At 35.8% G+C, this 288,358-nt stretch overlaps 9 protein-coding genes across 11 annotated transcripts; 8 read left to right on the top strand and 1 right to left on the bottom strand.

Annotated features, from left to right (window-relative positions):
- The first annotated feature begins 16,726 nt into the window (after window positions 1-16,726).
- On the top strand, window positions 16,727-189,634 carry LOC101890202 (uncharacterized). Its single transcript, XM_059119592.1, has 6 exons — window positions 16,727-17,926; window positions 90,368-90,383; window positions 139,326-139,353; window positions 183,398-183,607; window positions 183,703-184,133; window positions 186,015-189,634. Exons 4-6 carry the CDS (start codon window positions 183,495-183,497, stop codon window positions 188,738-188,740), a joined length of 3,270 nt encoding a protein of 1,089 aa, XP_058975575.1. The 5' UTR covers window positions 16,727-17,926; window positions 90,368-90,383; window positions 139,326-139,353; window positions 183,398-183,494; the 3' UTR covers window positions 188,741-189,634.
- Window positions 47,828-56,406, top strand: LOC131803211 (uncharacterized). The gene is made up of 3 exons (XM_059124323.1): window positions 47,828-48,114; window positions 48,183-48,703; window positions 56,396-56,406. The coding sequence occupies exons 1-3, from the start codon at window positions 47,954-47,956 to the stop codon at window positions 56,404-56,406; spliced, it is 693 nt and encodes a 230-aa protein (XP_058980306.1). The 5' UTR covers window positions 47,828-47,953.
- A 16,748-nt stretch (window positions 189,635-206,382) lies between the features above and the next one.
- On the top strand, window positions 206,383-222,978 carry LOC101888535 (fatty-acid amide hydrolase 2-A). The gene is made up of 8 exons (XM_005185655.4): window positions 206,383-206,513; window positions 212,597-212,830; window positions 212,912-213,137; window positions 221,345-221,562; window positions 221,621-221,914; window positions 221,993-222,109; window positions 222,171-222,443; window positions 222,570-222,978. Exons 1-8 carry the CDS (start codon window positions 206,502-206,504, stop codon window positions 222,846-222,848), a joined length of 1,653 nt encoding a protein of 550 aa, XP_005185712.3. The 5' UTR covers window positions 206,383-206,501; the 3' UTR covers window positions 222,849-222,978.
- A 4,263-nt stretch (window positions 222,979-227,241) lies between these two features.
- On the top strand, window positions 227,242-229,463 carry LOC101888714 (fatty-acid amide hydrolase 2-B). The gene is made up of 6 exons (XM_005185656.4): window positions 227,242-227,488; window positions 227,547-227,769; window positions 227,828-228,045; window positions 228,110-228,400; window positions 228,459-228,845; window positions 229,002-229,463. Exons 1-6 carry the CDS (start codon window positions 227,315-227,317, stop codon window positions 229,287-229,289), a joined length of 1,581 nt encoding a protein of 526 aa, XP_005185713.2. The 5' UTR covers window positions 227,242-227,314; the 3' UTR covers window positions 229,290-229,463.
- A 1,798-nt stretch (window positions 229,464-231,261) lies between these two features.
- Window positions 231,262-253,223, top strand: LOC101888894 (tyrosine-protein phosphatase vhp-1). Its single transcript, XM_005185657.4, has 4 exons — window positions 231,262-232,265; window positions 235,717-235,833; window positions 242,083-242,307; window positions 250,928-253,223. Exons 1-4 carry the CDS (start codon window positions 232,199-232,201, stop codon window positions 251,716-251,718), a joined length of 1,200 nt encoding a protein of 399 aa, XP_005185714.1. The 5' UTR covers window positions 231,262-232,198; the 3' UTR covers window positions 251,719-253,223.
- A 1,157-nt stretch (window positions 253,224-254,380) lies between these two features.
- On the top strand, window positions 254,381-256,299 carry LOC101889075 (DNA primase large subunit). The gene is made up of 2 exons (XM_005185658.4): window positions 254,381-254,894; window positions 254,974-256,299. Exons 1-2 carry the CDS (start codon window positions 254,488-254,490, stop codon window positions 256,214-256,216), a joined length of 1,650 nt encoding a protein of 549 aa, XP_005185715.1. The 5' UTR covers window positions 254,381-254,487; the 3' UTR covers window positions 256,217-256,299.
- A 370-nt stretch (window positions 256,300-256,669) lies between these two features.
- LOC101889249 (probable ATP-dependent RNA helicase DDX43) lies at window positions 256,670-259,489 on the bottom strand. Its single transcript, XM_005185659.4, has 6 exons — window positions 258,159-259,489; window positions 257,944-258,098; window positions 257,641-257,876; window positions 257,437-257,577; window positions 257,201-257,301; window positions 256,670-257,142 (listed from the first exon to the last, which is right to left on the bottom strand). Exons 1-6 carry the CDS (start codon window positions 259,337-259,339, stop codon window positions 256,833-256,835), a joined length of 2,124 nt encoding a protein of 707 aa, XP_005185716.2. The 5' UTR covers window positions 259,340-259,489; the 3' UTR covers window positions 256,670-256,832.
- A 1,946-nt stretch (window positions 259,490-261,435) lies between these two features.
- LOC101889423 (F-box only protein 11) lies at window positions 261,436-267,976 on the top strand. Of its 3 annotated transcripts, none has more exons than XM_059119644.1 (9): window positions 261,436-261,646; window positions 262,391-262,824; window positions 263,533-263,679; window positions 263,736-263,963; window positions 264,208-265,928; window positions 266,082-266,262; window positions 266,322-266,662; window positions 266,726-267,459; window positions 267,619-267,976. In XM_059119644.1, the coding sequence occupies exons 2-9, from the start codon at window positions 262,731-262,733 to the stop codon at window positions 267,746-267,748; spliced, it is 3,576 nt and encodes a 1,191-aa protein (XP_058975627.1). In that variant the 5' UTR covers window positions 261,436-261,646; window positions 262,391-262,730; the 3' UTR covers window positions 267,749-267,976. The 3 variants fall into 3 exon arrangements, with proteins under 3 accessions (XP_058975627.1, XP_019893092.1, XP_058975632.1); XM_059119649.1 differs by having other exon boundaries at window positions 261,445-261,477; XM_020037533.2 differs by having other exon boundaries at window positions 261,436-262,824.
- A 7,134-nt stretch (window positions 267,977-275,110) lies between these two features.
- Window positions 275,111-282,247, top strand: LOC101890043 (ADP-ribosylation factor-like protein 8). The gene is made up of 4 exons (XM_005185665.4): window positions 275,111-275,367; window positions 277,017-277,171; window positions 277,241-277,402; window positions 280,516-282,247. The coding sequence occupies exons 1-4, from the start codon at window positions 275,245-275,247 to the stop codon at window positions 280,634-280,636; spliced, it is 561 nt and encodes a 186-aa protein (XP_005185722.1). The 5' UTR covers window positions 275,111-275,244; the 3' UTR covers window positions 280,637-282,247.
- Window positions 282,248-288,358: the final 6,111 nt, after the last annotated feature.

Consider the following 288,358-nt stretch of genomic DNA (forward strand, 5'->3'; position numbering starts at 1 on the left):
TTCAGAATATTTTCGCGATAATATTCGGCATTTATTCTGATGCCACAGTCGATTAATACGAGCGGAGAGTGACCATCGGCTGTTATGGCGGCCCACACCATCACCATGGCCGGCGCTTGAGTTCTGATGGCTGAATGCGATGTTGCTGAGTCCTGTTGGAATGTCCAAGGTATGCGGCCAAAATGTTTGCCCAAGGCTTTCATACACCCTCCAGGATATTTTCGCGATAATATTCGGCATTTATTTTGATGCCACGGTCGATTAATACCTCGGAGAGCAACCATCGGGTGTTATGGCGGCCCACACCATCACCATGGACGGCGCTTGAGTTCTGATGGCCAACCGAAGGTGCACATTTTCAGCTTACCTCTTTGGCAAACGATAATTTTCTTTGTTTACAAACTGCTGGACAACGAATGTTTTCTCATCGGAGAAAAGCAAATTCGGCAGTTTACTACCTTTGGCCAAGCGAAGCAACTCCTTAGCTCTTTTGAGTCCAATTTCTTTCAGTTGCGGTGTAAATTCTTGCACTTTTTGGAATTTCAATGGCTTTAACCCGAACTCGTTTTTCAATATTTGCCGAATGGAATATTACGATATGTTCAGCTCACGAGCCATTTTTCGGCTACTGTGACGCGGATTTCGATCAACTCGCTTCTTTACTTCTCAACCATTTCTGCTGATGTTGCTGTCTTCTTCTCTCAACTTCCTTGAATTCGGGCTACGCTACCCGCTATCACGACACGGTAACGAGCGATGGTACGAGACATTAAAGATTTATTCACATTTAAATGCTGAAGTGCTCTAACGATAGCCACTTGTGGTTTTCCAGCCAAATATAAAGAAATCACACTGTCACGCTTGAATTCCATCACGAATAACTTTCTTTCTGGAAAATTCTCACCAAAATGCTTTTGTACGCTTGTAAACAACATAATAAGCTGTCACTGGAGTAATTTTAACAGCTGTCGGACGAGTGGCTTAGAAATGACAGCAGTCTGAAGTTGGTTTCAGTTTTTTCATCCCACCCTGTATGCGAGAATACCATTTGGTATTCAATGAAAAGACCTTTAGTAATTCTATAAGATTACCTTCTGTGAGAGAAGTCCAACTGGCCTAGATCTTCTGGTCTTCTATAGGAGAAGACCATCTAGTCTTCTTCAAGAAGACCTGCTGGTCTTCGTAAAAGAAGAACTTCAGGACTTTGTTAAAAAGAAAAATATTCTGGTCTTATATCTTCAACGTTTTGTCGCTATTTTCAACAAAAAATAGCTCCCCAGAATTCATCCCGCATTTTAAGAAATATCTCTGCCATTTTAAAATTTCACAAAAATGCTTAACAAATAATCCTTTTATTTGGAGACCACAACACCATAATATTCAAAGGTAAACATAATGTACTGTCGATGGCATAGACACTCACAGGGCTGGTAATAACACCACACCACACCACAAAAAAGCCATCCTCGAAATATGCAAATCTCGGAAATTCATTACCCTGAATTCCATTACCATTAGGAAAACAGGGCGAGAAGGCTCATCTGATGATGAATTTTATTTGTGAGCACCTTTTTGACGCAGAACACAAGTGCCGAGACCCAACAACAATAACACAGGGAATAACCAGCATTTTATTATTTTGAATATATAATATTTACATACAATACAAACACATATGTACACACACATACATTCATACATGTATACACATAAGGTTGCCTACTGTTGTTGGTGTTGTGATATTTGTTATGTCCAAATTGGTGTTAAAAGGTAACAACTTTTATTGCAAATCTCTTGATTATATGCACGCACACACACACTACATATGTGAGCATGTATGTCTGAATACATGTCTGTTTGCCTGTTCATTGGCGTATGGGGAATGAAATACATATTTGCAGATGATATATGAATAGTATATCTATTGTATAATATTTGTTACATTGTTCAGCTGCAATGAAAAAATTTCGTATTTCTTAGAAACAGATAAATGGAATACCCACAATATCACTTTGCGATAAAGTGCAGTGCAATATTGCGGAGGAGTGGTAAAGAATCCTGAGCCAATAAAGGGGATATTAACCACTTGGAGGGATAAAAAAACACAATCAGGGCTGTCATAGACACCAATTTTGTCACTATTGGTTTTAAAAACGACAAGAAAAAATGATTTGGTGTCATGAAAATCAATGTTATCGGTTTTATTTTCGAATTAGAATTTTATCGGTTTTGGTTGTCATAGAAGCCAATGTTATTGGTTTTGTTATTGGAAATAAACCAAGTTGCTTAGAGCTGTCACTTTTCATTTGCTTAGGATTTTTTAAACAATTTTTAAAAGATATCCAAAGGACTAAAAATTTTGATTTTTTATACAAATTTTTAAAGGACTAGAAATTTGGATTTTTTAAAGAATTTTTAAAGCACATTTAGAGGACAATAAACGTGGATTTTTTGAAGAATTTTTAAAAGACTATAGACGTGGATTTTTTAAAGAATTTTTAAAGGACTATAGACGTGGATTTTTTAAAGAATTTTTAAAAGACTATAGACGTGGATTTTTTAAAGAATTTTTAAAAGACTATAGACGTGGATTTTTTAAAGAATTTTTAAAAGACTATAGACATGGATTTTTTAAAGAATTTTTAAAAGACTATAGACGTGGATTTTTTAAAGAATTTTTAAAAGACTATAGACGTGGATTTTTAAACAATTTTTAAAGGACTATCAACGTGGATTTTTTAAAGAATTTTTAAAAGACTATAGACGTGGATTTTTAAACAATTTTTAAAGGACTATCAACGTGGTTTTTTTAAAAGGATATTTAAAGGGCTATAAACTGGATTTTTTTTAAGAATTTTTAAAGGACTATCAACGTGGATTTTTTAAAGAATTTTTAAAGGATATTTAAAGGACTATAAACGTGGATTTTTTAAAGAATTTTTAAAGGATATTTAAAGGACCATAAATGTGGATTTTTAAAGAATATTTAAAGGACCACAAATGTGGATTTTTTAAAGAATTTTTAAAGGATATTTAAAGGACCATAAACGTGGATTTTTTAAAGAATTTTTAAAGGACCATAAACGTGGATTTTTTAAAGAATTTTTAAAGGACCAAAAACGTGGATTTTTTAAAGAATTTTTAAAGGATATTTAAAGGACCATAAACGTGGAGTTTTTAAAGAATTTTTAAAGGATATTTAAAGGACCATAAATGTGGATTTTTTAAAGGATATTTAAAGGACCATAAACGTGGATTTTTTAAAGAATTTTTAAAGGATATTTAAAGGACCATAAATGTGGATTTTTTAAAGGATATTTAAAGGACCATAAACGTGGATTTTTTAAAGGATATTTAAAGGACCATAAACGTGGATTTTTTAAAGAATTTTTAAAGGATATTTAAAGGACCATAAATGTGGATTTTTTAAAGGATATTTAAAGGACCATAAACGTGGATTTTTTAAAGGATATTTAAAGGACCATAAACGTGGATTTTTTAAAGAATTTTTAAAGGATATTTAAAGGACCATAAATGTGGATTTTTTAAAGGATATTTAAAGGACCATAAACGTGGATTTTTTAAAGGATATTTAAAGGACCATAAACGTGGATTTTTTAAAGAATTTTTAAAGGATATTTAAAGGACCATAAATGTGGATTTTTTAAAAAAAATTTAAAGGATATTTAAAGGACCATAAACGTGGATTTTTTAAAGAATTTTTAAAGGATATTTAAAGGTCCATAAATGTGGATTTTTTAAAAAAAAATTTAAAGGATATTTAAAGGACCATAAACGTGGATTTTTTAAAGAATTTTTAAAGGATATTTAAGGACCATAAATGTGGATTTTTTAAAAAAATTTTAAAGGATATTTAAAGGACCATAAACGTGGATTTTTTAAAGAATTTTTAAAGGATATTTAAAGGACCATAAATGTGGATTTGAAAAAAAAAATTAAAGGCTATTTAAAGGACCATAAACGTGGATTTTTTAAAGATTTTTTAAAGGATATTTAAAGGATCATAAACCATAAATCTGCAAAGCAGCTTTATGAGTAAGTTCTCAATAAAAAATTTACTTACGCTATCTCTGGCAACTCCAGTGGGTTGCAGAAATCTCTAAGAGCTTTTCTCGTCACCTTTTTTACCACAAAAACTACCACTGCTTTATTAATAGCGACTTATTCCTTTTTTTATTTACTTTACGTTTACTTATATTTCAATGACAAATAAACAAACAACACATGTAAGCAACAACAGCTGTTTCGAACATTGGTTTTATTTACATTAGAAATCGGCAAAACCAACTTGGTTTCATGACACCAAATGAAACCAACATTGGTTTACAAAAACGACAATAAGGAAAACCGACATGATTTCTGTGACAGCCCTGAATAGCTCATATTTTAATACCCTTAGCCATACGGCAAGACAGGGTAAATAAATAGCTGAAATAACTGTTTTAGACCCTAGGTCTCTTTGGACATTTCAGGACATTTGGAGTCGACCTAACGATGTCCGCCCGTCCGTCTGTCTTCTGTCTGGTGCGCACGATAACTCTCGACGGTACATCGGAATATTATTATCAAGCTTCGACCGAGGTCGGAGATGGGCAATATCTGTCCACTCCTTCTGGTATCTACCCCACAAATGAACGAAATGTTTCAACAAACATTTTTCTGCACAGAAAGATAAAGATTGCTAGTTCAGGTGAGAAAATGGACAATATCCGTCCAATACATGACCACAAGGTGTAAAAATTTTTGAATAACTATAACTCTCATGAAAAGTGATGCAAGTGTCCGCTTGTCTCCTTCTGATACCTATCACAAAAAGGGTCAAAATTTTGAATATCCATAAAACTCATAAAATGCAAAATTAAAATCCGATTCCATTCAGACTTGGCACATCTCAATATTGTAGAGATCGGACCATTCATTCTGTACCTCCCCCAGAAAAGAGCAACGTTTTGAATAAACAAAACGATCATAAAATCCGAAAAAAAACTTCGGTTCTCTTCATATTTCACATATCCCATTATTTCTGCTAACATAAGATCTGCTGGCATCTCCCGTACAAAGGGTCAACATTTTGAATATCCAGGAAGCTTAGAAAACATCCTACTCCATTCAGACTTGGTGCATCGCAATATTTCGATCAGCATAAGAACTGTTATAAATAACCAAAACGATTATAAAATCCGAAATCAGCATCCGGTTCTCTTGATATCTCACACCTCTTACTATTTGTACTAACACAAGATATGCTGTAATGATAGGATATATCGGTCCACTCGTTCCGGTACCTCACCTACAAAGGGTCAGAATTTTGAATATCCATGAAGCTCATAAGACGAAACCATTCTGTCCATCCGTTTCCATTCTGACTTGGTGCCCCTCAATATTTCCATCAGCATAACATCTGTTATAAAGATGTTAGAGATCGGGCCATTTCTTCTGGTACCTTCAAGGGTTCATAGGGTTGAAGATTTTGAAAAACAAAACGCTCAAAAAAGGCGAATTAAGCATCCAAATCTCTTAAAATTTCACACATACCGGGTGAGATAAATAAAACTCCAATAAAGTCGAACGCCATACTTATAATATTTTTTATTTAATTTTATTGTATGAATGCAAAAAATGTCGGAAATAGCAAGACCAAGGCTTTAATACACCCTCCAGAATATTTTCGCGATAATATTCGGCATTTATTCTGATGCCAAGGTCAATTAATACGAGCGGAGAGCGAATATCGGCTGTTATGGCGGCCCACACCATCACCATGGCCGGTAATCTTAAAGGAGATCTCTAGTGGTAACAAGTTAAAAAGCAGTAAGTTCGGCCGGGCCGAACTTTGAATACCCTTCATCATTTGGAACGAATTTATAAATAAAATCCTGAAAAAACTTTGGTAAAATTTTAAAAATACCGAATATTGTCGTTATATTGGTGCCTATACGACGTGGACCCAAACAGGCATTATTTGTCATGAGTCATTACCAAATTCAAATTCGGAACTTGAAATAAACACGAATAATGTAGCTTAAATCATGAAAGTATAGAATATAATATAAACGGTACCTCCGTTATATCGTAGCTGTGCGAAGACCTGAACCTGCGTAGAAAATTTTTTGTCATATTCTGTTGCATCCATTACGAACTTCAAATACGACATTTCAAACAACTTCGGTGAGTATTGAACCTAAACTCGTCAAAATACCGAATATAGGGAGGTACTGGTATATGGGGCCTATGCGAAGACCTAGACCTGCATAGACAATTTTCTGTCAAAGACTGGAGTTTCCATTACGAACTCTAAATGCGTAATTTGAACAAATTTTGGTGAATAACGAAGCTAAAATCGCCAAAATACCGAATATAGGGAGGTACCGTTATATGGGGGATATACGAAGACGTGGACCTGCACATACAATTTTCTGTCTTAGGCTGTAGTATCCATTGCGAACTTCAAATACCAAATTTTGAACAATTCCGATTACTAATGTCGCTAAAGTCATCAAAATATCAAATATAGGGTGGTACAGTTATATGGGGCTATACGAAGACGTGGACCTGCACAGATAATTTTGTGTATTAGGCTGTAGTATCCATTTCGAACTTCACATGCGAAATTTGAAACAATCCCGGTAAATAATGTCGCTAAAATCATCAAAATACCGAATATCGGGGGGTACCGTTGTATGGGGCTACACGAAGACGTAAACCTACATGGCCCATTTACGAACTTAACCTGTCTACTGGCAAAATATACATGTGTGAAAAATGTTAGCCTTCTATCTCAATTTGTTCGAAAGACAGCGTGAATACAACAGACAGGCGGACGGACGGACAGACAGACACACAGACAGACAGACGGACATGGCTAAATCGTGTTAGAATTTTACGCTGATCAATAATATATATATACTTTGTTGGGTCTGACATGAGTATTTCGAGGAGTTACAAACGGAATGACAAAATTAATATGCCCTCCATAGTATGGTGGAGGGTATAAAAAGCATTAAAAGAGTCTGCTTGTGTTATATCTTCTAAAATACCTTCTTATTCAGGACTTCTACACAGCTCTGTTTGTGTTTCTTAGATAGAAAACTTCCCACAGATATATTATACAGAATATGGATACCTTTTATAGCTATTCTGTGGATAGGACTGCTTTTTAAAGGCCTTTATTAAAAGGCGCTTATTAATAGGAAAAAAACTAAAATATAAACTTTCCATTTGACTGATCAAACAATCTAATTTTTATTCACAAGCAAATCAAAGCAAACTCTAACCCCCCTCCCCCCCAAACCATTCGTTTGACTAAATTTCCCCACAGCAATTACACATGGACAACAATGGCCTTTGTCGGCAGTTGATTTATAATAAGCGCATTTCTTTCAAATTGTTTGGGTCTCACCAACACCAAACCATCCAAATACATTTTAATTAATCTCTGGGTCTGTTAGAAAATGTACAAAAATTCAATATGTTTAATACACATCGACACACACACACAATACCCACACATAGACAACAATGTTCTGCCAATGGAAATTGCCACAAATCCTTGCAAACAGCACCAGCAGCAATGACGTTATTAGCGGCCCTGACTGCAATTTTCTGCATTGTCAATGCTGATCGATGAATGAAGAAATGGGCGAATGAGTGAATGAATGAATTCGTCAAAGAAAAAAAAAGGCACAACCCATTGAAATGTTCTGCATTGGACAGATTTCATTAATTGGAAGCAGCTGGTAAAGGAGAGAAATCGTCGGTCGTATCTAACCAACTAACTAACGATGTTCTATTGGCCTGCTTTCTTTGAAATTACAAAAAATTGCATAAATGGTAGATGGGGGGAATGTTGATAGCAACGCTCGAGAAAATATAGTAAAATGTATTGATCGGGTTAGACCAAAATATGGCCTAAGTTCATATGTAACCATTTAGGTAATAATTCTACAGTAGATACGAATAATCCGTTGTAAAGTGGACCGAGCCATGCCCAACTGCTGAGAACGGCGTTTTGGGATGTTCTTGGGGACCTCTCAACACTGGCTCGTACGGCAGCGATATTCTCGGCCGATCGCCTTGGTCGACTTTTATATGGCCTCTTAGGATTAGAAAGAGACTTACCAGTCGAAAATTTTTCGTATAAACGCTTAATGGTGTTCTTAGAAGGCGCACTTCTCACATTTTTTAATGTTTTAAAAGCACGTACGTTGAGTTTTCACAATTGACTTCTTCTGTTGAATGTAAATTTCAACTATTTCAGATCGCTCGCGTGGCGTGTATTGGTTCATGGTAAAAATCTGCTTGGACTGACGCTTCAAACGCGGTATGTAATTAAGCGATGTGACATCTCTGTCAAAAGTTATGACGTTGCCAGATGGGTCCGTCGAATATGGGCAAACCTGTACATAAAGAAGTACACAGTAATGTGGTTTAGAACAGGGCTGAATTCTGCTGAATTCTATGATTTGGAATTAAAACAAGTTAAAACTATAAAAGATGTACAGGGTTAGATGAAAAAACTGCAACCAACTTCAGACTCCTGTCATTTCGAAGCCACTCGTCCGACAGCTGTTAAAATTATTCCAGAGACAGCTCATTATATTGTTTGCAAGCGTACAAAAGTATTTTGGTGAGAATTTTCCAGAAAAAAAATTATTCGTTATGGAATTCAAGCGTGATTTCTTTATATTTGGCTGGAAACCCACAAGTGGCTACCGTTAGAGCACTTCAGCATTTAGATGTGAATAAATCTTTTGTGTCTCGTGTCATCACTCGTTACCGTGATACTGGTAGCAAAGCCAGGAAGAGGACGGAAGAAAACAGCAACATCAGCAGAAATGGTTCGAAAAGTAAAGAAGCGATTGATCGAAACCCGCGTCGTAGTGGCCGAAAAATGGCTCGTGATCTGAACATACGCAATATTCCATTCGGCAAATATTGAAAAATGAGCTCGGGGTAAGGCCATTGAAATTCCATCAAGTTAAAAAGCTTTAAGTTCGGCCGGGCCGAACTTTTAATACCCTCCAACATTTGGTACAAATTTGGCAATTTCCAAAAAAAAAAAATAAATAAATAAAATCCGTTTAAAATTCTGTTAAAATCCGAATGCCTATACGACGACGTAGACCTGCATAGGCAACATTTGTCATAAGTTATTACAATATTTAAATGCGAAACTCGAAGAAAAATCTGTTTATAATGTAGCTAAAATCATCAAAATACCGAATATAGGGGATACCGTTATATGGGGGCTGTACGAAGGCCCGGTGAATAATGTCGCTAAAATCATCAAAATACCGAATATCGGGAGGTACCGTTATATGGGGGCTATATGATAACTTGGACCTATATGGCCTATTTACGAACTTAACCTGCCTACTGGCAAAATATACATGTGTGCAAAATTTTAGCCTTCTATCTCAATTTGTTCGAAAGATTAAAAGATTAAAACAGACAGACGGATATGACTAAATCGTCTTAGAATTATACGCTGATCAAGAATATATATACTTTGTTGGGTCTGACATGAGTATTTCGAGGAGTTACAAACGGAATTACAAATTTAATATACCCTCCATAGTATGGTGGAGGGTATAAAAAGAGCAAAAACTTGCACCGCAACAGAAAGAAAATAGACTCAAAAGAGCTAAAGAGTTGCTTCGCTTGGCCGAAAGTGGTGAACTGCCGAAAGTGGTGAACTGCCGAAAGTGGTGAACTGCCGAATTTGGTTTTCTCCGGTGAGAAAACATTCGTTGTCCAGCAGTTTGTAAACAAAAAAAATGATCGTTTGCCAAAGAGGTCAGCTGAAAATGTGCACCTTCGGTTAGCCATCGAAACTCAAGCGTCGGCCATGGTGATGGTGTGGGCCGCCATAACAGCCGATGGTCGCTCTTCGCTCGTATTAATCGACCGTAGCATCAGAATAAATGCCGAATATTATCGCGAAAATATTCTGGAGGATGTATTAAAGCCTATTGTGTGTGGAGTATTTTGAAAAACAAGGTTGGCACTAAAAAATACTAAAGTGTCGATCACCTCAGGATAGCGCACCGCCGGAAATGACCCAAAATACCGCAGAGCAACATTAGGGCAGCGTGTGACGGTTTCATTGGCCGTTTGAAGGTCATAATTCGTGCCAAAGCTGACCAATTCGAACAAATCTAAACGTATTCTAAAATTTAATGTTATTTCCGACATTTTTGCTTTCATTCCATAAAATTAAAAAAAATTTAAAAATTATGGCGTTTGACTTTGTTGCAGTTTTTTCTATCTCACCCTGTACGCACATTTCAACATTTACCATATCTCATAAATGGTAAATGAGTTTCTCAACTATATAGAGAGTTTTTACAAGCAAACTTTGGGTACAATTGGAATGAACCGTCATATGGGTGATATTCCTAAATACGGATAAATACAATAATTCAATGTCTTAATAGCTGCATTGTCATTGAATTTTATGTTTATCAATACTAGAAAAACTTTTGTAAAATTTTAAAAATACAGAATATTGCCGAATATTGCATTATTTGTCATGAGTCATTACCAAATTCAAATTCGAAACTTGAAATTAACGCGAATAATGTAGCTAAAATCATCAAAGCATAGAATATAGGGAGGTGCCGTTATATCGGAGCTGTGCGAAGACCTGAACCTGCGTAGACAATTTTTTGTCATATTCTGTAGCATCCATTACGAACTTCAAATACGACATTTTAAACAACTTCGGTGAGTATTGTACCTAAACTCGTCAAAATGCGGAATATAGGGAGGTACTGGTATATGGGGCCTATACGAAGACCTGGACCTGCATAGACAATTTTCTGTCACAGACTGAAGTTTCCACTACGAACTCTAAATGCGTAATTAAAAAAAAAAAAAAAAAAAATGGTGAATAACGACGCTAAAATCACCAAAATACCGAAAATAGGGAGGTACCGTTATATGGGGGCTATACGAAGACGTTGACCTGTACAGATAATTTTCTGTCTTAGGCTGTAGTATCCATTGCGAACTTCCAATACCAAATTTTGAACAATTCCGATTAATAATGTCGCTAAAATCATCAAACTAACATATATGGTGGGGGGTTCTTACATTTATATGGGGGCTATACAAAGACGTGGACCTGCACAGACAATTTTCTGTCTTAGGCTGTAGTATCCATTTCGAACTTCAAATACCAAATTAGAAACAATTCCGGTGAATAATGTTGCTAAAATCATTAAAATACCGAATATCGGGAGGTACCGTTATATAGGGGCTATATGAAAAGGTGGACCTACATGGCCCATTTATGAACTTAACCTGCCTACTGTAAAAATAAACCTGTGTGCAAAATTTTAGCCTTGTATCTCAATTCGTTCGAAAGATAGCGTGATTACAACAGACAGACAGACGGACATCGCTAAATCGACTTAGAATTTTACGCTGATCAGAATATATATACTTTGTTGGGTCTGACATGAGTGTTTCGAGGAGTTACAAACGGAATGACAAAGTTAATATACCCTCCATAGTATGGTGGAGGGTATAAAAATCAGAAGTATACTAGACATCAATCTAGAAGTACACTAGGAAATTTCTTTCTTTAGAAAAAACTTATACCCAAGTTCGACCCGCTATAAAATGCATTTCAACAGACCTAAACAATTCGAGTGTTAATTCATTAAAAGTAAAAACTAAAATCCATTTAGAAAATAGATGTTAGGGCGAATAAACTGAAAATCAAAACAACAAAAGTAAAAAGAGGTGATTTTTTCTGCTCTGCATCACATATGCCGAAGAAGAAAAACCAAGACAAAGACATACTTACAACAACTCATCAAAGCTGGACAAATGGATGTATTGTCCAAAATGACGGATAAAAGGAAATCCAATAATTAAACATATCTCGTATCAGCTAAATGCCTTCGGCTATGTTGGAGGTTGGGTGGATAGCCATCTCTCTCTCTCTTAATGCCACTTCAAACACATCCTTAGCAATGATATCGGGAAAAACGAAAAGAAAAACGTACATCACAACTCACTGGGTTAAAAGTTCTCAAGCATAACTCTGATTGAAGTGTAATTGCCATTAAATTGTGACGACTTTTACAAGCTAGGCAGTGGCAATGTCTATTTACCTAGAGATTATTGCATGGCATTTTGTTCTAAAGAATTGACAACATTCCGTTGCAGGGACAGAGGTAGAAAAAAAAAAAAAACGAAAATGAAAAAAAAAAAAAAAAACAACTCGAAACGAAACGAATGCATCATCAAATAAAACATAATAAAAACCCATTTTGACCATATTTCTGTTGACGTCTCCTCTTCGTGCTGCTGTTGTTGCTGTAGTCGTTGCTCGCTTTTTTGTTGTTGTTGTTGCCACATTTTAATTATGATATGAAATGCCCGCCATTTCTCGTTGCCACCGCCAACAAATGAATGAAAAATGAAACAAAACCCAAGCGCAACGCTACGACAAGACTACGAAAGGACCCAAGGAATGCGTAACAAACATAGCGACAAGCTTTCAAATCTCAGAAGGTCATGCTAGAATAACTTGTCATTCTGGGTTTTCGTTTACACTGGCTAACAATAAATTGTTGGCAACAAGTGGAATTAAACAAAGAAGTTATGAAATTATAAACAATTAGAAATATTCAAAATTTGAACAGCCAAGTCAAGTAAATTTATGTTACATGGCTCCCATGATAGGTAAAACTTAAACTTAGACGCCATATTTGCATAACCAATGCGTAAAGTGAATTGAAAGAATTTTCCCTACACATTCAGCGGGGCAATACTAAAAAGAAAGTCAGTTAACAACATCCTAACAAAAATAATATGTCCTACTTTCAATCTTACTAGTAATGACAACTACTTATAATTCTGTATTAGTAAAAAACAAGTTAAAAAGCAGTAAGTTCGGCCGGGCCAAACTTTAAATACCCTCCAGCATTTGGAACATACTCGGAAATTAAAAACAAAAAAAAAAAAAAAATGGGCATTGTTTGCCATTAGCCATTACCATATTCAAATTCGAAACTTGAAATAAACGGTAAATAATGTAACTAAAATCATCAAAAATCGTATATAGGGAGGTACCATTATATCGGAGCTGTGCGAAAACCTGCACCAGCATAGACAATTTTCTGTCACAGGCTATAGCATCCATTACTAACGTCAAATACGATATCTCAAACAATTTCGGTGAGTATTGTACCCAAACTCGTCAAAATACCGAATATAGGGAGGTACTGATATATGGGGCCTATACGAAGAACTGGACCTGCATAGACATTTTTCTGTCACAGACTGTAGCTCCCATTACGAACTCTAAATATGTAATTTGAAACAATTCCGATGAATAATGTCGCTAATATCATTAAAATACCGAGTATAGGGAGGTACCGTTATATGAGGGTTATACGAAGACGTGGACCTGCCCAGATAATTTTCTTTCATAGGCTGTAGTATCCATTACGAATCTCAAATACCAAATTTGAAACAATTCCGCTGAATAATGTCGCTAATATAATCAAAATACCGAATATAGGGAGGTACTGATATATGGGGCCTAAACGAAGACAATGGTAATTTTCTGTCATAGGCTAGTATCCATTTCGAACTTCAAATTCCAAAGTTTAAACAATTCAGGTGAATAATGTCGCTAAAATCATCAAAATACCGAATAGCGGGAGGTACCGTTATATGGGGGCTATATGAATACGTGGACCTAAATGGCCCATTATCGAACTTAACCTGCCTACTGGCAAAATAAAAATGTGTGCAAAATGTTAGCCCTCTGTCTCAATTCGTTCGAAAGATAGCGTGGTTACAACAGACAGATGGATAGACAGACAGACGGACATTGCTAAATCGACGAAGAAGTTTACGCTGATCAAGAATATATTTAATTTGTTGGGTTTGACATGAGTATTTCGAGGAGTTACAACCGGAATGACAAAGTTAATATACCCTCCATAGTATGGTGGTAGAAATTAGATTAGATCGAGTTCGGAGATGGGCAATATCGGTCCACTCCTTCTGGTACCTGCACAGAAAGAGAAACGATAATCCGATTTTGCTCCAACTTTGCAAATCTTAGTATTTGCGTCAGTGCTAGGCCATGTGTGAAAATGGACTCCATCAGGGACCTCCCCCACAAAGGGTCAAAATTTTGAATAATTAAAGCTCTTATAAAAGGTGATGTAAGAGTTCGATAGTCTTCAAATGCCACACATCCCAATAATTTTATTAGCCCAAGGTCTGGTGCAAAAACGGAATGTATCGGTCCACTTCTTCTGGTACCTCCCCCACAAAAGGTCGAAATTTCAAAAAATATTTTTTGCACAAAAAGAGAAACGATTATCCGATTTTGCTCGAACTTTGCAAATCCTCATATTTTCATCGGTGCTAGGTCATGTGCGAAAATGGACAATATCGGTCCACTCCATTAGTACCTCCCCCACAAAGGGTCAAAATTTTGTATAATTACAACTCTTATAAAATGTGATGTAAGGATCCGATCGTCTTCAAATTTCACATATGCCAATATTTTTATTAACACAAGGTCTGGTGTTAAGAGGTAATACATCGGTCCACTTCGTTTGGTACCTCCCCCACAAAAGGTCAACATTTTCAGAAAAATATATATAAAATATATTTTTTGCACAGAAAGAGAAACGATTATCCGATTTTGCTCTAACTTTGCAAATCATAATATTTGCGTCAGTGCTAGATCGGGTGCGAAAATTCACAGTATCGGTCCACTCCATCAAGTACCTCCCCCACAAAGGGTCAAAACTTTGAATAATTATAACTCTTAAATAATGTGATGTAAGGATCCGAACGTCTTCAAATTTCACACATTTCAATATTTTTATAAACCCAAGATCTGGTGTTAACATGGGATGTATCGGCCCTCTCAAAACAAAACACTCAAATAAAGCGAAATAAATATCAAACTCTCTTTACATTTCACACACACAAATATTTTTGCTAACACAAGATCTGTTGTGATGTTGATATATATCTGCCAACCCCTTCTGGGGTCACAATATTAATATCATATCGGAATATTTATATCATATTTTGGGTCCGATACGAAATGGACAATATTGGCCCATTCCTTCGGAACCTGCTCCATAGAGGGTCAAACGTTTGAATAATTGTAACACTAGTTAAATTATATTTAAATAATCGAACACAGGCTGAGGGTATATATCTGTCGGCAATACCGACTGATACTTTTTAACTTGTTTTTAAAATAACTTCTGGGGAGAATATCCCAGATAAAAAAAAACAAAGAGAACTGATGGCTTTTTCCGAAACGTAGATAATCCCTGCCTTACCCCCTGGTAAACATTACCATCGTTCTCCACTAATAAACAAACGTTATTTTTATAAAAACAACAATAAAGAGATTAAGTCTGACTGACCATTTGGAACAACAAAATATTTATTTCTATTTAGAAATTACTATGGAGTCAATACTTATAATAAAAATTGTGCCGCTTATATAAGTCAGATCTGTGATTTTTTATGCTTTAAAAAATATGCATTAAATACTTATAAAACGGGCCTGTAACGCGGACCGGACCAGCTAGTTTACTATAAATAAAATCATTCTGGAAGATTGTGAGAAGAACTAACCGATATTAAATTTGGAATATAGTGTAGAGATAGGACTGGAATTATGAATTTTGGTACTAGAATCAATGTGAATGATACGTTTAGAAAAGGAGGCAAATTTGAATTTGAACTACTGCTACATGTACGAAAAATACTGAATGAAACTAGAGTTGAAATTATGATTTTTGTTTGTTGGGTTAGACAATATATAGTTTTGGAAAATGTGTGATGTGTGTGATGTGTAGCCCCCATATGTGGAATATGCCCAAGAAAAAATCGGTCAGAGTTCCCAGAAAGTAGCGGACATAATCCCCATCATAAGGGGTATGTCCAAAACTCAGGATGATTTCAGTCGAACACTAACCCATTGGGTTTTTGGATTTTTACTTGGAATTCGACTTAAATCATAACAACATCAAATAAGAGGGGGATATATCTAAATCTGAATGAAGTTTCTCAAAGCGATAGGCGCGACCTTTAATTTAATAATACCGGCTGAAACTTAAATGTTTACATCTCTTAATAACTTTATTTTTGAATGGAAATACAGCAGTTTGAAAATCCGTCCAATTATATGCTTCTCCTGTAAGCTAGTGTGCGTTTTCACGTGTTGAGCAGAGGTGCTTGTTCGTTCGTTAGTGGTATTGGCGGTATTCCTAGAAATGAAAACATTTGCCCACCATCAGAGCTCCCCTTCAGACCAACAAACAACCCCATCACCACATCACACCACAAATGCTCAATCTCTTGCTGTACGCTCTCGCTCTCTCAACGTTTGCTAACACTGTTGTTGTATCTCAAATTGTAAGTTTTTAACATCTTAATCCACCCCTCTCATCCGTCGTGTTCATGGCCTGTATCGTATCACTCTATGCTCCATTTACGAGATAAGCAACCAAACAACAGTTTTCTTTTACGATAAAAACAGACAACGGCAACGACGACCACCAGTTGTTTGTTCTTCCTGCGACTGCAGTGCAGAGCATGTGTCCTTGCAGACAACATTGGTCGTGTATCATCGTCGGCATCGTCGTCATCGTCGTCATCATTATTAGGAACTTAATCATCGTGTTGCTGGTCTTTCTCTCGTGTGCTAGCGTGTGTGTGCGTTAGCCATTCACAATATAATCGAAAACTGTTACAACAGCAACACCACCAGCCGTGGCAGAAGTTAAGACTAGCAACAGTCAGTCCGTCTTCGCCTGTCGAGGTGTACGAACGTTAGCTGCGGGTCTCCTTGCAAAAGTTGCCAACCACTACAACAGGGAAAAAAGGATATTTTGCCCATCTAATACCAACATTTGTAGACCAAATATTAACTAACTGAATGGCAGAGATGTGAATGCGTGTGTATTTGTGTGTGCGTGCGTGTGAGAGTTTTGCAACAGTGTTGGTGGTTCACCAAAGCAAATCCAAGAAGTACAAAGAAGAGTTCTTGCTGCATTGTTGCCTCCAGAAAGTAAAGAACTCGAAGTGTTAAACACAAAACTGTTGAATTGGTTATTGTTGGGAATTGTTAATTTGCGAATGGTAAAAAAGATGAAAAATAGAAAGGGAGTGAAGTGAACGAACCAAACATTGATAGAAAGAAAAAAAAAAAGAAACGGGAATTGTAAATTGTGTTAAAACGTAGAAAAAAAAAACAAAATACAAAGTGCTACAATTCCAAAGCTTCATATCTTGGCCGCACAGCCTTAGGCTTCCTTCTGTGTATTTGCCCCGTTAGCCCCGTAGACTTTGACGGAAATTGTGCCTGATTTGTTAAGCGGAAACGGAAATCGAAACATTTTGAAATTATTTGTAACGGGAAACAGTGTCGAATTCGATTTTAATGCGACAAAAAAGACATCACCAGGACCCAGAAACCAGGTGTCCTCGTCTTGTTCTCTCTCTCCTTACCACTTTCAGTCAATGCCATTGCCCCAGTTAAAGTGGTGGGAGTTTTACATTTTTATGGTTACTGTGATAAGGTTGATGTTCGAATTGTGAAAATAAAAATATTTATAGATTTGTAAAAATGTTGTTTTTGTCGTCATCGTCCACATCATCGACGTTGTTGTACTTGTTGTTGCTGTCTAAATGTCGCAGTCAATTCATGTGGAACTCAGTGAAGAACCTTTAAAACTTTGCTCTTGGCATTCGTTTATTTTGGGAAAACCAACCAATACTGATACCGTTACCAATACACAGACATTGAACAACATAATCACCTATTACGAGCAGCATCAGCAGCATCATAACGACCGCCAGCAACAGCAGCAGTAGGAGCAACAGTTTTTGAATCGAACAGGTATTTAAAATGTGAACATTATTGACAACATAATTCGACGAGATTTAAGAAACATTGAGGGAATTTAAATTTGTTAATATTTCAAAATTTATATAAAATGTAGAAGAAATTGGCTTAAGTGAGATATTAGACAATAACAACATGAAATATTGAGTACTTGATAAATTTATATTTATATAAATCTAGTTGGTTCGGTCCGCATTGACGGCCTGTAGTTTTAGACTTTATTGCATATTAAAAAAAAAAAAAAAAACAGTAAAGAAAGTCCTAAAGTCGGGCGGGCCGGTTTTATGATACCCTACACCACTTTGCTAATTTAGTTGAGCTCCACATAATAATTAAAAGTTTTTATGGGAGAATTCAATCATACACCCTATGATTATAATTTAAATAAAAAAATAAATCAAAGGACTAAATATGCCGAAGCATTTGTATCTTTTAAATTCGGACTTGTATTGCCCATTTAGTGCAAAATTAGTTTGATATGAGATAAACATATTTATGGGAGCTATATCCAATTCTGAACGGATCTCGATAAAATTTGGCCAATATATTTCTGAGCTGTATTTGATATATTTCCCTGAATATCGTTGTTACGGAGTGCATATTACGGTTGTGGGTAACAAATACAACAAATCGGATGAAGAATATACATGGGAGCTATAGCTATATTGGCATACTACCTTCTAGACTCAATTCGGTCGTGTGTGCCAAATTTCATCCCATTTGGACAAATATTAGACGTTTGGTGGACAATAAAAGGTAAATCGGACGAAGTTATATATGGGAGCTATATCCAAATCTGAACCGATCTCGACACAAATTTAGCAATGGTATTTCTGAGCTGTATTTGATATATTTCCCCAAATATTGTTGTTACAGCGTGCATATTATGGCTGCGGAGGACAAAAATAACAAATCGGATGGATAATATATATGAGCGCTATATCCAAATCTGAACCGATTTCGACCAAATTTGGCATACTTATTTTCAGGCCTAATTTGGTTGTATGCACAATAAAAGGCAAATCGGACGAAGATATATATGGGAGCTATATCTAATTTTTGTCCGATTATCTCCAATTTCAATAGGGTTCGTCGTTGGGCCAAACAAATGTTGTTTGGAAAATTTCATCTCAATCGGATAATAAATGCGACATGCATTTTGTTCACAAGAATACACAGACAGACAGACGGACGGACAGACGGACTGACATGCATAAATCAACTCATAAAGTGATTCTATGCAGATCATCAAAAGGAACTATGGGTCTATCTCGTTTCCTTTTGCCTGTTACAAACAAATGCACAAAGACATAATACCCCGACCATCTTGTGGTCGTTATATGTATATGTAATGACTGGCACTGGTCGATTTAAAGTCTTTTAAAAAGCCTGATCCTATTTTTCAGACACAGGTTTTCCTTTAAAAGTTAGAAACTGAAATAATAAAGGACAGCTGTTAAAAAGTATATATCAACCGTTTATAAAAACAATATCCACCTGTCTGTCGGTGGACTTGGGAGGTACTTTTTTAAGGGACTATACCAAAATATATATATTCCTACACTTTACACTTTAATACACATTTTTAGCCAAATCGTTTTGAAAATGGGGTCAAGACCCTCGAAATAGGTTAAATCAGAAAGTACTTATATGTAGGCGCTATTCCAAAACATTGACCCACATTGCGAAGAGGTTTTCTACCTCCTTAGAAGCCAAGATGTCAGAAATGGGCCAACCAATTGAAAAATGTGGCCAAGGTCCCGGAAAACGAAAATCGGGGGATATATTCATATGAGGGTTATACCAAAACATGGGCCATACTTTTAATATTTTGAAAGGATATTTTCTTCTTTCTAAATCTTGGTGCCTCCAAGGCTCAGCAGGTTAGAAGTATCAACTTTATGTTTTAGGTTTATTTTAATTATTATTATTAATTATTAATTAAATTATTTTAGTAAAATTTAATTATTTGATTCCTCTTCTATTGAGCTTACGATCTCGTCACTTGGGTAAAAAAAGTATTTTGTCATAGGAGTTATTTTAAAATAACTTCTGGGGAGAATATCCCAGGCAAAAAAAGGCAACTGATGAGGATTGGTTGGCTTTCTCTACAAATAAACAAACGTTGTTTTTATAAAAACAACAATAATGGATTTGAGCCTGACTATTTTGCATCAACAAAATACAACGGTATTCCGAACAAACATGCCAATTCTATTCTCAAACTAACACAACAAATTAGAACCCGAAATAGGTCCAAATAATAACGGAATTACTGATTAATAAAAAATGCAATGTCTCAAGGCAAAATTTATGCGCAATGCAGTTGATTTCGTTTCTTGTTCTAGTTCTGCCTTTCAGACAGGAACATATATAGGGTTTGATGAAAAAACTGCAACCAACTTCAAACTGCTGTCATTTCTAAGCCACTCGTCCGACAGCTGTTAAAATTATTCCAGTGACAGCTCATTATATTTCGGTGAGAATTTTCCAGAAAAAAAGAAGCGTAACAGTGCGATTTCTTTATACAGGGTGAGATAAAAAATGTAATAATTTTATTGAACGAATGCAAGAAATGTCGAATATAGCATCAAATTTTAAAATAAGTTTAGATTCGAATTGGTCACCTTTGGCACGAATTATGGCCTCCAAACGGCCAATGAAACAGTCACACGCTGCCCGAATGTTGCTTTGCGGTATTTTGGCCAACTCCCAGCGAAGCCTTGCTTGAAGTGATCGACACTTTGGTATTGGCTGGAAAACCACAAGTGGCTATCGTTAGAGCACTCCAGCATTTAAATGTGAGTAAATCTTTTGTGTCTCGTAACATCGCTCGTTACCATGATAATGGTATCGTAACCCGACGTCAAGGAAGTGGACGAAAGAAAACAACAACATCAGCAGAAATGCTTCGCAAAGTAAAGAAGTGACTTGATCAAAACCCGCGTCGCAGTGGCCGAAAAATGACTCGTGAGCTGAACATATCGCAATATTCCATTCGGCAAATATTGAAAAATGAGTTCTGAAGTTTTAAATTCCAAAAATTGCAATAACTTACACCGCAAAAGAATGAAAAAAGATTCAAAAGAGCTAAAGAGTTGCTTCGCTTGGCCGAAAGTGGTGAACTGCCGAATTTGTTTTCCTCCGATGATGAGATAAACATTCGTTGTCCGGCAGTTTTTAAACAAACAAAATGATCGTGTTTACTTGCCAAAGAGGACAGCTGAAAATGTGCACCTTCGGTTGGCCACCAGAACTCAAGCGCCGGTCATGGTGATGGTGTGGGCCGCCATAACAGTCGATGGTCGCTCTCTGCTCGTGTTAATCGACCGTGGCATCAGAATAAATGCGAAACGAATATTATCGCGAAGATATTCCGGATCCGTATTAAAGTCTTGATGTTTGCGTGCAAACATTTTGGCCGCAGACCTTGGACATTCCATCAGGACTCAGCAGCATCGCACTCAGCCCAAGAATGGTTACAAAATGAGGTTCCTTGCTTAATTTCCAGCGTACAATGGCCATCAAAATCTCCGGATACTAATCCGTTGGACTCTTGTGTCTGGAGTATTTTGGAAAGCAAGGTTGGTACTAAAAATACCAAAGTGTCGATCACCACAGGCACGCGTTTCGCTGGGAATATTGCCAAAATACCGTAGAGCAATATTTAGGTAGCTTGTGACGGTTTCATTGGCCGTCTGATGGCCATAATTCGTGCCAAAGGTGAACAATTCGAACAAATCTAAACTTATTGTAAAATTTGATGGTATTTACGACATTTTTTGCTTTATTCTATAAAATTAAAAATAAGTTAAACAAGTTAAAAAGCAGTAAGTTCGGCCGGGCCGTACTTTGAATACCCTCCACTATTTGAAACGAATTTGGAAATTTTCACAAAATTATAATAATAATAATAATAATAATAATAATAATAATAATAATAATAATAATAATAATAATAATAATAATAATAATAATAATAATAATAATAATAATAATAATAATAATAATAATAATAATAATAATAATAATAATAATAATAATAATAATAATAATAATAATAATAATAATAATAATAATAATAATAATAATAATAATAATATAATAATAATAATAATAATAATAATAATATAATAATAATAATAATAATAATAATAATAATAATAATAATAATAATAATAATAATAATAATAATAATAATAATAATAATAATAATAATAATATATCAGAGCTATACGAAGACCTGGACCTGCATAGACAATTCTCTGCACAGGCTGTAGCATCCACTACGAACTTCAAAGACGACGATGGATCGAACTAGTTCCGGGTTTGTATGAAAACTCTGCGTATGAGTGATATGAAATTTATCAAATCACTCATACTTTTAGGAACACGTGTACTGAACTATGAACTAGATTGACACAACTCTACTTCCAAACCATGACCTTAAAATTGCACCAACGCTCGTCGGTCAGATTTTTGAGCGGTGATTTACAATGTAAAACTAGGCAACACCAAAATTATTAATCACATTCTGACACGCAGAAAATCAAAATCATTTCATCGTTTTCAGATACGAAAACTTTAAAGATTCAACGTATTACCAACTACGAATATACACATAAGATAAGAACAAGACCAAAGATCTTAACAGATTAATTACTGAAAAAAAAACTATGACAATAGATTCAATCTTGCTCATAGGCCCCTCATATAAAAACATTGGCTGATTTCACATATTTCCTTGACTCAGTTGTTTGATCCTATACGATCAGATATTAGTGGAATTTGTGAACCATAAAAACCCGCAAAATACCTCTTAAATTCCTCGAGTGAGGACTAGTTGGTATTTTCAAAAATATTCCCCCGACTTTTATACCCTCCACCATACTATGGAGGTTATATTAATTTTGTCATTCCGTTTGTAACTCCTCGAAATACTCATGTCAGACCCAACAAAGTATATATATTCTTGATCAGCGTAAATAACGATTTAACCATGTCCGCCTGTCTGTCTGTGTGGCTGTCTTTTGTAATCACGCTATCTTTCGAACAAATTAAGATAGAAGGCTAAAATTTTGCACACATGTATATTTTGCCAGTAGGCAGGTTAAGTTCATAAATGGGCCATGTAGGTCCAGGTTATCATGTAGCCCCCATATAACGGTACCTCCCGATATTCGGTATTTTGATGATTTTAGCTATATTGTTTACCGGAATCTTTTCAAATTTGGTATTTGAAGGTCGTAATGGATACTACATCCTAAGTCAAAAAATGAGCCATGTAGGTCCACGTCTTCATATAGCCCCCATATAACGGTACCCCCCGATATTCGGTATTTTGATAATTTTAAATTTGGTATTTGAAGTTCGTAATAGATATTGCAGCATAAAACAGAAAATGGTATATGGTATACCGCGTATCCCCCCCCCCCTCCGATATTCGGTATTTTGATGATTTTAGCGACATTATTTAGCGGAATCGTTCCAAATTTGGCATTTGAAGTTCGTAATAGATACTGCAACATAAAACAGAAAATTGTCTGTGCAGGTCCACGTCTTCGTATAGCCCCCATATAACGGTACCCACCGATATTCGGTATTTTGATGATTTTAAGTACATTATAAACAGATTTTTCTTCAAGTTTCGCATTTAAATATTGTAATAACTTATGACAAAAGTTGCCTATGCAGGCCCACGTCGTCATATACGCATTCGGTATTTTTAAGATTTTAATAGAATTTTTAGCGGATTTTATTTTTTGGAAATTGCCAAATTTGTACCAAATGGTGGAGGGTATAAAAAGTCCAGCCCGGCCGAACTTACAGATTTTTTACTTGTTCTCAATAAAATTGCCAATGACATTGTATACCTAAAATGCATGGGAGCTTTTTCGCCTTTTTTGGGCTACCTTCCCAATGTAAACTCTTAAAATACCGATACACATGACTCATAAACGTTTCGGATTTCCCTGTAATTTTGGAAACAAACTGAATTTTGTCACACAGTGTAATTAATATATAATTAATGGGATGAATTTGTTTTAAATCTGAAAAAAAAAACAATTTATGATGATACATAATAAATCTAACAAAAATTTACTTCAATTTATAATATTTTATGGAAGTATAAGTTTACCAAATACGTTGGTAAATCAACAGAAATTCCATAGAATTAAATCATTTTTGGACTTATGGACTCGTACATTCGTATTTCCTCCGGGACATGGAAAGCATTTTATGATATCAGGTTAAATGATTTGTTTTCATTTACAATGAATTGCCACCGCGATTAGATAGGAAAAAAGTGCTTATCTCCGATAGTCCACATAGTATGAATTTAAAGCGAATCGGCTTCTATTCGAAATGTAACCTAACTAGTGCTCTTTTTATGTCGACAGATAGATACTACGCCATTACTACAAACTGGACATTACACGCCTCAACAACACATTGAAATTATTAAAATGCACTAAAAAGTGGTTAAAATCTTCGCAAAACTAATGCAATCTCAAGGTGGTCGTGAAGCGCTTTTTTCGGACAGCAATACAGACAGCAATGGAAAATGGAAAGCTGGAGGAATAAGTTATGGAGCAAGTTGAGTTTAGAAGTCTTGTTGAAATTTGTATCCTGATTATGTTTTTTCTTTTTTTCAAAAAATCTCAATATCTTGATTTATGTAACCAATATCTCTGGAACCAAAAGACCATTGACACATGTAGTGCAAAGTGAGAAGTGTATACTACAATTTGCAATGTAGTTTTTATTTTTTATTCTCCCATAATGGTCACATTTTCGTACTTATTGAAAAACCTACAACACTACAATATGTCTTTATATGCAAATCCATTTTGGAAGATTTCGTTTTTGAAATAATGCCAAAGGGTCCAGCCCAGAAGAGGTTTCCCTTAGGTTTTTGACCCGGAGAATTTGGCCAATATTTACGCACTCCGTAGTGTTGTGAAGTATTCAAAACAATTGCACACGAAAGTTGTGGTCCATTTTACAGCTAAATATAATCCAATGGTCATCCAAAACGCTAGACTTCTTCTCTGTTCTCAACTCTCTTCCGATGCGGAATTCCGTGTCGATTAGTTTTCAATTGTGGCCTATAGAACGACTCCAAAATTAGAAAAAATTAAAATTTTTTAGCCATTTAAACCTCTTATTGCACATCCTAAGAACAACAGGTTTCAATTCCGACCCTACCCCTACGCAAAATTTCGTGATGATCGGACGACAATTGCGACATACATATAATACCCTCAAAACGTAGTGTTGGGGATGTAAAAATTTAGAAAATTCAAAATTCAAAATTGTAAGTCAAATTAAAAAAAACAATGGCAAGCGATAAAAAAATATGACAAAAATAGAAAAAAAATGAAACAAAATATATAACTTTTTTAGTGGTATATTATCCCGCGATTTTCTTAGATTTTATCCTTTTCTGGCAAGAGACCATTCCGAATTGATGGGAATTGTGAAAATCCCAGCCCAGCAGATCTTGATTTATAAGCAGAATAAATAAGATCAATTCTTTTACATATGTATTGTACCTATCTTGCTATATATCCGATTTCTTGGCTATTAGCATCACTGTAATGGTCAGAAGTGCTATTTTAATGTATTTGTGATTTAGCTGGGATTAAAAATATTCGCGGTTTAGTGGGAATTTTCCTATTTTCTAACATAAAAGTTAGGGTCTATTTTACCCGCTAGTTATTGTCCGATGGCCGCTCAAATTGGTAGGTTTCTGCCCAGTCCCAAACTCTAACTCCATGTAAATTTTCGCGTCCGTTGGTTCATAATTGTGGCCTATAGAGCAACTGCAAAATCAAGAACATTTTCTGTTTTTGGTCCATTTCAACCCCTAAATATCGTGCGATCATCTCCAAAAACAATAGGGTTCTATTCTGACCCTAACCCCACCTCCATTTTCAATTTTGTGAGGATCGGTTCATAATTGCGACCTGTAGCTTGATTACAAATTAACATGGACAGACGGGCAGACGGACGGACGGACATACATAGCTAGATCGACTCAGCTCGGCGAGCTAGGAAGACCGATATATGCTTTTCTATGTGGGAAACCAATATTTCGAGGTGCTAGATAATTTTTGGCCCAATCAAACTTATAATACCCCCAACATATAGTGTTGTAGGGTATAAAAAAACAGTAAAGAAAGTCTTAAAGTCGGGCGGACTTGAGGCTGACTTTATGATACCCTACATCATATTACGGCTGTGGAGAACTCATATAACAAATCGGATGAACATTATATATGGGAGTTATAGCTATATCAGAACCGATTTCCACCAAATTTGACATACTCGTTTCTAAACTCAATTTGGTCGTAAGAGCCAAATTGCATTCCATTTGGGTTTATATTACACGTTTGGGTTCACAATAAAAGGCAAATCGGACAAAGATATATATGGGAGTTATATCCAAATCTGGACCCATCTCGACACAAATTTAGCAAAGGTATTTCTGAGCTGTATTTGATATATTTCCCCAAATATTGTTGTTACAGAGTGCATATTACGGCTGCGGAGGACAAAATAACAAATCGGATTAGTATTATATATAGGAGCTATAGCTATATCTGAACCGATTTCGATTCGATTTGGCATACTTATTTCCAGACCTAATTTGATCGTATCTGAAAAATTCCATACTATGTGGTCGGATATTACACGTTTGGTGCAGAATAAAAACTAAACCGGACGAAGATACATATGGGAGTTATATCCATAGATGGACTGTTAGAAATTCTGAGGTTTTGTGATATACTTTTCCGACGTATCATACATACGTAAACCTAGACAAATAATAAGAGTTTTTGACAGAAACGTGGTGGTCGAATACCAAGGCATATAACAAAATGGGGAATTTCATAGTTGCATTGATTCAATAGATGGCGTTTAACATAGCGGATATTTTAATAGGATTTTCGCTGATTTTTATACCTTACACCATAGTATGGAGGGTATATTAAGTTTCTCATTCCGTTTGTAACACCTCGAAATGTACATTTTAGACCGCACAAAGTATATATACTCTTGATCGGCATAAAATTCTATGTGGATTTAGCAATGACCGTTTGTCTGTCCGTCTGTGGAAATCACTCTAGCTTCCGATAAAATTTTACTCAAATGTGTATTATGTCTACAGGAGTTTCGCTATTGAAAATGGGCCATGTAGGTCCACGTCTTCGTATAGCCCCCCTAGATAACGGTACCTCCCGATTTTCGGTATTTGGTGATTTTAGCGAAATTATTTGCCGGAATTACTTAAAATTTGGTATTTGAAGTTCGTAATAGATACTACAGCATAAAATAGAAAATGGGGCAAGTAGGTGCACGTCTTCGAATAGCCCCCATATAACGGTACCTCCGATATTCGGTATTTTGATGATTTTAGCGACATTATTTACCGGATTTTTTTCAAATTTCGCATTTTAAGTTCGTAATGGATGCTACAGCCTATGCCAGAAAATTGTCTGCGCAGGTCCACGTCTTCGTATAGTCCCCATATAACGGTACCCCGATATTCGGTATTTTGATGATTTTAGCGACATTATTTACCGGATTTTTTTTCAAATTTCGCATTTTAAGTTCGTAATGGATACTACAGCCTATGTCAGAAAATTGTCTGTGCAGGTCTACGTCTGTGTATATCCCCAATATAACAGTACCTCCCGGTATTCGGTTTTTTTGATGATTTGTCGCTAAAATTTTATATTCACCGAATTTTTTATTCAACTTTCGCATTTGAATATTATAATTGTTTATGAAAAAAGTTACCTATGCAGGTCCACGTCATCGTATAGACCCTAATATAACGGCTACATTTGGTATTTTTAAGATTTCAAGAAAAATTTAAACGGATTTTATTTTTTGAAAATTGTAGAATATTACAGTATTTTAGAAGTTTATGACGTTTTATACTTTTTCTAAATTTTATACATGTATATGACGTTTACAAATTTTCGACAGTCGAAAACCTAAAAAACTCTCTAACAGACCATCTCTGGTTATATCTAAACCCATTGACCCATTATCTCCAATTTCAATAGGGTTCATCCTTGGGTCAAACAAATGATTTGTGCAAAATTTCATCAGGATCGGGCAATAAGTGTGACCAGTACTTTGTTTACAAAAATACATGTAGAGACGGACGGACAGACGGACTCAGAATGTGATTCTATGCAGATCATCAAAAGGAACTATGGGTATATCTCGTTTCCTTTTGCCTGTTACAAACAAATGCACAAAGACATAACACCTTGACCACCTTGTGGCGTAGGGTATAAAAATGGATTTTGTCGACAATGTTATTTAATGAATAATTTTCTCTTTATTATACCCTCCACCTTGGAAAGGAGGGTATATTAACTTTGTCATTCCGTTTGTAACATCCTTAAATATTCGTCGTAGACCCCATAAAGTATATATATTCATAATCAGCATAAAATTCTATGTCGATTTAACGATGTCCGTCTGTCTGTCTGTCCGTCTATCTGTTGAAATCACGATACAGCCCACATCATTTGACGTAGAGCGCCAAAATTTATCAGAGCAATTTGTATTGTGTCTAGGATGGTTGGTATTGAAAATTAGATATATCGGTCCCCGATATTCGGTATTTTGATGATTTATGCCACATTTTTTCACTGATTTGTTTGAAAATTGGTATTTGTAGGTCATAACGGGTCCCTGTACGTGTGGCAAAACATGGCATGTATAGGTCCACGTTTTGGTATAGTATTTGTTGATCATAATGGGTTCCAGCTCCGGTGGCGAAACATTGCATGTATGGGTCCACGATTTGGTGTAGCCCCCATATAACGGTACCTCCCGATATTCGGTATTTTGATGGTTTTTGCCACATTTTTTCACTGATTTGTCTAAAAATTGGTATTTGTGGGTCATAATGGGTCCTAGTTCGTGTGGCGAAACATTGTATGTATAGGTCACGTTTTGGTATAGTCCCCATATAACGGTACCTCCCAATATTCGGTATTTTGGTGATTTTTGACACATTTCTTCTAATGTTTCCTTTACCCTAAGGTGGAGGATATTAAAAGTTTGGCCCGGCCGAACTTAATGTTTTTTTTTACTTGTTTTTAAATAAGCACGAAAAAAATCATTTTTCTCTGAAAATAATTTTACAAATTTAATTCGAAAACCATTTTATTACTTAAATCCACAGATTTAGGTCATTGACAATTTAAGAAAACCATTATACGGTCATAAGTTCTTCAAAATGAGTTATATTCTTGTACTTTTCCAGTGGTAATAAAAAGTACGATGGCCCTAGGTCTGTAAAAATTTAATTCGATTCCTAAAACGTGAATGACTTAACAAAGTCAAATATACGAAAAGATAAATATCATCCGTTTATCTGCAATATTTTGATATGGTAATTTCCATTCAATTCAACGAATATCCCATCCAGCCAATCGTCCACTATCTATTTTACTGCATAATTATGTCGTACATAAATATTTGCAAGAAATTCGAAACCTTATGTCATGGACGACGATAATATTCATATTTTCCGTTCTCCTTCGTTTTTTTTTTACTCCAGTCGATTCGATTAAAGATTGGAAGGATTTCCTTTTCTTTAGTTGCATTTTCTTTATGCTGATAGCAAAAACAACAAGAAACCTAACTAACCAACATAAAAATGCAGTTGAATGATTCTTTTGAATTGACTATTGAATGCTCGGTTGCTATTTTCCCATTCAACAGTTCAAGTGAAAAAAAGAAGGGTTTGCGTTAAAATGGAAATGGAATATCCTTCCTTCAATTTAGTATAGGGGGGGCCACCTATCACAACGAAGGGAGACCAAAAAGTGCATTCACACACACACACACTTTCAAAGTAAGGACATACAACCCGTTAAAGCTGATGTGCCAATTACACAGCTTTATGGTGTAACAAGATTCCAAATGATAAGAATTTTTATACAATTTCTGAGAATTTAAGATTATACAATTTTTGGCTTGTATTCAAGAGAAGGAAAATTTAAAACAAAATTCAAGGGATAATGGGGCCAATATTTTTGAATAAAAAAACTTCTCCACCAATAAACAAACGCTGTTTTTATAAAAAACAACAATAAAGGGATAAAGCCTGACCATTTTGCAACAACATAAAAAAATATATATATTCTACCTCAGGAACTACTAAGGACTATGAAAGCTTTAACATTAGATTTTTATACCCTACAACACTATGTGTTGGGGGTATTATAAGTTTGATTGCGCCAAAAATTATGTAACACCACGAAATATTGGTTTCCCACATAGGAAAGTATATATGGATCTTCCTATCTCGCCGAGCTGAGTCGATCTAGCTTTGTATGTCCGTCCGTCCGTCTGTCCATATTAATTTGTAATCACTCTACAGGTCACAATTATGGCCCGATATTCACGAAATTTAGAATGGAGGTGGGGCTAGGGTCAGAATAGAACCCTATTTCTTTTGGAGACGGTCGCATAATATTCAGGTGTTGAAATGGACCAAAAACTGAAAAAAATCCTGATTTTGCAGTTGCTCTATAGGTCGCAATTATAGACCAATCAAAGCGGAAGTTAGCATGGGCCTAGAGCTTAGGGCTGGGCAGAAGACCTTCCAATTTTGGAGGTCATCGGGTAATATTTAGTGGGTGAAATAGGCCACAACATTTGTGCTAAATAAAAGTCAAATTTTCATTAGACCGCGAATATTTTTAATCCCGGCGAAATCACAAATAGACGAACAGGTCAATTCTGACCGTTACGTAGATGTCGATAGTAAATATATCAGTTATATATAGCGAAATATATACAATGTGTATATACAAAAGAAGAAGATGTTAGGTAGAATGCTTATATCTCAAAAATGGCTGGACCGATTTTGACAAATTTTGTCAATTCAGAATGGCCTCTTGACATAAAAGTATAAAATCTAAAAAAAATCGCAGAAAAATATGTCAATAATGATGTTAATATAGATTTTGTAGTATTTTATCGCATGAGATTTTTTCAATTTGACTTATAATACTTTGTAATATTTATTTCACCTTACAACACAGGTTGGGGATATTATGTAGGTATAGCAAATATCGTCCGATCCTCACGAACATTTTCACAAGAGTAGTGTTGGGCTCAGAAGGGCTAGGCCTACAGTTTTCAAAGATGTCCGCAATATATTAGGGGTTGAAATGACCAGCAACTAATCATTTTCCTGATTTTGCAGCCGTTATAGAGGTCACAATAAGAAACCAAAGAACACGAAATCTCGCATAAAGTTAGAGTTTAGGACAGCGTGTACAAAATAGCAGCATTACTTACAGGCGATATCTGAAATGCACAAAAGGCGAACTTCTGGCATTTTATTCTGATTTCGTTGACGAATATAGCCAAATATCGTAGACAAGCAAATAATATAGATGAGTCTAAATTTGGAGATACAGAGGGACTTCTTGCTTTTGGAGATGATCGCAAAATATTTTGGGGTTCAAATTAACTAAAAACAGAAATGTTTATCCGATCATACAATTGAAGCCAATCGACACGCCTGTGAAGAGAGTTAGGGACAGGGAAGAATTCTAGCATTTTGGATGACCATTGGATTATATTTACCTGAAAAATTGACTACAACAACTAACAGCCCGACAGAGTGCATAAATGTTGGGCAAATGTCCCTAGTCAAAATCCTAATTTCAAAAGCTAAATCTTCCAATACGGATTTGGACATAAGGGGGCTTCTAACATATGTTGTAGGGTATAACATAGTCGACCCCGCACGCATATAGCCTTTGCTTACTTGTTTAAATAATATGTTTGGAGATCAGCAAAGTTATCTCCAATAATTGTTTAAGGACCAAGGAAAATTTTATATGTTTTGTTCAAGTATCTTAAAAGGCATAATCCTCGATTTTTAAATTATGTATAAATAATTTATTCAAGGACCAAAAAATAGAATAACCACAGATTTTAAAAATATTTTCTTCATCGTAATATTTTTTACAACAAACATAGCTATGAACGCGGACTTCTAAAATATTTTTTTTTCAGGACAAAAATATACATAGTTAGATGAAAAAACTGAAAACAAATTGAGACTGCTGTCATTTCCAACCTACTCGTCCGACAGCTATTAAAATTATTCCAGTGACAGATAATTATATTATTTACAAGCGTACAAAAGCATTTTTGTGAGAATTTTCCAGAAAAAAGTTATTCGTGATGGAATTCAAGCGTGATAGTGTGATTTCTTTATATTTGCAAAGACCTAAAATGGTAAAGACTAGACAAAATGCATTTTGAGCAAATGGTTTGTGTCTATAATATATAGAGTAACAGCTCATGGCAGAGACATGTTAATATAAAAACCACAATTACAGAAACGAATAACAAATAAAAATTTCAAAAATTTTAAATTTTGATTTCAAAATTCTATTCTACAGACATTTCCAAAAATTTGGGTATTGCCTTAGCGACTTAAATTAGTTAACATTTGTAACGATGTTGTTATGATATCATAACAACATAGTTATTTTAACAGGGTTGCCATATTTTGACTCTGTCTTGTCTATGTCTTTGATATTTGGCTGGAAAACCACTAGTGGCTATCGTTACAGCACTCCAGCATTTAAATGTGAATATATCTTTTATGTGTCTCGTAACATCGCTCGTTACCGAGACACTGATAGCGTAACCCGACGTCAAGGAAGTGGACGGAAGAAAAAAGTATCATCAGCAGAAATGGCTCAAAAAGTAAAGAAGCGACTTGATTGAAACCCGCGTTGCAGTGGCCGAAAAATGTCTCGTGAGCTGAACATATCACAATATTCCATTCGGCAAATATTGAAAAATGAGCTCGGGGTAAAACCATTGAAATTCCAAAGAGGGCAAGAACTTACACTTAAAATAGAAAATAGACTCAAAAGAGCTAAAGAGTTGCTTCGCTTGGCAGAAAGTGGTGAACTGGCGAATTTGGTTTTCTCCGATGAGCAAAAAACATTCGTTGTCCAGCAGTTTGTTAACAAACAAAATGATCGTGTTTACTTGCCAAAGAGGTCAGCTGAAAGTGTGCACTTCCTTGGGCACGCAAACTTTTTGGCCGCAGACCTTGGACATGCCAACCATCAGCAATATCGCACTCAGCTCGCGCCACCCAAGAATGGTTACAAAATGAGGTTCCTCGCTTCATTTCCAGCTCACAATGGCCACCAAAATCTCCGGAAACCAATCCGTTGGACTATTGTCTCTGGAGTATTTTAGAAAGCAAAGTTGACAGTAAAATATACCAAATTGTCGATCACCTCAAGCAAGCGCTTCGCCGGGAATACGCCAAAATACCGCAGAGCAACACCCGGGCAGCGTGTGACGGTTTCATTGGCCGTTTAAAGAGCATAATTCGTGCCAATTTGTGACCAATTCGAATAAATCTAAACTTAATCTTAAACTTACTAAAATTTAATGTCATTTCCGACTATCTTTACTTTCATTCAATAAAATTAGAAAAAAAGTTTAAAAATTATGGTGTTTGACTTTGTTGCAGTTTTTTATCTCATCCTGTATAGCCTTTAATTTTGCAAATAAATCGTAAATTTTCAACTAATTTTCTTAAAGACTTAATGAGCTGTAATCGTAAAGTTTTTAAATATTATTTCAAGAACAAATAAGGAAATAATAGTGGATGATTAATTATTAAATATTTTTTTCGAACTTGTATTTTTTTGAAAAACCTGCAAGGATATAATTGTGGATATTAAAAATATTTTTTTTCAAGAACCTACAAATATACCATCGTTGATTTTTTAAAGGGACTACAAATCTATAATTTTGGATTTTTGAAATATTTTTTTTTTTTTTTTCAAAGACAAATAAAGGAATAGTCTCGGATTTTAAAATGCTTTTTTGAAGACCTGATCAACTATAATGGTTGCTTTTTTAAATATTTTTTTCAAGGACCTACAAATCGAACAGTGTTGTCATCGAACCATGTTGAAAAAAAATATTTAAAAATGCACGATTGTAGACTTGTAGGTCCTTTGTTGTTGCAAAATAGTTTGGTTTAATCCAATTATTGTTGTTTTTTTTTTATAAAAACAACGTTTGTTTATCAGTGGAGAACGGTAGTAATGTTTACCAGGGGGTAAGGCACGGAATACCGAAAAGAGCCATTAATCCTCATCAGTTCACTTGCTTTTTGGCTGGGATATTCTCCCCAGAAGTTGTTTTTAAATAATGCACGGCTATTGCTACGATGGTCCTTGAAAAAAAATATTTAAAAAATCCACGATTACCGATTTATAGGTCTTTCAAAATAATATTTAAAAAATCCACGATAACAGATTTATAGGTCCATCAAAAAATATTTAAAAACTCCACGATTACAGATTTGTAGGTCCTTCAAAAAATATTTAAAAAATCGATGATTTAGCTATGATGGTCCTTCAAAAAATGTATTTAAAATATTCACAGCTATAGCTCCGATGGTACTTGAAAAAAATACTTAAAATAATCATGGCTATAGCTATATGACAAAAAAAAAATTTACCTAAGTGACAAGATCGTAAGTTCAATAGAAGAGTAGCCAAATAATTAAATTATATTAAAATTATTTTGGAAAATATTCTAAATCTTACAGCCGCACTTATAAAAAGCGAGGGAAATGATTTTTTTAAATACATGTATAGGCATAGTCTTGAATAAATTTTAATTACGATTTTTCAAGGACATGTCTTGGATTTTAAATACTTTTTTCAAGGACCTACAATTCTATATGCGTGGATTTTTAAATATTTTTTCAAGGACCCAAATAATAGTGAATTTTTTTAATATTATTTTCAGGGATCTAAACATTTTTAATAGTGGATTTCTTAAATATTTTTATCAAGAACCTATAAATCTATAATGGTAGATTATTTAAACATTTTTTCAATGACAAACATGTCTATAATTCTGGACATTGTAAAATTTTTTCAAGGACCTTTCATGGAGTAATATTGGAATTTAAAATTTTTTTCAGGGACCTGCAAGTCTAAAATCGAGGATTTTTTAAATATTTTTTTTTCAAATACCTCCAAAAATAAAACATTTCTTTTCAAGGACATACACGTCTACAATCGTGGATTGCTTAAATATTTTTTTCAAGGACCTAAAAATTTATAATGGTGAATTTATTAAATATTTTTTAGGGACCACAATCATAGATTTCTTAAACGTTTTGTTGAAGGACTTACAAATGCGGTTTTTTAATATCTTTTTCAAGGACCTTCATATCTATAATTGGGGATTTTTTTAATATTTTTTTTTTCAAGGACACACAATCGTAGATTTTTTAAATATTTTTTCAAGGAGTTACAATCGTCGAATTTTTAATATCTTTTTCAAGAACCGTAATCTTTGATTTAATCATTTTTTCAAGGACCTACAAATCTATAATCGTGGATTTTATTAACATTTTTTCATTTAAGATTTTTACGCACCTAAAAATTTTGAATAAATATTTTTTTTAGCATAACACACCATGTGTTATGTGTCGTATGATAAATTACATAAAAAAAACGTATAATATTTATCATACAACCCACTAACACCCCTTAAAATCCAGAATGGAATGCCTTGCGAAAACTATCAGAAAACTAAATTGATTTATTAGAAAATAACCTAACTCCCTGCATCTTGTTGCTATTAAAAAAGTTCACACCATTCAATCTGTTGAATTTGGCTACAATTTTAATTAATTCAACAAGTATGGGGCGAAAACAGGAAAAAAAGTGGCGTCGGAAACTTTTTCTGTTGTGCGACACTAATAATAGCGGTTTAGCAACTTGACACAAAAAAACTAGCTGATATAACTCAATATTCCAGGAGCGAGATGCAAAAAAAAAGTAAAAAAAGAAACAAAAATGCTGTTTGACTGGATGATAGATGGAATTTTTTTTTGTTTCAATATGTTTTAAACCAAATTAAATTAAACCAATTAAAATCGATGGCTTAGCGATTCGAAACAGATTTAACATGTTTCCAATGTCAATGCACTACTGGGAAAGAGATGTTATTTAAGAATATTCGCTTCACTTGAAAATTATATTCAGGAAATATCTTCTTTACTATTCCAAAATTATTTAAAAAATATCCATGATTTCGCTATATTTCAAAAAAATATTTAAAAAATCCACGATAACAGATTTATAGGCCCATCAAAAATTATAGGTCCTTCAAAAAAAATATTTAAAAAATCCATGATTTAGCTATGATGATCCTTCAAAAAATGTATTTAAAATATTCACAGCTCCGATGGTCCCTGAAAAAAAAAATATTTAAAATATTCACGGCTATAGCTACCATGGTCCTTGAAAAAAAATATTTAAAAAACCCACGATTATAGATTTATAGGTCTTTCAAAAAATATTTCAAAAATCCGCGATTGTAAATGTATAGGTCCTTCAAAAAATATTCAAAAAATCTACGATTACTGCTTAATAGGTTCTTTAACTTTTTTTTTAAATAAAATCCACGATCATAGATTAATCGGCTTAACTTTTTTTTTAAAAAAATCCACGAACATAGCTTAATAGGTTCTTGAAAAAAAATATTTAAAAAATCCACGATTATACCTATGATTGTCCTTGGAAAAAGTTTTTGAAAAATCTCAGATTTTAGGTATGATTGTCCTTGAAAAAAATTATTTTAAAAATCCACGATCACGCATTAATAGGTTGTTGGAGAAAACTATTTAAAAAATCCACGATTACACCTATGATTGTCCGTGAAAAAAAGTTTTTGAAAAAATCTCAGATTTTAGATATGATTGTCCTTGAAAAAAATTATTTAAAAAATCCACGATTATACCTATGATTGTCCAGATTTTAAGTATGATTGTCCTTGAAAAAATTATTTTAAAATTCCACGATTATACCTATGATTGTCCTTAAAAAAAAGTTTTTGAAAAAAACTCAGATTTTAGGTATGATTGTCCTTGAAAAAAATTATTCAAAATATCCACGATTACCCTTAATAGGTTGTTGGAGAAAAATATTTAAGAAATCCACGATTATACCTATGATTGTCCTTGAAAAAAGTTTTTGAAAAAATCTCAGATTTTAGGTATGATTGTCCTTGAAAAAACATTATTTAAAAAATCTACGATTACACCTTAGTAGGTTGTTGCAAAAAAATTTTTGAAAAATCTACGATTACACCTTAGTAGGTTGTTGGAGAACAATATTTAAAAAATCCACGATTACACCTTAGTAGGATTTGGTTTTCTCCGATGAGAAAACAGTCGTTTTCTAGCAGTTTGTAAACAAACAAAATGATCGTGCTTACTTGCCGAAGATGTCAGCTGAAAATGTGCACCTTGGGTTGGCCACCAGAACTCAAGCGCCGGCCATGGTGATGGTGTGGGCCGCCATAACAGCCGATGTTCGCTCTCCGCTCGCATTAATCGACAGCGGCATCAGAATAAATGCCGAATATTATCTCGAAAATATTTCTATAATTAAAGCCTTAGGCACGCAAACATTTTCGCCGCAGACCTTGGACATTTTAACAGGACTCAGCTCCATCGCTCTCAGCACGCGCCCCCAAGAATGGTTACAAAATGAGGTTCCTCGTTTCATTTCCAGCGCACAATGGCCACCAAAATCTCCGGATACCAATCCGTTGGACTGTTGTATTTTGGAAAGCAAGGTTGGCTCTAAAAAAATATCAAAGTGTCGATCACCTCAAGCAAGCGCTTCGCCGAGAATGAGCCAAAATACCGCATAGCAACCTTCGGGCAGCGTGTGAAGGTTTCATTGGCCGTTGAAAGGCCATAATTCGCGCCAAAGGTGACCAACTTGAACCAATCTAAACTTATTCTAAAACTTGATGATATTTCTGAAATTGTTTGCCTTCATTCGATAAAATTAAAAAAAAAAATAAAAATTGTGGCGTTTGACTTTGTTGCATTTTCTGTAACTCACCCTGTAGGTCCCTAAAAAAGTTTTAAAAAATCCACGATTATAGATTTATAGGTTCTTAAAAAAAATATTTTTAGAAAATCCACGATTATAGATTTATCGGTCCTTAAAATAATATTTAAAAAATCTACGATTATAGATTTATAGGTCCTTAAAATATATTTAAAAAAATCCAGGATTATAGATTTATAGGTCCTTAAAATATATTTAAAAAAAATCCAGGATTATAGATTTATAGGTCCTTAAAAAATATTTAAAAATTCCATTATTATAGATTTATAGGTCCTTAAGAAAAATATATTTAAAACAAACCACGAATATTGGTATACAGATCCTTCAAAAAAATATTTAAAAAAATCAACGATTTTAGATTTGTAGGTCCTTCAACAAAAAATTTTAAACAATCCACGATTATATATTTATAGGTCCTTCAATAAATATATAAAAAACACTATTACAGATTTATAGGTCCCTCAAAAAATATTTAGAAAAAAAAAAACACGATTATTAAGCTATGATCCTTGAAAAAAATATTTAAAAAATTCACGATTATAGCTTAATAGGTTATTGAAAAAAAAATATTTAAAAAATTCACGATTATAGCCTAATTGGTTGGTGAACAAATTTTTAAAATATTCAAAATTCATGTAGTGACTGTAATATTCGTTCTCAACCGTCTGTGTGTCATGCATGCATGGCGATGCTGTCGTATGATCAACATTTTATTTTTATTGCTCATTCGTTCAGCCCCCGGGCGAAAAATTTAAACCACTTGAATATTAAAACTGACAGGCATATTAAAAATATAATTTTTAAAAATTTCCAATTAAAAAAAAGAACAGCAATTTGATTTATTAAATTATTAACTACATATATATCCAATAAATGTTTAAGCCCCCAGCTATGTGAGTCGTTTTAATATAAATTTCACACAAACACACACACATACATACCGAAAAAGACAGATTTAATTTTGTTTGCCCAAACAAAAAAGTTCACACCAGAAATTCGGTTGAATTTTCAAAAACATTCTAATTAATTCAACAAGTATGGAAAAAAAGTTGTCGAAAAGTTTTTTTTGTAGTTGTTGTGACATTTATTAGTTGTACTGGTGGTGGTATGCGGGCAATAATGTTGGAAAGTAAAAGAGTGTGGAAAATATCGCCGCCAGTGTGAGGATAACAAACCACAAAAGCGGCGAAACAGTGCAGCGTAGAAGGTATTGGGGGCAAAGTAGAACTATATATACCCTACGTTAATATTGTAAATATGAGAAAATCACATTTCATGAGAAATGACTTTTTTTTTTTAGAATTTTCTTAAAAATAATGAACGTATCTAGGGTGAGATAAAAAAATTGCAAAAAGTCAAACGCCATAATTTTTAAATTTTTTTAATTTTATTGAATGAAAGCAAAAAATCGGAAATAGCATCAAATTTTAGAAAACATTTTTGACACGAATTATGGCTTTCAAACGGCCAATGAAACTGTCACACGCTGCTCGAATGTTGCTCTGCGATATTTTGGCCCATTCCCGGCGAGGCGCTTGCTTGAGGTGATCGACACTCTGAAATTTTGTAGTGCCAACCTTGCTTTCCAAAATACTGCAGACACAATAGCCCAACGGATTGGTATCCGGAGATTTCGGTGGCCATTATACGCTGAAAATTAAGCGAGGAACCTCATTTTGTGACCATTCATGGGTTGCGCGTGCTGAGTGCGATGGTACTGAGTCCTGTTGGAATGACCAAAGTCTGCGGCCAAAATGTTTGCGTGCCCAAGTCTTTAATACACCCTCCAGAATATTTTCGCGATAATATTCTGCATTTATTCTGATGCCACGGTCGATTAATACGAACGTAGAGAAACCATCGGCTGTTAGGGTGGCCCACACCATCACCATGACCGGCGCTTAAATTCTGGGGTCCAACCGAAGGTGCACATTTTCAGCTGACCTCTTTGGCAAGTAAACACGATCAGTTTGTTTATTTACAAACTGCTGGACAACGAATGTTTTCTCGTCGGAAAAAACGCAAATTCGGCTGTTCACCACTTTCGGCCAAGCGAAGCAACTCTTTAGCTCTTTAGAGTCTATTTTATTTCTGTTGCAGTGTAAGTTCTTCCACTTTTTGGAACTTCAATGGCTTTACTCCGATCTCATTTTTCAATATTCGCCGAATGGAAAATTGCGATATGTTCTGCTCACGAGCCATTTGCGCCACTACTACGCGGGCTTCGATCAAACCGCTTCGTTCCTTTTTGAACAATTTCGGCTGCTGTTGCTGTTTTCTTCCGTCCACTTCCACAGTACGAGACACAAACGATTTATTCACATTTAAATGCTGGATTGCTCTAACGATAGCCACTTGTGTTTTCCAGCCAAATATAAAGAAATCGCACTATCACGCTTGAATTCCATCACGAATACGTTTTTATACCCTCCACCATACTATGGAGGGTATATTAACTTTGTCATTCCGTTTGTAACTCCTCGAAATACCCATGTTAGACTCAGCAAGGTATATATATTCTTGATCAGCGTAAAATTCTAAGTCGATTTAGCGATGTCCGTCTGTCTGTCTGTCCGTCTGTCTGTTGTAATCACGCTATCTTTCGAACGAATTGAGATACAAGGCTAAAATATTGCACACAGGTTTATTTTTACAGTAGGCAGGCTAAGTTCGTAAATGGGCCATGTAGGATATTCGGTATTTTGATGATTTTAGCGACATTATTCACCGGAATTGTTTCGAAATTGGTATTTGAAGTTCGAAATGGAAACTACAGCCTAAGACAGAAAATTGTCTGTGCAGGTCCACGTCTTCGTATACCGCCCATATAACGGTACCTCCCTATATTCGGTATTTTGGTGATTTTAGCTACATTATTCGCGTTTATTTCAAGTTCCGAATTTGAATTTGGTAATGACTCATGATAAATAATGCCTGTGTGGGTTCACGTTGTATAGGCACCAATATAACGGCAATATTCTGTATTTTTAAAATTTTACCAAAGTTTTTTCAGAATTTTATTTCCAAATTCGTTCCAAATAGTGGAGGATATTCAAAGTTCGGCCCGTCCGAACTTACTGCTTTTTAACTTGTTTTTTTTTCTGGAAAATTCTCACCAAAATGCTTTTGTACGCTTCTAAACAATATAATGAGCTGTCACCGGAATAGTTATAACAGCTGTCGGATGAGTATCTTAGAAACGACAGCAGTCTGAAATTGGTTGCAGTTTTTTCATCTCACCCTGTATCTACAGGGTATTGGAATGTTTTTTTCTTGTTAATTTATCTTTAAAGGATAGAAAACTTGATTTGTAGTCATCAAAAATCATTGCATACCCCCATCCCTCCCTCTCTTCTTCCCCAAAGGACAATTTCATTATTTTCGGAACTCCATCATCAATTTAAACTTTCAACAATACTTGTTTATTTCGCCCTCAATTCGAAACTCTATTTGCCATCTATAAATACCACAAATTGACAGGTCAATCAATATTTGTTGCCAACGCCACCCACCCGCCAAACCACCAGCTTTTGGTTATCGCTCTGGTGGAAAAACAAGTAATTTCTATCATTCATTTGCCATGAAAGATTTCAACTTTTAATTAACTTCAAAGCATTTTTGTGAAACTTCAGAAGCTGTTGAAGAAGACCAGCAGCCGCAGCAGCAGTAGTCGCAGGAACTGGTAGTAGCAGTGGAACACCATCAACAACTAAACGTGTTGCGTTTACTTCTGTTTTTTTTTTCTGTATTTTGTCTAATTCTTACAGCTCCCTTAACACAATTCAGGCAAACAACTCAGAAAGTTTCTCCAAGTGTAACGGGAGTAGATTTGATTTATAAACAGTAAAATAATGAGGATAATATGAAGATTGTTTACAACGTCCATGCACAAAGGGCAAAAAACGGAAGTAAGTTAGTCAGCGAAGAAGAAGAAGAAGGAGGCGTAGAAGAGAAAGCAAAGAAATTGTGTATTATTACCAACGCTTAGAAGGAAGCTCAAACAGGGCAATATTTATGAAATTGCGAAGGAAAGGCAGTAGCAATGAAGAATGTTGTTAATAATTACCAGCCATCAAGAATGATGGTTTCACTTGAAAGCGATAGTGAGTTGAATTGTTAGTTTAAAACAAAATGAATACCTATTCTAAGAATAATTGGTAGATTAAAATAATTGGAAATTACTGTAATAGGATTTTAGCTATAGAATACCTTGGAGGAGGAGTTTTAACTACGGAAAGAAACCTGTACATAAAATTTGTTGCTGTATTCAAAAATCCAAAATTATAGTATTTTTTTTTAATTCTGCAGATGTATGAAAAAATATATTTTAACAATCCACAATTATAGGTTAGGTGGTCCTTGAAAAATAAATTATTTTTAAAAAATCGAAGACAACAGCTTTGTTTGCCTTTAAACAAGTAAAAAAGCAGCTAAGTTCGGCCGGCAATTTCCAAAAAAAAAATAAATAAAATCTGTTAGAAATTCTGTTAGAATCTTAAAAATACCGAATGCCTATACGACGACGTGGACCTGCATATGCAACTTTTGGCATAAGTTATCACAATATTTAAATGCGAAACTTGAAGAAAAATCTGTTTATAATGTAGCTAAAATCATCAAAATACCGAATATAGGGGGTACCGTTATATGGAGGCTATACGAAGACGTTGACCTGCACAGACAATTTTCTGGCATGGGCTGAAGTATCCATTACGAACTTCACATGCGAAATTTGAAACAATCCCGGTAAATAATGTCGCTAAAATCATCAAAATACCGAATATCGGAATATACGAAGACGTGGACCTACATGGCCCATTTACGAACTTAACCTGCCTACTGGCAAAATATATATGTGTGCAAAATTTTAGCTTTCTATCTCAATTCGTTCGAGTTGGGTCTGACATGAGTATTTCGAGGAGTTACAAACGGAATGACAAAATTAAAATACCCTCCATAGTATGGTGGAGGGTATAAAAATATATATATATTTTAAATATAACAGTGTTGGCTTGATGTTTCTAAAATAACTTCTGGGGAGAATATCCCAGACAAAAAAACAGGGGAACTGATGAGAATTGGTGGCTCTTTCCGAAACCTAGTTATTCCCTGCCGTACCCCCTGGTAAACATTACCATCGTTCTCCACTAATAAACATACGTTATTTTTATAAAAACAACAATAAAGGGATTAAGCCTGACCATTTTGCAACAACAAAATACTATGGTATCCCGAACAAACAAGCCAACACTGTTCTATTAATAGACAAGGCACGGTCGACGAAGGGGTTTTTGTTGTAACAGACACAACCAACTTACATAGTTATGCTACTTCGTTCAGGTTGAACGAAAGCATAACAAATGGAGAAAGATGTAAGAGTTTATAAGCGGTAGCGTAGCCCGACGTCAAGGAAATGGACGGAAGAAAACAGCAATGGTTCGAAAAGTAAAGAAGCGACTTGATCGAAACCCGCTTCGCGATGCCCTAAAATGGCTATCGCAATATTCCATTCGGCAAATATTGAAATATGAGCTCGGGATGAAGCCATTGAAATTCCAAAAACTGCAAGAACTTACACCGCAACAGAAAAAAATAGACTCAAAAGAGCTAAAGAGTTGCTTCACTTGGCCGAAAGTGGTGAACTGCCGAATTTGGTTTGGTCTCCGATGAGAAAACATTCGTTGTCCAGCAGTTTGTAAAAAACAAAATGACCGTGTTTACTTGCCAAAGAGGTCAGCTAAAAATGTGCACATTCGGTTGGCCACCAGAACTCAAGCGCCGGCCATAGTGATGGCTGGGCTCGTATTAATCGACCGTGGCATCAGAATAAATGTCGAATATTATCAAAATATTGTGAAGGGTGTATTTAAGCCTTGGGCATGCAAATATTTTGGGCGCAGACATTGGACATTCTAACAGGACTCAGCACAGTCGCACTCAGCACGCGCCACCCAAGAATGTTTACAAAATGAAATTCCTCGCTTCATTTCCAGCGCACAATGGCCACCAAAATCTCCGGGTACCAATCAGTTGGACTATTGTGTCTGGAATGGCCCAAAATACCGCAGAGCAACATTCGGGCAGAGTGTGACGGTTTCATCAGCCGTTTCAAGGCCATAATTCGTGCCAAAGGTGACCAATTCGAACTAATCTAAACTTATTCTAAAATTTGGTGCTATTTCCGATATTTTTGCTTTCATTCAATAAAATTTGAAAAAAAAAATGTAAAAATTGTGTTTGACTTTCTTGCAGTTTTTTTTAACTCTCCCTGTATTAAATCTCCACACTATACATTGGGTTAATAAAAGTATTGTGATGTGTGTAATTTGAAGAAAATTGGACTCTTATATCACATTTTATAAGAGTTATAATTATTCAAAATTTCGACCCTCTGTGGGGGAGGTACTTGATAGAGGGGACCGATATTTTCCGTAGCACTAACGGAAATATTAGGATAAGCAAAATTGGAGCAAAAGCGGATCATCTTTTCTCATTCCTTGTGTTTTATTGTGTTTTATTGTTTTTTTTTTTTTTTTTTTTGAAAATTTTGAACTTTTGTGAAGGATATACCAGAAGGAGTTGAGGGATATTTTCAACAACGAACTCAATTTAAGTTTGATAATAATATTACCATGTAGCAAGTTTGGATCACATCGGACACTACCTTCGAGATTTATGGCCAAGGGCATGAAAATTACATTTGTTATTATTTTCAATATTCATGAAGCTCATAAAACGCGAAATTAACATCCAATTCCATTTAGACGTGGAACATCGCAATATTTGTATCAGCACAACATCTGTTATAAAGATGGTAGAGATCGAACCATTCCATCTGGTACCTCCCCACAAAGGGTCAACGATTTGAATAGCCAAAACGCTTATAAAATCCGAAATAAGCATCCGGTTCACTTCATATTTTACACATCCCAGTATTTCTACTAACACAAGATCTGCTGTGAAGATGGGATTTATCGGTCCACTCCATTTCGGGACATTTTTGTATTGTATCTCGATTGTTTTCGATTGATCGAATAATTTATATATTTGTACCATTTATTTTTTATTCTAAAACAAGTAAGAACTTGACAGGGCCGAACTTCGAGTACCCTCCACCATTTGGAATGATTTTGGCAATTTTCAAAAAAAAAAAAAAAAAACAATAAAATTAACGGATTAACGGAACTTGATTAAATCTTAAAAATACCGAATGAAGCAGTTATATTAGGGTCTATAAGACGACGTGGCCCTGCATAGGCAACTCTTGTCATAAACCATTACAATATTCAAATGCGAAACTTAAATAAAAAAATCGGTGAATAATGTTGCCAAAATCATCAAATTACCGAATATAGGGAGGTACCGTTATATGGGGGGATATACGACGACTTGGACCTGAGTAGTGTGCTTATGGGGATGTTGGGAATTCACCACGATTTATCACGGCAAATTCTATTGGGGATGTTGATTTGGGTAAATTCACCACGGTGAATTTTAATGGGGATGTTGTCTTGGGAATTGTACCACGGCAAATTCTATTATTATATTGGGGATGTTGTCGTTTGAATTGTACCACGGCAAATTATATTGGGGATGTTGTCTTTTGAATTGTACCACGTCAAATTTTATTGGGGCTGTTGGCGTTGCTAGTTTTAATATGGACTACTAGATGGCGCTAAGTTTAGCGCAGACACAATCCAAAACTGTGTATGGGATGGTGAAATTTCAAGTTTTAATATTCACCACTAGCAGAGACACCCTCCGAAAAAAAAAAATGTATTATGATCATATCGAGTGGGGCTAAAGAGATTCACCATGTGAGAAGTGAATATAGCAGAAACACATCTGAAAGAGGTAAGTATCGAAGAAAATCATTTTATCTAGATGGCTCTCAGAATGCTTTTATATAGTCAACATGCTGATTACTGCAGTCAAATGTGCTTATTAATTTATTTGAAAACATATATTTCAAGAAATCGACTTCAATAAATGTGATATATTATAGAAGAGTTTCAATTGACAAATATGCTGCAATTATTGATATTTCAGGGGTTTTAATTTCAGCATAGATGAAAGTATAAATGAAAATATAGACAAAGAAATGACATCGAAAAATTCCGGAATAATCAAGTGAAATTCTTGAAAAAAGATAACGAAGTCGAGTGGGTTGAACACGAAAATCAGCATGTTGGCTATGCAAAACATGATGAGATAAAAAGACAAAACTAACTTTTCGTTGTACTTGTTTTAATTTGTCTATAATTTTAGCGACTCAAAAATGTTCAGTTATTCCCATCGAAACGATATAGGCGACATCTAACGGTGAGTTCCATCCATACTATCCATAAATTATGTTGTAGCATAGACACACTCCAAAACTATTGAAATATGATCATATCGAATGGGGCTAGAGAGATCCACCATATGAGAAGTGAATATAGCAGAGACAAATTTGGTTAGTATCATAGTCAACAAGAAGATGTGTGTTCTATTATTTTGTCCAGATGGCTCTCCAGTCATTTCCCTCGAAACGATATAGGCGACATCTAACCACCAATTAATGTTGTAGCATATACACACTAAAAAAATGCTGCTGTAGCCAATCAAAGCAAATTCTTCTTGTGTGGACAGGCATTTTGATACATTATATCGATCGCTTTTTGATAGTTTTGTCGATGAAGAATTTGTTTACATTATGTAGCAATTTGAGAGAATTGAAACTGAAAGAGTTTCATGACAAACCCTGCATCAATTCGGTATTGAAGATTGAAGGGATTTGAAGAAGGAAACACCATTGTTTACATTAACTAACAATTGGATTTCTGTGAAATGGATATGAGAATTTGGGGGGAAGCGTTGTTGCAGAGTTTCATGACAAATTCTGCTTCAATCACAGAATTTCTATTTGTTTACAAAATGTAGTCAATAATGTATTGATTGGATTGGAAGAAATTTCAGTACTCAACAAGTCACAGATTAATAAGCATCGTTTCTTAATATTTTTAAAAAAGTTTTTATAATGTCTCAAAAAATTTGTTGGTCATGCAGCCTTTATTACAAGGAAAAAAGTGAATTTGTGAAACATATGAAAAAGCATTGTATGTTTTGTGATGTTTTACGTGAAAGTGTAAACGATTTAGAATTGCACTTAGAGAACCATCATGGAGATGAGCATGTAATGAAACAAAATCGTGATCAACAACAAGAAAAACTAAAGCAGCAGCATGAAAATAAATCAGCTGTGAAGGTGGAAAAGTTTTGTGGTGATTGTGATAAAATTGTGAATAATATACGATCACACGTTCGTAGCGAAGAACATCGATCCACCGTGAGAAAAAATCTGGATTCTGACATAAAAATTGTTAAAAGTGCATTTAACAAAAATATACTCAGCTATGAGATACAAAACAATAAAGACATTTTGTACCCGATCGATTTTCTTAATGCTTCAAAAGAATTAATAATTAAAACCTTGAAAAATGAGTTAAACGGTAAAACGCTCATAAAATTTAATATGGAACTCCAAGGACTATATGTGAAACCAAACAATGAAAAAGATGGACCTTCAACTTCCAAAGAGTTAACTATTGAAAATATATTTAATCATATTTCAAAAACAACGCTATTAACCCTGGGAGATGATTTGGAAGAGGTCGTTTTCAACCACTGTGTGGAAATTATAGCTAAATCAGAAGAGTTCCAAGAAAGAGGCTCTAATTGGGCCCTGGAGAAACTTTTAAAACTTGACATAAATGTGTTGAGAGCCAACTTAACACGTGGCTCACATTATATTCCAACTCCGAAATCATTAAGCAACAAGAAGGGTGCGTGCCTTAACATCAAAAACTATGATGACTTTTGTTTTAAGTGGTGTATGGTTGTTGCATTGGGAGAAACTGCATATGGAGATCCGAGTATAACCTCTTCATATAACGTAGACATACACCAAGATGTCATTATTCTGCAGTCTGGAATATCGCTAAATTTCGAACAATTAAATTTCCCATTGGGTCTTAAATATATACAAAAATTTGAAATGAACAACCCAGAGATCAGCGTAAATGTTTTCGGTTATGAAAACAAGTCGGTCGTTGGTCCATATTACTTAACAAAGGAGACGAAAAGCAATCACATTAATTTAATATTGCTGCACAATGAAGAAAATTTTCATTACATTTTGGTTATGGATATGTCTTGGTAATTAAAAACAAAACTTATCAATCAAAACCATATCATAATAATCATGTATTTGTTCTTTTTTTCAGTCTTATGCGGTCTCAATTCACAAGTCATAAGGAGAAAGGTTATTTTTGTTTTGGATGCCTGCAATGTTTCCACGATGAAAATAAATGTATGACTCACAAAAAGCAGTGTGGAAAAGTAGTCTGTGCCCTGCCGAACAAAAAAGAAGCCGTACTGAAGTTCGTCAATCACAAGAAAAAGGATAAGGTGCCTTTCGTTATTTATGCTGACTCCGAAAGTGTACTGGAAGACGTGCAGGAAGATGAGAACAATGGGGCGAGTAAAAAAACGGAAAAGGTAAAGAAGCATATTCCATGTGCTTTTAGTTATTTTATTAAATGTAGTTTTAATGAAAATTTAAATAAGTTATTTATATATAGTGGACCCGACGCAGCAAATGTTTTTCTGAAAGAACTAATTCAGGATTGTAAATTTTTGTATGATAGTTACCTAACCAAAACGAAACCTATGAATACTCTAACACCCGAAGAAGAGACAGCTTTTCTTAGGGATATAAATTGTCGTATATGTGGCGATATTTTAGGTAACGATAGGGTGAAAGATCATTGTCACTTAACGGGGCAATATCGAGGTGCGGTACATAACCATTGCAATCTGCAATATCATCTACCTAAATTTATTCCAATATATTTCCACAATTTTTCTTCGTACGACTGTCACCTCTTCTTTAAAGAATTAGTTGAATTTGGAGGTGAAATAAGAGTCATACCTCAAAACAAAGAAAAATATATTTCAATGTCTTATTTCATTAATATGGATAACGAGTCAACCGACTCTAGTTCTTTAAAAAGTACAGTTGTTGTAGGAGAAGAAGAAGATTCGAGTGAGGAAGATGATGAGGAATTCCAGCAAGAAGAGGAAAGTGAGGGCAAAAAAGAGAAGAAAAAGAAAATGAATAGATTAGAGCATCGTTTCTTAGATAGTTTTCGATTTATGCCTACTAGTTTGGATAAATTAGCAAGGAATTTATCTCGAGATTCTTTTGTTGCTATCAGATCTCATTTTCCTGATGATGAAGCATTCGAACTTATGACTAGGAAAGGAGTATTTCCCTACGAATATATTTCATCATTTGAAAAATTGAAGGAGAAACAACTTCCCCCTATAGACCAATTTTATAATAAGTTGACAGATACTGAATGCTCGTCAGACGATTATAGGCATGCAACAAATGTTTGGTCACATTTTCGATGTCAAACTATGCAAGACTACATGGATTTGTATTTAAAAGCTGATGTCTTGCTTTTAGCAGACGTATTTGAAAATTTCAGGAGCTTATGTATGCGAATTCACGAACTGGACCCTTGTCAATATCTCACAGCACCATCTCTATCTTGGGATGCAATGCTACTATGTACTAAAGTCGAACTTGAGCTACTCAGAGATATAGACATGTACAATTTCTGCAAAAATGGTATTCGGGGAGGGCTTACCCAGTGCTCAAACAGACACTCGGTAGCAAATAATGAAGATGCTCCCAATTATAATAGTGCCAAACCAGAGGTAAATATCTATTATTTGGATGTAAATAATTTATATGGTACAGTTATGACTGAGTGTCTCCCTGAAAAAGATTTTAGATGGGTGGAGGGTTATGAAATGGAGAAATTCAATGATCCAGCTGTAATATTATCTATTCCTGACAACGCTCCTACTGGTTTTATTTTAGAGGTTGATATTGAATATCCACCGCACCTTCACGACAAACATAACGATTTACCTTTTTTGGCGGAGAAAAAGTGTGTTGAGGGCTCAAAAACTGAAAAACTGATTGCAGATTTTACTGACAAAACATCATACACCATACACTACAAATTACTTAAGCAATCTCTGAAACATGGACTAATTCTTAAGAAAGTCCATAGAGTTTTGGCTTTCACACAAAGCGCTTGGTTAGCTCCTTACATACTGAAGAATAATGAACATAGGGAAAAGGCTGAAAATGCCTTTGAAAAAGATTTTTTTAAATTATTGAATAACTCTTCATTCGGTAAGACAATGGAGAATATCGACAAAAGAAAAACTGTGAAAATTGTGACAATGTGGGTAGATGAGGCAAACCAAAGAAGAAGGAATGTTGCTAGTAAATTAATCTCGAAGCCAAATTTTCACAGCCTTTCGATATTCTCCGAAAATATGGTTGCTATTCAAATTAGGAATGTCAGAGTAAAATATGATAGACCATTGTACTTAGGGTTCTGCATATTAGATTTATCAAAGTGGGTGATGTATGATTTTCTGTATGATTTTCTAAAAGTGAAATTTGGTGAGGATTTTATTCTAAATTATATGGATACAGATTCGTTCATATTAACATTTTACGGACGGAATTTGTATTCCGAATTATCTTTAGATGAAATATTGGCTAGATTTGACACCTCAGGGTTTTCAAAAGAAAATAAATATAAACTTCCTCTAATTAATAAGAAAAAACTTGGCATGATGAAAGATGAGAATGACGGAAAAACAATGGTTGAATTTGTAGGCCTTCGTCCTAAAATGTATGCCATCAATGTAGTTGATAGCGAAGAAGTAAAAAAATCTAAGGGAGTTAAAAAGTCGGTCCTAAAAAAGTATACTATAGATAAATATCGAGAATGTCTTTATAACAAAAAGGTTTTTTACGGTACCATGTTTTCGTTTAGGTCAAGACAGCATACAATATATACAGACAAAATTACTAAAATATCGCTAAGCCATCAAGATGATAAACGATTTATTCTAGAGGATGGTATTCACACCTATGCTTGGGGCCACTATAGATTAAATAACCTTCATGAAACAAATGTAAATAACTCAAATGAATCTGTCTCAATGGACTTGGATTAAAATATAAATTTAATTATGATTTAAGTTTCAATATATAGATAAAAGAGCATAGTAATAATATTAATTTAATTGTCTTTACTCACTATAAATGTCATCATATTAATATTTTCTCGCAACACAAAATGTTTAATTTTTAAGTAAATATAAGTGTATTATATTTTAGCTAGTCTTTAACTATTCTTATTATAAAATAAAACAAAATATTTTTGATTATAAATTTATGTAAATTGCGTTTTATTGAAATATTCTTGCAAAGGTGAGTATAAAATAGATTATACTACTTTTCGTACAATTCCTGTTAATGGAACGTACTCGACCAGACGATCATGTATAATTAAACAGTACGCAGAAGTGTTTTGTGGAATTGGTTTATTGGTTTCAAATTGGATTTTTAAATCGATTGGTCCATTCTTAACAGCTTCGTTTTGATTGCTAATGTCAATAACGGCGATGGGCTTGTCTTTAAAACTTGCATATGTAAGAAGTGGTTGTGGCTCCCTCATGTAATATGATTGTTGAAACTTTGTATACATGTCATATAGTACTGCATAGCCATTTTCTTCGAACTTTACATTCAAATCATCGTAAGGATAGGTTTCAGAGTTCAAGTGAACTTTGATGTTTTTAAGTTCGCAATGTTCCAGCTTGTTGTCTTTTTCAAATATCAAAGCAACATATCGTGGTCTTTCATGATTGACAGACAATTTAACACTCCAACTGTGTTGTCTTCCACCAGCAAAAGTTGGATTAAAGTAGCAGTCCCAGCTGCGGAATGCTAAAGGCAACGCTTTTCCATCCTTAATAGTTTTCAAGAAGCTGATTTTTCTATAGTCTGATAATTGAATGTGTTGTACTTTCCATACAACATTTGTTATGGTGAGTTTAATTTCCTCCGTATCCATGGTTGAATAACACACATTTTTATCGTTGGCACTACGCAAAAGAATCAAGTCATGCTTGCTGTTGCAAATTACTTTATCAAAGTCCTCTGCGAACCCTAGTAGACGGTTTAAGGGTACACAAAAATTAAAGTATCCTACTGATAAATCATTATCAGCTTTCCATCCCGCTTTGCTCATAACCTTACTTTCGGATTCGCTTAGAGAAATCCAATTTTTAATTTCTGTAGTTATTCCTAGATAACGAGTACGATCAATTTCAACACCATTTAGTTCATAGCGAATTTCATCAAACATGTATCCCACACAATTATTTCTCAGTCTTGCATTTTGCGATACTTCTCCCTTGCTATTTTTCAAATTTCCTTCAATGAATAGATAACTCTCCGATGGAAGTATGTAAAGATCCTGATTTTGTATACTTATCCGAATTTCATCATTATTTTTAAATGATTGAATATATGGAACATAGCTGTGGTAGTCTCTCTTTACAATATTCTCATCCGAGAATGGACGCTCATTAATGTTAAGTATTTCAGACATTTGGTTTGACTTTAAGCTTAATAAGTTTTAAAAACTCTTTATTTTCCTTTGAAATTGTAGGTCTTGTCGGTTTGACAACTTTGTGTTGAATGTGTCTTGGTATTTGTTTATGATTGTATTTATTGTAGATAATCATGATTGCATTGGTCTTATATGAATACGTAGCGTGATTTCTTCCTCTCTAAAATTTATAAAGCGACCTTCTTGATCTACTATCTTTATCTCCAGACGACCGATTTCTTTGACGTTCACTGGTAAATAAATGAGATTCATTGGTCTCTCTACCAATTTATATCCCGGAGGAACATTAAGAGCAAATTCATGTAGAATATGCGTTGGCGACCCATTCATGAATGATCCAGTTACAATATTGCAGTGTATTTGTATGGCATTAACCTTTAAAATGTCGACTTGAAGGTTTGAAGTATGTTTTTTCCCAGATTCTAAGATTTTTTCGGTAAAACCAAAAAGCTTGCCTATAGATTTTTCTTTATCAAAGTAAATAGGATCATGAGAAGACATGATTTCTACTTTTAGCGTATTATTATTCGCCTTAATTTCAATGGATCTATTCTCGTGGATAGTTTTATATTCCGTTTCCAAGTAATTCGCAATATCTTGCAATTCATAGGATCCTATAGGTATTTTTATAATATTGTCTCCAATGTGAAAGAGATTGTTATCATTATCCACATTGGGTATTGAATTGTATGATTGGAAATCTATTAGGCAACACTCATAACTACTATTTCCCAATTCAATTGGGGGTAAATATGTTGAATGTAGAATTGGAGATTTACCGGACACAGTAAACGTTCTTGACATTGCAAAATTCTTTGTCGTAATAATTGAAACACAAAATATGCATACGTATATATGGGTTTTTATTTATTTAAATATATGCTTGTATATTGTATATCTACATATTAAGATTATATGATATGATTCTTATCTATCCATGAATTATGTTTGTCTGAAAATCCCAGCCACTTAACCAAGACTTTATTACCTTTTGTTTTTAAAATTTTCTCAACTAAATACGTGTTGGGATATTTTGTGGGTAAAAGTTCTTCTTTGTAGAAACATCCTTGGATGGGATTTCCTTCATAGTCTTCTAATAAATAAGTAGCGGGGTTTGTTATTCTTATTGTTCTTATCTTGAATATTTCCGTAGTCCAATTTGGCGTGTATCCCTTTTCAAATTGATGTTTATATTTGCTAATGCGTACATGATCACCCACACGAAAGTTTTGTCTCCTAAAAATTTTTAAGTGGTTATAAGCAGATTGCAACAATGCCTTCTCATTCGATGAATTTACTTGAATAGGGGCCATTTTTATTGTTCGATGAGGTGTTTTATTGTATTGTTTAACCAATTCTCTATAAACATCAATCCATAGATAATTCCCATTATAACTGAACTCCTTCCACATTAGCGACTTCAAAGTTCTATTAAAACGCTCAACAATTGAGGCCTTCAATACACTATATGTGGAGTAGTGGTTTATGGAATATTTCTGCATTAGTTTTTTAAAATCTGTGTTGAAAAATTCTTTTCCATCATCGGTTTGCAAATTTTTTGGAATTCTTCCTCTTTGTAAGATTTTTTCAAAAGCCATAGAAACATCCGTTGCCGTTTTTGTTTTAAGGGCTTCACACCATGCGAATTTCGAAAATGTATCGATGACAGTTAACAAAAATCGGAACCCCTTGTTTGCTTTTGAGTAACTGCCCATTTCAACTAAATCTGCTTGCCAGAGATCATCAATACCCTTTGTAATAACCCTTCGTCTTGGAAAGTTTTTTCGTGCTTGATGATGAAGTTCATTTACCAAACCCCGCTTTTCCATTGTTTTATTCGGTATGATATATTAAAGCTGGTGAGTTGAATGGAGCTTGCGATAAGGCTTTAAATATTTCGTTTTGTGAACGTTTGAGTTGTGATATTTCTTCTCTTAGGAAGGTGCACTCTTGAATGAAATTTTTCTTTAAAATTTCTTGAATGTGCTTGATTTGCGTATGTACGTATGCTTGGTTGACCGCATCCGCTCCTTCTGCTGGAGATGCAACATTCCTAATCTTTTTATTTTGCACGTTAAGGTTGTTATCTTCATCAATATTGACTCCCAATAATCTCGAAACATTTTCTCTCACTGCTATTGATTGATTTTTTTGATTGTAATGATGTCCAAACTTGTCAACAGTCATATGTTGTATGCTCCTTGAGAGTATTATTTAATATATTATATTTCCTTCTCGCAGTTCCTCGATAATAGAAACAATTTCATTAGTATGGTTATTGTTTCCGGCTTGTTGTGATGCCAACAACAGCTTTAATCGTTCTATCAATTCGTTGGGATCGTCCCAGTATATATAGTTGGGTTTACCAGGATTTATTGTCAGTAAGCCTTTGCCGCTGTGAGTATCCTCTATTATATTTTTTATTATTTTCTTATATTTTTGTCCCCTGTTGGACTTTGTTCGTCCATTAGATTCATAGTTTATTTTATGCGCATTTGTGTCTAATAATATTGTTTTGTAAATATCGAGTTCTGTATGATCATAGTTCTTGGGGTCTTGATAAAACAACAGTTCAAACAAACCGGGTGTTAATGCCCAATTTTTATTTCCAATCATAATCTTTTCATTGCTTATTTTGAGTGGTTGGTCCCCAAATCTCCATTCTCCATTGTTATCTTTGTGTGGACCATAGACTACATCTAGTTTTTTAATTTTCTTCAAGAATGATAGATTCATAGGTTCCTCATTGTTGGAATAAAATTTGTCGTCGTCTTGTGATGTATTAAAGGAATCGAAATTTTGTGTGTAATCTACTTTATGCTTTAACCCCTCCAATGCATTGGAATCTAACTTAACATCTGGTTTATAATTCTTAAGGGGTGTACTTGTAATAATAGAATCTCTGTACATTTCCATTTTCTCTTTCTTAGGCATAATCATTTTGGAAGTATTTTCAGTTGAAAGCTTTAGTAGTTTGTTTATTGGCTCCGTTATTGGTTTGAAAGTATTTTTCAATTCTGTAGTTTTAGCTTCTTCACCCATTTTAATGCTTTGAAATTTCTTTTTCAAGACATTTCTGGACTTAACAAGCCGTTTCAGCATTTCCTCCTCCATGGCTGTAGGTGCACTAATATAAATTAACATTTGCAAATACATTAAATAATATTAAGGTTGAATAAATATATGAAAGCCTTTTCTGTATCTTCCAGAGTGAATTTCGTCATCCTTGGAAATCGTTAGAAATCCATACTTTTCCTTCCAGCATTCATGACAAATTTTTTTGAAATCTTCAAAACTAATGTCACATCCGACGTGATCATTAAATATATGTCTTAAATTCAGATCATCTTGTTTAAACACGATTATAAAATTCGCATTATCACGCAATAAATGTTTTGGTATACGTGTGTATGTTTGACACAAATAAAACGAATCAACATTCTTATGTCGCCCCATACTGAAGTAATTTTTAATGTTGTTTTGTTTATCGCATGCAACATCATCAAAAATCATGATTGAGTTTGGCTTTATTTCGTCCGTTTGTATAACATCGTCATTGTTATTAAATGTATACAATCTCATCCCCTTTGTAGTGGATATCAGTTTCTTTAGGTACTCATATTTTGTCTGATACAGCGATTTTGAGTAAATGTAAACATTTTCAAATTTTAATCCATTGGGGCTTTCTATCAAACTAAGCATCACATTAGTCTTTCCACAATTTGATGGTCCTACTATTAAGGCTCGTATAGAATCAGGCAGCAAAGTACTATGTCGGGGGGTCTTTCTTTGCATAAAATCCACATTTTGAACAATTATTTTAGCTTGTTGTTCCAGTAATCTCATGATTTAAACTAATGAGTAGTTTTAAGAAAACATTCATATTTATAATATAATCAAATATCGATATTTCTTTCGTTCAGCGTCCCGCTAAAAAGTATAAAATGATTGTTTACAACACGAAGCGATTTATTAGAAAGAAACACGTTCAAGGAGGAGGACTGGTAAATAAGTTGATTAACTCTTTACCCGTTGAACTTCATTTACCAGGATATCAATTTTGTGGACCTGGAACAAAGCTAGAAAAACGTATTCAAAGAGGAGATCAAGGTATTAATCCATTAGATGCAGCGTGTAGAGCACACGATATTGCCTATTCACAAAATAAAGATATTGAACAACGTCACATTGCTGATCGTGAACTAACTGAACGGGCTTGGGAGCGAGTAAAATCGAAAAATAGTAACATTGGAGAAAAAATTAGCGCATATCTTGTAACTAACATAATGAAGGCTAAGACAAAGCTAGGCATGGGTAATAAAAACCCCAAACAAATATTGGGTCAACAACTTTTTAAAAACGCTTTAAAAAAAGCTACAAGTTCCCTTAAAAGCAAAAAACCAACTGATATTGATGAAGCCATAAAAATAGCCAGACATGAAATACAAAAGACGTTTCGAGGAAAAAAATCAAAGGTCGCTATACCGCGAGTAATAAGCGTGCCCAAAAGAGGTGGATTTCTTCCTCTCATTCCCATTCTAACTGGATTAGGAGCATTGGGAGCCTTAGCATCGGGTAGTTCAGCAATTACCAATGCCGTTTTAAATGCAAAAAAAGCCAAACAAGAGTTGGATGAACAAACCAGACATAACAAAACAATAGAAGCTATAGCTATGGGTAAAGGTCTCTATCTCAAACCATATAAAAAGGGCTATGGAATTTATGTTGATGAAAATAAAACTCCAAAAAACTAATTAAGCAGCTACCCAAAGGTCCTCTAACCGATGTAAATATTAGTTTTTTTGGGAAAAAATATATACCTCACTTTAGAGGTGTTTATATGCGTGATAATCTACCTAAGAAACCACATCGAATTGAATGTGGTATCATAAATTTGGATGTTAGCAGTGGACCTGGCACGCATTGGGTGGCATATAATAAAATCAATAATAATATCGACTATTACGACAGTTTCGGTAATCTTCAACCCCCGATAGAAGTTTTACGCTATTTGGGACCAGCTATTACATACAATTATAAAAGAGATCAACGATTTCATACATACAATTGTGGACATCTTTGTTTAAAGTTTTTATTGGACATGAACAAAATTTTATAAATACTCCAACATCGATGATATCCTCTCCATTCAAATTCAACTTTCCAAAGAAGATGATTGAAATCAATAGATCGGATATTGCACTGGTTGATTTTCAATATTGCCATGGAAACCACAAGAGTATTTTCGTGAAGGAACTATCATTTATGTGTGGTGCTTCTGTTGTTCCAGATTATTTTTTGTTTCGCCCACCTTTTAATATAAAAGAACTTACTGGGGAAGCATGCAGAACAAATGCCTACACCAAGACACATGTGAATGGCTTAGATTGGACGGATGGAGAAAAAAATTATAATGATGTCGAGAAAGCTCTTACACCATTGAACAATTATCAATATATTTTTGTCGTTGGACAAGAAAAGAAAATCTTTTTACAGAAATATATTCATTCTACCATTATAAATTTAGAAAATAATATGAAACTTCGAGCTTGCCAAAATTATTTTACAAACTGTCCTATACATTTGGACACTAGATTTAAATGTGCCATAAATAATATATTTAAGATATTTGTATTCATTGAACAAAACTGGAAAGAACTTGGCTACATACTAGACGATGAAATTAATAAAGTTAATAAATAAAAACAAGCAACTGTATTATTTGCATAAAACTTTATTTAAAGCATTAAAGGTAATGAAAGTGAACAATAATAAGAAAATGGTTGAACATTTACTCGCTCCACGACCACAAACATCTACACCAATTTCAGAAGGCGTACAATTCCAATTTTTTGAAATAGTTGGGACATTAGTTGTTTCACGCCCTTCCAGCAATGGGCAACGATATGTCAACCTTGAATGCTCAGTAACAGGACAATCAGTTTGATCCCAACTATGAATGTTTACTTTACAAAAATAACATCTGGTAATATCTCCTACTCCAGTATAATAAAGTCCTACTGCAGCCATTGTCTTGGGATCTGGATAATTTAAAGGCCAGCGAGCAAAGGTTTTTAAGCGTTCGTCTTCCTTATTAAGAAGAGACATCTTCCTTTCTAAAGCTTCACTAATAAACTGAAATATTTCTCTGTACACATTAAAATGAAAACAGCTTGCAATTTTTAGTTTCAAACAAAATATTTATTTACTTTTCAGTTTATGTTAAATATGGTTGATAAAAATAATCTGGCTGATCCAAATGTTTTAATTCTAGTTTGTAAAGACTCTTTCCGCTTCCATCTTTCAACACAGTTTTCGTCACAGAATAACCCCCACCAGCTATTTCTTTTATGTATTCATCCGCCAGCGAGAGGAATCTTGACGGCAAATAGAGGATAGCATCATTAATTTTCAGCACAATTCTTTCCCCATATTTTGTATTTGTTCTAAAGGCGCCATGGATGTTGTATTCTTTGTTATCCTCCATTTCTTTCAAAGTTATTATTTTTTTATAACTGAAAGAATTGAATAAGTTTATTAAATCTGCGTTCGCCATAATATCACTTTCAATGTTTAATTTTATACTGTGAGCCTTACTTGAAATTGTCTTCTATATATACGAATATTTAACGCGAATTTCACAATATTACAGAGTTACTAGAGTTTTTAATTTTGAGCATAATTAAGCATGTTCTCATTCATGCTCCAATCTATCGTTGAAGCAGAATTTGTCATGAAACTCTGCAACAACGCTTCCCCCCAAATTCTCATATCCATTTCACAGAAATCCAATTGTTAGTTAATGTAAACAATGGTGTTTCCTTCTTCAAATCCCTTCAATCTTCAATACCGAATTGATGCAGGGTTTGTCATGAAACTCTTTCAGTTTCAATTCTCTCAAATTGCTACATAATGTAAACAAATTCTTCATCGACAAAACTATCAAAAAGCGATCGATATAATGTATCAAAATGCCTGTCCACACAAGAAGAATTTGCTTTGATTGGCTACAGCAGCATTTTTTTAGTGTGTATATGCTACAACATTAATTGGTGGTTAGATGTCGCCTATATCGTTTCGAGGGAAATGACTGGAGAGCCATCTGGACAAAATAATAGAACACACATCTTCTTGTTGACTATGATACTAACCAAATTTGTCTCTGCTATATTCACTTCTCATATGGTGGATCTCTCTAGCCCCATTCGATATGATCATATTTCAATAGTTTTGGAGTGTGTCTATGCTACAACATAATTTATGGATAGTATGGATGGAACTCACCGTTAGATGTCGCCTATATCGTTTCGATGGGAATAACTGAACATTTTTGAGTCGCTAAAATTATAGACAAATTAAAACAAGTACAACGAAAAGTTAGTTTTGTCTTTTTATCTCATCATGTTTTGCATAGCCAACATGCTGATTTTCGTGTTCAACCCACTCGACTTCGTTATCTTTTTTCAAGAATTTCACTTGATTATTCCGGAATTTTTCGATGTCATTTCTTTGTCTATATTTTCATTTATACTTTCATCTATGCTGAAATTAAAACCCCTGAAATATCAATAATTGCAGCATATTTGTCAATTGAAACTCTTCTATAATATATCACATTTATTGAAGTCGATTTCTTGAAATATATGTTTTCAAATAAATTAATAAGCACATTTGACTGCAGTAATCAGCATGTTGACTATATAAAAGCATTCTGAGAGCCATCTAGATAAAATGATTTTCTTCGATACTTACCTCTTTCAGATGTGTTTCTGCTATATTCACTTCTCACATGGTGAATCTCTTTAGCCCCACTCGATATGATCATAATACATTTTTTTTTTTCGGAGGGTGTCTCTGCTAGTGGTGAATATTAAAACTTGAAATTTCACCATCCCATACACAGTTTTGGATTGTGTCTGCGCTAAACTTAGCGCCATCTAGTAGTCCATATTAAAACTAGCAACGCCAACAGCCCCAATAAAATTTGACGTGGTACAATTCAAAAGACAACATCCCCAATATAATTTGCCGTGGTACAATTCAAACGACAACATCCCCAATATAATTCACCGTGGTACATTTCAAAAGACAACATCCCCAATATATTTCACCGTGGTACATTTCAAAAGACAACATCCCCAATATATTTCACCGTGGTACATTTCAAAAGACAACATCCCCAATATATTTCACCGTGGTACATTTCAAAAGACAACATCCCCAATATATTTCACCGTGGAGAATTTACCCTAATCAACATCCCCAATAGAATTTGCCGTGGTACAATTCCCAAGACAACATCCCCATTAAAATTCACCGTGGTGAATTTACCCAAATCAACATCCCCAATAGAATTTGCCGTGGTACAATTCCCAAGACAACATCCCCAATATATTTCACCGTGGAGAATTTACCCTAATCAACATCCCCAATAGAATTTGCCGTGGTACAATTCCCAAGACAACATCCCCATTAAAATTCACCGTGGTGAATTTACCCAAATCAACATCCCCAATAGAATTTGCCGTGATAAATCGTGGTGAATTCCCAACATCCCCATAAGCACACTACTGACCTGCATAGACAATTTTCTGTATTAGGCTATAGTATTCATAACGAACTTAAAACGCCAAATTTTGAAACGATTCCGGTTAAAAATGTCGCTTAAATCACCAAAATAAGGTACCCATATATGGGGTCTATACCAAGACCTGGACCTGAACAGACAATTTTCTGTCATAGGCTGTAGAACCCATTACGAACTTCAAATAACAAAATTTGGCATAAACTATTAGAATATTCAAATGCGAAACCTGAATAAAAAACATCGGTGATTAATGTCGGTGAAATAATCAAAATACCGAATATCGGGAGGTACCGTTATATGGGAGATTTCCGAATACGCAGACCTGCACAGACAATTTTCAGTCTTAGGTTGTAGTATTAATTACGAACTTCAAATACCAAATTTGAAACAATTCAAGTCAAAATACCGAATATCGTTGCGTACCCTTATATGGGGTCTACTCGAAGACGTGGACCTGCACAGACAATTTTCTGTCACAGGCTGTAGTACCCATTACGAAATTCAAGTACCAAATTTGAAACAGTTCCGGTGAATAATGTCGCTTAAATCACCAAAATAACGAATATCGGGAGGTATGGTTATATGGGGGCTATACGAAGACTTGGACCAGCATATAAACATTTTTGTCATGGGCTGTAGTACCCATTACGAACTTCAAATACGAAATTTTAAATAATCCCGGTAAATAATGCTAAAATCATGAAAATACCGAATATCGGGAGATACCGTTATATTGGGGGCTATACGAAAACGTGGACCGACATGGCCCATTTACGAACTTAACCTGCTTCGATATAATACACATTTGAGTAAAATGTTATCAACCTATGTCATTTTGTTCGGAAGCTAAAGTGATTTCCACAGACGGACGGACATCGCTAAATCGACATAGAATTTTATGCTGATATATTTATTTTGTGGGGTTAAAAATGTAAATTTCGAGATGTTACAAACGGAATGACAAACCTAATATACCCTCCATACTATGGTGGAGGGTATAATATACGAAGTTCCGAAAATCTCACTCTATCTGACCTCTACACAAAAATGTTGACACCCATGCATTGTTCTCCCCTCTGCTCTATATGTGACCACCATGCAAAATGTTGAACTCTTATCGAACGACTATAGCACCATTGTTATGTTGTCGTATTTTGTGGAAGTAGTTCTCTTCGTACCTTTAGCATGGAGTTATTCTAATAATACTGCCTTTCAAAAGGATTACTTGCCATCATGGGGACATTTTAAAAATTTTACTCTGTCAAAATGTCTCAAATATTTTTTCCTACAAAACTTTGTACCTCATGTGATTTAAAATATTGTCACATTTTCCCAGTAAAATCTGTCAAAATTAAATTCAATACATTTACAAATATAACACTTTTTACACACACACACACACGCACATTACCGCAAATAATTGTACATGCAAATTTCATAACGATTTTTCTCTCCGCAATTTTCCATTTGAACATTATGTTCGGTTAAGCATTGATTCGATAAAATTCGGAACGACGAAGGAAAAAAATTGAACATTGACATTTATGCAGTTACCCTGCGGCAGATTATACAATCAATTGCCATTGCATTTTCACTGAAATTCAAAGATGTAAACATGTGTTTGTGTGACTTTGGGTTTTTGTGTGACCATTTTCGATTACTCTACCAATACCACGACAACTGTCGGTATGTCAGTGTGCCAACCGTCCAAGCTGGCTGCCCCAGTCAATCTGCATGGAATTCCGAACAAATGTTAATTTTTATCAAACGACAAGTGTTTTCTATTTTCTTCGTTTGTGTTTTTTTTTATTTTCGTTTTTTTTCCAACTACTTTGCGGTATATGGAACAGATAATAAATGCAATTTCATGACTGCATGCCGGTCTTTGGTACTCATTTTCATTATGGCGGGAAATGAGGGGTAGAAGGGGTTGGGGGGGCGGTTGAAGAGGGGCTATTTTGTAGAAATTTCTTGTTTACATTTAATATTCATGGGTCAGTGTACGTGGTGCAGAATGTTTAACTTGAAGCGCGCTACATATTATTGATTTCAGAGAGGGGGTGGTTGAAAAATCGTAGCTCATTTTTATACCCTCAACCATGTATCGTATGGAGGGTATATCAAGTTCACCATTCCGTATATATATATATATATATATATATATATATATATATATATATATATATATATATATATATATATATATATATATATATATATACGACGACGTGGGCTTTTCATAAACCATTACAATATTCAAATGCGAAGCCTAAATAAAAAAAATCGGTGAATAATGTCGCTAAAATCATAAAATTACCGAATATAGGGAGGTACCGTTATATGGGAATATACGACGACGTGGACCTACATAGACAATTTTCTGTCTTAGGCTGTAGTATTCATAGCGAAGAGAGTTTTTTTGAAACAATTCCGGTTAATAATGTCGCTTAAATCACCAAAATACCGAAAAAAGAGAGGTACCCATATATGGGGGCTATACGAAGACCTGTAGAATCCATTACGAACTTCAAATATATATATATATATATATATATATAGAGTCAAAAGGAGTTAAGATAGGAAGCTAAACCTAAATCTCTTCGAAGATCAGGTCAAATTCGAAGATGGGCTATATCGGTCTACGATATCTTATAATCCACATATAACGGTACCCCCTATTTCATGATTTTAGGTCCACGGTATCGTATATCCACCATATAACGGTACCACCCATATAACGGTATTTTGTTGATTGTAGCCAAATTTTTCAATTGCAATTCTTGCAAATCCACGCAAAAAGTTCCTTTTCAGTGCTTTACCACCTGGAAGAAAATTGTCTATATACTTCCACCATATCATATAGACCCCATAAACCGTTATGCGACTTGTGTGCGGTGGAGCGCCGTCTTGTTCAAACCAGAACTGCATCACAAAATTGGTCTTCATGTTGCGATAACGCTCCTGATTGATAGTAACAGCATGGCCATTTTCATTCTGGAAGAAAAACGGCCCAATGACCGTTTTCGCACTAACGCCGCACCAAACTGTGACTTTTTTGTCATGAAGAGGCACTTCTTGAATCTCCTGAGGATTTTCAGTGGCGTAAAAACGGCAATTTTGCTTATTTACGGTCCCAGTCAATGTGAAATGGGCTTCATCGGACATGATAATTTTGTTCCAAAATTGCTCGTCATTTTCGGCCATTTCGATGACTCTTTGGGCCCATTCCAATCCACGAGGCTTGTCCGCAGGCAACATTCTTTGCGTCAATTGAATTATGTACGGGAACAAATGCAAATCAATGCGAATAATCCGTTGTAAAGTGGACCGAGACATGCCCAACTGCTGAGAACGGCGTTTTTGGGATGTTCTTGGGGACCTCTCATCACTGGCTCGTACGGCAGCGATATTCTCGGCCGATCGCCTTGGTCGACTTTTATATGGCCTCTTCTTTTTCGTATAAACGCTTAATGGTGTTCTTAGGCGCACTTCTCACATTTTTTAATGTTTTAAAAGCACGTTGAGTTTTCACAATTGACTTCTTCTGTTGAATGTAAATTTCAACTATTTCGCGCTCGCGCTCGCGTGGCTTGTATTGATTCATGGTAAAAATCTGCTTGGACTGACGCTTCAAACGAGGTATGTCATTAAGCGATGTGACATCTCTGTCAAAAGTTATGGCGTTGGCAGATGGGTCCGTCGAATATGGGCAACCCTGTATACCTCCCGATATTCGGTGTGTGGATGATTTTAGGGACATTATTCACCGGTATACTACAACCTAGGACAGAAATTGTCTATGTAGATCCACGTCTGCATATAGCCCATGTATATTGGCACCACATATAAGGTCCACGATATCGGACATTCACATACAACGGAACCTCCCGATATTTGATATTTTAATGAATTTGGCCACACTTTTCAATGGAATTGTCTTAAAATCCACACCAGAAGTTACTTCTGAGTATTTCACCGTCCGGAAGAGAACTGCCTTTAGAGGTCCACGATATCGTATAGCTCCCATACAACTGTACGACCCCCCCCCCCCCCCATTGGATGAATTTCGGGTTACTTGTGCACCAATATCAGTCCAAAGGATATGAATTCTGGTATATGCAACCTAATTTAGTCTAGAAGCAAGCATATCATGTTTTTCACAGGAAACCGTCACAGGCTGCCCGAATGTTGCTCTGCGGTATTTTGGTTCATTCCCGGCGAAGAGCTTGCTTGGGGTTATCGACACTTCTGTATTTTTTAATGCCAAAATACTCCAGACACTATACTCCAACGGATTGGTATCCGTAGATTTTGGTGGCCATTGTGCGCTGGTTAAGAAGTGAGAAACCTCATTTTTAGTAACCATTCTTGGGGGGCGCGTGCTGAGTTCTTTTGGGATGTCCAAGGTCTGCGGGTTTTGTACACCCTCCAGAATATTTTCGCGATAATATTCGGCATTTATTCTGATGTATCGGCTGTTATGGCGGCCCGCACCATCACCATGGCCGACGCTTGAGTTCTGGTGGCCAGCCGAAGGTGCATATTTTCAGCTGACCTCTTTGACAAGTAAACACGATCATTTTGTTTGTTTACAAACTGCTGGACAACGAATGTTTTCTCATCGGAGAAAATCAGATTCGGCAGTTCACCACTTTCGACCAAGCGAAGCAACTCTTTAGCTCTTTTGAGTCTATTTTCTTTCTGTTGCGATGTAAGTTTTTGCACTTTTTGGAATTTCAATGGCTTTACCCCGATTTCAATTTCAATTTTTCAATATTTGCCGAATGGAATATTGCGTTATGTTCAGCTCCCGAGGCGGGTTTCCACTGCGAGACGGGTTTCGATTTCGATTCTTTACTTTTCGAACCATTTCTGCTGATGTTGCTGTTTTCTTCCGTCCACTTCCTTGACATATGGCTACGCTACCAGTATCACGGCAACGAGCGATGGTACGAGACACATTTAAATGCTGGAGTGCTCTAACGTTAGACCCGTGTGTTTTCCAGCCAAATATAAAGAAATCACACTATCACGCTTGAATTCCATCACTTTAACTTTTTTTCTGGAAAATTCTCACTAAAATGCTTTTGTACGCTTGTAAAAAATATAATGATCTGTCACTGGAATAATTGTAACCGCTGTCGGAGGAGTGGCATAGAAATGACAGCATTTTGAAAGTGGTTGCAGTTTTTTCATCTCACCCTGAATGGTTAGGGCATATATATGTGTATAAATGACCATAGGCTGAGAACACATGTCCTTTTGTAAATCGACTAATACTTTCCAACTGGTTTTTACTTTGTTTGCTAAATTAGCTTTTATTTTGAAAATTATGCACTTTTGACACAAGGCCCTTCACTACAAACATTCCTATTCGGAGAAATCTTATTAACTTCCTACTTGACTTTATTTCCTTGCAAATGTAACAATTTTTAATCTTCTTGACAGAAACCTAACACAAAACGTAAGCATTCAGAGAAAATGACCTATTATTTCTAATTTTTGTGCAATTCAACGCAAAAGTGGGGTTTCACTTTTAAAAATACTAAAATTAACAACATTCCGGGAAGGAGCGAAGCCTTTGCTATTATTTATTAATTTACTCTCTTTTGGGCAAAGAGAACATAATGGAAGGCAAAAATAGAGTGGCTTCATAATTTTGTCTACTTTATGGGTTGCCTTTCTGTGTTGTCTCATAATAAATTTCGAAAGAGAAGAAGATGAAGGGGAATCTCCAAAAGACAAAAATAATTATTTTATTTTCGCGTACATAACTTCAAATAACTAGAACTATGTACAAAGCTAAAGAAAAAAACTCTTTTTGCTGTAAAAGCTAATGGCATTGCAGTTCCAACTGAAGTAATGAAATAGTTACAAGGGTTGGAGAATATGACAAAAAAGGCTTATGTGCCAAAGAATTATTTGTTAAACTGAGAACTTCAAATTCGCAATAAAACGTAATGCTCAAGAAAAAAATCCAAAATAATGTAGACAAATCAAAGGAATCGAAATATTTGACATATGAACCAATATGAACCACTCCATAAAAGTTCACAGCAAAAACCACCCGAATTATCTCAAGCCGTGAAATTATATTCTGTTAAAATTGTCGCCCACAACGAGTCAACATTTTGAGTAAACATGAGATTTATAAAACGCGATGTGAGCATCAGGTTACTTTCAAACTCGACAGATCCAAATATTTCTATCAACACAAGAACTGGTATGAATATGAACAAGTAAAAAAGCTGTAAGTTCGGCCGGGTCGAACTTTTAATACCCTCCACCATTTGGTACAAATTTGGCAATTTCCAAAAAAAAAATAAAATAAAATCCGGTATACGGGGGCTATACGAAGACGTGGACCTACATGGCCCATTTTTTGTTTTATGCTGCAGTATCTATTGCGAACTTCAAATTTGGAAAGATTCCGTTAAATAATGTCGCTAAAATCATCCAAATACCGAATATCGGGGGGTACCGTTATATGGGGGCTATATGAAGACGTGGACCTACATGGTTAATTTTTTGACTTAGGATGTAGTATCCATTACGAACTTAAAATACCAAATTTGAAACAATCCCGGTAAATAATGTCGCTAAAATCATCAAAATACCGAATATAGGGTGTACCGTTATATGGGGGCTACACGAAGACGTGGACCTGCACAGACAATTTTCTGGCATGGTCTGAAGTATCCATTACTAACTTCACATGCGAAATTTGAAACAATTCAGGTAAATAATGTCGCTAAAATCATAAAAATACTGAATACCGGGGGTACGGTATATAAGGGGCTATACGAAGATGTGGACCTACATGGCTCATTTTCTGTTTTATGCTGCACTATCTATTACGAACATCAAATACCAAATTTGGAATGATTCCGTTAAATAATGTCGCTAAAATCATCAAATACCGAATATCGGGGGGTACCGTTGTATGGGGGCTATATGAAGACGTGGACCTACATGGCTCATTTTTTGACTTAGGATGTAGTATCCATTACGAACTTCAAATACCAAATTTGGAATGATTCCGTTAAGTAATGTCGCTAAAATCAATTGACGCAAAGAATGTTGCCTGCGGACAAGCCTTGTCAATTGGAATGGGCTTAGATCCTTAAAAATGTTTCGAAAACAATTAACTTTTATGGATATTAGAGTAATTTTGGATATTAGAGTCTTTTAAAAATTCTTAAACAAATCAGGACCATTTTAAAATTCTGCGATGAGAACACTTTAAAATATGTATAATATATGAGCTATGATCTATAACCTCCCTCCAGTTGAAACAAACTTAATTCGATTTTTTTTTTCAACATAAGCACCATAAGCCACCATAATTTCAAATATTAAAAAATTGTGCTGACATTTTTAAAGACTTGCCAAAAAGTTTTCAAAACGCATTTCATTTTATTTTACTTCATTTCATTAAAACAAAACTAATTCTATTTCCCCTACGCACTTACTTCTATCAAACCTCAAAGTTCTCGTGTAAACGAAACAAAAAAAAAAGAAAATCTTAAAATTCTTTCCCTTACCCAAAATCTGGCCTCCAGTGACAAAAAGAAAAAGTTGTGTGAATTCTTTTCTGGTTTGTTTGAAGACACGAAATTTTATCTTAACAACAAATTAACCCTCCCCATCTACTCGTGTCCTTTTTTGGTGGTATAATTGGGATTGTTACGTTTTCTACCGCCCCAAACCCCCAAAACGAACCCAAACAATTTAAAGAATGAATTCCATGGCACACAATTCCAAGCAAATAATAATTGGGGAATCTCTTTAAAAATTCGCAAATACACAATAGCCACACACAAATGTATACTAACAAAGCGATATTGGTAACGGAAAACGAAAAAAAATAAACACAAAAATACTGTTAAATGAAAAACATCAACCAATTCACCTTGGAGCAACAAAATCCGATTTTCCGCTCTTTTGCAAGTTTCACCACCACCCCTGCAACACAAGCACCCATCCATCCACCAATTCAATTTATCAAGTCATACAATCATCGTGCGGTTTGTTTTTTTGTTGCTCTTTGCCTTCGATTCCGATTGTAGTTCACATCGAATGTCGGTGTTGGAGTTGGTGCCGGAGGTAGGTGTTGTTCGATTGATTGCCTGCAAAGCTAATAATTGCATATGCGCTAATAATTACAGAAATAAAAATATGTAATACAAATATGTGAATAGATACATACATATGTATGTATGGGTGTGTGTGTGTGTTTGGAAAATGTAAAAGAAAGGTAGTGTAAAAAGAGAAATTGTGTTTTCATTTGGTGTTGGAATCTGCCTATAATTGCAACACGTTATAATAGAACAAGTAAAAAAACAGTAAGTTCGGCCCGGCCGACTTTTGAATACCCTACACCATTTGGAAGACACTTGAAATTCTTCAAAAAAAAAAAAAAAAAAAAAAAAAAATCCGAAAACTTACACTTACGAACACTTGAACCTGCTAAAGAAACTGTTTGTGATACGCTGTAGTATCCATTATGAACTTCAAATACGAACTTTGGAACAGTTCCAGTGAATAATGTCGCTAAAATCATTAAAATATCGAATATCGGGAGGTACTGTCATATGGGGGCTATACGGAGATGTGGATCTGCATACGAAATTTTTTGCCATAGGTTGTATTATCCATTAAGATCTTCCAATACGAAATTTGAAATAATTCCAATGAATAATGTTGCTAAATTCATCAAAATACTGAATATCGAGAGGTATCCGGTATATGGGGGCCATACGATGACATGGACCTACACAAACAATTTTCTGTCACAGGCTGCAGTATCCATTACGAACTCTAAAATAAAATCATGAAAATACCGAACATAGGGAGGTACCGTTATGTGAGACATATACGATGTCTTGAACCTATACAGGGTGAGATAAAAAACTGCAACAAAGTCAAACACCATAATTTTTAAAATTTTATTGAATGAAAGCAAAAAAATGTCGGAAATAGCATCAAATTTTAGAATTAGTTTAGATTTGTTCGAATTTATAACCTTTGGCACGAATTATGGCCTCCAAACGGCCAATAAAACCGTCACACGCTACCCGGTTGCTCTGCGGTATTTTGGCCCATTCCGGCCAAGCGCTTGCCTGAGGTGGTCGACATATTGGCATTTTTTTAGTGCCAACCTTGCTTTCCAAAATACTCCAGACACAGTAGTCCAGCAGATTGGTATCCGGAGATTTTGGTAGCCATTGTGCGCTGGAAATGATCCTAATTGTGTAACCATTCTTGGGTGGCGCGTGCTGAGTCCTGTTGGAATGTCCAAGGTCTGCGGCCAAATTTTGCGTGCCCAAGGCTTCAATACACCCTCCAGAATATTATCGAGATAATATTCGGCATTTATTCTGATGCCACGGTCGGCCCACGCCATTACCATGGCCGGCCCTCGAGTTCTGGTGGCCAACCGAAGGTGCACATTTTCAGCTGACCTCTTTGACAAGTTTGTTTGTTTACAAACTGCTGGACAACGAATGTTTTCTCATCGGAGAAAACCAAATTCGGCAGTTCACCACTTTCGGCCAAGCGAAGCAACTCTTTAGCTCTGTTGGGTTCTTTTTTCTTTCTGTTGGGGCTGATTGGATTTGCGGAATGGAATATTGCGATATGTTGAGCTCATGAGCCATTTTTCGATAACTGCGACAATTCTTTACTTTTCGAAGCATTTCTGCTGATGTTGCTGTTTTCTTCCGTCCACACCCTTGACGTCGGGCTACGCTACCAGTATCACAGTAACGAGCGATGTTTCCAGCCAAATTTCACGCTTGAATTCCATCGCAAATAACATTTTTCTGGAAAATTCTCACAAAAATGCTTTTGTACGCTTGTAAACAATATAATGAGCTGTCATTGGAATAATTTTAACAGCTGTCGGACGAGTGGCTTAGAAATGACAGCAGTCTGAAGTTGGTTGCAGTTTTTTCATCTCACCTTGTATATAGACAATACTCTTCCAGGGGGTAAAGTACTCAGAAGGAACTCCTTTTGCGGATTTTCAGACAATTTTATTGAACAAATTTGGCTACAATAATCAAAATACCGAAATCGGGGGTTGCGTTATATGGAGGCTATACGATAACGTGATCAGATATAGCCCATCTTTGAACTTGACCTGCCTGCAGACAAAACATTGTAGCTTCCTACTTTTATTCCTTTTGACTTTAACGTGATTACAACAGGCGCACGGACGGACAGGACAATCCTCTTAGACATTTACGCAGATCAAGAATTCATACACTTTGTTATGACTAAAATGATTATTTCGATGACGGAACAAACTGAATGACAAACTTAATATACCCTCCATATGTATGGTGGAGAGTATAAAAAATAATAATAATCATCAGCAATGAATTGAACACTTGTAGCATTTTCCCATCGCGCCCCTCCATTTGCCCATCTGACCATCCACCCATCCATGCATTGAAATACAGTTGGCCATTCGCACGCCCCCCATTGAATTGCCGATTGTTGCATTCAGCTGTTTGCTGTTCGGCTTATATGTTTTTACATCGTAAATTATGCAGAGAAAAAATAAAAACAAATTGAAGTATTGCAGGAAAATCAAAAAAGGGCTCTGATGGAAAATAATGTAAGTAAGAAAAGATTAAGCAAAAGCAACCAGCAAATTAAGTAAAAAATCAAGGCTACATATGAGGAAATAAAAGATATATTCAATAGGAACATGACTGTATGAAAATATTTAATCACAATGTAACACAAAAAATGCAGAAAACACTCAGTAGATTATAAAAAAATTAATAGGCGACACGGGTATCGGCATTTGGAAACATCTTAAAGCAACACACACAGGTGGATCATCTTTTTTTTAAATTCCCTATTAAGATTTCTTAAAATTTTTACATTTATATTGGGTGGTCTGATTTCGACATACCGTTCCGGAAAGATCTCTTAAAAAAAAAAAAAAAAAAAAAAAAAAATATATATATATAAATTAAACATAACGTTCTTTTTCGAGTGACAAAATGGGACTGACTTTATTTTTCCTTTATTCTTAAAATTAAGTTTTGTTGGACAATGTATTTAGTGCAACGTTAGCACTTTTGATTTTATTATTTCTTAGAGTTAGGTTTCTTAAAATGTAAGCATTTATCTGTTGTTTATACGAATGAATGACATGAATGCATTGTAAGCATTTTGCAAGCATATTTAAGTGCCATCGAACTTGCACGCGCAACAGAAACAGAAATAAAGAAGTTAACGTTAACTCCTCCCCTCTTTAAACCGAGCGTCCTCGATCGGTCAAAAATAGGGAATATGAGAAATTCTTCGTATTCCCGGCAATTCCACTACTTCCGGCATAGGAACACGATTACGTGCGTCATACGGACATGAATCTGCTATAGACGGGGTGAGTATAATTTCTTTTCCCCTTTTGCAGATCTTGGACCTTATAATGAAAACGATTATCAATATTATCGCGAAGGAGGTAAGTCCAAAATTTGTGGTTTGACCCCACTCGTATTTGCCTCCCAATAAATTTATGGCTTTTGTGTTACTAATTTGAATTTCTTTAATTGACTCTAAAGAGAGCGTCTCTTCTATACTGAGAACAGACTCCCTAGGTTGCAGAATCGCCGGTAATGGTTGAATATGGCTTATTTCAAAAAAGGAATATGATTTGTCGGAAATACTTAGTGTAGTGTTGCTATATTGGATGACATACGATCCAATAAGTCTTTGTGCAACATTATTTATTAGGATTGTTTCATTGAAATTATTTAACAGGATTACCCCTGGAGAAACTTCTTCAACTGTTGGTACTGTTTTGTTATCAGTTACCGTGCAATTCGATGTCTTGCTATTTAACAAATTAGAAATACAGGTGTTATTCTCTATAGCTTCTAAGTTTATGCTATTACAGATACTTATATTATTGTATTTCATGCATTCACTCTTGATTCCGTATAATTTTAAATCTTGGTTGCACATTATTACATTTTCGAATTTTAATTTATTGACGAACTTCTCAAATTTTATAGGTTTCAGTAATAATCTATTACAAACTTTGTTGTCTGTCATTGGTATTCTAATAATATAAATGATAGATTGATTATTAGTTGCGATTTTTATTTGAGCAAATTCAAAGATTTCTTCTACATTAACAAACGGTATTGAATCTTTTTCAATTATATTTTTAATAATATTTATCTCGTCAGATGAAAGTATGAATGAGTTTACAATTCCTATTTTTGCCCAATGGATAGCGTATTGAATATTTACAATTTCTTGTTTTAATATTTCTATTTTAAATTTTAATTTTGAACTTAATCTATCTCTGTTTACATCACTGTAATTTATACTTTTTATTATTTCATTAGTTATTTGTGTTAACTCATTAATTTTTCTCAATGACAATTTGTTAATTACAACTTGTTTATTATTGTTTTCTAGAACTTCATTAGTTTTCTGAGTTATTATTTCAAAATCATCGTGGTCTGGATTTCCAGCAATCCATTTCCACGCTGAACCTATAAAATTCAATGATCGTTTATTTTTCACGTTTGGCTTCAAACGGTCCAAGTATCCTTGAATCTCTGTCAGCTCATGGGTTAGGAAGGGATGAAGGAAATGGTGTTTGGTTATGTTCTGGGAAAGGATGTTTTGTAGGGAATTTATTGTTTCTTGATATTTGTCGATGTCAATGATATGAATTATCCTGAAGTTACCATCTTGAATTTTTGCCAAACCGGAATCAAACGCAACAATTTGAGAGTTTGTATAGTCCAAAATCTTGACATAGGCGGTCGCCGTGGCGAATAAAAATCTGAAAATATTTGATTTCTTAATTTCTGATATTGTTTTTGTGTACGGTTTTTCCTGATTCTGTAATAACAGTTGTATTTTGGTTTTCTTTTACTATTTCTTGTCTGTATGCCTTACTTAACTTTGTCCCAAGTCTCCTATTCTCTTTTACGAATATGATTTCTCCTGGCGTATAGGTTTTTGGTTGAGTCCTTTTCTTATTGTGGTAGTTAATATCTTCTGCTTGTTTTTCTTTAAGCCTTTGGGCAATTTCGGATCTTTCTTTCTCTATATCATCCTGACTCATGTTTGCCCTTTTTCCAAGAAATGCTTCAACTGGTTTCTTTTGAATGCTTGAGTGTATTGTGTTATTATATTCGTAAATGGATCTATGTAAAAGCTCTGAGAAGGATTTGTGTAAGTTCTGTGCTTTTAGACATCGCATTATCTCTGACAGTGTAGAGTGGAACCGCTCAATTTGCCCATTTACAGTACTACTGTACGGCGGAATTTTGAACAATTTGATGTTGTACTGATTTTCTAACATGAAAACTATTGCTTTGGAATTAAAAGATCTTTCGTTGTCGATAACTATTATTTCAGGAATTCCAAAGGATATGACTAATTCCCTAAGTGGTTCTTTAATGTCTTCTGCTGATCTTGATTTCAGAATTTTTGCTTGAGCGTATTTAGAAAACTTGTCTATAGCCGTCAATACGGATGTCTTTTCGGTTATGTAAATGTCTATGTGAACAATCTGTCCAGGATTTTGTGGGATAGGTGTTTCCTGTAGGCCTATCTTATTAGGATGTCTATCGTATTTGTTTTCTTTGCAAACTTTACATTGATCGACTATTTTCTTAATTTTAGCTTGCATTCTGGGAAAGTAGTACTTTGTCAATAACTGTGCTTTATTTTCTACGCTATTTCGGTGTGCTCTATTATGTTCAGCAATAATCTTGTTTTCTTGGTCTTCATCATTTTTCAAGTCGGTTACCATTTGTCTTGAATATTTGACTTTGTATTGTGTGAAATTATCACGGAACACTTCTTGCAATACTCCCAAGATTTCGTCATTAGTCTTTAAGCAGTTTGTTACCGATGGGTTTAAATATTTCTTCAAAATGTCTCTGAGAAATTCTGGTGTAATATTTCGTTCATTTATAGTATGTCTGTGATAAGTTGGAAAGACAATTTCAAATTTATAAGATGGTTCATCATCTTCTGAAGAGATGAGAATTTGATTCTTAAATGCGTTTATCGGAGCGTCAGTGTATTGTATTAAATTATGAGATGAGCTTTCATGACTGTGTTGGGTCGAAGTCAGAGCATTTATCTCTTCTGGTTCTTTAGGAGGTCTTGATAGTGTATCGGCAACTACATTTGTACTACCGGGTTTGTATAGTAATTCGTAATTGAATTCCTCAAGGAAGGCTTTCCATCTTCTTAGCTTGAAATTAGCTGTTTTATTATTCAATGCGTATGTCAGTGGAAGGTGATCGGTATAAATTTTAAGTTTGGCAGAACCGTAAAGGTAGTTTCTGAGGGATTTGAGAGCCCAAGTAATTGCAAGCATCTCCTTTTCGTTTGTTGCATAATGTTCCTCTTCCTTTTTGAAAGTTTTAGACAAAAATACAATTGGTTTATTATCTTGTGAAAGCACTGCGCCCATTGCATAGTGCGAAGCGTCAGTAGTAAGTTCAAATTCTTTATTAAAATCGGGATATGCCAATATTACGTCTTCCGATGACAATATTCTCTTTAATTTATTAAAAGCTTCTACTGCTTCTTGATCGAGATCTATGGCCATTTTATTGGAAACGTATTTGGACGCACGTCCTGCCTCCCCCCTTAAATATATTGTCAGAGGTTTAGAAATTTTGGCATAATCTCTAATAAAGCGTCTGTAGAAATTACAAAGTCCTAAAAATGATCTTAAGTCTTTTAGTGTTAACGGAAGTGGAAATTTTTCTATTGCTTCAACCCTTTTTGGGTTTGTTTTTATACCGGAATCGGATATTATGAAACCTAGGAATTCAACTTCTTTTTTCAAAAATTCACATTTGTCGAGTTGTACCTTTATATTGGCTTTCTCTAATGTCTCGAATATGGTTGAAATATTCTTGAGATGTGAATCTTCATCCTCTGCGAATATTATTATATCATCCATATAGATGAAACATATTTTGCCAATGTGCTCCCTAAGAATGTCGTCCAAGGCTCGTTGGAATATGGACGGAGCATTTTTCAAACCAAATGGAAGTCGAGTGAATTCGTATTTTGCATTATTAATAGAAAAGGCAGTTTTTTCTCTATCACTTTCCCTAAGTAATATTTGGTGAAATCCACTTTTTAAATCTAATACACTAAACAGTTTATTCTTTCCTATTTGTGGTAGGATTTCATTTATTTCTGCGATGGGATATCTATCTCGAATTGTCTCCTTATTTAATTTTCTATAGTCTATCACCATTCTGTATTTCACTGTGCCTGATGCATCCGATTTTTTTGGCACGATCCAGATGGGTGAATTGTATGGTGACCGTGAAGGTCTAATTATACCTTGATCGAGGAGTTCCTTTATCTGTTTTTCTACTTCTCCTTTCAAATGCATAGGGTAGGGATAAAATTTTGAATAAACTGGTTCGACATTGGTAGTCTGAATATCGGCGACTACTGTCGTAGTGTAAGTAAGTTTTTGATTTGGTTCCCCAAAGAGTGATTTATGCCTTTGGATCACTAGATCTAATTTTTGTTTCTCTTGTGGGGTTAAATGGTCTGTCCTAAGGTCGATAGTGTTCACAGATCTAGATAATTTCTGCTTTATTTTCACTTTTATTCTATTGTCTATAAGCATGTAGTCTTTTGACGTATAAATGACAGCAGATAATTTTTTTAAGCTATCGTTTCCTAAAATTCCGTCAAAAGATTTAAGGGTTGGTAAAAGGAAGAATTGTAGAGGGCAACAATTTTTGTCAAAAAGATTAATAAAAGTGTGTTGTGTTATTGCTGTTTTTCCTCCTACTGAGTTTGCAAAAAACGGGGTTTTATTTTCTAAAGGATTTTTTATAAGTCCAGGTTGGATATAGTTTTTATTTGAACCCGTATCAATCAAGATTTTAAGAATTTGCCCTGAATTCGTCCTACATTCAAAATAAGGTAAGGACGAATTCGTTAATCTAAAAAATGAATATCTACGAATTCTTGTGTATCTTCTTTGTCATCGTTGTCAAGAACATCATATTGATTTTTTATGTAATCATTGAGATCAGATAATTGTTCTTGATTTTCATACTGCTCTAACATTGTTTCGTATTCTTCAGCGGTGGGACCTAATTCATCTGTGTCTACATGAAAATTTCTTTGTGCCTTATCAGGTCTCCTAAATTGGTCAGAATGTTCTGATGGTCTCTTTCCATAAAATCTATTATTTTGTGCTGGCCTATTCATGTAGTTAACAGCTCGGGATTGCATGGAAGCATCTATTTCCATCGGCTCAGGCTTGGGCTGAGGTTTTGGTGCTGTTGGTCTTGGTGGTTGCAAATTTTGATTTTGGGGGTAATTATGTTGATTATAATTATTACGAGGATAAATAGGAGGATTAGAATTATTTTGTCGAACACCAGAGTGTTGTGGCAAATATGCCAATTGTGGGTAAAATGGCATCTGATTCGTATTTTGAAAATGAGTTTTTGGATGGGGTGGTTTCTGAAAATTTAGTCTATTATTTTTAACTGTTGGATTGTGTGAGTTAGCAAATTGTGCTCTAGCGAATTGATTTTCCATTTTGAGACATAATTGTAGTGCTTGTGGGAGATCCGTCGGTTCTTTCATGCCAAGATGAATTGACATTTGTCCTTTTAGTCCTCTTATGAAAATGTCTAAAGCTTTATCCCTATAAGTTTGGGCTAGGATATCTAGAGCTTCTTTACCTACATCGAGACATGACAATTTGTTCATAATAAGCGTAAGGTGTGAATACACTTCTTGATAAAAATCTTGGATACTGTTGTTACCTTGTATTAAGGTTGTCATTTGATATTCTAGTGTCGTAAGATCACGCTTATCTGCGTAGTGAAGCGTTAGACACTTTGAAATATTACTCCAATTAAGGGGTGTATTGTAAGACTCTAAGGCCGCATCGGCATTACCGATGATTTTATTCCTTATGGTGTTAAGGATGGCAAAGTATTTTGGGGTACCTTTTGTAGATTCGTATAACTTAAGGATCCTTTCGACACTCTTTTTCCAAGAGCTGAATTCCGATGCTTTTCCTGAAAATTCTCTCAAGCTTCTCACTACGTCGGGTACTTTATCTAAATCTGTCAAGTTTTCTCTATATCTGACGTCGATAGTTTCGTCTTCGCCTGCTATGTCTGAACTAGGTCTTAAAAATTGGGCTATGGCAATTTGGCATTGCTGTGCACAGATTCTGGCAATGGTTTGTTCCATGTTTGCTGAATTTATTGCGCTATTATTGTTATTATTATTCTGTCCGTTATTATTTTGTCCGTCGGAGTTATTGACGTTAAGGATGGGTGGTCGGATAAGGTTATTTGGGTTGGACATTTTAAACGATCACTATTTAGTTGTTAACCTTTTAGAACACAAATTATATTTTTACAATTTTGTTTTGTTTTAACTTTTCAGAATTAATAATAGGAAAATTGTTTTATCAATGTTTTTAGTTTTTGGGTTTTTTTTTTTTTTTTTTTTTTTTTTTTTTTTTTTTTTAAACGCTATCACTTTTTATCTCTAAATTTACAATACAACTTTATAGAGCATGCCGTCTGTTTTGTTTTAACTTTTCAAAATTAATAATAGGGAATTTGTTTTTATCAATGTTTTTAGTTTTTTTTCTTCACTTAAACACTATCACTTTTCTTTCTAAACTTACAATAAAACTTTGTAGAGCATGCCGTCTCCTGTTGATTCTCCGTATTCCTTTTTGCTTCCGCTACTAAGGGGGTGTCTTCAATCTTTTGAGCCGGCTGGATGTCGTTGACTCTCTCGTACTCCACAAGTTTTTCCCACAGCTTTTGGGGATTTAGTGTTGATTTACAGCCTTTATAGGGTGTCTTCTTCAACAGGTTATTGATGTTTTTAGTTACCAGTACGCAGCTTTATGAGGTGCCTTCTTCCACAGGTTTTGATGTTTTTAGTTAGCAGTTGCAGCTTATGAGGTGCCTTTATTAATTTGCAGCCGTTTGGGTGCTTTAATTTTAAGTTGACAGTTTGCAGCTTCATGAGGTGCCTTTATTAACTTTGCAGCCGTTTGGGTGCTTTTAATTTTTTGTTGGGCGCCAATTAAACATAACGTTCTTTTTCGAGTGACAAAATGGGACTGACTTTATTTTTCCTTTATTCTTAAAATTAAGTTTTGTTGGACAATGTATTTAGTGCAACGTTAGCACTTTTGATTTTATTATTTCTTAGAGTTAGGTTTCTTAAAATGTAAGCATTTATCTGTTGTTTATACGAATGAATGACATGAATGCATTGTAAGCATTTTGCAAGCATATTTAAGTGCCATCGAACTTGCACGCGCAACAGAAACAGAAATAAAGAAGTTAACGTTAACTTATATATATATATATATATATATATATATATATATATATATATATATTGAATGTGTTCGCATCTTCCAGCTAAAGTACGTTTTAGGACCTGTGGTTGGAAAACTAGATGCCAATTCTAGTCAGGAATGATGGTAATGCGCATTTTTTCATTTTCTTCATTAAAAAAAAACCTTTTTATTTGCATATTTTTCGGCAATTTTTCTTTTAAGAGATCATTCCGGAACGGTATGTCGAAATCAGACCACCCAAGAGTTATAAGCGTAGTAAGTACCATATCTTGCTTTTATATTTTCAGGGTGTGATAAAAAAAAGTACAACAAAGTCAAACGCCATAATTTTTTTAATATACCAATATACAAGATTTATTTACATTTAAAAGCTGGAGTGCTCTAACGAAAGCCACTTGTGGTTTTCCAGCCAAATATGAATAAATCACACTATCACGCTTGAAATTCATCACGAATAACTTTTTTTCTGGAAAATTATCACCAAAATGCTTTTGTACGCTTGTAAACAATATAATGACCTGTCAATGGGATAATTTTAAGAGCTGTCGAATGAGTGGCTTAGAAATGACAGGACTCTAAAGTAGGTTGCAGTTTTTTCATCTCACCCTGTATATTGTACAATCCAATAGAAATCTTATTTCCAAATTTTAGGATTCCAGTACCGATTCTCTGAAAATGTAAATTTAGTACAGAACTTCCTACACACTCCAAACCCACAGTGGAATTGTAATCTTATTTCCTAATTTCCATATCTATCGGTTTATCCAAATTGAAATTGTACCAAATCTAGTACCAGTGCTAAAAGTACCATTCCTGCACATAAGTACAAATTTCGAAAACTACCTCCAAAACCCAATCCCACAATACACCAGTAATGTTAATTTCAAATTTCAGGTTTCAAACTCCACCCGTTTGCCCAAAATTCAAATTGTAAAAAATATAGTACCGTATAGTGCTTTTTATACCCTTCCAACCAATTACAGGGTTGCCCATATTCGACGGACCCATGTTTTTTTTTTTTTAATCAAAGAAAAATATAAAAATTTGGCGGTTGGCAATGTTAATCATTTAATTTGTTCCAAGTAGATTTGTTTACATCAATTTTTGAATATGATATCTCTCAAATGGCCGCCTCAGGCGTTGATGACGTATTGTGCCCTTTTTGCTGCATTTTCCATCGTTTTTGCCAACATTTCGGACGGAAGAGCGGCTATTTATTTACGAATGTTGTCCTTGAGCTCTTCTACGGTCCTTGGCTTGTTAACGTAGACCTTTGACTTCAAATATCCCCACAAGAAGAAGTCAGGTGGCGTCAAATCGGGCGAACGCGGTGGCCAGTCCAAATCACCACTTTTCGACATCAAACGACCCTGAAACAAATTCTTCAGAAAATCGATTGTTATGCGACTTGTGTGCGGTGAAGCGCCGTCTTGTTGTTGAATAATTGGCATCACAAAATTGGTCATCATGTCGTGTTAACGCTCCTGATTGATGGTAACAGCATGGCCATTTTCATTTTGGAAGAAAAACGGCCCAATGACCGTTTTCGCACTAACGCCGCACCAAACTTTGACTTTTTTGTCATGAAGAGGCACTTCTTGAATCTCCTGAGGATTTTCAGTGGCGTAAAAACGGCAATTTTGCTTATTTACGGTCCCATTCAATGTGAAATGGGATTCATCGGACATGATAATTTTGTTCCAAAAATTGCTCGTCATCTTCGGCCATTTCGATGACTCTTTGGGCCCATTCCAATCGACGAGGCTTGTCCGCAGGCAACATTCTTTGCGTCAATTGAATTTTGTACGGGAACAAATGCAAATCAATGCGAATAATCCGTTGTAAAGTGGACCGAGCCATGCCCAACCGCTGAGAACGGCATTATTGGGACATCTGTCAAAAGTTATGGCGTTGCCAGATGGGTCCGTCAAATATGGGTAACCCTGTACATCGACCCTACTCCTCAACTTGTGGAACCATTCGAAATATCAAGATTTTAACCATTCACGTGATATGAAATGGATCCAATTAATTGCATTGAATTGAATACTTTTCGTACACTTATAGTGCGATTTTCCAAAAACCTTTTCATCAGTGACCCTCATTCCAAATTTAAGAGTTCAGGCTATACAGGTCAGATACAAAAGGTATCATATTTAGTCCCTGTTAGTACTTTTCATGCTATTATAGTACGAAATTTCAACAACTTATCCTTATCTGACACCATCGGACCAAGAGAGACCCTCACCTAAAATGAGAAAAATCTAGCTTCAGTCGTTTCGTCCGTTCGTTGATGAATCATTAAGTCAGTCAATTACTTTACTCTTTTATTAATATAGATTTTAAACTTTGTATATGAATAATTCCTATCAGATCTCTTAACCTTAAAACCTCGCAGAATTCCCGTTTCCTTGTGAGTATTTATGCAATTCACTTTTCTCTTTAATGGGATTTCATCATGCTCTAATCATCTGGGCAAAACAGAACCGAAGCAACATAATTCAAATCCAATTACTCAATATTATTACTCCCCATCCCCTCCCCCCCTTTATTGAGCTCATCGCAAATTCTCAAAAAACCAAAAACGAATATTAAAACAATAACTGATGGATGGGTGAGCGGGCTCTAGGTAGGCTGGTGTTATATCGGTAATGAGCTTAGTGCTGCTCGCTCAAGTTTAATAACCCGACATGACGTACAGAATAAAAATATGATTTTTACGCGCTGCCTATTTATCCTGGACACCCCTGCTGCGTTACAGCCAGGCAGGCAGGCCAGTCATTCTACTTTAATGGAGAGCAAATTTAAATTCAAGGGCGGTATATTTTATGTTTTGTTTTGTTTCCATCTATTTTTTATTGCTTAGTATTCAGTGGCGGCTGTTTTTATACCCTCCACCATACTATGGAGGGTATATTAACTTTGTCATTCCGTTTGTAACTCCTCGAAATACTCATGTCAGACCCAACAAAGTATATATATATTCTTGATCAGCGTAAAATTCTATGTCGATTTAGCGATGTACGTCTGTCTGTCTGTTTGTCTGTCTGTCTGTCTGTCTGTCTGTCTATCTGTCTGTTGTAATCACGCTATCTTTCGAATGAATTAAGATAGATGGCTAAAATTTTGCACACATGTATATTTTTCCAGAAGGCAGGTTAAGTTCGTAAATGGGTCATGTAGGTCCACGTTTTCATATAGCCCCCATATAACGGTACCTCCCTAAAATCGGTATTTTGATTATTTTAACGACATTATTCACCGGAAGTAATTTCAAATTTGGTATTTGAAGTTCAAAATGGATACTATACCCTAAGACAGAAAATTGTCTCTGCAAGTCCATGTCTTCGTATAGCCCCCATATAACGGTACCTCCCTATATTCAGTATTTTGATGATTTTAGCGACCTTTTTCCCGGAAGTAATTTAAAAGTTGGTATTTTAAGTTCCAAATGGATACTACACCCTAAGGTAGAAAATTGTCTGTGCAAGTCCATGTCTTCGTATAGCCCCCATATAACGGTACCTCCCGATATTCGGTATTTTGATGATTTTATCGACATTATTCACCGGAATTGTTTTAAATTTGGTATTTAAAGGTCAAAATGAATACTACATCCTAAGACAGAAAATTGTCTGTGCAGGTCCACGTCTTCGTATAGCCCCCATATAACGGTACCTCCCTATATTCGGTATTTTGATGATTTTAGCGACATTATTCACCGGAATTGTTTCAAAATTCGTATTTGAAGTTCGTTATTGGAACTACAGTCTGTGACAGAAAATTGTCTGTTCGGGTCCAGGTCTTCGTATAGGCCCCATATATCAGTACCTCCCTATATTCGGTATTTTGACGATTACGGCTATATTCGGTATTTTTAAAATTTTAACAGAATTTTTTAAGGATTTTATTTTTTGAAAATTTCCAAATTCGTTGCAAATGGTGGAGGGTATTAAATGTTCGGCCCGGCCGAACTTACTGCTTTTTAACTTGTTTTCCACTTCTGTTTCTGTTTCTTTGTGGCCTATGTGTATTGTGGCTGAGTTTTGGCTGCCAAGCTATTTAGGTTCATCGTTGTGCCGCCCTTATTAATTGTACACTTGGATGAGCCTTAAAACATTGGTGTCTACGAGAACATGATTGCGAAAAAAAATATTTTCCGAAACAAATTACAATAATCAATATACAGATTGAGGCGAGCAAGCCAACGTTGGAGAAAGGTTTCAGTGCGGTATGAATTGCACGTTCCTCTCGTTTTAATGAAGTCAAATGCAAATGAAAGGGGGGATTAGCCAATGGAAAATTTTTCAATTTCTAAGCAAGGCCAACAGTGTTTTATTCATGGATTTCGAAGGAAATCTTTTCAAGGACAAACAGGGCTGTGTTCATAGTTATAGCTTTGTTTGCCCTCGAAACAAATCCTTAAATCTGTTCTTTTTTTCCATGGGTCAGAAGAGAGGTATACTCGGGGATTTTTAAAACATAACTTCAAGGGCCACATTTTTGCTAATGTGGATTGATAGATAATATTTTTACAAATCCTCTTAAAATCCCCTATTTTAATCTTGGAATTCGCTGAGAAAACTTATTCAAGGTTTATAATCGTGGATAGTCACGGAAATGCATGGAATATTTTTTAATTGGGCAACAGAGTTAAAATCGTGGATTGCTCAAAGAATTTTCAAAGACCGACAGTTGATTTTTAAAGAATATTTTTCCATTTTTTAAAACATAGCCTATGGTCCAATTTTTGGACCTACTTTTTTTAAAATTTTATTAAATGAAAGCGAAAAATGTCGGAAATAGCATCAAATTTTAGATTAAATTTATATTAGATTGAATTGGTCACCTTTGACACGAACTATGGGCTTCAAACGGTCAATGAAACCGTCACAAGCTGCCCGAATGTTGCTCTGCGGTATTTTGGCCCATTCCCGACGAAGCGCTTGCTTGAGGTGATCGACACTTTGGTATTTTTTAGTAACAACCTTGCTTTCCAAAATACTGCAGACACAATAATCCAACGCATTGGTATCCGGAGATTTTGATGGCCATTGTGCGCTGGAAATGAAGCGAGGAACCTCTTTTTGTAACCATTCTTGGGTGGCGCGTGCTGAGTCCAATGGTGGTGACAGTCCTGGTGGAATGTCCAAGGTCTGCGGCCAAAATGTTTGCGTGTTCAAGGCTTTAATACACCCTCCAGAATATTATCGCGATAATATTCGGCATTTATTCTGATGCCACGGACGATTAATACGAGCGGAGAGCGACCATCGGCTGTTATGGCGAGAGGCTCCGAGAGGTCCTTTCCGACTCTAACTGCTGACCTTGTGCCAGTTAAAGTTATCCTGCATAGAGTTATTAATTTTGCAGGAATGCCGAACGCAGACATGGCTTTAAACACCTCTGAGCGGATAGGGCTGTCAAATGCGGCTTTATAGTCGACGAAGAGGTGGAATGTGTCGATATGTTTTTCTTGGGTCTTTTCCAGGATTTGGCGCAGAGTGAAAATCTTGTCTATGGTGGATTTGCCAGGTATGAAGCCGCATTGGTATGGTCCAATAATGTCATTGACCATTGGCTTCAGTCGTTCACACAACACGCTGGACGGCACTTTATACGCGATGGGAAGGAGACTGATTCCTTTATAGTTGCCGCATATCGTCTTGTCTACTTTTTTGTGAACGGGACACAGGATGCTGAGGTTCCAATCGTTGGGCATACATTCCTCTAGCCAAATTGTTCTAATCAGCTGATGCATGCTCCTAATCAGCTATTGACCACCGGTCTTGAATAGTTCGGCTGGCAAACCATAGGCACCTGCTGCTTTGTCATTCTTCAGCCGATTGTTTCTATTCTGACCTCATCTTTCCTAGGTGGTATACACTCTATAGCTTCATCTCTCATTGGTACTGGGGTATCTTCTTCACCGCCATTATTTGATACCAGAAGCTTTGCAAAATGCTCCTTCCAGATCCTCAGCACGCTATCTGTATCTGTCACTAGATTTCCTTCTTCATCTCTACAGGAGGATGTGCCTGCACCAAAGCCTTCGGTTTGGTGTTTTACTCGTTGGAAAAATTTCCGGACTTCATTCTGACTCCTGCACATCTCGATTTGGTCGCGCTCACGTTTTTCTTGTTCTTTCTTCTTTTTTCTGAAAATACGTTTCTCCTCTCTCCTTTTTTCCCGATAATTCTCTCTTGCATTACGTGTTGCTACTGTCTGCAGGGTTGCCCTATACGTTGTGTTTTTCTCCTCAGTAGCATTACGATACTCCTTGAAAGTCAGAGAAATTTAATACGACGTAAGAAGTTTTGCTTAAAATATTTTGTCAAACTGAACAAAATGTGAGTTTTGAGTACTTAAAAGCCCTAACAAGAACTATTGGAACGAATCTAAGATTTTCGCTGACGAAGTAGCGGGCGCCATCAAGTTTCTTGTAAAATCTTTTATAGGTTTCAGAATACACCAGGTCATAAATGCTAAAAGAAAACCAGGCATTTTAAAACCATACTATCCAATATTAATAACTTTTTGAAAAAACTTATCCATAAATACGTCACATGTATGTCTGGGCATATTTGTATCCTTCAACCTATTTTTAAACTATGTCCCCCAGTACCAAATGCTAGGAAGTTAAATATATCTCAAAAGCAATTGTCACACAATTGTTTATACAATTACATTTATTTGGCGACAAATCCGCATTTGTCTTTCCTACTTCTTCCACGATTCGTGTAAAAATAAATTTAGAAAGTTCAACAAAAAATAAAAGACATTTTTTTTCGAAGACAACATACAAGCGATTTCATCCTTATGTCAGCATCCTTTTCAAGATTGACATTGATGTTTCGTTTTTTTTTGTCATCAAAACCAATAGCAGCAACAACAAAACAGAGAGTAACGCTAATGAACAAATTTAGTGTATGTAGAGAATAGACCGGTTATTTATAGCAAAAGCTATAAATAGGACTCATTCATCCCCATGTCATAGAATCGGGTTTGTTTTGTCTCTGAAACCCTTTTTTGAATCACACGAAGTTTCATTCATAGATGTGTTTTTTTTTTTCCAACAAAAATTTAAGATGAATGGGAAAAACAAAAAATCAAAAAAAAAAAAAAAAAAAGATTTATAAAATAGATTTTCTTCAGTAGGAGTACCCGTAGATTGTATAAGATGATTACGATTGAAATGGGATTGACTGAGGGAAATACTCGTACTGTATAAAATATACAATTTTTATATGGGAAGTAAATGGTAATATTTTGGTATAGGAGAAACATAAGAAATTGTATATTCATTGAAAAAATATAAATATAAATGACAATGTAACACAAGAACGTATAAAATAGAATTCAGTATTGCATTAACATTGGAAATCTCATAAGAGAATCGTCAATTGGTTTATAATGAGGAATATGTAATAAAGTAGAGGTAAATTCTATAAACTGAAAAACGGTTTTACTCATATCAGTTTGGCCACCTTCATTGAAGATATAGAGCAAAGCGTTGTATTTAAATAAAAGATTTTATATGGGAAACATGAAGAATAATGTTTCTCGCAAATTATGTCCTTTTCCAGCAGGGTCCAGAGTGAGAAATTTATTTGGAATTTGTCTGAAGCCAAACTTGCTAGCAATGCAAGAAAGACAGATCCGTAAAATACGATCCACGTCCAAAAGAACTCTGACCTATCAAGTTGTATTCTGAGTCATAGACGTATCCATATATGCCTTCCAACAACAAACAAAAAATGAGATTTTCGGCCCGGTCGAATACCCTCCATCATTTGGAACGAATTTTGCAATTCTCAAAAACAATAAAATCGGTTGAAAAATCTGGTCTGTTACAATATTCAAATGCCAAACTTAAAACCAGTAAAGAAATCCTTAAAGTCGGGCGGGGCCGACTTTATGATACCCTACACCACTTTGCTTATTTAGTAGAGCTCCACATAACAATTAACAGCTTTTATGGGAGAATTCAATCATACACCCTATGATTATAATTATAAGTTAAAGGACTTGTATTGTCCATTTGATATATATGGGAGCTATATCCAAATCTGAACCGATCTTGATAAAATTTGGCAAAGATATTTCTGAGCTGTATTTCATATATTTCCCTGAATATAGTTATTAAGGAGTGCATATTACGGCTGTGTGTAACAAATATAACAAATCGGATGAACAGTATACATGGGAGCTATAGCTATATCTGAACCGATCTTAACCAAATCTGACATACTAGCTTGTAGACTCAATTCGCCCGTAAGTGCCTAATTCCATCCCATTTGGACAAATATTAGACGTTTGGTGCATAATAAAAGGTAAATCGGACGAAGTTATATATGGGAGTTATATCCAAATCTGAAACGATCTCGATAAAATTTAGGAAATGTATTTCTGAGCTGTATTTGATATATTTCCCCAAATATTGTTGTTGCGGAGTGCATATTATGGCTGTGGAGGACATAAATAACAAATCGGATGAACAATACATATGGAAGCTATAGCTAAATCTGAACCGATTTCGATGGAATTTGGCATACTTATTTTCAGGTCTAATTTGGGTGTATATGCAAAATTCCATACAATTCGGGCTGATATTACACGTTTGGTGCACAATAAAATGCAAATCGGACGAAGATATATATGGGAGCTATATCTAAATTTTGACCGATTATCTCTAATTTCAATAGGGTTCGTCCTTGGGCTAAACAAATTATTTGTGCAAAATTCCATCTGGATAGGGCAATAAATGCGAACTGTACTTTGTTTACAAAAATACAATAAACGGACGGACGGACAGACATGCATAAATCGACTCAGAATGTGATTCTATGCAGATCATCGAAAGCAACTACGGGTCTATATCGTTTCCTTTTGCCTGTTACAAATAAATGCACAAAGATATAATACCCTGATCACCATGTGGTGTAGGGTATAAACATCGGTGAAAAATGTAGCTAAAATCATTAAAATACCGAATATCGCTATACGAAAACATGGACCTGCACAGACAATTTTCAGTCATAAGCTGTAGAATCCTTTACGAACTTACCAAATTTGACACAATTCCGGTAAATAATGTCGCTATAGAATGTCGCCATAAAATTTTATGCTGATCAAGACAAATAAATATTTTTTGTGGTATAAAATATATACTTCAATGTGTTACAAACGGAATGACAAACTTAATATACCCTCCATACTATGAGGGTATAAAAAACATTTTATAAAGGGTGAGATAAAAAATTGCAACAAAGTCAAAAGCCATAATTTTTATATTCTTTTTTTATTGAATGAAAGCAAAAAATGTCGGAAATAGCATCAAATTTTGGAATAAGTCAAGATTTGTTCGAATTGGTCACCTTTGACACGAATTATAGCCTTTAAACGGCCAATGAAACAGTCACACGCTGCCCGAATGTTGCTCTGCGGTATTTTGACCCATTCCCGGTGAAGCGCTTGCTTGAGGAGATCGACACTTTGGTATTTTTTTAATGCCAACCTTTGCGTGCCCAAGGCATTAATACACCCTCCAGAATATTTTCGCGATAATATTCGGCATTTATTCTGATGCCACGTCGATTAATACGAGCGGAAAGCGACCATCGGCTGTTATGGTGGCGCACACCATCACCGTGACAGACGCTTGAGTTCTTTTGGCCAACCGAAGGTGCACATTTTCAGCTGACCTTTTTGCTGGACAACGAATGTTTTCCCATTGGCAGTTCACCACTTTCGACCAAGCGAAACAACTCCTTAGCTCTTTTGAGTCTATTTTCTTTCCGTTGCGGTGTAAGTTCTTGCACTTTTTGGAATTTCAATGGCTTTACCCCGAGCTCATTTTTCAATATTTGCCGAATGGAATATTGCGATATTTTCAGCACATTTTCGGCCACTGCGCCGCGGGTTTCGATCAAGTCGCTTCTTTACTTTTCGAACCATTTCTGCTGATGTTGCTGTTTTCTTTCGTCCATTTCCTTGACGTCGGGCTACGCTACCAGTATCACGGTAACGATCGATGGTACGAGACACAAACGATTTATTCACATTTAAATGCTGGAGTGCTCTAACGATAGCCATTTATGATTTTCCAGCCAAATACAAAGAAATCAGACTATCACGCTTAAATTACATCACGAACAACTTTTTTTGTCGAAAATTCTCAACAAAATGCTTTTGTACGCTTGTCAAAAATATAATGAGCTGTCACTGGAATAATTTTAACAGCTGTCGGACGAGTGCCTTAGAAATGACAGCAGTCTGAAGTTGGTTGCGGTTTTATCATCTCACCCTATATGTCTCGTATGAAATTAATCAAGTTCTGGATGTAGTTCAAATGCAGAAATGAAGACCCACTATATGAGAAATATTGTCCCACCGCTTCTCGGACCTCCACCCAATACGTCAAACTTTCGAATACCATAAATTTATTGAAATGAAAAATTGCTTAAGTCTGGAGTATTTCCCGCATTGACTTAACTTCATATTACTCTTTACTACAGAGAGCAATGTTTTCCCAAACGAAATTGAAAAAAAAAATATTTATCCCAATAAGGATAACGTGTCCTTGTGTTTCCTCTCCTGCATATGGTAAATATTTGGATGATCATATAGCCCATGAAATAAGAAATTATTACCCAAATCTCTTGAAAAATCGCGCATTTCAATAATTGTAATATCGCTAGTGTAAATATGGGATATTTAGATGCTCTCTTTATGGTGCTCTCACGCCAAAGGCGTGGAATTTCAAGGATCAATATAACTTCCCCATAAAAGCATGTCGACATTAAGTCACGTTCTTCTAGGTTTCAGAAAAGTTTTATAAAAATTAAAAATTTTTCCCAATTTTTTTTTTATTCAAAGTTCCTTACTAATATTTTTTCCAATTTTTTTTTCTATTTTCAGTCCATGTGTCTTTTCCGTAAGTATTTCCTCAGTAGCATGTGATTCACTTGACCATTTGCTTTGAAAATTACATTTTAATATTTTATAAATTTTCCTGTTTTTTTGTCTTTACTTTCTTCGAAACGTATCGAATTTCAATTTGTTATGCATTTGAAAGGATGCACACGTACACAGGGAGAAACTTTGCTCCTGTCGATAAAATGGCTGTAAAAAACAAGGAAAAGCCAACAACACGTAAAACAATGTCCATGTGTTAGGATCGGTCGGATGGTCGGTACGACGATTTGACCACATGTGACGTTCAATTTTTGTAAATTATCCATTGGCCGGTTTGGTTTGTTGGCTTTTGAGGAAGCGTTAATGGTAAAATAATGAGAATTTTATAAGGCAAGTGATGGGAAAAAACTCCCTCACACACACACATACAAAGGATACCTAATGACACAGTTTTCTTCTTTTTCTCTTTTTGCTGGCAAATGTTTTGTTTGGGTGTCACGTTTCGGTAATCTGGTTTTAAGGAACTGTTTTGCTGCAGTTTCTTAAAACCATGTTAAGCTTTATTGTGTGATCAGAAATAAAAAATAAGGATATCAAATGGGAATTTTAGAGTTGGGTTTTTTTTTTTTTTTTTTTTTTTTTTTTTTTTCTTGGGAAAATTGTATCCTAAAACTTGTAAAATTGCAGATAAGCTTTTATGGGCGAATGGATCAATCTATAAATGTTGTAACATGGGCATGCTATAGTTGTCACTGTGATGATGAACACAAAAAACAAACATGGGTAGGAGGGATTAGGTCGAAGGGCAGAATAATAAAGTTGATGTTGGAAAATTCAGCAGTAACTGTTGGGAAACTTTAAGCCATGCCCAGCATATCATGTAAATTCAATGACATCTTGTATTTTGCACAATAGAGATGGTAGTACAGCTGAAGACAATATTGCCAAGTGCCTATTGAAGAAAATACATATATTTCAGGGTGTCTTAAAGGTATTTTTCGATGATGACATAACAAGCATGGTACAATGAAGAGAAGGTAGGTCAACTTTGAAAAAATTGCAAGTATAGAGGTCTACCTGTTTGGCTTGTAATGTCAGAAATAGTATCAAAACAATAACAAAATCAAAACAACTTGTTGCATTTATTTTGAATAAATAATTGAAAACCGCTAAAACTGAATGAAAGGTCAACACTTCTTTTCAAAACCAGGTTCTATATATCTCTAAAGGATTATTTCGCTACAAAAACTCTAGATTTTGTCGATGCATACGATGAAATAAACATTTTGAAAACATCCGAATTTGAATGTTTTCTGAACAATTTTTTGTTATTGAAAAGAAAACACATACATAAACAAATAAATATGACATATTAAGCCAAGAAAATAAAAAAAATTGAAATCATATGGTATCAAAGCCCTACCTTGATATCATTGTACCATGATAACAAGTATGCAAAAATTCTTTGGTGGAGCGCCAAGACCTTTTCAAACTTTACTGTGTTGTGTTCCAGCTAATATTGTTGTAACCTTATTTCTTACATGAAAATAAAAGCAATCTTTCAAAATATTGGATATATCTGCGGACAAAGAAAAAAAAAAAACAAGCAAAAAAGTATCGGTCGGTTTTGCCGACAGATGTACTGGGTTGCCCATATTCGACGGACCTTTGGGCCCTTTGGGCCCATTCCAATCGACGAGGCTTGTCCGCAGGCAACATTCTTTGCGTCAATTGAATTTTGTACGGGAACAAATGCAAATCAATGCGAATAATCCGTTGTAAAGTGGACCGAGCCATGCCCAACTGCTGAGAACGGCGTTTTTGAGATGTTCTTGGGGACCTCTCAACACTGGCTCGTACGGCAGCGATATTCTCGGCCGATCGCGTTGGTCGACTTTTATATGGCCTCTTCGGATTAGAAAGAGCCTTACCAGTCGAAAATTTTTCGTATAAACGCTTAATGGTGTTCGTAGAAGGCGCACTTCTCACATTTTTTTTCACAATTGACTTCTTCTGTTGAATGTAAATTTCAACTATTTCAGAGCGCTCGCGTGGCGTGTATTGGTTCATGGTAAAAATCTGCTTGGACTGACGCTTCAAACGCGGTATGTCATTAAGCGATGTGACATCTCTGTCAAAAGTTATGGCGTTGCCAGATGGGTCCGTCGAATATGGACAACCCTGTATACCCTCAGCCAATATTCGATTATTTCAAAATATTTTGTCTGCTGTTATGATTATTCAAATGTTTAACCCCTTATGCAGTTGGTTCCGAAGGAATTGGTTTTTTAGTTTTTTTTTTTTTAGGTTTTGACTGTGCTGTGTTAATGGAAATTTAGGGAATGTACCAAGGGGAGGGAGGTACCAAAAGAAGTGGACCGATGTATCCCATCTTCACAACAGATCTTTTGTTAGTGGAAATAATGGGATGCGCGAAATATAAAGAGAACCTAATGCTTATTTCGGATTTTATAAACGTTTTGGTTATTCAAAACTTTGACCCTTTGTGAAGGAGGTAGCAGGAGGAATGATCCGATCTCTACACCGTTTTTTTTAAAAAGATCATGTGTTGATAGAAATATTTAAATGTGCCAAGTCTAAATGGAATCCGATGTTAATTTCGCGTTTTATAAGCTTAATGGATATTAAAAATTTCGACCTTTTGTGGGGGAGGTACCGGAAGGAGTGGACCTATATATTCCATCTTAACACCAGACCTTGGGTTAATATAAATATTTGAATGTGTGAAATTTTAAGACAATCGGATTCTTACATCACATTTTATAAGACTTATAATTATTCAAAATTCGCACCCTTTGTGAGGGAGGTACTTAATGGAGTGGAACGATATTATACATTTTTGCACCTGACCTAGAAGTGACGAAAATATTAGGATTTGCAAAGTTGGAGCAAACCCGGAATATCGCTTCTCTTTCTGTGAAAAAAAAAATTTTTTCTGTTTTTTCTTTTTTTAAATTTTTTGTGGGGGAGGTACCAGAAGGAGCGGACCGATATATTCCATTTTAACACCAGACCTTGGGTTAATATAAATATTGGGATGTGTGAAATTCGAAGGCAATAGGACTCTTATATCACATTTTATGAGAGTTGTAACTCTTCAAAATTTTGACCATTTGTGGCGGAGATACTTGATGGACTGGACCGATATTTTCCATTTTCACACCTGACATAGCACTGACGCTAATATTAGGATTTGCCAATTTGGAGCAAACTCGGATTATCATTTCTCCTTCTGTGCAAAAAATATATATTTTTTAAAATTTCGACCTTTTGGGGGGGAGTTATCAGAAGGAGTCGACCGATACATTCCAGACCTTGGGTTAATAAAATTATTGGGATGTGTGAAATTTGAAGACAATCGGACTCTTACATCATATTTTATAAGAGTTGTAATTATTCAAAAATTTGACCATTTGTGGTTGAGGTACTTGATAGAGTGGACCGATATTGTCCATTTGCGTACCTGACGTAACACTGACGCAAATATTAGGATTAGCAATTTTGGAGCAAATTCGGATTATCATTTCTCTTTCTGTGCGGTAAATCATTTTCTTTGAAAATGTTGACATTTTGTGTGAGAGGTACAAGAAGGAGTGGCCCGATATTGCTCATCTCCGAACTCGATCTAAGTTTGACAAAAATATTACGATGTACCATGTTTGGATTAAATCGGACACTCCCTTCGAGTGTTATCGTGCGAACCAGCCATCGCTAGATCGACTCCAAATGTCCTGAAACGGATTTGGTCCAAAGAGACCTTTATTCCGATGAGGCACGTTTTGGCCGTATCAAATGATATGGTTCAGGGTATAAAAAAAATATGGCTAGAATTATCAAAACACCGAATATCGGTGAGTGCCGTTATACAGGAACTTTGGAAAATTTTTTGCTATATTATTCAACCGAATTGTTTCAAATTTGGTATTTGATGTTTGTAATGGATACTAAAGCCTATGAGAGAAAATTGTCTGTGCAGGTCCATGTCTTCGTATAGCCCCAATATAACGGCACCTCCCGATATTCGGTATTTGATGTTTTTAGCAACATTATTCACCGGAATTATTTCAAATTTGGTGTTTAAAGTTCGTAATGGATACTTCAGCCTATGACAGAAAAATGGCCTATGCAGGTCCACGTCTTAACGGTACCTCCCTATATTCGGTATTTTGATGCTTTTAGCTACATTATTCACCGAATTGTTTTATTCAAATTCCGCATTTGAATATTGTAATGGTTTATAACAAAAGTTGCCTATGCAGGTTCACGTCGTCGTATAGACCCTAATATGACGGCTACATTCGGTATTTTTAAGATTTCAACAGAATTTTTAACGGATTTTATTTTTTATTTATTTATTTATTTTTATTTTATTTTTATTTTTTTTAAATTGCCAAAATCGTTCCAAATGGTGGGGAGTATTCAAAGATAGGCCCGGCCGAACTTACAGCTTTTTTACGTGTAATACTTCATTTTGGGGGGAGAGGAGAGAAAGAATTATGAAAGATCAAGTTTCATTATGAGTCTCTGAAGCTTGTATACTTAATATGAACCATAAAACACATTACAAAATTCGACCAATTAAACTTCCATTAAATATAAAAAAAAAAATAATCTTGTCGCACAGTGTTATCGGGAGATGCTGCTAATTCCAATACTAGTCCTATTTTGAAAAAAAAATCTGCAGTAATGACTTTATACATCTCTTTTACTTCGTAGCTTTTTATCTTCTTAAACTTTCTTTCCATTCGAATTAGCAACTTTTCAAACCAAAACAAAATATATAATCGCTAAATAAGTTTTACAAACGACCCTAAGCTGTGACATTTTTAGTGGTTTCGCTTAAATATATATTTTTCTTTTTTGGTTTTTTTTTATTCAAAATTTGTAAAAAGTTCTTGTTCGCCATTTTTAGCTTTGCTTCACTAATCATGATTTATGATTAATTATCTTATTTTTAACGCATTGTCGGCAAGTTTTCCGCTGCTACGTATCTGTTGAAATGTATCTCCCCCCAACCCCCCTCGCAAGAGAGGAAAACGCTTTTTGTGCGATAAAACGAAACGTTGTTTTGAGTGAGGGTCTGTGTTGGGAAATATGTTTCACACCAAATGAATGATATCTACTTTTCTGGGTAATTTAGTTTATTTCGTTTTGCCACTGCTTCGTGGGAGGATGGATTCTTAAATTGGTTGGCAACTTGGTGGGGGGAAATTGGGAGTAGCTAACAAGAATTTGGCTTAGTTTTACATTCTTTGAAGTATTGACCAACAGGGCAGCCATACCAACACTGCAAGGAATTTAAATTGCCACAATGAGGACGACGATGATGATGATGCGAAAACAAACACTCAGACACGTTCAACCCCAAACTCGAAGAAAATCCAAAGATACCGGTTGCTTGGAATTTCATTTATTTATTCGGTGACTTTAACATTTTTGTTAAAGCAGATTTTGATGGACAAAAGAACATAAATTTGTTGCCAACTTTGCAGAAGATCCTTATCGGGATACATCATTAAGCAGAGCCCTTGCTGGGGTAGGCACGCCAGCACACACCGGACAAGCAAATGTCCAGCCGAACAGACATATCAAAACGAGATAGATGATTATGATGTTGATGTTGATGGAGGGCAGGGGAGAGAAAGGGAGAGGTAGTTGTGGTGCCATCAACACTTCCATTGAAGACTAACCCCCCTCTCTCACCCTGCCATTGCTGCCATTCCTATGCCTGTGAAACTAAAAGCATTCCTGTGGACGCTTTATGACAGTTATTTTGTCCACAGGCCAGTCGTTTTGGATAACAATACGCAAAAGGCCATGGGCAATTTCAAATTGAGAAATCTAAGCCTTAGCCTCATGCTGGCCAATATTCGCCGTTTTTCCGTAGATGGCCAGTAGTGCTAGTGTTCCAACGTTAAGCCCAGCTATCGAGGCAGAAACGTGGTGATGATAAGACAGGGATTTTGGTTACAAACTGAAGTGGTGATGGTAGTGGTGGTTGGCTGGTTGGCAATATGAAACTGTTTGCCATGAAAGCCATATCCTTAAGCGATACTCATACAAATCATAAAATCCTTCAAAATAACATCATTTTTTTCTGGTGGTGGTAGTGGTGTTGTTGTTGTTTTTGAATGCCAGCAAGTTATTTTTTTATTACTGCTTAAAGATGAAGCTTAAAAAACAAAACGATTTGGTTGTTGTCGAACAAAAGCCAACATCATTTTGCTGGACTTAACTTAAGATGCTGACACACACAACTTGTGGTTGTGGATAAGTTCGATTGACCGCAACAACGCATAGCATGCAGGTAACTGAAAACCCCTTTAACAAGGCGGATCCCAGGAAAATCCCACCGAATGAAGAAGAGATGAAAATAAAACGGGCAAGGATAATAAACAGTCTCATCACAAGCATAAATTTATTTTTCCTTGTTAAGGCAAATCTTTGCCATTATCTTTGTCGGATGACCGTTTTTCTCCTCTGCCTTTCATTGGCATAAAGTTTTCGTATAATTTGGCATTTAATCATTGGAATATTTTGTAAACTTTTTCTTCTTCTTCTTTTTCTTTTATCTGAGGCGAAAAGAATTGGGTCATGAGTTGTTTTTTGAAGGGTTCAAAGTCCTTAAAGAAAATATTATAAATGCGAAAAGTTTTACAAGTCGCAAAAATAATGACAGACCTTGATCTGTGGAATTGTTGAATATGTGAGTGATAACAAGTAAAAAAAAAACATTAAGTTCGGCCGGGCCAAACTTTTAATACCCTCCACCTTAGGGTAAAGGAAACATTAAAACATATCGGGAGGTATCGTTATATGGGGCTACACCAAAACGTGGACCTATAATTACAATGACTCGCCACACGAACTGGGACCCATTATAATCTACAACTATCAATTTTCAGAAAAATTCTTGAAAAAATGTGTCAAAAATCATCAAAATACCGAATATTGGGAGGTACCGTTATATGGGGACTATATCAAAACGTGGACCTATACATGCAATGTTTTGCCACACGCATAGGGACCCGTTATGACCTACAAATACCAATTTTCAGACAAATCCGTGAAACAATGTGGCATAAATCATTAAAATACCGAATATCGGGAGGTACCGTTATATGGGGACTATACCAGAACGTGGACCGATATATTTCATTTTCAATACCAACCATCCTAGACACAATACAAATTGTTCTGCTGAATTTTGACGCGTTACGTCAAATAATGTGGGCTGCATCGTGATTTCAACAGACAGATAGACAGACGAACAGACAGACGGACAGACAGACGGACATGGCTAAATCGTCTTAGAATTTTACGCTGATCAAGAATATATATACTTTGTTGGGTCTGACATGAGTATTTCGAGGAGTTACAAACGGAATGACAAAATTAATATACCCTCCATAGTATGGTGGAGGGTATAATAAAAACAGTTCAGTGCATCCCAAGCTTCAGCGGGGGAGGTGGCACAAAACAAACCCTTTCTTGTCAATCATTGAATAATAACTCACTAGAATGGGGTGGGTTTCAATACCAAGAGTCCTGCAGACATTATATACATTTGAGTAAAATTTTAACAACCTACTTCACATCGTTCGGAAGCTAAATCGACATAGAATTTTCTGTTGATCAACAATACAGGGTAAGATGAAAAAACTCCAACCAACTTCAGCCTTCTGTCATATCTAAGCCACTCGTCCGACAGCTGTTAAATTATGATGAGAGCTCATTACATTGTTTACAAGCGTACAAAAGCATTTTGGTGAGAATTTTCCAGAAAAAAAGATATTCGTGATGGAATTCAAGCGTGATAGTGCGATTTCTTTATATTTGGCTGGAAAACAACAAGTGGTTGTCGTCAGAGCACTCCAGCATTTAAATGTGAATAAATTTTTTGTGTCTCGCACCATGGCTCGTTGCCGTAAAACTGGTAGCGTAGCCCAAAGTCAAGGAAGTGGACGGAAGAAAAAAAAAACGACATCAGCAGAAATGGATCAAAAAGTAAAAAAAACGACTTGATCGAAGCCTGCGTCGCAGTGCCCAAAAAAATTACTCATGAGCTGAACATATCGCAATATTCCATTCGGAAAATATATAAAAGGCGATGATCGCTCTCCGCTCGTATTAATCGGCCGTGGCATCAGAATAAATGCCGAATATTATCGCGAAAATATTCTGAAGGGTGTATTAAAGTCTTGGGCACGCAAACATTTTGATCGCAGACCTTGGACATTCCAACAGGACTCAGCACCGTTGCACTCAGCACGCGCCACCCAAGAATAGTTAAAAAATTAAGTTCCTCTCCTTCATTTCCAGCGCACAATTGCTTCCAAAATCTCCGGATACCAAACCGTTGGAGTATTGTGTCTGGAGTATTTTGGAAAGCAAGGTTGGCTCTAAAAAAATACCAAAGCGTCAATCACCTCAAGCAAGCGCTTCGCTGGGAATGGGCCGAAATACCGCAGAGCAACATTCGTGCAGATTTCGACGGTTTCATTGGCCGTTTGAAGGCCATAATTCGTGCCAAAGGTAACCAATTCGAACAAATCTAAACTTCTTAAAATGTGATGCCATTTCCGACCATTCCATTTTCTTTCTCGTTTTTATACCCTACACCACTAGGTGGTCAGGGTTTTATGTCTTTGTGCATTTGTTTGTAACAGGCAAAAGGAAACGAGATAGACCCATAGTTTATTTTGATGATCTGCCTAGAATCACATTCTAAGTCGATTTATGCATGTCCGTCCGTCCGTCTGTCCGTCCGTCCGTCCGTCTGTCTGTCTGTCCGTCCGTCTGTCCGTCTGTCCATGTATTTTTGTATACAAAGTACAGGTCGCATTTATTGCCCGATCCAGATGAAATTTCATTTGTTTGGCCCAATGACGAACCCTATTGAAATTGGAGATAATCGGTCAAAATTTAGATAGAGCTCCCATATATATCTTCGTCCGATTTGCATTTTATTGTGCACCAAACGTGTAATATCAGTCCGAATAGCATGGAATTTTGCACGTACGATCAGATTGGACCTGATAATAAGTATGCCAAATTTGATCGAAATCGGTTCAGATATAGCTATAGCTCCCATATATATTGTTCATCCGATTTGTTATTTTTGTCCTCCGTAGCCGTAATATGCACTCTGTAACAAGAATATTTGGGGAAATACAGCTCAGAAATACATTTGCTAAAATTTATCGAGATCGGTTGAGATTTTGATATAGCTCTTATATATATCTTCGTCCGATTTGCCTTTTATTGTGCACTAAACGTCTAATATTTGCCCAAATTGGATGATATTTGGCACTTATGGCCGAATTGAGACTAGAAGCTAGTATGTCAAATTTGGTGAAGATCGGTTCAGATATAGCTATAGTTCGTATATATATTTTTCATTCGATTTGTAGTATTTTTTACCCACAGCCGTAATATGCACTCCGTAACCAAGATATTCAGGGGAATATATCAAATCCAGCTCAGAAATATCTTTGCCAAATTTTATCGAGATCGGTTCCACTTTGGATATAGCTCCCATATATATTTTTATCCGATTTCAAATTAATTGTGCACCAAACGGGCAATACAAGTCCGAATTTAAAAGACGCAAATGCTCCGGCATATTTAGTCCTTTGAACTAATCTACTAAATTAGCAAAGTGGTGTAGGGTATCATAAAGTCGGCCTCGCACGACTTTAAGACTTTCTTTACTGTTTTTTTTTTTTTTTTTTTTTTGTTTTTTGTGAGCAAATATTTTTTTATTTATTCTGAGATTTAAATTGAAATTTTGTGAAAAATATTTTTTCTATTTAATTTTTTTGTCTAAAGCGAAAGAGTTCTCGGCCTGTATGGTCTCGTCTCGTCTAGTCTTTTTCTTTTTTTGGAGCAAATATATATTATTGATATACAATGGAAAAAGAGATTTTTGTTCCTTGAAGAATTGAAGTAAAATTTGATGAAGAATATTTTTATCGTTCAAACAATTGTTTGCAGTAGATTTTTGTATAAACTCAATAGAGAACGGCTTTAACCCTTAAATGTGTTATTAATACCTATGAACTCCTGACCTTTAAGTAAAATTTAGACTAAAACAAGTAAGAAAAGGCTATAGTCGTGCGGGGCCGACTATGTTGTACCCTACAACACTACAATATGTTAGAAGCCCCCTTATGTCCAAAACCACATTGGAAGATTTCGCTCTTGAAATTAGGATTTTGACTAGGGACATTTGCCCAACATTTATGCACTCCGTCGGGCTGATAGTTGTTGTAGTCCATTTAACAGATAAATATAATCCAATAGTCATCCAAAATCTTAGAATTCTTCCCTGTCCTTAACTCTCTTCACAGGGGTGTCGATTGGCTTCAATTGTGTGATCGGAAAAACATTTCTGTTTTTGGTTAATTTGAACTCCTAAATATTTTGCAATCATCTCCAAAAGCAAGAAGCCCCTCTGTATCTCAAAACGTCTATAACGTGTCTTCTATTTAAATGCCCTCCACCTTGGAAAAGAGGGTATATATAATTTGTCACACCTCTAAATATTCGTCTTAGACCATTTCAATTAACGATGTTCGATGAAGAGCTTTGAAATTTGACATAATAGTTTATATTCTGTCTAGGATTGTAAGTATTGAAAATAAGATTTGTATATCGGATTCGTATGGAATATTGTTTTAAGAATTTTTATTTTGATGAGTTTAGTCACATATTTAAATGGAATTGTTACAAATTTGATATAGAGAGTTTGCAACGAATTTAACCTCCGGTGGCAGAACATTATGTTCTGTTTCCTGTAGCGCCCATAAAACCATACCTTCAGATATTCGGTATTTTGATGAATTTAGCCCCATTTTGTATTTTACGTATTGGTGGTAATTGTTATACCCTCCACCATAAATAGTGTGGATGGTTCCGTTCGCAACCCATCGAAATAATAATTTTAGACACAACAAAGTACATGTATTCTTGATCAGCGTAAAATTCTAAGACGATTTAGCCCTTTCCGTCCGTCAAAACGAATTAAGATATGAAGCTAAAATTTTGCACAGATCTGCCTTTTGCCTGCAGGCAGGTCAAGTTCGAATAGGGTCTATATCGATCCACGATATTGTATAGCCCCACTATAACGGTACCCCCGATATTCGGTATTTTGATGATTTTAGCCACTTTTTCAATGTCATTGTCTGAAATTCTATACAAGGAGTTCTTTATGAGCACATTACCCCCTGAAAGAGAATTATCTATATCAGTCCACGCCCTCGTATATCACCCATATAACGGCACCTTCCGATATTCGGTATTTTGATGATTTTAACTACATTTCTCAACGAAGTTGTCTGAAATCTACAAAAGGAGTTCCTTGTGAGCAAATTACTCCCTAGGAGGAAATTTTCTATACAGGGTGAGCTAAAAAAGCAGCAACGAAGTTAAACACCATAATTTTTACATTTTATTGAATGAAAATAGCATCAAATTTTAGAATACGTTTAGATTTCTTCGAATTGGTCCCCAATGAAACCGTCACACGCTGCCCGAATGTTGCTTTACGGTATTTTGCGCTTGCTTGAGGTGATCGACACTTTCGTATTTTTTAGTGCAGGACAACGAATGTTTTCTCATCGGAGAAAACCAAATTCGGCAGTTAACCACTTTCGGCCAAGCGAAGCAACTCTTTAGATCTTTTGAGTATATTTTCTTTCCGTTGCGTATGAAATTCTTGCATTTTTCGAATTTCAATGGCTTTACCCCGAGCTTATTTTTTAATATTTGCCGAATGGAATATTGCGATATGCTCAACTCACGAGCCATTTTTCGGTCACTGCAACGCGGGTTTCGATCAAGTCGTTTCTTTACTTTTCGAACCATTTCTACACTTCCTGGCTGCCAGTATCACGGTAACAAGCGATGGTACGAGACACAAACAACGTTATTCACATTTAAATGCTGGAGTGCTCTCACAATAGCCACTTCTGATTTTCCATCCAAACATAAAGAAATCACACTATCACACTTTAATTCAATCACGAATAACTTTTTTTCTGGAAAATTCTCACCAAAATGCTTTTGTTCGCTTGCAAACAATATAATGAACTGTCACTCGAATAACTTTAACAGCTGTCGGACGTATAGCTTAGAAATGAGAGCAGTCTGAAGTTGGTGGCAGTTTTTTTCATCTCACCATGCATAGGTTAACGGTGTCATATATCCCCTACGACGTATAAATTTCGTATATGAAGTTGGAAAAAATTTCTACATCCGATGACCCAAATTACCTATGCAAGACCACGTCTTCGTATAGCCCCCATATAACGGTTTTTATTTGAGCGGTATTTTCAGACGGCATTTTTTTTAATTTTTTAAGTTTCTTCCAAATGGTCGGCCCGGCCGAACTTAGCTGCGTTTTTAATTGTTTCACTTGTTGTCTCTACATTCATTATGTACTCAGTTTTCCTGTAAATTTTGGAACAGATTGAATTCTGTGGCACAGTGTTATATAGGAATGTTTTTTTTTTTTTCAATTTGCTGAGCTATAACTGCATTGAAACACCCTTTTTTGTTTTGTTCTCTAAAAACAAAAAAGTTGAAAAAAACTAGAAAAATCAGCCCCTCACTTTTGAATTTTTGTAAACTTTATTTGCTTATATTCCTCTCTGTGCTTTAGAATTTACTTTTGCCCGTCTTCTTCAAGTATTTCGCATTAAGATACTCCTTTTTCTATTTTTAAATAATAGACAATGATAACATGATGAAATATGTAATTTTCCTATTTTATTTTTTGGTTATTCACTTTACTCTCACATAATAATTATTCGATTCCTTACAACATTTTTCATATCTACATTATTATTTATTATATTATTACCTAATACCCAGCCCAAATCCCTTTTCCCCCAGGAATTTATTCATTTGTTTTGGCTTTGGCACCCAATTTTCATCAGATTAGTGGGAAAATGAATCGTTAGACTATTCTCGTTGACCCCTCCCCCACCCCCAAAAAGATAATAATATTAGCCTGAGAATTATTTTCCCGGCCAATATAAATAATAATTAATTGGCCATTAAGGTCCGCACAACCATTACCGCCGTAGATGATGATAATAATTCGTGTAAAATACCAGCGTCATTATCTCCGGACATTTGTATGGCTAATGATGGACATTTATGTTAAATGTACTATGTCCACTTCGGGTGGTTAATGTTTGGTATTGTTTTGGTTGTTTAAATTATGGAGGGGGGCGAAATTATAACTAAAATCTGGGTAGAACAGAAAATAAAATAGAAACAAGTTAAAAAGCAGTAAGTTCGGCCGGGCCGATCGTTGAATACCCTCTACCATTTGTAACGAATTTGGAAAATTTTAAAAATACCGAATATTGCCTTTATATTGGTGTCTATACGACGTGGACCCACACAGGCATTATTTGCCATGAGTCATTACCAAATTCAAATTCGGAACTTGAAATAAACGCGAATAACGTAGCTAAAATCATCAAAGCATAGAATATAGGGAGGTACCGTTATATCGGAGCTGTGCGAAGACCTGAACCTGCGTAGACAATTTTCTTTCATATTCTGTAGCATCCATTACGAACTTCAAATACGACATTTCAAACAACTTCAGTGAGTATTGTACCTAAACTCGTCAAAATACCGAATATAGGGAGGTACTGGTATATGGGGCCTATGCGAAGACCTGGACCTGCATAGACAATTTTCTGTCACAGACTGGAGTTCCCATAACGAACTTCAAATACCAAATTTTGAACAATTCCAATTAATAATGTCGCTAAAATCGTCAAAATACCAAATATCGGGAGGTACTGGTATATGGGGCCTATGCGAAGACCTGGACCTGCATAGACAATTTTCTGTCTTAGGCTTTAGTATTCATTTCGAACTTCAAATACTAAATTTGAAACGATTCCGGTAAATAATGTCGCTAAAATCGTCAAAATACCAAATATCGGGAGGTACACTTATATGGGGGCTATACAAAGACGTGGACCTGCACAGACAATTTTCTGTCTTAGGCTGTAGTATCCATTTCGAACTTCAAATACCAAATTTGAAACAATTTCGGTGAATAATGTCGCTAAAATCATTAAAATACCGAATATCGGAGGTACCGTTATATGGTGGCTATATGAAAACGTGGACCTACATGACCCATTTATGATGATAACCTGCCTACTGTAAAAATAAAAATAGTGTGCAAAATTTTAGCCTTGTATCTCAATTCGTTCGAAAGATAGCGTGATTACAACAGACGGACAGACAGGCAGACGGACACACACACAGAAAGACAGACACACACACAGAAAGACAGACGGACATGGCTAAATCGTCTTAGAATTTTACGCTGATCAAGAATATATATTTTTTGTTGGGTCTTACATGAGTATTTCGAGGACTTACAAACGGAATGACAAAGTCAATATACCCTCCATAGTAGGGAGGAGGTTATAAAAGTGGTTGGGACCCTACGGAAATTAAAATTTCCCCTACGTTTCAAATGCTAAACTTTTTCCTCTCCCTTGAAACAACCATAGTCAGGACGAGTATGTCACACAATGCGTTGTAATGTAATTAGAAGGCTGGTTGGAGAAAAGATTTGCATTAACCAACCTGTTTTCAGAGACAGCCTTGGTGACACAATCCTTTAATTGTGCTATCCGTTTCTGCACCGTCACGTATCCGTTTGTGGGGAAACATTCTTTTTTTTTAATTTTATTATTTTGTTAGTTGGTCTTAATTTAGTTGTAGAAATTATGGTTTGGATTTTTTTTTATTTTTTTCTCACATTTTTTTTTTAGAATGACAGATGAATGGAAAGATATTTTGTGTGCGGCACATGTGTTGCACATGTCATTGTGGGTTTAGGCAGGCAATGTAATTTGCATACATTCCGTCATATGATATTCTCATTAAATATGAAATTGTGATTAACACACAACTCATGGCGGGAGTGTGAACATGGGAAATACACGAAATTTTAAAATAATGTGTATAACCTCCCGCACAAAACTTTGTCAAGGACATTGTGTTTTTTATACCCTGCACCTTAATATATAAATATTATATTAAATTTGTCATTCCGTTTGTAACATCCCTAAATATTCGTCGTAGATTCCATATAGTATACAGGGTTGCCCATATTCGACGGACCCATCTGGCAACACCATAACTTTTGACAGAGATGTCACATCGCTTAATGACATACCGCGTTTGAAGCGTCAGTCCAAGCAGATTTTTACCATGAACCAATACACGCCACGCGAGCGCTCTGAAATAGTTGAAATTTACATTCAACAGAAGAAGTCAATTGTGAAAACTTAACGTGCTTTTAAAACATTAAACGATGTGAGAAGTGCGCCTTCTAAGAACACCATTAAGCGTTTATACGAAAAATTTTCGACTGGTAAGGCTCTTTCTAATCCGAAGAGGCCATATAAAAGTCGACCAAGGCGATCGGCCGAGAATATCGCTGCCGTACGAGCCAGTGTTGAGAGGTCCCCAAGAACATCCCAAAAACGCCGTTCTCAGCAGTTGGGCATGGCTCGGTCCACTTTACAACGCATTGATTTGCATTTGTTCCCGTACAAAATTCAATTGACGCAAAGAATGTTGCCTGCGGACAAGCCTCGTCGATTGAAATGGTCACAAAGGGCCCAAAGGTCCGTCGAATATGGGCAACCCTGTATATACAGGGTTAGATAAAAAAACTGCAACAAAGTCAAAAGCCATAATTTTTACATTTCTTTTTAAAATTTTATTGAATGAAAGCAACAAATGTCGGAAATAGCATCAAATTTTAGAATTAATATAGATTTGTTCGAATTGATCAACTTTGGCACGAATTATGGCCTTCAAACGGCCAATGAAACCGTCACACGCTGCCGGAATGTTGCTCTGCGGTATTTTGGTCCATTACCGGCGAAGCGCTAGCTTGAGGTGATCGACACTTTGGTATTTTTTAGTGCCAACCTTGATTTCCAAAATACTCCAGACACAATAGTCCAACGGATTGGTATCCGGAGATATTGGTGGCCATTGTGCACTGGAAATGAAGCGAGGAACCTCATTTTGTAACAATTCTTGTGTGGCGCGGGCTGAGTGCAATGGTGCTGAGTCCTGTTGGAATATCCAAGGTCTGCGGCTAAAATGTTTGCGTGCCCAAGGCTTTCAAACAACCTCCAGAATATTGTTTGCGATAATATTCGGCATTTGTGCATTTGTGATGCCACGGTCGATTAATACGAGCGGAGAGCGACCATTGGCTGTCATGGCGGCCCACACCATCACCATGGCCGGCGCTTGAGTTCTGGTGGCCAACCGAAGGTTAACAATTTCAGCTGACCTCTTTGGCATGTAAACACGATCATTTTGTTTTCTCACAATGTTCTGGACAGCAAATGTTTTTTCATCGGAGAAAACCTAATTCGGCAGTTCACCACTTTCGGCCAAGTGAAGCAACTCTTTAGCTCTTTTGAGTCTATTTTCTTTCTGTTGCGGTGTAAGTTCTTTCACTTTTTGGAATTTCAATGGCTTTACCCTGAGCTCATTTTTCAATATTTGCCGAATGAAATATTGCGATATGTTCAGCTCACGCGCCTTTTGTCGGTCACTGCGACGCGGGTTTCCATCAAGTCGCTTCTTTACTTTTCGAACCATTTCTGCTGATGTTGCTGTTTTCTTCCCCCCACTTCTTTGACTTCGGGCTACGCTTCCAGTATCACGGTAACGAGCGATGGTACGAGACACATAAGATTTATTCACATTTAACTGCTGGAGTGCTCTAACAATAGCCACTTGTGGTTTTCTAGCCAAATATAAAGAAACCACACTATCACGCTTGAATTCTATCACGGATAACTTTTTTCTGGAAAATTCTCACCAAAAATACTTCTGTACGCTTGTAAACAATATAATGAGCTCTCACTGGAATAATTTTAACAGCTGTCGGATGAGTGGCTTAGAAATGACAGAAGTCTGAAGTTGGTTGCAGTTTTTTTCATCTCACCCTGTATCCATAATCTGCATAAATTCTAAGTCGATTCATTGATGTCCGTCTGTCTGTCTGCTGAAACCACGATACCGCCCATATTATTTTATTATTAGAGTTTTAAAATTTGGCACCATTGTTTGCTTTGTGTCTAGGTTGGTTGGTATTGAAAATGAGATATATGGGTAAGGTTAGGTTGCCTTTTTGGTAACCGCTCCACCTAAAAGAAATTGTAAGAAAGAAAGAATAGTGAAGAAGGAAGTAGAAAAGTAATGTGTTAGGGGTTTAATATATAGTTTATGAGGGTGATCCCTGGCTAGAGATCTTGCCGTGTTGTCTTTAGCCACGTTAATCTTCTAGCTAATTGAAGGATTATTGTAACCCCCACCAACCTGTGTCTCACGTTAATGAGTGCTGGACAGTGGCAGAGCAGATGTTCGATCGTCTCAATTTCTACTTCGTCCTGACATATTCTACAGTAATCAATGTCATCGCTATCCCATTTCGAGGTCATTGTCCCCACCTTACAGTGACCTGTAATTATACCCACCACAAGTTTTGAGTCAGGTTTAGACAATGACAGTAGCGACTTTGTTCTCTTCTCCGAGAGTGTGGGCCAGATTCTTTTGGAAATGTTGCCTCCCCTTTCGTCCAGCCATTTTTATTGAATTCTCTCCGAATAATGTTTATGAATTTCGTGTAGGAAGTGTCACAGGGGTGATTGGACCGAGTTCTCAACTACAATGGTAGTCGTTTCGGATCCTAGCCTAGCCAATTCGTCTGCAGTCTCGTTGCCTGAATGACCAACAACCCAACAGAGCTTGATTGACAATCCAGCGTTTTCCAAGGATCTCCTGCAGTCCAAAATAATCTTAGACTTGATAATAGAGGAGTTTAGAGCTTTCAGTGCCGCTTGACTATCGACGTATATAGTCTCCAGACTGCTAACCTCGTTGGTACCAACAGGTCCATGGCTTTTTTAACCGCAAACATTTCTGCCTGGAATACACTACAGTAGTTTCTAAGCTTGTAGGATTCGCGAACATTAAGAGTGTCACAGGAGACACCAGCTCCCGTTCCGCATTCCATCTTTGAACCGTCGGTATAGACAGCTATGCCGTAATATTCCATTCGGCCAATATTGAAAAATGAGCGCGGGGCAAAGCTACTGAAATTCCAAAAAGTGCAAAAACTTACACCGCAACAGTTGCTTCGCTTCGCCGAAAGCAGTGAACTACAGAATTTGGTTTTCACCGATGAGAAAACATTCGTTGTACAGCAGTATAAAATGATCGTGTTTACTTGCCAAAGAGGTCAGCTGAAAATGTGCACAATCGGTTGGCCACCAGAACTCAGGCGCCGGCCATAGTGATGGTGTGCGCCACCATAACAGCCGATGGTCGCTCTCCGCTCGTTCTAATCGACCTTGGCATCAGAATAAATTCCGATTATTATCGCGAAAATATTTTGGAGGTTGTATTAAATCCTTGGGCTCGCAAACATTTTGACCGCAGACCTTGAACATTCCAATAGGACTCGGCACGCGCCGCTCAAGAATGGTTACAAAATGAGCTTACTCGCTTCATTTCCAGCGCACAATGGCCACCAAAATCTTCGGATACCCATCCATTGGACTATTGTGTCTGGAGTATTTTGGAGAGCAAGGTTGGCACTAAAAAATACAAAAGTGTCGATCACCTCAAGTAAGCGCTTCGCCGGGAATGGACCAAAATACGGTAGAGCAACATTCGGGCAGTGTTTGACGGCTTCATTGGCCGATGGAAGACCGTAATTCATGCCAAAGGTGACCAATTCGAACAAATCTAAACTTATTCTAAAATTTGGTGCTATTTCCGATATTATTTTATTCAATATAATTAAAAAATAAATGTAAAAATTATGGCGTTTGGCTTTGTTGCATTTTTTTTTTTGTATCTCACCCTGTACATGAAACAATTTTCGAAATTAATATACTTAGCCCCCATATCATTTTCATAAAGTAGAATAATAATAAAACCACAAGTAGTTGTATTTATATGACCCATATAAAATCAAAAGAAACAATCCTACCCCTACTCCCCTGCCAAACTGTATAACTAACCCCGGTCTATCTCATAAAGTTTTATTTTTACTTTTGACCTCTAACTGCCAAACAAGACTGTCTGGATTTTCTCCATGAAAACCCAACAAAAGTTTACCTTAAATTTTGCCTGCCTTGGCATTTTATGATACTTAAATTTATGTTCGAAGGAAAAAATTTAAAATTCATAGCCAAGTAAAAAGACCTGGGTCGATGGGCCCAAGGGAGGAGGAGAAGTAAATGCAGAAGAGGCGACGTGTCGTGTCGTCTCTTGCCTAAAAGTCAATTAACTATCGATGTAATGAAAAACAAACATTAGTTTAAGAAATTAGGATCAAGTATTTTTAACACCTCTAAATTTTCACACACACACACACCATCCTCCTTGGAATACTAAAAAAAATGTGTTTTGCAGTATGTGTCGGAATGTATCAGGGTGTGTGTTTGTGTTACCCTAATAAAAGTTTGTATCAACATCGTAAAGACATTCCCAATTTTTCGTTGTTGTTGTTTTTGTTTTTCTTGTTTCGTTCATGACTTGTTTTCTTTATTACAAAGAATACACATAACCACCGTGTACTTGCAGGACTTTGGATGGATATCCTTACATTGTGGACATCCTATCCTGCTCATGTGAAAAGAGCAACAAAAAATATACACACACACATATTCTTATTATCCCAAAAATGTTGCAATCTGAATGTTTAGCCAATCTTCTCACACCACCATCGCCCATCGCACAACCCCCCACACCCTTCTGCAACCGGCTGTAATGCTTCCCAAATGTTTTTTGAATGAAATACCAAAAAATAACAAACTTAGTGTTATGGTGTGTGTGTTTGTGTGTGTGTGTGTCCGTATGACCCTTGTTTCATATAAGGATGACTTTACGTTTGGATAAAGCACAAGAGCAGCAGACAGGAGAAAGGACATGCCGACAAAAAGATGGACATACGCACCAAAGCGAAACGAACCGGTCATTTGGAAAAATTATGTTTTTATTTTCCTGTCCTAAAGAGAATGGGATGTGCCGAATGGTAGGGGGTGGATGGGTGTTAAGGGGCAGGCGTTAAAGTAAACATCAAGCAAATAAAAAAGGAAACGCCAGCAAAATAGTGAAGCGAATCAAATGCTTGGGCTGGCTTCATGATTCACTTGAAGTTGGACAGTTGTGGCACAAGAAGTTTATTTTTTTCTTCTTCCTCCACTTGTATCGATTACTACACGTTTGCAAAATGATTATTAAGCTGTTGTTGCTTCCGATGCCCTTGGCTGATTCTGTTTTCGGAGTTTTTTTTTATTTTCTTTGATAAAGTTTTACCTAAACTGCTACAAGGTTAGGGAAGATATTTCTTTCTGAAATTGCAAGGTTAAGTTTTTTTCTTTACCGGGTCTCCTCTCACGGATCGGAGATTTTCTATAGGTCTCCAATGGCCAAAATACCTTTTTCAGGTCTTCTACAGCCAGAAGACTTTTTCAGGTGTTCTATGGCCACAATACCTCTCGCAGATCTTCTACAGTTAAAAGTCTTTTCACAGGTCTTCTACAGCCAAAAGTCTTCCACAGGTCTTCTAAAGCCAGAAGACCGTTTAGAGGTCTTCTACAACAGAGAGGCCGTACAGAGGTCTTCTACAGGTTTTCTACAACCAGAAGACCTAATAGAGATCTTTTACAACAAGAAGACGTTTTGGAGTTCTTCTATAGCCAAAAAATCTTCTGCAGTCAGAAGACTTTTTTATAGGTCTTCCATAGCCAGAAGACCTTCTTCAAGTCTTGTATAGCCGGAGGACTTTTTGCAGGTTTTCTACAACCAAAAGACCTTATGCAGATCTTCTACGACAGAAGCCCATATACAGCAAGAAGACCTTTTGGAGTTCTTCTATAGCCAAAAAATCTTCTGCAGTCAGAAGACTTTTTTACAGGTCTTCCATAGCCAGAAGACCTTCTTCAAGTCTTGTATAGCCGGAGGACTTTTTACAGGTCTTCTACAACCAAAAGACCTTATGTAGATCTTCTACGACAGAAGCCCATATACAGGCTTTCTATAGCCAGAAAACCTTCAACAGGACTTCTATGATCAAAATACTTTTCACAGATCTTCTACAGCTAGAAGACCCTTTACATGTCTTCTGCAGCCACAAGAACTTTTACTTCTACACCTGAAGTCCTACTACAGGTCTTATACAACCATGTGACCTTTTACAGGTCTTTACAAGTCCACTACACTCAGAAGACCATCTACAGGTCTTCTACTGCCAAAAGACCTTATACAGGTCTTCTACAGCCGTAAGACCTTATACAGGAGACCTTTTAAAGGACTTCTACAGCCATAAGACCGTTTATAGATTTTTCTCAACCAAAAGATTTTTTACAGGTCCTGTAATACCAGAAGACCTTATAAAGGACTTCTACAACAAGAAAACTTTGTGAAAGTATTTTACAACCAGACATTATACAGGTCTTTTATAGCCAGAAGATCTTTTACATGTCTTCTACAACCGGAGGTCCTAAAATAGGTGTTCTATATACAGAAGATCTTTAACAGGTCTTCTACAACCGGATGCCCTTATACAGGATTTCTACAACAAGAAGACCGTTTGCAGGTCTTCTACAACCGGAGGTCCTAAGACCTTATACAGGTCTTCTACAGCCGTAAGACCTTATACAGGAGACCTTTTAAAGGACTTCTACAGCCATAAGACCGTTTATAGATTTTTCTCAACCAAAAGATTTTTTACAGGTCCTGTAATACCAGAAGACCTTATAAAGGACTTCTACAACAAGAAAACTTTGTGAAAGTATTTTACAACCAGACATTATACAGGTCTTTTATAGCCAGAAGATCTTTTACATGTCTTCTACAACCGGAGGTCCTAAAATAGGTGTTCTATATCCAGAAGATCTTTAACAGGTCTTCTACAACCGGATGCCCTTATACAGGATTTTCTACAACCAAAAGGCCTTTTGCAGGTTTTCTACAGCTAGAACAAATAGAAGTCCTTATAAAGTTCTACTACAACAACAAGACCTTATACAGGACTTCTATAGCCAGAATATCTTTTTCTTGTCTTCTACAATCGGAGGGGCTTATACAGGCCTTTTTCAACCAGAAGACCACTTGCAGGTCTTCTACGGCCAGAACAAATAGAAGACCTTATGAAATTCTACTACAACCAGAAGACCTAATAGAAGTACTTTCTACAGGTCTTCTACAACCGGAGGCCCTATACAGGTCTTCTGTGTCCAGAAGATCTTTACAGGCCTTCTACAACCAGAAGACCGCTTGCAGGGCTTCTACGGCCAGAACAAATAGAAGACCTTATGAAATTCGACTACAACCAGAAGACCTAATAGAAGTATTCTACAACCAGAAGACTTTCTACAGGTCTTCTACAAACGGAGGACCGTATACAGGTTTTCTACAGCCAGAAGACCGTTTGCAGGTCTTCTACAACCAGAACCCCGGTGGCAGGTCTTCTACGGCCAGATAAAATAGAAGACCTTTTGAAGATCTACTACAACCAGAAGACCTAATAGAAGTATTCTACAACCAAAAGACTTTCTACAGGACTTCTATAACCGGAGAGCCCTATACAGGTCTTCGACTTCCAGAAGATCTTTACAGGTCTTCTACAGCCGGTGGTCCTTATACAGGTCTTCTACAACCAGAACCCCGGTGGCAGGTCTTCTACGGCCAGAAAAAATAGAAGACCTTTTGAAGTTCTACTACAATCATAAGACTTTCTACAGGTCATCTACAGTCAGAAGGCCAGAACAAATATAAGACCTTTTAAAGTTCTTGTACAACCAGAAGACCTTATACAGGTCTCCCAAAACAAGAAGACCTACGGCCAAGAGACCTTTTACATGCCTTATACAGGTCTTCTACAACAAAAATCTTACACAGGTCTTCTATAGCCGGAGGACCTTATACAGGTATTATAGATCTTTTACAGCCTGAAGACCTTTTTTCAGATCCTTTACGGCCAGAAGACCAACTTTTACAGGTATTAGGTAGTCAGATGAAGTGTAGAATTTCCCAAATCCCATGAGTCTGAATCTTCTTTCACTCAAAATTCAATTTTTGTTATTTTTTCCACTTTCCACATACCCCTCCGCCCATATCACCTGGACACTTCCAATTCCAAACATACTCCCTAGAGAGAGAGAGCAAGGGGAGGACCACACAACTTGCAAAAAAAAAGAAGTGGAAGAAAAGTGAAAATAACTGAATCATTTTGTTGCCTTAGAATGTAATCTTCCCTTTGAGATTTCTTATTTGATGATGTTGCTCATATTTGTTGTCAATTGGAATGATGGTGGATGTTCGTGTTGTTGTTGTTGTTGCTGCTGTTGGTGGGTTATTGAATAAAGTTCATGCAAACGTAAATAATTTGCCCCAAAGTCATATGGAATACATGAACACACGGAAGCACACACACACACACACACGTCTACACATACTCCAGTGGGGTATGAAAAAAGAAAGTTTTCCTCAAAATACTACAATGAACAAAAAAAATACACATACTCATGTTTTGATGTTGTGTGTATGAAAATATGTTCATATATGTATGTAGTTTCTATGTTTTTTGGTGTGCTTGTGTGTCTGTCAAAACAACAAAATTGTGACTTGCAACACTCGATTAAACTGAAATTATGTATTAAAGTGGGTGTCTCTTAAAAACGATACAAAAACGAATGCACAACACCCACACTACATCAATATATGTGTGTGTGCAAAGAAACAATTCGGCAATATAGCTTGTAGGAATTTTAGAGTATGGATGTACAGGGTTGCCCATATTCGACGGACCCATCTGGCAACGCCATAACTTTTGACATAGATGTCACATCGCTTAATGACATACCGCGTTTGAAGCGTCAGTCCAAGCAGATTTTTATCATGAACCAATACACGCCACGCGAGCGCTCTGAAATAGTTGAAATTTACAAGATGTCAATTGTGAAAACTCAACGTGCTTTTAAAACATTAAAAAATGTGAGAAGTGCGCCTTCTAAGAACACCATTAAGCGTTAATACGAAAAATTTTCGACTGGTAAGGCTCTTTCTAATCCGAAGAGGCCATATAAAAGTCGACCAAGGCGATCGGCCGAGAATATCGCTGCCGTACGAGCCAGTGTTGAGAGGTCCCCAAGAACATCCCAAAAACGCCGTTCTCAGCAGTTGGGCATGGCTCGGTCCACTTTACAACGGATTATTCGAATTGATTTGCATTTGTTCCCGTGAAAAATTCAATTGACGCAAAGAATGCTGCCTGCGGACAAGCCTCGTCGATTGGAATGGGCCCAAAGAGTCATCGAAATGGCCGAAGATGACGAGCAATTTTGAAACAAAATTATCATGTCCGATGAAGCCCATTTCACATTGAAAATCCTCAGGAGATTTAAGAAGTGCCTCTTCATGACGAAAACGTCACAGTTTGGTGCGGCGTTAGTGCGAAAACGGTCATTGGGCCGTTTTTCTTCTAAAATGAAAATGGCCATGCTGTTACCATCAATCAGGAGCGTTATCGCGACATGATGACCAATTTTGTGATGCCAATTATTCGTCGAAAGCGTATGAGGCAGTTCTGGTTTCAACAAGACGGCGCTCCACCGCACACAAGTCGCATAACAATCGATTTTCTGAAGAATTTGTTTCCGGGCCGTTTGTTGTCGAAAAGTGTTTTTTTTTTTTTGCTATCGACTGGCCATTGCGTTCGCCCGATTTGACGCCGCCTGACTTCTTCTTGTGGGGATATTTGAAGTCAAAGGTTTACGTTAACCAGACAAGGACCGTAGAAGAGCTCAAGGACAACATTCGTGAAGAAATAGCCGCTATTCCGGCCGAAATGTTGGCAAAAACAATGGAAAATGCAGCAAAAAGGGCACAATACGTCATCAACGCCAGAGGCGGCCATTTGAGAGATATCATATTCAAAACTTGATGTAAACAAATCTACTTGGAACAAATTAAATGATTAACATTGTCAGCCGCCAAATTTTTATTTTATTCTTTGATTTTCAAAAAAAAAAAAACATGGGTCCGTCGAATATGGGCAACCCTGTAAAGTTTTTCTGGTCTTCTATGAGATGGCCTTGTGGCTATTTATGAAAAGACCTTCCGGTCTTTATTGGGAGACCTTGTGTTCTTCATTGAAATGAATATATTTATATCACATTTCTTTAGATCCCATACGAAATGGACAATATTGGTCCATTCCTTCAGAACCTACTCCATAGAAGGTCAACAATTTGAGTAATCATAACAGAAATCAAAAAAAAAATTAAACACTGTCGGCAAAAACGACTGATACTTTTTAACTTATTTTTTAGATTAAGATACGGAAAGATTGGCCGGGGGTATTCATTTGTTTGCAAAACTGATACTTTTATACCCTACACCACAAGGTGGTCAGGGTATTATGCATTTGTGTATTTGTTTGTAACAGGCAAAAGGAAACGAAACAGACCCATAGTTCCTTTTGATGATCTGCATAGAATCACATTCTGAGTCGATTTATGCATGTCCGTCCGTTATTGCCCTATCCAGATGAAATTTTGTACAAATCATTTGTTTGGCCCAAGGACGAACCCATACATATCTTCGTCCGAATTGCCTTTTATTGTGCACCAAACGTGTAATATAAGCCCGAATAGTATGGAATTTTGCATATACAACCAAATTAGGCTTGAAAACAAGTATGCCAAATTTGATCGAAATCGGTTCAGTTATAGCTATAGCTCCCATATATATGGTTCATCCGATTTGTTATTTTTGTCCTCCGCAGCCGTAATATGCACTCCGTAACAATATTATTTGGGGAAATATATCAAATACAGCTCAGAAATACCTTGCCAAATTTTATCGAGATCGGTTCAGATTTGGATATAGCTCCCATATATAACTTCGTCCGATTTACCTTTGATTGTGCACCAAATGTCTAATATTTGCCCAAATTGGATGAAATTTGGCACATATGACCGAATTGAGCCTAGAAGGTAGTATGCCAAATTTGGTGAAGATCGGTTCAGATAGAGCTATAGCTCCCATATATACTGTTTATCCGATTTGAGTCTAGAAGATTGTATGCCAAATTTGGTGAAGATCGGTTCAGATATAGCTATAGCTCCCATATATACTGTTCATCCGATTTGTCATATTTGTTACCCACAGCCGTAATATGCGCTCCGTAGCAACGATATTCAGGGAAATATATCAAATACAGCTCAGAAGTATCTTTGCCAAATTTTATCGAGATCGGTTAGGATTTGGATATAGCTCCCATATATATCTTTATTTGTTTTAAAATAAATTTTGCACCAATTGGGCAATAGAAGTCCGAATATGCTTCGGCATATTTAGTCCTTTGAACTTTAAATTATAATCATGGCGTGTATGATTGAATTCTCCCATAAAAACTTTTAATTGTTATGTGGAGCTTAACTAAATAAGCAAAGTGGTGTAGGGTATCATAATGTCGGCCCCGCCCGACTTTAAGACTTTCTTTACTGGTTTATCTTACGCATATTTGTTTTATGAACCTTTCTGACTTTCCGAATATCTTCAACACCTCTGCATTCAACCCACTTTGCTATGCCTCGCTCCCTAAAAAAACACACTTTCAAATCCTTCGATTTGACATATTCTTTCCTGAATTCCCCCCAAAAAAGTATGAAAATTTAAATTGAACTCACCGAAAAAAATGACAAAACACTTGTTCAGTATTTGATAAAAGGTTATCGGGATCAACTCTTCATTTATATGCAGCTCACACTAGTTGATTACATTCGTTGTGAATCCCAGAGACAACAACAGTAACAACTACCAACAAAACCTGGCATGTTATCAACACAAAACGGATGTAATAACTTCCGAGTTATTCAATAACTGTCAATCTACAACAACATGGCTTGTTTTTGCCACAACACATTCGTTGAATATTAATTTTGAGAGCAGTCAACGAAAAGCAACAAAAACTACATTGCTTTGAATGCTGTACCAAAAAAAAAAAATAGGAACAACAGCAACCTCCAAAAAAAGTACACAATTTTTTTACACCTGAACATAACCTGAAAAGATAGTGTTTTTATGGCCATGTTCATAACTCGCATTTATGAATGTGTGAGTGTTTTTTTGGGGTTCATGGGGAATAACATCAGCGTGGTACACCAAAAATGTTGGCCGGATGTTATAAAGATTTTAAGGCAATATCTAAATGTATAGGCCATTATCCTTTTTTGCAACAGTATTTCTGTACAACACAACAAATTGCCAAGATAATGTTTTACCTTTACCAGGAAAGCCAGAGAGAGAGAGAGAGAGAGGAAGAGCGAGAGAGGAGAAGAGGCGAGTAAAGGGAAGTAGTCATCAAGCAATGAATTATTTTATCTATTCAACCACATTTTGTCATTACCAACAGAAAACACCAAAAAAAAATGGAACATGTCATCATGTCAATGTAGATCATAATAATGATAAAGTAACCTCCATCCCGCATTCCAACTCACCTGACAACAACCACTGCTTCTACTCTTTCCCAAGTGTGGGGCTAACAACCATTCATCTCTGTTAGAGATTTTTTACATTGTCATTGCCATCATCATCATCACCATCGTCGTCTTCGTCGTTCTCGGTATTAGTAGCATTAAGAAATAACTTCTGCCACTTGTACACCACACACACACACACTCGCACTCGCACAAGAGCTCACAATCACATCCAGCTACTCACTGAGTACTCCCCCGGCTTTGTGGGCGAACACTAAAAGATTTCTTATAGTCACGCATACTCTTACCGAAAATTACTAACACCTTTACCTTGGCGAAAAATTCTCAGCGGAGCCACAAAAATGTTAATTAACAGTTAAAATGAAAAATTCATTTGCTGACTGTTGCAATTTATGAATTATTAAACAACAACAAAAGCAACAACAAGACAAACCACCATCTTAGCCACAGCAAGGGGGGGAAAGAAGATGAGAAGATTTTTTTCATAATCTCTAACTTCCCACAATTACATGCAAAGCTCTTAAGACACTTTTGCAGAGAAATCTAGGGATGAGATGTCAAAGAGTCTTTATGTGGTGGAGAAAGCCTACCACATGACCAAGAACAGGGCAAGCGGAAGTGAGTCTTTTAGGCGAGCCAAAACGAATTTGTTACGACTAGACGTGCTTAAGGTCCGTATATGGAGACGACCTGAAGGACGTCTCAATAGACGACCTGAAGGAAGTCTCCATAGACGACCTGAGGGACGTCTCCATAGACGACCTGAAGGACGTCTCCATAGACGACCTGAAGGACGTCTCAATAGACGACCTGAAGGAAGTCTCCATAGACGACCTGAGGGACGTCTCCATAGACGACCTGAAGGACGTCTCCATAGACGACCTGAAGGACGCCTCAATAGACGACCTGAAGGACGCCTCAATAGACGACCTGAAGGACGTCTCCATGGACGACCTGAAGGACGCCTCAATAGACGACCTGAAGGACGTCTCCCTAGACGACCTGAAGGACGTCTCCCTAGACGACCTGAAGGACGTCTCCCTAGACGACCTGAAGGACGTCTCCCTAGACGACCTGAAGGACGTCTCCATAGACGACCTGAAGGACGTCTCCATAGACGACCTGAAGGACGTCTCCATAGACGACCTGAAGGACGTCTCCATAGACGACCTGAAGGACGTCTCCATAGACGACCTTAAGGACGTCTCCATAGACGACCTTAAGGGCGTCTCCATAGACGACCTTAAGGGCGTCTCCGTAGACGACCTTAAGGGCGTCTCCATAGACGACCTAAAGATCGTCTCCCTAGACGACCTGAAGGACGTCTCCATAGACGACCTGAAGAACGTCTCCCTAGACGACCTGAAGGACGTCTCCATAGACGACCTGAAGGACGTCTCTATAGACGACCTGAAGGACGTCTCCATAGACGACCTGAAGAACGTCTCCCTAGACGACCTGAAGGACGTCTCCATAGACGACCTGAAGGACGTCTCTATAGACGACCTGAAGGTCATCTACATAGACGACCTTAAAGACGTCTCCATAGACGACCTGAAGGACGTCTCCATAGACAACCTGAAGGACGTCTCCATAGACGACCTGAAGGACGTCTCCATAGACGACCTGAAGGACGTCTCTATAGACGACCTGAAGGGCATTTCTATAGACGTCCTGAAGGGCGTTTCTATAGACGAACTGAAGGGCGTCTCTATATATGACCTTAAAGACGTCTCCATAGACGATCTAAAGGTCATCTACATAGACGACCTTAAAGACGTCACCATAGACGACCTGAAGGACCTCTCCATAGACGACCTTAAGGGTGTCTCCATAGACGACCGTAAAGACGTTTCCATAGGCTAAACGGCATCTATATGTACATATCGAGACTTTTTACAGATATAACAAATTTAACTCACTCTCCACCATTTCGCATTTAAGTATGAGGATACCACGCTTTACAGAATTTCACACACACACACACACACATCCTTGGAACCATCCTGTTCTTAAGATGGTATACTTTGCATGTAGTATATCACTAATACAATTACAGACAAGAACTCTTGTAACAAGTGTGCATGAGGGTGAATTAGCGCCCCTCCTCCTCCGTTTCCTCAGTAAAAATTTCGTGACAGATAAAAAACAATCTGAATAGTGCCGCTTGTTGGAAGTGCGGTTGTAAGGTTGTAGTTGGCTGCGGTTAAGTATTAACATTAACTATGAAAACGTGCTTGCCATTTACGGCAACATCTTCTACTTCTTCTTCAACTTTGTCAAATAAAAAAGTGTCACTTACTGAGGGATTTTTAAGGACCGTCTTTTTGGCACAACTGTTCATTATTTATTAATTAATTTAAGTTGATGGTGTTGTTGCTGCTGCGGCTCACGATGTTGTTGCTCTTAAGTGGTTATGAACTACAATAATGTGTTGTAATCTAAATAAATGGAGTTATCCGGGCAAAAGGTAAGCGCCATAAAACATTTGATTAGATGTGTTTTCACCGCCATTAACAATAATTTTTAGAGCTTTGCGGGAAAAAAGTTTGTCAGGAGTTTTGTAAAGATTTTTTACAACGGTATTACATTTAACATAATAAAATGAAGTTTTTAATGGCACAATTTAAAATAATGTTATTGGATGGGGCTGAAGTTGTTTGAGGGGGTAAATCTTTACTTACCTGATTTTAAAATAGATTTTTGAATAAATAAAAAATTGTCTGTTGATGACAGGAAGGTGTGGGAGTATGGGTTATAAGCCATTGGAAATTTCTTCCTGAAAATAAATTTGGAAAAAATTATGTTCATTTGAAACATCGAAACAAAAAGTAAGGTAAATGAAAGATTGTTAATGAAGCCTTTATAAATGACCCGAAATGAATTTGAGACGATCTAGGGAAATATTTATTTGAATCCTAGCTAAAAAGGAGTCCTTTACATTAAACCAAAGACCTGTGTACGACCAAAGTAGCCCTTAAAAAATAATCAAAGACTTTTTAAGTCCCCTAACCTACAACACGGAAAAATGGAAGACGTCATAAAGTATTCTATAGATAAAAGGCCCCCGAAACTCTTCTATAGACGGAAGATGAAAGTCAATCCTTGAAAGAGTTTCCATAAATATCAAAACCTCTAAGACTCTCCAAACGTCGAAAGGTATTCCATAAACTAATGCCACGACAGGTAGGAAATCTCTAAAGGAATTTAGCAGATAAAGTTCCTTTTAATTCTAAAAACACCTCAGAAGACGTTCCATGCATATAAGACCTGGGAGGATGAAATAGACAAAAACTACTATATGCATTCTATAGATGGAACTATAAAAGATACCGAAACAAACTCTAAGGGCCATTGTAGACAGAAGAACTCCATAGGCCACCTTTGGGTACACGACCTCGAGATATACTACATATATTCAAGATCAAGAATATACCTCTTTACTATTAATAGTTGGAAAGGTCTCCCCTGGACGAAAGAGCTCAAAAGGTATTCTGCATATAAAAGGCCTCTAAATGTCTTTCATTCTTCTTCTTGTTCTACAGGACATATGACCTCTAAAGGGAAAGATAAAAAACTGCAACAAAGTCAAATGCCATGATTTTTACATTTTTTTTTTAATTTTAATTGAATGAAAGCGAAAATGTTGGAAATAACATCAAATTTTAGAATAAGTTTCAATGAAACCTTCACACACCTGAATGTTGCTCCGCTGTATTTTGCCCCATTCCCGGCGAAACGCTTGCTTGAGGTGATCGACACTTTGGCATCTTTTAGTGCCAACCTTGCTTTCCAAAATACTCCAGACACAATAGTCCAACGGATTGGTATCCGGAGATTTTGGTGGCCATTGTGCGCTGGAAATGAAACGAGGATCCTCATTTTGTAACCATTCTTGGGTGAGGCGTGCTGAGTCCTGTTGGTATGTCCAAGGTCTGCGACCAAAATGTTTGCGTGCCAAAGGCTTTAATACACTCCCCAGAATATTTTCGCGATAATATTCGGCATTTATTCTGATGCCATGGTCGATCAATACGAGCGGAGAGCGATTATCGGCTGTCATGACATCCCATACCATCACCATGGCCGCCGCTTGAGCTCTGGTGGCCAACCGAAGGTGCACATTTTCACCTGACTTCTTTGGCAAGTAAACACGATCATTTTGTTTGTTTACAAACAGCTGTACAACGAATGTTTTCTCATCGGAGAAAACCAAATTCGGAAGTTTACAACTTTCGGCCAAGCGAAGCAACTCTTTAGCTCTTTTGATTATATTTTCTTTCTGTTGTGGTGTAAGTTCTTGTTTTTTTTTGGAATTTCAATGACTTTACACCGAACTCAATTTTCAATATTTGACGAATGGAATATTGCGATATGTTCAGCTCACGAGCTGTTTTTCGGCCACTGCGACGCGACCACTGCGATCAAGTCCCTACTTTACTTTTCGAACCATTTCTGCTGATGTTGCTGCTTTCTTCTGTCCACTACCTTGACGTCGGCCTACGCTACCTGTATCACGGTAACGAACGATTATACGAGACACAAAAGATTTATTCACATTTAAATGCTGGAGTGCTCTAGCGATAGCCACTTGTGGGTTTCCAGCCAAATGTAAAGAAATCACGATTGAATTCTATCACGAATAATTTTTTTTTTTTTAGAAAATTCTCATCAAAATGATTTTATACGTTTGTAAACAATATAATGAGCTGTCACTGGAATAATTGTAACAGCTGTCGGACGAGTGGCTTAGAAATGATAGCAGTCTTAAGTTGGTTGCAGTTTTTTCATCTCATCCTGTGTATGGCAATTATACGCACAAATATTCAATATTTAAATAATAATAAAGGTCTATGGGGCGACATTTCTTAAAAATTCTAAAGATCAACTTGTTTCTAGGAAAGAAGCCCTATTGGAAATTTTATATCTATAGAAAATATATAAAGATCTGTTATTAGGAGAAAACATTGCATCATATTATATGCCGTTTAGATAAAACGACATTGTGAACTCATGGTGGCGTATGATGAATATCAACTGCAAATGTTTGTGGGAGTCATACACAGCTATGACCTTCTAATAATTTCTTGATATTTTATTGATAAATAAGAGTTTCGTTACATTTGACCAAATTTGGATGAAAAAAAAACACATTTCCGAAGCTCGAGTCCTGATACTTCAAAATCAATGATAACTAATGAAACAATGTATTTTTGAATAAATTTTATGTTCCTTTTTGTTTAACGTAAGATATTATGGTATGAAATAATTAGAAGATTATTAAGCGAACCTTAAATTCATCAATAACTTGGCAATAGTTGATAGAAGGTCATTATGACATCATGGTGGCGTATGATAAATATTCACTGCAAATATTTGTGACAATCATACGCACCAATGTTCAATTCCCACAACTTTGAATATTTTTGTCGGTTTTGCGTCAGCTTCACGCAGCTATCTGTCCAGCAAAATTAAATGGAATATATTCTACGTGTTTAAATAAGATCAGATGAAGATATTAAATATCTTATTATCTATTTAAAATTTAAATCTCTTCCTTTAATGTTTAAAATTTGAAATTACTCCCTCCCAACAAATGTTGTCCATCTGAGATAAAATTTTGCACAGTCCAATTGTTTTAATATAAAAAAAATTTTATTGAAAATGTTTATTATTAGTCCTGACAAGGCGACCTTAATATTTTGTACCTCCCTCACAAATGTTAAAAATTTTTAACAATTTTGAATACTTATATCTCTCATAATGCGCGAAATAAACATCAGTTTCTTTCCAAGTTTAGCACATTCACGTATTCCTTCCAACACAAGATCTGGTGGGAAGATGATACATATCGACCCACCCCTTCTGGTACCTCAAATCTGATTAAAAATTATTCACATAAAATAAATGTTCGATTCTCTTTAAATTTTATATATCCCAATATTTTTATCAGTATAGGATGAAGTGAAATTATGTTGTCCTCTATATCTGGTACCTCACTCACATTTCAATATTTCCCAAAAATTATTGCATATCTCATATAAAGTGAAGGAACTAATCGATATGGTCCAAATCTGGCACGTTATAATATTTATATTAAAATTATACCAGATACGATGAGGACAATATTGGCGAACCCTTTCGGAACTTTCTCCATAATTAGTCAAAAGCTTTTTAACTTGTTATACCTTTGTCATACCGTTTGTTACGTCGCTAAAATTTGTTCAGCATAAAATTCTAAGTCGATTTAACGATGTCTGTCTGTCGAAATCACATTACAGCCCACATTAAGCTCTACGTCAAGCTTCACAATTTGGTAGAACAATTTGTATTGTGTCTAGGATGGTTTGTATTGAAAATGAGATATAGCGGTCTACGTTTTGGTATGGCCGCCATATACAGGGTTGCCCATATTCGACGGACCCATGTTTTTTTTTTTTTTTAAATCAAAGAAAAAATAAAAATTTGGCGGTTGGCAATGTTAATCATTTAATTTGTTCCAAGTAGATTTGTTTACATCAATTTTTGAATATGATATCTCTCAAATGGCCGCCTCTGGCGTTGCTGACGTATTGTGCCCTTTTTGCTGCATTTTCCATCGTTTTTGCCAACATTGAGCTCTTCTACGGTCCTTGGCTTGTTAACGTAAACCTTTGACTCCAAATATCCCCACAAGATGAAGTCAGGCGGCGTCAAATCGGGCGAACACGGTGACCAGTCCAAATCACCACTTTTCGACATCAAACGGCCCGGAAACAAATTCTTCAGAAAATCGTTTGTTATGCGACTTGTGTGCGGTGGAGCGCCGTCTTGTTGAAACCAGAACTGCCTCATACGCTTTCGACGAATAATTGGCATCACAAAATTGGTCATCATGTCGCGATAACGCTCCTGATTGATGGTAACAGCATGGCCATTTTCATTTTGGAAGAAATGACCGTTTTCACACTAACGCCGCACCAAACTGTGACTTTTTCGTCATGAAGAGGCACTTCTTGAATCTCCTGAGGATTTTCAGTGGCGTAAAATCGGCAATTTTGCTTATTTACGGCCCCATTTAATGTGAATTGGGCTTCATCGGACATGATAATTTTGTTCCAAAATTGCTCGTAATCTTCGGCCATTTCGATGACTCTTTGGCCCATTCCAATCGACGAGGCTTGTCCGCAGGCAACATTCTTTGCGTCAATTGAATTTTGTACGGGAACAAATGCAAATCAATGCGAATAATCCGTTGTAAAGTGGACCGAGCCATGCCTAACTGCTGAGAACGGCGTTTTTGGGATGTTTTTGGGGACCTCTCAACACTGGCTCGTACGGCAGCGATATTCTCGACCGATCGCCTTGGTCGACTTTTACATGGCCTCTTCGGATTAGAAAGATCCTTACAAGTCGAAAATTTTTCGTATAAACGCTTAATGGTGTTCTTAGAAGGCGCACTTCTCACATTTTTTAATGTTTTAAAAGCACGTTGAGTTTTCACAATTGACTTCTTCTGTTGAATGTAAATTTCAACTATTTCAGGGCGCTCGCGTTGCGTGTATTTGTTCATGGTAAAAATCTGCTTGGACTGACGCTTCAAACGCGGTATGTCATTAAGCGATGTGACATCTCTGTCAAAAGTTATGGCGTTGCCAGATGGGTCCGTCGAATATGGGCAACCCTGTACTAACACATTTTGATTTCGGAGACATTGCCAGTACTCCTTCAAGAGTTCACCATCACACCTATCAATTTCAAATGTATATTCAAGACCATAACCTGATCCATTTCAAAATAGCAACTGTAAAATGTTACCTCGATGGTTATTGTAGCTGAGGTCATTTGGTGGTTTCATTCATGGATGGATTTCATGTTTATGTAGTTATATCATGCTAAACGACGACACATACATACACAAACTCACATATACACATGGTCGACCACTTATGTCCATCACAGTGTCGGTGCCAAGTGTGTCCATAAAAGACGTGAATCTTTGCCATATCATCGACCGACCGAACGACCGACCGACCAGCAACAAAACAACAAAAGAAAGAATAGCAACTCGTTTCATTGTTCGTCTCTAACATTGAATGACTTTGGAATAATAAAATAGCAATAACAACAACAACGAAAGAGAAACGCAACAAAATCAAGAGGGAGAAGAGAGAGAAGCAAAAAATGTATGGAAACCAGACCAAAAAGGATTTCCTTGTTGTTTAAGACCGCAAAGTTAAGCCAACTTGCAAAAGCCACACATCATCCGCAGGCATGGCCATAGCCGAAGCCCCCATTGTAAAATATGGTACAAACGTATATTTTCAAACACATACACATGTGTTGTTGTACACCTCATTTTTCATGTGTTTGTTTGTATGTGTGTGTTAGGGAACAGGGAATGCAAGGGGAGGCGAAGTGGAGGCCGTGAGACAGAATGAGATTTTTAACTATTACATACACGTGTTTAACACATAAATGCATGTCTGTGTGTGTGTATAACTAATATCAAACAAATTACACGCACACACTCTCAAACATTACCATACATTTATTTATGAAAGAAAACCCAAATACTTGGATGGGGCTGTGTAAATGTATTAGTAGCCTTGTCTTGTTACATTCAATTTATGTGACCATATATGGGTGTGAGTGTGTGCGTTTTATTTCTTGTAAATACCGCAACAGCAGTAACAAAACTCAACATCAGAAAAAAAAAACTCCTACAAAACAGGAACCAGTTAATGTTCAACTCTTTCACCACAACTCCATTTCATACATATCTAATGTTCTTGCCACACACACACGCAGGCACACACACAAACAGACAAATGAAACGGATATTCGTATTTGTAACACTTCAACTTTACAAAACATGGAAGAAATGGCCCATCCCGCAAGGATGTGGTGTTGTTAGCAAGATTTTGATGTACACCAACAACAACAAAAACGGAAAACCTGAGGTCATAACTTTCCAAGCTTATCACCTGTTAAGCAGTAGCAACAGCAACAACAACAACAAAAGTCAACTTTTTCATCATCAGCTTAAAATCTGGTAATGGAACGCCATTATCTGTCAACCAACAACCGGCTCTACTAACATGACCCATCTGAGTGGATTATTGTTGCCAGCATTATCATCAACCTCGTCATCATCATCATCACTGGCTGGCTACAAGAAGTACAAGTTGTTAAATACCTGCTAATCTGTTAATCGGATAAGGAGGAGCCTGAATGAAACAAACAAACACACACAGCCAGACATAAAGAGTGCAAATATTTTGGTTTTGTTTGCCATTGTTCCGAATGGCTGATGGACAAATCTGATATGGAGGGTTATAATGTTCTAAGCCATTGTTAAAAGGATTTTAGTTTTAACAATAGCATGGTCTATTGTGACCTATGACCGCCATACTTAATAGGAGGGCATTGTGAAAGTATGGTGGCGTATGATGAATATTGACTGCAAATATTTTATGGCAATCATACGCACGAATTTTCAATATGTAAAAAATGTCTGCAGGTCGATTTTTAGGAAAAAACAAAACAAGTAAAAAAACATTAAGTTCGGTCGGGCCAAACTTTTAATACCCTCCACCTTAGGGTAAAAGAAACATTAGAAAAAATGTGGCAAAAACCATTAAAATGCCGAATATCGGGAGGTACCGTTATATGGGGGCTATACCAAAACGTGGACCCATACATGCAATGTTTCGCCACCGGAGCTGGAACCTATTATGACCAAAAAATACCAATTTTCAGACAAATCCGTGAAAAAATGTGGCAAAAATCATCAAATTACTAAAAATCGGGAGGTACCGTTATATGGGGGCTATACCAAATCATAGACCCATACATGCAATGTTTCGTCACCGGAGCTGGAACCCATTATGACCAACAAATACCAATTTTCAGACAAATCCGTGAAAAAATGTGGCAAAAACCATCAAAATACCGAATATCGGAAGGTACCGTTATATGGGGGCTATACCAAATCATGGACCCATACATGCAATGTTTCGCCACCGGAGCTGGAAACCATTATGACCCACAAATACCAATTTTTAGACAAATCCGTGAAAAAAGTGGTAAAAAAAGCTAAAATACCGAATATCGGGAGGTACCTTTATATGGGGGCTATACCACAACGTGGACCTATACATGCCGTGTTTTGCCACACGCTCAGGGACCCGTTATGACCTACAAATACCAATTTTCAGACAAATCCGTAAAAAATGTGGCATTAATCATCCAAATATCGAATGTCGGGAGGTACCGTTATATGGGGAATATACCAGAACGTGGACCGATATATCTCATTTTCAATACCAACCACCCTAGACACACTGCAAATTGCTCTGCTAAATTTTGGCGCTCTACGTCAAATAATGTGGGCTGTATCGTGATTTCAACAGACAGACAGACGGACAGACAGACAGACAGACGGACGTCGTTAAATCGACTTAGAATTTTATGTTGATTATGAATATATATACTTTATGGGGTCTAAGACGAATAAGGATGTTACAAACGGAATGACCCGGGATATACCCTCCTTTCCAAGGTGGAGGTTATAATAAAACAATAGCATGGTCTATTAAGAACTATGAGAGCCATGTTTAATAGGAGGGCATTGTGAAAGTACGGTGGCGTATGATGAATATTTCATGTCAATCATACGCACAAATCTTCATTATTAAAAAAAAAAATCCGCAGATCGATTTTCTAACAAAAAAAATCTGGAAAATTTAAAATTAACAGGTTAAAAAGCAGTCGGCTTAGCCGACAGATGTATACCCTCATACCAATGTTCGATTACTTAAATATATTTTCACTTGTGTTATGATTACTCAAATTGCTGAACTTCTATAGAGTAGGTTCCGAAGGAATCGTCCATTTCGTATCGGCCCTAAATAAATAAGGTATAAATATTGCGACGTGCCAGGTTTCGACGATAATGGTTACTTCCTTTACTTTGAATGAGATAAGTGATAATTTTTATATATGATGTCAAAATGCGAGTGAGATACCGTCAGATATAGTTGACGGAACTATTCCATTTTCATAATTCTTCTAATACAGACAAGAATATTGATATGGGCAGAATGAGAAGAGAATCGAACATTTATATCCAATTTTATGCGAAATCATAATTTCCATATTCATCTCAGGTTTCTGGTTAAGAGAGATATATTTAGGTATAGCAAGTTGTAAAGAATCGCTGAGTTTTTTTTTTTTTTTTTTGCAATTTATTGTAGATAAAAGTATTGAAAATTGTGACCTTTCGTGGGTTAGGTACCAGAAGGGGTTCGCAGATACAGGATAAGATAAAAACCTGCAACAATGTCGAACGCCATAATTTTTACATTTTTTTAAATTGAATGAAATTTTTTTACTGAATGAAAACAAAAATGTGTCGGAAATAGCATCAAATTTTAGAATACGTTTAGATTTGTTCGAATTGGTCACCTTTGGCACGAATTATGGCCTTCAAACGAACAATGAAACTGTCACACGCTGGCAGAATGTTGTTCTGCGGTATTTTGGCCCATTCTCGGCGAAGCGCTTGCTTGAGGTGATGGACACTTTGGCATCTTTTAGTGCCAACCTTGCTTTCCAAAATACTCCAGACACAATATTCCAACGGATTGGTATCCGGAGATTTTGGTGGCTATTGTGCGCTGGAAATGAAGCGAGGATCCTCATATTGTAACCATTCTTGGGTGACGCGTGCTGAGTGCTATGGTGCTGAGTTCTGTTGGAATGTCCAAGGTCTGCGGCACAAAATGTTTGCATGCCCAAGGCTTTAATACACCCTCCAGAATATTTTCGCGATAATATCCGGCATTTATTCTGATGCCACGATCGATTAATACGAGCGGAGAGCGACCATCGGCCGTTATGGCGGCTCACACCATCACCATGACCGGCGCTTGAGTTCTGTTGACCAACCGAAGGTGCACATTTTCAGCTGACCTCTTTAGCAAGTAAACACCATCATTTTGTTTGTTTAAAAACTGCTGCACAAGGAATGTTTTCTCATCGGAGAAAACCAAATTTGGCAGCTCAGCACTTTCGGCCAAGCGAAGCAACTCTTTAGCTCTTTTGAGTCTATTTTCATTATATTGTGGTGTAATTTCATCGGCTTTACCCCGAGCTCATTTTTCAATATTTGCCGAATGGAATATTGCGATATGTTCAGCTCACGAGCCATTTTTCGGCCAGAGAGAGTGGACCGATATATCCCATCTTCACAGAAGTTCTTGTGTTAGTAAAATTGTGTGAACCGGAGAACCGGGTGTTTATTTCGGATTTAATGATCGTTTTGGTTATTAAAAACTTAAACCCTTTTGGAAGAGTTACCAGAAGGAGTGAACCGATATATTCAATTTTCACACCAGTCCTAGCGTTACTAATAATATTGTGATGGGTGTAATTTGAAGACAATCGGACTCTTACATAACATCTTATTAGAGTTATAATTTTTCAAAATGTTGCGAAAATGGACAATATCGATCCACTCCATCAAGCACCTCACCCACAAAGGGCCACAATTTTGCATAATTATAACTTTGATAAAATGTGATGTTAGAGTCCGACTGTCTTCAAATACAATTTACATCACAATATTTTTATTGATCCAAGTGAAGATGGAATATATGGGTCCACTCCTTTTGGTACCACCCCCCACAAAGAGCCAACATTTTTAACAAACACATGAAACTCATAAAAAGCGAAATTAACAACCGATTCCATTCAGACTTGAACCATCTCATTATTTCCGTCAACACAAGTTCTGTTATAAAGATGGTAGAGATCACACCATTTCTTCTGGCATCTCTCCCACATACGGTTCAAGATTTTGAAAAAAAAAAACATTTAAAGAAAGCGAAATAAAAATCCAAATCCATCCGTCTTCCTAAACTTCCACACACACAAACATTTTTGCTAAGAGAAGATCTGTTGTGAATATGATATACATCTGCCAAACTCTTCTGGTGCCTCACCCACAAAGGTTCACAATCTTCAATATTTATAACTGTCATAATTTGCGAAACATATCAGCGATTATTTAAAACTTCCTATGTCTAAATATTTCTCTTAACCAAAAAATCTGATATGAATATATTATTTATCGAAATTTAAGATTTCGCATAAAATTGGATATAAATGTTCGGTTTCCTTCAAATTTTGCAACATACCAATATTTTTATCTGTATTAGATGTTGTATGAAAATATACTACTTCGGTCCGCTATATCTGTTGCCTCATGCATATTTCCACATTTTCCAAATATTTCCACATATCTCATATAAAGTATTGGAAGTAGTCAATATAGTCCAAATCTGGTACGTTGTAATATTTTTATATTGGCCAACTGCTTCGGAACCTTCCTCCATAAAGGGTCAACAGTTTAAATAATCATAACATAGGGCTGGGAGTATAAATCTGTCGGCAAAACCGACTGATCCTACAGGGTTGCCCATATTCGACGGACCCCTTTTAAAAAAAATCGACGAGGCTTGTCCGCAGGCAACATTCTTTGCGTCAATTGAAATTTGTACGGGAACAAATGCAAATCAATGCGAATAATCCGTTGTAAAGTGGACCGAGCCATGCCCAACTGCTGAGAACGGCGTTTTTGGGATGTTCTTGGGGACCTCTCAACACTTCTCGGCCGATCGCCTTGGTCGACTTTTATATGGCCTCTTCGGATTAGAAAAAGCCTTACCAGTCGACAATTTTTCGTATAAACGCTTAATGGTGTTCTTAGAAGGCGCACTTCTCACATTTGTTAATGTTTTAAAAGCACGTTGAGTTTTCATAATTGACTTCTTCTGTTGAATGTAAATTTCAACTATTTCAGAGCGCTCGCGTGGCCTGTATTGGTTCATGGTAAAAATCTGCTTGGACTGACGCTTCAAATGCGGTATGTCATTAAGCGATGTGACATCCCTGTCAAAAGTTATGGCGTTGCCAGTTGGGTCCGTCGAATATGGGCAACCCTGTATTTTACTTCTTTTAATACCCTACACCACAAGGTGGTCAGGGTATTATGCCTTTGTGCATTTGTTTGTAACAGGCAAAAGGAAACTAGATAGAGCCATAGTTCCTTTTGATGATCTGCATAGAATCACATTCTGAGTCGATTTATGCATGTCCGTCCATCCGTCTGTCCATGTATTTTTGTAGACAAAGAACAGTTCGCATTTATTGTCCTATCCAGATGAAATTTTGCACAAATCATTTGTTTGGCCCAAGGGCGAACCCTATTGAAATTGAAGATAATCGGTCAAAATTTAGATATAGCTCCCATATACATCTTCGCCCGATTTGCCTTTTATTGTGCACCAAACATGTAATATCCGTCCGAATTGTATGGAATTTTGCACGTACGATCATATAAGTATGCCAAATTTGATCGAAATCGGTTCAGATATAGCTATAGCTCCCATATATATTGTACATCCTATTTGCTATTTTTGTCCTCCCCAGCCGTAATATGCACTCTTTAACAACAATATTTGGGGAAATATATCAAATACAGCTCAGAAATACTTTTGCTAAATTTTATCGAGATCGGTTCAGATTTGGATATAGCTCCCATATATAACTTCGTCCCATTTACCTTGGATTGTGCACTAATCGTCTAATATTTGCCCAAACTGGATGAAATTTGGCACTAACGACCAATTGAGTCTAGAAGCTAGTATGTCAAATTTGGTGAAGATCGGTTCAGATATAGATATAGCTCCCATATATACTGTTCATCCAGTTTGTCATGTTTGTTACCCACAGCCGTAATATACACTCCGTAACAACGATATTCAGGGAAATATCTTAAATACAGCTCAGAAATATCTTTGCCAAATTTTATCGAGATCGTTTCCGATTTGGACATATCTCCCATATATATTTTTATCCGATTTCAAATTAATTGTGCACCAAATGGTCAATACAAGTCCGAATTTAAAAGATACAAATGCTTCGGCATATTTAGTTCTTTGAACTTTAAATTATAATTATAATCATAGCGTGTATGATTGAATTCTTCCATAAAAACTTTAATTATTATGCGCAGCTCTACTAAATTAGCAAAGTGGTGTAGGGTATCATAAAGCCGGCCCCGCCCGACTTTAAGACTTTCTTTACTGGTTCTACATAAAGAAAACATCGAACAGGTATTTTCGCATCGAAATTGATTTTTAGTTAGTCGACCCTTCAAATTTTGATATCACATGTATATTGTATTCCCTTTTCAATTTTTTTTTTCAAATTTTCATTTCATGGTGAATAAAATCCCAAAATGCCTATCAAATGGTAACACTATCATTATTGTGTCTGCTCTGCATCCACCCAAATGCACGCACACACACACACTCATTTGCATATGTGTGTTAACTGCTCACACATTTACAGTAACTAATTCACATGGAGTGTGTGTGCTTGCGAGAGATTTTCAAATTTCTATTAGAAAACTTTCTACATGAGTGATATTCAACAAGGCTATGAGCGAGCGAGCGAACGAACGCACGAGGAATGACGATATCACCGCAAGAAACACTATCAGCGTGGCGGTGGTAAAGTCACGGTGATGACGACAATATTGGATTTCGTGCAAAGTGTTATGGGGAGTGTTCAAGGTATCCGCAATATATTCATTCAGTCATTCACTGTGGCAGTCTTCCACTCTGGCACCGAGTCAGTCAGTCATTCATTCATTGATGCCACCAACCGTTAAATAATGGGAATAGCAACGCAACGCACAACCTCTATCAATGACAACTACACACAGACACCTACAACTGCACACACACACACACACACACTAATATACACCTGGAACACCCTGGGCAAATGTTTCTATCAATCTATCTCCTCCTTCTCTTCGCAAATTGATAACCTAACGCCATAATGGGTGTGATTGTAATTTTGTAACCGTATCTGCGATTGCTTGGTTTTTGGTCATATTCCGGCGAGTGTGAAATATGCAACGCCAGCTCCGCGTTATCATCGACGACGACGATGACATCGCCACCATCACCATGGCCATTCCCATCATCAGCAACACTCGAAGGACACAAATCTGATGACAGTATTTTTAAAATGACCTCGAAATCGATGACAAACAATAAAAAAGGCGCGCAATCTGGGCGATGATAACTTTAGTTGTGTTCAAAGAGAGAGAGAGAGTGTGTATGTGTGAGAGTGCTGCCTGTCCGTCTGTGTGTTTGTGTGCGAGTTACTATTCCAGAGGCCAGTAAATCATCTTTCATTTCATTTCTGTGCGGCTTAATTGGAACCATAATGAGAACATCATTTGACCATGAATGAAGAAGATACGCGCGTTCTTGCTTTTTTGTGGTAGCTGTGCTCCGTAGTTTTGTGTGTGTGAGAGAGAGTGTGGGTGGGTACGGTAGTTAGAAGCTTCATTCATTGTGCGTTGTCGGTGTTTCTCTTTTCCGTTTTTTTTTTTTTTTGCCAAATGACATTATATTTTTCCAAAATGGGCCAGTCCCTTAAAGATTAAATGACATTGATTTCATTCAACTCTTTTGGCATTTAATTAATCACTTTCCGAAAATGGCGGTCATTTGCATGGCCAAATTAAATGTCTTAGTTAGGAATGTGGGTGTTTGAATTTACGTGGGCTAAACGAATGATTTTCGTTTGATTTGAACAGGAGCTTCTTTAAAATGTAAAACGCAATAGTTTTAGTATGGCGGAGTTCTGTTACTTAAAAGCTTTTTTAAATTAATAATTAAAAAAGGGAAATAGCAGTTTTCACTGACTATATCTATCTATCTATCTATATATATATATATATATATATATATATATATATATATATATATATATATATATATATATATATATATATATATATATATTGTTGTATTAGTTACTACGCTTATAACTCAGGCATGGCTGGATTTTGACAATTCGTACAATTTCGGAATGGCGTGCTGGCAAAAAAATGATATTGAATGGTGATCTTTCATGTCTTAAAGGTTTTTTTTTTAAGCTAGATAGAACTTTAAGTTGTAAAAAGTAACACAAAAAATTAAATTTTGATGAATTTTTTTTATTTGTTTCAGTATACTCTGACAAATCATCATGAATAGACTCACGCTTGAACAACGCTACGAAATTATCAAAATTTACTTTGAATATCAGGCTCTAGAGCAGTTGGCAAATGACCAGTTGTTTTATCGCAAAATTGTGTTCAGCCATGAGGCGCATTTTTGGCTTAACGGGTTTGTTAATAAGAAAAATTGCCATATATGGAGTGAGACCAATCCACAAACGACTCTACAGAGTTACATCCAGAAAAATTCACCGTATGGCGCGGTTTTCACGCTGGTGGCATCATCGGACCTTATTTCTTCAAAAATGAGGCCGAAACTCGCGTTACGGTCGATGGTGATCGTTACCTCACCAAGATCAATGATTTTTTGTTTAAAAATATGGATGACATTGATCCAGAGGATATGTGGTTTCAACAGGATGGCGCTACGTGCCATACTGCGAACGCAACCATCGACTAATTGAAATCAGTGAAATACCGAATGTAAAGGGTGCAAAGATAGTAGAACGAATTGGACAACTATAGTTATATTCTTCCAGAAATTACACCTTAACTTTCAAGATACCTTTAATCGCTTTTGCAGGTCGTGATATGGGTCATAGCCCCCGGATAAGTGTACAACATTTCAAGTATATTATTAATTTTAATCATATTTTTCATATTAATTTCGGCAAATGTTGGTAATTTGATCACGTTTTGTTATAAGCTGTTTTCGTGGTCTTTGAACTACAATATTCCTAGGAAGTTAGGATATATCAGTTTCGTTTAGGTATAATAATACCACTAAAAATTCGTCCTTTTGCATATTTTTGTTATAATTTCTACCGAATTATCTGTAACTTGACATTTAAAATTTTCGGTATTGTGAAATCAATACCAGAAATAACTGGCTACTATTGGTTCCCCATTAGGCATAGCCCCATTCATCAATTGACCACCATCTTACAGATAATTGTCCACATAGGCATTAATTTTTAGTATAGTAATCACATTTGTACCCCCAAGTCCACTTTCCCAACCAATGTGTGGTCAGAAAAGAAAAGTTTGTATTCTATTGAATTTGTAACCCCCAAGAGAATAATAGTTGGTAATGTAAATTTGGGATGTACGTCCATATGCAATTAACAAACTAGGACTCATTCAGTCGGAAATTGTGGCAGAAACATAAAAGTACGAGTATTAGAAAGTAGCACGAGGACCGAACATTTGTTTAATCATCATTGAATTATACTATGATTAAAAATATGGACTTTATCGGGCCTCCAATGCACAATTTTAATGACAAAAAAATTAGTTCCCACTTTACGGTAAAATAGTATTTATCTTTAACTTAAAAAACCGACAGTATTATGATTCTTGTCATGAATATTTATTTCTATTTAGAAATTATTATGGATTCATTTCTTATAATAACAATTGCGTCGCTTACATAAGTCAGAACTGTGAACTTATTATGCTTTAAAAAATATGCATTAGAGACTAAAAGTACGGGCTGGCAACGCGGACCGGGTCAGCTAGTATATATTAAAAAGTAGTAAAATAACAAACTAAATGACCTGAATTAACGCCCAGACGAAACGGTTGAAGCTAGAATCTTGAAGTCGTGCACTAGTAGGCCCTGATTTGTTGCGTAAGCGTGTGACAAGGCTGAGTTTTTTGGAAATATATTGTATCAGACAAACGGAATGAGCTAGAATGAGCTATTCTGAAATTGAGAATAAGAATAACTGATGGAGTTCCGGATAGATGTAGAAAAGGGTTTTTGAAAATTCTAACATTACTGTTACAAAAAGTTCTAAAATAGTGCTACATTTCTAAAATCGTACCAGAGGAGCTAACAATTTTAAATTTGGTGCAAAAAAAACTACTAAATAGTACTACATTTGGTACAATTTGCTATTGAGTGAACAGATAGTGCTTGAAATGTGTCATACCTGAACGTGTTAGAAGGCGTCGCAATGCTATATATTTTCAAAAAATGCTATATATTTTACGATTGGCCACTAATGTCATAATTACAGACAAAGACCAGTAAAAAAGTCTAAAAGTCGGGCGGGGCCGACATTATGATACCCTACACACATTTTCATATATATGGTTGAGCTTCACATAACAAATAAATGTTTTTATTGGGGAATTCGCGGGTATTAATTCATACCAACATTGATTATAATTTAAATTTAAAGTCCAAAGGAACTAATATTTGAGAGAATCGATTTCTACCAAATTTACCGAGGCATTTGTGCCTTCCAATTCGAGCTTATATGTTAATATATTTGGTGTACAATTAATTAGGAATCGTATAAAGATATATATATCAAATCTGAACCGATTTCGATAAAATTTGTCGAAGGTATTTCTGAGCTGTGTTTCATATATTTCCCCGAATATCGTTGTTAAGGAGTGCAAATTACGGCTGCGGAAGACAAAAAATAAGAAATCAGATGAGCAATATATATGGGAGCTATAGCTATATGTGAACCTATTTCGATCATATTTGACATAGTTATTTCCAAGCTAAATTTGGTCGTATGTGCAAAATGCCATACTATTTGGGGTGATATTATACGTTTGGTGCTCAATGAAAAGGCAAATCGGACGAAGATATATATGGGAGCTATATCTAAATTTAGACCGATTATCTCCAATTTCAAGAGGGTTCGTCCTTGGAGAACAAATATAACAAATCAGATGAACAATATATATGGCAACTTTATCTATATCTTAAGCGATTTTCACCAAATTTGACATAGTTGTTTCTAAGCTCAAATTGGTCGTAAGTGCTTAATTCTATCCCGCTTGGGCTAATATTACACGTTTGGTGCACAATTAAATGCAAATCGGACGAAGATATATGGGAGCTATATCGAAATCTGAACCGATCTCAATAATATTTGGCAAAGGTATTTCTGAGCTGTATTTGATATATTTTCCCAAATATCGTTGTTATAGAGACCATATTATGGTTGCGGAGGACAAAAAATAACAAATCGGGTGAGTATATATGAGAGCTATAGCTATATATGAACCGATTTCGATCATATTTCGCATTATGATTTCCAGGCTAATTTTTATATTACACGTTTGATGCACAATAAAAGGCAAATCGGACGATTATATATTTGGGTGCTATATCTAAATTTTGACCACAATTTCAAAAGGGTTCGTCCTTGGTTCAAACGAATTACGGACAGACTCAGAATGTGATTCATCGTAGGGAAGTATGGGTCTATCTCATTTCCTTTTGTGCATTTCCAAGTGAGACATAATGCCCTGACCACTTTGTGGTGTAGGCTATAAACTTCGGAATGTCTGTCAAGTACATATTACTTGTCTGTAATTAAGATATTAAGGGCTAATCGTAAAATTTATAGCATTTTCTGATAAAAGGATTACTTTTGCGCCACCTTGTTTATGTAGGTGGTTTCGGAAATGCGTACCATAATTGTACGAAAAGTACTGAATGGTACTACATTGGGTATTGTGTGAAAGAACATAGAGAAAATGCCAAAATTTGAAATTTGGATTACCGATGGTATCCGTGTTTGAGATTTGGCGGTGGTTTGATTTGTACGAAAAGTACTAAATGGTACAAAATTTGATATTTGGTGAAGGAATAGGGCTGGAATTGTGAAATGTTTATATTGAGGTCCTGTTAGTATATGGAAATGAGATATGCAGGTGGTCCTATAATTGTACGAAAAAAAATCCTAAATTTATTGTTGGGTGAGAGAATAGAGAGGAAATTCAGAAATACCCATTACGGACTTCAAATACGAAATTCGAAATAATTCCGGTAAATAATGTCGCTAAAGTCATTAAAATGCCGAGTATCCGGAGGTACCGTTGTATGGCGGCTATACGAAAACGTGGACCGACATTGCCCATTTACGAACTTAACCTGCCCACTGGTAAACTAAGCATGTATGCAAAATTTTAGCCTTCTCTCAATTTATTCGAAAGTGATTGGAACAGACAGACGGACATCGCTACAGGGTCTATTATGAATATTTCGAGGAGTTCCAAATGGAATGACAAAGCTAATATACCCTCCATATAATGGTGGAGGGTATAATAAAGCGTTAATAGAGAGAAGTATAGCTATTACGGAAAGGATTTTAGCAAACTTGTACTAGAAGTTGATAGGATCTTTGTCTGAGAAGTACGTTAGAGTTTCTATCTCCCAAACTGTCAAATAGTAGGTGCTCAATTGTCTCTACCTCTTCTTCATCTTCAATAAACATCTATTAATTAATCTTTTATCTTTCAGTTATTCACTAAACTGGGATTCCTTTGTGGTAAGTACTTAAATAGATCCTATAAGAGACGCTGAAGAGAACTTAAGTATTAACTAAAAGCGCTCTCGTAAATAAAAACTTCATTATATTTGTAATAGTTAATTAGCCGTATTTATATACACCAGATTTTTTTTTATTTATTTTTTTTTTTTTTTTTTGTAAAACCTTGTACTAAGTGTTATTAGTAATGAAGAGTTTAACCAATTAAATTATGTTTAGTCCGATTTAATATTAAATATATTACTCAAAATATCACTTTAATTGGAGAAATACTATGGATTGCATTGATGTAAATATAAAATCTAATAAAACTACGGATCTTGCTTTGCCTTATGTTGAAGGCAAAACATAATTGACAAAGGATTATTAGACAAAGAAAATTAGGCCTTAAATGTAATTTTTGATTCTAAGTTCTTACAATTTACAATGCCGTTATATTACTTCCCCTACGCACCACGTAGATTTCTTCTCATTTCCCCCCCGTAATCTTTAACAAATGCAAATAAACCGAAATTTCGTATTCAAAAATGTTTTCAAATTTAAGACTCAAAAGTACCTTTTGCGTCCAGCAGCAGGAGGCTGTAGCCACCCAGACAATATCACAATTTTCGCAGCGCATTAAAACTTTAATCTGTTTAGAAAACACTCAAATGTCATTTTAATTACTTAACTAAATAATGGTGGACTTGTTTCGTTATTTTTTTGTCATCTCCTCAGTGTGTCTTGGGTTAGACGACTTCTTGGGAAAAATAAATAATGCTGGGCAAAAAAAAACAAAGTGAAAGAGAAAGAGCAATGATGTTGCGTTGCTTTCTAAGGAAATGGTAACACTGTTGGTTTTACGCAACCAACAGAATGACAAACGCACAGGGCCACACAAAAACAACAGCAGCAGCAACAACAACACCTAAATATTCAAATGAGCTAACCTGCCCTGTCTACCTTTCATGGCTGAGTAAAAGGTCCTTTAATAATATGTATTTCTGTGGGCTTATGCCGTTGCTCACTTCATAGGTAGGGTAAGGTTTGCCATTTTGTGATCTCGAATGTTGTTGAGAATGGTATGTACCATTTATGGCCTTTCCTTCCAGTAGAAGACTCAGAAAAAGTATTCCATCTAACGGAAACCTGTAAATGGTATTCTTCGCTTTAAGGTATTCCATCCATATAATTCCGGGCTTATATTTATAAATAAAGCCAAGTAAAATTGTTTTAACCTTTATGGGACCTAGTCAGAGTCTTCTATTCATAGAAGACCTATTCAGGGTCTTTTATCAATAGAAGACCTTTTTAGGGCATTTTATCAATAGAGGACCATTCTGAGTCTTTTATTCAAGGAAGATCTGTTCAAAGTCTTTTATCCATAGAACATCTTTTTAGGGTCTTCTACCTATAGAAGTTCTGTGCAAGGCTTTTTTCAATCGAAGAGCTGTTCAGGGTCTTCTATCCATTGAAGACCTGCTCAAGGTCTCCATCCATAGAAGACCTGCTCAAGTTCTCTATCCATAGAAGACCTAGTCAGGGTCTTCTATCAAGAGAAGACTTAGTCAGGGTCTTCTATCAATAGAATATTCAGTCAGGGCTTTGTATACGAGGGTCTTCTATCCAAAAAAGACCTGCTAAGGGTCTCTATCCATTGAAGACCTGATAAGGGTAAGGTTTTCTATCAATAGAATATCCAGCCAGGGCTTTCTATACGAGGGTCTTCTATCTACCGAAAACCTTTTTAGGGTCTTCAATCCATACAAGACCTAGTCAGGACTTTCTATTTATGGAAGACCTGGTCAGGGCCTTCTATAGATCAAAGATCATTCCAGGATCTTATATATATCCTTAGGATCTTCTATCCACCGAAGAGCTATTCAGGTCATAGAAGTCCTGTTCAAGGTCTTCTATTCATAGAAAACTTGTTCAGATTTTTATATCCATAAAAGACCTGTTCAGAATTTTCTGTCCATGGAAGACATTTTCAGGATATTCTGTCTATAGAAGACCTGTTTAGGGCTCCAGGGCCGTTTAAGGTCCTCTATCTATCGAAGACCCGTTCAGGTTCTTCTATCTATAGAAGACCCGTTCAGGGTGTTCTTTCTATGGAAGACTAGTTCAAGGTTTTCTATATATAGAAGACCTGTTCAGGGTCTTCCGTCTATAGAAGACCTGTCAAGAGCTTTATCGACAGAAGACCCGTTCAGGATCTTCCGTCTATAGAGGACCAGTTCAGGTTCTTATATCCATAAACGACCTTTTCAGGGTCTTCTATCCATAAACGACCTTTTCAGGGTCTTCTATCCATGGGAGACATTTTCAGGACCTTCTGTCTAAATAAGACCTGTTTAGGGCTTGACGGCCGTTTAGGACCCTCTATCTATCGAAGACCCGTTCAGGTTCTTCTATCTTTAGAAGACCTGTTCAGGGTGTTCTTTCCTTGGAAGACTCGTTCAAGGTCTTCTATATTTAGAAGACCTGTTCAGGGTCTTCTGTCTATAAAAGACCTGTCAAGAGCTTTATCGATAGAAGACCCGTTCAGGGTCTTCTATACATAGAAGACCCGTTTAGTGACCTCTATCTATAGAAGACCCGTTCAGGATCTTCTGTCTATAGAGGACCAGTTCAGGTTCTTATATCCATAAACGACCTTTTCAGGATCTTCTATCCATGGAAGACATTTTCAGGGTCTTCTAACTATAGAAGACCTGCTTTTATCAGTAGAAGACCCATTCAGGGTCTTCTCTCTACCGAAAACCAGTCCAAATTCTTCTATCTACCGAAGACCAGTTCAGGTTCTTCTACCTACCGAAGATCAGTTCATGATCTTCTACACATATAACGGTTTTCTATCCATTGAAGCCCTAATCGGGGTCTTTGATCCATAGAAGACTAACTTCCTCAGGGCATTCTATCTATAGGAGAAATTGTCAGGTTATTCTAGCCTTGGAAGATCTACTCAGAGTCTTCTAACCATGGAAGACCTACTCATGGTCTTCTATCATGGTCTTTCATCCATCGAAGACTTTTTCAGGGTCTACTATCTATCCATCGAAGACCTTTCTAGGGTCTTCTATCCATAAAATGTCATTTTAGAGTTTTCCATCCAGGATTTTTCGTCCATAGATGACCTATATGGGTCTTCTAGCCTTCGACGATCTGAAAAGGACGCTATTGCCAAAAATACTCTTAAATAAGTCTGTAAGGGGTCTTCTGTAAAATTTATAATTTTTTCTTCTTCAATTTTTTTTTTGGGAAATTACCAAAACCGGCAATGCCATGTAACATCTAAATGTATATGTATGTAAGTATATATGTATGTGTTCCTTCTGCAGAATTTCACCCAAAACGATGATAAATTTAAATCAGAAATTTCTCTTAGCCTGCAACTACTTTAGCTACGGAATGACGACGCATTATTACTATGGCAGTGCTGAGAGTGTTACAATTTCAACAAAGATAATAGTCCGGCGGGAGGAGGCGCCTGGTACTTGGATGGGGAGCCACGCGATATGATATTAAGAAAACGAGGGTTGGATTTTAATTAAAAAACATTTAACATATTCTTTGTGCTCCTCGGCACTGTAGTCATCCGGCAAAAAAACGTTTACATTCGGTAGATTTTTTAATATATCTTTCTACTGTTGTTGTTCCTTCGTCCTTCTATCTCTCCCTTTACTGAGGGTTTTTTTTAACTGAAATCCACTTTTTTAATAACCTACACACACACAAACGAAAAAAACATAAAGCGCGGCATTGTGAACTACTGCGATGAGCAAAAAAAAAAAAAAAAAACGTCGAGTGCGGAATCCGTAAGGCAGTATCGCTTGGATGTCAGCGAAGTTGTTTCAGCTTGTTGTCACTGCCCGAATCAGGGATGTTTGGTTGGTTGTTGGTATGTTTGTTTGTTGGTACACTCGTTTGAAGGGAATATGTTTCTGAAAGGATGAGCGGATTCTGGTATCTTTTTTCTTTTTAGTTCTTGATTTCTTTATAAAGGGATGAGCCTGTGGTTGATGTTACCGTTACAATTCAGTTTGTATAAATGCGGGTGTGTGTTATGATTTGAAAACGCAATGCCAGCAGGTTCATTGGCTTTGCTTTAATAAATACAGGGATATTTTTTTACTTTGACATATCATTTGAACACACTACCCTGAGCTAGAAATGAAAACCATTAGCATCCTTAGATGAAAACAAAAAACAAAATTAGGAAAATTTGTCAACAGTTAATATTTCACTGTTCTACGTGTGTCGAAGTGTGTGTTTGTGTTGTTTTCTTCCTAATTTCCATGAAATTTGAGAAATAAATTTTAATTAAGCCAACAATACAAATAAAAGTTTTGTCATCAAAACGAATTTCCCCAATCCTTAGAAAAAAAAGAAAAAGGAAAGAAAAATATGAAACAAATTAAAAAATATAATTGGAAAATTAGTAACACTCTCAAAGAAAATGGCAAAGAAAGGAAAATAAAGCTAGAGGACCGCTAGAGGACTTGTGTACAATGACGAAATCTTAAAAGCTTCTACAGGTAAGAAGGCTTTTAAAGATATTCTATATATAGAAATCCTCCGGAGCTTTTCGATACCTATCTAGAAAAAAATCTACGTAGAAGACTTATTGGAGGCTTTCTACACGTAAAAGATCTTCTGGAAGGCTTTTATACACAGAGGCTCTGAAGCAGGTATCTTATATCTAGAAGACCTTCTCGAGATCTTCTAGACGTAGAAGACCTTTTCGAGGTCTGCTAGATTTAGAAGACTTTCTCGAGGTCTTTTAGATGTATAAGAACTTCTTAAGATCGATGTTTTTTAGACGTATAAATCCTTCTCGAGGTCTTCTTCTGGATGAAGAAAACTTTTCGAGGCCTTCTTGATGTGGAAGACCTTTTGAGATCTTCTGGTTGTATAAAACTTTTCGCGTCCTTCTTGATGTGAAGACCTTCTCAAGGTATTCTAAACATAGTAGACCTCCTCAATCTCTTCTCGAAGACTTTTAGATTTAGAAGAACTTCAGGTCCTATAGTTGTAGAAGACATATAGACGGTCTTCTAAACATAGGTCTTCTATACGTATAACATTTTCTACAGGACCTTCTTCTACACTTAGAGAACTTTCTCTAGGTCTTCTAGACGTTGAAGACCTCCTCAAGGTCGTCTAGATATAAACGACTTTTATGAGGTCTTTCAGACGTAGAACAACGCCTAAAGATCTTCGAGGTATTCTAGACGTGGAAGACCTTTTCGAATTCTTAGAGGACCTTCTCAAGGTCTTCTACACTTAGAGGACATTCTTAAGGTCTTCTAGCAGTAGAAGACCTTCTCAAGTTCTTCTTGATGTAAACGACCTTCATGAGGTCTTTCAGACGTAGAACAACCCCTGGAAGTCTTCTAGGCCTTCTCGAGGTCTTCTAGACGTACAACGCCATCTGAAGATCCTCTAGTCGTCGAAGACCCTCTCGTAAGGTAAGACCTTTTTGAGAGTGCACATAGTAGACTCTATTGTGGTTCTTTTACACTTAGTAGACCCTCTTGAGATTTTCCATACATAGAAGGCCTCTTCGAGTTTTTCTAGATGTAGAAGACCTCCTCGAGGCCTTGTAGACCTATTAGAACATCTAGCACCTTCTCAAGGTCCCCTAGACGCGGAAGACGTTTTTGAGTTCTTCTAGACGTGGAAGACCTTCTCGAATTCTTCTGGAAGTACAACAGCTTCTCAAGTTCTTCCAACTTCCAGGGGTCTTCTACACTTACAGACATAGAATACCTTCTCAAGGTCTTCTAGACGAATAAGACTCTCTCGAGGTTGTCAAGCCGTAGAATATCTTCTCGACGTAGAAGACCTTCTCGAGGTCTTCTGGAAGCAAAATACCTTCTTGAGGTCTTCTAGACGCACAAAACCTTTTAGAGGATTTCCGGAAGAAAATGTCTTTTAGACGTAAAAGACGTCTTTTATATGTGAAGATCTACTAGAGGTCTTCTAGTCGTAGAAGACCTTCCGGACATCTTCTATACGTAGAGGATCGGTTTGATGTCTCCTGCATGTAGAAGACTTGTTGGAGGTCTTCTAGACGTAGAAGACTCTATGCATGTCTTTTATACGTAGAAGACCTACTCGAGGTCTTCTTTACGTAAAAGATCTTTTGGAGGTCTTCTATACGTCGAACAGCTTCTGGAGACCTTCCATACGAAAAATAACTTTTGGAGGTCTCCCATGCCTCATTATCTGGAGGTATTATATACGTCAAAGACCTTCTGCAGGTCTTTCTAAGTCATTCAGGAACTCTTCTCTTGTTTATAAAAGACCTTCAGAGACTGTAGGTCCTTTAAGGCAATTTAAGACCTTCCCATGTTCCCGATTTTCTCTTACTCCTCCATCCTTCAACCCTCCATCCATGGTGTCTGCATCGACATTGTAAAATCTTAATATTAACAATATCGTCATCATTTATTTTCTTCTCTCTTTTCTTTTTCAACATTACTGTTATCTCGTTTTCTTGATTGTAGATATAAATGTGTGTGTATGTGTGTGTGTGTCTCTCTCTCTGTGTGTTTGTGTGAATATGAAAGTGTGCATTTATGTTTATGTTTGAGTTCGTTTTATTTTTATTTCTTACTGGCCGTGTTTAACAAATCCACAAAATAACAACCTCAGCAGCAGCATCAGGAGCAGATACCAGCAACAGGACTGGGACTCCTTGGCTGACAGGTCTTTTTCTTTTGGCTGGCAAAGGGAAAACAAAGCAAAGCTCGAACAGAGCAAAAACATGCCGCAGAGATTCTTTAATGCTGATGAAGTTGTTGCTGATAAAGTTTAAGGCTCTGCTGTTGCTACTGCTGCTGCTGTGTGTCCTTCATTGCTTGTTTCCTTGTGCTTTTGGGTAATGAGTTTCTTTTTATCGCCTGAAATGTTGATGAGCAATATTGCTCGTTGCACTCGAGGGGGGAAAATGAAAGCATGAAACACAAACACAGCCACATTAAAGGACTCAGCTCAGATTGAGCATTAACATTATGTTGTGTTGTGTTGTTTTTTTGTTCTTGTATCCTTTTGCCTTACTACTCCCACAGACAAAAAGAACGCACTTCTGCTTTGTTGTTTTTGTGCCGCCGTTAATGCCGCAATGGACTACTTGTGTTTCTTCCTTTTTCATCTTCATCTTCGCCTTCCTTTGGCTGTTGATTAATGTGAAATTCCTTTGTATGGCCAACTCACTGGCACGACTGACTGGCTTACTGCTTGGCATTCCCCATTGTTTTCCTTTGCAAAACCCTCCCCCCCCAAACACGTGCTGCACGCCCGCCCATGGATAACCAACCATGCTGTCCATGGTTATAATCTCCGGGTAAGTGGACGACAGCGTCTTCATCTTCATCCTCGATCTGACCACCATGTGACATTGTAAATCGCCATCGTCCTTGCGCGTCCTTGTCGCCGCATGCCATGCCCGTGATTGCCAATTAAAAAACATTGTCGCTGTCGTGTTCAATGATGTGAAAATTCAAATTGCGAATATTGTGTCGTTCGAAAGTGAAACGGACAAACAACTACCCGATGACCGAATATAATTTATATATGTCGCCGTGGCCATTAACGCAACATCTGTTGAAATATAAACAGGCGAAAAATGTTTCAAAATTAAAATTGCTAAGTAGGCTATTCGTTTTTTTGTGATCGCCATAAACATTTACAACTTTATATTCGTTCCGGGGGGTAACAGCAATTTTGAAATAGATGTAATTTTTTTTTTTGTAGGAATTTTTTTCTCCAGGAGTGTCAATGCATATAGGCATTGGTATTGACATCCTGAATTTTAAGTCAAGACAATTACTTATTTTTAATTAAAGTCTGGCAGAACCCATAACATTATTTTGGAATAAAAATATGTAGTTTTTTCTCTGTAGTTTGTCATTGGGTTCTAAATCAGCATAATTTTTATACCCTCAGCCATATGGCTAGAGAGGGTATAAATCCATTAATACGGTCAAAACGACCATAGGTCTCTTTGGACCAAATCCGTTTCAGGACATTTGGAGGTCATCTAGCTATCTCCGTCCGTTCGTTTGTCAGTCTGCTTGGCACGATAACTCTCGAAGGAAGTATCCGATTTGGTCCAAACGATATTTTATTATTATTCAATTTAGATCGAGTTCGGAGATGGGCAATATCGGTCCACTCCTCCTGGAACCTCACCCACAAAATGTCGAGATTTAAAAAAAAATATATATATTTTACTGCTCATAAAGAGAAAGGAAAATCCGATTTTGCTTCAACTTCGCCAATCCTAATGTTTGCATCCATCAGTGCTAGGTAAGGTGGGAAAATTGACAATATCGGTCCACTCCATCAAATACCTCCTTATTGTCTTCAAATTACACATATCAAAATATTTTTATTAACCCAAGGTCTGGTGTGAAGATGGAATGTGTCGGTCCACTCCTTCTGGTACCTCGCCCACAAAGGGTCACAATGGGGAATTAACAACCGATTCCATTCAGATTTGGTACATCTCAATATTTCCCTCAACACAAGATCTATATAACAGATGGTAGATATCGGACCATTCCTTATGGTACCTCCTCCACAAAGGGTCAAAGTTTTGAATAACAAAGCGATCATAAAATCTGAAAACTTGGTTACCCTTCATATTTCACACATATTATTATTTCTACTAACACTAGATCTGCTGCGAAGATGGAATATGTCGGTCAACTCTTTCTGAATATCCGTGAAGCTCAGAAAATTAGGTTAGGTTGGGTTAAAGGATGCGTGGTTGTTTTAACAACCACTCCACTCGTTGACCTGCTGCTCCATTGTGTTCATCCTATCTGGAAAAGAAATAATTGAGAAAAAGGGAAAGAAGCAGAGGTAAAATAGAGAAGAAGGATAGAATTAGAAGATAGGGATAGGAAAATTATGATTGTATAGCTACGCCGAAATTAGCGTGTTGTCTTTAACAATTTCAGTCTTCTGGCTAACTGAAGCATAGCTGCTGGTTCACATTCAGAGAAGGAGGACAAGTCGGGCAGAATTTGCTTACCCAGTAGCCTCTGTCTGCCTCCAAAAAGAGTTGGACAGTTGTTTCCGTCTCGGTTTCCTCCTCGTCCTGACAGAGCCTGCAATATTAGGTGTCGTTCACCCGACCCCCTCCCCCTGAAGTCATGGCCCTTATGTTACAGTGTCCCGTAATTAGACCCACCATAGGTCAGATTTCGCCAACGAGATGAGCGACACTGATCTTCGCTCGGAAATCACTGGACATATTTTTTTTGGAAAACGTGAAATGAACCTACGATTCCATTCAGACTTGGTACATCTCAATATTTCCATCAACACAAGATCTGTTATAAAAATGGTAGAGATCGGACCTTTTCTTCTGGTACCTGCCCCACATAGGGTTCAAGATTTTGAAAAAACAAAACACCCAACGAAAACGAAATAAGCATCCAACTCTCTTCAAATGTCACACATACAAACATCTTTGCTAACTCAAGTTCTGTTGTGAACATGATATATTTCAGCGAACACCTTCTTGTACCTCACCCACAAAGGTCGCAATTTTAAATTCTTTTTACTGTCAAAACTTGGAAAACAAGTCAGCGATTCTTTACAACTTGCTACAACTAAATATTTCTCTCAACCAGAAACCTAAGATGAATATGGAATTTATGATTTCAAATTAAACTGTATATACAGGGTGAGATGAAAAAACAAAATTCAGACTCAGTAGGGATCAACAAAATTCAGACTGCTGTCATTTATAAGCCACTCCTCCGACAGCTGTTAAAACTATTCCAATAACAGCTCATTACATTGTTTACAAGCGTACAAAAGCATTTTGGTGAGAATTTCAGGAAAAATAGTTATTCGTGATGGAATTCAAGCGTGATAGTATGATTTCTTTATTTTTGGCAGGATAACCACAAGTGGCTATCGTTAGAGCACTCCAGCATTTAAATGTGAATAAATCTTTTGTGTCTCGTACCATCGATACTGATACTGGTAGCGTAGCCCGACGTCAAGGAAGTGGACGGAAGAAAACAGCAACATCAGCAGAAATGGTTCAAAAAGTAAAGAAGCGACTTGATCGAAACCCGCGTCGCAGTAGCGGAAAAATGGCTCATGAGCTGAACATATCGCACATTTTCATTCGGCAACGGGGTAAAGCCGTTGAAATTTCAAAAAGTGCAAGAACTTACACCGTCACAGAAATAAAAATAGACTCAAAAGATCAAAAGAGTTGCTTCGCTTGGCCGAAAGTGGTGAACTGCCGAATTAGGTTTTTTCCGATGAGAAAATATTCGTCGTCTAGTAGTTTGTAAACAGCTGAAAATGTGCACCTTCGGTTGGCCACCAGAACTCAAGCGTCGGTCATGGTGATGGTGTGGCCGATGGTCGCATTTCGCTCGTATTAATCGACATCAGAATAAATGCCGAATATTATCAAAAATATTCTGGAGGGTGTATTAAAGACTTGGGCACGCAAACATTTAGGCCGCATACCTTGGACCATTGCACTCAGCACGCGCCACCAAAATCTATATTCTAAACCGTTGAACTTTTGTGTCTGGAGTATTTTGGAAACAAAGGTTGGCTCTAAAAAATACCAAAGTGTCGATCACCTCAAGCAGGGGCTTCGGCGGGAATGGGCCAAAATACCGCACAGCAACATTCGGGCAGCGTGTGACGGTTTCATTGGTTGTTTGAAGGCCATAATTCCTGCCAAAGGTGACCAATTCGAACAAATCTTTTATTCAATTAAATTTTAAAATAAAAATTAAATACTATGGCGCTTGATTTTGTTGCAGATTTTTTTATCTCACCCTGTATCTAGATTAACATTAATAAAAATAGACCAGTAAAGAAAGTCTTAAAGTCGGCGCCTCCGACTTTTTGATACCCTACACCACTTTGCTAATTTAGTAGAGCTGCGCATAACAATTAAAAGTTTTTATGGAAGAATTCAATCATACACGCTATGATTATAATTTTAATTTAAAGTTCAAAGGACTAAATATGCCGAAGCATTTGTATCTCTTAAATTCGGATTTGTATTGCCCTTTTGGTGCACAATTAATTTGAAATCGGTTAAAGATATATATGGGAGCTATATCCAAATCGGAACCGATCTCGATAAAATTTTGCACAGATATTTATGAGCTGTATTTGATATATTTCCCTGAATATCGTTGTTACGGAGTGCATATTACGGCAGTGGGTAACAAATATGACAAATCGGATGAACAGTATATATGGGAGCTATAGCTATATCTGAACCGAGCTTCACCAAATTTGGCATACTAGCTTCTAGACTCAATTCGGTCGTATGTGCCAAATTTCATCCCATTTGGACTAATATTAGACGTTTGTTGCACAATCAAAGCTAAATCGGACGAAGTTATATGTGGGAGCTATATCCAAATCTGAACCGATCTCGATAAAATTTAGCAAAGGTATTTCTGAGCTGTATTTGATATATTTCCCCAAATATTGTTGTTACAGAGTGCATATTACGGCTGCGGAGGACAAAAATAACAAATCGGATGAAAAATATGTATGGGAGCTATAGTTATATCTGAACCGATTTCGATCAAATTTGGCATTCTTATTTTCAGGTCCAATCTGATCGTACGTGCAAAATTCCATACTATTCGGGCTGATATTGCACGTTTGATGCACAATAAAAGGCAAATCGGACGAAGATATATATGGGAGCTATATCTAAATTTTGACCGATTATCTCCAATTTCAATAGGGTTCGTCCTTGGGCTAAACAAATGTTGTTTGGACAATTTCATCTTAATCGGATAATAAATGCGTCCTGCATTTTGTTCACAAGAATACATGGACAGACGGACGGACTGACATGCATAAATCAACTCAGAAAGTGATTCTATGCAGATCATCAAAAGGAACTATGGGTCTATCTCGTTTCGTTTTGCCTGTTACAAACAAATGCACATAGACATAATACCCTGACCACCTTGTGGTGTAGGGTATAAAAAGTTCGAATTACAATTTAAATAATACGTTTTTTAAATATAATTCTTCGAATTAAAAATTAAATACTTGAATTACAATTGTAATGATTGAAATAAAAAGTGTAATCATTGAATTACGAATTGTGAACTACAAACGGAATTTTTTTCAATATTCAGTATAGTATATTCGAAAAGTTGCCCTCTAAAACTGTACTCATCTTTCATTTCCTGTAAAACTTACACAGTCGTAGGCACCTTCAATACTGACAGACTGAATTATCTCGCTTAACCATCTTCCAGAATTATTTCCTAAATCGCCGTGCCATAAAATTTATTATCACTTTTCCGCAATAACGTATAAAAAAAGATTGAATTACATTTTCTTCTATACTTAAATTTATTAAAAATGGAATAGAGGAAAGGGAAACCATGTGTTTTCCCCCCTGTTTTTTTTTTGCTTTTTAGTACACCCTTAGCATGGGGGGAGGGTGTGAAAAGTCTCTTCTTCTCTCTGCCATGTTATGAATGATCAAATAACATAGTATACGTGTATATATTAATATGCAAATATTATATCAACTTTTCTTTTTTATTGACTTACCTTGCGCCATTTTTCTTCTTCTGCTACGACGTTGCCTATTCCCGATGCCATATACGGCAGTTCGAAGGATGGGGAAGGGTATTCGGTTCCTCTTTTGATTTAGATTTAGATGAAGAAATTACAATGTTGTTTGTTACATAAGTTTTCTACCTTTACCTGGGAATTTGTCAAAGAAGAATTTTTCATTAAATTTATTAAAGAAATTTTCTAGTTTTTAAGTTCTAGTTTTTAAGTTTTGTTCAAAAAGTTTGTTATTATTATTTATTAGAGAGAGAGAGCAAAGTTTACTTATTTTATTTCCAAGAAAATGCAATATCTTTGCTGCATTTGGAAACTGGGGAACACAGTTTCGAATGGAATATTTTAGGTAACACAAATAAATAAAGAAAAATAAAATTTAATTTAAATTAGAAAAAAATCTTAAAGTGAAGAAGTTTTGCCAGCAAGTCCGCAAACAATAAATTCTTTCGCCAAGAAGTCCTTGAGCAAAAAGTTCTACATATGACACGATTTTTGCCAGAACTTTTTGATAAATTTCACAATTATTGTGAATAAGGTCCTTGAATAAAACCATTTCAAAACAAATTCTTAGGAGGTCCTTGAGATTTTTCTCAAACACATTCAGGATTTTTGTGTAAAACACATTCTAAAAAAGTATTCCAAGAAATTTATTTAGACATCAAGAAGTCAAAATTTTGTGTTTTTGTGGAGGAGGCAACCGAAGGAGTAAACAGATATATCAAATTTTCATACAGAATCTCTCATAGAAGACAGAGGGGCTTCTTTCATAAAAGACAGAGAGGTCTTTTTTCATTGAGGGTATTCTTTTCTTGAAGAGGAGCTGAAGGTCATCTTCTTCATAAAAGAGCCGGAAGTCGTTCTTTTCCATAGAAGAGCTGGAGGTTATTTCTAGAAGACCTACATTGAAGAGGTATAAGTCGTCTTCTTTATAGATTAGCTGGAGGTCGTATCTTTTCATAGAAAAGATAGAGGTCATCTTCTTCTCTAGAAGATATGGAGGTCATCTTCTTCTCTAGAAGAGATGGAGTTCACCTACTTCTCTAGAAGAGATGGAGTTCATCTTCTTTTCTAGAGACCTACAGGCCTTCTTCCGTAGAAGACCGACTTCCATTGAATACCTACAAACCTTCTTCAGTAGAAGACCGACTTCCATAAAATACCTACAGGCCTTCTTCCGTAGAAGACCGACTTCCATAGAATACTTACAGGCCTGCTTCCGTAGAAGACTGACTTCCATAGAATAACTGCATGTCTTTTTCCGTAGAATTCTTATTCAATAAAAGAAACCTACAGACCTTCTTCCGTAGAAGACAGACTTCCATAAAATACCTACATGTCTTCTTCCATAGAATTCTTATTCCATAAACGAACCGAAATTCTTCTTCAATTAAATTCCCAAAAGTCTTCTTCAAAAGTCGTCTTCTACAGAAGATCCAGAGATCGACCTGGAGGTCATCTTCCATAGATTAACTGGAGGTCTTCCTACCAAGAAGATATGGATGACATCTTCCGAAGAGACCTGTGGGTCTTCTGTCATAGAAGACGTGGAGGACTTCTTCCCCAGAAGATCTATAGGCCTTCCTTCCTTCCTTGATGACCTGTGCGTCTTCTCCTCTAGAAAGCCTGGAACTCGTCTTCCCTAGAATACCTGGAAGTCTTCTTCCCTAGAAGACCACGAAAACATCTTTCCTAGAAGACTTGTATGTCTTCTTTCCTAGACCTCGGGTCTTCTTCATAGAAGAGCTGGGACCGTTCTTCATCTTCACAAGAATATCAGGAGGACTTCTACCCTAGTGGTCTTCTTCCCAGAAGTCCTCAAGGTCATCTTCTTCAATTGAAGAAATGAAGGTCGTTTTTTTCCATAGAAGTCCTGAAGGTCGTCTCCATTCACGGAAGACCTGAAGGTCGTCTTCATTCACAGAAGACCGTCTTTCATAGAATACATACATGTCTTCTTCCGTAGAATTCTTATTCCCTAGAAGATCTGGATATCATGTTTCCTAGAAGACCTGGATGTATTCTTTCCTAGACCTGAAATCGTTCTTCTTCTTCACAAGAATACCAGGAGGACTTCTACTCTAAAAGAAGACCTGGTGGTCTTCTTCCCTAAAAGACCTGAACGAAGCCTTCTTCAATAGAAGTCTTGAAGGTAGCCTACTTGCATAGGAGACCTGAAGGTCGTCTTCTTCCATAAAAGACACAAAAGCCGTCATCTTCTATAGAATACCTGAAGGTCGTCTTTTTTTCATAGAATGCCTGAAGGTCGTCTTTTTTCAGAAAAGACCTGAAAGTCGTCTTTTTCAGAAAAGGCCTGAAGGTCGCCTTTTCCTACAGAAGAAGTGAAGTTTGTCTTATTTCATAGAAGGTATGGGGGACGCCTTCTTCCACAGAAACCTGAAGGACCTCGTCTCCCGCTGAAGACCTTAAGGACTTCATCTCCAGCAGAAAACCTGAAGGTCGTATTCCTCCATACACTACCTGGAGATCGTCTTCTTTCATAGAAGACGTGGAGATCGTCTTCATCCATAAAAGACCAGGAGATCGTCTTCTTCCGTAGGAGGTCACGAAGTCTTCTACAATAGAATATAGAATATCTTTCGCCATAGAAAACCTATAAGTCTTATTTTCTTAAAGGGGGTTTCGTCGTTCGTTGAGACGTCTGCTCTGTTTAACAAAATTTAAATAATTAACTTAACGGAGCTGGGGCTCCAATACAATCAAGGTTTACCTTAGGATAACATTTCTTCACTCACATTAATTTTCTGGAAATTGTTTAAGTCTCTTTTTCCACGAATCCCTTCAACGACCTCCCTTGAAATATTCAAGATTTTCGAAGAAGTGTTTCATTGAAATGCCAACGAGCCGACAAGCCTTTTGGCAAACTGCGGTACATTGTGTTGCCGGCAAATGCCGTTGACTGCCTCAAAATTTGTTGCAATTAGTGAAAAGGTGTCAATTTGGAGCACATTGATTTAATCGGTTGTTAATTTGATTGCCAAACAACCGTCATTACTGCCGAAAATTGTTGAAAACAGGCAGGCGAAAAAGAAAGGAACGATTACAAGCACCAGAATGGTTGTTGGTTGGTTCTCCGAACAACATCAGTATCACCTTCCATATAAAAACCAACAACAATAAGGATTTTTAATCAAGCATTTAAAATTTCGGCAGACAGAGGAAAAGGCAATCAATTGGTAGGAGACTGGTTGAATGGATGTTTATGTGAATGGGTGTTCGTTCAAATGTTTATTTGAGGGTGTAACAGAGGTGGCAATAAATTTCATGCTTTGGCAACACTGTTAATGTTTCCCTCCCCCCTGCAATACATCTAAGATGCAAGGGAGTATGTGTGCGGGAGAGTGAATTTATGACTGTTTGCTTGTGTTTTGCTGTTATTATTTTTGTTGTTTCTGCTGCCATTCCACAGCTATGAATGGCAGGCGTTATTGTTCCAATGTAACGACAGCATCAGCAGCCATTGACATCCGCCGTTGTATTAGATAGCTGTTTTTATAGTTCCCTATTCTCCGTGTTTTGTGTTAGCTTTTTTTGTTTTTGTCTTGTCTTATTGCTGTTTTGTTTTTGTTGTAATTGTTATGTGCTTTGTTTTGTATTGTTCGCTTTTCATTTCAATGGAAAAGGTGATAACATAACACAAATAAAACGCTGAGACAGTCAACAAGCAGCCAGCCAAGCTGGGAAGGCGATGGCACCATGGCACATCACAGCGGCCCTGCCGGCAGCGGAAGAGAGAGTGGCTTGATGCGGTTTTTTCGTTAAGAAAATACATTTTGCGCCATCACAGTTTATTAGGAGCGTGAGAAAAAAGCAGGATAAGGCCATCAGAAAAATTATTCCTACAGAAAAGATATGCCAAGACCCACCGGTTTTTTACAAAATGAGCTCCAGGTCTTCTTTAGGAATACGCGCCATGAGAAGACAACCTTGCTTTCTAGGAGTACGTTCACTTTTATGTGTCTGAAAGTCCTTGAAAAATATTGTTTAAAAAATTCAAGTCTATTGCGGCTGATAGTCCTTGAAAAATATTGTTTAAAAAATCCACGTTTATTGTGGCTGAGAGTCCTTGAAAAATATTGTTTAAAAAATCCACGTTTATTGTGGCTGAGAGTCCTTGAAAAATATTGTTTAAAAAATCCACGTTTATTGTGGCTGAGATTGCTTGAAAAATATTGTTTAAAAAATCCACGTTTATTGTGGCTGAGAGTCCTTGAAAAATATTGTTTAAAAAATCCACGTTTATTGTGGCTGAGATTGCTTGAAAAATATTGTTTAAAAAATCCACGTTTATTGTGGCTGAGAGTCCTTGAAAAATATTGTTTAAAAAATCCACGTTTATTGTGGCTGAGAGTCCTTGAAAAATATTGTTTAAAAAATCCACGTTTATTGTGGCTGAGAGTCCTTGAAAAATATTGTTTAAAAAATCCACGTTTATTGTGGCTGAGAGTCCTTGAAAAATATTGTTTAAAAAATCCACGTTTATTGTGGCTGAGAGTCCTTGAAAAATATTGTTTAAAAAATCCACGTTTATTGTGGCTGAGAGTCCTTGAAAAATATTGTTTAAAAAATCCACGTTTATTGTGGCTGAGAGTCCTTGAAAAATATTGTTTAAAAAATCCACGTTTATTGTGGCTGAGAGTCCTTGAAAAATATTGTTTAAAAAATCCACGTTTATTGTGGCTGAGAGTCCTTGAAAAATATTGTTTAAAAAATCCACGTTTATTGTGGCTGAGAGTCCTTGAAAAATATTGTTTAAAAAATCCACGTTTATTGTGGCTGAGAGTCCTTGAAAAATATTGTTTAAAAAATCCACGTTTATTGTGGCTGAGAGTCCTTGAAAAATATTGTTTAAAAAATCCACGTTTATTGTGGCTGAGAGTCCTTGAAAAATATTGTTTAAAAAATCCACGTTTATTGTGGCTGAGATTGCTTGAAAAATATTGTTTAAAAAATCCACGTTTATTGTGGCTGAAAGTTCTTGAAAAATATTGTTTAAAAAATCCACGTTTATTGTGGCTGAGAGTCCTTGAAAAAATATTGTTTAAAAAATCCACGTTTATTGTGGCTGAGAGTCCTTGAAAAATATTATTTAAAAAATCCACGTTTATTGTGGCTGAGAGTCCTTGAAAAAATATTGTTTAAAAATTCCACGTTTATTGCGGCTGAGAGTCCTTGAAAAATATTGTTTAAAAAATCCATGTTTATTGTGGCTGAGAGTCCTTGAAAATATTGTTTAAAAAATCCACGTTTATTGTGGCTGAGAGTCCTTGAAAAATATTGTTTAAAAAATCCACGTTTATTGTGGCTGAGAGCCCTTGAAAAATATTGTTTAAAAAATCCACGTTTATTGTGGCTGAAAGTTCTTGAAAAATATTGTTTAAAAAATCCACGTTTATTGTGGCTGAGAGTCCTTGAAAAATATTGTTTAAAAAATCCACGTTTATTGTGGCTGAGAGTCCTTGAAAAAATATTGTTTAAAAAATCCACGTTTATTGTGGCTGAGAGTCCTTGAAAAAATATTGTTTAAAAAATCCACGTTTATTGTGGCTGAGAGTCCTTGAAAAAATATTGTTTAAAAAATCCACGTTTATTGTGGCTGAGAGTCCTTGAAAAAATATTGTTTAAAAAATCCACGTTTATTGTGGCTGAGAGTCCTTGAAAAAATATTGTTTAAAAAATCCACGTTTATTGTGGCTGAGAGTCCATGAAAAAATATTGTTTAAAAAAACCACGTTTATTGTGGCTGAGAGTCCTTGAAAAAATATTGTTTAAAAAATCCACGTTTATTGTGGCTGAGAGTCCTTGAAAAAATATTGTTTAAAAAATCCACGTTTATTGTGGCTGAGAGTCCTTGAAAAAATATTGTTTAAAAAATCCACGTTTATTGTGGCTGAGAGTCCTGGAAAAAATATTGTTTAAAAAATCCACGTTTATTGTGGCTGAGAGTCCTTGAAAAAATATTGTTTAAAAAATCCACGTTTATTATGGCTGAGAGTCCTTGAAAAATATTGTTTAAAAAATCCACGTTTATTGTGGCTGAGAGTCCTTGAAGAAAATTATATAAAATATCCACGTTTATGTGGCTGTTAGTCCTTGAAAAATATTCTTTAAAAAATCCACGTTTGAACCCTTCGTTAACCTTAAAATTTTTTGTCTGAAAATCTTCTTTTGACCCCTTGATAATCCTTGAGAAATTCTGTGTATAAAGTCCAAATTTTAGAGCCTGGATTGTCCTTAAAAAATATTCTTAAAAATTAGCATGTATGCGATTTTAAAATATCCCTTATCTCCCCCCTAATATCTAACCCATTTTACCCCATAAATATACGAAAAACACCAGCCTATCGTCCGCCTTATTTTAGCCAACAAAAAAACTTCAATCTGCGACATGTTTTACATGTTACATGTCGTATAGGTGGTTTTGTTCGTATTGGTGATGGGTACACAACATGGTCTTAGTCATAAATATTTTGTTTTCCATTCATTCAAAGACAACAACAAAAACACCAACAATATGCAGGGGGGGAGAAGAACAGCAATAACAACGACAATAACGCATCCAGTAATGTTAACTACCTTTGAAATATTCAAGCTCACGCACACATGTCATGGCAATAAGACAACACCGATGACACACAGTGACAACACATGTAAGTCGTTCTATTCATACATAAATCCTGTTCAACCACATGTGAGAGTGTGTGCGTTTGTGTACGTGTGACTATTCGGGCATTACATGGTAATGTAACAAAAGCAATTTCATCGTTCCTTTTTGGTGAGATATAAATGTGTGTGTGTGTGGAGAATGTAAGTGTGTTTGTGTGTGCGGATGATGACACCCGGTAAGATGAAAAAGAGCTGACATAAACACACACAAGCTCATGCACTCATCACACACCTTCTCTCTCACATTCACTTATTCATGTACGCAGCAATGTTAATGATGTGGTCCCCGCATGTGCACATTACAGCTGCTGAATAAAAACAGTTTCCCTCCTTCACCTTCACGTTATATATGGCTGTTTTCCCCCACCTTTTCTTCATCAGTCTCCCCGGGTTTGGTACCGTCATCGCCATCATCATCAGCAGCAGCAACAGCATCGTTTGCCAAGTTACCTTTTCATTGCACTTCAATATTGATTGTGTTTACTGAGCCTTACATGCTGGAAAACTGTTTATTAAAATGAGCTCAGGTGTTTTTGTGGGTCCATGGGAGCGTGTGAGCATAACACAATGTTGGTGATGTTGGCAACCGTTTCTTACATCGCCCGAGTTAGGTGGAATTGGAACAGTGTCGGAACTTTCAAAATGGTTAGTTTGAAGAAAACGCTTTGTATTGCGTTAAGAAATTAAAATACGTGCAACTGGTCAGAGTGCGTATGATTAACATTAATTAATCCAATAAAATAAGTATACGACCATAGGTCTAAAGGAGATGAAAACGTGGGTTGTTTAATGAATAATTTTTCAAGAACTATCCAAGCCTTCAATGTAGATCTGCTGGCAATTTTTTTTATTTTTAGGTACTATCCTATCGTAAAATTTAAAAAATTATCTTTCAAGGACTATCAGGTAGTGTATTTAAAAATCATAACTTTAATGATTGGATATATAATGGATGTTATCTGGAATTAAAATACAATCCTCGAAGATTTAAGAACAATTTTTTTTTTCAAAACATGACAGACCGTGTATTGAAAACAGTTCTCAAGGATTGTTTAATAATTATTTTCCAGCACTACGTTAAAAATAATTATTGATCCAAGGTCTATCCAATCATAGGTTTAAATTTCGAAGAATATCAGAGAAAGGTTTTGACAAAAATATTCTAATGCCAAGTACAATCAAATTGTAGACTTTCAAAGACCAAATTTTATCGGTGACAAACAAATTGTGAATTTAAAGAATATTTACCTTTTTAAGGACAATTAGATAGTTCAGTATCTAATTGTTCTTGAAAGTATATAGAGTGAAAATTTCACAATTTGTTAGTCAAAAAATAAATATTTATTCCAGAAAAAATAGATGAGATCTAAAAATAAGTATATTTTTAAGGACTATTAAATCGTGGATTTTTGATAATATCAATTCGTGATTTTTTAAAAATACACATATTTTATAAAATCGCGAATTTTTAAATAAATATATTTTTAAAATCAATTTTTATTAAATGTTAAGGACTATCAAATTCTGAAGTTTTTAATTAATTTCTTTTTAAGAAAAATCAAGACTTAGCTGTTTTAATTAATTTTTAGGGTTTATTAAATAGTGGATTTTGAAATTAATTCGTTTAATTTGTTAAAAGGCATTTTTGTTAAGGACTATCCACAATCGTATTTTTTATACCCTCAGCCATATGATTAGAGAGGGTATATATCATTTGATACGGCCAAAACGTGCCTCATCGAAATAACGGTTTTAGAATCTAGGTCCCCTTGGGCCAAAATCGTTTCAGGGCATTTTGAGTCGATCTAGCGATGTCCGTCCATCTGGTTGACTTGTGCGCACGATAACTCTCGGAATGAGTATCCGATTCGGTCCAAACTTGGTACATCGTAATGTTATTGTCAAACTTCAATCCTTCTGGTACATCCCCCACAAAATGTCAACATTTTCAAGGAAAATAATTAATTTCACAAAAAGAGAAAGGATAATCTAATTTTGGTCCAACTTTGCAAATCGTAATATTTGCATCAGTCCTTGGTCAGGTGCGAAAATGGACCATATTGGTCAACTCCATCGATTACATCCACAACAAAGGGGGTGATGTAAGAATCCGATTGTCATCAAATTTCACACATCCCAATATTTTTATAAACCCAAGGTCCGGGGTGGAGATGAAATATATCAGTCCATTCCTTGTGGTACCTTCCCCACAAAAGGTCGAAATTTTGAATATTCATTAAGCTCATAGAATGCGAAATTAATATCCGTTTCCACTTTGACTGGGCATATCTGAATATTTCTATAAACACAGGATCTGTTATAAAAAGATCGAACCATTCCTTCTGGACCCTGTCCCATAAAGGGTTAAAGTTTTGAATAGCCAAACGATCATAAAATCCGTAATAAGCATTCGGTTCTCATCAAATTACACATATCAAAATATATTTATTAACCCCAAGTGTAGTGTGAAGATGGGATCTATTGGTACACTAATTCTGGTACATACCCCATAGAAGGTAAACGTTTTGAATATCCATAAAGCTCTTAAAAAGCGGAATAAACATTCGATTCTATTCAGACTTGGTACATCTCAATATTTCCATCAACACAAGATCTGTTACAAAGATGGTAGAGATCGGACCATTTCTTCTTGTACCTCATCCACATGCAAGGCGAGATCAAAAAACTGCAACCAACTTCAAACTGCTGTCATTTCTAAGCCACTCGTCCGACAGCTGTTATTCCAGTAACATCTCATTATATTGTTTACAAGCGTACAAAAGCATTTTGGTGAGAATTTTTCGGAAAAAAAGTTATTCGTGATGGAATTCAAGCGTGATGGTGTGATTTCTTTATATTTGGCTGGAAAACTACAAGTGGCTACCAGAAATGGTTCGAAAAGTTAAGAAGCGACTTGATCGAAACCCGCGTCGCAGTGGCCGAAAAATGACTCGTGAGCTGAACATATCGGCATATCCATTCGGCAAATATTGAAAAATGAGCTCGGGGTAAATCCATTGAAATTCCAAAAAAGTGCAAGAACTTACACCGCAACAGAAAGAAAATAGACTCAAAAGAGCTAAAGGATTGCTTCGCTTGGCCGAAAGTGGTGAACTGCCGAATTTTGTTTTCTTCGACGAGAAAACATTCGTTGTCCAGCAGTTTGTAATCAAACAACATGATCGTGTTTACTTGCCAAAGAGGTCAGCTGAAAATGTGAACCTTCGGTTGGCCATCAGAACTCAAGCGCTGGCCAAGGTGATGGTGTGGGCCGCCATAACAGCAGTGGGCCGCTCTCCGCTCGTATTAATCAACCGTGGCATCAGAATAAATGCCGAATATTATCGCGAAAATATTCTGGACGGTGCATTAAAGCTTTGGCCACACAAACATTTTGGCCGCAGGACTTGGACATTCCAACAGGACTCAGCATCATCGCACTCAGCCACCCATGAATGGTTACAAAATGAGAGGAACCTCATGCTTCATTTCCAGCACAATGGCCACCAAAATCTCCGGATACCAATCCGTTGGACTATTTTGTCTGGAGCATTTTGGAAAGAAAGGTTGGCACCTAAAAAATTCCAATGTGTAGATCACCTAATACTTCGGTCTGCTATATCTGGTACCTCACGCACATTTTAATATTATCTAAAAATTGTGCAATAATTTATATATTAGAGTGAAGTCGATATAGCCAATACAAAATGGACAATATCTTCGGAACCGCAATTTGAATAATAATAACAGAGGTCAAAATATATTTAAATAAACTATCAGTGGCTGAGGGTATACATCTGTCGAAAAAACCAGCAGATACTTTTTTCACAGACAATTTGACATTTTACGAAAAAAAAATAAAGGAAAGGAATAAAGGAATATGTCTCCCATTAAAGCCAAATTTAAACATAACGATATCGAACAAAATTCAATCGAATGGGAATTTTATTTTTATATTTTGAAATTACTTCGATCGAAATTATTTCGACATCTATTGCAACAGTTTAGTCCCAAGAACTCTCACCTCTTGATATGTTAAGAATACGTTTTCCAATTAGGATTTTTCAATGACTCCCAGATCCTTGTACCTATTCTAATTACCCCCACTGTTGTTGTTCGTCCAACACACAAATAAGCTCAGGTCCATGAAATTGCTCGAGCAGGGGGCTTGCGTGCATTTGTTTAAAGCTCATTTTTCATAGCTTCATAGTTATGAATGAGTGTTTAAGTGTCTATGGATAAATGTTCATGTCTCGCTTCTGATGAAATGAATAGCATGAAAGCCATGGGTGCCTGTCTGATGGTATACCCAGTAAACAATTTTTGCCAAATTCTGTCCGAATTCTTTCAGAATCTCTGAAAAGATATCCGATTCTGATTCCGAATTCCTTCCGATTTCGGTACGAAAGTTGTATGGACGTGGTCACCGAATTTGGAAAGATTTTCTGAAAAAAATTCGGAAAATATTAAATTTTCTGGACGAATTCGGTCCGGATTCGGTGAAAATTCTTGAAAAAATAGGAGAAAAAATTAGATTTTCGAAAAAAATCGGTCAGAATTCGGAAGGAAATTCGGCGGAATATTCAGATTTTCTAAAAGAAATTGGCCAGGATTCCGAAGAAAATTCGGAATAAAATTCAGATTTTCTGAAAAAAAATCGCTCAGAATTCGGGAGAAAATTCAGATTTTCTGAAAGAAATCGGTCAGAATTCGGAAGAAAAGTCTGAAAAAAATTTGTTACACTAATTAAAAATTAAAAAAAAAACATATATTTATTTTAGAATTAATAAAAAAGTAGTTTAAATATTACATCTATACATATTACATCTATAATACATATATAATTATTTTTGAAACTACATATAGGAACATAATATACAGTCCATCCCTATAAAACAAGAAAAACACAAAATTTAAAATTGAATATAAAAAACAAAACAGATAAATTTTATGGTTTTTAGTTTATCTTACCTGTATTAAATAATTCTATTTGAAACATATTCCAGAGAATTTAAAATCACTTTTTGTAAACACTTTTATAAAACACTTTAATACAACACAACTGGAGCACGTTTCTGTTGCAACTGCTAAACAAGAACTACAAATAAAAAAGAGTGCACACTGATGTTGCAGTTGTTTTTGCAATTTTTTTCCATTATATTTTTTTGGAACGAAAGAGAAATAGGCTGATTTACAAAAACAATAAAAACGCACATTTTTTACAACGGAATCTAGCAGTTCACAAAAACAATAAAAAATAGCATTTTTACTTTGCGCTTTGTTCTTTTTGAGATCTTGAAATGAATGATCACAACAACAACTACTATGGGAGAGAATGTGTCAAAGCACCAACATCCGTTATCATGTGGGAGAGAATATGCCAGAGCAATAGACAGTCTACTCTCCGTTTGTATATTTTTCGAGTTTTTTCGCTTAAAAACGCAGGAAATGTGCAGAAATTCTAAAAAATACGTTTAGAAAAACGGACTAATTTCTACCAGAAATTTCTGAAAAAAATATCAGAAATTTCGGAAAAAAATCTAAAATCAGAGCAGTCGGAAAAAATTGTTTACTGGGTAGTGAATGAGTAAGTGAGTATGTGTGTGATGTGTGCATGAGTGTTTGTGTCGATTCGCCTGCCTTGTTGCTTTGTCCGTTATAATGGCATGTTGGCTTATAAATGGCAGCTGTTGAAGGTGTTGTTGCTGGAGAGCCAGCAAAGGAACAACAACAGCAGCCGACACAGTGGCAATAATAACGGTATAACATTGGCTTATTCAAAATGCTCATATCAGAGGCATTCATCGCTCTTGTTTCGCAGGAGAACAAAAACAAACAAACAAACAATTGTGCAAAAAACTTGGCTTATTAGGCTTCGACATACAAGTACACAAAACACACACACACATACACTCTCACATCCAAACGGAGATAGAGAGGTGTGCATGTTTGCTATTTTTATGGTTTTCGGTGAGTGGTGCATGATGTGAAATGAAAAATATTTTGTTGTTGGCACAGACAACAGCTAGCAAACACACATAGATTTGGCTTATCATTGCAGTTTGGATTTTGAAATTGTATTGGATGGTTGATTGTTTGTTCGTTCGGACGGTCAGGCCATGGGAACATGGCATGACATGAGATTCACTATTCAATCATTTTTGGCAAGAAAAAAAGAACCAACAAAAACAACAACAACTACTGTGCTGATCATTGTGATTTCCAAATATCCATTGTTTAACCAAACCACTTGACCAAGTGGAGAGCCTAAAAATTGAATATCTTCCATCACAATCTACCTCCACCTGACAAGTGGTTTTATGGTTTCTCCCCGGGGCAATTGAAAAAAGTTTGACTTTGTTGGTGCACTCCCATAAAATATTCAAAAAAAAAGTGGCATTTCATTTTATTATTGTTTTTTTTTTTTTTTTTTTTTTTTTTGGTTGTTCAGTTTTGAAATTAATAGTTGTTCGTTCGTTCCTTTCTTCCATTTTTATTGACGCCTCATTGCAGTGGAACATTTAATTAATGTCCATCAATTATCCGGATAAACGGTGAATGAAATTAATTAAATTGATGTTATAAATATAATTAACTCATTGTTCTTGTTGTTGTTATTGCTGCTGCTGTTGTCTGGGTGCTCTTGAAGTTGACAAGGACTCATTAACTGTCATTATTATCAGTATAATTTTATTTATTTTTTTCGAGTGGGTCGGAAGGATGGTAGGTAGGGTTTCTTGCGTCAATAATCAATATCAAGGGTTTAGATAGGTTGCTGTTTTAGATAGGCATACAAAAAACGGGGTTAAATTTAGGAATGAAGACAATGAACAATTATTACTAAATTCCGAAGCTCAAGAAAAATATAAAATAATGTAAATCATAACATCGTTATTTGATTTGGTAGTTTAAAGGCGTTAAATCACGCGATCTAGTCGGCCAAGTGACAGGTCCCGCACATGAAATAAAATGGTCCCCGAATTCGCTCTCAAGGTTTTATATATTATTCAAGATTTTCCTTTTTCAGAAAGAATAATAGGAACATGTTTATCTTTTATACCAATAAGGCTCAAAAATATTTCATTTAAGAAGTTTACCTAGGAGGAAATTATTAAAACCATTGCATAATAGACCTACATCCAATTTTATACCCTCAGCCATATGGCTAGAAAGGGTATATACCATTTGATACGGCCAAAATGTACCACATCGAAATAACGATTTCATACTCTAGGACTCTTTGGATCAAATCCGTTTCAGGATATTTGGAGTCGATCGATGTCTGTTACTCTGTCTGCTGACTGGTGAGCACGATAACTATCGAAGGGTGTATCCGATTTGGTCAAAACTTGGTACATTGTACTACTATTGTCAAACTTAGATCGAGTTTGGAGATGGGCTGTATCGGTCTACTCCTTCTGGTACCTCCTCCACAAGAGGTCGAAATTTTCCAAAAAAAAAAATGTTTTACTGCACAGAAAGAGAAAGGATAATCCGATTTTGTGAAGTGAAGGAAGTAACGAACTTTACAAATCCTAATATTTGCATCAGTGCTAGGTCAGGTTCGAAAATGGTCAATATCGGTACATTCTATCAAGTACTTCCCCCACAAATAGTCAAAATTTATCAAATGTTGTGTAAGAGTCCGATTGTCTCCAAATTATACATATCACAATATTTTTGTAAGTCCAAGGTCTGGTGTGAAGATGGAATACATCGATCCACTCCTTCTGGTACTTCCCCATCAAAGGGTCAAAATTTTGAATATGAATTCGATTTAGACTTGGTACATCTCAATATTTCTGTCAATTCAAGATGTGTTATAAAAATGTTAGAAATCGGACAATTCCTTCCAGTACCTCCCCCACAAAGGGTCAAATTTTCGAATAACCAAATCCAAATTGTTAAATCCAAAATAAGCATTCGGTTCTCTTCATATTTCACTCATCCCATTATTTCTACTAACACAAGATCTGCTGTAAATATGGGATATATCGGTGCACTCTTCCTGATACCTCCCCCACAAAGGGACAACATTTTGAATATCCATGTAGCTCATAAAAAGCACAATTAACATCCGCTTCCATTCGGACTTGATGCACCTCAATAGTAACCAAAACGATTAAAAAATCTGAAAAGAGCATCCAACTCTCTTCATATTTTACACATCTCATTACTTTTACTAACGCAGTGGTCGAAAAATGGCTTGTGAGCTGAACATATCGCAATATTCCATTCGGCAAATATTGATAATTGAGCTCGGGTTAAAGCCATTGAAATTCCAAAAGAGCAAGCGCCGGCCATAATAATGGTGTAGGCCGCCAAAATAGCCGATGGTCGCTCTCCGCTCGTATTAATCGACTGTGGCATCAGAATAAACGCCAAATATTATCGCGAAAATATTCTGGAGGGTGTATTCAAGCCTTGAGCACGCAAACATTTTGGCCGCAGACCTTGGAAATTCCAACAGGACTCAGCATCATCGCACTCAGTCACCCAAGAATGGTTACAAAATGAGGTTCCTCGTTTCATTTCCAGCTCACAATGACCACCAAAATCTCCGGATACCAATCCGTTGGATTATTGTGTTGGAGTATTTTGGAAAGCAAGATTCACACTTAAAAATATCAAAGTGTCGATCACCCCAAGCAAGCGCTTCGCCGGGAATGGACCAAAATCGGGCAGCGTGTGACGGTTTCATTGGCCGTTTCAAGGCCATAATTCGTGCCAAAGGTGGCCAATTCGAACAAATCTAAACTTATTCTAAAATTTGATGCTATTTCCGACATTTTTTGCTCTCATTCAATAAAATTTAAAAAATCTAAAAATTATGGCGTTTAACTTTGTTGCAGTATTTTTATACCCTCCACCTTGGAAAGGGGGGTAGATTAACTTTGTCATTCCGTTTGTAACATCCTTAAATATTCGTCGTAGACCCCATAAAGTATATATATTCATAATCAGCATAAAATTCTAAGTCGATTTAACGATGTCCGTCTGTCTGTCTGTCCGTCTGTCTGTCTGTCTGTCTGTCCGTCTGTCTGTTTGTCTGTCCGTCTGTTGAAATCACGATACAGCCCACATTATTTGACGTAGAGCGCCAAAATTTAGCAGAGCTATTTGTATTGTGTCTGGGATAGTTGGTATTGAAAATGAGATATATCGGTCCACGTTCTGGTATAGTCCCCATATAACGGTACATCCCGATATTCGGTATTTTGATTATTTATGCCATATTTTTTCACGGATTTGTCTGAAAATTGGTACTTGTAGGTCATAATAAGTCCCTGTGCGTGTGGCAAAATATTGCATGTATGGGTCCACGTTTTGGTATAACCCCCATATAACGGCACCTCCCAATATTCGGTATTTTGATGGTTTTTGCCACATTTTTTCACTGATTTGTCTAAAAATTGGTATTTATGGGTCATAATGGGTTCCAGTTCGTGTGGCGGAATATTGTATGTATAGGTCCACGTTTTTATATAGTCCCCATATAACGGTACCTCCCAATATTCGGTATTTTGATGATTTTTGACACATTTTTTCAAGAATTACTCTGAAAATTGGTAGTTGTAGATCATAATGGGTCCCAGTTCGTGTGGCGAGTCATTGTAATTCTAGGTCTACGTTTTGGTATAGCCCTCATATAACGGTACCTCACGGATTTGTCTGAAAATTGGTATTTGTAGTCCTAATGGGTTCTAGCTCCGTTGGCGAAACATTGTATGTATAGGTCCATGATTTGATATAGCCCCCATATAACGATACCTCCCGATATTCGGTATTTTGATGGTTTTTGCCACATTTCTTCTAATGTTTCCTTTACCCTAAGGTGGAGGGTATTAAAAGTTTGGCCCGGCCAAACTTAATGTTTTTTTTTTTACTTGTTTAATCTCACCCTTTATATCTCCGAACCCTGATACCTCACCCACAAAGGGTCAACATTTTCAATACTTTTATCTGTAATAACTTGCCAAAGAAGTCAGCGATTCTCTAGAACTTGCTGTCTCTAAATATTTCTCTCAACCAGAAACCTGAGATGAATATGGAATTTCTGATATCGCATAAAATTGGATATAAATGTTTGATTTGTTTGTAATATTTTCCCATACCAATAATTTTCTCTGTATTAGATGAAGCATGAGAATGGAATACTTCGTTCGACTATATCTGGTACCTGACGCACATTTTAACATTTCCTAATTTAATTATTAAACATGGAAGTCAAAAAATATTTAAATAATCGAACATAGGATGGGGGTACTCATCTGTCGGCAAAAAACGACTGGTACTTTTTACTTTTTTTTAACCATTTCATTTAATCTGACCATTTTGAAACAAAATTGTTGTCCGTTACGTATCTACAAAAAAAAAGTTAAGGATATATTACCAAACGATAAACACACATATTTAATTCCCCCATCGAAGAAAAAAGCAACAGAAATCATTTTGAGCCAAGTCAATTTGCAGCGAAACGGAGTAACTACTTATGGAGCTACTTTTGTATTCCGTTTACATTCCGGTTATATATTGTTTTTTTACAAACTGTTGTTAATACTGGTGTTGTTTCCGCTGTTGTTGTTACATTTGTGCCATGGCTGGCAAGACCCATTTCAAGTAATGCTGCTGGACGTGAGTAAACAATAAACAGCAAATAGACATTAGACAATAGATAGATGATGATGAGGAGGAGGAGGTTGGCGACGGCAATGATGACGATTACAATGGTGGTAATAGGATAACATTTATCCTGGCATTCATAACAAAGACTGGCAAACATATTACCCAGCTAGTGAACCATCCAAACACACACGCATATATACCGCCCTAAGTAGTGTCAATGAGTTTATAAGTACTTTTCCTGGAAAACAACAAAGAAGGGAGAGGGGTGGGGGGGATGAGGGTCACATCACATTGAGCGTGGAAGGCCCACCAGTTTTTTTTTTTTTTTTTTTGTGTCAATTTTTGTTTTTCTCAGAATCTCTTTTTTGGCATTCCATTGGCTTTGCCCCAGCGCGTAGTGCTTGAGTTTGAAAACGAATTTTGTTTTGTTTTTCTTGCCATTCAGAGGCATCATGATCCAGCGTTGGTCCTCGTCACTCGCTTATGTGTGGCAGCAGGCATTATTATAGCTCATTTGGATTGTTGCGGCAAGAATATCTAATGAATGCCAGAATGAAATGAAAAAAGAGCTACGAACAAAATGTAGGGGATGGGGAGGGGTTATAGATCATAAAAAAGACTACCGCTCCTCAGTAAAAAAGGTATATAAAATCGGCCACAGGCAAAGCCCATACGGGGCATGTGAAGAGATGGTGGCAATAAAACATAAAAATAAGATATTGAACCCTTCAAACAGAGAAAACCATCATCAAACTCAAACCAACAACAACAAGCAACATCAGCAGTCGACATTGATTTCGAATAAATCGCACCCCTCCCACGACCTTTTCTCTTTTTACTTTTTATACACTCTACCATACCATAGAGGGTGTATTAAGTTTGACATTTGCAACACATTGAAATATTCGTAGGTGACTCAATTAATTTTTTTAAGAGCCATGAACGTAGATTTTTTAAAGAATTTTTTCCAAAGACCCAAGGATCCATAAAATTGGATTTTTTAAAGGATTTATTCCAAAGACCCAAGGACCCATAAACGTGGATTTTTTAAAGAGTTTTTTTTTCAAAAACCCAAGGACTCATAAACGTGGATTTTTTAAAGATTTTTTTTTTTTCAAAAACCCAAGGACTCATAAACGTGGATTTTTTAAAGATTTTTTTTCAAAAACCCAAGGACTCATAAACTTGGATTTTTTAAAGAATTTTTTTCAAAAACCCAAGGACCCATAAACGTGGATTTTTTAAAGATTTTTGTTTTTCAAAAACCCAAGGACTCATAAACGTGGATTTTTTAAAGATTTTTTTTCAAAAACCCAAGGACCCATAAACGTGGATTTTTTAAAGAATTTTTTTCAAAAACCCAAGGACCCATAAACGTGGATTTTTTAAAGAATTTTTTTCCAAAGACTTAAGGACCCATAAACGTGGATTTTTTAAAGAATTTTTTTTCCAAAGACCCAAGGACCCATAAACGTGGATTTTTTAAAGAATTTTTTTCCAAAGACCCAAGGACCCATAAACGTGGATTTTTTAAAGAATTTTTTTTCCAAAGACCCAAGGACCCATAAACGTGGATTTCTTAAAGAATTTTTTTCCAAAGACCCAAGGACCTATAAACGTGGATTTTTTAAAGATTTTTTTTCCAAAGACCCAAGGACCTATAAACGTGGATTTTTTAAAGATTTTTTTTCCAAAGACCCAAGGACCCATAAACGTGGATTTTTTAAAGAATTTTTTTCCAAAGACCCAAGGACCCATAAACGTGTATTTTTTAAAGAATTTTTTTCCAAAGACCCAAGGACCCATAAACGTGGATTTTTTAAAGAATTTTTTTCCAAAGACCCAAGGACCCATAAACGTGGATTTTTTAAAGAATTTTTTTCCAAAGACCCTAGGACCCATAAACGTGGATTTTTAAAAATTTTTTTCCAAAGACCAAGGACCCATGAACGTGGATTTTTAAAAATTTTTTTCCAAAGACCAAGGACCCATGAACGTGGATTTCTTATAGATTTTTTTCCAAAGACCAAGGACCCATAAACGTGGATTTCTTATAGATTTTTTTCCAAAGACCCAAGGACCCATAAAGATGGATTTTTTAAGGATTTTTTTCAAAGACCCAAGGACCCATAAAGTTGGATTTTTTTAAGGATTTTTTAAACATCCAAAAACAACAAACGCGGATTTTTTTAAGACTTTTTTTAAATATCCAAACAGTCAGAAAAAATGTTTTCAATATTTTTTTATCAACATTTTCATCCAACTAATACTAAGTCTTAAAATAATGGTTACTTTCCTAATGGTCTAGGGTATTAAAATTTCGGTTCGCCCAAACTCAACTGTTTTTTTACGTATCCGTAATAAATTCGTCCTCTTTTCAAAGTGTTTTAAATCATCACAAAAAAACACAACAACATCAACAATGAAGGACCACCACCAATCAATGGTGTTGAATGTTGGATCGAAGGCAAACTTTTGGTTGGTTCATAAATTGGCAAACACTGCCCGAATGAAAAAATCCAAACTTTATTCATTTTCATGCATCCCGATAAAAAAAAACCTGTGCCCAACAGAATCGACAGCAAAAAACAATATGTTTATCTTGTCATCCTCTTATGCCCGCTTTTCCCACCCAACCCGTACCATCTGACAACCCTTATCCTTTTTTCCATTCAAACAAATCAACAAAAAAAAAAGAGAAAGAAAAACATTCACAGTAACATTCCATCAAACAATGCGAGGCGAGAGCAAAAAGAGGCAAAGGACAGCCAACACCGCACGACAGCTAATTACATTGTTTTCACGTAACTCAATCCTGCGGTACAACCGGGAGGAGATGGAGAAGGAACCTCAGGAATGTGGCACAGGTGTTCATTTGTGGCAGCGCACAAAAAAATGATAACCCTTTTTTGATGGGGATAAACCCCCCAACTGCCCTCTTCAAAACAAAAAGGATTAAACAAACGATGGCCATCTGTTCATTGCCGTCGAAGAACAATACAAAAGTAACAACAAAAGTGATTTGATCTGAATTTAATTACTTTAAACTCGACATCAACCAAAAAAAAAAAAAAAAATGGGGGATAGCAAACAATGGATGTGATATTTCTTTTCTCGCTTTTGGTGGGAAAGGGGTTTGGGACAACTTGGACGAAATAAATAAAAAATACGGCCGATGAAGGGTGAATTGTTATTTTTGTTTCGATTTATCAGTGCGAAATTATCGCAAAGGTAAATCTTAATTACGCCAAGTTAAACAATAGAAGTTGAAGTTAACTTTGACATGATTTTTAAGGTTAGGCCAGAGGTAGGAATGAATAGGGGAAAAAATTGTAAAGGTAAAATGGCAAATTACAAACACTCGCAATCGAAGATCTGATATATTAATATCGAATAACAAAGAAGAAAAAGACATTTCTTTGTCATACTACTCATACAACTATCTGCCTTTAAACTTGATCTTATACAGGTCGAAATATAAAGACCTACAAAACCGTTTTGCATAAATGCTACGGTATTTCATTAAATCAGCGTCCAATTCCCTCTTTTAAGTCTTGAATCGTAGTCTCCAAAACGCGAAATAACACGAGTGGTGACTTATGCAATTGAACAGGGTTGTCCATATTCGACGAACCCATCTGACAACGCCATAACTTTTGACAGAGATGTCACATCGCTTAATGACATACCGCGTTTGAAGCGTCAGTCCAAGCAGATTTTTACCATGAACCAATACACGCCATGCGAGCGCTCTGAAATAGTAGAAATTTACATTCAACAGAAGAAGTCAATTGTGAAAAAAATGTGAGAAGTGCGCCTTCTAAGAACACCATTAAGCGTTTATACGAAAAATTTTCGACTGGTAAGGCTCGTTCTAATCCGAAGAGGTCATATAAAAGTCGACCAAGGCGATCGGCCGAGAATATCGCTGCCGTACGAGCCAGTGTTGAGAGGTCCCCAAGGACATCCCAAAAACGCCGTTCTCAGCAGTTGGGCATAGCTCAGTCTACCTTACAACGGATTATTCGCATTGATTTGCATTTGTTCCCGTACAAAATTCAATTGACGCAAAGAATGTTGCCTGCGGACAAGCCTCGTCGATTGGAATTGGCCCAAAGGGCCCAATGGTCCGACGAATATGGGCAACCCTGTACTGGTTATTATTTCACGACATCGAACACCATTGACTGTTTGCGTTTTTTTTCACAAAAAAGGTCCGATGATTCCTTCAGTCAGCTTCTCGTGAATGTCTCGAGGATTTACCACGCCCCAAATGCGACAATTCCGCATATTAACGAAGCCATGGAAATGGACTTCGCTGAACTGAAGATGATTTTATCGGCAAAATCAACATGTTCATACTGTCTCTCCAATACCCAATACCAAAGTTGAGCGATATATAACGTCATGACCCTTGATGTAGCCTTATAAGAGATATGATTTCTCACAAATATGACCCTTTGTGGAGGGTGAGGGATGGTTAAAGGAGGTGGATATTGTTAATTTGTATACCCTCAGCCATATGGCAACAAAGTAAAACGCCATCATTTTTACATTTTTTTCTTGATTTATTGAATGAAAGCCAAAAATGTTGGAAATAGCATCAAAATTTAGAATAAGTTTATTCGAATTGGTCACATTTGACACGAATTGTGGCCTTCAAACGGCCAATGAAACCGTCACACGCTGCCCGAAGGTTGCTCTGCGGTATTTTAGCCCATTTCCGGCGAAGCGCTAGCTTGAGGTGATCGACACTTTGGTATTTTTTAGTGCCAACCTTGCTTTCCACAATACTCCGGACACAATAGTCCAACGGATTGGTATCCGGAGATTTTGGTGGCCGTTGTGTGCTGGAAATGAAGCGAAGTACCTCATTTTGTAACCCCATTCTTGGGTGACGCGTGCTGGGTGCAATGGTGCTGAGTCCTGTTGGAATTTCCAAGATCTGCGGCCAAAATGTTTGCGTGCCCAAGGCTTTAATACACCCTCCAGAATATTTTCGCGATAATCTTCGACATTTGTTCTGATGCCACGATCGAAAAATACGAGCGGAGAGCGGCCACCAGCTGTTATGGCGGCCCACACCATCACCATGGCCGGCGCTTGAGTTCTGGTGGCCAACCGAAGGTGCACATTTGCGGCTGACCTCTTTGTTTACAAACTGCTGAACAACGAATGTTTTCTCATCGGAGAAAACCAAATTCGGTAGTTCACCACTTTCGGCCAAGCGAAGTAACTCTTCAGATCTTTTGAGCCTATTTATTTTCTGTTGCTTTGTATATTCCTGCACTTTTTAGAATTTCAATGGTTTTACCCCGAGCTCATTTTTAAATATTTGCCGAACGGAATATTGCGATATGTTCAGCTCACAAGCCATTTTTTGACCACTGTGACGCGGTATCACGGTTCACTGGAATAATTTTAACAGCTGTCGGACGAGTGGCTTAGAAATGACAGCAGCCTGAAGATGATTGCACTTTTTTCATCTCACCCTGTATACCCTCCACCACAGTATGGAGGGTATACTACGTTTGTCATTCCGATTGTAACACCTCAAAATATACATTTTAGATCCCACAAAGTATATATATTCTTGATCAGCATAAAATCCTATATCGATTTAAAGATTACCGTCCATCTGTCCGTCGGTTCGACCGTCCGTCTGTGGAAATCACTCTAGCTTCCGAACGAATTGAAGTAGGTTGATAAAATTTTACTGAAATGTGTGTTCGTCTGCAGGACTTTTGGTATTGAAAATGGATTATATGGATCGATTTTTAGTTAAACACCATATAGCTGTACCTCCCTGTATTCAGCATTTTGATCATTTTAGCGATACTGTTCACCGGAATCGTTTCAAATTTCCTAATGGGTACTACAGACTGTGACAGCAAATTGGCTATGTAGGTCCATATCTTTTTATAGCCCCCACATACCGGTAACTCCGTATGTCCGGTATTTTGATGATTTGAATGGCATTATTCATCGGAATTCTTTCAAATTTCGTATTTGAAGTTCGTCAAAGGTACAGTCAGTCTATGACACAAAATTGTCTATGTAGGTCCAGGTCTGGAAGGTATACCCCATATATCGGTACCCCTTATATTCGCTATTTTGATGATTTTAGCGACATTATTCATACAAATTTCGTATTTGAAGTTCGTAATGGGTACATCAGTCTGTGACACAAAACTGTCTATGCAGGTCCACTTCTTCGTATAGCCCTCATATAACGGTATCTCCCGTTTTTGATGATTTTTAGCGACATTATCTACCGGAATTGTTCCAAATTTCGTATTTGAAGTTCATAATGGGTACCACAGTCTATAACAAGAAATTGTCTATGCAGGTCCAAGTCTTCATATAGCCCCTAAATATCGATACGTCTCTATATTCGGGATTTTGAAGATTTTAACATAATTTTTAACGGATTCTATTTTTTATACCCTACACCACAAGGTGGTCAGGGTATTATGTCTTTGTGCATTTGTTTGTAACAGGCAAAAGGAAACGAGATAGACCCATAGTTCCTTTTGATGATCTGGATAGAATCACATTCTGAGTCGATTTATGCATGTCCGTCTGTCCGTCCGTCCGTCTGTCCATGTATTTTTGTAAACAAAGTACAGTTCGCATTTATTGCCCTATCCAGATGAAACTTTGCACAAATCATTTGTTTGGCCCAATGACAAACCCTATTGAGATTGGAGATAATTGGAGATAATAGTATGGAATTTTGCACATACAACCAAATTAGACCTGAAAATAAGTATGCCAAATTTGATCGAAATCGTTTCAGATATAGCTATAGCTCCCATATATTTTGTTCATCCGATCTGTTATTTTTGTCCTCCGAAGCCGTAATATGCACTCTGTAACAATAATATTTGGGGAAATTTATCAAATACAGCTCAGAAATACACTTGCTTTATTTTATCGAGATCGGTTCAGATTTGGATATATCTCCCATCGTCCGATTTACCTTTGATTGTGCACCAAACGTCTAATATTTTCCCAAATTGAATGAAATTTTGCACTTACGACCGAATTGAGTCTAGAAGCTAGTATGTCAAATTTGGTGAAGATCGGTTCAGATATAGCTATAGCTCCCATATATACTGTTCATCCGATTTGTTCTATTTGTTACCCACAGCCGTAATATGCACTCCGTAACAACGATATTCAGGGAAATATATCAAATACAGCTCAGAAATATCTTTGCCAAATATTATCGAGATCGGTTCCGATTTGGATATAGCTCCCATATATATCTTTATCCGATTTCAAATTAATTGTGCACCAAATGGGCAATGCAAGTCCGAATTTAAAAGATACAAATGCTTCGGCATATTTAGTCCTTTGAACTTTAAATTATAATTATAATCATGGCGTGTATGATGGAATTCTCCCATAAAAACTTTTAATTCTTATGCGGAGCTCTACTAAATTAGCAAAGTGGTGTAGGTTATCATAAAGTCGGCCCCGCCCGACTTTAAGACTTTCTTTACTGTTTATTTATTTTTATTATTTTTTTAACTTCCAAATTCGTTCTGAATGGTGGAGAGTATTCAGCTGCTTGGTAACTTCTTCCTAGTAAAGTGTCTTTTCAAATTTTAAAAACAAATTTACAAAATTAAGTATTTGAGATAATTGCAGAATTCCTCCAAAATTAGTAGCTCCACATATCCACGGTATTACGAAATTGTCCCATTTCGGATTTTTAAAGATCTTAGCATTTTTGTCTAACCTTTTTTCAGAAAAAAAAAATACTCTGAACAAGTCAAAGCCTAATCAAGTGGAATATGGAAATAAATCCAACAAAAAAAATGTTTTTATTTGAAATCAACTTTCCATGAAATTTGTGAAAATATTTCAACAAACGAAAAACACTCACACACACGTATTCTGGGCTGGGGGTGCGCTTCATATTAAAACTCATAAAAAACGGAATATGTTAACTTGCAATGTCTGTGTTACATTTTTTTCTGTCAGATATTTCCATTCGGATTCACCCTTTTTTCCCAACTCTGGCCGGTATGTGAAGTGATATGATAGCCAAGTAATATTCTAAAATATTCATTCAAGTGAAAACTTTTCACTGGTTTTCTGCACTTGCCATTAGTTTGTGAGTATCGATGTGCTGGCGTGTGTGTGTGTGTTTGTTTGTTTTTTTTTTTTAACTTTCAATTTGATTTACTTTAAATGTCACTACCACTTTGAATAAAAAAATCAAAATAAACTTTTGAGAACTGTACTAAAAGTGAATACCAAATCCGTTTAACCCTATCAAATTTATCCGTATTTCTGCTAAGAAACTCTCAGGTCTGTTCAGGTCAAGTCTTGTCTGGCGATGGTGCTCTTTAGCAAGGAATGGAACAAAACAAACGTTGTAAAAGGCGGGCATTTTTGTAAAGACCATGTTTGGCCATTGGCGGTTAGACGGACACGGACAACCAAAGCCAGACACTCAGCCACAGATGGTGGTGGTTGAGCAGTTTTTCTACAACATTTCTATTGAAAATCCGATGAACACACACAGCAACAAGACGAGGAAACATAAGCTCGAACACCCATTGAGAGCGTGAGGAACAGGTGTATTGCAACTTGACTTAACCAACGACTCCCCAACGAGTCCGCACAGACAATTTGTAAGTTTCTTACCTTGGCAGAAGGTAGCGACGATTCCCATCAAGTGACTTGATTTATGATGGCATCTGCTTGGCGCGCACGAGGCAGGCAGGCAAGGCGAAGGGTATTAAATTGGAAAAAGGGCTTTCATTTCAAATTGAAGTCAATCTTTGGCCTTGCCGGATGAGATGTTTTCTATTTTTATTATCTGAAAAAAAAACAGAAACAAATAAAAAATTTATTAAAAAAATAACTTTCTCTTGGGATTGAAGGGCTTTGAGAAATATTGGGGTGGTATAAGTTCGATTTGAGATTTTTTACTGGACGGAAAAATTACAGCCCCTGAAGGCAATGTTAAAAAGGTACAGTACACCTGGGGGACGTTGACGGAAAAAATACAGTCTCCCGGCTGAAGACTGTGATTTTTTTCTAGACGGAGAAAATACAGTCCCCTGCAGGAGGCTGTTAATTTTTTCTTTGACAAAAAACGGAAAAAATACTTTTCCGCGACAGGAGACTGTGTATTATTTCTGGACGGAAAAAATGCATTTCCCCGGCGGGAGACTGTGGATTTTTTTCTAGACGGAAAAATACAGACCACCGGCGGGAGACTGAATTTTTTTCTAGACGGAAAAAATACATTCTCCTCGGGGACTGAGGATTTTTTTCTAGACGGAAAAATACAGTCCTCGGGGACACATTTTTTTTAAACCGTTTCCTCGGGGACTGAGTGTTTTTTCTAGACGGAAAAAATACATTCTCCTCGGGGACTGAGGATTTTTTTCTAGACGGAAAAATACAGTCCTCGGGGACACATTTTTTTTAAACCGTTTCCTCGGGGACTGAGTGTTTTTTCTAGACGGAAAAAATACATTCTCCTCGGGGACTGAGGATTTTTTTCTAGACGGAAAAATACAGTCCTCGGGGACACATTTTTTTTAAACCGTTTCCTCGGGGACTGAGTGTTTTTTCTAGACGGGAAAAATACAGTCCACTGGGGGACTCTAGAGTTTTTTCTAGAAGAAAAAATACATTCCCTCAGCTGGAGACTGTTATTTTTTTAGACGGAAAAATACCCTGGGGGACTGCGGATTTTTTCTAAACGGAATAAATATAGTCGACTCGGGGACTGAAGATTTTTTTTTAGTCGGAAAAAATGAAGTCGCCTCGGCGACTGAAGTTCTTTTTTCTAGACGGAAAAAATACAGTCCCCTCTGGAACTACACGGAAAAAAGTAGATTCCCCCGGCGGGAGACTGTGATTTTTTTCTAGACGGAAAAATACAGACCACCGGCGGGAGACTTTGCTTTTTTTCTAAACGGAAAAAATACATTCTCCTCGGGGACTAAGGATTTTTTCCTAGACGGAAAAAATACAGTCCTCGGGGACAACAAAATTTTTTGACCGTCCCCTCGGGGATTGAGGGTTGCTGGAGACTGTTATTTTTTTAGACGAAAAAATACCTGGAGGACTGCGGATTTTTCTTAGCGGAAAAAATATAGTCGACTCGGGGACTAAAGATTTTTTTTTTAGTCGGAAAAAATGAAGTCGCATCGGCGACTGAAGTTCTTTTTTCTAGACGGAAAAACTACAGTCCTCTCTGGAACTACACGGAAAAAAGTAGATTCCCCCTGCGGGAGACGGTAATTTTTTTCTAGACGGAAAAAAGTAGATTCCTCCGGCGGGAGACTGTGATTTTTTCTAGACGGAAAAAATACATTCTCCTCGGGGACTGAGGATTTTTTCCTAGACGGAAAAAATACAGTCCTCGGGGACAACAAAAATTTTTAGACCGTCCCCTCGGGGACTGAGGGTTTTTTTCTAGACGGGAAAAATACAGTCCCCTCGGGGACTCTAGAGTTTTTTCTAGAAGGAAAAAATACATTCCCTCGGCTGGAGACTGGAGACTGTTATTTTTTTAGACGGTAAAATACCTGGGGGACTGCGGATTTTTTCTAAACGGAAAAAATATAGTCGACTCGGGGACTGAAGACTTTTTTTAGTCGGAAATAATGAAGTCGCCTCGGCGACTGAGGTTCTCTTTTCTAGACGGAAAAAAATACAATCCCTCGGGGGCTGTGAATATTTTAGTAGTCAGAAAAAAACACAATCCTCCAGCGGGAGACTGTGGATATTTTTCTAGGCGGAAAAAATACAGTCGCGGGAGGGAAAATTTGGATTTTTTTTTATTTTTTTTTTAAGGAAAAATGCATTCCCCAGCGTGAAACTGTGATTTTTTTTCTGGACGGAGAAGATATATTTCTTCTGTGAGACTGTGCATTTTTTCTGGACGGAGTGCCCTTGGAGGGACTGTGGGTTTCCTAGAGGAAAAAGTGTAGTTCCCTCAGCGAAAGAAACTGTAATTTTTTTCTAGAGGGGAAAAACTGATTAAAATTCTATGGCGTTCCTCCCTAATATCCACATCTATTTTTTATTGATGAACTAAATTCTCTTTTACCTTCACCACCACCATTACCTGTACCAAAAACCAAGATTTCTCTAAGTTTAATGAAATTTTCAATGCGGAAACCAGTAGAATTCAGCTGCCGTCTGCCCCTGCTTTATGGCCCTGTGAGCGGCAAGTTTTTATCTCTTGGCGCAACAAAATTTTCTATCCTTTTAAAACAACATTCGCAAAGGAAATGCAACAGTTTTTTTCTCATTTTGCAGAAAAAATCAAACGAAACAACCATCCATACAACCATTCATCCATCTTTTGGCCCACCACTTGAACAAAACGAAATACTCAAACTCAAGTTGTGCAGCAACATCCTTGGGAAGTCTTAGTAATACTTAGGAGAATGTAAAACTACAACGTTTACTTCCGCTCAGACCCTTCTGTCAAAAACAGAAAAAAAATTGAATGGAATACAAAATACACTCGAAACCAGGCATAAATTTCCCCCCACATTATCCTTGCAAATAGCACGGGGTGGGAGGGAGACCTAAAAACAGGAAAATGAAAAACCGTAACGTAGGAAAAGTGCATTTTACTTACAAATCAAATAAACAACATCAAGGTGTTCTTGTTTGCGAAAGAGGGAAAGAAGATAGGGTGAGGACTTGCTTTATGGATTGTCAGATGGATGGGATGGCCCTATAACTGAGTGATATTCTAGGAATAGGTTGCAACTAAAACATGACTGCATTAAATTATATGGCAATTTAGTGGCAAATAGAAAATCATTAAGGCCATCTCTCAAATACAGCAGCATCAGCGGGAGCGGGAGAAAACAACAACCACAACAACAAATTTCATTGAATAATTCAATTATTGGCAACTGTGGTTAGAGTTAGTCCAACCTCAATTTTGTCCAAAGGGGAGTGCTCAGGCAAGCTCAAGGGATTAGACAAACTAACTGCGTAATAGTGTTGCCAATTCAATTACCGTAATTCTTGTTCCCTGGACAACGAAGGTGTTGGAAATTAAAAAAAAAATTAAAGAATGGAAGATATTCTTCCATTAGGGTGTAAAACTTACAGATAGAACTCAATTATATTGGCAATAGAGAAGAGGTGTGAGGTGCCTAAAACTTGGCAATAATTTACTGCTTCTGGACAACCATCCTCAAGAGACCATCAACTCTTAAAAACTGCTTAAAATGTGGGGGATGTTTTGGACATGTCAGGTTATCCTCTTCCTAAGGATTAGGTTTAGGACCGCTTTCAGAAAAATTAATCCTTTCGAAAAATTAGTTTAACAACCATAAATCGAATAAAATATTCTTCAAAATTGGAAAACAACAAGTAAAAAAACATTAAGATCGGCCGGGCCAAACTTTTAATGCCCTTCACCTTAGGGTAAAAGAAACATTAGAAGAAATGTGGCAAAAACCATTAAAATGCCGAATATCGGGAGGTACCGTTATATGGCGGCTACATCAAACCATGGACCTATAATTACAATGTTTCGCCACACGAACTAGGACCCATTATGACCCACAAATACCAATTTTTAGACAAATCAGTGAAAAAATGTGGCAGAAACCATCAAAATACCGAATATCGGGAGGTACCGTTATATGGGGGCTATACCAAATCATGGACCCATACATGCAATGTTTCGCCACCGGAGCTGGAACCCATTATGACCAACAAATACCAATTGTCAGACAAATCCGTAAAAAAATATTGCAAAAATCATTCAATTACCGAATATCGGGAGGTACCGTTATATGAGGGCTATACCAAATCATGGACCCATACATGCAATGTTTCGCCACCGGACCTGGAAACCATTATGACCCACAAATACTAATTTTTAGACAAATCCGTGAAAAAATGTGGCAAAAAAACTAAAATACCGAATATCGGGAGGTACCTTTATATGGGGGCTATACCACAACGTGGACCTATACATGCAATGTTTTGCCACACGCTCAGGGACCCGTTGTATACTTTCCACCATTTTATGGAGGGTATATTAGCTTTGTCATTCCGTTTGTAACTCCTCGAAATATTCATAATATACCCTACCAAGAATATATATATTCTGGACAAGCGTAAAATTCTAAAACGATCTAGCGATATTCGTCTGTCTATCCGTCTGTCTGCTGTAATTACGCTATCTTTCGAACGAACTGTCGTTCCACGTTTTCGTACAGCCCCCTTATAACGGTACCTCTCGATATTCGGTATTTTCATGATTTTAGGGAATCTATTTACCGGAATAATTTCAAATTTCGTATTTGAAGTTTATAAAGGTTTATATAACGCTACCTCCCTATATTCGGTATTTTGATGATTTTAGCAACATTATTCACCAAAATCGTTTCAAATTTCGTATTGGAAGATCTTAACGGGTACTACAACCTAGGGCAAAAAAGTTCGTATGCAGGTCCACGTCTTCGTATTTTCATGATGTTAGCGACATTATTTACCCGAATTATTTCAAATATAGTATTCGAAGTTCGTAAGCCTATGACACAATTTTTGTATGCAGGTCCACGTCTTCGTATAGTCCCCATATAACGGTTTTCGTTTAATTGGTGGTTTTGGGATTTTTTTTTGAAATTAACAATTTCCTTCCAAATGGTAGAAGGTATTACAAATTCGAGCCGGTCGAACTTAGCTGCTTTTTTACTTGTTTTTTTTTTAGTTTTTAGTTTCAATGTGTTAGCTGCCAAATGTGTGTTAACTGCCAAAAATGGGGGTTTTGAGCACTGTGATGTAACAAGGCCTGGATCGTTTTGCCCCTTCTTTAAATATAATTTAAGTTTGATAGCATCCGATGCTTCCTCTCTCTAAAAATTATGGTATGCTCCAGCCATTCATATAGGCGGACGGACGACTTGTTTGGGTACAGATGGCTCAACTAGAGCAATTTCATGTAATTCTAGTTATTAGTAGCAAGCAGCTACATTTTTTAAGCTTTTAGATTTCGCTCATATATTGGGACAGGGATCCTGATTATAACAGAATGACGTACATACAAATGAATAAGTTAATTATATTAAATATTTGTTTTAAACAATTATAATGCAATTATTTCTTTTTTTTTTTTCATTTCTGTTTACAGCTAATGCTCGCTACTCCGTAATCTTAATGACAATATTACAAAATAATAAAAACAAACATTTGGCAATGAACGGAAAACGGTGAAATCAAACAGAATCATGAAAACTTCCGGTGCAATAAATGAAATGGAGGATTTTGATATTGCCTCAGGTGAAATCGATAATAAAACAGATCCAATTTACTCAATTAAGCCGGACTTTATAACACAATGGTGAGTTGCGAGAGAATCTCATATTAATAACGATTAAAATCACACATTAAGACTCTCTTCCTTAACCAAAATGTTGCTCTCTCCTCTCTTTGCAGGCGCCTTAAAAAGGAACGTGAAAATCTCTGCCGTTCGATTTACAATCGTTTTGTCGAACATAACGAATGTAAACGTCTGCTCAAAGCAGCCCAATTGTATCGGCCGTATATTGGAGAAAATGGTGAATTGAATCTGTGGACCACTGATGATTTGGAGCGTTTGGCTGCCTATGTGAATGGCACGTCGACGGCAACAACAAATAGTACAAGTTTATATGGAAACATTGGCACAGAGACCGAAGGTCCGGCCTTGGTGTTGCCACCATTTGAGTTGTGGCAAACGATAGCGATTGCTGTGTGTTTGGCCATATGCATCATTTTGACAGTGGGTGGTAATATTTTGGTCCTGCTGGCATTTATTGTCGATCGAAATATACGACAGCCGAGCAATTATTTTATTGCATCGCTGGCGGCCACGGATATGCTGATAGGTGAGTAGGTCTTTAAAAATATCTATAAATATGTAAAGTTTATTCCCTTGAAAAAATTTTTTTAAATAAATGTTGATGCTCTCTAAGGACTATTAGCCACATAACGTGACTTTTTTTAAAAAATTTTTTTCAAGGACTATCAGCCACATAAAAGTGGATTTTTAAACAAATATTTTTCAAGGACTATCAGCGATATAAACGTGGATTTTTTAAACAATATTTTCAAGGACTATCAGCCACATAAACGTGGATTTAGGAAAAATATTTTCAAAGGACCGCCACATAAAACATATTTTCAAGGACTATCAGCCACATAAACGTGAATTCAGGAAAAATATTTTAAAAGGACTATCCGCCACATAAACGTGGGTTCAAAAAAACGTATTTTCAAGGACTATCAGCCACATAAACGTGGATTTAGGAAAAATATTTTCAAAGGACTATCAGCCACATTTTCAAGGATTATCAGAGACATAAACATGGATATTTTAATCAATATTTTCAAGGACTATCAGCCACATAAACGTGGATTTAGGAAAAATATTTTCAAAGGACTATCGGCCACAAAAACGTGGATTCAAAAAAACATATTTTCAAAGGACTATCCGCCACATAAACGTGGATTTAGGAAAAATATTTTAAAAGGACTATCAGCCACATAAACGTGAATTCAGGAAAAATATTTTCAAAGGACTATCCGCCACATAAACGTGGATTCAAAAAAACATATTTTCAAAGGACTATCCGACACATAAACGTGGATATAGGAAAAATATTTTAAAAGGACTATCAGCCACATAAACGTGAATTCAGGAAAAATATTTTCAAAGGACTATCAGCCACATAAACGTGGATTTAGGAAAATATTTTCAAGGACTATCAGCCACTTAAACGTGGATTTAGGAAAAATATTTTATAAGGACTATTAGCCTCATTTTCAAGGATTATCAGCGACATAAACGTAGATACTTTAAAAAATATTTTTTAAGCACTATCAGCCACATAAAAGTGGATTTTTAAACAAATATTTTTCAAGGACTATTAGCGAGGATTTCAAGGACTTATCATGGATTTAGGAAAAATATTTTAAAAGCACTATCCGCCACATAAACGTGGATTCAAAAAAACATATTTTCAAGGACTATCCGCCTCATAAAAGTGGATTTAGGAAAAATATTTTCAAAGGACTATCAGCCTCAATTTCAAGGATTATCAGCGGCATAAACGTGGATATTTTAAACAATATTTTTTAAGGACTATAAGCGACATAAACGTGGATATTTTAAACAATATATTTCAAGGACTATCAGCCACATAAACGTGGATCTTTTAAAAAATATTTTTAAGGACTATGATCCACATACACGTAGATTTTATAAAAAAAAATTTTTTTCAAGGACTAACAGTCTTATAAACGTGGATTTTTTAAAAATTTATTTTTTACAGACTATCATCCACATACACGTAGATTTTATAAATAAAATATTTTTCAAGGACTACCAGTCTTATAAACGTAGATTTTATAAAAAAAAAATATTTTTCAAGGACTATCATCCACATACACGTAGATTTTATAAAAAAAAATATTTTTCAAGGACTATCAGTCTTATAAACGTGGATTTTTTTAAAAAATATTTTTCAAGGACTATCATCCACATACACGTAGATTTTATAAAAAGAATATTTTTCAAGCACTACCAGTCTTATAAACGTGGATTTTTTAAAAAATATTTTGTTAATAAAATATTTCTCAGGGACTACCAGCCTTATAAACGTGGATTTTTTAAAAAAAAATATTTTTTTTTAATAAAATATTTCTCAAGGACTATTAACCGCAATTATTCTTTAAAAATCGACTTAATTTTTTTCCGATTTTTTCAGGCACCGTCTCCATGCCCTTCTACACCGTCTACGTTCTCATGGGCTATTGGGATCTGGGCCCACTGCTATGCGACCTCTGGCTTTCGGTGGACTACACAGTGTGTCTGGTTTCCCAGTACACGGTGCTACTCATAACCATCGATCGCTATTGTTCGGTGAAAATTGCTGCCAAATATCGGAGCTGGCGCACCAAGCGTCGCGTGATTTATATGGTTACCATAACCTGGATTATTCCGGCCCTGCTCTTCTTCATTTCCATTTTTGGTTGGGAACATTTTACGGGCAAGCGAGATCTGCTGCCCGGCCAGTGTGCTGTACAGTTTCTCAAGGACCCGGTCTTTAATACGGCCCTCATCATCGGTTATTATTGGACAACCCTGATTGTGCTGTTCGTCTTGTATGGCGGAATTTATAAGACCGCCTATGAAATGCAAAAACGTAGTGAAGCCAAGCAGCGGAAAATGCAATCAATGGTTGCTCTTAGTGCGGGGGCCATGTCCGGCATGGCGGGACATGCGGCGGGAATTGGTGCCATTGAGGAGAAAATTTTGAAAACCAAAGTGGAGTTAAGCGGCTCACAGGACAAGGATGGCTGTGAGCAGCAGATTTCGGCCACCAAACGGGGTTCAGGGCAGGCCAACCCATTGGCCCAGGCTTTGGTTGAAACAAAGGCTGCCGAGGAACAACGACGCATCTCTGAGGGCAAGGTCAACAAGGGTTCGAAAAACGACTCCGGTGAGGTGGAGAAGAGTGAACGTTCCAGCAGTCCGGCCTTTGATTCGGATGAGGAGAGTTCCGTCAATCAGGCCCAACAGCTGATGCAACAGCAGCAGCAGCAAAAAGTGGCCAATTTGCGTAAACGTTCTTCCATTGGCCTGGTATTTGGAGCCCAGGCGGCGCTAATAGCCACACGCAGCAAAGGTATGTGTACACCCACCTCCAAGTCCAGTGAAGCCATGGCTGCCCTCTCATCTGGGGCCAGTTCTCCCCATCCCAGTCAGAAAATTGAAAGAACCCAAAGCAAAGAGGAACTGAGTCGCCCAGCAGCATCGGCCTCGGATAAAATGAAAAGGACCTCCTGTGCCACCCTATCCCAGATTGTTGAAACAGAACGCCAGTCCGAGGCCGTAAGGTCCTCAACCTCACCTCCATCCTCCCACAATAAATCCAAAGTCCCCCCAGATGAATCCCCACTGTCTCCGGTGAATTTGGCACCGATTGTGGTGCCACGTGAACAGGTTCAACCCGGTTTGGTGCATGCCATTCTCCCTCCGCCGGAACAGTTTCAGTGCAGCTCCCTGCTCTCGGACGGTTCGGAAAATCCCAGCAGTAACAGTGAATTGCATTTGACCTATGATGTGATGGCCAATAATTCGGAATTGCGTTTTATGGACGAAAGTTCCATAGCAATGGCCTCGCCCACCTATACCTATAACAATGGCGGTATCGCAGGTTCCCAAGCACCCAAAACCACTGCTGTCACCACCAACACCAACGGCAGTGCCATGACAACAAATAAACTCCCAAGTGCCGGCAATGCTGGGCATGCCAAACAAATGGCCAGCAGTCCCACGCTGTTGAGTCAGGCTTTGCAAAAAGTTGCTGCCCAAGCCAAGACCACAGCTGCAACCCCCACTCAACAAGTTGACGACAATAATCTCGACCCCAACATTCAGTCCACCACCTCTGCCAATACCACCGAAATCAACTTTAATCTCCCCCATTCCCCTCATCCAACCGGCAGCGATGTTGAAATTGAAAAACATTTACTTATTTCCTATACAGGTCTGGAGGACTTTGAGAGGGTGCGTCGGGAGAGTTGCATCGATGCCAGCAGTCTGATGTTTCCACGGCATCACAGTGCCGATGCGGGGCTATTGAAATATACTTCAATAACCACACAAAGCAATGGCAGCAAAACAGCGGCAGCGGCGGCGGCGACGACAAAGATGACAACAACAAAGGCGTCACCCGCTGCAACCCCCTCCTCCTCCTCAGTGGGAGACAAACGTGGCCGAACCACCACCACCACCAAGAACAATAATAATAACAACAACAACAATCATTGTGGGACAACAATCAGCAGTACGGCAGCACCAACCAGCAGCGTGACCACAGCAACAACAACAACAACAACGCAGCACCACCCACCTGTGGTCACCTCCAAGAGTCTGGACAAAATCGATGAACGAGAAACTTCAGACACCACACAAAAAATGGCTTCCACATCGGGTACAAGTTCGGGTTCGGGTACCACCACCCAACCGCCGGCACCGCAGCGCCAATCCTCTTCCCTAAAGCTACAAAAGAAACCCCATCCCCATCATCATTTACAGCATGCCGCCTCCAGCGGTAGTCGCAGCTCCAGCAAACGGGATTTCATGCAGTCGATTAGCAAACATTTCAAAAGTAAAAAGGCCACCATACCCCTGGTCATTGGAGTGGGTCGACAGAAATCGAAATCGGAGAATAGGGCACGCAAGGCCTTTCGCACCATTTCGTTTATCCTGGGCTGTTTTGTGGCCTGTTGGACGCCCTATCATGTGCTGGCCCTGGTCGAGGGCTTTTGCCGGAACCCGCCCTGCACCAACGAGCACCTGTACATGTTTTCCTATTTCCTCTGCTATGCCAACAGTCCCATGAACCCGTTCTGTTATGCCCTTGCCAATCAGCAATTCAAAAAGACATTTACCCGGATACTCAAAGGAGATTGGCACATGACCTAAACGAGGTGAGGCAAGGCAAGGCAAGGCGAGGCGAGGAGAGGATGTGATGAAGAGAAGGCCTTTGAACCACATTGTTGTTATTCTTTTTTTCATTGATATTTTTGTTGTTTTTCATATGAGGAAATATGAAAAAAACCCAATACACATGAGCTTCTTCTTCATGGACACTAACAATGAATTAACAGACACACACACGCACACAACTTTATGCATATCTTCCAGACACACACACACACAAACACACGAGAGAAACTACTTAAAAAGGTGTGTTTTTCATGTAGATTTGTTGGGATGTAAAGGCGAGTGTTTTCTGATTATCCACATAAAATGAATTATTGATTTTTGTGACATAACGTCTATAATTTGCTTATCTACAAAACTTGGATAAAAAAATATCCAACTTTTATGTATAATATTACCCATCTACTGTGGACATAATGGTCCACATTCTGTGAATAAAAAAATATCTACATTATGCGAATAACTAATTTTAAATATTATCCACAATGCGTGGATAAAAAATTATCTACATTAAATGGATAAGTTATTCAAAAATATATACACGTTTTGTGGATAAAAATGTATCTGCATTATGTGGATACCAAATTATCCACGTAACATGGATACAAAAAATATCCAAGTAAAGTGGAAAAAAAATTATCCACACAGTGCGGGGAAAAAATATCCACCTTTTAGCGTTAAAAATATTCACTATACAGAGTGAGACAAAAAAACTGCAACAAAGACAACATTTTACATTTTCATACCCTCCACCATACTATGGAGGGTATATTAATTTTGTCATTCCGTTTGTAACTCCTCGAAATACTCATGTCAGACCCAACAAAGTATATATATTCTTGATCAGCGTAAAATTCTAAGATGATTTAGCCATGTCCGTCCGTCTGTCTGTTTGTCTGTCTGTTGTAATCACGCTATCTTTCGAACAAATTGAGATAGGCTAAAATTTTGCACACATGTATATTTTGCCAGTAGGCAGATTAAGTTCGGAAATGGGCCATATAGGTCCAAATTATCATATAGCCCCCATATAACGGTACCACCCAATATTCGGTATTTTGATGATTTTTTGAAGTTCGTAATGGATACTACATCCTAAGTCAAGAAATGAGCCATGTAGGTCTTCGTCTTCATATAGCCTCGATATACCGTACCCCCCGATATTCGGTATTTTGATGATTTTAGCGACATTTATTACCGGGATTGTTTCAAATTATTTGATGGTATTTTGATGATTTTAGCTACATTATAAACAGATTTTTCTTCAAGTTTCGCATTTAAATATTGTAATAACTTCAAGTTTCGCATTTAAACATTGTAATAACTTATGACAAAAATTTCCAAATTTGTATTAAATGGTGGAGGGTATTAAAAGTTCGGCCCGGCCGAACTTACAGCTTTTTTACTTGTTTTCTTTTCATTTTATTTAATGAAAGAAAAAAATGTCGGAAATAGCAAATTTTAGAACAGGTTTAGATTTGTTCGAATTGGTTACCTTTGGCACGAATTATGGCCTTCAAAAGGCCAATGAAACCGTCACACGCTGCCCGAAAGTTGCTATGCGGTATTTTGGCCCATTCCCGGCGAAGGGCTTGCTTGAGGTGATCGACACTTTGGTATTTTTTAGTGGAAACCTTGCTTTTCAAAATACTCTAGACAAACTAGTCTAACAGATTGGTATCCGGAGATTTTGGTGGCCATTGTGAGCTGGAAATGAAGCGAGGAACCTAATTTTGTAACCATTATTGGTTGGCGCGTGCTGAGTGCGATGGTGCTGAGTCCTGTTGGAATATCCAAGGTCTGCGACACAAAATGTTTGCGTGCCCAAGGCTTTAATACACCCTCCAGAATATTTTCGCGATAATCTTCGGCATTTATTCCAATGCCACGGGCGATTGATACAAGCGAAGAGCGACCATCGGCTGTTATGGCGGCCCACACCATCACCATAGCCGGCGCTTGAGTTTCGTGTGGCCAACCGAATATGCACATTTTCAGCTCACCTCTTTGGCAAGTAAACTGTTTACAAACTGCTGGCCCACGAATGTTTTCTCATCGGAGAAAACCAAATTCGGCAGTTCACCACTTTCGGCCAAGCGAAGCAACTCTTTAGCTCTTTTGAGTCTATTTTCTTTCGGTTGCGGTGTAAGTTTTTGCACTTTTTGGAATTTCAATGGCTCCGAGCACATTTTTCAATATTTGCCGAATGAAATATTGCGATATGTTCAGCTCACGAGCCATTATTCGGGCTGTGCGACGCAGGTTTAGATCAAGTCGCTTCTTTACTGTTTTCTTCCGTCCACTTCCTTGACGTCGGTCTACGCTTCCAGTATCTCGGTAACGAGCGATGGTATGAGAGACAAAAAATTTATTCACATTTAAATGCTGGAGTGCTCTAACGATAGCCACTTGTGGTTTTCCAGCCAAACATAAAGAAATCGCACTATCATGCTTGAATTCCATCACAAATAACTTTTTTTCTGAAAAATTCTCACCAAAATGCTTTCGTACGCTTGTAAACAATATAATGAGCCTTCACTGGAATAATTTTAACAGCTGTCTGACAAGTGGCTTAGAAATGACAGCAGTCTGAAATTGGTTGCAGTTGTTTCATCTTACCCTGTATTTGTAAAAAAATATCCAACTTCTATGGATAAAAATTGTACACGTAATGTATTATATTGTGGATAATTTTTATCCACAAAAGGTGGACAATTTTTGTCTACTATAATTGGAAATATGCACATCCACGTAACGTGTATATTTTTTTGTATCCACATAATGTGGATAATTTTTTTTTATCCACTTTAGATGGAAATTTTTTTTATCCGTATTGCGGATATGTGAATAAAAAATTATCCACAATATGTGTATAAAAATTATCCATACAACATAGTTAAAAAAAATTATCGATATTATGTGGAAAAAAATGTCTACATTATGTGGATAAAAATTATTCATACATTCCGTGGATAAAAATTTATTCACGTTCTGTGGATAAAAAAAATATCTCCATGGTGTGGATAAAAATTATCCATTTAATGTGAATAAGAGTTACCCACATTCTGTGGATAAAAATTCACATTCACATTATGTGAATAAATATTATCCACATTATGTGGATAAAAATTGTCCACGTTATGTGGATAAAATTATCGACCTCCTCCAGATAAAAAAAAATATGTGAATAAACATTATCCACCGCGGATAAATTTTTTTGTCCAAATTAAGCGGGTAAAGAATTATTCGTCATCTGCTGATTAAAGACAATCCACGTTATGTGGATAAAGCACTATCCAGACTATGTGGATAAAATATTAGCCTAGTTATGTGGATAAACAAAATATCCACATTATGCATATACAAATTTATCCACGTTATGTAAATAAATATCAACTACCTCCTCCAGATAAAAAAAATTGTCCACGTTATGTGGATAAAATTATCGACCTCCTCCAGATAAAAAAAATATGTGAATAAACATTATCCACCGCGGATAAATTTTTTTGTCCAAATTAAGCGGGTAAAGAATTATTCGTCATCTGCTGATTAAAGACAATCCACGTTATGTGGATAAAGCACTATCCAGACTATGTGGATAAAATATTAGCCTAGTTATGTGGATAAACAAAATATCCACATTATGCATATACAAATTTATCCACGTTATGTAAATAAATATCAACTACCTCCTCCAGATAAAAAAAATTGTCCACGTTATGTGGATAAAATTATCGACCTCCTCCAGATAAAAAATATGTGGATAAACATTATCCACCGCGGATAAATTTTTTTGTCCAAATTAAGCGGGCAAAGAATTATGCGCTGTCTGCATATTAAAACAATCCACATTATGTGGATAAAGCATTATCCAGACTGTGTGGATAAAATATTATCCGAGTCATGTGGATAAAAAAATATCCACATTATGCATATACAAATTTATCCACGTTATGTAAATAAATATAAAACTACCTCCTCCAGATAAAAAAAAATTGTCCACGCTATGTGGATAAAATTACCGACCACCTCCAGATAAAAAAATATGTGGATAAACGTTATCCACCGCGGGTAAATTTTTTTGTCAAAATTAAGCGGGTTAAAAAATTATGCGCCATCTGCTGATTAAAACAATCCACATTATGTGGATAAAGCATTATCTAGACTGTGTGGATAAAATATTATCCGAGTTATGTGGATAAAAAATTATCCACATATGTAGAAAAAAAGTAATTCACGTTACACGGATGAAAACTTATCCACAATATTATCCGCATTGTGTGTATAAAAATTATCCACTTTATGTGTATAAAAATTATCCACTTTATGTGGATAAAAATTATCCATCTTTTGTAGATAAAAAATTATACACTTAATGTGAATAAAAAATTATCCACGTTATGTGGATATTAAATTATCCACATTTTGTGGATAAAAAACTGCTCCACCTTGTGCGGGTAAAAAATTATTGTGAATAACAAATTTACATACCAACATATCTGCAAAACCCCAAAAAGAAACACCCAATATCCCCTTCACAACTGTATATATCCGCTACTCTCTCCCTCTCTCTTCCACTCTCTATCTTTGTTACAATTAAATATAATTTTAATACGAACTACAAAAGAAACAAAAAAACGACAAATAAAAAACACAACCAGCAACAATTTTATACTTTCTACTTTGTGAAAAAACACACACACACATACACACAACAAACGCTACAAAAAAAAGCGAACCTGCAAAATCATGGCATAAAAAAGGTCGGCTGCAATATAGACCTAAGTATTTTCCTTTTAATTTATTGTACAAAAAATACACTCGACACACATACACACAGAAACGAACGAACGAACGTACACCTGAACACCTAGTGACCTAGTATAACTATTATTATTAAAAAAAAATGGAAACTCAAATATGTTTCTTGTTTTTTGTTGCTGTACCTTTATCTACCAACCAAAGCAACAACTCCTCGTTAAAAGGACTCCACGCTTGAATGCACAATCTAACGAGCCCCTGGATTGTGACTAAAACGTGTAATTTTTAAGCCACACAGAGAGACAAACGGACGGACGGACGGACAGGCAGACAGACAGGTAGGGAAAATACACAGCTTTATAATGCAGCAGCAACGGCAGTAACAACAGGCCGATTATATAGTACTCAGCCAACAAAAACAACGGCAACACCACAACACTAACAAAGACACCGGCAAACACAATGAAACTTCTTTGAAAACAGGTCAATTCAAATAGAAAAGCAAAAAAAAAAAAAAAAACAAAACAAAAAAACTGAAATGCCTATCATTTTAAATGGTTTACCCGCAGAGAGAAGAGACCCCTACAGACACATGCAAAAATATACACATATACATAGCAAAAAAAAACGCCAACTTCAAACCACATCACAAATAAATAAAATGAAAAAAAAATATATGTAGATGGAATGAACAAAAAAAACGGATAATGTTAAACGAGTACTTCAGACACAAGTATGACCACCACTACCCAGACATTTGTGTTAAAACTTCAATCCATCCTTCCGCCCCTTTTCATCTTCATCATGTCTAACTACTCACATATGCGGTGTATGGGGCATTACGCATAGCATTATGAAATATTTAAAACATTCAATTAAAAATTGTTAGAATTTTTGTTAAACTATTTAAATTAAAAATTGTTTGTTATTGATATTTGTTGATATGTTTTTAGGGAAATATTTAGAAAAAATTAAAAACAGAAAATTATTTATAAAAAAATTATAGCAGAGTCATATTTTCTGATTTTTTTACATGCTTCCAGAATATTTATTATTTCTAATAAATAATAGCCTGTCGTACTTTAAAAATTATTTGTTATTGATATCTGTTGATATGTTTTTTAGGGAAATATTTAGAAAAAAATTAAAAACAGAAAAATGATTATAAAAACAAGTTAAAAAGTATCAGTCGGTATTGCCGCCAGAGATATACCCTCAGCCTATGTTCGATTATCTAACTATATTTTGACTAGTGTTAAGGTCATTAAAACGTTTGACCCTCTATGGAGCAGATCCCGAAGGAATGGACCAATATTGCCCATTTCCTATCGGACCCAAAATATGATATAAATATTTCGACAGATGTGCCAAGTCTAAATGGAATCGGATGTTAATTTGGCGATTTATGAGCTTCATGGGTACTCAAAATTTCAATATTTTGTGGGGGAGGTACTTGATGGAGTGGACCGATATTGTTCATTTTCACACCTGTCCTAGCACTGACGCAAATATTAGGATTCGCAAAGTCGGAGCAAATTCGGATTAGCCTTTCTCTTTCCGTGCAAAAAATTTGTTTTTTTTTTTTTTTGAAAATTTCGACCTTTTGTGGGGGAGGTACCAGAAGGAGTGGGCCGATATTGTTCATCTTAACACAAGACCTTGGGTTAATATAAATATTTGGATGTGTGAAATTTGAAGACAGTCGGACTCTTACATAACATTTTATGAGAGTTGTAATTATTCAAAATGTTGACCATTTGTGGGGGAGGTACTTGATGGAGTGGACCGATATTGCCCATTTTCACACCTGAACTAGCACTGACGCAAATATTAGGATTTGCAAAGTTGGAGCAAATTCGGATTATCCTTTCTCTTCCTGTGCAAAAAATATATTTTTTGAAAATTTCGACCTTTTGTGGGGGAGGTACCAGAAGGAGTGGGCCGATATTGTTCATCTTAACACAAGACCTTGGGTTAAAATAAATATTTGGATGTGTGAAATTTGAAGACAGTCGGACTCTTACATAACATTTTATGAGAGTTGTAATTATTCAAAATTTTGACCATTTGTGGGGGAGGTACTTGATGGAGTGGACCGATATTGCCCATTTTCACACCTGAACTAGCACTGACGCAAATATTAGGATTTGCAAATGTTGGAGCAAATTCGGATTATCCTTTCTCTTCCTGTGCAAAAAATATATTTTTTGAAAATTTCGACCTTTTGTGGGGGAGGTACCAGAAGGAGTAGACCGATATTGCCCATCTCCGAACTCGATCTAAGTTTGACAAAAATATTACGTTGTAGCCAATTTGGACCAAATCGGATACTCCCTTCGAGAGTTATCGTGCGCACCAGCCAGACAGACAGACGGACGGACGGACATCGCTAGATCGACTCCAAATGTTCTGAAACGGATTTGGTCCAAAGAGACCTAGAGTCTAAAACCGTTATTTCGACTAGGCACGTTTTGGCCGTATCAAATGATATATACCCTCTGTAACCATATGGCTGAGGGTATAATTATAGCAGTCATATTTTCTGATTTTTTTACATTCTTCCAAAATATTTATTATTTCTAATAAATAATAGCCTTTCGTACTTAAAGGATGTCACGCATTAGGAGGATCTTAAATATTGGATAACATATAGCCGATTAACAATTTATCCGCCTTCTGTGGATGAAAAGCAAATCTACGTTAAGTGGATATAAAACGTGTTAAAAAGTATCAGTCGGTTTTGCCGACAGATGTATACCCTCAGCCTTAGTATCCTCCACTATAGGAGGAAGGGCACATTAAGTTTGTCATTCTGTTTGTAACACCACGAAATATACATTTAAGACCCTACAAAGTATATAAATTCTTGATCAGCAAAAAAATTGTATGTCGATCTACCTATGTTCGTCCTCCTGTCTGTCCGTCGGTAGAAATCACTCTAGCTTCAGAGGCAATTGAAATAGGTTGATAAAATTTTAATCAGATGTGTGTTTGGTCCACAGAACTTTTGGGATTAAAAATGAGCCAAGTAGGTCCACGTTTTGGTACAGCCACCATATAACAGTATCTGGGTATTTTGATGACTTTAGCGATATTATTCACCAAATTTTTGTCATATTTCGTATTTGTAGTTCGCTGTTGGTGCTACTGTCTATGAATATGCGGGTCCATGACTTCGTATAGCTCCCTATGTAACGGTACCTCACAATATTCAGTATTTTGATGATTTTAGCGACACTATTCCCCGTAATTTATTCAAATTTTGTAATGGCCTATGACAAAAATTCTGCATGCAGGTATAGCCCCCATATATCGGCACCTCCCTTTATTCGGTATTTTGATGTATTATTCACCTGATTTTTCATGTATCCTATTTGAATATTGTAATGGACTATGGCAAAACTTGCCTTTGCAGTTCCAAGTCTTACGGTAACTTCCTATAATTGGTATTTTTATACCCTCCACCATACTATGGAGGGTATATTAACTTTGTCATTCCGTTTGTAACTCCTCGAAATACTCATGTCAGACCCAACAAAGTATATATATTCTTGATCAGCGTAAAATTCTAAGACGATTTAGCCATGTCCGTCTGTCTGTCTGTCTGTCCGTCTGTCTGTCTGTCCGTCTGTCTGTCTGTTGTAATCACGCCATCTTTCGAATGAATTGAGATAGATGGCTAAAATTTTGCACACATGTTTATTTTTCCAGTAGGCAGGTTAAGTTCGTAAATGGGCCATGTAGGTCCACGTTTTCATATAGCCCCCATATAACGGTACCTTCCGATATTCGGTATTTTAATGATTTTAGCGACATTGTTCACCGGAATTGTTTCAAGTTTGGTATTTGAAGTTCCAAATGGATACTACACCCTAAGATAGAAAATTATCTGTGCAAGTACATGTCTTCGTATAGCCCCCATATAACGGTACCTCCCGATATTCGGTATTGTGATAATTTTAACGACATTATTCACGGGAATTGTTTCAAATTTGGTACTTGAAGTTCAAAATGGATGCTACACCCTAAGACAGAAACTTGTCTGTGCAGGTCCACGTCTTCGTATAGCCCCCATATAACGGTACCTCCCTATATTCGGTATTTTGATGATTTTCGCGACATTATTCACCGGAATTGTTTCAAATTTGGTATTTGAGATTCGTTATGTATGTTTCAGCCTATGAAAGAAAATTGTCTGTGCAGAACCACGTCCTCGTACATCCCCCATATAACGGTACTTACCGATATTCGGTATTTTGATGATTTTCGCGACATTATTTACCGGAATTGTTTCAAATTTGGTATTTGAAGTTCGTTATGGGAACTACAGTTTGTGACAGAAAATTATCTGTGCAAGTCCATGTCTTCGTATAGCCCCCATATAACGGTACCTCCCGATATTCGGTATTTTGATAATTTTAACGACATTATTCACGGGAATTGTTTCAAATTCGGTACTTGAAGTTCAAAATGTATACTACAGCCTATGACAGAAAATTGTCTGTGCAGGTTCACGTCTTCGTATAGCCCCCATATAACGGCCCCCAATATTGGGCGTTTTGATGATTTTAGCGTCATTATTCACAGGAATTGTTTCAAATTACGTATTTAGAGTTCGTAATGGGAACTACAGTCTGTGGCAGAAAATTGTCTATGCAAGTCCAGGTCAGTACCTCCCTATATTTGATATTTTGACGAGTTTAGGTACAATACCCACCGAAATTGTTTGAGATGTCGTATTTGAAGTTCGTAATGGATGCTGCAGCCTATGACAGAAAATTGTCTATGCTGGTCCAGGTCTTCGCACAGCTCCGATATAACGTTACCTCCCTATACGATATTTTGATGATTTTAGCTACATTTAGGTCCACATCGTACAGAACCCAAAATAACGGCCATATTCGGTATTTTGAAGATTTTAACAGAATTTTTAACGGATTTTATTTTTTGAAAATTTCCAAATTCATTCCAAATGATGGAGGGTATTCAAAGTTCAGCCTGGCCGAACTTACTGCTTTTTAGCTTGTTTTAATTTATATCCTAAATATACGTAATACATCCTTGTAAAAAAGATTGTTCAGTTTTAATTGCATTTATATGTATGTACATTTCAATATTACTACTGTATATGACTCTGCTGTAACTTCTGTATAATGTCCCATACTCAAACATAAATATCCCATACATATCTCTCCCCCACCCACCATATCCATATCCAATTAACTACATAAATGTATTATCTGTATATGTATGTATGTACTAAGTATGTTGTAGCATGTCAGGTATTATCTGTAATATGTAAAACACCAAAACAACAAAAAATACAAAAAGACAACAAAAACAGCAAAAACAAGAATTATTTAAATGTTCGTAAATAATCTTATCAAAATATTTAAGAGAGAAATTAAATAAATAAATAAATAAATAAAATATTTATATAATTATATTATAAATTACAAATAAATATATATACACATAATAAATATTTGTAAACAAAATTTACAACATGACATAACAACACATACTCAGATTCAGACACACACACACACAAACTCATTATCATCGCCTCATAATCAGAGCTGTCATTATCATTTGCATCCATCCGATTTTGGGTTGGAGTTCAAAGAATAATTGGACGGACAGATCGATGGATGGATGGATGGATGAAATGCTTGGCATGAGATACTCAATTGTAGCATTTAAGTTTTAAATCAAATTTTAGACAATAATTAAATACATAAATAATAATAATAATAATGATAATGCTAATGATAGTAAAATATCCTTACACATACAGACTCACACACACACATACATTCACTCACATGCGATAAATGTAACACCAAAGGACATTCATTCTTCATACCAGCCATGAAAGAAAAACAAAAACATATTTATTTACATATCTAGCAAAAAATAAAAAACAAAACAAAAAAATAAATAAATGAAATTTAGAACAACTAAATAAATTATAAATGAAAAGACAACAACAACAACAAATGGATTTAATCAAAATTATAAAAATATTTTACACAAAAAAAGAAACACATACAAATTACAAAGAGAAAAATATTTAATGAAATATGTATGTATATTGAAAAAAAAATATATATATACATATAAACAAAAGAAAATTAAAACAAATTGAAAACAATAATAGTATACTTTAAAACTAACAAACAATTGAAAAACAAAAAAAAAAGTCAAGTAAAAAAATAAAACAAATTACTCGTCTTCCCAACAATAAAAATTTGTATTTTTCTCCCCATCCTCTTCGCGATTACCTTTTGCCTTTTCATTAGCTCTAGCTTTTCATTCGCATACGTACTTCCTTTCCACTTTCCAGTATTACTTGAAAACCGTGAATATTGATTGCATATAAATATGCAAATATTTCCCCACAAACATTACTCCAAACCAACCTCACCTTCTCAACACCCCCACTAACCTTCTACTGTAAAAACCCCTCCACAACCTACGCTTTCTGTTAAATATTTATCCAATATTGACAGTGAAAAAAATTATGCAAATAAACAAAATGAAAAAAAAAACCAATAACAACAACAACAAATAAATTACAGATATTAAGTATTTCATAGAATTTAATAGAAATTACAAAAAAGCATCAACAACAATAATAAAATAAAAAATGAATACAAAACAATAAAGAAAAAAAAAAAATAAATTTAAATCTAGAAAATGTTGGTTTTAGTATTATTTTTTGCGCCCCTAGAAGGTTGGGTTATTAGAAATATAACATTGAAATTGAATACCAAAAATGAGGGGTGAAAGAAGTACTTAACAAGTAAAAAACAGCTAAGTTCGGCAGGGCCGAACATTCAAAGTTCCTTCACCATTTGGAAGGAACTTTAACATTTTCAAACCAGTAAAGAAAGTCCTAAAGTCGGGCGAGGCCGATTTTATGATACCCTACACCACTTTGCTAATTTAGTTGAGCTCCACATAACACGTAAAAGTTTTTATGGGAGAATTCAATCATACACCCTATGATTATAATTATAATTTAAAATTCAAAGGACTAAATATGCCGAAGCATTTGCATCTCCTAAATTCGGATTTGTATTGTCCATTTGGTGCACAATTAATTAGAAATCAGATAAAGATATATATGGGACCTATATCCAAATCTGAACCGATCTCGATAAAATTTGGCAAAGATATTTCTGAGCTGTATTTGATATATTTCCCTGAATATCGTTGTTACGAAGTGCATATCACGGCTGTGGGTAACAAATACAACAAATCGGATGAACAATATATATGGGAGCTATAGCTATATCTCAACCGATCTTCACCAAATTTGGCATACTACCTTCAATTCGGTCGTATGTACCAAATTCCATCCCATTTGGGCAAATATTAGACGTTTGGTGCACAATAAAATGTAAGTCGGACGAAGTTATATATGGGAGCTACATCCAAATCTGAACCGATCTCGATAAAATTTGGCAAAGATATTTCTGAGCTGTATTTGATATATTTCCCTGAATATCGTTGTTACGGAGTGCATATTACGGCTGTGGGTAACAAATACAACAAATCGGATGAACAATATATATGGGGCTATAGCTATATCTCAACCGATCTTCACCAAATTTGGCATACTACCTTCAATTCGGTCGTATGTACCAAATTGCATCCCATTTGGGCAAATATTAGACGTTTGGTGCACAATAAAAGGTAAATCGGACGAAGTTGTATATGGGAGTTATATCCAAATCTGAACCGATCTCGATAAAATTTAGCAAATGTATTTCTGAGCTGTATTTAATATATTTCCCCAAATATTACAGACTGCATATTACGGTTGCGGAGGACAAAAATAACAAATCGGATGAACAATATATATGGGAGCTATAGCTATATCTGAACCGATTTCGATCAAATTTGGCATACTTATTTTCAGGCCTAATTTGGTTGTATCTGCAAAATTCCATAGTATTCGGGCTGATATTACACGTTTGGTGCACAATAAAAGGCAAATCGGGCTAAGGTATATATGGGAGCTATATCTAAATTTTTACCGATTATCTCTAATTTTAATAGGGTTCGTCCTTGGGCCAAACAAATGATCTGTGCAAAATTTCATCTGGATCCGGCAATAAATGCAACCTGTACTTTGTTTACAAAAATATATGGACAGACGGACGGACGGACGAACATGCATAAATCGACTCAGAATGTGATTCTATGCAGATCATCAAAAGGAACTATGGGTCTATCTCGTTTCCTTTTGCCTGTTACAAACAAATGCACAAAGACATAATACCCTGACCACCTTGTGGTGTAGGGTATAAAAAATCCGAAAACTACCACTTAAATGAAAATCGTTATATGTAAACTATACGAAGACGAAGACCTGCTTATGCCACAGGCTGTAGTACCCATTTCGAATTTTAAATACGAAATTTGTTCCTATTCCTGTGAATAATGTCGCAAAAATCATCAAAATACCGAATATCGGGAGGTAACGTTATATGAGGTATATACGATGTCATGGACCTATATAGATAATTATTTTTCAGGGTAGTAAGTGGTTGTGGACCTATATAGACAATTACCTTTCAGGGGTTAAAGTGCTCACAAAGAACTCCTCGTGTGGATTTTCAGACAATACCATAGGAAAATATGGCTAAAATCATCAAAATACCGAATATCGGGGGGTACCGTTATATAGGGGCGAACTTCACCTGCCTGCAGACAAAAAAAGGGATTTGTGCAAAATTCTAGCTTCCAATCTTAGAATTTTACGCTGATCAAGAATATATATACTTTGTTGGGTCTAAAATGATTATTTCGATGAGTTACAAACGGAATGACGAACTTAATATACCCTCCATACTATGTATGGCGGAGGGTATAAAAATGTCGGAAATGGCATCAACTTTTAGAATAAGGTTAGATTTATTCGAATTGGTCACCTTTGGCACAAATGTTGTACGTTCTCGAAATATTTTTTTGAGATATAGCAATTCGAATCTAGTGCTTATATTTACTGCATTAGCCGTTATTCTTAACGCTGTAACATTTTATCAGGTGATTCTTCTTTGGCAAGCTTTCAGCTTTCCAATTGTGTTTACACTTTGTAATTGACGAAGGTTTCTGAACTGTGAAATACATGCGATTTCCCATATTGATATCGATGATGCGGGATGCCCATATAAAGTCGTACACCACTAATCAAAATGTTCAATGTTATTATAACAATGTGCATAAAAAACTTGTTCCGCCGTTTTTATATTTTTTTGTGCATTCTGGAACATTTAAAATTTATATTATTCAATATTTGTTCGGTATATTAATGCAATTTTAAACGGGTACAATGGTCAATAAATGTTTATGAGGTTGGTGTATTAATGACAGTACAACAAATGTACGTGAAACTGGAATAGAGAATAGATTTTTTTTTAACAAAATTGTATTTTATATAATGACATTTTATATAAATATTATTTTTTTTTTCTTTGATAATATCTAATACTCCTAAAAAAATATTGTCTTTGAAATAAATTGTTCCACGTTTATGAGCCTGAAAGTCGTTAAAAATATTGTCGCTGAAAGTTCTCTATTACTTCTTTAAAAACTTTGAATAAATATATAGGGTAAGTGTACCAGTAGTCGGCACTTTTAGGATTTTCAATCTTTCAAACTTTCAACATTCTGAGTGAAATCTTTCAATTGCAGAAAAATAAAGTTTTTCAGATTCCAAATTTTGTTTACTTTTCGAAATAATAAACAAAAATTGAATTTGTTTTTATTAAATTGGCAAAATTTGCAATTTTACTAAAATATTAGTTTTTTTGCCAGTAGTCGGCACCATTTTCCAATGCTCGGCATATCTATTTGCCAGTAGTCGGCATATGGTATATCAGTAAAAAAATATTATTTTGTATATTTTTTTATTTCAAATAGTATAAAATAATGCTATATTACTAATTCACAGTTAAATCCAGAATTTGAAATTAATTTCGTTTTTAAATAGTGTTTTATTTAATTATCATTCTAAACCAAATATAGGTAGAAAAAAATCAAGAATAGTATGGTTACATTCAGTAACGTATGGATTTTCAATTTAAATAAAAATGAGATTAAATAAAAAAGAAAAAAGTGTCATTCTTATATTTGGAATTTGTGAATTGATCTTTTTCCTTAGATAGGTAACATTTTTTTCAAAAATGCCACCGCTATCTAAAAGGTCAAATAGCTGATTTAAAAATCTGCTAAATTTGGAAAAATTGGTCAAAAAGCACAAATAAAAGCAACGGCCGACTCAAAACTATTTTCTTATTTGAGTAGTTTTTGGATTATTTTTTAATAAATCCAAAAAATGATATTTTCCTAGTAATCAGCACCCCCTGCCGACTACTGGCAAATATCTTTTTTAACTGACCCTAATGTCGGCATTAAATAAAATAACAGAAAAATGCTTGATTTGTATTTTTTTCAGTTATAAAATGGTCTTTAGACTGTTATTTACTATTATGAAATATTTCTGATTCCAAAAGTATTAAATTTAATTTACTTAAATCGATTATTAAGTTCACGTCACCACTAATTTTACAAGCAAGTATTCTCGCACGTGTTGGCAGACACTCATTGACAAAAAGCGTTATTCTCTCGTAATAAATAATAGGAGCTCATTGTCTTTTTACAGAAAGAGAGCAGAGAACACGGTTGACGTTTTTTGCAATTATTTCATTATTTGGTCAATTCTATACTTAGTTTAAATTAAATTTAAATTTCAAAACTGCCGACTACTGGGACATGCCGAACTTAGGCGCACTTACCCTATATAACTATTGAAAATTGTGACCCTTTGTGGGGGAGATACCAGAAGGAGTTAACCAAAATATCCCATTTTCACAGCAGATCTTGTATTAATAAAAAATGGGGTGTGTGAAATATAAAGAGAGTTGAATCCTTATTTCGGATTTTACGATCGTTTTGATCGATCAAAATTTTGAACCTTTGAGATGGAGGTACCAGAAGGAGTGAACCGATAGATTCCATCTTCGCATCAGATCTTGTGTTAATAGAAATAATTGGATGTGTGAAATATAGAGAGAACCAGATGCTTATTACGTATTTTATAATAGTTTTGGTTTTTCAAAACTTTGACCCTTTGTGAAGAGGTACCAAAAGAAGATCCCTACCATCATTATAACAGATTTTGAGTTAATATAAATATTGAGATTTGTCAAGTCTGAATGGAATAGGATATTAATATGGCGTTTTATGAGCTTCATGGATATTCAAAATGTTGACCCTTTGTGGGGGAGGTACTAGAAGGAGTGAAGCCATATATTTCATCTTTACACCAGACCTTGGGTTAATAAAAATATTCTGATGTATGTAATTTGAAGGCAATGGAACTCTTACATAACATTTTATAAGAGTTAGAATTATTTAAAAATTTCACCCTTTGTGGGGGATGTACTTGATGGAGTTAACAGATTCTGTCCATTTTCGCACCTGACCTAGCACTGATGCAAATATTAAGATTCGCAAAGTTGAAGCAAAATCGGATTATCCTTTTTCATTCTGTGCAGAAAATATATATTTTTTTGAAAATTTCGTCCTTTTGTGGTGGAGGTACCAGAAGGAGCGGACCGATATTGCCCATCTTAACACTTAACACCCACCAGAACACCAGGGATGCCCATATTCGACGGACCCATCTGGCAACGCCATAACTTTTGACAGAGATGTCACATCGCTTAATGACATACCGCGTTTGAAGCGTCAGTCCAAGCAGATTTTTACCATGAACCAATACACGCCACGCGAGCGGGTTGAAATTTACATTCAACAGAAGAAGTCAATTGTGAAAACTCAACGTGCTTTAAAAAAATGTGAGAAGTGCGCCTTCTAAGAACACCATTAAGCGTTTATACGAAAAATTTTCGACTGGTAAGGCTCTTTCTAATCCGAAGAGGCCATATAAAAGTCGACCAAGGCGATCGGCCGAGAATATCGCTGCCGTACGAGCCAGTGTTGAGAGGTCCCCAAGAACATCCCAAAAACGCCGTTCTCAGCAGTTGGGCATGGCTCGGTCCACTTTACAACGGATTATTCGCATTGATTTGCATTTGTTCCCGTACAAAATTCAATTGACGCAAAGAATGTTGCCTGCGGACAAGCCTCGTCGATTGGAATTGGCCCAAAGGGCCCAAAGGTCCGTCGAATATGGGCAACCCTATGTGTGAAATTTGAAGACGATCAAATTTTTCAAAATTTTGAACCTTTGTAGGGGAGGTACTTGATGAAGAGGACTGATATTGTCCATTTTCGCACCTAACCTAGCACTGATAAAAAATATTAGAATTCGCAAAGTTGGAGCAAAATTGGATCATCCTTTCTCTTCCTGTGCAGAAAACATTTTTTTTTTTTTTGAAAATTTCGACCTTTTTGTGGGGGAGGTACCAGAAGGAGTGGATCGATATTGCCCATCTTCGAACTCGATCTAAGTTTGATAATAATATTACGATGTACCCAGTTTGGACCAAATCGGATACTCCCTTCGTTAGTGTTATCGTGCGCACCAGCCAGACAGACGGACGGACATCGCTAGATCGACTCCAAATGTCCTGAAACGGATTTGGTCCAAAGACTAGGCACGTTTTGACCGTATCAAACCATATGACTGAGGGTATAAAAATTCATTTATTACTTTTACAGACCTCTAAAGCATATTCTTAAAATTCCAAGCTTGTACTCAAACCAAATTAATATATGACCCTCGTAATTATTCTAAATGTAATATTTTAATAAAAACAAAACACAAACACACCACATTTCTCTTGAAACAAATTCGAACATTCGAACATCTCTGTAATGCAAACAAATAATCAATTATTTGTCTTTCGGTCGGTCGTTGTTTCACACGCTTTACATTTCGCAAAGTCCTAACTCGATTACATTTCTTCCATAACCGTCCAATTTTTAACCTCACCAAACCATGAACTTAAAGGTAAGCAGAAAAAAAACCTACTCAGCAATCACCGTGAGAGAGATTTCAAGAGAATCTTGCATCGATCGATCGACGTCATTGCCTTAGATTAAAAGTAATTTTAGTTGACACGTAACTAAGTATTGCTATCATCGTTTAACTTGGTGTTATGCCGGCATTTTCTTTGTGATTATAGATAGCGAGACGAGCGAGCGAACGAGTCGCAAACAGACATACACACGCTCATAACACGATTTGCATATCCGCGTCTGTGACATAGGTCCGTCCGTTTAGCTAATCAATTGTTATTATTATTTATTTTGTTTTTATTTGTTCGGTGTTGTTGTTTTTTGTTATTGTTGTTGTATTCTATCAGTTTTGTGAGCACAGAGTGAGGGAAATTATTAGACTGTGTGGTACGCCAAATCTGGGAGGCAAGAGGCATTTTCATATTATCTTAGAAACAATATATTTGGTCGGACCTAGTCACTTGTATTAATTTACCAATTTGCAATACAGTGCCTGCAATTGGAATAACTTGTTTAAGATTTGAAAAATGAAATGAAAAAGGAAAATTTTAAGAAAATGGATTTGATACGAAGTGATTGCTGGTAAATAAAAATCGAAGAGAATTAAATAAACATATCTTTTAAATGTCCTAGAAGGTCCAGTTATGGCAATGCATTAAATATTAATATCCAAGTTTTGAATCTAATGCATCCCAGCAAAAACTTGGAAGACGATGAAATAAGCAACAAGTAAAAAAGCTGTAAGTTCGGCCGGGCCGAACTTTTAATACCCTCCACCATTTGGTACAAATTTGGCATTTTCCAAAAAAAAAATAAAATCCGTTAAAAATTCTGTTAATATATTAAAAATACCGAATGCCTATACGACGACGTGGACCTGCATAGGCAACTTTTGTCATAAGTTATCACAATATTTAAATGCGAAACTTGAAGAAAAATCTGTTTATAATGTAGCTAAAATCATCAAAATACCGAATATAGGGGGTACCTTTATATGGGGGCTATACGAAGACGTGGACCTGCACAGATAATTTTCTGGCATGGGCTGAAGTATACATTACGAACTTCAAATACCAAATTTGAAACGATTCCGTTAAATAACGACGCTAAAATCATCAAAATACCGAATATCGGGAGGTACTATTATATGGGGGCTATAAGATAACTTGGACCTACATGGTCCATTTACAAACTTAACCTGCCTACTGACAAAATATACACGTCTGCAAAAATTTAGCCTTCTATCTCAATTTGTTCGAAAGATAGCGTGATTACAACAGATAGACAGACAGACGGACATGGCTAAATCGTCTTAGAATTTTACGCTGATCAAGAGGAGTTACAAACGGAATGACAAAATTAATATACCCTCCATAGTATGGTGGAGGGTATAAAAATGTTGACCCTGTGTGGGAGGGACCGGAAGGAATAGACCGATATATTGCATCTTCACAGCAGATCTTGTGTTAGAAGTAATAATGGGATGTGTGAAATATGAAGAGAAACGGATGATTATTTCGATGTGTGTTTTATTCAGGACAACCCGGCTATATTCAAAATTTGATTTGATACTTGATGGAGTGAACCGATATTGTCTATTTTCGCACCGGACCTAGCACTGATGTGAATATTGGTTTTTGCAAAGTTGGAGCAAAATCGGATTATCCTTTCTCTTTCTGTGCAATAATTTTTTTTTTTTTTTGGAAATTTCGATCTTTGTGAGGGAAGTACCAGAATGAGTGGACCGATGTTGCCCATCTTCGAACACAATCTAAGTTTGACAATTATATTACGATGTACCAAGTTTTGACCAAATCAGATACTTTCTTCAAGAGTTATCGTGCGCACCAGCCAGCCAGACAGATGGACGGAAGGGCGGACTTCGCTAGATCGACTCCATAGTATCTAAAACCGTTATTTCGATGAGGCACTTTTTGGTAGTATCAAATGATATATACACTCTCTAGTCATATACGGTATAAAAAGGGTATGGCAAAAACTAAAAGTGTGCTCGGAAAGAGTAGAATCAGATATTGAGTTGATTTTACTCCCAGTCGAAAACGATTTACGCCTACTCGCTCGTATTCAGGAATACTTTTACTGAGGGTATAAAAAGGGTGTGACAAAAACTAAAAGTGTACTCGGCAAAAGTAGAATCAAATATTGAGTTGATGATAAAACGACTTACACCTACTCGTTCGTATTCAGGAATACTTGTTTCGATCTATACTTGAAATATTGTTACGACAACCAAAGCTGGTTAAGGAAGCTAATTGTTTAGTAATGAGAATTTTTTTACAGAATATATATTTTTTTTTAATTTTAATATTTATGTGGTTAAATACCTTAAATAAACAAACAGAAGCGTCAGTAAATATTAAAGTCAATAATCCCACATAATACGTAACGACTTTTACGTAATCCCCAAATAAATGTGGTTAAAATCGTCAATTAATTCAAAATCGGTTGTTTTTTTAACAACAAATGCAAGTGAAATGAAATATATTTAAAAAAAAAAAAAAATAATATAACAATCTAATTATAACAACGAAGTTTTTTGTATCTACCGAGATTCTGAAATAAGCAAGTCCATCATACTCGGTTGGCAATTGGCAATTGGCTGGAACCTTCCCAATACTGAAAATAAATAGGTACGGAAAAATTCCAAAAAATAAATGGGGATCTAGCAAACTTCATCTATTGTGGCTAGAATATAGTACTATAGTACGGAAGGTGTCATTTTATGGAATCTAAACTAGAATCGTAGGCCTATATTGAACATATTCACGAGAGAACAATTTACTGAGAACCTGAAGTCGAAAATTACAGCAGATTCTATTCAAAATTGTGCCTAAAGTCCTCGAAAATTTCGTAAATAAAAGTCCTTCTACATGTTTCTTGTAATTGATTTCCAATTGCAACCATATTTTTAGACCATACGTCTCTTTGGACCATATCCGTTTCAGGACATTTGGAGTAGTTCTTGCGATGTCCGTCCGTCTTATGTCTGGCTGGCTGGTGCACACGATAGCTCTCGAAGGGAGTATCCGATTTGGTCCAAATATAGTACATCGTAATATTAGTATCAAACATACATCGAGTTCGGAGAAGAGCAATATCGGCCAACTCCAACTGGTCAGAAAAGCATCAAATTTTAGAATAAGTTTAGATTTGTTCGAATTGGTCATCTTTGAATCCGTCAGACGCTGCCCGAATGTTGATCTGCAGTATTTTGGCCCATTCCCTTCGAAGCGCTTGCTTGAGGTCCTATTGGAATGTCCAAGGTCTGCGGCCAAAATGTTTGCCTGCCCAATACACCCTTCAGAATATTTTCGCGATAATATTCGGCATGTATTGTGATGCCACGTTCGATTAATATGAGTGACCATCAGCTGTTATGGCGGCCCACACCATCACCATGGCCGGCGCTTGAGTTCTGGTGGTCAACCGAGGTTCACGTTTTCAGGTGACCTCTTTAGCAAGTAAACACGATAATTTTGCTTGTTTACAAACTGCTGGACAACGACGGAGAAAACCAAATTCGGCAGTTCGCCGAAATGGACAATATTGGTCCATTCCTTTGGAATATACTCCACAGAGAGTCAACAATAACACATTTAAATAATCGAACATTGGCTGATGGCGTACATCTGTCGCCTAACTTTAACTTGTTTTTTTTTATAATCCCCCTTAACGGGTATTGGAAGATCCGTACAAAATTGTTAAACCGAAAGGTCTACAGTTCAGTATTTTTAGAGGTTTCGGCATGTGACCCGACGATTTTATAAAAATTCACATTTTATACTTAAGCTGTTTTAATGTTTATTATACCCATCACCATTCTATGGTATATTAACTTTGTCAATCCGTTTGTATCTCCTTCGAAATATTCATAATAGAACCTCCAAAGTATGTATATTCTGTATAGGCGTAAAATTCTAAGACGATCTAGCGATGTCCGTCTGTCTGTTGTAATCACGCTATCTTTCGAATGAATTGAGATAGATGGCTAAAATTTTGCACACGTGTTCATTTTTCCAGTAGGCAGATTAAGTTCGTAAATGGGCCATGTAGGTCCATGTTTTCATATAGCCCCCATATAACGGTACCACCCTATATTCGGTATTTTGATGATTTTAGCGACCTTTTTCCAGGAAGTAATTTAAAATTTGGTATTTAAAGTTCAACATGGATACTACACCCTAAGACAGAAAATTGTCTGTGCAGGTCCACGTCTTCGTATAGCCCCCATATAACGGTACCTCCCTATATTCGGTATTTTGACGATTTTAGCGACATTATTCACCGGAATTGTTTCAAAATTGGTATTTGAAATTCCAAATGGATACTACACCCTAAGATAGAAAATTGTCTGTGCAAGTCCATGTCTTCGTATAGCCCCCATATAACGGTACCTCCCGATATTCGGTATTTTGATGATTTTAGCGACCTTTTTCCCGGAAGTAATTTAAAATTTGGTATTTAAAGTTCAACATGGATACTACACCCTAATACAGAAAATTGTCTGTGCAGGACCACGTCTTCGTATAGCCCCCATATAACGGTACCACCCTATATTCGGTATTTTGATGATTTTAGCGACATTATTCACCGGAATTGTTTCAAATTTGATATTTGAAATTCCAAATGGATACTACACCCTAAGATAGAAAATTGTCTGTGCAAGTCCATGTCTTCGTATAGCCCCCATATAACGGTACCTCCCTATACTTGGTATTTTGATGATTTTAGCGACATTATTCACCGGAATTGTTTCAAAATTGGTATTTGAAGTTCGTAATGAATACTACAGTCTAAGATAGAAAATTGTCTGTGCAAGTCCATGTCTTCGTATAGCCCCCATATAACGGTACCTCCCGATATTCGGTATTTTGATGATTTTAGCGACCTTTTTCCCGGAAGTAATTTAAAATTTGGTATTTGAAGTTCAAAATGGATACTACACCCTAAGACAGAAAATTGTCTGTGCAGGTCCACGTCTTCGTATAGCCCCCATATAACGGTACCTCCCTATATTTGGTATTTTGATGATTTTAGCGACATTATTCACCGGAATTGTTTCAAAATTGGTATTTGAAGTTCGTAATGAATACTACAGTCTAAGATAGAAAATTGTCTGTGCAAGTCCATGTCTTCGTATAGCCCCCATATAACGTATAGCCCCGATATTCGGTATTTTGATGATTTTAGCTACACCGTTATTTCAAGTTTCGAATTTGAATATGGTAATGGCTTATGGCAAACAATGTCTATGTATGTCCACGTCGTATAGACCCCAAAATAACGGCTATATTCGATATTTTTAAAATTTTAACAGAATTTTTTAAGGATTTTATTTTTTGAAAATTTCCAAATTCGTTGCAAATGGTGGAGGGTATTAAAAGTTCGGCCCGGTTGAACTTAGCTGCTTTTTTAATTGTTTTTTTTTTTTTAATCGATTCCCTGTTAATACAAACTTTCCGCTAACGGGGTGACATGACTTGTTAGTAAATATATATTTTGATTTTCGCGACTTTTCGCCATTCGCCACCATCCCTTTCCATATTTTCTTTCCCCAACTCAATCCTTTGTATGGCACATTATTTGCGTGTAAGACAAGATGACAAATCAAGTGCACTAATCAAATATAACACATATCCCCCTCTTAATTTTGATCAAATACAATGATTGTGGTTTTGGAGTCTAAGGTTTGATTTTGCGGTCTGCAGGCCGCTGGCTATGTCTGGACGCGATAACCCATGCGTGTGTCTGTCGCCGTTGTGTGCTGTACGATAATCGGCAAACAAAATACTACACCCAAAATAAACACGACAACCGCTACTACTAAGTGAAGTGAGGAGGCCAGCAAAAGTTCTCGCTCAAAGGTGGATGCATTCGAATACGATTTACCGGCTACCGGCTGCTAAGTCGTTGTTATTTGCTAAATAAGTGCACATAATAAACAATTAATTTATTTACTATATTTACTGTATTTTGATTTCCATTTTGATTTTTTCTGTTCTGTTCTGTTGTGTTTTGTTTTATTTTGTATTTTGTTTGATCATTGGCTATCAGTCGCAATTGGAAGCTCGTCGAATTAACTTGTTTAGCGTTAGGCGTGTATTCAAACTATTCAGAATGAGTGCTTTCCTGAGGGTTCTGGCATTTATAATTAATGCGGTGGCCTATATCGTCAATGAAATAACCAATCTAATAATACCCAGACGTGCCCCGATCTATCCGCCAATAGAAAATCCCCTATTGCTGAAATCGGTGAATGAGCTGTTGACTGATCTCAAAGGGAGGAAGGTAAATTATTGGATTACAATGTTTTTTTTTTTTTTTTAAATTATAATTGGAAATATGAAAACTTTACCGCTTGCATTGCAGATAACTTCCTATGAAATTGTCACCACCTACATTGCTCGCATTAAGGAAGTCAATGCCAGACTTAATGCCGTCATTGAAAATCGTTACATGGAGGCGATTAAAGAGGCACGCCATGCTGACAATTTAATAAGTCAAGCCAAAGATGAGTTCCAACTTTTGATGCTGTTTAGCCGTTATCCATTGTTGGGTATACCTTTTACCGTTAAGGAAGCGTGTGGTGTAAAAGGTAAGTGAAAATGAAAAATATTGTTAAAATATAAAAACTATTCTCGGGGCACGTAATATGTACAAAGATTTGGCAATTTCCAAAAAAAAATAAAATCCGTTAATAACTCTGTTGAAATCTTAAAAATACCGAATGCCTATACGACGACGTGGGCCTGCATAGGCAACTTTTGTCATAAGTTATTACAATATTTAAATGCGAAACTTGAAGAAAAATCTGTTTATAATGTAGCTAAAATCATCAAAATACCGAATATAGGGAGGTACCGTTATATGGGGGCTATACCAAGACGTGGACCTGCACAGACAATTCTCTGTCTTAGGATGTAGTATCCATTTTGAACTTCAACTACCAAATTTGAAACAATTCCCATGAATAATGTCGTTAAAATCATCAAAATACCGAATATCGGGAGGTACCGGTATATGGGGGCTACACGAAGGCATGGACTTGCACAGACAAGTTTCTATCTTAGACTGTAGTATTCATTACGAACTTCAAATACCAGTTTTGAAAAAAATTCCGGTGAATAATGTCATCAAAATACCGAATATAGGGAGGTACCGTTATATGGGGGCTATACGAAGGCGTGGACCTGCACAGACAATTTTCTGGCATGGGCTGAAGTATCTACTACGAACTTCACATGCGAAATTTGAAACAATCCCGGTAAATAATGTCGCTAAAATCATCAAAACACCGAATATCGGAGGGTACGGTATATGGGGGCTATATGAAGACGTGGATCTACATGGCCCATTTTCTGTTTTATGCTTATCTATATTCGGTATTTTCATGATTTTAGCGACTTTATTGACTGGAGCTGTTTCAAATATAACGGTTTTCATTTAAGTGGTAGTTTTCGGATTTTTTTATTCCCTACCCCACAAGGTGGTCAGGGTATTATGTCTTTGTGCATTTGTTTGTAACAGGCAAAAGGAAACGAGATAGACCCATAGTTCCTTTGGATTATCTGCATAGAATCATATTCTGAGTCGATTTATGCATGTCCGTCCGTCCGTCTGTCCATGTATTTTTGTAAACAAAGTACAGTTCGCATTTATTGCCCTATCCAGATCAAATTTTGCACAAATCATTTGTTTGGCCCAAGGACGAACCCTATTGAAATTGGAGATAATCGGTAAAAATTTAGATATAGCTCCCATATATATCTTCGTCCGATTTGTCTTTTATTGTGCACCAAACGTGTAATATCAGTCCGAATAGTATAGAATTTTGCATGTACAATCAGATTGGACCTGAAAATAAGTATGCTAAATTTGATTGAAATCAGATATTGCTATAGCTCCCATATATATTGTTCATCCGATTTGTTATTTTTGTCTACCGCAGCCGTAATATGCACTCTGTAATAACAATATTTGGGGAAATATATCAAATACAGCTCAGAAATACCTTTGCTAAATTTTATCGAGATCGGTTCAGATTTGGATATAGCTCTCATATATAACTTCGTCCGATTTACCTTCGATTGTGCACCAAACATCTAATATTTGCCCAAATTGGATGAAATTTGGCACATATGACCAAATTGAGTCTAGAAGCTAGAATGCCAAATTTGGTGAAGATCGGTTCAGATATAGCTATAGCTCCCATATATACTGTTCATCCGATTTGTTATATTTGTTACCCACAGCCGTAATATGCACTCCGTAACAACGATATTCAGGGAAATATATCAAATACAGCTCAGAAATATCTGTGCCAAATTTTATCGAGATCGGTTCAGATTTGGATATAGCTCCCATATATATCTTTAACCGATTTCAAATTAATTGTGCACCAAAAGGGCAATACAAATCCGAATTTAAAAGATACAAATGCTTCGGCATATTTAGTCTTTTGAATTATAATTGTAATCATAGCGTGTATGATTAAATTCTCCCATAAAAACTTTTAATTGTTATGCGGAGCTCTACTAAATTAGCAAAGTGGTGTAGGGTATCATAAAGTCGGCCCCGCCCGACTTTAAGACTTTCTTTACTGTTTTTTTTTTTAATTTGTCATGTTCTTTCCAAATGTCGGAGAGTATTAAAAGTTCGACCCGTCCGAACTTAGCAACTTTTTTACTTATTAATACTGTTATCTGGCACAACTTGCGAAACAAGTCTAAAAACTAATATTTCTCTCAACCAGAAACCTGAGATGAATATTGAACCGGGTTTTTAAAAGCTTCCATATAATGTTGGACTCCTCCTAATATTTATTAAAAGAGCCTAGCCGCATTTTTGAAAGTCCTGTCAGAATCTTGATGTTGTACTGAAAAGTAAAATATATTGTTCTATTTTAACTAGAATTCTTTAAGCTGGTACACATTCTTTTGTAAAATAATCAAAACCTTTTTTGTGAAATTCGATACCACGTATAGTAATTTCTTTGTATAAAATAGTGGCAATAAGGATCGCTTCTAAAATGAAAAGGTCGAAAATGGTAACATTTATGAGAGTTTGTACTAATAATGCTACAAAAAACACTTAATCATAATAAACATTGTTTTTGTAAATAAATGAGAAAATATACAAAATATTTCGGTGCTAAAAATTTCCAATTCTACTGTGTTGTTTGATATGATCTTAAGATTTTTAAATTTGGCATCAGGGTCACATCATGTACAAAGTGATCTAAATGCTAAGAATTTTTCTCTAATTAATGTCGGAAATTTAGTATGTAGTTTGTTTTAACGATGTTAAATGTTTCCCGAAATATCATTTTAAACAGCTTAATTTTTTAACAACAAAACAGGTGTCAGAAATGCTTAATTAAAATGAGAAAGCAGAAATGGTCTGTTTGACATATTTTTATGTTTTCGAATGTCGAAAAACTTGTAAACATCATAGGAAAACGTTGGAAAAGCATAAAACGTCATAAACTTCTAAAATACTGTAATATCGTTTTATTGAAACCTCACTGATCTCGCTGAATGAGAAAGTTTTCTTGTGTAAGTCTTCCAAATCTGTAAAAGTTACTTCTTCTTCTTCTTCTTCCAAAGACATAAAGATTGGGCAAAATGTATATGTTATTCTGATATCGCAAAAAATGGCGGTCAACTGCGAAGAAAAACAACAGATATGATAGATATGGACTCAAAAACAAATTTCACTGGATTCGGGGGTGTACATTTAATTGATAACAAGTAAAAAAGCTGTAAGGCTGCAAATACATAAAAAGCTTGAAGTCATGGCTAGGCATATTAATGCCAAATTATAATGAAAAACGACGGCAGGATTTTAGTGCGGCTCCGTAATTCCTTTGTGAAATGTCACAAAATAGGCCGTGCCATGACTTCAAGCTTCTTATGTACTTAGCCCTTAAGTTCGGCCAGGCCGACTTTGAATACCCTCAACCATTTGGAACAAATTTGACAATTAAAAAAAATCATATTTATATTTACATTTATATTTAATGTTAATATTTTTTTTTAATGTTAAATTCTGATAAAATCTCAAAAATACCGAATGTAGCAGTTATTTTAGGGTTTATACGACGACGTGGACCTGCATACAGGCAACTTTTGTCATAAGCCATTACAATATTCAAATGCGAAACTTGAAAAAAAATCGGCGAATAATGTAGCTAAAATCATCAAAATACCGAATATAGGGAATTACCGTTATATGGGGGCTATACCAAAACATGGACCTGCACAGACAATTTTCTATCATAGGCTGTAGTATCCATTACGAACTTCAAATACCAAATTTTAAACAATTCCGGTGAATAATGCCGCTAAAATCATGAAAATACCGAATATCGGAAGGTACCGCTATATGGGGATTATACGAAGACGTGGGCCTGCATAGGCAATTTTTGACATAGGCTGTAGCATCCATTACGAACTTCAAATACCACATCTCAAACAATTTGGTGGGTATTGTACCTAAAATCTTCAAAATACCGAATATAGGGATGTACTGATATATGGGGCCTATACGAAGACCTGGACCAGCATAGACAATTTTCTGTCTTAGGGTGTAGTATCAAATTCGAACTTCAAATACTAAATTTGAAACAATTCCGGTGAATAATGTCGCTGAAATCATCAAAATACCGAATATAGGAGGGGTACCATTATATGGGGGCTATACCAAAACATGGACCTGCATAGACAATTTTCTCTCATAGGCTGTAGTATCCATTACGAACTTCAAATACCAAATTTTAAACAATTCCGGTTAATAATGTCGCTAAAATCATAAAAATACCGAATATCGGGTTGTACCGCTATATGGGGAATATACGGAGACGTGGGCCTGCATACGCAATTTTTTGACATGGGCTGTAGTATCTATTACGAACTCTAAATACAAAATTTGAAACAAGTTGCGTTGAATATCCCAAAAACCGAATATCGGGGGACCCCGTTGCATGGGGATATCATGTATCGAACAATTCCATTGAAAATTTGGTTAGAATGATTTGTGCAAAACTTTAGCTTCCTATCCTAATTCGTTTCGACTCCAGCTCCGGAGTGGGATAAATCGTCTCAGAATTTTACGCTGATCAAGAATATATATACTTTACTATGTCTAAAATTATTTTTTCCATGAGTTACAAATGGAAAGATGAACTTAATATACCCTCCTATATACTATGTAAGGCGTAGGGTATAAAATATATAAATATTCGACAATGTATAAATGCCTAAATTAGTTCAGACTTGAACATTTATTTATATTCGTTTTTATAAAACGGCAATAATTCAACGTTAAAGTATTTGTTTATTCCATTATTGTTGTGTTTACAACAACAACGTTGTCGACTAACTTCGTCGCCTACGTGTAACGTCTAGACGTCACTGATATCGAGCCATCTTTAAGAAAAAGTTAGACACAGAACAGTAAATCCACTGGAGAAAATACAAATGTACAATATATATATGCGCATAGGCATATATATATGCATAGGCAACACGGTTTCGGTGATGCTAATTTTATGTATCGTGAATACATTTAAACATTAAACAAACTTTACGTCAGCACTTTATGTATATTCCAAAAAAAATCAAATTTCGACCTTGGCTGCATTGCATTCTAAATTAACATAACAACAAGACCCTATTTAAAATTTTGTTAGGTGATATTTGGACAATTCACAAAATTAATGTTTTATTTTTTGATGTATCCAAAGGTTAATGAAGGTCTTCTGAAATGTAATTTATAATTTCGAGAATGATCATTTCAGACCTCCATAGATTTTATTTAGGGGATAATAACTTTTAATTTGGGAAAATGTAGTCTCTACGATGCGCCCAGCCCCATTTTAAGGGATTTTTTTCGAGGGTTTAGTCACATGTTTCCATTTTATGATCTTAAGTTAATTACCTCCTGCTAAAACATTAATAAAATCATTATTTATTTAAAAAAAAGTTTTTTTTGTATGTTTCCCCATTCACGGATCTCTAATGGCTTATCAGCCCCTATAGATTGTCATATCAAAGACAGTATAAGTCCAGTATAGTTTTTGCGGTCAAAAATAGAAAAGCAAATTATTCCGAAATTATTCAAATTCACATATTTTTCATGTTTCAACACATGGGGGATAAATGGCTCAGCTGTGTTATCACCAGAAGGCACTCGTCGTTTGTGATTAGAAACTAAAGCCAAGTTCAAAGTTCCACTAAGGTTGGACTTTGACCAATTAAATATGTGGCATATGGCCAAGCCGTTGAATTATATTAAGACAGTAAACCCCAACCCAATATTGTCACACAACAGACCTTATTGTAATCGAGAGAACGTTTTTTTTTTATTGGAAGTAAAATTCAACATTACGATGTTTCACTGTATTAAAGGGTTTCGTAATCAATATGTGAATCATGACGTTATTTTTGAATAATGTACTTGTTTAATTGAGGTTTGCTTTGTTCAATACTATCCGCATGATTTATATTGTCTAAATAAATGTATTTAAACAAAAACTAATTGCCTAGCAATGACAACTTGTCTTTAAATATCTAAATGATTATTTTCAAATCTACAAATTTATAGATATTCAGCTCATAGAAATCCAATAAATACACATTTTATTAAAAATATAAAACTTCTCCCAAGGATATAAACAATAAACAATTATCTTCTTATAGTATTTTCTATAAAACGAACATATTTTCTATTGAAAGGACAAAGACAAAAATGACTTCTCATAAGAGATCAACGAGAGACCGACCGTTACCCTCAGAGAAAACCAACATGTTTTCTCCTAATTACTTCCCATAGAAGATCATGGGACATTCTCATAGGCGATCAGAAGTTCACACACAGCCAAGAGGTTTTTCTTTTCCAAAGGATTGCGCATGCAATGCCAGAAGTTCCTCTAATAAAACGTCAGAAAGACAATCAAACGGACTTCATAAAATCCAAAAAGTGTTCTCGTACAGAAGATCTCACCAATCAATGTCAATGCTTCTTCTCATTGATAACCAAAAGGATAGTGACAAGAAGTTCCTGGCATAAAAGACCAATAATCTCGTAGTTATTTTCATAGAGGACTCAAAATGTCTTCTCAGGGAAGACCAAAGAAATTTGTAAAATATATTCCAAAGTTTCTAAAAGAAGACTGTCTGGTTTTCTCATCAAAAGCGGACAATTTTCGCCAACAAGTATTTTTATATGAGACCGACCGTTACCCTCAGAGAAAACCAACATGTTTTCTCCTAATTACTTCCCATAGAAGATCATGGGACATTCTCATAGGCGATCAGAAGTTCACACACAGCCAAGAGGTTTTTCTTTTCCAAAGGATTGCGCATGCAATGCCAGAAGTTCCTCTAATAAAACGTCAGAAATTGATTCACAGAAGGCCAGAAGATCAGAAGGTGTTCCTTGGAATGTTAGAAGATCATCTCATAGAAGGCCAAAAGGTCTTCTCATAGAAGACCCAGGCATATTCTTATAGAAGGCCAAAAGGTCTTCTCATAGCAGGCCAAAATGTTTTCTCATAGAAGGCCAGAAGGTCTTCTTATAGAAGGTCAGAAGGTCTTCCTTAGAATGCCAGAAGATCATCTCATAGAATGCCAAAAGGTCTTCTCATAGAAGGCCAGAAGATCTTCTCATAGAAGGCCAGAAGGTCTTCTGATAAAAGGCCAGAAGGTCTTTTTTTAGATGGCTAGAAGGTCTTCTCATAGAAGGCCAGAAGATCTTCTCATAGGAGACCACATAGTCTTCTCATAGAAGTCCACAAGGTCTTCTTATAGGAGGCCAAAATGTCTTCTCATAGAAGGCCGGAAGGTCTTCTCATAGAAGTCCACAAGGTTTTCTCATAGAAGTCCACAAGGTCTTCTCATAGAAGTCCAGAAGATCTTCTCATAGGAGACCACAAGGTCTTCTCATAGAAGTCCACAAGGTCTTCTTATAGGAGGCCACAATGTCTTCTCATAGAAGTCAACAAGGTCTTCTCATAGCAGCCCACAAGGTCTTTTCATAGAAGTCCACAAGGTCTTCTCATAGAGGGCCAGAAGGTCTTCTCATAGAAGAACAGAATGTCTTCTGATAAAAGGCCAGAAGGTCTTTTTATAGATGGGCAGAAGGTCTTCTCATAGAAGGCCAGAAGATCTTCTCATAGCAGGCCAAAATGTTTTCTCATAGAAGGCCAGAAGGTCTTCTTATAGAAGGTCAGAAGGTCTTCCTTAGAATGCCAGAAGATCATCTCATAGAATGCCAAAAGGTCTACTCATAGAAGGCCAGAAGGTCTTCCTTAGAATGCCAGAAGATCATCTCATAGAATGCCAACAGGTCTTCTCATAGAAGGCCAGAAGATCTTCTCATAGAAGACCAGAATGTCTTCTGATAAAAGGCCAGAAGATCTTCTCATAGGAGACCACAAGGTCTTCTCATAGAAGTCCACAAGGTCTTCTTATAGGAGGCCAGAAGGTCTTCTCATAGAATGACAAAAGGTCATAGGAGACCAAAATGTCTTCTCATAGGAAACCATAAGGTATTTTCATAGGAGGCCAAAAGGTCTTCTCGAAGGAGACTTAAAGATCTTCTCGAAGGAGACTAAAAGGTCTTCTTGTAGGAAAGGTCTTCTCGTAGAAATTCTTGTCATAACAGACCACGATGTCTTCTTATAAATATACCCAAAAATCTTCTCAAAATGTCTTCCTCTCATCATCAAATAAGACTTTTAACTATTCTTCTTATCATTGAAAACTAATAAAAAAGTGTTCAATCAATTCTACCATTTTCCAGGCCTCTCATATTCTGTGGGCAGTGTGGCCAGAAAAGATGAAAAATCTCCCGAAAATGGCGATGCTGTTGAACAGATGAGAGCTGCCGGTGCCATTCCTCTACTGGTGTCAGCAAATCCAGAATTTTGTTTAGCCTTTGATGGTGAGACAATAGTTTATGGCAAGTGTCTAAATCCCTATGATATGCGGCGCTCATCTGGCGGCTCCTCAAGTGGAGAGGTAAGGATAATAAATAACAGATCCTAAACATTTGTTGGATATTTTGTTAATTTTTCAGGGTACCCTCAATGGTGCTGGTGCCTCTACATTTGGTTTAGCCTCTGACATTAGTGGCTCTATACGTTTGCCATCGCTGTTTTGCGGTGTGTTTGGTCATAAACCTACCGGTGGCCTGATTTCAGTTAAGGGTCATTATCCCTACAGTACCAAAGAAGAAGATTTTCCATATTACTTACAAATGGGTCCAATTACTAGGTTTGCCAAAGATTTGCCATTGTTGCTGCAAGTTATGGCCGGAGAGAATGCCAAGAAGTTGAAACTGACGGAGGAAATTGATTTTCAAAAGCTGAAGGTGTGCGTTTTAACGATCCGATTGACAGGAAAACTAAAAATAGAAAAAATTATATAAAATAAAACATTTTATTTTCAGATTTATTATAGCTACTCAATGGGAAATTTTCTACATGTTCCGGTAGATTTTGAAATCAAATTAGCTATAACAAGGGCGGTAAAATGTTTTGAAAAAGGTGGTATTGCCACAGAAGAGGTAAGAATGGATTCCAAATGGTAATAACTTTGAAAAAACAATTGATGTATATTTTCCTCAGCTACATTTGAAAGAATTCCAAAATGCCATTGAAATATGCCTTTCATCATTGGCCAGCATCAAAGGACTTCCCAGTATCGTAACCCAATCGGTCGAAAACAAACCCAATAAACTGCAAATAATTCAGAAAATTGCTCAAAGTCTGTTTGGTTTGGTACCCTATACCACCATGCCGCTTTTTGTGGAGTTAATGATACTTGTTAATGCATTTATTCCCACCAAGGAATCAGCACGATGGAAGGAGGAGGTCAAACAGCTACGGACCAAATTGGGGGTGAGTAAGAAAAAACGAGATTTTTGATCTTTCATAATCCTTAGCAAAAATAGTTAAAAAATTATTAAAAAATGAATTATTTAATATTATTAAATGCTAAATTCATTTCTCCTCCTTCATTTTTAGAACTTACTTGGCACCAACGGTGTTTTAATCCTACCTACCTATCATAAAACTGCCAACTTCTTCAATGGATGTTCTTTTCTGAACATAAGTGGTACCATTTTTATGCTACTCTTCAATGTCTTAGGCTTCCCAGCGACCCATGTACCCATGGGATTGGATCGCAGAGGATTACCGGTAGGCTTTCAAGTTGTGGCTGCCCCTTATATGGATAAATTATGCCTTCAAGTTGCCGCTGAAATGGAGGCGGCCTTTGGTGGTTGGGTTCAACCTCAGAAATAGAATTTGTAAGATGTTGTCAATGGTTTGCAGCTGTGCCGAATAGAATTCTATCGAATGTCCATTACAACGGAACTGATATAAAAATATGAATAATATTAACCTATTTGGAACAACTCTAGTTTAGTAAAAACTCTTAGATTTTTTCGAAATTTGTTCCAGAGGTAGGTATTTTTACCCTGATCCCGGGAAACTATTTTTTTCTTGGGGGACGGACCCGGGACCCCAGATTTTTGACCCAAAAGTCCGGGATCAAGACCCCGCCTGGACCCGGATCCACTTACCCGATATAGACAATATGGGTATCGATTGAAAGCTTATGGAAATACCTATCCAACAAGGGGTAAGTTTTCATGGTTCGGAAGTTATAGTCAAATTATCGATTTTTTGGACCCGGATTTTTTATGAAACCCCCAAAAAGTCAAAAAAGGGCCCATTATGGGGGTCAACAAAATTGTTTCCAAATTATAGCTGACACTCTTACCTTTCCAAAATGCTACAATTTGTGCTAATACCTTTTTCGGTTCCAGAGATATGGGTCTTTCCATCCGCATAACCCGATTCTAACCAGTTCATTAAAATTATGTTTTTAATAAAAAAAGTGTTTATTTCGCGTAGCAGTCGTCGGAATAACAAAAGTTTTCTAAATTTGGCACTTTTTGTAAATAGCCGGCCTTCGGCCGGGGCTTGAGATTTTCTCCTCTGGGTATGTCCTACAACGGCTAACGCGAACCAAAGTTTTCTAAATTGGATACCTTTTGTAAGTAGCCGGCCTTCGGCCGGGGCTTGAGATTTTCTCCTCTGGGTATGTCCTAAACCGGCTAACGCGAACCAAAGTTTTCTAAATTTGACACTTTTTGTATATAGCCGGCCTTCGGCCGGAGCTTGAGATTTTCTCCTCTGGGTATGTCCCACACCGGCTAACGCGAACCAAAGTTTTCTAAATTTGACACTTTTTGTAAATAGCCGGCCTTCGGCCGGGGCTTCAGATTTTCTTCTCTGGGTATGTCCCACACCGGCTAACGCGAACCAAAGTTTTCTAAATTGGATACCTTTTGTAAGTAGCCGGCCTTCGGCCGGGGCTTGAGATTTTCTCCTCTGGGTATGTCCTACACCGGCTAACGCGAACAAAAGATTTCTGAATTTCATTCTTACGCAAAATATACCTTTTTTATTGAAAACATAGTTTTAATGAACTGGTTAGAATCGGGTTATGCGGATGGAAAGACCCATATCTCTGGACTCAGTAAAGGTATTAGCACAAATTGAACCTTTTTGGAAAGGTAGAAGTGTCAGCTATAATTTGGCATCAATTTTGTTGTCCCCCATAATGGACCCTTTTTTGACTTTTTGGGGGTTTTATAAAAAATCCGGGTCCAAAAAATCGATAATTTGACTATAACTTCCGAACCGTAAGATCTTACCCCATCATGTGACCATTTGTTGGATAGGTATTTTCATAAGCTTTCCAACGATTGTCTATATCGGGTAAGTGGATCCGGGTCTAGTAGGGGTCTCGAACCCGGACTTTCGGGTCAAAAATCTGGGGTCCCAGGTCCGTCCCCCAAGAAAAAAATAGTTTCCCGGGATCATGGTTAAAATACCTACCACTGAAAAAATTTTCGAAAAAATTGAAGAGTTTTTACTAAACTAGAGTTAAGCCACCTATTTATTTAGTTATAAGATGAATATAATTTAATTTTGTTTATTTACTTGATGTTACTTAAAAATATTTTGTAAAACACTTGAGTGAAGGGATTTTGCAATGATGTCGTTAAATAAAAACACATGTTTTTTTTATTAAATCATTATAAAGTAGTTTACTTACTTGATTAACAAATTTATATTTGCCATTTAATTTGCAACTCCTAACCAAAACGATGTTTATGTCTAACACGATTCATCTTGCAAGTTGCAAACAAATGTACACAGACATAACATAGCAATAACATAGTTAATAGCAATAGCTTACTCAATCGTATATCCTTTGAGAGACTAATTTTTATTAATCTAATTTTATTAAACGAGTGGTATGTCTCATTTGTTCAATTCTGTTGCTCTTTGCTCAAAAATACATTTTTGATAAACAGTATGAAGTACATCTCAAACTGTAAGTTGACGCCAAGTAAGAAATCAATCTTTACATCCCTAAAAAACACCTAGGTTATTTTCCCGCCATTGTCTTTAGTTCGTAATATGTGTTTAAAATATGTGTTTTTTCCATTCTTTCCTTTCTATTCAATTTTCTAAATTTACCTCAACACAAGAATCACTTGAGAAACATGAAAAACGCTCAAATCGTAAGTTGAGGTGTGGAAAGATATCAGTCCTTATAAACCCCTTAAAGGCAACTCGGTTATTTCCTCGCCATTTGCTTAAGTTCGTTTTTTGTCTTTTAACAAAGAGTTTTAATATTCCTCTTTATCACATTTTTCCTTCGTATACAATCGTTTATTCTCTAACTCTTGCAACGGTTAAAACACGTTTTGAAGGTTCGGCTAACGCGAACCAAAGATTTCTGAATTTCATTCTTACGCAAAATATACCTTTTTTATTGAAAACATAGTTTTAATGAACTGGTTAGAATCGGGTTATGCGGATGGAAAGACCCATATCTCTGGACTCAGTAAAGGTATTAGCACAAATTGAACCTTTTTGGAAAGGTAGAAGTGTCAGCTATAATTTGGCATCAATTTTGTTGTCCCCCATAATGGACCCTTTTTTGACTTTTTGGGGGTTTTATAAAAAATCCGGGTCCAAAAAATCGATAATTTGACTATAACTTCCGAACCGTAAGATCTTACCCCATCATGTGACCATTTGTTGGATAGGTATTTTCATAAGCTTTCCAACGATACCCATATTGTCTATATCGGGTAAGTGGATCCGGGTCTAGTAGGGGTCTCGAACCCGGACTTTCGGGTCAAAAATTTGGGGTCCCAGGTCCGTCCCCCAAGAAAAAAATAGTTTCCCGGGATCATGGTTAAAATACCTACCACTGAAAAAATTTTCGAAAAAATTGAAGAGTTTTTACTAAACTAGAGTTAAGCCACCTATTTATTTAGTTATAAGATGAATATAATTTAATTTTGTTTATTTACTTGATGTTACTTAAAAATATTTTGTAAAACACTTGAGTGAAGGGATTTTGCAATGATGTCGTTAAATAAAAACACATGTTTTTTTTATTAAATCATTATAAAGTAGTTTACTTACTTGATTAACAAATTTATATTTGCCATTTAATTTGCAACTCCTAACCAAAACGATGTTTATGTCTAACACGATTCATCTTGCAAGTTGCAAACAAATGTACACAGACATAACATAGCAATAACATAGTTAATAGCAATAGCTTACTCAATCGTATATCCTTTGAGAGACTAATTTTTATTAATCTAATTTTATTAATCGAGTGGTATGTCTCATTTTTTCAATTCTGTTGCTCTTTGCTCAAAAATACATTTTTGATAAACAGTATGAAGTACATCTCAAACTGTAAGTTGACGCCAAGTAAGAAATCAATCTTTACATCCCTAAAAAACACCTAGGTTATTTTCCCGCCATTGTCTTTAGTTCGTAATATGTGTTTAAAATATGTGTTTTTTCCATTCTTTCCTTTCTATTCAATTTTCTAAATTTACCTCAACACAAGAATCACTTGAGAAACATGAAAAACGCTCAAATCGTAAGTTGAGGTGTGGAAAGATATCAGTCCTTATAAACCCCTTAAAGGCAACTCGGTTATTTCCTCGCCATTTGCTTAAGTTCGTTTTTTGTCTTTTAACAAAGAGTTTTAATATTCCTCTTTATCACATTTTTCCTTCGTATACAATCGTTTATTCTCTAACTCTTGCAACGGTTAAAACACGTTTTGAAGTATGAAAGACTTTCAAACTGTAAATTGAATTTTAGTAGGAAATCAACCTTTAGATCCCTAACATCAACTCGGTTATTTTTCTGTCATTTGCATATGCCTTTTAAAGAGGCAGTGCATTATTATTATTTATTAAAACTACCACAGCCAGAAAACAGTAAAAGTGTAAAGTGGATTAAAAAAAAACTAAAACTGCAGAAATGAAGTTAAACTGGAACTAGTTTCATGCGTTTATCTCACTGAATAGTTCTTTTCAATTAGTTATCCTGGCAATCGTTGAAAAATGTATTTCATGGAAGGTGTTTGAATTTATGAACAAAAAAGAAGAAGGATGAAGATTTCCCTCGCGCCCGCCAGCTCGAAACAAAAAACTTTTATTTATATGGCTTGTTTATTTGAGCTCCGGACTTGACTCATATCTATATTACCCTATGTTTCCAGCTGACTACGTTTTCTAACGTGTCTTTGCTTTTCTCTCCTCATTCGTAAACTCGGCAGTTTTGTTTTCTGTTTATGTTCATTTTCATTCTTCTTCACTTGACGTCCATTAAATGTTTTAAATGTTAAAAGTTAAATTGTGTTCAATTAAAAGATGGACTTTATACTAAGATTATTGCAATTTATTGTAAAAATAGTTTATAATATTGTCTATGTTATTTTAACTGTGATTTTGCCACGCAAAAAGAATGAACACATTCCTACCATAAAAGATAAACTACTAACCATTCCTCTGGTGGAAATTATTCAATTAATGCGAACTAAGAGGGTAAGACAATTAATTTTTTGGAAGAGCTATAATGATTTTTACTGTTTCAACATCTCAGCTAACCTCTCAGCAATTGGTCAAAGCCTATATTGAACGTATCAAAGAAGTTAACCCGCATATAAATGCCGTTGTCCAGGATCGTTTTGAAGAAGCTCTGGCGGACGCCAAGCGAGCTGATGACTTAATATTTAAATGTGCCAATAGCCAGTTATCACAATTGTATGCCAGATACCCTTTGTTAGGCATACCGTTTACGGTGAAGGAGTCATGTGGCTTGAAAGGTAAAATAATTTTTTTTTTGAAAAATAATATTAAATTTATTTTATGTTATAAATATAGGTATGTCTTTCGTTGTTGGTAGTCTGCAACGAGATGGCATGAAGGCCCAACGCGACAGTATACCAGTGGAAAACTTGAAATCTGCCGGTGCTATACCTCTACTCGTTTCTGCCAATCCCGAATATTGTTTTAGTATAGAAACCAATTCATATACAAATGGAAAATGTCTCAATCCATATGATGCACGGAGAACATGTGGTGGCTCATCTGGTGGTGAGGTGAGTTGCATCAAAAAAAAACTTCAACTACTTTTACCTACTCCAAAAATTTACTTTCCTGAAGGGCGCACTCAATGGTAGCGGCTCAACATTGTTTGGCATAGGTTCCGATATTGCCGGCTCAATACGTATACCTAGTTTATTTAATGGGGTCTTTGGTCATAAACCCACTGGCGGCTTAATACCCAATACTGAGGTATTTCCTTCATGTGACTCTGAAGAATGTAACCAGTATTTACAAACAGGTGTTATAAGTCGATTTGGATCGGATCTGGGTCTTATACTTCATATAATGGCAGGGGAGAATGCTAGAAAATTGGAATTTGTACATCCCATTGAAACCAAGGACATAAAGGTAAGCAATTTTAACACAAAATCGCATTGAATTTTATTTTTACACTTGTATTTCCTAGATCTATTATTTGTTGGGCTTCAGTGGCCTCAATGGTATTTTACATCACGGAGTTACAGCTGACATTCAAATTGCCATTTTGAAGGCAGTTAAATGTTTGCAACAATCGGGATTGACAACGGAAATAGCTAAGATCAAGGGTTTGGAAAATTCCACAGAAATCGCATTTAGTGGCATTGCACGTTTAAGACAGTTACCATTGCTAATGTCTGAAGATACTAGTGTCAAGCATTTGCTTATCGAATTGGTGAAGAGCTATTGCAAAAAATCTAAATACACCAAGGAAGGTTTAACATTTGAGCTTTTGAGGCGGACCAATGCATTTATGACACCGGAAAAATTAATTAAGTACAAAGAGGAAGGTCAAAAATTAAAGGAAGAGATTATAGTGAGTAGACGGACAAAAGAAAACTTATTGATTTGCTTATTTGTCTTTCGATGTGATCAAATTGATAATGACAAATATGAAATAATAAGGCCACCTTAAAAGAGATTCTTTAATTTATATATAAATTTAAATTTTGGATTAATGTTTCTCTTTCAGAATGTATTGGGCAATGATGGCGTACTTTTCTTCCCCACTTTCCCCGTCCCAGCAATACATCATCATACCTCATCACTGGCCCAATGGGCAATTGACTATTCACTGCTGTTCAATGTTTTGGGTTTACCCTGTACACACATTCCAATGGGTTTAGATAGTGATGGATTACCTGTGGGTTTTCAAATTGTTGCTGCTCCTTTTAAAGATAAACTATGCCTACAAGTTGCCGGTGCCTTGGAGATGGCATTTGGTGGCTGGACAACGCCCGTCAAACATGAGTTTGCCTAGGATTTGACTGAATTATCTACTGATCTGTCCATATGCCAATAGCGATAGGTTTAGTTAAATCTTAATATGTGTTTTAAATTTTTTATGTAACGTTTTATGGGGTATTTGTATTTTTTTCTAACACTTTTGTATAGAGCAAGGAAATTGCAAAATAAACAACAAAATACAAATGAATGTTACAGATTATTATGTTATAATGCCGGTATTTAGGGGGGGACTTTGTAAATCCGGTTGTAACAAACTGAAGTATTCGTCGAATATTTATATCATCTGTAAATAAAATTATTCCACGTAAGTTTAAGAATATTGTTTTGTATTGATATCATCTCCGTTTCCATATCTTGAGATGCCAAGATTTCTGAATTTAATAAGTAGCCAGACTTTGTCTGAGGCTTCAGTTGTTCTCTTTTGGGTATGTCCAAACACAAACAATGCTACAGAAGGTTATTACATAACTCGGAAGTACGAGCTTCCGCATTGATAATCGCTGTACTCAAAACTCAAGGGGTACCTGTAGTAAAAGTTCCAGATCAATCCGCGAAGGTGTCCCAAAAGCTACTGAAGTCTTGTATTGATATTAACAATTAAAGCAAAACAATCTTGGAAGTTGATCCCACTTGTACGTGAATCGATTCATTCATTATTGAGTTTCAGCCGGTCTTTATGATGTTAAAAATATATTTGGAAAATTCTTACCTGCCTTGCAATTTACAATTGCGCTTTACATCCTTGCAAATATGTATTTAATTAAATTGGTTATAATTGTTTAATTTACAACATATTTTGTAGGCAAAACAGTAAATTCTATGACATTTCACAATGCCTGCCATACTCTTCCATTACGCTTAATTCGCGACACACATACATTTTATTAAAATAGTTATTATTTTGTCAATAAATTTTTACTTTTTGCACAATTCTAATTTACATTTCAATATATTTTATAGGCAAAACAGTAAATTCTATGACATTTCACAATGCCTGCCATACGCTTCCATTACGCTTAACTCGCGACACATACATTTTATTAAAATAGTTATTATTTTGTCAATAAATTTTTACTTTTTGCACAATTTTAATTTACATTTCAAAATATTTTGTAGGCTCAACAGTCATTTGTATGACACATGGTAGAAAAATACAGGTAGATGCATCAACGCATGGGAGCATTGATATGTCAAAAATTTTTAAATTTCTTTTCAAATATAAGTAGATTTTTATATATTTTCTAATACGACGTCATTCGGAGGTTATTATAATATGGCTTTTTCAACAATTTTTACAAATTTAAATAATTTTTCATTTAACATTTTCAATTCCAAAATTGGTTTGACAGTTCATTGTCCCAGCAGCTGCGTCGATGCGTCTACCTATATTCTTCTACCATGGTATGACATTTAAAAATTGTCTGTCATACGCTTAAATGTATGGGACACCTTAAATGTAGAGCGGGGATGGGTGTTTTAAATTTAAAACGTTAGTACCTATTTTTTTATTGGTAGAATAATACTGGTAACACAACATGTTATTGTACAACAAACGTAACATTCTGCTTTTGCTTTTATGCGTAATATAAGGGTTTTGACTCTTCAAATGAATTTAAAAAAAATATACAAAAATATATCTAAAATGCCAAAAAAAAAAAGAAAATTGTTAAATGAAAGATAAAACAAATCTTTGGAGAAAAAACAATAATCTCTTCTATAATTATTAAGGCAAATCGTGCCGCATGAACGGGTTAATTCTTGTACCTAATTCCGAGAGCGAACTACGTGATTAAAAGTGTAATGAAAACATAGCATAATAGCTTGTATCTATTCTTATAGCAAGAATAAAACAATACATCATTTCCGTCTCTGACTCAAATAACTATCGACTACGATGTTTCGGTTATTTCCCGCCACGAGTTGTCGATTAGTCAAAAGTCAGCTTAGATATCCCTATTGTACTCATTACTTTCCATCATTATTGGATCACTCATAATCATATAATCATTGAGAGCGCAAAGAACAGAATTCGCAAATACGGAACGCGATAAAAACATTCACAAGTACACAAGTACGAACTGTTCATATAAACAGACAAAAAATTGTTTAACTTTACACTATTAATATAACGTTGAGTGAGAAAAAACCATACAATAATAATTAACAAAATCAATAAAGTGCCTTCTGTTAAAAAATAATAATATAAATTTAAAAGAAAAGTGAAAAATCAGCAACAGAAAGAGACATTCAATTAACAAAAACTTGATCAAACAAAAAATTAGCCACGCATTTTAAACGGCCTTCTACACATTGCATGTATATTAGCCGCGCTTGTTTACAACATTCATTGACTTCAGGAAGTGTGTTTCGTAAAAAAATATTTTGTCCGCGTGTCCAACAAGTGTTGGAGTGTATTTGTTGTTATCAAAAAAAAAAAAAAGGATTTCAAATGAGAATATCTATGAATTAAACAAGATCGTCGAGTTAAAAAAGAAGTAAGGTGAAAACTTCTTAACCCACTCTACCTCCCCCCACCACCCCCTTTGTGTGTGTCTATTTGCATTACTGGTGATAATCGAAAAGTTAAAAAATATTTCATTTAAATCGAGCTTGATTGACTCAAGTGATTTCTTTCGTCGTTGTGTCGTTTTTTTACTGAACTTACGTAGTCGTCGTGTTGTATACCTACCTACCTACATACATACATAGATTAAAATAAAAAAGAAAAAAATAAATACAATATACGTGAGAGTGTTTGTTTGTGTGTTTATGTGTGATTCAACAACGCAACGAAAATAAAGCAGCAAACAGCAACAACCCAGAAAGAGACAAACGACCGAACCACAGAGCAATTGAGCACAGTGTGAGAAAGCGAGAGGGTGCTAGCGTGAGTCATAGCACACAATAATTTTTTGAAGTGAAATGAAAATGCGGATGAAAAGAGAATCACCGTGCCTACTTCTAAGATTTATGCCAATCACCAAAGTCGGTAAGTTTTGCGCTTTTATTTTCTGTTCTGTTAATAAAACTTTTCAATTTGTTTGGTTCTTTAATGTGTGTTGTGGTGGTGATGTGTGTTATAGAGCGAAGGAACGAAAATTGAAATGAAAAAAAATACATAATTAGTGTGCTAAAATTATTATTTTAAACCAGTCTTGTGTTTGAATTGGTATTTTTATTACGTATGCATCGTCTTCTCAGCCCCGTCTGACGCCTGGTTGGTTGATTGGTTGGCTTTTTTAAACTACGTAACGAAAGTAAAACGTAAGCTTTTTTACACTTTTTTCCGTTGCTTGCTTATTTTGTTTGAATGACTGTCTGAGTGTAGCAAAAATGTCAATTTATAAAATATGCATAATGCAAATTTATTAATCATCATCTTTACATTCATTTAAGATTAGCCACAAAGCACACCCCACCTCCCTCTTTTACACCCCGTCACAATTGTTGCTTTCAATTTAATTATTGTATAATTTAATCGATACAATCATTGCCTGCTCGATTCTGGCACATACAAACAACCACAGCACTTATTTATTATAAATTAGTCATTGCGGAATTCCTACGAGTACCCCGTCATTCATGGCATAAATATAAATTCCTATGTTTGATCATACAGGTGATCGCAAGCAAGTCAACATGATCATCATCACCACTACCAGCCAGCAACAACAACCACAACACTGACCAACACTGCAAACTCCGCATTAATATTACTCACAATTTATTTTAGAATCTACATTGTTGTTGCTAGTCTTTCTTGCTTCTCTCATTTCTCATACAGAATTATATTAATAAGAATGAAAAATATCAACAACAACAATATCAAGAGAAAACATTAATCTTCACGAAGCTGTTGCTGTTTATTATTATTATATGATGTTGTTGTTGACAATGATGATGATGATGTTTTTGTTGTTGTGTAAAATTCGCTTGTATGTGTGTGTTTACTCATTATAAGAAGAAAATTGTAAACATTTCGTATTGTTGTGAGTCATTCCGTCAGTTCGTTGTCGTCAATGAGTGTCTTCTTCTTGTTGCTGTTGTTTGTCGGTGTGCTTGTTGTATTGTTGTCTCGTCAAATTCAATTGGATTCCACCATACCCACCAAAAAAAGATCAAGAGCAACAATGAAGGAAAATATCTTGTTGTAACGCTTTTTTCTTTTGTGCGCGCAACAATCATGACTTTTTGCAGCGTTTTTTTAATGTAGACAACACTGTTAAAACGCTTTGAAACGACCTTTCGAGTACGAGTTCGAGTTTAGCTGATGTCGTTATTTTACCGTTGTTGTTGTTGCTACTTTGTAACTGGTATTCTCGGGTATGAGTTTTTGTTGTTTTTGGCAGTAACAAAATAAACAAAAAAAACCTATAGCATCGTACAAGAGACCAACCAAGCAGCCAGTAACAACAAGTCAAGTATTTTAAGTGGTCGTTTTTTTTTTTTTTTTTTTTTTTTTTTTGTTAGTGTGGTATAGGTACAATTCAGTCGTCATTTTATACATACATACAAACTCGCCTAGCACTACATACAACAAGTCTGGCTTGTCATGACTCGATGCACTCCATTGTCGTCGGCTGAAACCAGTTGGAAAAATGTTCGTACTTGACATTGTCGGAGAGCAACGGGAACAAATGAAGACAACAACTGTTATTAATGCACTTTCTACTCAGTGACCTCTCTTTCTCTCTCTTCTTTTCCCATGGCTCCATTGCTCTTTTTTACTGTTGTCAAATTTGATTTCCTACAAAACAAAACTCTTCTTATTTGAAGTGTATGCGAATCAAAATAATGATTTTATACATATTCTAATTAAGGAAAATAGGATAAAAATAAAAAAGGTTCTCTATTGGATCGTTTTCTAACCGAACATACTAATTGTGTGTATAGTACATAGAGGACCAAGGCTGTTTATGTCTCATGTTGTTTAATGCGTATCCAACATAGCGCCTTCTCATTTATGTTCTACATTTGACAATTCTGTTGAAATTTATTAAAGCTGCATGGCTACACATCAACTTTACACAACACAGATTTTTTAATAGTTTTAGGGAAACAATATTAACACCGGTCTATATTTTTGGTAAACAAATACAATTAGTAGATTTAACAAGTCAAGTGGATTAAAATTTAATAATTCATACGTCTTGTGTTAAAATTAAGATAGTAAAAATTTGAATATTTTTTAATATTTTTTAAATACATTATCAAAAAACGTTTTAAAATAACTCCTTAAAAAATATGAACATTACAGAACTTTTGATTCAAAAAATTTATCAAAAATTTCTCTTGTTGAAACAATTATATTTTGAAGGGGATTTTTTATGAAAAAGACCTTTAGACATACCGTTTCGAAAAAATGTGCATAATTTAAAGACCATTATATCAAATATGTCTAAATACTTTCGAATATGAATTACTCCTTGGTGCAAATGTACTTAATATTACAAGTAAAAATATATTTTTTAATTCAAAATACACCTGTTTTGTTGGCAATTAGCAGGCCTATATTCTATAGACTCATTTACTTTTTTGCATTTTTTATCTAACCACAAACTTTATCAGTTCTCCTTGCTACTATACTCTAACAATGGAAAGATAACATTCAAGTTTGTGTTTTTTGTACTCTATAAACTTTTCAGTATCTCAAACCCATTTGTGGTTATTCATCAAAATGGTTACGACGGCATTTTTTCTGCAACTGTCAAAAGCATTATTAAACAAATTGCTCTTTGTCAACAATTTGGAATATTTTTAGTCTATTATTTAATTTGATTGTTTTGTTGTTAGAGTTAGGTAGGTATGTTTCCAGAAATGACCAAAAGTTGATTAGGTAGAATTAAATATTTATTGGCAGTAATAATAAAAAAGGTGCGTTAGGTGGGAGAAAGAAAAATTAGAACAAAAATAAACTTATAAATATCAAGCGTATTTTTAATTTAGAACAAAAAAACTGATTCGTTAAAATTGGAATAACTTGTATGTTCATCATAGGCAGTAATTAAAAAATAAAACTTTTTATTTGTTTAATTATTTCATATCAACCTAAATTCATGTTTGACAAAAATTTCCTACTGGGTATGCACCACCGCTAATGTGGTTCATACATAGCAATGTAGTAAAGTTTATTACTTCTTAACCACCATATTTCCTTAAAATGAAGAAAAAAGACAAAACCAATTCAACAAGTTACAAATTTCTCCATGCCATGGAACTTGGATAACATGTTTTGTTTGGTTTTTTTTTTTTTTTTGTTTCCTTGACGTTATCGTAGAATGTTTTTGTATGTATTTTATGCACTTGTATAGAATTTAAATCACATAAACATGCCTACCTTTCCATATTCCGTTATGTATGTCTCATAGTCTAGTTTTTTTTTTTTTGTCAAATTTGCCATAAATTTTTATATATTATTTTTATTTTTGTCTTTGTTTTAGAATACGGTAATAAGAGACCGAAAGATAACCTGGATACCCCTTGCAGTGAAGAAGAAACAAACTCCTCGTCCAGTCGGCCATCGCTGACGAGGAGTTGTAGTAGTCCAGCAGTATATGGTAAGTCTTATTTTTTTATTAAGCTAAAGAAACATGTGCAAAAAAAACTCAATTTTATTATTTGATCGAGATCGCTAGCTAAATATAGTCCAATACGCCCAAGATTGTCTTACATTTAGCTAAATATAGTACAATACGCTCAAGATTGTCTTACATTTAGTGGGAGTAGGCGTTTATATACCTTGCATTGATTTGATTTATTTAGTTTCCCATACACTTTTTCTATGATTTGTTTTGCATGCAATCACATAAAAATAAGAACTTATTTTCGTCGCTAATACTTGCTATCATAATTCTATCATAATTCTCATAAAGTTTATTTTATTATATAATTAAATCTGAGGAAAGAATTCCAAACAATATCTTATGAATGGATTAGAATAAATAGGAATTTCCTTTTAAAATTGTAACATCTCAAGCCTGATAGATCATAATTGTTTAGATAAGCAATATATGAAAGAATCCGCCATTTGTGTTTCTATTGTCATCAAAACAATTATCTCTCTTTATTTCCATTCTCATTTAGTTCTTAATAAAAACTCTTTTTTGATGTGTATAATAAATGTCCGTTATGATGCATTTCTCTTTATTCTTCTTTAATTTCTGCAATTATAATCTCTTTGGAGTAGTGGAATGCTATGAAAAATTACCGTTACTAATGAACTTGATACAAGAATTTCCCTCTTGTCGTTAGTGTTTGTTTTCAATGTCATTTTCTTTCATTTGTCGCGATTTATTTCTTTAGTAATAGCATGTTTCCATTGGAAACCGAACAACGTTGTTCGCTCTCAGAATTAGGTACACGAATTAACCCGTTCATACGGCACGATTCGTAATTTATAGTAAAGTAATTCCTTTTTTCAAAAATTTTGTTTGTGGATTTTAATGGGAATTTATACGAAAATACATGAAATTCTCACTAATATGAATAGAAGAAATTATTGTTTTCCTCCCAAAGATTTATTATATCATTAATTTTACAATTTTCATTCAAGTTTTCAACTTTTTGTGTAAGTGTTGACATTTTGAACAAAGTTTTGTGTTTTTCCATTTTTAATTTCTGCTGGAGAGACACTTGTCAAACATTTTTTCTGCCGATAGAAACATTTTGAAAATATTGCCTCTTGTTTTCAGTTTTCTGTTGAAATTTTAACTCGTGGACCAAATGCGTACCTCGAATGAGAGAGAAAACAAAATTTACTTTCGTTTGAATGTACATACGCCATTCAACATTGTAGTTTTCATTCATAATTTTCAGTCTTCCCAAAAATTTTTAAAATTTCATTAAATTTTTCTATTTATAATTTTTAAATGTCATAATTTATTTTTTCGATAAATGCTCTCAATTGTTAGGGATGGGACATATTTTTTCGTTGTTCTGAGAGTGATTTGATTTGAACAACGTACAAATATGAGTGTTCGCTCGGGAAATTTTGTGTGAAGAATTAAGTAGTTTTTTCATAGTTAAGGGTCAAACAACGAATAGAGAGCGAATCAAGTGCAGTGGAAACGTCACATAAGAAATCACCATTGTTATCGGTCGATAACTGATTCATTTGATATGTAGCTCTCAGCTGTTTTAAATAAAACCCTTAAACATTACTTCGATTCATATTTTTAATTAGCTGGTTTATTATAAAAAGCTAAAAAAGGACTGCTAATTGAAAAACTGAGGTTTGTAAAATATTATCCCATTAAAAATCTATTGGAAATTTATGTAAAAATATTAATAAGCTTAATGCATGGAAGTAAAGTTAATAGGCCACACATTAAATTAGTTTGTCAAAAATTCGTTTTTTGCGACATTTTTTAATGAAACCATGTTATTTCTATTGAACTGTGAATTATTCTTATAGGAAATTAACTATTCCACAGAAGTGAGAGTAACATATCACACATAATTTTATCTCTTTAAATACTTTTTTCGCCGTGTTTCAAATAAAAACACATGGGTTTTCTTATATTATTAAATAAAATCATTTCTCTTGAATTGCGAATAATTTCTTATAAGATTTTTTCTTAGAAAATAGATACTGTGTAATATTCATATTGTTTTATATTTCCTATTTTTATCTTTCGTTTCGAATAATACGGAACTTTTTCAGTTATTTTTCATCATCAATCTTAGTTAATAATTAAAAATAAATATCAGGAATGAAACACATGACACACACACTCAGAGATAATTAACATCTTTTTGACGCATTATTTACCTGGAATAGAATGATAGATATTTCTGAAAAAATAAATAATTAAGTTTCATCTCATTGCATCATTGGATTCGAAATAAAACAAAGATCAATGAATGAGTCATGTAAAATAAATCACTTTTTGATTTATAGTATAGAAAATCATTTACAGGACATTAGCAGCTTAGAATGCAAACAAAGCCATTCCTGATGATGACGTCAGTCTGTGATTCACCCATGTTAACAAAAAATGAGGGGGATTTCGTAAAAATAAAAAAAACACAGAAATGAATTGGAAAAATACTCATTACAAAAAAAAATCCAAACAGGAGCTGTGTGGAGTGATTCATTTTTTTTTTGTTATTGTTATTATATGTAGGTATATGATGTAGGATGGAATATTAAGAAAATGATGACAAAGTACATATCTACACACATATGTTTGTAGGTATATTTTTCAAGTAAAATTTTTAATTGTTTTTTTTTTTTTGTATTTAATGAGTAATGTAAAACTCATTGCAGGCCACAGTAGTAACACAAAGTTCGTCTTTAAAATGTGTCAGGGGGATATTGTTGACGTGGCAGGGTAGTTTTTTTTTAATTACAGAGTGAGATGAAAAATCTGCAACCAACTTCAGACTGCTGTCATTTCTAAGCCACTCGTGACAGATTATTTCTGTGACAGCTCATTTTATTGTACAAAAGCATTTTGGTTAGAATTTTCCCGAAAAAAGTTATTCGCGATGGCATTCAAACGTGATAGTGTGATTTCTTTGTATTTGGCTGGGAAACCACAAGTGGCTATGGTTAGAGCACTCCAGCATTTAAATGTGAATAAATCTTTTGTGTCTCGTACCATCGCTCGTTATCGTGATACTGGTAGCGCAACCTGACGTCAAGGAAGTGGACGGAAGAAAACAGCAACATCAGCAGAAATGCTTCGAACAGAAAAGAAGCGACTTGATCGAAACCCGCGTCGCAATGGCCGTGAGCTGAACATATCGGAATATTTCATTCGGCAAATATTGAAAAATGAGCTCGGGGTATAGCCATTGAAAATCCAAAAAGAACTGCAAGAACCTTCACCGCAACAGCAAGAAAATAGACTCAAGAGAGCTAAAGAGTTGCTTCGCTTGGCTGAAAGTGGTGAACTGCTCGAATTTGGTTTTCTGCAATGAGAAAACATTCCTTGTCCAGCGGTTTGTAAACAAACAAAATGATCGTGTTTACTTTCCAAAGAGGTCAGCTGAGAATGTGCATCTTCGGTTGGCCACCAGAACTCAAGCGTCAGTCATGGTGATGGTGTGGGCCGCCATATGTGTCTGGAGTATTTTGGAAAGCAAGGTTGGCACTGAAAATACCAAGGTGTCGATCACCTCAAGCAAACGTTTTGTCGGAAATGGGTCAAAATACCACAGAGCAACAATTGGGGAGCGTGTGACGGTTTCATTGGCCGTTTGAAGGCCATAATTCGTGCAGAAGGTGACCAATTCGAACAAATCTAAACTTTTTTTTTAAAATTTGATGCTATTTAGGCATGTTTTGCTTTCTTTCAATAAAATTTAAAAAAAAATGTAAAAATTTTGGACTTTTGACTTTGTTGCAGTTCTTTCATATCACCCTGTACATTTTTGTTTTATCGCTGCCATGCAAAATCCTTCCCGATCCTTCGAGCTGCTTTAATATAATAATATTTAAATGACGTTCGTTTTAAAATTAAAAAATATCTTGAGTCATTTTGATAGTAAAATATTTATTTAATAATACTTATTTGAATCTTCTTATGACTAATCCTGCAACCATAGGCCATAATCTGAAATTCCGCTTTAGATTTCCCATGATTAACCTCGTAGCACATCTAGATTTTATTAGTTTTTTTTTTCCATATTTCATGAAAAAAAATATTAGTGTTAATAGTCATAACAAAACAAAAAAAACTTGAAAAAAACTATGACAAGGAAAAGGTCGATTGCTTCATCTGTTTATGTTGACTTCGTTATATTTTTGTTTACACCAAGTGTGGCATGAAAAAAACCAACATTAATGACTTGCTTTTCGTGGCATGACTCACTCACTCACAACTTACACTACTACTTCAGAATCCAAGTGTTGTGATGCCGTCGTAGTGTAGACTGTGGGATAGAAGGGAAGAAGAAGCAAAAAATAAACACAATGCCATATTTAATTATGATGCGAAAATAAAAATAAAATAAAAAAATACTACCAACGGCATACAACGTCAACAACGCCGCAAAAACGTAAGCTCTATTTTGGTCTGCTATACAACATACAACAACAATAGGGCGGGCTTTAACGCGTAACAGTACTTTCATACGTAGTTAGTAGCGTCATTAAAATAATTGCGGGACAAACAAATAGAGAGAGAGAGACTTAAAGGTAGGAAATTAAAACAAAAAATAACACAAAACGTAAAACAAAAAAACTAGTATTAGCTGGAGGAGAATTCTTCGCGTCTAGCTATAACTTAAAATGGGGAAATGGCCTAACACATAAATATTAGTTTTATGAATGAATGAAGAAGACAGTTTATTATAATTTTTTGGGGGAAGTAGTTTTTTGTTTGCTGGCTTTATATTTTTTAAGTTTACCTCTTTTGTCTTCCTTTTTGATTTGTTTGAAGAAAACGTAATAGTTATCTTGGCAAATTTGCACGCACAATTCCATTCATTATATTCAGACACACACATATGGCCAATAATAATAATCCTTATATGGAATCTTGTCTCGCAAAGCTTGGCGAGTGTGTGGCCTGAATATGGGCACTGGCTGAGTAGGGGATAAATATTATTTCTTTATGAATTAAAGTTTTTATTTATGAATGAAATTTGAAAATACGTGGGTGAAAGGAATGAACTCCCCATAAAATTCCATGGGAGGGTTGATATATATATTTCAAGGCAAGCAATATGGACGATATAAATGAAAATGCTTCAATGTTGTCTTCCAATTTGTCTATTGATGCAGGCTCGTCGTCGTCCTAGAAGTACCCTAGTCATAATAACTTAAAAAATATAATTCAGAAAAAGGCTTGACATTTTTGTTTGAGTTGATACGGTCTATACAATTTAATTTTTGAAGATTATTTCATACAAATATAGGACTCGACTGTGGCCCATGGTGCGCTTAGTCCAATTTTGGTATACACTTTCCAACTTTTTCACGGGTATCTTACGAAAAAATGCTTTAATGTTGTCTTCCAACGCGTCAACTAAAGTGGGTTCATCGTCGACCTTAAAGTCCCTTATCCGTAAAAACTTCAATAACAGTGGGCTCGTCGTCGACCTTAAAGTCCCTTATACGTAAAAACTTTAAAATGTTGGCAATCCTTATATTTTCCCGCCTTCAAAGTGAGAAAGTAAGTGTGAGAATAGGAGAAAATGTTCATTACTAAATTTGATTAGAATTGTTTGGTTATGCATGCTCATGCATGGTCAGTTTATGATTTTCACTTTCTTCCATGCAAAATTACTCTAATACAGAGCTCAAAATTTGCAATTACTATGTTTCTAAGCAAAGATATGAAACCATTTACACTCCCTCCTTCTTAAGGAAGAGAAAATCGGATATGACTCTCAACGACATGACAGTTCTCATGCGGAGATGAAGAATTGGAATTTTTAAATTTGCTTAAAATACATGGTGGGAGATGAAAAATAACGTTAATAGGTATATTTAGGTATTATTTATTTATTTATTTATTTCTGTAACAATTCCAGAGTTTTTGTTTTCTATTAAATGATCTCTTTCGCGAACGGTATAAACCATTTGCTATCTCTCCTTTCTCTGTAAAAGGCATGACAAGTGCAAATGAATGTGAGCTGGAAATTTGAAATGTTTTAAATTGTGTATTTTTAAAATGTTAGCAATTATTTGTTGTTATATTACTTAATCTAAAATGTTTTAGAATCTTATATTTATGATCATTAGCAAGAATTTGTAATTGATCCTTATAACATTGATATTTTTTAATATTTTTAACAATCTACAATGAAAGTTTTCTAATTTTGTTCTATTTATCTTTTTTCATTTGCTTCTTCAGATATCGAAACACATCCCGCCTCACACGTTTTCCCACATCTATTGCTGGGCAATGGCCGTGATGCTGGCGATCCCAGTAGTGTGGGAGCAAATTGTGTTTTAAATGTTACCTGCCAAGCACCGAGCACAAATCCAATGCCGGGCCTTAAATATATGCAAATACCTGCCAGTGATACACCTCATCAAAATATTAAACAATATTTTCAGGAAGCCTACGATTTTATTGGTAAGTAAAGAAATTTCAACAAAACAAAAAGCCCAACTACGTCTTGAAATAACGAAAAAAATGATGACAGCTAGTTTTTTCGCTAATTAAAATCTTAAACAGCACATTTTATTACAATGAAAAAAGTCAGCAGGGAGTGAAGTATATGAGTGTGGTTGCACTCTTTATTTTGTCTATGTGGTAGACAGCATGACGACAAAAATCCAAAGCCAAGCAACAGCGAACCGACCAACCAACCCTTCAAAACAACGAATAACTCTCCCGGACAACCGACCGAACGACCAACTTTTTTGTGGCGATGTGTGTTGTTTTGTATACCACAAACTTCCTTCCGGTAGCCGGGGCAACAACAAACAAACATAAAAGAGAAAACAACAAAACTCTACTAGGTTTCCCCCATTGCCCCCAAAACAAAAGCCAGCCTTGTGATAAAATGACAACAACAAAACAGTAACAAAATATGTCATTCATTTTGAATACTTTTACAACACAGACATTTATCGTAAAGTTTTGCCTTTTCAACATAATGTACTCTTCTTCTAAAGCCGGCCAGGCCACACCAGACCAACTGAACATTATTACAATTCCTTTTTTGTTCTTTTCTTATTCTCCACGTTCATAGAGATTTTCAAGAAGATTATGATGTTCGTTCGTTGTGTGTAAATATCCGTTTGCCAGACATCATTGATACACTCACACACAGTGTGTGTGTGCGGTGGTGGTTGGGGGAAGTTTGCATGCAACTTTTTGTAAACTTACGTCACGTGCACTTTCGACCTCGTTCCCAATGAGCCATACAACCAAATGTTGATAATAATGACGATGATGATGAAGAAGAAAGCCATTCACCGTGTTCTAAAGGAGAAGCACCACCTCGTTGTACCCACCTCCCGCACCACCGGTGTTTTATGAATGTACGTGTGTGTAGCAAGGCAGGCTGCCTTGTGACGTTATTGATGTTGTGTGTTCTGTGTAAATGTTCGTTTGCTCTAGTGATGGTGATGACTCATCACCAGTAGCTGCTGCTACTTTTGTTATTGTTGGCAGAAACAACAACAATTTTCCCTTCCGTGATTCTCTCTCGTCGCTTCCAGAATTATTTTTGTTTCGGAATATTTGTTTTGCACAACCCACCCTTTTTTCTTTTTGGTCCCGGGCCGTTTTACATCCCTGTCCCCCTGCGATTTTCTTTCTCGTTAAATGCTAGAGACAAGGTAAATTACTTGCGCGCCTCTCCTCGTTCACAACAATTGTGTTGGCAACATGTGGGCCTCCCATATGTGTTTGTGTGTGAATAAGTGTGAACGACCAGCAGCAGAGTATGAGCAGCAATACTTGCTTCTGGCTGCCTCCTATTTTTACCCCACAAACAAATTTATTGATTTTTTCGTTTTCCCTATTTTCGTCTAGCGGAAAAAATGTAAATGCGCCGTGTAAAAATGTATATGGCACAAACATACATCCGCACATAGGTCATATTCTTAAAAACAAATACAAAATTTCCTACGAGCAAAATAGAAGGTAAGACATGACCACTAAATAAGAATAAAAATGTGGAGTAATCATGTCTGGACGAAACTTTTGTTTACAACCTATTTCAACGGATTTGAGTGCCAAAACGACAACATACATACACATAGTTCTTCTTATATGCTAATGTAATGGGTGTACATATTAATGTGAAAATGTATGTACATATCCCTGTTCTGTATACTGGGTGTTATATTATTTTTGGTTTGATTTTTTTTCTGAAACAAAAATTATCGCACACGGCACAAATATATTTGTTTTACACTCATACATACACATACCAACGTAATTACATTTAACCAAAATGTTGCTAACAAAGCCTAAAATGCTGATTCATAATGTGCTATTTCAACCATTTATAATGGGATTGCCAAGTCGAGTCATAAATAATCAAAGAAATGAAAGATAATATACCAGTATCACCATCGTTATTTAATAAAAAAGGGAGAGGGGGAGATGGCAACCTAGAAATGTTAACAAGAAAATATGGCAGAATTAAGAAGGTAACCTCATTTTAAATAAACATATCCAGCTATGCATTTTCTGTCAAATTTACCATGTCAGATTTAACTAAAATCGAAAACATATACCCATCTCTGATTTCAAAGATTTTATTAATATATATTTTAACAATGTTAGTTAGATGTTAGTTGTCTTACTGAACCTGCAAATACAATCTTTTATCGCATCTGAAAAACTAGAAATCGTGTTCTATTTGGTCAAGGACTGTCATCCATGTTTATTCCGGAGTTATCCAATTTTGAAACAGTTTTCAAGCCATCATGCATGTATTTTATTCATGTTTGGTTCTCTGAGCAAAATTATTCTCTCACGTTGAACTTAAAATGTTGCTCTTATTCTAGTTTTACAATTAAAAAGGGTGAAACGCAAACACAACAATTGTTGTAAACAAATAAATATTTATTACTTTTTGCCCTCATAATATTTCTTTATGAAACGACATACTTTCCCTAACTGTGACCTATTAATTTATCAGACCAACACTAGCCCGACTGCCCGTATGATCAATAATTTCTTTGACAATTTTTCGTTTTATCGAAACATTTCTTGTAACTTCATTCAGTTTCATTCTAGAAACCGAAGTTTTATCATGAATCTTAAGCAATGGGTAGAGAGGGAGACAGAAACAGCAAAGAAAGTAAAAGTAGTAAGCACTCTCCCATATCACAAAAGCTCGACCTACAAGTCCCTTATCCGTAAAAATTAGCAATCTTTATTATTTCCCGCCTTTGAGGAAAGAAAACAACTGTGAGAATGGCAGAAAATGTAAATTGCTACATTTGATTAGAATGATGTGGAGAAAAAATAGGACATTTATATTTTTCACTCTCCATACATAATGTACCTTATACTGAGCTGGAAACTTGCAATTACTATTTTTCTAGGCAAAGATATAAAGCCAAATACATTGAAAAAAATGTGTGTCTCTTATTCTCTGTCACGATGGAAACTTCAATAAACAGAGAAAGATGAGAGATAGAAATTTGGAACCTTTTTGTGATATTTTCTTCCTTTATCATTTAATTTTTTTTAAAATAAACTTCCATTTTTTTTCTTCGAAACATTCTTAAATAAGTTTCTGTCTTAAATAATGAAAAAGTTTCCCATATACCTTCATAGAATTGACACACATGATCAAAATGTATTCTCGTTCAATGACTTTTAGTAGTAGTTGGTTATAACACCAAGTCATAAAATAGATTTATACAAGTCATAAAAACATTATTGAGTGGTGTAATGTATTTTAGAGGATTCTATGACGCATTTCAGATTTTCCAAAGTGCTATTAAATCGAAACGATTACAATCGTTTGCTGAGTCATTTTTTCGCTTAAGATAACAATTGTTATTATTTTCCAACATTTGGTGAAGGGCTCTGGTGGTGGCTACTTTGACAGTGAGATAAGATTAAACATCAAAGGTCACAGGAAAAATGTGTGATAAGAATTCACAAAAAGCTTAAATTCCTTCCATTCATAAGAAGTAAGTGTTTTTTCAACTTGTTTTACTAATTTAACATTTTTAGGGCTTATTTTCTTAAGGGAACAAAACATTTTGAAACGAAGTAAACAATTAACTTTAAACATTTTTGATTAGTAATTGTAATAAACCTGGCAACCCTGTTAGAATCACAACAATATCAAATTGAAGAGTACTTCAAATTGTACTTTCAAGTGTTTTTTATCGGCGTTATAGAGTATAAAACCTCATATATATTTCTCTTCTAACCTTACAAATAATCTAAGTACACCCATATTCAAAAACAATCAACAAACGCACTTAAGGTACACAGACGACGACGACACACATACAAACAAATTAAAAAAACCCTCACAAGAACGCAACCCCTAAAAGAAATCTTACTCCCCATTCCATCCCACTTTTACCCCATTTTCTTCATTCATTCATCCACAGTCCAAGAGTAACAATAAGAATAAAACCATAATAATCATAATAATAACGAATGATAATGTCTATATGCGAGTGTGTGTTCATGTGTCTGTGTATAACTAAGGCATTTTGGTGCGAACGACATTTCTATAACAGAAAAAGATAGACAGAGCGACTGAACGCCCAACCACCCGCTGTCGAGACTATGCGTCTAACAGACCAAACGACGTCCATTCACAAAATTCAAGCAACATCACTATGGATGGATGGGATGGTTGGGTTGGTTGCTTGAATGGATAGATTGGTTGCTTGTTAGGTTGGTTGGTTGGTTGCTTGGATGGATGAATCATATTTTCGATTTTAGCTGTTTTTTTTTTATTCGAATGTGTGTTGTGTAGTATATTTCTTTTTTATTTTCATTTGAGCTTATTTTTTCCTATACAACAATGTATATTTATCAATAATCAACGTCTACAACACACGTTTGTACGTAAATATCGTCTATGTATATTTATTTCAAAATTGTATACATAAGTGTTTGTGTGTATGTATATCATCGGTACGTACAAAAAAAAAAATATTTTTAAACACCTCATCATTAGTCCATTGCGCAGTGCTGCGCATGTTTATTCTATTATTTTCTTACCCCCAGTACAACATTTTCTTCGTTAGACTAATTGTACTTAAATAGTAAATTATAAGTAAAACTAATTGTTATAAATCATACTAATCGAAATGACAAATGTGGGAAAAAGGCTTAAATTTGCGGATTTATATTTGTCTAGTTAAAACCGTTTGAATTATCAAAATACCGTTAAAACAGATCATTGAAACTATAGATGTATGTGTTGATAAACAACATTATTTTACCTTCAATAAAATTTCGTTTCGCAACACTATTTACCATCTCCCAACATATCTCTCCGGACTTGAGTAATTTAAAAATTCTCCTTATCACCTCTCGCATTTGTTTCACAGAAAGAGCGCAATTCATTTTGGTTGGCTAAAAATGACGTTAACAGAGCAAATTTGATTAGAATTTTAGTGGGTGGGGGTAAGATGGCATGATTTTATACGATATGATGGCATATTTTTTCACCCATGCCATTTTCGCTCTCTTTCCCTTTAATAGGTGAGAAACGATAGATCTTAATGCAGAGATGGAAAACTACAATTGTTGGTAGATAGGGAGGGAACTCAATATAGTTTAGTTTTTCTCAGCAGACATACGAATGCAGACATGGAAACTTGTAATTACAAATTGTAATTGGTGGCTATTAATAGAAATGTGGCCTTCATTAATGAGTGTTTTGTAATGAATTTATTTTTTCTTTGATAAAGTAATCTAAACATGTTATCATTATATTCGAGGTGTCAAACGAGACGTATACTATGTCTACAGATTGTTATGGATAGATGGAAAATTAATGTGTGTTAATAATAATTTTATTACTTGACAACAACGATTTTATTTCAAAAACAAAAGTTTTTTTATGAATAATAGTCATCTGAATTAAAAACTACTTTCCCACCCTCTTCCTGGGTAAGAATATCGATGAGGGAAAATGTTGTTCTTACACTGGAATAGAATATCATAATATAAACACAGATTTAGGCTGAAGAAAATTGTAAATTTTTAACCCAATTTTAAGGTGATTTCTAGTGAGAAGTTGGATTTTGAAAAATTACAAGTCTTTTGTAAGGTTTTGTGGTCTTACATTTTTTATAACACATTTTAACAGTGCGTCTAGATTGTATTGTATTTAGTTAATCTAGAGGACTTATGCGTCAACTATGTAAATAAAAGAAAGTTAAACCGACATACAGAGTGAGATGAAAAAACGCAACCAACTTCAGACTGCTGTCATTTCTAAGCCACTCGTCCGACAGCTGTTAAAAGTATTCCAGTGACAGCTCATTATAAAATGGCTCGTGACCAGAACATATCACAATATTCCATTCGGCAAATATTGAAAAACGAGCTTGGGGTAAACCCATTGAAATTCCAAAAAGTGCAAGAACTTATACCGCAACGGAAAGAAAATAGACTCAAAAGAGCTAAAGAGTTGTTTCGCTTGGCCGAAAGTAGTGAACTGCCGAATTTGGTTTTCTCCGATGAGAAACATTCATTGTCCAGCAGTTTGTAAACAAACAAAATGATCGTGTTTACTTGTCAAAGAGGTCAGCTGAAAATGTTCACCTTCGGTTGGCCACCAGAGCTCAAGCGCCGGCCATGGTGATGGTGTGGGCAGTGAGAATAACAATCGAATTAATTTTAAGCAATTAGAGCACGTTTAGACTACTAAATCTACCTGATTTCAACTGTCAAGTCTATAACGTATACGTCACGTAAATCGTATTCACAAATCCAGTGGATATTATTTGACGTATACTTTATGGGATTGACATTTCAGATCGAATAGATTTCACAAATCTAAACGAACTTTTAATCTGATGGTGTTTAAAATAAAAACAATAAGGGTTAAATTTGAAAGTAGGGTATTCAATTATAGAAGTTTTTGGAACCGTCCATGACCCTGTGGGTTAGGTTACTGTACAAATTAAAATACATAAATAAATAAAGTGTATGGAAATATATTTGTTTTCTAGTCATTAGATATTTCAAACATCGAAATGTTACTCGAAAAATGTTTACAACTGTACAATTCTTGCCACAAATGATCTTATGTAATTGATTTTCATATAAATTTTAAGATTATTTTTCCTAAAAGTCATGTCTTGCCCTCTTTATCATTGATATATGTATGTGGTATAAGTGGTTGTGGTGTAGTCTAATTGTTAGAATATATATATTTTAACTTAGAGTAGGTAGAAAAAATAAAAACAAACCAAAAATATGTAGCAGTTGTATTGTGTGATAAGAATGGATGTTGTCATTTTCAATTCAATTTGTCAGTAATCTTATCAGTTCACAATTCACCATATAAAGGCCACAACAACACAAAACAGGGTATTGTCGTGTGTCCTATAGAAGAGTCACTCGTCATTGCCGCCACCACTACACTGACAAGTTTTTGACGACTATGCCAAAAAAACTCACTCAAATAGTTTTAGAAAATAAATGCCCTCAAAACATATGTCCCAAAATCACGAAATGAAGTTTATGAAAGATCTAAAGTGAAATCGTGAATGGACTTTTTCTGATCTTCTTCCTCTTCTGGCTTCGCTTCTTAATACTTCTCATGCTATGAATCATTACACATTACAGACAACTGTCTGTGACAGACGAATGGACAACAAACAGTTTGTTTTGTGATGACGAAGACTGGCTGGCATGGTGATGATGATCACAATATGTTAAGGTTTCTTTTATGTTTGTTTTGTATAAAGGGGTCTAGAGAAATACAAAAAAAAAACAAAAAGAATCTGCTGAAACCAAAAGCAAACCAAACTATGAAGAATGATGAAGCAGGTGCCAGATACACACAGATACATATACAAATATAAATATGAGATAAAAATGTTTTTGGTGGTGGCGGTATCCATTGGCCGTGGTGTCTTTGTGACGAAAAAGCCATTATACCCAAACACTTATTTTTATAAATAGCCCCTGACTTGGTCACAGGATGGTGATGATGATGAGACAAGAAATTGCCATATGAATGTATTGATGACTCATACAAAACATTTAGCCTGGCGGGCTGGCTGGTTGACTGGCTAGCAGCTTGGCACACAACATTAACAACAACGAACGACCCGACGCTGTTGTCGTACAACCAAAATGAAATACAATAAATTGCGCCTGTTTCATTTCGGACTGTTTTGACGTAAAAATAGCAGCAGCAACGGCATTCAAAGACAAAAAAATGCCTGTAAACAAGACAAAAAATAATAATATTTATGTGTGTGCAAAAATATATATATTTTTGTTGCTTTACTTCTATATTAACGACCTTCAACTTGTGGATACCTACTGAAGTCGGCATATTCTTCCTCCTTCTCCTTGAGCTATGACTTATAATATTAATAATGACAAATGAATTTGAAATATATGTATATTTTAGAAAAAGGCTGGATAGATGTGGGCGGGGGTGAAGAAAAAAAAAACAACAGCCAACAAGGAAGTTAATTGGTGGGTGATGGTGGTGATAATAGTATAGGATGAATCATTTTATTTGTCATTTACAATGTTATTAGCCTTTAGCCGTCTAGTTGTAGCTTTTTTTTAAATAGGCCATGTTTTGGGGAAAACATTTTTTTTGGAATATGTATTGGCACGTTAGAAATACGTTTTTATATTTCCCATCCTTTGTCTGGCAGTGTCATGAAAATTAACCTCGCACAGTGTACTTCGTATTATATATTCCATTTTTACATTATTTCTTGCTTCCTAGATGTACAAAGCATTCTACAAATATTACACAATTAGTTTACTTAATTTTAGTATGTCCAAAAATGTAGGTAATTGACAATAGCCCAGCAATAAGGGTAGACAAGGTTGGAAAAAGACCCAATCACCTATCAACATAAATATCCCCAAAAACAAGAGTACACAAGGTAGGAAAAAGGCCCATCTACAATTATTTCTAATTGGATGGATTTTCTAGGAATAAGTTGAAAAAAGACCTTTATCTTGTACATACAGACATATTTCTAATATTAAATTTGCAATACTCAGCAGCATCTAACCATCTGTCGTTTTTTGTTTATCTTTGCAGAAGATGCCCGTAAAACTGGCTCCAAAGTTTTACTACATTGCCATGCGGGAATATCTCGCAGTGCCACAATTGCCATTGCCTATGTTATGCGTTATAAATCCCTTTCACTGTTGGAGGCCTATAAATTGGTGAAAGGGGTCCGGCCTATTATATCGCCCAATTTAAATTTCATGGGACAATTATTGGAACTGGAGCAAAGTTTAAGGTTGAGTGGTGTATTGGAACCCATATCGCCCGCACCCTTACCAGCCACACCAACATCTAGTCAAAATGGCGACGACAAACAACCAACAACTCCAACGACAATTGTGACACCAACAAAATGCGATGATGACATTCAAACAATGGATTTGGATGAGTGTGATAGCGGTCATAGCAGTGGTGGCAGCAGTAATTGTTCATCAAGGCTTACCTCACCGCCCATAACACCCGAAGATGAAACACTTGGCACCTCAACATCAGCCGCTGCCTTGGCAACAGCATCATCTACATTGACTTTGTCGTCGACATCAACATCGGCATTATCATTATGCACTTCCCCGCCAGCCGCAGTGTCTACAAATCATTTAAGCGCCACCCGCCCTTCACGTTTTAAACGCAACTCACCTGCAAAACTAAGGCTTAACTTACAGTCAACCTATGCTCCCATACCCAAGTCCTTATCCTGCATGACAATACACAGTGCTGGAATAAGCCCCATATGTAAAGATGCACCAGCGACACCTTCATGTGAAATGACCATGGGCTTTAGTAACAACAACAGTAATAGTAGCAGCAGTCGCGCTGATTGAAACTTCACTAATGAAGCAGTTCCTGTTTTTATTGAAAGTAATTTGCACAAAATAACTTTACATTTGCTAAGTTCAAAGCATGGGATACAATTTACAAAAAGATAAACATAGCCACAGAGACACCACCACACAACATTGTTTGTGATAAGCGAGGAAACAAAACCACACAGATGTATCAAAGCAGTAACCATGCTATGGGTAAAAGTTTTATCAGCCTGAGTATTTGAAATATGAGGAAAGTCTTTCAAAAAAACTACACGACAAGAGGCAGCAATCTTTAGCTTTATTCCCAGTTATCCAAAATATGAGAAAACCGCCAGCAGTCCCTTTCATCGAAAAGTAACAGCACTATGGAGGGTTGTTGTTCCTTGGACGACGTCAATATGTATCCATTGTGTATTGGATTGAGTGCAAAGAGTCACTTTTATGGAAAAAAAACTGTTTTAAGTTTTAAACAAATTTTAGCTTACGTGTACAAAAACTTATTTGAGAAATTCATTGAAACACATCACCCGCAGCAAACAAAATGGAAAAAAGATAGCCAGCAACCTTTACACTCTAAATTGGAAAAATCCAATTTTCTTTATATAGAAACTCGCTAGATTTTAACCCTAAATCTTTGACCAAGCAACTCTAAAACAAATCGGAGGATATTGTTGTTTATTTATTTCTAGAACTTTTAGTTTATAGTTACATAACTAATTTATATTAAATAAAACAAGAAAAATATATACTTAGAAAGCAACACCCCACAGAAAAACACCCAAAAAATCCACCACATACCTTCTTTGTTCAAATGATTTGTATAATTTTCCTTATGCTACTTTATAGAACGGGAGTATAAACAAATAGTATTCCACATTAGTTTTTCAAATCAATCTTCACAATTTCAAAACCAAATAAAACCCAACTTTAAATACTTTAATGTCTATGATTTGAAATCCTATTAACTTTGGTTCTTTGGGAAATACATTTGATGTATACAGATACACCACCACTCAACTACGCATTGTTATTGATGTAAATAAAAAATGTGAAATACTTGTGCATATATCGTTATATATTTATATACTACCTGAAAACAAATAACAATAACATACATATATATTTATATATTCATGAGCAGCGATATTTGTAAAACAATTTACATATTATATACATAACAAATATACATACATATTTATTAGCCAGTTATCCTGTTTAAACTTAAATGTTTAAATTTCCGACTAAATTTCCTGTGTAGCTAACAGATTTTACGAAAAAAAATTCAAATCTTTTTTTAACTGTCGATTGGCTCTAACCACCTGAAATGGTGTTTAAAGTGTGGGGTTTAGAATTTTTAAACAAATTTGTAAAAAAAAACAAAAAACACACGTAGTCCTTAAGTCATCATTCTATATAAATACACAATAAGGCGTACATATTATATACATGAATATACAAAAGAGAACCTATGTTACATATGTATGTATTTTAAAACAAGAACTTGGAAAAGAATCCGAAAACAAATTAAAAAAAACTATAATATTAATACAACAAAAACAAGAACCATTGGTGTTTTGTTTCAATTGTTTTTTGCATGGCTGATAATATGTTCTCTACGACATAGAAGGGGGAAACTCGCACGGCTGTGTCCGTCCGCAAGGAGGTGACCTAAATGGATCGAGTCCAGACGGCTACTACATCCTGAGGCCAAATTCTTGCATTCTATATCGAAAAAATTTAGACCATGTAAATTTCTGTATGCTAATGTTACATTTATAAAAAAATCAATTTTTGTAGAAACAACTCGTATTTAACTCTTAACATTCAATATTTAAGGTGTGAGCATGGCACAGTTACGAAAGGTAGAACAAAGCAACCTTGTAAATACAGTTTAATTCTTTTGGTGTCCCTATTCTGTCGAAACATATTTGTATATGTTTGAATATTGTTCCGAATAAAAAATTAATAATTTGAATTTATTTCAAATTCAGTTACAACATAAATGCCATGGTAGAACATGGCAATTCGAGCGAATTAATCTAAAAACAGCTGTTATTTTACCAGATGAATGTCAAAATTCATGCTTGAGGCGAAAATAAATTTTTTCGCCTTGACAGAAGAATTTTGTGGCGAATATGTTTGTTGTCATTTTTTGTATGTATAACACATGGTACAAAAATACAGGTAGAGGCATCGACGCAACTGCTGGGACAATGAACCGTCAAACCGAATTTGAAATTAAAAATGTTAAACGAAAAACTGTTGATATTTGTATTTTTTTTTCGTATTAGAAAACGTATAAAAATCTTCTTATTTTTGACAAAACATTTTAACAATTTTGACATATTAATGTTCCCAAGCATTGCAATAATTTTTTGAATAATTTTTCATTTTAAATTTTTAACTTAAAATTGGTTTGACAGTTCATTGCCCCAGCAGCTATGCAATGCGACTACCTGTATTCTTCTACCATCGTTTTGAAGTTTGTTTTTGTTGCAGCAAATTCAAATTTAATTGACAGGTCTGGTAATCAGCTGAGCTGGAAGGGGGACCTTATACTTGGATCATGATGTTGACAAAGGAGACAACCTTTGTCTGAACCCAACAATAGAGAGTAAACACAGAAAATTCACGTGTGGCCAATAGCCTATAGAAATACAGTACTAATACAATCGCTCGCTTCTCACTATTTAGTTAGTCAAAAGTCAAACTACATAGCCCTATTCCCGCCAAATTACATGTAAACAATTCTTGAGCAATTGAAAAAAAGAATTTGCAAACAACATGGATTTTCGAAGAAAATCGAAGGCTCGTGTCGAACGTAAACCGGAATATGAAAATCTGGAACAAAAATATAAACACAATGTGCTATTATACCGTATGCCACCCACAGAAGATATAAAAATACACGAATTCGAAGATTTGGCTTTGGAACGATTAAAGGTGTTGAGAATTTTAGAACAGGCTCAGGCCAAGAGTTTACGTTTTCTATCGGATGACTGGAAGGAATATGTTCATGACGAGTTATCACGTGAAGGACTAAAGGGTTATTTGCGTCTATGTACGAACGGTGGCAATACCGCCGCAAACAATGCCAGCAAACATGAATTTGAGTTGCAGGCACGCCGACGGGACTATATTTCACATTTTATATTGCGACTGGCCTATTGTCGGACACAGGAGCTAAAAAGGTAGGGTGATTTAAAAGATGATATCATGTTGTGTCTTATTATTATTATTTATTTTTTTTTTTTTTTTTCAAAATTTCAGTTGGTTTATAGCCCGCGAAATGGAGTTGTTCAAATATAAATTTTCTGCCATGACTCCGGCTGAAATAAAACAGTTTTTGGATCTGCACAATTTGAATTATGTTCCACTTTCTGCCGAACAAAAGAATGCCGTTAAAGATGGCCTCATAGAAAGTACTGTGGGACAGAGTGTGGCAAAAATCGAAATGCTGGATTTTTATAAAGTTCCATTTACACAGGTTTTAGATTTAGTTCGATCACGACGTTGTTATTTAAAGGATGGCCAGGCATATGTGAATACTCATGATTTTATTTCAATTGTGGGCACTAAACAGCTAGAGGAAATTGAGCATGGTCTTAAATCAGCTCAGCGTTTGATACGTGAAGTTGAGACAGACGAACGATTGTTTACCTTACTTAAATCTTTGCATACCTCTTACACTGGCAAAGACTACACCGTTGGAAAAGATGTTAAAGTACCCATAGAATCCATTGATCAATTGTCGAAAAAATCATTCCCTCTGTGTATGCGCTTATGTCATGAACATTTGCGTACTAATCATCATTTGAAATATGATGGCCGCATGCAATATGGTCTGTTTCTTAAAGGTATTGGTGTCACACTGGAAGATGCCATACGATTTTGGCGTGAAGAGCTAACGAAAAAAATGGATCCCGAAAAATTCGCTAAAAGCTATCAGTACAATATTGAGCACAACTATGGCAAAAAGGGCTCTTTAAAAGACTATGCTCCCTACTCGTGTGCCAAAGTTATTCAGGAAAATGTTGTTCAGGGTAGTGTTAATGGTTGTCCTTTCAAGTATTATGATCAGTCGACGCTGAAACAAAAACTTGCAGCAGCCGGTTTGGGAACGGCGCATATTCAAGATGTGGCCGGTTTGGCAGCCAAGCATCATTATCAATTGGCATGTGCTAAATATTTTCAAGTTACCCATGATACGAATGTGGAAGTTGCCATTAATCATCCGAATCATTATTACCTACAAAGTCAAGAACTTATGGGTAATCGTGTTGAGAAGAAATCTCATGCTGGGCCACCGCGTAAAAGCACGAAGGGCAATGTGAGCGGAAGTCAATCCACCCAGGATTATTCAGTGTATATGAATGCTGACGATGATGACGAGCTATGGAATATTGCCGATGATACACAGAAAACGTTTGAAAGTAGTACTCAAAAACCAGCAGCGAAATCAACGGATATTGCTTGGGAAGATGATCTGGATTTGACGGCTATAGATTGTTAAGTTTTTGCGTTAAGATTTCATTTGTTTAAAGTAAGTGATTTCAATTTATATCTAAAATACATATAACAAAATATTTTGTAAAATGATTTTGATTATTTCCAATAAGATTTCACATAGTTTTGATGCCCACTTTTAGGGCTACAATTTCAGAACAAAAGAAGGCCATATAGCCACCCCCGCCTGTTCGATTAGATGGATTTTTTACTTTTCGTTTTTTTTAGTTTTAACAAGTACCTTGTAAATTTGCACCTTTCTCAAGCAACTCAGAATATGAATTCTCAAATAAATTTCTTAAATCTTTACACATATATTTGAATATTTTATTTGTGTAGTGAAATTTTGAATTTTTAAAAAACCTATATTTTCCGCGTACCTAAAACTCTTTTTACGAACCTTTCAGAGTAAGTCGCGCATCTTCATTGGTAGTTACATACATATTTATAAAAAATGCAATTTATAAAAAATTAGGTTACTTTTTTATTTCAAGTTAAATTCGAATTCAGGAAAATGAAAAAATGGACATGAGAATAACTTTAATTCATGTAGTCATATGAAAAATAAATGAAAATATAAGTCTATATTAACAAAAAATACATATACACATAATATGTACATATTAAAAGCGATCACGGCGACCACCTCCACGATTGCCATAATTGTCTCGGCCACCTCTCATACGATTGTATGTTCGATTTTCATCAGCTCGACGTTCCTTGGCTTTGGCAAAACGTTCAGCCATTGTACGAAGCTCACTTGGTACCTTTTGACCAGCCTCTTCAAGAATGGCGATCAGTTCGGGTGCCATTGCCCAATCCGAACGTGTTATATAGCTTATAGATGTACCAGTGCGTCCAGCGCGCCCTGTTCGACCAACACGATGTACATATTCTTCAATGTTGCGTGGGAAATCAAAATTAATGACGTGTCTAGAAAAAATATTGTGTATTATAAAGTTAGTTAATATTTGCCTTGTAATACTCTTACGTTATATCCTCTATATCTAAACCACGTGACGCAATATCAGTGGCTATGAGTATGTTTACCTCCCCAGAGGTAATATCCGCAATGGCTTGTTCACGATCAGACTAGAATGTATCAAAAATAATAGAGGTTAGAGACTGCATTTAATCAAAGTAACATAAACATATTTTAGACTTGAAAACAGTGTCTTTCTTATGGAAGTTTCAAAAATCAATATGATTGATAAAATAAATCCTCACCTGGTCACGAGATCCATGGATACATTGACAGCGAAAACCATCAAGTGTTAGGTCACTTGATAAATCATCTGCTCGTACTTTTTTGCCACAAAATATGATAACTTTTTCATCATAAGACATTTTTTTAACGAAACTTTTTACCTGTAACAACAACATAAAATTGGAATCAGTTTTGAAATAAGTCTCATTACAAAGCTATCTAACCATATAAAATTTCTCATCCTCCTCAACAATTTCAATCAATTGCTTAACTGTATGGGTGGCAGCTAGATCCAAAGATCCAACACATACTTGTATTGGATTGCTCATATAGCTTTCGGCTAAACGTCGCACACCTGGTGGCCAGGTGGCACTGGTCATAACGGTTTGACGATCCGGACGTATGTCGAGTAATATTTTTCTTATTTGAGGTTCAAAACCCATGTCTAACATACGATCAGCTAGAATTAGAACAAAAAAAATACACACGAATAAGTTTTGGGAATAAATCATTTGGACTAAACTTACCCTCATCCAAAACTAAATAAGTAATTGTCGCAATATCGATAACATTGGCTTGTATGAGATCATTCAAACGTCCTGGGGTACAAATAATAATTTCCGCTCCACTTTCAACATTTCCAATTTGATCACGTCTACTGCCACCGCCATAAATACAAACACTATTTTTTCAAAATCAAATAAATTAGTACATATTTTCCAATGCCAATTCCAAAACTTACGCCTTCATATTACGAAAGGAATACTTATTGACTTCTTTTTCTATCTGCAAAGCCAATTCTCGAGTGGGTGCCATTACCAATACATTGGGACCACCCCTCTGGGAACGTGGTATACTTTGGTATTCGGTGTGAATCATAGCTGGCAGTAAAAAGGCTAACGTTTTACCAGTACCCGTCTGGGCAATACCAATCAAATCTTCTCCCTTCAGTAGTATCGGCCATGCCTGCGCCTGAATTGGGGATGGTTTTTTGAAGTCTTGTTTTTGTATTTCTGCCATCAAATCGGGATATGGACCAAAACAATGTTCAAATTTTGTAACCGGGTTTGGAATGTCATCGTTGCCGTCCTTGGCAAAGACACGACTCACCGTCGTATTATTGTTCTTCAAACGAATGCGTGCCACATCTTCGGCATTCATATTAGCCACATCTGGGTGTTCTTTATAGAAATCTTTGCGCAATGGAGGACATTTTGCCCAACGTTTTTTGCGTTCCACTTCGGCTCTTTTATTCAGTTTATCCCAATCGATTACGGTACCATTGTTTGCGCCCGAATCACTGTCATAGGTGTCATCCTTAACAGCGGTCGATGAATCTTTACCATAACTATTGTTATCATAAGAACTGCTTTGATATCTACTGGAACTACTTCCTCCGCCACCACCACCACCACTTCCTCCATAACGACTTGAAGAAGATGAACTGTAGAAGTCATTGTTTCTCCTGGAACTGTCATAGTCATTGTTTCTCCTGGAACTGTCATAGTCACTATTTCTTCGGGAACTGTCATAGTCACTGTTTTTCCTCGAAGAGTAACCATCACGATCTCGACCACGTTCTCGATCTCGGCCATCCGCATCACTCATTTTGTTCTTAATTTCTCTAATGGCATCTTTTACATCTCTCTCACTGTTGCCGGAAACAGTCACAGTTCCACGATTTTTATCCAACTCAACTCTCACACTAAAATCAGATTCTAGTTTCTGTATATTTGATCCACCTCGTCCAATTATACGACCAACAGAACTCTGCGGCATATCAATTGTATCCTGAAATTTTCTCGATGAAGATGACGAAGAAGATTGTTTGCGACCATAGTCATCGTCTTTTTCGCTTCTCCATGTAATTCTTTGCTTTGTACTAGCAGCACGTTGGTCGCAATCATCTTCCCAATCAGACATAGTAATTTTAAAGAATACCGAGGAATATTCACGTTGTCATCAATTTGAGTTTTCCAAGTTGCAGCTACAATTGCAATTTTTTTAATCGTAGTTGTAAATGAACGGTAAAATAGCTGTTCTATGCAATTCGCAATACTAGTTACTGCAACAGAGATGCCAGATGTTTCAAAGTTTTTCCCCACACAGAGAAATGGCAAATATGGACATTTTATTCGAAAGTATTTGTGGATTATATTTTTAATTAAATAAAATATTAATATTATGAATAATATCACTTAAATTTAACAAAAATTTTGTCAAAGTCAGGAAAAAAATCTAAAAGTTGGTAAAATGTCACCATTTAGCAGTCTATTTCATGAAAACTATGGCCACGCTTGTCTCAAATATAAAGTGGTATGGCGATATATTGAGTATAACGGATGTCGTATATGCATCTCAGCGTTAGCTAAAATTCGATCATGTGTTTTACGTATGCGGTGAAAAACATAGGTAAAACACATGTATTTATATAAATGGTAACGAAATACGTTGAGCGTCCAAAAATACAAACTTCAAATAACAAACTTTGAAATAACTCATTTTTTGTGTATTAACAGAAAAATTGAAATAAAAATGTTTTAATTTATATGGTAGTTTTATAGTTCGCTAATGACAAATGCATGAAATAATACGTCCGTACAAGTAATTTACCATAGTGGGGAAACCGAAATGTTTGTATTTAACTTCGAATTTTAGGTAGCCCTCATGGCAGAAGAATACAGGTAGATGCATCAACGCTTGGGAGCATTGATATGTCAAAAAAATTTAAATGTTTTTTTCAAATATAAGTAGATTTTTATATGTTTTCCTATACTACGTCATTCGGAGGCTATTACAACTCGCGTTTTTCAACAATTTTTACAAATTTAAATAATTTTTCATTCAACATTTTTAATTCCAAAATTGGGTTGACAGTTCATTGTCCCAGCAGCTGTGTCGACGCGTCTACCTATATTCTTCTACCATGGTAGCCCTGTTATACGTGGGACCATGGTACAATGATATCAAGGTAGGGCTATGATACCATATGATTTTAATTTTTTTATTTTCTTGGCTTAATATGTCATCTTTATTTGTTTATGTATGTGTTTTCTTTTCAATAACAAAAAAATTGTTCAGAAAATACTCAAATTCGGATGTTTTCAAAATGCTTATTTCAACGTATGCATCGACAAAATCTAGAGTTTTTGTAGCGAAATAATCCTTTTGAGATATATAGTACATGATTTTGAAAAGAAGTGGTGACCTTTCATTCAGTTATCGCGGTTTTCAATTATTTATTCAAAATAAATGCAACAAGTTGTTTGATTTTTTATTGTTTTGATACTAATTTTGACATTACAAGCCAAACAGGTAGACCTCTATACTTGCAATTTTTTCAAAGTTGACCTACCTTCTCTTCATTGTACCATGCGTGGGACTAAAATACACAAATAGAAACACTAAATTCAAATATCTCTCGTTTTCAATTTTTACAGTTTTTTATTAGAAGAAAAATTATGTTAACTAGTGTAAGTGAGTAGCAAGTACCAAAATTCCAAAATGACCTTAAACGCTGCACACATATATGCTCTGTTCGAAACCCTTCAAAGATCTTGTTTGTTTAATATGATAACCGATTTTTTTTAACTCGGATATTTCAGAACAATGATAAATCGAATGGATTTCAACCGTCTCTTTTATTGCATATACGTCAAATTAAATTAAGTGGCACGCTATTAGCTGAAAAATCTAAAGGATACTATTATTTGGCATCGATGAAGCAATAAAATGACTGCCAAAATATAAATACTAATGTTTCAGTGAATAGAAATATAATTTTTTCCACTATAACAGAGTATATATTGTTTTATTTTAAAAATTCAAACTTGAAAGAAAATAAATCATGGAGATATGGACCCGTTGTATGTGGATAATTTGGATATAAAAATAATAATTTTATTGAAACACGTCATTAGTGAAAATAAGTGCATTTACATTACGTCATTCTCTAACGTGTGTCAGGTGTTATCATTCACCTCTACATTTTTAGTTACTTCAAAGAAGAACAAGAAGACGAAGAAGAAGAGGAGGACAAGAATTATATCGAGTAGTTTTGTGTGTGTAAAAATATAATTAAAATAAAATATCGGGATATACATATTAAAATATACAAAATTTTTGTAACAATATTCAACAAAAGTACTCGAATAGTAACAATATGTCGATAACAGTTGTTAAAAATCAATTAAACGAATGAAATAAAATCGATACTACGAAAAATTATCCGTGAGAAAAAAACGAGTTGTGGAAAAAGTAGACAGACAGTAAAAAGACAAGACATGGTTCAGTCATCATCATTATATTTTTATGTACAATGCTTAAACATAAACTAGTGCGATCAATTGTTTATGCAAACTGAATCGTCGCCGTGTGTGTGTGTAAAATTGTAGTTATAATTTAGTTTGCTTGCTACTTTGACAAAACAAAAGAATTTTAAAATAAACATACAAAAGTTTTTAATAAAGAAATACAACAAATATTCCTCCTTTGTGTTATGGGGTCAAAGTAGTCGTATTGTTTTATTCGAGTTGATATTTTGGATATGGCAACTCTATCAAGGTAGCAGGAAAAGAACTAGGATAAAGGAAGGCGGTATACAGAGTTGCCAATAATATTTTTGTTTAGTGACAAAAATTATGTTAAACTATTATAGCCCCCAAAACGATTAAATATTTTACTAAATCGAATTCATTGTTTATTAATGAAAAAATATATTTTAAGAAATAATCAAAATATTCACACAATTTAAATCCATCAATTGTTGTTGTATATTTCACAAGAGCTGGCATCTCTGTAAAATGAAAATGGCGTACTACCGTTCCTTTTGTTATCCCGTGCCTGTGCAGCTGGGAATGTTATATTTCGGATTTTACTAAAAGAAAGAAGTGCATATAACAAATTGTTCCAAACCCCTTTTCGTTGAAAGGGACACACGACGAGTTGTGATTTACAAAATATTTATTGTTGCAGAATTCCCTCTGGGTCATGGTGTTCAAAAGCCTGTATCAAAAGTCCATAGGATAAAAATGAACGAATAAAAAATCCCAGACCTCTCACATATAAGCAGTGCCACTCAGCAGTGCAATTGTTTGTAGTGGTGTGTGGTGTATTGCTGCTGCTGTTGTGCCGTCTGTGTGAAGGGTTGAATATCTCGAATGGTTACATTTGTTGTGTGTACATGGTAAAAATTGTCAAGAATAGCCGAAAACCATACAAATAATTGAAGGTGCATTACGGACCCAGAGGATAGACAACAACTTTTGTTTATTATAAGTTGTTTTATTATAAGACAACAATATAAGTTGGGAAAATGCCTAGTGCATCATTTACATCGTCGCGCTCCTATGTGCGGCGTTCCAAACGAAAGGGTGCCAATCGCATAGCTTTGCCTAATCGTCCGGTTGGTAAGTATTGTTATTATTTTATTTTTTTACCACCATAAAGGTTTAATTTTCATTTTTTTTAAATATTTTGGCTAAGTATGTTGATGAAATAGGGTTTGAGGGACCATCTAGGGAAGTGGAACATTATCTTCAATTTCATCTGGGATTTCACAATAGGATTTGGCTGTAAGGTTTTGAAGGGGACCCAACATGTTTTTTTAATTCCTTCTAGGCATTTGATTTGTTTTTGTATAAGGGAAACTCACTCCCCAACATGGCAAATTTATATTAACCTTTTTTATAATTTAAATTTGTATCAGTTCTAGGTCGAATAACATAGGTCGAAACATTTCAATCGTAATTCAAAAATATCATTTGTATTTCGTTAAATTCTATATGCCGTTCAAATTACTTAATTTCATCATCCAATCCTATTTTTAATAATTTTTTACAAATCCACATTTTTGTAAATCGAAAAGCATTTCCTAGAAAAATTCGATTTGCAAATTATACCTATAATTCGAGTTTCAAATGGGGTTCTGAAGAGCTGAAAACAATAAAAAGAAGTGAAGTAGATAGTAAAATTATTTGTTGTATCACCAAATATAGCTGTATCATAATAAACTGAGAGTCAGAGTTAGGGTCATAAAGGGTATGTCTTTAGGTCAGAACATTTTTTGAACAAATTATCTATATTTTGAAACATTCTTACAATTTCTATATTTTAAGGCAATATTATGGATCCGATATTACAAAATTCATCATCACAAATCATACAAAATCACTCGGTAGCTATTAACTCTTCTTCGGCGGCAACATCGTCGTCGGCATCAGGTTCATGTCAACCCACCCCAGCAAGCACATCGAATTCAGCAGGTATGTAAATTAAGTATATTCAAGCAACATCTTGTTAACCACAACTTATGCTCTAGGTGATATGTACGACGGTTCTGGACCCTCATGTTCTAAAGTACAGGTATTAAATTCTTGTCCATCTTCGTCGTCATCGTCAACAAATATGGGTTTAAATCAAATTGTGGGAGTTAATTCAAATTCAAATAGCGGCGTAAACAGCAGCGCTTCAACAGGACAAATGTCATTCGAATATGTTGGTATGCACATCAATGATCCCGATGCAGGCACATCAAACAGTGGCGGTGGTTAGTATATATTTTTATTATCACAGGTTTTTAATATAATTTTTAGATAGTTTTCTATCTTAAGAAGGTATTTGTAAACCATTGAAGGATTTTTTTTTTCTATAGAAACACCTTTAAGGGCTTTCTAAAGAATACCATATCTACGGACATTAAAAACTCAAGAATACAATTATTTGTTTTTATAATTACATTATTTCCTAGTCGTTTTCTAATTATTTTTATTTTGTCACTTTTTTACTTTTAGGATTTTTATCAGGCATTGCAGCATCCACCACCTCATCCGCAGGATCGACAACTTCATCAGCAGCACCTTCTTCCTCGAATTCATGCGTTCATCAGTCACCCTACGATTTACGCAGTAAACTTCCCACAAGTAGTAATAGCCATGACCAATGGCCTTCCACATCAGTATTACAGCAATCTGCAGGCTGCAGTTCCAACGGCAATACCAACAACAATACTTCCCCCACACCATCATGCTCGCACACAACGACGCAACACAACAATCATAATCCATCGATGATGGTGACTGGTGTCATTGTGGGCCCCTCCTCCTCATCGTCGTCATCATCATCCTCATCATCTGCTGTCTCAAATATTCTTAACAATGGTAATTCAGTGAACACTTCCAATCAGTCAACCGCTGTTATACATGCACCCTCAACAAATGCATCGTTCCCGGTGAATAATGCACCCACTGGTGCTCCATTAACACACCCGCCAACTGTACACAGTTCCATACCACAACAGCATTGTAGTGCCCTGCCCATCGGTGGTTCAGATGCCAATAGTTTCATGTTACCAGCCCGGAAAAGATCACGACGCTTGTATACTGTCAACATGGATACAGCGTTGATGTCTCCACCCAATATGAGCGGTGGCGGGGGAACAAATTATCTTGGTCCGACAGCCGCTCAGTATTTGCAGTATGAATTACCCGATGAAGTGTTGTTGGTAATCTTTTCATATTTACTCGAACAAGATCTTTGTCGTTTGGCTCAGGTATGCAAGCGTTTCAATACCATTGCAAATGATACCGAACTTTGGAAACGTCTGTATCAATCGGTTTTCGAATACGACCTGCCACTTTTCAATCCCGAGGTGTGTAAATTTGTTTTTGAGAAGCCCGAAGAGTCAGAGTATGCCAATGCATGGAAGGAAAGTTTTCGTCAACTGTATCGTGGTGTACATGTTCGGCCGGGCTATCAAAATAAAAAGTATCCGGGGCGAAGTATAGTCTTTTTTGATACCATACAAGCTGCCCTTGATTATCCGGAAGAACGGGCAGCCGTTTCGGCAGGAGCATCAACATCGGCTGCAGCCATAAATGCCGGACTCTCTAATCCCACTGCCGGGGGTGCAAGTGTTAATGCCCTAGCCAACATGTATGAAGATAATGTTCCACCCTTGGACCATCCGGGCCCCTTGATATTTTTACATGCGGGCCATTATAAGGGAGAATATCTTTTCATTGATTCAGATGTGGCATTAATTGGTGCTGCGCCTGGCAATGTTGCCGAGGCTGTTGTGCTGGAACGTGAAGCCGGCTCCACGGTGATGTTTGTCGAAGGAGCCAAATATGCCTATGTTGGATATTTAACATTGAAATTCTCACCGGATGTAACCTCAACAGTATCACATCACAAACATTATTGTCTTGATATTGGAGAAAATTGTTCACCGACAGTGGACAATTGCATAATACGCAGCTCATCGGTTGTGGGGGCGGCGGTGTGTGTGGGTGGCGTCAATGCCAATCCCATTATAAGGAATTGTGACATTAGTGATTGTGAAAATGTTGGTCTCTACGTGACCGACTATGCCCAAGGAACGTACGAACATAACGAAATTAGCCGAAATGCCTTGGCTGGAATTTGGGTAAAGAATTTCGCCAGTCCCATTATGCGAGAAAATCACATTCATCATGGGCGAGATGTGGGCATTTTTACATTTGAAAATGGCATGGTAAGTTAAGGAGAAGCTTGTGTGCATTTTTTTTGCAAATTCTAACATGGGAAATATTTTATTTACCATTTAAATGTTCAATGTTCGAATTGTAAGACTACAACAATCAATTAATAACATAAAATAATAAACTAATTTTTGGTTTATTTTCAGGGATACTTTGAAAAGAACGATATTCACAATAATCGAATAGCAGGTTTCGAGGTTAAGGCTGGTGCCAATCCTACTGTAGTCAAATGTGAAATCCACCACGGGCAAACGGGTGGAATATATGTTCATGAGAATGGTTTGGGTCAATTCATTGAGAATCGCATACATTCAAACAATTTTGCTGGTTAGTTGGAAAATCATTTTATTGCTTTCAAAATTTTAACCCAATCGTTATATTTATAGGCGTTTGGATAACATCAAACAGCAATCCAACCATACGTAAGAATGAAATATACAATGGTCATCAGGGTGGTGTATATATATTTGGTGAGGGGCGTGGTCTGATTGAGCACAATAATATTTATGGCAATGCCTTGGCCGGTATACAGATACGCACAAACAGTGATCCTATTGTGCGGCACAATAAAATCCATCATGGACAACATGGTGGCATATATGTGCACGAAAAAGGCCAGGGTCTGATTGAGGAGAATGAAGTATATTCAAACACCTTGGCTGGGGTGTGGATAACAACAGGCAGCACACCTGTTCTTAGGCGGAATCGTATACATTCCGGTAAACAGGTGAGGATAAACAATGCTCGTTTGGGTATATGGATAATTAATTATTGAAAATTTTTTTTTTAGGTTGGTGTCTATTTCTATGACAATGGGCATGGAAAACTGGAAGATAACGATATCTTCAATCATCTCTATTCGGGAGTACAAATACGTACGGGCAGTAATCCAGTGATACGTGGCAATAAAATTTGGGGTGGTCAAAACGGTGGTGTTCTGGTATACAACGGCGGTCTGGGCCTTTTAGAACAAAATGAAATTTTCGACAATGCCATGGCTGGGGTTTGGATAAAAACCGATTCAAATCCCACCCTAAAACGTAATAAAATTTACGATGGTCGTGATGGTGGTATATGCATCTTCAATGGTGGCAAAGGTATTTTAGAGGAGAACGATATCTTCCGCAATACACAGGCTGGGGTATTGATTTCAACACAATCTCATCCGATTTTGCGACGCAATCGTATTTACGATGGCCAAGCAGCAGGTGTGGAGATAACAAATAATGCCACCGCCACCTTGGAATATAATCAAATATTTAAGAATAAATTTGGTGGCCTGTGTCTGGCCAGTGGCGTTCAGCCCATTACGCGGGGCAATCAAATATTCAACAACGAAGACGAAGTGGAGAAGGCGGTTTCAGGTGGTCAATGTCTTTACAAAATAAGCAGCTATACTTCATTTCCCATGCACGATTTCTATAGATGTCAAACATGTAATACAACAGATCGCAATGCCATTTGTGTGAATTGTATTAAAAATTGTCATGCAGGACATGATGTAGAATTCATCAGGCACGATCGGTAAGTTTGTTCACCACCACTCAACCCAAACAATTTTTATCACCAGGAATAAACTAAAGTTCAAATAAGTAAATAAAAATACAGATTTTCTAAGGAAAAAATAAAAAATAAGTTAAAACTAAATATTTTACTAAATAATTAATTTTCCTTTCCTTCCAGTTTCTTTTGCGATTGCGGTGCCGGCACCCTATCGAATCAATGTCAACTACAGGGCGAACCAACACAAGACACCGATACTCTATATGATTCGGCGGCGCCCATGGAATCTCACACACTAATGGTAAACTAACTAGAACTGTAAAGATTCCACAACTCTCACACTTCCACAAAACTAAGCAATTCTATTTAAAAATAATAAAAATGCAAAGCGAAAATTGGCCATACTCCAAGCAATTATAATCGATGTGTAAACATGTATTCATGTTTCCTCTCTGTCCGCCTACCCCTCTACCCCCCCATCTCGTGTCTCTCTCTATTGAACATTAGAAATATGAAAACAAAACAAAAAAAAAAAGAATACAAAAACAAGAAAAACTTATAAAATGATTACTTCAAATTATTATCACGTTATATACTCACATATGGTAAATATGTATATATCATATGGTGGCATATATATATGTGTATATCCAACCATCCACGTTTCTTGGATGGCCAGCAGCAAAAACTACGATAATAATGATATATAGATATGTACAATATGTAAGTAGTATATAGCCCTAAGATTTATATCTTCCTTTAGTAGTAATTGCATATACATATATATACTAAATAGCATATTTTTATTTTAATATATATACACTCTATGTTTAATTTAGTACTTATGTTAAAGTTTATTTCATTTATTTTAAATTAGTTTGCTACTAAATACTATTATACATAACTTTTAACCACCATTTAAGCGCAAAAATTATACTTCCTCCTCTTCTTTACAATGAAAATGAATTTTGTCTCGAATTTCGATAAATGGAAATACAGTATTTATCCAAGGTTCAGTTTTTCTATTTTACGTTTGCAAGGGAGCAATATTGAGATTCTTGTCTTGTATTCTAGTGTTTGGCCTGCTTGTGATGAAATCTCCGACTTTTGTTTTTTAGATTTTATATGTGATATTTTTGGATTAAAGTCATGGAAGCGCTCGTTGGATACTAGGCGATCTATTTCTTCTTGGTTGTGTAAAAAAAAATATTTTAATCCAAACTACTTTTTATAAAAAAAATTTCTTGCAGAAAATGAAATGTCCCGAGCTGATGATTTATACCTTTCAAGTATTACAGTGTTACCTAAAATTCGACGACTTAGTCGACCTTTTACCACAAAATTTAAACACATGTTTTTATATGAGAGTTAACCGACGATTTGGGTTCGAAAATTCAAAGTTGAACAATTTCAACATTGACAATTAAATTTTTTTCATGTGTGTTGAAACTATAAATGAATAATAAAACAAGTAAGCAAAGGCTATAGTCGTGCGTGGCCGACCCTGTGATACAATATGTCGAAATCCATTTTCGAAAATGTTGCTTCTGAAATTATGCCACAGAGATAGGATGATCTATATATACTTTCCTATGTGGAAAACCAATATTTCGATGTGTTAATTTTTGGCCCAATAAAACTTATAATACCCCATGGTAATTTATAATACCATATAGTGTTGTAGGGTATAAAAAATGTGAATGTTTGTAATTGGAAAATATAACAATTGCATGAATGTTAAAAAGGATAAATTTTTACAAAGTTATTACTCGGTAGATTTTAAGGTATGGACCTGGCGTATTTGGGTAATACGAACGTTCAAAACATTTTACCATAGTGGGAAAGTTGAATATTTGTTTAAAATTATAATCTGTTATTTTCACTTTTACTTTGAAAGTTGCGGCTCGGCAGTGTGGTTCCCGTGACAAAAAGTTTAACAATTTTGATTCATTTTTTGTTAAATAAATATTTATAAGTTAATATCTGATTTATTTTTTTGTCAACGAAAAAGTGAATGTGCAGAGAATGATCGATCGAAAATGTGAACGGAGCAATGGTATACATTTAATATCTATTTAAATCAGAATTTGACAATTAGTTTAATAAGGTCGCAAAGAAGGCGAATTCAGGCAAAGGTCTTCTCTTGCTTTTAATTTTTTCCGAATGTTTCTGATGTTGCACAAATATTTTCGTCAAAAATAAAAACATTTTTTATATTTTTAATTAAAAGTTTAGCTTTGACAGCAAGAGACGGACGGTCTTACTGTGTCACCTTATGAATACACTTTGATTCTACAAAGCTGACCGTGTGTTTGGTATATATTCGTTAATGGTTTGATTCTTGAAGTTACCGGAATTATTTCAAATTTCGTATTTGAAGTTCGTAATGAGTGCTACAGCCTATGACAAAAATTTGTGTATGCAGGTCCAAGTTTTCGTATAGCCCCAAAATATCGGAACCTCCCGATAGTTGGTATTTCGCAGCATTATTCGGCGGAATCGTTTCAAATTTCGGATTGAAAGATCTTAATGGGTACTACATCTTATGGCAAAAAATTTCGTATGCAGGTCCACTTCTTCGTATAGCCCCCATATGACGGTTTTCATTTAAGCGGTAGTTTTCGTGTTAGACTTTTGAATATTTAAAAAAATGTGCCCAAAATAATTCTAAATTAATCTCTCCTTAATTAATTGTAATTGCAATTGAAGGTCTAATATCTAATAATCATTTTTTTTCTCTAGACAAATTTATTAACATAACCTTAAAAATGTATTGAGTGAGTGTATTATGAATTTGATGAGGCTAAAATTTTTGTAACACCTGAAAATATTTTTTTTTGCAAAATATTAATTGGATATATTGGATTCAAAACATAACATTTTCTTAATATTAAAACCGCTTTAAGGTTACAATTGGGTTGGAAGGGTTAGAGTTTGGTACATGGCATAGCGGTTCCACCCGTCTGTAGCCTTTGCATTCTTCTTTTTACCTTTGGACGAAATCGGTTTCACGCCATTTGGAGTCGATCTAGCGTTGTAAGTCCGTCTGGCTGGTGCGTCCTGTAACTCTCATTGTAATATTGTTATTGGACTTCGATCGAGTTCGGAGATGGACATTATCGGTGCGGGCATTCTGGCACCTCAGCAACACAAAAGGCCAAAATTGTCATAGTAAATAATTTACTTACCTCATAGAACAAAAAAGTCATCTAATTTTGTTCAAACATTGCAAATCCTAGTATTTGTATCAGGATAGGCGCGAAATTGTATAACATCGGTCCATTCCTTCTAATGCCTCCCTCAAAATGAGTCAAACCCCTAAATAAAATGTGAGGGACTGAAACTATTTCCGAAATACAGACAAAATATCATCAGCTTTTGTAAATATTCATTCACATTAGATAAAAGTTAATTTTATTTTTCGTTTATTCTATACTGAATCTCTCTATACTTGTGTGCAATTTAGATTTCATTATATCATCATTTCATCATATAATAGTAATGTGCATAATTATGTTTTTTTATGTATTTAGAAGTCATTAATTACATAAATACAACAAAACCAATGCTAAGTAATTTAATGTTGAAAGGGAAGGACAGAGATTGTTCTGTGTTTTGTAATGAAGATATTTGAAAAGTTTATCCACTTTAAGGAGAAACGTTTTCGTTTATCAGGAGGAGATTTATTTTTCATCACCCATATGATGGACGTCATGCAGTGATCTGTAATCATACAAAATACAAGTTTTATTTCAAATTTTGTTGGGGAGGGCAGATATTTTATACTTATACTTTTTTATTTCATCATATTTCATTTCATCGATCCGTGTTTTGTGGGCCTTACAGGAATAATGTTCTATAATCAGTCGGACGAAGAGCTGACTTCACCAAGTGTTTAATACTTTTTGTCAAGTAACTCAGATCTGCGTCTACTTAGTTAATATGCCAAATTGTTACCAATGACATTGTCATGGCCAGGTATGCAGCAACGATGATTGAAGTTTATGCGCCCTTGAAGAACGTTTCTGCATAATTTTGATAGTATTGGATTTCGATGCTTTCAGAGCCATCAGACAGCAGGAGGTTACTTTTTTGGTACACACCTCTAATGTACAATGCAAGGGGTAAACTTTTCAAAAGTCAATGACCTACACAGGTCTTTGGTAGTATACGACTTCGTATAAAGTTTAACCCTTGCTACATCGAGGATTAGCCAAATATGTAACATTTTTAACCTATTTAAATGATAGCCTATGCTATAGGCTTACTCCGACCAACCGTTGAAGCTCTGTTTAGATTTTCTCCACTTCATTCTTCATTGGCATATTCTTTCGGGGTTTCGACTAAGCCGTTTTAGACGAAGTATAAGGACATAGCCGTTGTCCTGTTTAATAAGGGACTGTCTTTTGATAGTGTAACCGAGAGATTCTCGCTTCCATCTCTCTGCTACCATCACCTTTCTCAACAAAGAGTCAAAATGTTGTTTTTTTTTGCAGAGAGAATGAGTTGGTGCCTCACATATCGTAAAATTCCTAACAGGCTTCTTAAAAATTTCAAACAAAGGACCCTCCATCTCCTTAACCCGCAACCAGATTAAAGCAATGGACTATCCTTTTTTTTTTTTGTTGAAATTTTGAAGATGACTTCCATTTGTTCTCCCTTGTCACATCATTTGTTATTATATTCTTTGGTACCGAATTTTTGCTTAGTTGGGATGTGGGAATGGTTTCACCCGTCGGTTTCAGATTCGCATTAAAATAGTGTCTTATGAAGCTGAAGTTTTTTTCAAAAAGTAATATTGGGCGGTTCGATATAGAATTATCGATTATTATTATAAGTTTACCGCTCTCCTATGCGCCTTATAAGTATTCCTCCTGGGTTTTATTACTCTTTCTCTCTCTCTGCCAAAAGCGCTTTCTGCCTTAGAAATGACGGGTCTGATACCAATCTCTTGGGCTCCCGTCTATATCGTAATATTTTTAGTAAAATTTCGATTAGTATGCAAAATAGTCCTACCCTTCTTCTAGAACTTTTCTAAAATATACAAATGAAACGTTTTGTAAATTGATTTTTAAAATTTCAGTGTATTTATGTAATTAATGCCGGCTAATAATAACAATAAGAATTATTAATTTAAAAAAAAAAAAACGAAAAATCAACATTTGTAGTAAGACACCAACCCCCAGTGAATATGTTTTCTCCTTTTCCTCAACTCCTTTTTTCACAATACATATATATGAAAAAGGCTCGTCTATTTATTTTCTACTTTCAAAAGGAAATTAAATTTATATAGATATGAGAAGAGGTAGATTACATTGTATTTTATAAAATTTATAAAAACTTGGTGAAAGTATATTTATATTTTCATCGGCAACTACATATAAATAACATTTAATATAATATATAAATAAATCAATGTAGAATGATGAGTTCTGTAAATTGAGATCATATTTGAAATCATCATGCAAGCTTATTATGTTATAAATTGTAACAAAAAAGAGAACACACACACACAAAACTAAATTTTAAGTAATTATTATATTACGAATATATATAAACTCTCATATTTATCATCCACTGCAATGCCAATCATCCACCATTATCATCATTAAATATACAATAAAAATAAGAAACTCGAAAAAGAAACAAAAAATCAATGTTTTATGTATTTTTTTCATCATGGATATGTAGTAGTCATACAGATATATAAGATGACAAATATTATTATTATAATTAGTTTTTAATATTTCTAATCAATTAAAATGCAAACAAAAATACACACATACACAAAACACAAAATTACTTAAGAAGTAATAAATGTCAGTATACTACAAACAGTTGTAACAAATGACAGACGAAAAAAGAAACATAAACTGCAGTCTCAACAAAAAAAAAATGAATTAAAATAGTCTTCTTAGTTCGCTGCTACATCAGCCAGCTGCTTTCATTGTTCCAAAACAAACAATTACAAAAAAAAAACATTGCACTTACAATAGATTTACAACAGATATTAACAAAAAGAAAACGATGAACGAACCACATAACAACAACAAACGTAAAATTAAAGATAACCATAATAAGACAAATTATTTTTTGTGTCATTTTAGTTAATAAGTTTCACACAATTTATATACAATTAAATATAAAAGAAATGATAACAGCAACTACATGAAATATAAGATGAAGATGAACAACAACAACTATTACTACTACTATAATAATTATGGTAACTATTAATAATAAATAAAAAAGAAAGAAAAAAACACAAGCATATAAATAAGAATTCTTAAAATTGAAATTTGTTTTATTTAAACCCGAAGTTACATCAGTTTAATAAAGTACCCATCATAATTATACGATAATCGGATCGAGAAGAGGTTTGTAACGAATTTGCAACGTTTTTGCGTCTTCTCCGATAAGACCTCATATATAAATCCCAAGTTGCTATAAACTCTAGAGGTGTTCGGCATGGTCCACCAAATTTAACGTTCATTGCTGCGAAGAACATTACATACATTACATACTTACAAATATTTGCTTAGCGAAGAACAAAAAGGATGTTTTTTCATTTTTAATCAGGATGACAAATTTAATTCAGGAATTGGGCCATCATCATTTTATAAATTTTTGACTGTCGAAAAGTTGTAAAAGTCATATACCTGTATAAAACGTGAAAAAGTTTTAAAATGCCTTAAACCTTTAGTTTTAAACTCAAGTTGGTTGATAACCGTATTATTGAAACATCGCTGATTATAATCTTTCCTTGCGAAAATCTTCCAAATCTGACAAAGTTATCCCAGAGAGCTTAAAAGCTGCTGAGGATGAATTTTTGTTCTATGATTTTATGAAATTCAAAAATGTTTCTTTCTAATTTTTTTCATTTCACATTTTCGCCTTTATTAAAGTTTTCATCAGACTTTCTTAGAACAAGAATTGAGCACCTGTATTTTGTTGTTGTAAAGTATCTATTTATTGCTTTTCGTAGCCTTGCCTGTATGGAACGATCATTCAGTTGATAAACATGTGAACATTAACACTAAAAAAAGCTTGACAAATGTTAAACCTCCTTGTTTCTGTCGAAAACTCTTATTTGGTAGATTTACGACTTTTTCGACGTATGTACGATACGTCGGAAAATTATATCATATTAGTCACAATTTCTGACAGATCATCTATGGCTACCATGTTGAGACCAAAGAAGACTTGGGAAATTACGAAGAAATTTCACTTTTTGAAAGCATCTCCTATTGTTATCATATTTGTCGCAATTGGAAATTATGTGAGAAGCTGTTTCTTCAAGAACACAATAATTAATTTTTGCCAATATGCTTCTGCAGAAGCAGTGACGAACGAAATCCTCTTGAATTGTTTTTGCACGGTTGCATTTAAATTGCAGTCTTTAAATTAGAGTGTATTGGAAAGTTGAAGAAATATTTTATTTAAATGTGTACTGTTATTAGTATTAAAGTTTCAAACTTCTCTTTCATTTTCCTTCACTGGAAAAAAACAAGAATCAGCTGAAATAACGGTAATGTTAAGTTGTCAAGTCGAACTGCCGATTTCATTCCCTTTATATGGTGACACCCATTCAGTCAGCTGCTATTCACTGCAAATGATAACACAACTGGTCAACGCCGTTACCATCATTTTATCGTTACCGCCGTCGGCACTACTCAGTATAACTACGTTTTTTTAATCGTCACGAAGGGGAAAATTTATTTTATTTGGGCGTCAATAATAAAAATTTTGTTAGGGCGAAATAAGTGATTTCGTTGTATATAATTTAGAAAAAAAAAACTTGCAAAAATGCTAGCTTTGATCAACAGAATATTGGATTGGTTCAAGAGCATCTTCTGGAAAGAGGAAATGGAATTGACACTAGTTGGACTGCAGTATTCGGGGAAGACAACATTTGTTAATGTTATAGCCGTGAGTATATTTACTATTGTGTTTGCTTTTCTTGTGGTTCGCTGATGAGATGGACAGATGGATGGAAGGATGATTGACTGGATGGATCTAATAATGAAGTTCCAACAAACATATGTACATACACACATTAGCTGTAGTGGCACCTACATACTAAAATGATTCTGAATTGGACTACTCATCAATGTTTTAACATACTGTCATTACCACGTCCCCCAAACCCTTCGACCGACCGACCGCCCGCCCGCATATATATACTGGACTGCTCCGCTACCCCACATATTGTGTACTGTGCGAAAGATGGTGGAAAGTGTTTTGGGGGTGGTTTTCTTTTCCAGTTGTTGTAACATATGAACGACAGCACGACGAATAGTAGCGGCAATGTACAATATGACAAAGAAGACAAAGAAAAGCTTATGAGGAGGCAAACAAACTTCTTAGACGGGTAGAAGTAAAACTATTCTAACGTAATAACTTGCCATGATGATATTTGTTTTGTTTTTCATTTTCGAATGTGGGAAATTTTGGAAACTTTTTTTGAAAATAGCTTTTTTGTTTCGCATAAACAGATTTCTCTTCGGCCCTACGTCCATTTTATTCTTTTACAGTGCATTGTGATTTTTTTCAGCAAAAGACAATTTTCTTAAATTTTACTTAACAAACTTGTTCTGGCTGATGATTAATTGCATTGTTCCCATTCTGTTTCTCGGTGATATGGGAGTATTGAATTACCCCCATAAGAATCTATACCTATATTAAAATGATTCATTGTGTATCCCAAAAATTTGTTTTAACACCACTTTAAGTTTGCATTGTGAGGAACAGTTTATGATGTAAATACAATTCTTTTGATGCGGTCATATCGACTACCAGACCACCAAAATACTTTCGATGAACATATCTTTCGGGACATTTGTAATAAATCAAGTCACATAAACTCAAAAACTGATCATATTGAGTTCCATTTTCATACAAATCAGGGGATTTCCCTCGTTGGTTCCTCCGATGGACTGGTGGACATTCTAGTTTTTGAAGGACGGTGGACGATCTCCATAGATAGTATTTTCGTACTGTTTCCGTCCTTATCCCTGCACTAATCTAGAGAATCTTCTAACTCTCCTCAAAGATGGAGGATTATCGGTAATCAAATTGCCGATAATCTGGGTGCTTTAATTTGCTGACATATTTAATGAAGGGCATGCTAAGCCACCTAATTTCTTTAACAAATATTAATTTTTATTATAAGAAAGCCACACGGACGTGGTCAATCTGATGCAACATACATAGCATCATCAAATAAACAAACTTTTAAACTTCTTGGAAATCCGTTTATATAGCAAAAGAAAAATACTTTAAAGAATTAGTGTTTTTATACATTACTAACCCAATTAAAAGAAGATCTCAAATTGTTTCTTAAAGATTCCATGCCTCCTTCCCACTTCAATACTAAATAGGGCATAAATAAACAAACAAAGATCTTTTCTTTAATTCGACACAATTTTCTTATCAGTTAATTCATTCTTTCATGGGCGAAGTTCTTCGAAAATGTTCCCACATAAGTTAATCGTCTCTTTGCATTGGACATTGTAAATAATAATAACATGCCAAACTATATCTTGATTAATTCTTTGTTCTTCTCTTTTCATTTGCAGTCTGGTCAATTTACGGAAGACATGATTCCTACAGTTGGTTTCAATATGCGTCGCATAACCAAGGGTAATGTAACAATTAAAGTTTGGGATATTGGCGGTCAACCCAGATTCCGTTCTATGTGGGAGCGGTATTGTCGTGGCGTTAATGCAATAGTGTAATAAACAGTGTGACTTATTGTTTGGCAAATACAATTTTTTACTTATTTTTTTAATTTATATTGCAGATATATGGTGGATGCTGCCGATTTGGATAAAATGGAAGCATCAAGGAATGAACTGCATTCGTTATTAGATAAGCCACAATTAGCTGGTATACCGGTATTGGTATTGGGCAATAAACGTGATCTTCCAGGTGCTTTAGATGAAACTGGGCTAATTGAACGAATGTAAGTGAAATTTGAAATTGTATTTATAATGGGCTTCTAGATTTAGATCACCCTAAAGATGTATAGGTACCATAGTTTGGTTTGAAAGTCAATTAGAATATTTTTCGAATGACCGAACGAGCAATTTGACGTCAAAATTGTATTAATTTACCATATATACATCAGTGTCAGAATAAAATATAATGACAGCCTGGAATTAGGGAATTTCAATGACCATAGATAGGTAGTTTGTCTGAAATGTTGTAGCATTGGGACTGATATTGTGATTTATGTCAATGGTTAAGTACCCTGAAATTGATGGTTTTTAACGTTGTTCCTGCGATAGAGCAGGTAAAGTGAGCGGGTTATTTTAAAAGTCAGTTCGTCGAACAACCACAGAGAAATAGTGGGAATATGGTGTATGATGACCGATGTTGCTAATAATAAAAAACCGGATTAGAGACGATTCGAATTTTTACCATGATTCAAATCCTCACCAAGTCTAGAACATTAAAAAGTGAGGTGTCAAAAAAGGGTTGATGTCTCCCTTTCAGAAAGGCCAAGCTTTCTAGACAACATAGTGTCCATTGTTTTTGTAGATGATTGTACAATTTGAAGTCGGGTAAAAACGCTGAGGACATATATGCTAGGTTGAATTCCTAACTCACCGAACTTGCCGTTTTCATACAGTGAGAAATTTTTAAAACACTCTACCCAGCATGTCAACGCTCACATAGGTTGTGAAGATAATAATGCGGAAAGACATTTTATTTTGCACATCAACTTCCCCAAGATCCTAACCCGTTAAAGACATTTGGCGGCAGCGCTTGTGATGCGCAGAAGGATACTACATATAACGTTATATACTGGTCTGCCAATAGCTATGTGCCTCCAGTGCGGTCGCTTTTGCCGCAGGTGTAGCAATGGTAGTCATATAAAAAATCAGATGATGAATACAACTCTCCCACCCTAAAATATCCGGCACTAAATCAACGTCCACACTTTAAACACTGCGGACTGCAGAGATTGTGCAGGTTGAGGAGCATATAATTCGGACCACTAACTACACCAAGATTCTAGTGCTCACATTCGAAAGCATGTCGTCCATGTGCGACAAACTGAAAAGTATTAAAAGACGCCGATAAAGAGACCTTGGTGATCTCTTATATTGTGATAGGTCTGTGTGTGGTCAGCTATGCGGCTCCAGTTCTCCCCTTACGCCAGCAAAATCATATGCTTTCGTCGCAGTACTTGCTGGAGTTTACCGTGGGAGTCATACAAACCATTGTGTGGTGGATAGAAGTCCCCCCACCTAGGGATTTCAGGAAGAATCTCTATGATCTAGAGAGAGAGGACGAGGTCCAGTGATAAAAGAGAGATAATATAGATAAGGAAGCATATCAGATGGATCTACAACAAGAACTACAGTATGTATGTTGTCCTCAGACTGCACACTACCTCCCAGAACTTCGGCTGCTTGAGCAAACCCGGGTAGTTATGGGCTAATTACGTTTAGAATAGTGCAGTCGTATCAATTCGCCACTACCCTCGGAGAACGATCGCCCATTGTTTTCATACTGATCAGACTTGTATGGAGTGAAACCGAAAAGAAGATTATAGAAAAAAAAAAAAAGAACGAGAAAAGAGCGAAAATTTGTAGTCGTAACGCCAAAAATTGGAGATGGATGTCTGTCCGGTCTACTCCATAGACTCTTGGAGAATTTGATTAGTGTAGCGTGTCATTGACGTAGGAAGGGAAAAACCCAGCAGTCTATGTCTCTGAAATTTGTTAACAATAAACACAATAGACTCTGCCTCTCTCTGATGAGAAATCACATAGTCTGCAGAATTCAATATCATCCTCTCCCGTTAATGGCCGGCAATGACCCTATCGTGCCATATCTTCGAAGCTTCATTCCTATAGACATTTTTGAGTAATAGCAGAGCGGCGATCGAAAACATTACTCGTAGTTCAACTCGGTAGTTTGAGAGCCCCGTCGGCAATTTCATTTATGGCAGAACTTTGAAATTTTAATAAGAACTACAACAGAAAAAACACGTAAATACTACGGCTTCAAACAAAGAAAAAAATCAAGTGAAAATGGAGTTGCAGATTAATCCACTATTGTTAAGTTACCTAAGACCTTTGGTAGCTATGCATTAGACCTCTTGATCACAAGTCCAAGTCTTACAAAAAACCAAGCTGGACTTTTAAATATGGAGTTAGAAATAGAACCAGAAAAGCTGAAAAAACGTCGATACCAATGCTACAATAACACAGAAATTGAACACTGATCCTACGATCTTCTTTAAATTATTTATGGCTATGAAGAATTTCTGGATCAAAATTGTAAATGCCAGCACACTTACTTTTGTATCCTTTTGTAATTATTTTGAAAATTTTACTTCCATTCTGTTGTTGCAAAATAGTCTGGCTTTATCCCTTTATTGTTGTTTTTATAAAAACAACGTTTGTTTATTAGTGGAGAACGATGGTAATGTTTACCAGGGGGTAAGGCAGGGAATACCTAGGTTTCGGAAAGAGCCACCAATCCTCATCAGTTCCCTTGTTTTTGTCTGGGATATTCTCCCCAGAAGTTATTTTAAAAATAACTTCTATGACAAAAAACATTTTTTACTTTTGAATCCCTATATTTATATAGGTTGGACAAACTAGGTCGGGTGAGGAGCTAGCTTACTGCTACAACGGAAGTTTAAACGCAATAAAGAACAGCTTAAACAAGTCTTTTGGGGGTTTCTTAATTATTTAGAAGAAGCTATTAATGATTTCTAATTCAATCAATTCTTAAAATATATTGTATTGATAAAAGATAATTTTTGACCGAAAGCTTGGAAACAATTGAGCGAAAAGGTGAAAATTCTTTTATTCTATCTTTGCCGTCCCCGAAATACTCCAATAAGATAATGAATTTTAATTCACAATAGAGAGTTACATGACGGAGTAATGTCTATAAATATGCAAAAAAAAAAAAAAAAGAAGCATAGTTTTAGGAGGTTCATTTAATATTTTCCAATAAAATGGATAGAAATGAAAATAGACTTATAACATAATTTTTGTTTTCAAACAAATTAAATTCATCTATTAATCTCTTGCAAATTTCATTTCATTTCAGGAATTTATCGAGCATACAAGACAGAGAAATATGCTGTTATAGTATTTCCTGTAAGGAGAAAGATAACATCGATATAACGCTTCAATGGCTAATTGCACACTCGAAGAGTCAAAGTCGTTAGGATTTAACCGGCAGTGTCAAATCCCTCCGATAGACTCTTCAACTTTTCTCTTAATATACATACTTGTGATGTGATGAGGAAGATGACGATTAGGATGGATAGAAAAAGAAGTCAATGGCGGCGGCGGTGACGGCGGCTGAATAAATAAAATGAAAAATAGGATAATAGACATTAAGCCAAAGTAAAGAACTTAAAAAAATAACAAAACAAATAATTCGTTAAATATTCAAAGATACCTGGAGAAGGAGAGTATTGGAAAATATTTTTTCGTGTTTCTTTTTTTGCCAAGGGGAAAAATTACATTGTGGTCGACCGAACAACAGAAAATAAAACACAAACAATATACATAGAGCGCATTCATTCACACTCGTATAATATCAAATCTCATGCTTTATAATATATGAAAAAGGAGAAAAAAATCACATACCAAAACGAAAAAGTCATGGGAGAGTTTTATTTAAAAAAACATCTAAGGAATTATGTATTAGTTTTTTACTTTCTAATCATGGCTGCGGTTATTACGTTTGTTTTTTTTTTCTAAAATGTAAACTGTTAAATAACACACACACAACACATAAAATGCCTTACAGTCGAGCACGCCAAAAAAAACTTTTTGTATTGAAATAATATGGTTATAAGGTGCTTCCGGTTATTATTATTTGTTTTTAATTGTAGCTATTCTTTTTATTATAAATTATTATTTTTAATGTTGAAATGCCTCCCCAAATAAGCAAAAGAAAAATCTTGCTTCGAATGACAAAAACCTTTACCTTTTTTTGATTGCATTAATTTTCTTGCCGTGTATTCTCCTTGTATATCAATATATCATCACAACCACAATCGTCGTACAACAAGCAAGCAAGCAACAACACCTACCGCCTCTCCTAGTTTTGATCTAAGCACTTGAATTCAAAACTTTTTTCTTAGTTTATCTTCGTTTTCGTTTTTTTTCTTTTTTTGCACTAATTTATTACTATTTTTTTTTGTATTTTTAATAATGTGTAAACACAACTCTTTTTTTCTGTTAATATAATTAAGCATATATGTATGTATGTATGTACCACTACTAATACTAGTAAAGGCTAAGGATAAATACACAAACGAGATATTTTACTATATTTATGTATGTCTAGTGTATAAAACCAATCAACCAACCAACAACTGTACATTTATTTTTGCGGAAAGTGGAATAAGTTGAGATGAGAACTAATAAAAAATGGCTCGAACAAAAATGCATACATATGTACATGCTCTTCTTTATATAGTCTACATATGCATATATATCATATAGCGACATAAACCAATAAAATTATACATATATATAAATTATATTCGATCTGTTTCGTACACTTTAGTAAGTTCGATTTGTTACAAATGAAAAACAAAAAAAGATTTAAGTAAAATCGTATCTCAAATGTTACCATTTCTATATTAAAACATGATGAAATAACAAATATGAAAAAGACAAAGAATTTTAATTGAGCATAACAAAAACAAAACAGAAGCTTTTAATATGATTTTTTATTACATAATTACATCAAACCAACAAATAAAATCAACAATCAATAAAATAAACTAATTACAAATAAACGAATTAGTCACAAAATTCAATTGGCAGTTAAGCATTCTTCTCAATGATAATTTTTACCGGATCTAGTTGGCAACAACTCAGAGATCAAGGGTCAAGAGACAAGAGAGAATTGAAGATGGAGGCTTATAAAAAATTAAAATTAAAAAAAAGACTTAGCAGCATAGTTTGTCAATTTTAATAATTCTGTAAATTAGAGAGAGAAAAGGCACAAAGTCCCATAATACGTTGACAGTTTACTAGATTAACTAAACCCAGTGGATTCAAATTTCCAATTCCTGCAACAAAGTCAAACGCCAAAATTTTTACATTTTTTTAATTTTATTGAATGAAAGCAAGACATTTCGGAAATAGCATCAAATTTTAGAATGAGTTTAGATTTGCTCGAATCGGTCACCTTTTGGCACGAATTATGGTCTTAAAACGGCCAATGAAACCGTCACATGCTGCCTGAATGTTGCTCTGCGGTATTTTGGCCCATTTTCGTCGAAGTGCTTGCTTGAGTTGATCGACACTTTGGTATTTTTTAGTGCCAAATTTTCTTTCCAAAATACTTCAGACACAATAGTCCAACGGATTGGTATCCGGAGACGTTGGTGGCCATTGTGCGCTGGAAATGAAGCGAGGAACCTCATTTTGTAACCATTCTTGGATGGTGCGTGCTGAGTCCCGCTGAAATGTCCAAGGTCTGCGGCCAAAATGTTTGTAAACCCTCCAGAATATTTTCGCGATCATATTCGGCATTTATTCTGATGTCACGGTCGATTAATACGAGCGGAGAGCGACCATCGGCTGTTATGGCGGCCCACACCATCACCATGGCCGGCGCTTGAGTTCTTGTGGCCAACCGAAGGTGGACATTTTCAGCTGACCTCTTTAGCAAGTAAACACGATCACTTTGTTTGTTGACAAACTGCTGGACAACGAATGTTTTCTCATCGGAGAAAATCAAATTCGAAGTTCACAGCTTTCGGCCAAGCGAAGTAACTCTTTAGATTTTTTGAGTCTATTTTCTTTCTGTTGCGGTGTAAGTTCTTGCATTTTTTGGAATGTCAATTGCTTTACCCCCAGGTCAATCTTCAATATTTGCCGAATGAAATATTGCGATATGTTCAGCTCACGATGCATTTTTTTGGCCCTTGCGACGCGGGTTTCGATCAAGTCGCTTCTTTACTTTTCGAACCATTTGTGCTGATGTTGCTGTTTTCTTCTGTCCACTTTCTTGACGTCGGGCTATGCTACCAGTATCACGGTAACGAGCGATGGTATGAGACACAAAAGATTTATTTACATTTAAATGCTGGAGTGCTCTAACGATAGCCACTTTTGGTTTTCCAGCCAAATATAAAGAAATCACACTATCACGCCTAAATTCCATCACGAACAACTTTTTTCCTGAAAATTCCCAATAAAATGCTTTTGCACGCTTGTAAACAATATAATGCGCTGTCACTGGAATAATTTTAACAGCTGTTGAAATAGTGGCTTAGAAATAACAGCAGTCTGAAATTGGTTGGAGTTTTTTCATCTCACCCTGTACTCACACCTAAAGAAATATAATAACTTTGCAAGCTGCATTTCCGGAGTTTGATCAGCAAAAACCACTCAGGCGAGTGGCGCTGGCGCAAATGAAGAAGTTTACGACAAAACACAAAGTTTATTGTTCAACCCGACTGAACATACCATTACTTTCATTGCTTTTATTTATTACTTCGTATTGGCAATACTGTTTTGCCAATTGCCTCTTCCTGTAGTTGTCAATTAAACGAAAAAGCCGGTCGGTTGCAAATTTTACTCGTTAATGGAAAATCATCAAATTTAAGAAGATATTTAATTTTAAATTATAGAAAAAGTGCGAATAAGAGTGATTTAAATCATGGCAAATAAAATAATAGCAAAATAAATGTGTTTTCATTTGTAATTTGTTATAAAAATACATAAAATTCTTTAGTTTATGTGACAAAGCAAGCGTTGTTGTTCTTTCAGTTATTTTGCTTATTAGTTCTCTCGTGAGTGTGTATAATGAGAGCATGTGCAATATAGTTGGTTTTGTTACGGTGTTGCATGTTTTAGCAGTGAGTGATCTTTCAATTGCTTTTAAAATCGTTGAAATCAAAGCATTCGGTTTGTTATGCAAAATTTGGTAAATAAATGATAAAAAATGTTTAATATTTTGTCCGTTACCGGTAATTGTTTGAATTCCTTTAACACAAAAGGGAATAATTTTATTGGCCCTGTTGGACTTCCGTTTTATTCTAGTCATTCTTATTGGATATGAGTAACAGCGGGATGAAAATCAAATGCTACAATCATGTAAAACAATATAGCAAATGAGTGTAATTAAAAAAAAAAAAGAATTTAAAAAACATAGCTGGTTATCTTCTTATATCAAAGATTGTCAAGCATTTTGAACTACAATATGAGGTTCAGCAATATGAGGCTACCAAATTACATGGGCATATTTAAATTTATTCTCTTCTGGTGGAGTTTAGAATGATTCAACTCGGCTGAACATACTACGACTTTCGTTGTCTTCATTTATTACTTCGTATTGGCAACACTGTTTTGCCAATTGCCTCTTCCTGTAGTTGTCAATTAAAGAAATAGGCCGGTCGGTTGCAAATTTTACTCGTTAATGGAAAATCATCAAATTTAAAGAAATATTTCATTTTAAATAATAGAAAAAGTGTGAATAAGTGCAATTTAAATCATGGCAAATAAAATAATAGTAAAATAAATGTGTTTTCTTTTGTAATTTGTTATAAAAATACATATACTTCGTTCGTTTCATTCACAATGCAAGCCTTGTTGTTCTTTCAGTTATTTTGCTTATTAGTTCTCTCGTGAGTGTGTATAATGAGAGAATGTGCAATATAGTTTTCGTCACGGTGCTACGTGTTTTAAAAGTAAGTGATCATTTTTTTTGGCTTGGTCCACAAAATTTGGAAAAGAAATTCATATTGGAATCCTTTAAGTGTCAAAGAGAAATATTTCATTGATCTTGGTGGAAGTTCGTCTTATTGTTGGATATGATTAATAGTGGAAAATGGAAATCAATGTTACGGTCGAACCAAAGAGGTAATTTGTTAAATCTATAAATCTATAACATCTATAAAAGGTCTACACTTACATTCCCCATATAACTAGAACTAACGATATCCCATGAGAATTTATGTCACATTTTTCGACGGAACGGATATTTTATATTTGGTATTCGCAATGGGTACCATTTTCTATTACAGAAAGTTACCTATACAGGTCAACATTTTCGTATGGCCCTCATATAATGATAACTTCCGATAGTCGGTATTTTGCCGATTTTAGGCACATTAGTGTTCGCTACTGGCTTCGCCTTCTCTAGCAGATAATCGGTTATACGGGTCGATGTTTTCATACAGATCCCACATAACTGCACTGCATTTTCAAAAGATTTTTTTAATGTTGCAAGTTTGCTCCAAATGTATCTTTTACCTTTACTTACTTTTTTAAGACCAAAAACAATTTTTCTATTTTTTCGGCTACAACTTGCTTATTGTGTTGTCCGAGTTTTCAATTTCTTCTTTTTTAAATAAAATGTAATTTCAAGTCGAACTAAAGGTGTTAGTCCATTTGTCTGTCTGGCTGGTGTTCACGATAACTCTCGAAGGTCGTATCCGATTTGCTTCAAATTTGATGCATCGCAATATTATTATCAAACTTAGACTGTAATCGGAGATGGGCAATATCGCACCACTCCTTCTGGTTCATATTTCACACATCCCATTATTTCCCAGTACTAACACAAGATCTGCTGTCAATATGGGATATATGGGTCCACTCCTTCTGGTTCCTCACCCACAAAAGGGTCAATATTTTGAATATCCATGAAGCTCAAAAATGCGAAATTAACATCCGAATCCATTCAGATTTGGTATTTTGGAATCAGCTGTAATTTGAAATTTCAGTTTCTCATTCGGTAAAATTTCTCCTCACATTAAATTTTCTGTACGGTACTAATATTTGTATAGTCACCATATTCGTTATTTTTGTGTTTTCTGACTCAATAATTGCACCGACCTTTTTATATCCTTCACCATTCTACGGAGGGTATATTAGCTTTGTCATTCCGTTTGTAACTCCTTTATAATAGACCCTACAAAGTAAATATATTCTGGATCAGCGTAAAATTCTAAGGCGATCTAATGATGTCCGTATGTATGTCCGTCTCTCTGTCTGTTGTAATCACGCTATCATTCGAACGAATTGAGATAGGAGGCTAAAATGTTGCATAGTTTACCAGTAGGCAGGATAAGTTCGTAGATGGGCCATGCCGGTCCTCGTTTTTGTATAGCCCTATATAATGGTACCTTGCGATACTCGGTATTTTAATGATTTTAGCGACATTATTTACCGGATTTTTTTTTATATTTCGTATTTGAAGTTTGTGATGGGTATTACAGCCTAAGACAGAAAATTGTCTGTGCAGGTCCACGTCTTCATATAGCCCCCATATAACGGTACCTCCCGATAGTCAGTATTTTGATGATTTCACCAACATTATTACCAGGAATTCTGATATCGCAAATGACAAAAAATTTCGTCACGTCTTCGTTTAGTCCCCATATAGCGGTTTTCAATTAAGTGTTAGTTTTCGGATTTTTTTTTTTTAATTTTCCAAGATCCTTCCAAATGGTAAAGGGTATTAAAGCTGCTTTTTTACTTGTTAGGTATTCATGAGACCCCAGTCGCATTTTCCAACATATAGAAAGAAACGAAATAGACCTATAGCTCCTTTTGGTGATCTCCATAAAATCGCATTGTGGGTCTATTTATTTATGGCCGTCCACCCGTTTGTCCATGTAATGTTGTAAAGATTATATTAAATTTTGCATAGTTTACTTGGTTGACTCAATGATAATGTTTAATAATGATAATCTTTACAAAGTACAGACTAAAAATACCATAGCTAATGGGCTGAGCTTTGGATATTGGTTTGGTTTGATTTCGGATCAAACGATCCAATATCTGCCAAGTTTTCACTAAATCGGTTCAGATAAAACTGAAAAAACTGCAACCAACTTCAGACTATTGTGTCTGGAGTATTTTGGAAAGCAAGGTTAGCGCTAAAAAATATAAATGTGTCGATCACCTCAAGCAAGCGCTTCGCCGGGAATGGGGCAAAAAACAGCAGAGCAACATTCGGGCAGCGTGTGACGGTTTCATTGGCCGTTTGAAGATCATAATTCGTGGCAAAGCTCACTAATTCGAACAAATCTAAACTTATTCTAAAATTTGATGCTATTTCCGACATTTGCTTTTCCTAGCATTAAAAATGTTCAGTAGTTGCTCAGTTCTTTATTAAAATCCGACGTAATGTAAATTTTAAAAAATCCCTCTTTTTAATATTTCGATCTTGTTTTAATCCTTCTACACCTGCAAACAAGAGATTAAATCAACCACAAAACGCTTCATATGATACACAACATTACAGTTTGGTATGCATGGCCTCCCCTGGGCTACATCCTCCCTGATCCCTTATGCATTTACACATTTCCATAACTAAAAAATCATGCCAGCAATTTCAATAGGTTCAGATTTTTCCCTCAATTATTTGTTATTCCAAACTTTTGAATTATGAATTTATAACGCGGGTGGTTGGCTGTCAAGATTGATTTATGGGTTTCAAATAATTTTTGATAATTCTTGGCCTTAACTTACGACGTTCTCAGAATCTATTACAGCAAATGTTCATGGGGAAAATATTCATTGTTGGTATTTACCACAAGTGTAGTGCATAAATAAAAAGAAAATGGGGGGTATACTTCGGGTTTTGAGCTGTTGAAACCTGTCCAACTCACTTCCAGGCCCAAGTAACACTGGTAGTTGACTGGTCATTGATTTAAGGTACCAATTTGAACATAGAACGACAATAGAATTACAAAGTGATCACAGGCGCACACACACACACGCAACGTGGTAATCTACCATTGCCAGTTAGGCCAGGAGCCACTTCGACCACAACTGACAAAATAAATTATGAAGGACATGCTCATATCTCTGCTGTGGAATAAATACCTACCTACCTACCTACCAACTATCGTCCACATTCATCCGCCACCCATATCGCCTACTCGACACAATAAATTTTGTTCAAC

The sequence above is a fragment of the Musca domestica genome, unplaced genomic scaffold (genome assembly GCF_030504385.1).
Source record: "Musca domestica strain aabys unplaced genomic scaffold, Musca_domestica.polishedcontigs.V.1.1 1, whole genome shotgun sequence".
NCBI classification, from domain to species: domain Eukaryota; kingdom Metazoa; phylum Arthropoda; class Insecta; order Diptera; family Muscidae; genus Musca; species Musca domestica.

Coding starts and splice junctions, on each gene's coding strand:
- LOC131803211 (XM_059124323.1), top strand. CDS start 47,954: ATGAACAACCCAGAGATCAGCGTAAATGTTTTCGGTTATGAAAACAAG. Junction 48,115..48,182: donor TTGGTTATGGATATGTCTTG/GTAATTAAAAAC, acceptor TCTTTTTTTCAG/TCTTATGCGGTCTCAATTCA.
- LOC101890202 (XM_059119592.1), top strand. CDS start 183,495: ATGAAAACTTCCGGTGCAATAAATGAAATGGAGGATTTTGATATTGCC. Junction 183,608..183,702: donor CCGGACTTTATAACACAATG/GTGAGTTGCGAG, acceptor CTCTCTTTGCAG/GCGCCTTAAAAAGGAACGTG. Junction 184,134..186,014: donor GGCCACGGATATGCTGATAG/GTGAGTAGGTCT, acceptor CGATTTTTTCAG/GCACCGTCTCCATGCCCTTC.
- LOC101888535 (XM_005185655.4), top strand. Junction 212,831..212,911: donor CTGATCTCAAAGGGAGGAAG/GTAAATTATTGG, acceptor CTTGCATTGCAG/ATAACTTCCTATGAAATTGT. Junction 221,915..221,992: donor TTGATTTTCAAAAGCTGAAG/GTGTGCGTTTTA, acceptor TTTTATTTTCAG/ATTTATTATAGCTACTCAAT.
- LOC101888714 (XM_005185656.4), top strand. CDS start 227,315: ATGGACTTTATACTAAGATTATTGCAATTTATTGTAAAAATAGTTTAT. Junction 227,770..227,827: donor GGAGTCATGTGGCTTGAAAG/GTAAAATAATTT, acceptor TTATAAATATAG/GTATGTCTTTCGTTGTTGGT. Junction 228,846..229,001: donor AATTAAAGGAAGAGATTATA/GTGAGTAGACGG, acceptor TTTCTCTTTCAG/AATGTATTGGGCAATGATGG.
- LOC101888894 (XM_005185657.4), top strand. CDS start 232,199: ATGAAAATGCGGATGAAAAGAGAATCACCGTGCCTACTTCTAAGATTT. Junction 235,834..242,082: donor TAGTAGTCCAGCAGTATATG/GTAAGTCTTATT, acceptor TTGCTTCTTCAG/ATATCGAAACACATCCCGCC. Junction 242,308..250,927: donor GGAAGCCTACGATTTTATTG/GTAAGTAAAGAA, acceptor TTATCTTTGCAG/AAGATGCCCGTAAAACTGGC.
- LOC101889075 (XM_005185658.4), top strand. CDS start 254,488: ATGGATTTTCGAAGAAAATCGAAGGCTCGTGTCGAACGTAAACCGGAA. Junction 254,895..254,973: donor CGGACACAGGAGCTAAAAAG/GTAGGGTGATTT, acceptor TCAAAATTTCAG/TTGGTTTATAGCCCGCGAAA.
- LOC101889249 (XM_005185659.4), bottom strand. CDS start 259,339: ATGTCTGATTGGGAAGATGATTGCGACCAACGTGCTGCTAGTACAAAG. Junction 257,578..257,640: donor AGGATGAGAAATTTTATATG/GTTAGATAGCTT, acceptor TTGTTGTTACAG/GTAAAAAGTTTCGTTAAAAA. Junction 257,143..257,200: donor TTAGATATAGAGGATATAAC/GTAAGAGTATTA, acceptor TATTTTTTCTAG/ACACGTCATTAATTTTGATT.
- LOC101889423 (XM_020037533.2), top strand. CDS start 262,731: ATGCCTAGTGCATCATTTACATCGTCGCGCTCCTATGTGCGGCGTTCC. Junction 263,680..263,735: donor AAGCACATCGAATTCAGCAG/GTATGTAAATTA, acceptor CTTATGCTCTAG/GTGATATGTACGACGGTTCT. Junction 265,929..266,081: donor TTACATTTGAAAATGGCATG/GTAAGTTAAGGA, acceptor GTTTATTTTCAG/GGATACTTTGAAAAGAACGA.
- LOC101890043 (XM_005185665.4), top strand. CDS start 275,245: ATGCTAGCTTTGATCAACAGAATATTGGATTGGTTCAAGAGCATCTTC. Junction 275,368..277,016: donor CATTTGTTAATGTTATAGCC/GTGAGTATATTT, acceptor TTTCATTTGCAG/TCTGGTCAATTTACGGAAGA. Junction 277,403..280,515: donor ACTGGGCTAATTGAACGAAT/GTAAGTGAAATT, acceptor ATTTCATTTCAG/GAATTTATCGAGCATACAAG.